Source organism: Trachurus japonicus, chromosome 3, assembly GCF_045865225.1.
Source record: "Trachurus japonicus isolate A0001 chromosome 3, Traja_1.0".
NCBI classification, from domain to species: Eukaryota; Metazoa; Chordata; class Actinopteri; order Carangiformes; family Carangidae; genus Trachurus; species Trachurus japonicus.
The window spans coordinates 7,079,863-7,354,883 of NC_140909.1; the positions used below are offsets into that span (position 1 = coordinate 7,079,863).

At 39.9% G+C, this 275,021-nt stretch overlaps 1 protein-coding gene across 6 annotated transcripts; it reads right to left on the reverse strand.

The window, feature by feature from the left end:
• Positions 1-17,260: 17,260 nt before the first annotated feature.
• On the reverse strand, positions 17,261-217,364 carry gpc6a (glypican 6a). Of its 6 annotated transcripts, none has more exons than XM_085806127.1 (11): positions 217,283-217,364; positions 208,672-208,754; positions 142,236-142,394; positions 93,320-93,711; positions 74,673-74,838; positions 54,696-54,826; positions 52,239-52,376; positions 49,430-49,459; positions 26,360-26,490; positions 24,505-24,680; positions 17,261-22,556 (listed from the first exon to the last, which is right to left on the reverse strand). In XM_085806127.1, exons 3-11 carry the CDS (start codon positions 142,342-142,344, stop codon positions 22,333-22,335), a joined length of 1,497 nt encoding a protein of 498 aa, XP_085662253.1. In that variant the 5' UTR covers positions 142,345-142,394; positions 208,672-208,754; positions 217,283-217,364; the 3' UTR covers positions 17,261-22,332. The 6 variants fall into 6 exon arrangements, with proteins under 6 accessions (XP_085662253.1, XP_085662252.1, XP_085662254.1 ...); XM_085806126.1 differs by having other exon boundaries at positions 208,576-208,754; XM_085806128.1 differs by lacking the exon at positions 208,672-208,754.
• Positions 217,365-275,021: the final 57,657 nt, after the last annotated feature.

Here is a 275,021-nt window from a genome sequence, read left to right on the forward strand (position 1 = left end):
GGAGCTGATAGCTCCTGGAGCCACTGGTGAGGAAGAATCCAATTGCTTCTACCTACTACCTGACTGCGTATACTGCTGGTGTGTTGCCAGCTGCTGGCTGGTTTTTCTGTGCGAAAAAAGGAAAATGATTTGTTTCACATATGCCATGCATGTCTAGTCAGTGGCTGGAGAGAGAGAGAGTGAGAAGTGTTCAGTGGGAGCAATGACTTGTTCTTTGGCTCAGATATGTTGGGAAGCTAAAAGAAAAGAAAAGATATTTTGAGATTCTTTTGAAGCTAAGTGACACTTTTTGTAGCCAAATTTTTACTATTGATTAAAAGCATATCCACACATGCCACAGAATTAAACATGGCAATCATTAAAGCTGCTACTGTAAATAGATCACGTTGTAAAAAAAAAAAATTCACAGAGACATTCCCTGTTTTTCTATATGGCTTCAAATGTACAGAAATATTTGTACCGCCTCATAATAATGATGTCATCAAGATGACTTGACCTTAATTTATGAAGTTATATTTCAATTAATTTATACTTAAAAGTATTTGTGTGACCCGTGACCATTTACAAATCTAAAGTGCAACATTGGATTTCATATTCAAGTTCACTCTATTTTTATTTTTTATTTTTTTATACCAGCTGCAGCTTTTTTATTTTCCAGCCAAAGGTACACTCTCCTCAGATGCTCGGTCTGATCAGATGTGATCATATTTTAAAAGCCTGCGACCTTCCTCACGGTGCAGTTGTCCTAAAGCATGCATAGTAATTGTTGTCATTAGTCATTTTCACCGTTAATATACCAGGTTAGACTTTTTTATCATGATATAGTCAAGGCTGTTTGAGCATCTGAACCACCCGAGTAGCTCTGAGCTTTTTCAACCACATCTCATCTCAAGGTTTAGAGATGATAACTTTGAGATTAATTATAACACATAATTTCTTACTGTACTCTCACCTCTAATGTCGTGTAGCCTTATACGAGGCCTTTGTCGACCTCAACCAATTATAACATAAATTGACGCCATCAAAGGCAGAGCTATTGTGATTTGAACATCCATGTTAATGAGACTATTAGAGAATGGTGTTCGGTAGATAACAGGGCTGCAGCACTGCAGAGACGGAGGTGCCTGGAGGCGAAATGTAGATGTCAGGTTATGCAGGTTGTTCTGTACTTAAAGGAGAGGGTTCAATATGATGTCTTATGTGATTATTATAGCTCCATATTGAGACGGTTATCCAGTGGAGGGAGAAAAAAAAAGGGGCCAGATACTGATGTCAATGTAACTGCACCCACGTAGACGGGTGTCATCCTGCAGGCATGGCAACGTGTCAGTAGTTTCTGAATAACTTGTTTACCACCCAACAGTTTGAAGAGTCAATGTGTCATTTGGAAAGAAAAAATCCTGTGCTACATGCATTGACATACATGTGATACATAAACAATGGGTTGTAAAAGGAAACTGTTTTTCTTTTTTATTACAACTTTGTCTGTTGAATCTGTCATAACATTGTACTCGGCTAAGTAATGGCTGGGAAGTCGGAGCATAACAAGAGTTGAAAAATGGGTCAGACAAGACACGAGCAAGTTTTAAACAAATCCCCGGGGTAATAAAGATTTGTTTGGAGAAGAATTTGAAAGCGAACAGTAAAAATGATGATTGAAATTGTTCAGCGTAGTAGACGGCTGACAGGCTAAAAGCTCCAGATTCCAGCCTATAGTCTACCTGCTGCAGCTGAATTACTGCATTAGCTGTTTGCCTTTTCAATGATTATTAGCATAATTTGCACTTTCAGTTTGACCTTAAAGGGATAGTTCAACATTTTGGCAAATTGGCCGATTGCTACAGTATAATCCCTATAGTCATAGCAGTAGGTTTGTTACCTTTATTTGTTGGTGCAAGCTATTTTTAGAACGGCGGAGCAGAGCCGCAAGCTGTTCAGAGCTACGCTATGGAGGCTAATGGGATTTCTTGGTTTCCCTCATCAAACTCATCAAATACACAATCCAACAACTCAAAAATGCTCTGATGGTGAAGTTGTGACCTGCACATTCACCACGCTATGAGATAATAACAGAACGTTACCAGACAGAGTTGTTGTAGAGGTAAATTCATGCAAAACCGCTGATGCGCGTTGCCTTCAGGGACTGTTTTTCAGCAAGCAGTCTCTGTATTTACCTCGAAAACAATTCTGAGCAGCTCGTGGCTCTGCCCCGCCGTTCTAAAAATAGCTTGCACCGGAAAAATAAAGGTAACCTACTGCTATGACTATAACGATTATGGCAATGGGCCAATGTGCCAAAATGTTGAGCTATCCCTTTAAAAAGAAGTGGAAGCAGTCTGCTTGTGTTTTTGACCTATTCTTTTTTTTTATGATTTCAATACATTCTGAGATCTCTGCACATGATGTTGTTGAATATGATGTTATCAAACTGTTCTGGAAAAGAAAATCAAGGACGCTTCTCTTTCACTAACTACAACAATTGTCTTTGCATTGAAATGTTTTATTGCATTCAAGTCCATGAAGTAACTCCACCGTCCGTATAGGCTCCATCCTTTCTTTGTCATGCTCGTTCACCGTGGCTGCACATGGCAAACACAGCAGCCAAACAATGTTTTAGCTGGACAACAACCCTCAGCTGAACCTGCTGGGACATGAAATGCAGGGTTGTGTGATGTTTCTCGTGGCTTTAAATTAATTCTCTTCCCTGGGAGACTGCGAGTCACTGCTACGGAAAATGGTGTATATTTCTTTTGCCGGCAATGCTTTAATATATATTAGATGACATGTTAATACTTTTTTAATTAAAATAATAATAATAAAAAAGATAAAGACTATACAACAGTTCCTGATGGTGTTTGGCTTTTGTCATTCAAGGTCACAAACACTGAAGGAGGAGAGACAGGTGGAGGTAATTGAGGTTGGGATTTTGCCCGTTGGTTTGAGCCGCTCGCTCCTCCACGCTGTGCCTGCATCTCATCACCTTGTGCTCATGATCTGGCCCCTTTGTTCACTCAGGCCCACAGGTGAGAGCCGGAGCAGGGGCTCAGCATCAAACGGAGATCTTCGATTTACAGCTCAGCTCTGGCCTTGCAGTCAATTTTCAGTCAGTGCGGTTGTATCTTGGAAGTTGGACTCAATCCTTTTTTATAAACTCCTCCACTTTGGGAAGCTGCACTCCCACTTAGCCGTACTGAAGTCTGCCATTCAGAGCCCAGACTCCTCAGACTTCAGGGCCTTTTGTACATAGGATGTACCTGTTTAACCCCCCCCCCCCCTCTACCAAGTGCTTCTCCCTTCTCCTTTTCCTCCTCCAAGTGTCTGCATGTATTCATGGACACCTCACAGCCAGTGCCTCATTACTGCAGAGATGCTGCCTGAATGATTTCAGTAACTACCAGACAATTGTGCCTGTAACAGCCCCGACGCTTGTGGTTCCAACCGCTGGTTTTACAACAGCTGCGAACAATCATCTAAACTACAATTTTAAAGAACGCTAAAATTACTCATCACTATTTGTTTCACAAAGACAACTGCATGCAGGCAGGAGGACGCCTCTGTGTGATCTCTGCAGAGAGAGATATGTTTGATATAATACATTTGAATGATCAAAACACTGACTATTGATGATTACTCTTCAAAAGTATATGGAGCAGTCGTTTTCTTGTTAAGTATTAAATGAGTACCTCTGTCTGGATTTGTTTTAACAGTGCACAAGCCAAAGTCGACCCATCATAGTCAGTTTTGGCTCTGGCTGGGAAATGTTTGCAACCTCAGAACATAATGGAAATACAAATTATTCTTAATGAGACTATTTGGAAAATGAGTAATGATCGATATTATTAGTGTGTGTGTTAAAGTTACCAAAGGCCTTTAAACTGTTGCCTAATGAAGTCCTGGATCATATCATGTGAAATGTTGAAATAGATTTAAAAAGACTGAATTCAAACCGCATCAACAAATCAAAACTGATCACATGTCCAGTTTTGGACAGGTGCTCAAAGTGCAGCGAATCTCTGTGAAAACTTGGCATTTTTTATTACTGGTAATTGGGAGTTGGACGATAATAGGACAGTGTTCATTTTCCACACAGAGAAGAGGAAGAACTGGTGATATTAATGAAGAGGATTTTAAAAGAGGTGAAGACGGGTATTTTAAATGGCTCTGGTTGCAGTTTTTTTTTTTTGTGCTGGACTCAGGCCAATTACAATACACTTTGGTGTCTTCAAAATTACTCAGAGGTAAAGGCTCAGATAGTGTGAACCATTGTCTTTGGAGTCTTTTATCTCTGCACACTGAAGGAGGGCTCCTGGGACCTTCTAAGGAGAATAGTGCTGAGCACCGCTTAAACTTATACAGAGATTAATTTCATATTCCCATCAAGGTTTCTGTTTCACTCAAAATTATTACTGTGACCTTGACAATGGCTAACGTTTAGCCTCAGCTTAGACGGGAGCTTTAATCATCAGAGTGCAGACACGGACAAGGCTTTGTATCGTTCTTCAAGTTGTTCATGGTTGAAACCAGTGTTTTCAAAAGCTGAGCTCTGAACACAGGACGTGCCTTTGAACGCGTCAAGGAGACACATTGTTGTGGAGTAGGAGTGAGGTGTTTTGTTAACTAAGGAACACTCAATGCTGCAGTAACAGTTGCACAGGCCTGTTGTCTATAATGTGTGAACAGCAAATGTTTACAAATCCAATTTATTTATTTATCCAATTTATTGGATTAATGTGATGCATTTTATCATTTAACCTTTGAATTGATGCATTTTTTTCATCCAACCAGACTGAAATACCTCAACAACTAAGATGGATCAACATGAACCCCCAATTTCAATCCGCCCCCTAAAGACTCCGGCCCTGAACCCTCACTGACTAAAGTGACGTCAGCTCTAAGTGACAGAGTGTGAGAGTCTGTGAGGGTCCAGATGCTGTAAATATGAATGGAACAGCACTTACCCACTCTCACGACACGTTACCTTGACAACAACATGTTGTTGACTCCGGTCTTGGGCCGATAATTTACCGTACTTTTAACGCGCACAAGGTGTGTGAGGGGGACGGACTCAAAACAAAATGTTCCCGGATCAGATCTGATCAAATCATCATCAGTAATCACAAATTGCACGTTAATACTGACAGTAAACTGCTTCTTTTTTTCTTTCTTTCTTTTTTTTTTGGTTGTTGCTCCTGTCCATTAACAATAAAGAGAGCGGCGGAGCTCTCTCCTGACTACGTGTGGTAATTTACTTTTTTTTTTTTAACACTTGCGTTCCGACGGCAACGCTATGAACTGTGGGTAATTCCCCTACCCAAAGTCAGCATCGGTGCTGACTTACGGTAAGGGGGCAGTAAGGGCTCATTCACTGACTCACTGACTTGATGATCTGACAATGGAACAGCCCTCACACACTCACGGACTTCCCGTGAACGCGCCTCTAAGTCAGTGAGTCCGTGAGGGGTCGGATTGGAATTGGTCTCCAAAGTCTACCAAACACAGATTCATGGGCCCTTTTTGATGTGATCCCTTAAAGGGATAGTTCAACATTTTGGCAAATTGGCCCATTGCCATAATCCCTATAGTCATAGCAGTAGGTTCATTACCTTTAATTGTTGGTGCAAGCTGTTTTTAGAACGGCGGAGCAGAGCCGCAAGCTGCTCAGAGCTACGCTACGGAGGCTCTACTCCACCATTCTAAAAATAGCTTGCACCGACAACTACTGTAAAGGTAACAAACCTACTGTTAAGATAATGTTGAACTATCCCTTTAATATTCCAACTAGCAAAATGATGAAATCCATAATGAAATACCTGCAAAACTAAAGGCATTCTACTGTAACAGAATCAGAATTAGAAAGCCTTTATTGTCCTTATAAGCTTCGCACACACAACATTGCTCCTCAGTTGGTGCATGGGGAAATAAAATACACAGAAACAAACACAGCGTGGATCATTTCTAATAAAATTACACATATAAATGAATAAATGCATTTAACTTTTCAATACGATATACATCGCAGAGCAATAATATTGATAAACATGGTACTGTAATAGTGCCTCTAATATATTTCCTCATTTTGGTCTTGTGTATAATGTCTGAATTGCATTAACAGCAAATGGATTTACATAAATGTAATGTGTTTTCTCTCCTTAGCGTTTTGTGCTACTGTATCTGTATTTCCACATCCATTTTTTTCCCAGGAAGCTGTGCTTCGCTCAAGAGCCACTTTTAATCCCATGTGTTGCCCTGTTATAAGACTGGTCCACCCCACTGTTCAGCCGCTCCCCCCCCAGGTCTGAGGTCTTTGAATTGTTTGTTAAAAAAAAAAAAAAAAAACTCCTACACAAACCCACCACACACTGTGCTCCCTACTGTGCACAGCACAAGTGCATACACTAATAGCATTAGTGCAGTTAGTGCTCCAACGTGAAGTAGGGAAGTGTAGTACCCATGTCAACAGGTGGAGTTCAGGTCAAGTGCTGCTATTGACCCAGACTGTGTTAAAAATACGTAGACATTATGGCTAATCACAGGTATATTTCAGTGAACATTCACAGCTTGAATCCAACAGTAAGGTTAAGAACCTGCACTTATTCATGACTGAACTGGATCATTTATTCATTTGTTTCATTTTTCATTTTTCAGGCAGAAAGAGAGCGAGCACCAGTCTGAGCCTCCCCTGCTGCTCCGGAGGAACCAAAGGTCTCTTGATGTGTGTTTCCAGACATTAATGATAAGTTAAAGGCACGGCCCCCATGACACACACACACACACACACATGCATCTCCCACCTCCTGCAGACAGAGCTCTATACCTTCTCCATTCCTTCCTTTTTTCTGTGTTCAAGGTTTTTTTTTCCTTCGTGGGGTAAACAGTCCCATCAATATCGTGTGTTTTCCCGCTGTCTTGCCACCCACTGCTTCCAGATTATCAGACAGGACTACAGCACAGGTTTCACAATAAATCCTCTCATCCCTCCCCTCCTCCCTGGCTTTCCTCTTCACTCATCTTGTTTTTTCATCACTCTGACACTCCTCCTCACTCTTTCGCAACTTACTCTCCCACTATAAGGTGAAGTTTAGTTTCACACTACACTCGTACTATTTATTGCTCTCTCACAAACGTGCAAATACAGTCTTGTGCATTTTATAATATTGTGCAGGAAACATTACATCGTTTTAAAATTATATTTTTCCCTGAATGTATTATTTTTTTATTAGGAACTGATTTTTTGCACCATAATCTGTGCGAATCTGTATCTCCAAGAAAATAAGGGTCGACATTATAGTAGAGAAGAGTCATATATGATCTATATGTATTTTGCATATCAGTTCAGTTTCTCTCAAGTGACGCAGTATCAGTCAAAGGTATTTGCCCGTTCAACCTGAAATCCAAATTTGCAGGGCCGCGAGCCGTGAGCGCCATGCAGGTCTATTCTCTGTGAGCCGAGAACTGGGATCAGGTGTGAGGGTAAGTGACCATAAATCAGCTTGAAATTTGTGTGTGCTGGAGTCTAACGTTTATGAAAATGTTATTTGATGTACTGCTGTGGTGTCAAGTGAACCTGCTGTCTGCTGGGAAGAAAAAAAAGAAAAATCTAGGACAGTTAAAGTGGAGGTGAGAAACACCAGCAGGTGACTGATGAAGATAAAATTGAAGTGCATAAAAAAAGAGAAATATATGCATAAACACCTCGAACAGGAGTAAATAGCAACCTTTCTTCATCGTTTTCATCTTCGTGTCTGCTCTTGGAAGGTCAGTTAGTGTTTTTTGTATTATTGCAGGGTGAGCGCTGCACAACAGAGGGTTTAGTTGGCACAAAATGAAACCTCCTGTCACTAATCCTTAAAATGCACAGAGGATGCTCTCTGGTTTCTGGGTGGGGAGAAAATTTAATTAATCTGCCCCTTGTTTAAACCTAAATATTAAAAACACACACCCACAAGTTTTATATATAATATATTCTTACTGATATAATAAAACCACACATGAGTCATTGTAAAAAAAAAAAAAAAAAAGGAATACTAATCAAATATTTCCATCCGACAGCTTCGCCATCATCACTTTCAATAATGATTTGGGTGGAGAGCTGAATTTCATTTACTGACCTACTTATCGCAGCTCACACAAGCATGGCTGCCACAACTTGGACCGTCCCCGTGGCCACTGACCCATTTGCCAGAGAAGCCAACCCTCAAAATTTCAAATATTCAGATCGCATAAGTCATGCTTAAATCTCTTCCCCTAATATTTCCCCTCTGCTGCACAGCACACTACCACCTAATTCCCCCCACCCACCCACAACCCCTCCTCTTCCTCCACCTCCAGTCCCCCACATGCGCTTTATTTTCCCAGAGTTCTCCGGTGCAAGGTGGGTGTCCTGCTTAGCATCAGTTCCTGACTGAGGTCTGACACATCCTCTCTCTGGATCCAGGGCGGACGACGTACTGCCAGTTCCATTTACGACGCAAGCTGCTGCATTATTCATGCTCCTTAATTAGGCAGTGAGGCAGCCGCTTATTTGAATGAGACATTTAGTAGATCAGGGTTTTGGAAGCCACTTTCACCACGACTTTGCCACCGCACGTAACGAAAGTGAGCGTGATGAGAAATGGCACTGTTTTAGACAGGTTGTGGTATTTTTAGCTTCAGCCGGCGACATTGTAAGGATCATTTTTTAAGAAAGCTTTACAAATGAGCACAGAGTGTTCATGAAACATCAGCGCACGCCCACGTAGGAGATTAGAAATATCATACAGGGTATTAAACACCTGAAGACACCTGGAGTCGTCTAGAGAGTTTGTTCTTCAAGCTGCAAAGTTAGAAGATGTGAAATGGTTTTAAAACATAAAAGTTGCAGTGGCAGGACGTGGGGAGCATCACTGAGGAAGCCTGGTTTCATTTTACACAAACAGTAGGTCTATCATACAGAAGCAGGACTTGTTTTAGTGTATTATGTAGGATACTAACCTTCACTTGGTTGACTTATACATTCTCTCTCTCTCTGTCTAATTAAAAGACATTTTATTCACTTGTGCAGTCCCTCGCCAACATGACACACTCATTCAAAAAAACTCAACCAGGAGACGTTTTAAGTTTTACTTTCACATCATAAAGTATCAAACACATTACTTAGAAACTCTGTTTTATCTGCTTGACTTTAAATTCTTCCTCTATTCAACCTACAGTAATACTAATAATAGCTGCACTTTCTTGTTGGTTCAGTGGTTTTCTCCTGTAATTTCAGTGTCAATGACGTTATAAACATGCTACATCTTGGTTGGTGTGAGGCCCGAGAGCGCTTTGCTTCACAGTTCAGTCATGTGACATACAGTAACAGTGTCTTGGTTTATTATTAATTTTTCATAAATAACAGTGGCTGACGACCCCGCACCTTGCCTCCTCAGAGATGTGACGTTTGTACAGAAGGTGTTTGGACACTTTGGTTTCACTGTATATTCACACATCAGTTTTCCTCCAGGGGGAAATACCATGTTTAAATTGATTGTTTCTGTTTGTAAGAGCAGAAAACATGTTTGTTAGATTGAACTCATACATATTAATTACTGTTGAATCCAGTGAAGGAAGCAGCAGCAAGCACAATACACTCTTTTTTTCCTATCATTTAAAAAAAAAATGTTTTATTGATGGAAATTCAAATAACAGCAGATGAACTGATTGGAAAAGTTGTATTAATCAAACATCTTTTCACAGATTCATTATTTGTTTACATTTGTCATGTCTGGTAAATTATCTGATGATTGATCTTGCTGCTAGTTAGATTATTTTATTAGATTTTTTACTCTTTTTTTCTCCACATGACCAGTTAAGAAATCATTTCTGCTCTGACTTTCCAATTTTTTTTAATGAATACATTTTGAAAAAAATCCTAGTGGAGAATGAACTTAAAGTCTAGTAACATAATCGGTGGTGATAGTTCAATATGGACAGCGATTTTAAATTTTAAATTTAGGTAATAATCAGCCTGGAAGCCAGTATTTTCTCATCATGTCTTTATTATTCATGAACATGTCCAACAAAAGGTTAAACTGGCAGAAAACGCTGTATTTTCAGAGCCGACAAATCCAAGCTGCTTTGGGAGCTAAGCCTTTTTAGTTTTTCCTGTCATTTGAAAAAAAAAAAGAAAAAAAAGAGGACAGCATGCTGCACCTGTTTGCTCTGGAGCCATATGCCTCCGACATGGCAGTATGCATGAATACGGATCACAGTGCTAACATCCACTGCATGGGCTCAGTAGATTCCTCTCATTCTGGAGTCAAGTGGTGGGTCAAAAAGGATAAAACCATTCTCTTTCTGTTCTCTGATGCATGCTAATACGCAGTCTGTCAGTACTGAGGTGGCAAGGCCCTCAGGGAGGGTTTTGCACTGAACTATTTCTTGTCTGTAGAAAGATCAGGGAGGGTAATCTCTGTCTCTGCTATCCAGGACTGTTCTGCTGTGTAATTCAGTCTTTATCCTAAATCCAGGGAGAGAAAGACAGCAGAGATAGACAGAGAGAGAATCTATTTGAAAACCTCTAATGTATGAAACGAGGGGAGAAAAAAAAAGAAAGAAAAGAAGAGGAAGTGTATTTGCACAAGTGACATGATTGCAAAGGGCTTAGGGTCCTTTTTCACGTGGAGTGAAATGGTGCTGCATATTGAGAGGAATTATTTTTCTTTTGATAACAACAATTAGTCATTGTGCACGCAACATAATAATGTTTTAACAGTCTAATCCACTGAATCGCAGGCGTTGAGCGAGTCCTTCACAGACGATAAACAGCGCGCACCAAGGTCATATCAATATCAACAGGAACCTGGTGAGTGTGATGGAGTATTGAACCTGCTGTGTTTGGTTTTCAGATGAAGCGTAAACACAAAGAGAGTGGACGGAGAAAAAAACATTAGCATCTGCTCTTACGTGTTAGCATAAAAGTGCATCTTCTACAAAAGGTAGCGTTTTTTTTAATGAGGCCTCTTCAAAAGATATGAAATGTTGAAACTTATTTATGTCTTACTGCACAGCACTGGGTTAAATCAATTTAATTGCTCAATTCTTGTGGGAGTGAAAATTGAAAACCAAGGTTTAATTTCATAGGTCTCTATTTTCAAGGGATTTTTCACCGTCTCTAAAGCCCTCGCACTATTACTTGTCATGTAAAAAGCAATTACAATCAGTGCCTGGATGAAATGTGTCATCAGAGAATCCATTAACAATGTCCTCAGACCTTAATATTTACAGTCACCACCCTACTTTCAGAGGCAACATTGAGTTTTATGAGTTGTGAAGGGCAATTAAAAGACATCGGTGTCATTGTCAGATCGGTTGTGTTAGACAGTCTGGTTGAGGAAATTACGGTTTCACAAAGGTCTTTATTGCAGTGCTGTTGTAGTACATTAAATTAAACAAGTGTTCCTGTTGTGTCCGAGCCTCATCTGCTCATATATTAGTTATGTAAATTAGCTAGTGCCACTATAACTGTGTGGATGCAATTAAAAAAAAAGGACTCTAAAATGAGTAAAATGAAAACATTACATAGTGTTGAGGAAGACAGCACCAAATCATCAGCGAACATCAACATAAATTCTCTCTAAATACATACGTACATGGCAAACATGGAGAAATGGCACTGTTTTAGACAGGTTGTGGTATTCTTTAGCTACAGGCGGCGATATTGTAAAGATCTTTTTAAAAAAGCTTACAAGACGAGTGTTAATGAAACATCAGCGCACAGCTATGTAGAAGATTAGAAATATCATACAGGGTATTAAATACCTGAAGACACCTGGAGTTTGTTCATCAGGCTGCAAAGTTAGAAAATATGAAATGCATATTGTTTGACTTATGTTCCTATTTATATTATGTGCTATTTGCCTGTAACACAGTAATTCCCAGCCTGGGTTCAATATGTTAATTTAAATGGTATAGGTATGAGACAGCCAGCTGCTAAATAGCTTAGTTTACCACATACTGAAAATAGCTAGTGCGGTAAATGAGCCAATCGGGTCCTCAGAAACTCAAAGATTAACATGTTGTTTATTACAGATGGCCCAAAAGGCTGGGTCAGTGCTTAGCAGGGGTCTGGACTCACTCTATGTTTATACATACAGTACAGTGTTGTGCTAATGTGTTAGGCTTTAGATTCTTATCCATTATGCAGTACTACAGTATCTGAGAGGCCTCTCATCAGATCAATCCCAAATTTATTCTGCAGCGTAACAATGACCCAAACATTACTGCCAGTGTCAAAAATAACTATTTTAATTCCTAATCTCAACATTATGGAGTCAGTCGGGGATTACATGAAGAGACATACAGTAAGACATTGAGACAGACAAAATCCACCGAAGAACTATGGCAAGTTCTCCAAGATGCTTCAACAACCTGCCAGTCAAGAACCTTAAAAAAAAAAACTGTGTGCAAGTGTCTGGAGGAAATCTGGTCCTGCTTTAGAGACAAAGCGTCGTGGTCACACTAGATTATGATTTGATTTAGGTTTCTTCTGTTGACTGAACTTTACATGAAGTTAATCAATAAGTAAAGACTATTCATTTTTGAAAACATCTTCATTTTACTTACAGTGCCTAAAACGTTTGCACGGTACTGTTTATCTTTGTTGCTTTTTTTTTTTTTTTTAATGACCACATTAGTCTTTTCTTCTGCAGCCATTTGTTGCAGCAATAACAAAAAAAGAACTAATCACTAAAATTAATAGATTTTCTAAAACTGTCTAGTTGTGTGAAAGTTATTCAGCTACTCCGAATGCTAAGATAAAACATGGAACACTTTTTAAAAAATTAAATAAAAGGTAAATGATGCCAGCAGATCAGATGGTGCAGCTGCAATTACAACACATACTGTACTATACAGTATTTTGCTAGCTACTACAGTGAAGAAAAAATTAAATTCCTTTCACAGTCACAGAGGTTTTAGCCAAAAGCAATCCAACATTATCAAGTGGATCCCACAGAAAAAAAAAAAAAACCTCAACCCTGTCTTTGAAATCCATAAACTTTTTGTATTTCATCTGGAGTCTGGCCCTTTCACATTGCTTTATCCATAATTGAAGCACATAAATAATTGTACAGACAGAAAGAGAGATTATGATGAATAATTCTGGTTCAGATGTGAAGCCGTTTCGTGTTGTTCCCACTGATGTTGTCATGTGAAAATGAATAAATTGATGTTTGGGGGAGCTGCTAAGATGTTACTGAATGAGGCAATGCAGTCAGCCTCTTTGTGTGTGTGTGTGTGTGTCTTTACAGTCTGCCAGATGTTTCTGACGCCTCCCCTGATAGGACGTGACGCCGGGACTGATAGATTACAGGTAGCAGTTAATACATTGATCTGGACAGAGCTTGACAGAGCTTGACTCTGCCTGTTTCCCTCCTGTACTGTGGTGGTGGGGGAGGATAACGTCTTCACTTTCTGTGCTCTGTCTTTGGATTTCATAAGATCTGGAGAGCCGGGGTTTTGTAACGTGCAGCAGATGTTGTAACACATGGACAAATAGATGTTATAAATGTAATGAGATACATGTACAGTAGTTATTCAAAGAGCATACTGAATTCAAACTGTAATACATAAAATAAACATAATAAATATAATATGGGGATAAAAGAAACCCAAAAGTACAACAGAATATAATAGCTATAATTTGTGCCAGTTATGGAATGAAAACTTTATTATTGAGTGACTGATCAGTCTAATATCAGAGTTTGTGAATTCTTGATTCAATGGATCTCTAGGCTCTGTATACAGATATACAGTATACTTCAAAGGAACACATAGCATTATTAAACTGTGCTACTGTAACTACAGAGTAGATGTAATGTCCAATAATCAACAAGATGGAAATACTAATGAACTGTGTGATGAGTTAGGAAACAGGCAGGAGAGAAGATCTTCCATCTTAAATGTTAATGACACCTCAACAAACATGTCTACGAATGAGGTTTTGACGATTAAATATTGATGGCTTTACTGTGAGTTCAATGCTGGACTCACCCAGAGGCGTCGTCCTGTTGCCACGGTGACAAAGTCTGCCGGTGTCGTTCAGCGGTGTTTCAGCTTAGGTGTAATTTGCCAGCAGGCGCTCTGTCTGGTGCACTCCAGATTTCATTGTAGGTTTCTCTGCAGGCGGTCGCGAGCAGGTTGTTTTATCTGTCGGCCTCTCTTGCAGGTTGATGTGACATAAAACTCTGATGCACTTAACTTAAAGGGATAGTTCACCCAAAATTCAAATTTCAGCGGGGCTCCGTGCAGCACTGTGTGTCCATATGACGGTTGCGAACAGAGCTCACTTTTCTTCATCCAAAAAGACACACCAAAAAACATCCAAATACCTCCATAGTGCTCGTCTGTAATGTCCCTCTTGTATTGAAGCCCCAACATGAGAAATTGTTCCGAAAAAAATTAAATAAGTCTATGTTTTAAGCTTGTTTGTAGCGATTTGTCTCATGTTGGGGCTTCAATACAAGAGGGACATTACAGACGAGCACTATGGAGGTATTTGGATGTTTTTTGGTGTGTCTTTTTGGACGAAGAAAAGTGAGCTTCGTTCGCAACCGTCATATGGACATGCAGTGCTGCACGGAGCCCCGCTGTAACTCAGAGAAGCCACGGAGGACTCTGAAACTTCTCCCAGCCCTTAGTCGACATGAGGGTGAGTAGATAATGAAATTTCAATTTTGGGTGAACTATCCCTTTAACCCAATAATTTTGGCTGGACAACTATGCCTACTGTATGTAACTGTCAAAAATAAAGGTTATCATATAATACTCTGCTGTTTTTGTTCAGTTGGTTTTAACTTATATTATTATAATCTATTATCATTATTATGTAAGGGATAATGTATAGTTCCGTTCCGTTGCTAGGTCCCTAGCAACGGTCCGCTCAGCGGTGGTCTATAGAGAAATAAACACCGCAGAATATTGGTGATTGACCAATCAGAATCGAGTATTCAAGAGAGCCGTGTTCTAATATTAAATAAAATGTCACAACTGTAGACAAAGAAAATGTTGCATAAGAAGAAACATGTGTATACATGAACTTTTTATCTTATATTTTAGACTTTTTTAATCTCATAATTATTACTTCTTATCCCATAATTGTAAAATGATATCTTACAATTTCCTTGAGATAACTACAGTATGACCTGGACAAATGAGAATATTCACAGGCTATATCTTACAATGTCTTTAGATTTCAACTTCTTATCTCATAACTTTGACATTCATCTCATAATTTCAACATGCTACCTCATAATTTTGACGTTCATCTCATAATTCTGACTTTTATCTCTCATAATCACACTTACGATGCTCGATAACTTTGGCCGGACGACAAGGCCTACTGTATGGAACTGTCAAAAAACAAACAGGATCATATTATATATATATTTGTTTTTAATTACAAATCTACTCTGAGGCACTTCTGCTGTTTTTGTTCAGTTGGTTCTAACTTGTGAAAATAAAATGTCACAACTGTAGACAAAGAAAATGTTGCATAAGAAGAAGCATGTGTACATGCATGACGCAGAAAGTTGCTTTCAGTGTCACTTTTTCTTTGCTTATATAAGAAACAGTTGGTACTTGGTAGTTATTTGTTACCCAACAGAGATGTCCACTGTGTCTCCTTTGGAGCTCTCTGAGGTGCTAAAAGCCAGAGTGGTTTGTAAGACAGGGATCCTTAGACCCGTTTTTCCTCTAATGGCTTGTGACTGATGCCAGATCAGATAGGTCTGCTTCTTATGATACATATTATTATTATCAGATAATAATAAGGTTCATTCAGTTTGAATGCTAAACTCTCCATTATGTCTGAAAATATCCCCGTTAATGTCTCCAGTCCCATTTTTAAAGTTCAAAGTAATTTGTGAAGCTGTGTGTGTAAAACAGGTGAGAACAAAAGACAGACGGAGAGTAGACATAAAAAAAAAAAAGAGCAGAAAGAGGCTGCTTTTTGAAATGAGGGTTTATTAGACTTCATTAGTTTTCATGCAGTATTTTTCTTTCCTTTCCTTTTTTTTTGTAAAGAAAGGGATTCATTTCATAAGCAGTGGTCTGTTGTTTTGCCTGCAGCTGTATTAACTCAGCCTTTCATCATGATGAATTAATATCTAAAACAGAACTGATCGACTAATGGAGTCTGAAACGTGGTGTCTTACCGTGTGTTTTTACCTTCAATCTTCCAATGTATGTACTCTGGTAAATGTTGAATCTTACATGTGCAGTATATACAATAGTACACTTTACTTTTGTTTGGAATATAAAAGGTCATTGAACTCATGAAACTGACAAAAAAGGTTGGGACTCATTGAAGTAGACGATCAGAGTGTATCATAGTTTTGGTTGGAGAGAAACATATAAATGTAGGAAATTTCTTCTGAATGGTTCTGTCCAACTGTAATTCATGCAGCAGTCCTGAATGAATTGTGAAAGAACTCTTATTAGATTCAAATTATTTAGAGCTGCTTTACTTGACCGTGAAAACATGTCACAGTAAGAAAATTACAGACATTAATGACAAAGTGAATAATGGCTGAATTTACAGTAACTAACCCCCTAGCCCTCCTATGGTTCATGCTGATTCACTGGCATGTCTCATTGGGACACTTGAATAGAACAGTGCCATTGTGAATGCATTTAACACATGTGCATATCTCACTATGACAAATCAAAATGTCCCTGCTGAAAAAAAAAAGCCTGTATGTGTGGAAGGACGTTTCTGCCAGTGAAAGGAAATAAATATCCCTATAAATAAGTCATAATTATGAGATAAAAAGTCATAATTATGAGCTAACATCTAAATTATGAGATACAAAGTCCAAATTATAAGATAAATGTCATAATTATGAGATAACATGTAAACAATTATGAGATAAAATGTCAAAATTATGAGATACAAAGTTGAAGTTTAATGGTAAAAAGTCTAAATTATTAGATGAAAGTCAAAATTATGGGATAAGAAGTTGAAATTTAAAGATAAAAAGTCGAAATTGTAAGATATAATTTTACAATTATGAGATAAAAAGTAATAATTATGAGATTAAAAAAGTCTAAAATATAAAATAAAAAGTTGAAATTGTGAGATTTAAATTCATAGTTATAATGTAAAAATGTGGAAATCATGAGATAAAAAGTAAAAATGTTGAGATTTTGGAATGAGTTGTTTCAGCCTGTACCCCAAAAAGACATAAGTAACATTTCGGTAACAAAATGAAGACGAAATAGAGAAAATACAGTAGACAAAAACTTTTTTTTTTTTAATAAAATGTTTATTATTACCTTTGTATTATTTTCTGTATACAAGAATGTGTAACAAAAGCCAAATAAGCAATCCATTTTAGTCTTTTAAAAAATGGTAAGGCATGTCTGCTTGTATAACTATCAACTTCAGTTCCCCCCCAAACACTTTAGACAGCGTACACTGACAGCTCCAGAAACCTTAATGTGCTCCTTACTTATCTGATTTTGCGAATCACAACAGTACCACACTCACAGCATATGTTGTAGCAAAAGTGCAGCAAACGATTAACATCAAAATGGAGAAGACCTTGCATAACACTTGATCTAAACATTCTGTAGAAAAAGAAACAAAAAACAAAAACCTCAGCCAACCACAATATTACTCCTTTTTCAGTTTTTTCTTTTTTTAAATGCGGGAGAATGAATAAGACTAAAAGAAAAAAAGAAAAAATGCTCACAAACAAATTAAGTTAAGCACTGAAGCATCTCAGACAGTGAACTGCATGTCTGACCGGGGCGACGTAGCTTGTTAGGAGGGAGAGAGGAATACACGAGGCGGCGGGTGGGAAATGACAAACGTACTTCTTGTTGAAATGAGAGACGGCGGACTGTTTGACTGTTTGTCACGATACAAGCTCTTTGGGAAAATTGGATCTTCCTCTGAAAACAATCTTTTCTTAATTTAATTTTTTTTTCTTGTGTGTGTGTGTGTGTGTGTCCTGACTTTCAGGAACACCGATAAAAATCCACTTCAGTCTAAATCCATCCAAAATTCATCTCGTCGCCATCACTGATGTCGTAGAAGCTCTTCTGTGAGCGTTCAACCTCTGTGCAAGTGCAGTTTTTTTATACTGTCACAAATGTGGCCCTGACCCTGACTCAGAAAAACATCAGCCTCCACTATGTTTTCTTAATACTTCCAGAAAAAAAAAAAGAATTTATATGGCTGTTAGACTTACTGTAAGCTCTTGTAATCGCCTCTTCCTGTACATACTGAATATTTATTCAATTTACCAATTATAGATTCACCAAAGCACAAAGATCATCTGAATGCAACTCTGTTACTGCACAATTGAGTCTAGATTCAGGAGACAATATGACACTGCACTACACGGCAAAAAAAAGTAAAAGTGCGGACGAAAAACACCTATTTGTGTTTAATTCTATAAGATAGAACATTCTGTATCGAGAGAGAGAGAGACAGATAGAGATGTCGCCACCTGAAGCTAAAATTGAATCATAAGTCTGAGCCTCATGAGCTCCATGTAACAGACCTATGACTTTTACATGAACCTTCCTTTACTGCAGTCATGTGCAATCCAAGACCACTCCTAGGTAAAATCCTAACAGCTGGGGAAAACTGCTAGTTACTCTACTCAATACACAGCACTTTATGAATAGTTAGTGCTATATATGCATCCTGTCTATTAATTAAACCTCCCATCTGACTCATCTCCTCCTTTTGTGTCACCGTGATCCAGCAGATCAATCACACAGGAGAGTAATCCGTGTGACTTCTGCATAAACAGCTGAGAAAACACTATCTTGGATTATGGGAGGTGGGTAAACTCAGTGTTATGTGTGTTTAGTTTCCACTGCGCCCCCTTGTTCTGGCTCATGCAGGCTCTGACCTAGAAAAGGCTCAACAGGCTTGCTCAGTCACCCCCGCAGTGCGTGTTGAAATGGCAATCAGAGTGCATTCACCAGTTCACATCTAAATGCATCCTAACCTAGCATCCACTTTCCTGGAGAAAAAACAAAGTAAAGCGATGCATGCATCTAGAAACTGCGACAGAAATAAGCCTTTTATGTTTGGATTCATTGGAAAATGTTATGATCATCTCATCAGTCCATATTAGATTCAATGTTTTGGTGGATATCTAAATCAAATACTTCATTCATGTAACTGAGATTAGTTTAATTTGTCTCCAATCCACCACCTCTCTCCTCAGCCAAGACCAGATCGCTTTCTTTTTTGCGGTTTCCACTCAAGATTTTCACGGGCAAATTGAAAATGTGCATGAAAGCAGGTGGATGGAAACAGTTTGTTTAACTGAACTAGACAGTTTGATGATGGGATGTTGGCATGTACTTTAAATCTTAATTATGGAGTTTTTGCCTCCACTCTACGATTAAGATTGATCCTGCTGGTTTTGGTGGGAGGCTGCTGTTCTGTCAGGTGCTTCCTGCAGGTGACAGAGGTCAATTGTTCTGCGGCGGGATCCCTGCGGCGCCGAGGGTCACTCTTGTGAGACACGAGCGCCAACCGAGGAGAGATTCCCCTTCAGGGGCGAGCTGCCTGTGAAGACGACTCTGATGCTGCCTCATGCACAGATCAGTCACTTCTAGTTGTTTGCTCATTTGAAACCGCAGGAGCAGCAGCTTGCCCGCGCCTCTCATTTGTGCCTAAGAACATCAGATACTTTTCTTGGAGGGAAGGTGCAGCTTGATGCTTTTTTTTTTTTTTTTGCAGCACACCCTTGTGTTGGCGACGGAGACAGGAAACTTGTGAAATGCACGGTCTTTTTTAAGATGCTCACATCAGATAGCAATTTGTTACAGCAGCGGGCTGTGGGCGAGGTCTCTGAAGACAAGACAAGAGAATGATTGGCTATGTGAAAGTATATCAGGTGCTTTTCAGGTGCTTATGTGCTGATGGGTTTGGATGCTTCACACACTCCAGCATCAGGGTGGCTGCCTCAAAGGCCTTCTTTCATGTGAGCGGTGAACATTTTCCCCTTGGTTTGCTTCAGCTGTACGCTTGCAACATTTCTAGAGCTCGCCTTTTCTGTGTGACCAGAGGTCGTTGCCATTGTGTTGTGTTGGTAGAGTGCAAGTTATTGGCTTTGCTCCCTAAGCCTCTAGAGCCTGTTAGAGGTCAAAGCCTGCAGGAGATAAAACGGAGGTTATGAATAGTAACACTAGTTCTAAAAGCACAGTTGCCGGCCTCTAACCTTGGCACCCTGCTTCTTTTCCAGCTGCTGACTTTCTACATGTCCTGTTAGAGTAGGAACATGACCGCTACTACAACCTGTAGCCCAGTGGTGGTGGTGGGTCTGGACGACCACGAGGTGTTTGACCAAAAATTCTGAAAAGAAAGATCTGAAATGACGTTGATGTGGTTCTTCGGGACTGATGACGGCAGTACAGTATAATAATCCTACGAGCGTTCGGGTTTGACATCAAACTCGAGGAGGAAGGCAGGCACAGTAAGCGATAAAAACAACAACATGTGGAATGGCTTCGGCAGGTGCAGGTGCAGCAACAGGTCCAATGCAACAAGTGGTGTATGGAGATACAATTTGATACAGATTATAAGACAGCCATAAGCCAGTATGCAAACATTTCAAATTTGAGGTGTATCCTCCTCAAAGACAGAAATCCTGTTCTGTACACAAACATGCCTGAAATTTTTTACATCCTCAAATGCGACTGTTGTAATTTATAATCTGCGACGTCTGTCATCTGTAAAAAGCTCCACACACAACAATACGAATGTTACCTTGTTTAGACTAACATACAGTAGCAAAGGCTCTTAACTGGGCGTTCACTACATTAGCCGGCGGCTACAGTCACTACTGTTCACTCTGAGTTTTTAAATTCATATTTTCACACCATGGCTCCGTTAACTTCTTAGTTAATTAAAACTAATGCTTGCACTTTTTTTTGCTGTGGTATCGGTTGGTATTGGTGGTAACGTGACATGCCTAATTCTCATTGGCCAAATAATTTCAGTGTGGTGCATCTTAAGATGTGAGTGGGCAAATCTGCAGAGCCTGTCAGACGGCTACATGTGAGCTCGGAGGACTAGGGTTATAACCTGTAACCTCCCTTATGTAATAGCTAAATGACTAATGGAAAAGATAGAAAATAAATCATAGTTATAAATAATTAAAGCATGATAGCAAACAAAAAAAAGGAAAAAACATTAACATATTCCTAATATCACTAATATAACTCTCTGAGAAATAAAAAAAAAGGAACTGTTTGGATGCTTGTTAAAAGCCCAAACAGAAAAAGCATAAATCAGGTAAATGAACATTGTTAGCAGGCAAAGGTAGCGTAATGGCTTACTGTTGTTACTAAAAACTGTCTTCTGTCATTTTACGGTGATCAGATAGCTCGTAAAAACAAATAATACATTTATAAAAAAATGTAGCCATTAACTACACCAGTAAGATTACATTTCAGTACCTTCCAGTGAAATACATAACTCCAACTGTTTTAAGTACAATACAATCAGTTAAATGATCTGAAAATATATATCTTCTCTCTCTATGGGGTGGGTGTTGTCTGTAGCTTTATAAACTTATGAAGCCAACAAAAATAATCTGTGCAAAGTAGATCTCTCAGCGCCGTAACATTAGCACTTTCTGTAGAGATAACCAAATGTGCAAATATAAAGTGGCTGTAAGAGCTGCTGCTTCCTGAAGCTGCACTGTTATGACCAAACGGGAAACCAGGTGAACTGCCACACTGTACAATCCTGTACCAACAAATCCAAAACTGTGTAGCCTGCGTAAAGAAAAAAAAAAATTTAAAAAAAGGAAAAAAAAAAGCTTGTTTTTCTTTTTTTTCTTAATTAACATCATTGCCACGCATGCACACAGTAAGACTTTCTCCTTTTGACTGAGGGGGAAAAGACTATTAGGTAGGGTGTCTCGATTTCACAACTTCATCATCATACAAAGAAAAAGAAAATGAGATTCTCCTTTAGCTGGAAAATCATCGACAGAGCCATCTCAAGATATGGTGTCACTTTCTAAAAGAGAAGCATTTTTTTTTCAAAATCCACTTTAGAATAATGAGAAAACACCACATTTTGTTTTGTATTTTTGTTTTTTTTTTGTCGTCAGAGATGTGAAAGCTGGTTCAGTGATGGCACCGCGCATTCTTTGGGGGACGAGCAGGATGCAGCACTGCACTCACATCCAGTCCTACCATACAGTAAGCCATTCTCAACAGGTTTCCAGGAGGTTCTACAAGTCCAGTGAGGGAACAGCAGTAGAACTTGCTGTTAAACATACTGCACGACACAGCACAAGTCAGTCAGTCAGTCGATCGGGTCGCACTCGTGTATTATCTCCATTGAGTCTGCATTACCCAAAGTGGGAGTGTGAGAGCGGCCATCACCAGCAGCAGGGACGGTCCACGGGAAAGCGAGTTGCCAGCGGCCGCTGCTGCCGCGCGCTCGTCGCTCCTGTCGGCTCCGATTACAGGAGCCTCTGTTCCAACGAAAACAAACTCTGTTGTGCAGCCGTCAGAGCAGCCGCTGCCGCTGCCAGAGCTGCTGCCCTCATCACCTGCGGCAACAAAATCACATCCATTAAAATTTACATAAATATGATACTGTCACAAGCAACTATTAGTTGGGTCTATGGCAACGGGGAAGTGAGAAAACAGAATCAAGCTGTCAACTCTCCAGCAGTGGCGACTGTCCAGGTGGTGAAGCAAAGTTCACCCATGCATCCTAGTGATACAGGTGATACTTTGATAACTCAGTTTGCAGATTTGAATCATTTTATTCAGTTCAGTTCAACACTCGGAGCCAGCGACGGTCCAGATACACCTCAGTGCGTAGTCACATTCCCCCCTCATGACACTTGGAGCCGCCTCACTTCAGATTTATAGTCTCTTGCTGGTTCGACGTGTTACTGTTCATTCAATTTAGCACAAAACTAGGTCAGACACTTCGTGTAGGGTTAATAGCTCTTCAGCAAATGAACACAGGGAGGCTTTTGTGTTTAGTGTTTTCAGTGTTAATAGAGGTTACCTTCTTCTTTTTTTAAATTGACTGTGCATTTATGTTTCCAAACTTTTATAAAGCCACGTCTGCTATGTTGGGAGAGCTGGAGACTAATCAGCTTCATTCTGTAGCAAGAATCCAGTGAAGTCTTTTTTAATTTAAAATACAGTAGTCCAGTCATTTTTTTTCTCAGGATTCAGAGTAAGAAAGAAGCGGTGAGGGAAAAAAAAATGTTTTCATGATGTTCATAAATGTCATAATCAAATCACAGACACTCTTGACTGTCGCCTATTATAAGGAGGTCTAAACATGCATGTGTTTACTTGCTGGTTCATTTATTTCCACAGGTCTAAGAGCAAGGGAAAAGGTACTGGGGGCTCATATTTTTGCATTATACCACTTTCATTGACGGTGATGCAGCAGGTGGTTCACTTCAGTTTGAGGACTTGCTCTGTCCATGAACTAAACCCCTCCATTAGCTACTACTTCACTGCTGCCGCTGCTGAGCTGACAGCTAATGCACTAGCAAACTGAGAACATGATAGCACTAGTCTGTCACTGTAGCTTTGATGTTGGAAAGGCTTTTTTTTTTTTTTTGGTCACTTACGGTAGCAAGCACACTGGCTTGGTCACTAATGGAAAAATAATGGTTCACAGTTCAAACCAGAGCTGCATTTTTACCACTGATCTGTTCTTTTTTGGAGCAATAAGCAATTAGAAATACAATTCTGCAGCGAAGAATTAATGAATTAAAGAGATTAAAGAGAAACTGATGAGCTTAGATGTTTTCCTCTTTTTGGACTCTACATTCCCGTGAAAAACTATTTTGCGTAAATGAACAAACTCACATTTTGGGGCCAATTTATTAAAAATAATTGGTAATGAATAGCAATGTGTACAAAAGGTTTATGTTGAGCTAAAAGTGAGTGTGTGAGTGAAAAATCCTGCACAAAACCTATGCAACAATTGCAGTTTCTGCAGCACAGGGTCTCTGATGTTTAACCGGCACTAACAGCAAAACAATTGTGACAGCAACTAAAATGGAGCTGAGGTGCAAAATGTTGTGGCAGCATTCATGCAGCCACACATTTTTATTTGTAGCTCAGAGCTTCTTCCATCTTGTCAGCTCAGGAGGATCCACAGAGTCAGACAGGAAGAATGGGTTCTGTCACGGCAGCATTAGAGAGGTACATCATTGTTTGTCACCGCACCTGCAGCTATTTATTCTATCCTAATAACGCGAGTCTTGCCTCCGTGCAACACTGATGCATCCTGGGGAGATGTATGATGAGTCGCTGTATCAATGACATCTGAGATCTTACTTTGGCAATAACAGTTTATATTTCTGATACGTCTGCGGGTGTGGGAGTATGTGAGTGTGTGCATAGTATGTGTCAAAACTACCATCCAGGGAGTGAAATCAACAGGCAAATCTGTCTCTCTATGCTTCACTTCAAAAAAAGATTTTTCTCTTCTGGTTGCGACCTGAACAGTGGAGAACTTACTGGAGTCCTGGAAATAAATGTCATTTCCGTTGTAGGCGTTCTTCAGCTTGTTGGTCATGACGCGTAGAGCCATGATCTGCTGCCGGATCAGTGTGTCGGGCCTGGTGATGTCCACGTCCACCTCTGGGTTGTTCACTTGGTTGGTTAGACCTTCCTTCACCACCTCAGGGAAATATCTAGACAGACACACACCAAAGAAGTAATCTTTTAGCATCAAATATCTCCATGTAGTATTGCTGCAACTTTTATTATTATTATAATATTTTCTAAATTTACTATAAAACGCTTGATTGACAAATCATCGGCTTTCAAAATCCACATGCCGCAATCTGCGCACAAATGTATTGTTCAGCCGGAGCTAATGTGCTGCAGCTAATGTGACGGTTCAACATTAGCCAAATCAAATGGGAACCTGCCCTTGAAGATAATATAGAAAATATTATGCAAAATATGAATGTTTCTCATGTCTGTGCTAGATTTCTCTAATTTACCATCCAATAATGGACTGAAATAAAAGTAGTGTCATCTCTAATGTGCTGCAGAGCATTTATATTAAGTTGTCCACCAGCGGCGTCAATGACATTGGATAAGAGTCAGTCAGCCTGTTGCATTACAAACAGCAAATCAACTTCAACACATTTAAAACAACAAACAGAAACTTCAAAAAAACAAAACAAAACAAACTAAAATAACAAGCATATTTTTATGCTGCATCTCACGGCTAAATTGGTGAATATGTACTTCAATTTGCTTGCCATTTGCACTGTTACATCTTATATATTGTCAGTGCGGTGAAGAAGTCCCCTTCATTTACTTTTGTTGTGTCGACTTGGATTTGTTTTCTTAAATTGCAGTGTGTTGAGAGCTCTCCTCAAACCAAAAGCAATTTAATCAAATTACAGATGTCGCAGAGCTGATAGAGTTATTTTCCTCTGCGTGGTTGCCACGTCAGCCTCTTGTACAGCCGTTATGTCTCTTTCAAGTGTGTCTGACCACAACTTTGCTTCCTTCCTTTTCTCCACAGGACCACACGTTAATAATCTCTCTGAAAGATGTGTGAATATCTCATTATCTCGTGTAACAAGGTTAAAACCATCTGAAACTGGAAAGAATTACAAGTGCTACTCTTTCTTGAGACGGCTCTTTAAATCTGACAAAACATACCGTAAATGAGTGAAGCCTTAATAGTCTGTTTCATATTTAATTGCTGCGGTGATTGCAGTCTTGTATCTGTTTATACACTTGAACGTGAGTCTTGAGTCACCATTTAACCATTAAGTTTGTATTTAATCTAATTAGTTTTATACAAAATGAAGTGTGGATAATTAATGTTTGGGTAACAGGAGAATCCAATGATTTAACATTCCTCCCATGGTCTGGTTGTTGCTGATGTTTTATTATCTCTGGGAAATCAATTTACCTACCAGATTTAGTGCAATGCTTAAAAAAAAGGTACTGGCACAAACAAGGGAATTAACATATCTTTTATTGCACCATCTGGTGATTTTTGCTACTTGGAGAGGGCCACATTGACGGGGGTGATATATTTTCTTTGCCAGTGTTTCTGGTTCACTGTCAGGGAAAACAACTTACTGTCCAATCTACTGTAGGGCTCAGCAATACTCTACACACTGCAGCGGTGATAAGAGGTGCTGGAAACTCCACAGGCTCCTGGGTATTAGAGCCTCAGAGCTTATATAGAAGTTCTCCATATAAGCACTAACCATTGTACTTACAGAGAGAGTGTTAATCTGGGAACACAGTGTGGTTATTTTAATCCCTGGCAGGCAAAATGTGATAAGTGTAGAGCGGCGGAGACTTTGCTGTGGTGAGAAAGAGTTGCAGAAGTCCTCACCTGCCCTTCGCGTGGCTGTTCCAACACTGCTCGTCGTCAGTCTCTGTGAGTTTACCCCTGGCACAGACGTCGTCTGGCAGGTTGGACCAGAACCTCCTCGACTCCTTCAACTTCTCTTTGATGTCACTCACCTGCCGTGGAGAAAAAAAAAACCCAAAACAGAAGAAGACAGGAATAAATTTGGTTGGTCATTTTGCATTTTAATGGATGAGAAGCACAGAGCACAAGTTCTCAGATTGGATATTAAATTATCAAGAGTCGATGCAGATGCCTCTGATAGTTTCATTACATCTGTGGAGAAAGCTTTTAGATGTACGTAGATTAAATCACGGTAATACAAGCTCCAGAGACCTCAACTGAAACCAAACTAACATGAATCCAACAGATTCAGTTCCATCTGTAATAAAGAGCGAGACAAACCGCACAACCCCGTCTGTTCTGTGAGCCACCAGGAGAGAAGAAGAAGACTGCCTGGAGTTCTTTTCCTTTCCATTTTACTTCTCGTCCACTTCCACCCATATTGTGTTCATCTCTGATTCATACAAGACAGACTCGGGCTTTTGAATTTGATATTTGGCATGAGCGGTCACCCCCGACCGACTCCATCTGGACTCAGCAAGAAGTTTGACCGGCAAACAGCCGAAAAAAACATGAGGAGCGGAGGTTTGAATGAGGCCGTCTACCTCCTTCGCTCGCTCTCTAATTATAAACATGAAAAACTAGTTTTTACCAGACGCGACAGGGTGACTGGTATTGTTTTCACCTTGTGAGTGTGTGTCTCTGTGTGTGTGTGTGTGTGTGTGTGTTGTATTTCTATCTTTGAGGGGACCAGGTTTAAGATCGTAGAAGTAAGGACAGTTAGGGAAAGTGAGGACATTTTGGTCACTCGTCACAACTGTTCGGGGGTTGAGACCTGGTTTAAAGGTTGGAGTTATGATTAGCTTTAGGTGAAGGTTGATGTTGGATATATAATTATGATGGCTGAGGTTGAAGGAAGGGGTTAATGAACGCATAATGTCAACAAGTGTCCTCACAAAGATAAATGTTTAATTATCCGTGTGTGTGTTATGACAAAATGTACTTCCTGGTAGGTTCCAATGTGTCCTTGCACAAATTTCTATCACCATGACAACAAGACACCGTCACGACACACCAACACGTGTGTATCTGAGATCAAAAGGCTGAGTTCAAAGACGAGGGCACGGGCACAGAATACGCAGGCAATAATATGGTAATGACTACTGAGTATAGTCATAGGTTGAAATGTCACATGAGGCATCACAGTTGGTGTGATGGTCATTGTCAGACGAGACAAGATGGTCTGGTGTTGTGTATGTGCTGAGACAAAGGCAGCGACAAATGAAAAAATACAGTAGATAATTAACTAGAAACCATTAGATGACTCCAGCCACAGCGCCCATGTTTACATTCTCATTACGTTACATTTGCAAGAGCAATGACTTGTCAGGACTAAATTCATTTTTGTTGAGTTCACAAACAAGATATCATTAGTGAACTTTAAAATCTCTGACAAACTGCCTGTAGCCTCATGTGAACCATATGGACATAAAAGTGGCATCAATTATCAATCTCCTTCTCAGAAAGGATGTAAATGAACATATTTCCCAAAGTCAGTGATAATGCAGTTAGACAGGAATGGCTGCATGATCCCTCACTGGCTTCCCCTTCTGAGCATGGGAGGATGGAGTTATAAAACTGAACCCTGTACAGGGACATATTTATTGCGTGAGAGAAAGTCTGTGTGTGTGTGTTGAAATATATTTGGGCAAGAAAACAACATTGTTTATGGGTCACGACCTTCTCTGTGAAATTCTATTGCTTTCAAAAGCATTGCATTTTTTTTGGAGCTAAATTGTTTTGGACTTGAACCAATTTCAGTGGCTGAAATCTTCACAGCACCGAAAAGCACAGACTGCAAAATATCTGCCTTATACAATTTATACCGATATATTTCAAATCAGCATCTGATTGAATGCAAAGCCCAAAGCTTTTATTCTTAATCCCAGTAATATTTCAGCAGAGTTGCCATAGTAAACATTAGGGAGTCACCTGCGCTGGCCACAGTCTTTGAACCACACGGCTGAAACCGAGTTGTTTCATGGGAGCTGGGATCAGCGAGCTGAGACGAGGTTGTTATTGTTCTGTCAGCTTTGTCCTGGAACATGCATGTAGTCGCTCTCATGTGACATCCCAATTGACAGCCACACACAGAGGATCGGTAAACAGTCGAAAGGGGCTGGTAAATTTTTTCTTTTACAGATGTTTTGACGGGCCACCGGCCCACCAATGTGCCGATCCAACAGGAAAAATTCTCAGAAATTCCCGTCGGCCTGAGGGTGTGTTACAAATAAAAACTCCTGATACGGATGCTACTCTTTCAGGCCAACATGAAGAACAAGGATGAAAAAATGTGATTAATCTCACATGTCAACAGAAACACACTCCTCCAGCTGAAACATGGTTTGAAGTTCCACACTAAATGAGCAAATGAATCTTGAGTCAGTGTTTATGAAACTACAACTTTGAGCTCAACAAAACACACACGCACACAAATAATGTAAAAATAATAACAGAGAAGAGCACAGATTTACTGCAGAATTTTAAATCAGACATGTAACAGATTCTCACAGTTCACTTAACATCTTTGAATAAATGTGTATTAAATAGATGAACTGCATATTTTAAACAGTACAGGGATTCATAAATGCAATAATCTACTCACCCTGGCAGATCAGGTTTAATACATTTTTCACTGGTGGTAACTGTTCTGCACATAGTTTAACATTATGCAGCCTTTTAGCAGATCAGCAAAATATATTTTAAAGCCAAGAATCAAAAGTCAGTTTTCTTAGAGATAAATGTGTTGCACTTCAGCTTCAGGAATATCCACAGCCAACAGTCGCTCAAATGTACTTACAATGTTGTTTGTTTTTGTGTAATTATGTTTGGATGCTTTCTGTTCACAAGAGTGTTTATACAGTACAAGCAACACTGATGTACAGATGTTTGAATCCCTCAGTACTGTTTGTATTGTAAACACATTTTAAAACTAAAAAGGGCCTTTAAAGGAGACATATTATGCCACTTTTCCACAAATTAAAATAGTTCCCATCTCTGTGACATTCTGTGGTCAAAATACCCCAAGGATCAAACATCACAGCTCTTTTCATCCTCTCAAAACAGCCCTGTTCAGAACAGCTGGTTTCAGTGCCTGTCCCTTTAAATGCAAATCAGCCACTGCTTGCCCCGCCCCTTCTACCGGTACCAGGTAGGGCTGGGGTTATGCAAATTCAAAAGCTAGTTACATCACTGGAAGACAACTGAGGGAACAGCTCATAAAATCACATGGATTTCAATCTAGGGAGCCTGAAAATTACAGATTTTTTGGTCAATTCTCACAATTTTGGGGCCGAAAGGCAAAACAAACACTACAGTAAATTATATGTTAAAGAGCCTTCAAAAAGTGATATCTCCATAATATGTCCCCTTAATGGTGATGAGTTACTTGGAAAGGGTGTCACCATTTCAGCTGATGATGAGGAGAAAAAACAGAAGAAAACTAAAAAAAACAAAACAAAAGACAAAACCAAAAGCTACAGTAGTAACGTTAGCTGTCAGTCATGGTGCATTGGAGCCTGTGTACTTTGTGGTCGGCATCAGTGGGTTGTGGGACCGCCTGCACGGCTGTTTGAGGCTGGTGGAGAGTCAGGTGAGAGGGAGCAGGAGCGATCGACTGAGCCTGAGGATAATAGCCGACCGAGCAGCAGCTTTTCTTTATCTTGGCTTTGGCAACCTGCCGCAGTAGCCTGTGGTTCATTCAATAAAGTCATAGCTGAATGGAGTAAACACCTCATACTGCACACATCTGCATGTGCCAGCTGTTGTTCTGAAAATGATCTCTCAAAGAGATTTAAAAATCAATTTCAAAACAGGTAGAAAATGGAGTGGTCAACCTTGGGGTTATCTAATTAAAACACATCCACTCACCCATTCATCTGAAAGCTATCCCACCTGCCTGGCTTCATGGACATCATGTGGCAAAATCATTCTGAAACTGTTTCATTGGATTAACATATTTTATTGGATTCATCTCTTCATACAGATTTCTTTGACATAATTTATTGGACTTCTTATACTGGATTTAGAACATTAGTAATGGATCTGTCATAATCCTGTTGTAGAATTATAATCCCATCGCTGTATGTTACAGTTTTATGAATCGTTACAACTTTCTGTTCATGTTTTTATAGTTGCCGTTTTCTGACCTACAGCTCCTGCAGAAATATTCCTTTAAATGTTTTTTTCTTTCATTTTCTCTTTATGTCCTCTGGTATTTGGAGAATTGTGTTGCTGCTTTATAGCGGGTTAATGCTGGGTCAGGAAGTGTTGCTGCTGGGAGCCTGGAGAGCAGATTGTTGGTGTGATATTGGGCTAAACAAACACTCCTGACTACAAATAAGTTGGAGTTATTCTGCCTTTGATGGATTAAAGCCGTACAGTACAGTAGGTTGGTCCCAGCTCTGAAGAAGAAGCCATGCTTACTGGGAACACTTTGATGAACTGGTGTGTATCTGTTTTAATATCTAAACTAGTTTACATAAACAGTATTTTAAACCATTTTAATTCAGTCTAACAAAGTGTTGATATTTGCAAACTTTATTGTTTTTGTGACTAAATGAGTGACGTACTCTATGTCTCCTGCCAACTCACAGTCTCAGTGAAAGTGGAAGCTGCTGCAGTAGCGGGGAACATTTGATGTTTTTCTCATCCATTAGATGTCGATGAAAGAGTTTCTTTTATGTCTTTATGTCACCTTTCATAGATTTATACAGCTCATCCACACTCGTCATGCTACTTTTCATGCATTTAGTTTGATTCTTTAGCCAACAGCTATGTAGGAAGATGACGTCAATGCTCTTAATGCTGCGTTCAATGTGTTTGTTGTTTCTACCAACAGACGTCAACACCAGACCTAAGCAATTTCATTTGGTTTCATCCACATTAGATTATTGATTATAGTTCCAATAACGAAGAAGAAATGTTCTGGAAAAACATGGTGTTTTTTTTCCCTCTTGAACCTCCCTCCTATTTGGTCTCTTTTTACTTATTCTTAAAGGAATAGTTCACCAAAAATGACTCACCCTCATGCTGATGAATACTCTGGAGTAGTTTTTTATTCCTCAAAGTGCATCTGGAGACCTGGGAGGGGCTTTCAAAAGTTTATATGAGAGTAATAGGGCCAGACACAAAAATGTCCATAAAACTACACAAAAACCTTGAAATATTCTTCCACACCGCTCGTCTGTGGCATTCCAAGTGTCCTGAAGGGATATACAGTAGTCCAGAGTTGACCTGAAACGACGTCATTTAGGCAAGTCCGGTCACATCCGCGTGCGTCGCAAATTCAATACAGGACTGTTTAGGCTGTAAAAATGTCCTAAATGACGTAGTTTCGAGTAAACCCTGGACTATATCCCTTCAGGACACTTGGATTGCAGCCAACGAGGAGTCAGGAGGAAGATTAAATGGTTTTTGTGTAGTTTTATGGACGTTTTTGTATCGGGCCCTATTACTCTCATATAGTTTTCGTTGGACCACGAACCTTCCTCCCGGGTCTCCAAAGATGCACTTTGAGGAATAAAAAACTACTCCAGAGTATTCGTCAGCATGAGGGTGGGTCAACAATGTCTGAATTTCATTTTTTGGTGAACTATTCCTTTAAGTGCACATGGACACCAGTAATGGCCAAAAAAAAAAAAAAAACACACTCACACACGCACATTTATGAGAGACCAAGTGTATGCACATGTGCACACACGCATACACATCCACAACCCTCACCATGTCCTAGTTACACTGGGGATTTGGGGGAGTGCATAGAGTGAAGCCTCGGGTCTTAACAGGACATGAAAGGGCCTGTCCCAACAGGATGCCACTGCAGGAGACTGCCCTCACATTTGATGTGGTAATCCTGTCACCAAAGCTGGTTAGGTTTAACACACGCTGGTGTAGCTCTGATTCACGATGGCCCACAGCACCGCGGCACTGACAACAATATATGGATCAAATCAGAGTATTGGTGCTCATTCCACTTGAGCATTGAAATGTAACCACTTTGATATCGATATTGTGATGATGTGGCCAACAGAACTGCAGGACAATAAAGGGAAGCAAGTAAATAAATCCATTTATAATTCGTTTGGGAACAGAGAGCTATTAAAGTATAATTCTGCATAACATAGGTAGAGTCCACATAAAAGGTGTCAGGAGTTCAGTATGAGTACGAGCTTCTACTGCAGTAAACAAGCACTTGTTCATAAATAAATGCAAACATAAACACACAAAAACACTCACAGAAACACACAGACACCTAAAGTGTGAAATTTGGAGAAAATCGGAGTATGAGTCTTTACATGAGCGCCCAGAGCTGTGAGCACGACTCCAGTTTGAACACTTCTCCTCGTCTGACTGGTCACTCAGAGTTCACCGCTGAATAGCTGATCATACCGAGTACAGGTTCAGTGATATAAGAAAGCCAGAGTGGTGATGTTTTTCCTCAGCTACACATAGATATAAGTTAGTTTTCACACTTAAAAGTCGACATTGCGATATGTCTATAAGGAAATGTGTGCTGTGTGCTTAAAATAAATGTGTCACATCTCTATAGTTATGAGAAGCAGATGATGTTTCAACACATTTATGACACTGTGAACTTTACTGCAATCTTACACTATTTTGTTTGATATTGCATCAGGCTAAGTGACCAGAACAACCTGTCCAACAAGTGAGTTTATTGCAAGATGAGGTGGTTTTACCTAAAAGAAAAAGAGCAAAGGTTTCTACAGCTACATAACACTGACCTCGGATTCTGTCAGTATATATCTGAATACACACAAGTGTTACATTCAGATGTTAATAATAAAAAAGCACATCTGAAGCTGTCCTTCCACAGTTTTCAATGCTAACAGAATGAATCTGGTGATGACTCATTCAGGATGACCTGAGCTAAAACTCATTAAAAATCTCCTCCAAAGCTGCAGGTTCAATAACCAAACGAAAAACAAAAACAAGGAACCATCGAGCGCAAGTCTAATCAAGCCCCTCATTTATGTACTATGGCTGGCATAAAGATTTTATTCAAACAAAGCATCATCTCAACCTGCCTCCTCCTGGGTTTGCTGAGTCTTGGAAGTGGTGTCAAGAGCTTGTTTATATATGAGAACATGGAGGGCATCCTCCAGCTATGCATGTTAATGTAGGTCCAGTCATTTTAATTAGGACTTTCACAGGTCACATTCACCTGCTTCACTTCCGACTAACAGCTATGCATTTGACTCCACATTACACTGAAGTAACCTTATTAAGCACGGAGACAGTTATGCAAATTGCACAGACCTGATTTAAGCCCGACTTCTCATTATAATCTTTTCTTTTTTTTTCATTTGTATTGTTAAGCGCTTGTCCTCCTGACATTTTGCGAGCACTTACGTATGAATGCTTATCAGTGTTGTAACTACTTACGCTCTCAGGCTTCCTGTCTATCGCCACTCTGCCTGGTTGTTGCTGTGAAGAGACGTACCTATAGACACAAGGATCTAACACTGTGACTGGATGCTGCATATATATGCGATGCTCCCGGCTATTAAAAAGACCTGTCTTAATCAATTTCACAAAAACAATGTGATCCACTCTGACTCGCCGCGTTTGAGAAGAAAGCATGAATCGCAGCCACAAGCACGCACCGCCGGCTTGTCGGTCCTGTTAAGTGACTCATACAGTACAAACACCGCTTTTGGGAGGAATAATGATGAGAAGACCAAAAAATAAATACAAGGTAAACCCAAACACCAACAGTTCATGGCTAGTTGGATTTCTGTTTTTATAAAAAAACTGAACTTTTAATGGAGCACAACTCTACCGTCCTCTGCCACTCCACAGTCTGTGAGATAAAGTCCAGTGCTCCCTGATCTGAGTCCAAGCAGCAGTGGGAGATCCATACAGTCAGCTAATCTCCAGGTGTGTTGATTAAAAAAAAACCCAGAATTAATCGAATTCAAATCGATAGAGATTTTCAGAGGAAGCCGGTGTCGGAGGGCCAAAAATGAAGATAATGTGTCTCCTCGCTTCACACTGAGGAGCAGAGCTGAAGCCCATTTAAGCTGCAGCTGCATCTACAAGTCTAGGAGTTAAATGAAGCCACATGTGATTGTTTGCTGTTCATTTTTAAAGTGAAAATAACAGATTTAAACACATTTTCCTCTTCCTCTACAGCAGCGCTGTTCGGGTCATATGAGGACACATCATTTTTTTCTGCCAAAATAAGTACAGTTTTGGCAATTTCTCATGATAAAGTTGTCCAGCTCTCGTTGCTGCCTGGCCTCCTCTCTCTGGTTTGAAGTGGGCGGCTCGGTTAGAAAAAGGCGAAGCAACACGCACCATCACAATTTAGCATCTGAACTGAAAAAAACTGTGGGTTGTCAGTCTTCATATTTCAGTGTAACTTAATCGTGAACTTCATTTACATTTGACTTGGAGCTTATGGGCTCTGGTTATGAGCAATTTCTAATCATTAGTGCAAACACCTCCCACATATGTTTGTTTAGCCTAATTAAGAATACATTTAATTAGTTTGATGTAACCATCAGTTCTAATGAGGACGAGTTATTTTCTGAGTGATAGTGATATTACCACTTAGAACATGTCTTCTGGCCAAAGCCGGGCCACAGCAGTAAAACCAATGACAACATGGCGTCCATGAGCTCCACCGTGGGCAGTGCTGGTACAGTAAACACATGGGACACGCTTTAGGGATGTGACGGCTGTAAATTGAAGTTACTGTCACTTTTAGAGATAAGGGAACTCCATGATGTTTGTATCTGAGATGGAATATGGATTTTACGGATATTGTGGGATCTCTTGACAATCAGAGGTGATGGCGGGGATGGGACGAGATACTTGGGCGCTACCCACATCCAGAGTGCGACCGAAAAATCCGCCAAGTGCAACGAAATGTTTTCATCGGTCGTGCTGGTGTGATGTGACCTTTACTACAGTAGCAGCTCCGTCTTCGTGGATGAGTGTGGGAGGAAAAATAATCCATGTGTACACACATACATACGTACCTGTGCAGATCACAGTCATGAAACATGCTGGTAATTCAAAATGAAGGGAACAAATGAAGGCTGTGTTTTCCGTTGACATTATTGGCGTGCACGATGTGAGAAAACTGTGTGATATGTGATGACACTGTTCAATATTGCGATGAGGATATGACTTACAGTATGATAGGCAAATATTTAAAGGGATAGTTCAACATTTTGGCAAATTGGCCCATTGCCATAATCCCTGTAGTCATAGCAGTAGGTTCGGTCCTTTAATTGTCGGTGCAAGCTATTTTTAGAACGGCAGAGCAGAGTCGTGAGCTGCTCAGAGCTACGCTACGGAGGCTCATTCTTGGTTTTCCTCATCAAACTCATCAAATACACAATCCAACAACTCCAAAACGCTCTGGTGGACAAGTTGTGACCTACACATTCACCACGCTATGAGATAATAACACAACGTTACCAGACAGAGTTGTTTTAGAGGTAAATTCATGCAAAACTGCTGATGCGCATTCCCGTCTGGGGCAGTTTTTCGGCAAGCAGTCTCTGTATTTACCTCTAAAACAACTCTGTCTGGTAACGTTGTGTTATTATCTCATAGCGTGGTGAATGTGCAGGTCACAACTTGTCCACCAGAGCGTTTTGGAGTTGTTGGATTGTGTATTTGATGAGTTTGATGAGGGAAACCAAGAAATCCCATGTGCCTCCGTAGCGTAGCTCTGAGCAGCTCTGTGATGTGTTTATTGCCCATGTTCATATCATGTGACAATGAAAATACGATTAATCGATCAGACCTAATTGACAGAGTTAACCACTTCCCATCATCAGCCCGACTCCTACAGTATGTATCTAACCCCAGGAGAACCAGAGACTGAAACTTTTCGCAAAGAATTCTTTGGCTCAAATATAATTAATTGTGAAAAAGCACAATGTCCTCAAAAACACATCCTGACTCAGGACAGATGTGACAGGTGGGAGGCAGAGCAGCCTCCATCCCTGCAAAGCTTCAACAGCGGGCAGAGGCGACCCAAGGCAGAACTCATAATGAAATTTCACACTGCTTACAATACAACATTTTTGATGCAGCTAAATTGGGTGCTGGTGTACCTTCCTCGACACAACGGTGCAAACAACCTAAAAAGTTAGTCTGGTGCGCTGCCACAGAGACACGTCTTAGTGCTCAGTAGCCTGTAACGCTGTGTCCAGTACTCTGAGAACATCAAGTATGTTTTGCAGTTATATTTTCAGAGGAGAAGGGAGGAAGGTGAGAAGAGTTGAGTCCAGACCTGCTGCTGTAGTTTTTTTTGTAGAGGGACAAAGAAAGTTCAGCAGCCTCAGTGCTGGCCTCCCTTTTTTTTGTTTTCACATAGACAAGATCAGTTATCAATATCAGATGTCGAGTTGTGTGGAGGAACGGCTGACGTGGGAAATAAAAACCTCTGGCCACTGAGTTCTTTTAAGGAGGATGGCTGTCTGGTCTGGCAGGATGAGACGAGTGTCAGAGGAGCAGTTTGTTACAAACTTCCACATGAGGTCTCCTTCAGCTGCTGCCACAACTTTTAATGGTGCATCTAACCACAGTGATGTTACAATGTGGGTATTGTACTGTAGCCCAGTGCTGCATCTGAGGATTTAAACACAAGTCAATCTTCAGTGGCTGTTGGTCGAGGCAGAGGAGTGACCATTTATTCAGACTCACTCTGTGACGGCAGGTGAACTGCTTCACACTGCGACCCTTTCCTCTGATCATGGCTTCTGCTAATTTCCCCAATTACTGGATGTTCTGTAAACATGACAGCGTTTCCCACACGTCAGTTCAATCCATCAGAGAGCAGGTATAGTTGGTATGCAATTCACAACCTGTCCCCATGACAACAGCTTTGCTCAATAACCTTTGTGTTTTTACAGCACTATGTGTGTGTGTTGTTATATAAAAGGATATGGGCATATTACACTGTATAATGTAGAATCTGCCAATAGGATCCATTCATTCAGACGTGCGAGAGCAAAGTGATGAAAACAAGACTCATAATAATTTAAGGTTGTTGTTTTTACGAACTGTAAATGTAAAAACTTCAACAAAAGCAGTTGAAATGTTTTATTTATTTTTTATTCTTACTCTTTATTTACTTACTTATTTATTTCCAGATCTAAGACGGGGGATAATTTATTTCAAATTTGCGATATAGCGCTGGCCCACCGTGTCTGATCCGGTGTGTAAAAGGTCAGCAGTTATCAGCTGTAATCAGGCTCGTGCACATGAATAGATTAGAAAAATAAAGCCCGACTCAAAATGCGAGCGGGGAGGCATGAGAACACGAGAGCAGCGAGTATAGAAGAACTCCCACGCCCACTTAGAGAAACCAACAAGAGATTCAGCAACTGCCTGTCAGACCTCTTAAAGGAAAAGTGGCTTTTTTTTTTCTTTTTTTTTACACAAGCGTCTCCGTCTGTCAGTTTCGTCATTGTCTCCCCTGCTCTGGTTCAACAGACATTTTCAAAGCAGATAGCGAGCGGAGGTAAATTGCTCACCGGCTCAGTAGGAGCAGTGAATTTGTGTGTGTCTATATACACAAGAGGCTCTCTGATCTGAAATGTTCCGCTTAACCTTTTCTCTATTAGCCTGTTTTGTGTTGCATAAATCAAACTGTCCTATAACTAATTAGGGAAGGGAACTGATGAGTTTATTGATACCAATGCTGTTATCATTCTTGTTTAAAGGTCTAAGGGTCTGATTCTTTATTGATTTTTGATGCATTTTCTGTGGCGCAAAGAAAGTGTCAGTGCAAAGGCCGACCCGGCACCGTGGTGTGGTGGTTCGCACTGTCGCCTCTCTGCAGGACGGTTCTGGGCTTCATTCCCACGCCTCGGGGGAGAATTTGCATGTTCTCCCTGTGTCAAAAGATGTGCACAATAGGTGTATTGGACTGACTTGAAATTGTCCATATGTGTGAATGTGAGTGTATAAGGTTGTTTGTCTCTGTATGTCAGCCGTGTGTGATTGGTGACCTGTCCAGTCTGAGTCTGTCACCAGTCAGCTGGGATTGGCTCCAACCCTCCTCTGCAACCCAGCATGGATAAACAGTGTGAATAATGGATGGATTGGATGGATCATCAGTGTGACTCTTGAAAGTACTGTAGTAACATCAGAAGAAGGTTGTGCACCAGAGTTTAGCTGCGTTTCCACTGCAGGAGTTCCTGGTAAGAGGAGGGGGTAGGAACTTCTACACTCGGTGCTCTCGGTGGCCGTGTCCCCACTGCAGACAGGACCCACTGGGGTCTGATGGCGACGTGCGACAGTTTCGATCATCGCAAGGTCGTTGTGCAGCGTTTTTATTTTTATTTTTTTTACTGCTCTTGCTGTTGTTTTTTTCTGGCACTATAGAAACTTTCTAAAAAAAAGATGGGGTTTTTATTTGCCGTCACGTAATCCCGCAATCACGTATTTATCACACTTTTTTTTTTACCAGGCCAACTGCTACCCTCGTCTTTTTCTGAGTTATTCTCTCTTTTTTTCCGTCAGTTTTTCCGTTTTTAGTAACGTTGGGTTTTAAAAATGCCGCTTACTTCGGGGCTTCCTCTTAGCGTCACATCCTGCTTTGAGTCTGACCAATCAGCACAGAGTAAATCTCAAGCCCCACCAGGACTTTTTCAGGGCCGATCTGAGTACCTAACCCCAGGCAGGGACTCTGTTTGGTCCCGTAAAGGTTCCTGTAAACGGCCCTGTGTGTGTGTGTGTGTGTGTGTGTGGGGGGGGGGGGGTTCCTGCAGTGGAGACACACACCAACGGTCCCGGCCGCGTAAAATTACCCCGAAGTTCCTGCAGTGGAAACACGCCTTTTGATGTTTGTTAAACTCTGTTGCTGTTTTCATTTGGGTCGTCTTACTCAAAGAACAAATCTGCTAAAACCTGCTGGTGAATATTTTACTTTATTTCTGTATTCTAGCAACATGTCTATGAATATTCTCATTCATCCAGGTCATTGTTCTCTCTCTCTCTCAAATTGAATCGTAGGCAACTGGACTTGTATTTGTCTAGGAAGACGTTTCACCTCTTATCCAAGGGGCTTCATCAGTTACGCATCAGTCTCACTAATCTGCACTAGTCTGAGTTCTAGTTCTGTATTCTAGTATCAGCTAGCTACAACCTAATTCGTTGAGGTATCTGCTTCTGTGTTCTACTGGTGTTTTTTCATGTTCAAAAATTTAGCAACAGTCTGTTTTTCTGTGTGAATCTGAATTTGATCCATTTACCCTGTGTGGTACAAAAACTACAAAATAAAGAAGCAGTTTGGAGCGTTTGAATAAAAAAGAAAGAAAAAGAAAAAGCACCTGTGCCTGTAAGCATCAGTTAATTTAGAAATCCTTGCACAGGCTCAAAGGGTGCTGCTGCCGAGGGACTCCAAATCTGTAAATGATTTATTATTCGGGCAGAAAATCAAAGATGGATAACAGAGGGGTCAACGCGGTGATAACGACTTGATTGGGTCCCTGGATGAACTACAAGCAAAACGAAATACACAGCGTCTCTTCTAGCACTTCATTGCCACCACTCGTGTTTGATGAATGAAACACACATTTACACTTGCACAGACTATCCCTTCAGCCAATATCTATAACACTTTTATGAGGTCGCTCCACTGTTGAGACCAAAAAAAAAGAAAAAAAAAAAAAAAACCTTGGCTAGACCGTCTTATTTCAGGTATCGCTTCACTGATCCAATAGAAAACCTCACCTGTAATTTACACACAGGGCAACAAAGTATAAATCTTATCAGGAGAACACCAAGCCTTGAGAATACACTGCTTTTATATGTAGATACCTAAACAGTAGCTCTCTGCAGCTGAATGAATGTGATGTGTATCCAGTGGAGCATCTGCAAATCTCACAACCCCCCCAACAAACAAACAAACAAAGTTGTTCTTCATTAAATCTCCACAGACGGTACGAGCTAAACTAAATAATAGAAACAGCTGTATCTTTGTGTTTAAGACTCGGTTTCATGTTGGACAGAGCTGAATTTGTGTTACCACAAAGCAGTAAAATGGGACCTCTAATGATAGGGAAGCTGAGCAGTTTTAGTACAGCACATCCGTGTTAAACAAACCGTGACCTGACTAATGTAAGCACAGATGGAAGTTTCATACACAGCTGGTTTTGTGTCCCATCCCAAGGGTAAACACACCATTTGAGTTAGAAAAAAAAAACGTCTCTTTAAACAGATGCTTCCTCTGTAAGGTAAAGTTACTAAAGCAACTTTGTAAATAAATTGCTCAAAGTTTTGATAAAAAACAGTTAAACATCCCAATTAACACATTAACATCTGGACTCAACAAACAAATTAACAAAACTGTAAAATAATTCAGCCCTGTCCAGGAAGCTGTTCTACATTAAAAACCTATTATCTATTCTATATCCTACATAAAACACACACATCTATACATATATTTGCCCAGGCTCAATAACTAGGTCAATATATGAAAATGTTCTAATAGTTTTATATTGAATTTTTACATGTTTTTTTTTAAAATTTCATACAGTATGCATGTCATAGAAATTCAATATATGTACATATTTTATATTTGCGCATGGGGATGTTGTTTGTCTGCTTGTCAGGAGAATTTTAAAGTCAAATACAAATGTGTTTATGTGTTAGGCCATAAAGTGACGGGTGAAAAGTCCAGTGCAGAAGTGGAACTGACTCGGAGCCTTTCACCAGCACCAGAGTAATAAGACAGAATGTAAATGAATGAATAATTTACAGAGGCGGTGACATGAGTATTGATCGACCTTGGGCCAGTTATCGGCACAAAAACAGCAACAGCAGCGAGTGTGATTTGTTCATTTTGGATTTCTTCTGTACTCCTGCGTCCGGCCCAATCACCAAAAACAACAAATCCCCTGTAACTTGTGCCAACTCACGAACAAGACACACCGGCGACGACGCTGGTCTGGCATCAGTTCTGCAGAAATGTTTGTCTGTTTTCAACCGAAGAAGTGAGAGTTGTCTCACCTTGATAAAATATGCAGGGAAACACTGCAGCATCACTAAAAGTCCTCTAGTTTCTAGGTCACATGGATACCAGTGGAACCAGTTATCATGGATATCATGGATTGAACCAGTCTGTCCTCCTGCATTGAGGGATTTAAATAAACCATGCTTAAGACATATTTTTTAAAAAGCAGGAAAATCTCCGAAGGGAAGCGCCACAAAACGGTCAGTTCCTTGTTTGCGTTCATGGCAACTGGGTTAGCTTACCCCCGGCACAATGGCCCCGGCGTTTTTGTGATTCAGTGCTTTGAATAATGCGCTAAATAGGATTTCCTTGGACATACTGTGGTTTATTTCATCCCGCCTGCCAACCCACGTACTGTAGATGAGTTTCGCTCCGCAAGGCTCTGCTGTGTTAAAGCAAGGTAAACACCCTCTACCTTTAGGCAGATGTGCTAACCACAGTGTCATGGGAATCAGTCGAGGGCTGAACAGCCCAGTGATGAGCGGTGAGGCAGATTCCAGTACATGCTGTGGCTCTCTGGCAGCAACCACTGACAAGCTGCTCAGGGGGGTAAAGCAGCCAGGTTTGGTGGTGCAGCTTGGGCCCAAATTTAGCTCGAGATGGGAAATTAAGTCTCATTTGCACGAAAACTGAAAGATAATGTGATGCTCAGACTGTGTATGAGCGCTGGGAACGATTGGTACAGTATGAGTTAGGGTAGATTTGAAGTAGAGTGAATGAATGATGTCTCCCTGTTTATCTCATGTTAGTCTCTTACATAGAGCAGAGACAGGATGAATGAGGTAATGAAACAATGCTCTATGGTGCATGTTTATTAAATTAATGTGTAATTCTTGTTTTTATCCCAAGTGGAAACTATACAGCAACCTCCTTCAGTAACAGAGAACAAATGAAACTGCCTTTGTTGTGTCATCTTGTCTATATAGAGGTGAGATGCAGACTTCACAAACCTCACACTTGGTTGTATCAGACAGGTTTTTTAGAAATCTGAAACAAAGTGCTAATATTTGAGATGTTTAGGTGTGAAAGGCTGTCACTGACACTCATTGAGCGGGTGTAATTGGAAATCTGACAGGAAGTCTCTGTGCCATATCAGACAGACGTTCTTTGAACACTGACTGTTGATTTTGTCAGTGTAAAAATCACGCAGTGCTCTTGTTGTGTAAGATTTGTTCCCTGAAGAGTAAGCTGCAAAAGCCTTGGAAAAAAAAAAAAAAAAAGACGTGCAAAGGGAACAAGGCAGAGCAGCTCAAAAAAACGACCAAACAACAAAAAGATCACCATAGTTTTGAAAATGACAAACGTGTTTCCTAGCTGCGTGACCCGTGCTGTGCACATATCACAGATGGCAGCCCACTACAATGGCTGCGTAGGCCTCGGTTTTTTTTTTTTCCCCAGCTGAAACGGAAACATTAACACAGACTACTGTGAAATCCTTTTCCTTTCAAGCAACATTTCTTCTCATCTTATGTGTTTTTGGAGAGAGAATGGAGCATTAAAATTACCATAAACCACATCCATGAAGGATATTTTACTTTGTGTGTGTGTGTGCACTGTTAATTTAGTGAAGCACGTTAGCTGTGGAAAGAAAAAAAAAAGACTCTTTACTGTGAATAGCACAGGCATCATTATGCAAGTGCTGAGATTAGGACCAGTGAAAGAGGGACGACATAAAAGTCTCACTTCACAACATATAAAGGAACAAACTACCCTAAATTAACTGAGGGAGTAAAGCAGGTACGAATGTAATGATGAGTGAAGTGATGAAGCTGGAGTTATGAGGTGGTGCATTGATCTGTTGTGTCTGTACCAACGGACATAAATCCTAATTCATGTTGGGCGACAGGTTTCTGTTGAGTGAGCTCGGCTGATTACATGTCAGTCTCTGTCAGATTTCCATCTCTTTTGACGGACGAGATTACACGTGGACAGACGGACTCATCATCCTCCATTAAGCCATTGAAGTGTAAACTGACACAACACAGTTTACACCGTCCTTTTATGCTAAACCTATCAGGATCAGGTATCACACGAAGATGTAAAATAGCTCAAAAATGTTGTATTATCGGAGATTTTAGTTTAATCTACAAAAAACAGTGCATAAAAGAAAAAAAGCGTCTTAAAGGGATAGTTCACCCAAAATTCAAATTGCACTACTAGCGGAAACTCCTCTTCCTGGTTCGTCCAATTTGGACGGACGAAGAGAAGCTTCCGCTACAAACAAGCTTGAAATATAGACTTATTTAATTTTTTTCGGGACAATTTCGCATTTCGGGGCTTCAATACAAGACGGACATTACATACGAGTAGCATGGAGGTATTTGGATGTTTTTTGGTGTGTCTTTTTGTTACGAAGACAGTTGGTATCCATTTGCAACCGTTATATGGACATGCACTGCTACGCCGAGACCCCCTGTAACTCAGAGAAGCCACGGAGGACTCTGAAACTTCTCCCAGCCCTTAGTCCACATGAGGGGGAGTAGATAATGAGTGCAATTTGAATTTTGGGTGAACTATCCCTTTAACAGCAGGTTTTGTTGTTTCTACTAAAACAACAACACTGCACCACAGTGACAGTAAAACTCCTTGTGGCTGTGTGGTCATGTGGTTTTCTGCTCTCGTACACACCAGACTAAAGCAATGGAGCTACAGTAAGTGGGGTCACAGCAGCAATCTCTGGCTCTCACTCCTCTTAGTTCAAAACCAGCAACTTCACACCTCCATCACATGAAACACTCTGGGAACATGTTGATCTATAATCATCAGTACAGCCGGTGGCAGAGTTACTTTACAGACAAAAATAGTGTTCAGACGGTCAGGGGAAAAAAAACAAAACACATCGATCAAGTTGGAATTGACTGATTTATGGTGGAGGGTGTAATGTTACAATCTGTGGCACAATAATACTGTGAGTGTTGCCACATACTGATATTGACTGTGGGTTTTTGTTTTAATGGGTGTTTTGCGAGATGTCTGTGGTATGTCTGTGGTTCACACAAACTCTCCAAGCAGATGGAAATGAATGTGTCAGTAAACAGTTTTACACTTGTATGTGTAGGATGAAATTAGATTAAAAAACTCAGATTTTTACTCCAAGTGACTGCATTTATAGTTCCAAAGTCCATTTTTTGTTTGTTGCAAAAGTTCATTTTCTGCCATGATAAAACAAGCCTGTGTAAAATTCCCATTGGCACTTTGACAAGGTAAACAGGGTGAGGACGCTACGTCATCCCCGTGGCACTAATACAGTGACATTTTAGAAAATGAAATATTGATATTTACAGATGTAAGGCCTCGTTGGTCTTATGTCAGTTCATCTAGTTGCCTTTTCACCATCCGTCAGCTGTAGCTGTTCTTTTCTTTCCCGGCTGTATGTATTTTCCAACAAGAGTCAAAAGCACAATAAATAAAATCGAGAATAAATCTGACGGAGAGCACTTACACTATTCCTTTCTTATGATGATATTGTTCACGTGAATTGTCGAGGCCTGTGGAAATACGAGATCGTGACAGCCCTGCACCATTCATAACCCGTCTTATTCACAGGTATCTTACTGTAAGTACGAGTTCTCAGCCTCCATTATCAGACAGTCATGATTGTCCTATTTAAAAACACAGTCACGCACCGACACCAGCAAGTACTCAACACTTTTTTTTCCTTTTTTTTGTTTAAACAAATCTTTGTCAGCACAATGTTAAACAGAGTTTAGAGATCCCAACTGCACTGGCACATTGTGACTGTAACTGCTGCTAAAACATTAACTCAGCATGCCGAGCGTACTGACTTATCACGCCGGCGCGATTAACCGGCCTTAACATTTGTTCTTTTCTTCGCCTGCTGATCTGCACAGAAACTGCGGCCATTAAAGAGAAAAAAAAAACTGTAGGGAACAGATTTGCAGTACATGCCAGATTTCCATTAGAGCTGTAACTGGATCCATTTTATGGCATGACTGGATTTAACCAATTTGGCCATGTTACCATTGGTTATAATTGGCATTTGTGTCTGCAAGTGCACTGGGCGGAGTGATTTCTCAATGACTGATTACTCTGGCAGAAGGAAACTTACATATGGGAATAGTGATTTCTGCTCCCATGGTGAATCTGAAGGATGTTCAGCCCGTCTTTTCATGCATTCAAATTCACAGCGTGTCTACTTAAAGCTCAATAAAACCCTTTAGTGCTATTAGAATAATGTGGCTACCATAACAAACGGACTCTGAAGTACTGTATACATAGGTGCTGCCTATCAACACTGGATTACTGTGATTGAAGGAATGAAAAACTGACTTTATTCTACACTTCTTACTTGTGAGAAAAATATATGTTGCCAGGTTGTTTCCTGGTCCTGGCACTCGGCTAAAACAATAAGAAATGGAGCGTGGAGAAAGGCCTGGCCACTGGTAATGACTGATTTACTTTCTTTCCAACTGCATCCTCATTTCAACGGTGCTCAACAACAAACAACCCATTAGAGAGGCTCAAAATATTTAGAAATTGGTCAAATAAATCAATAATGGAATCCCATGGGATCGTCCATCATGTTGTTTCCTGCAAGCATTTTTGGTGTAATGGAGAAATTGAAAGTAATGTCCTGCCAGCTGAGTTAGTCTGAGCCGAACGAGAGCAAAGTCGTTTCAGTCAGAATTGTGTCATCAGACATCTGCTCATCACTGGCAAAATAAATGACGGGTATAAATGTTGGTGTTGTAAACCCAAGCTTGGACTTCGTCTCAACTCTCGCAGAATATAAATGTGTATGTGGAACACGCAGTGGAAGACGATACTGTACACACAACACTTTGATTCAGACTGTCCTCCCACATAAAACCACCACAGAGGTTGTTAACACCAGCAGATTATTACAACCAAGAGTCAGTGTTACACAGGTTCACACTTCACAGGAGCTAACTCAAAGTTTATTTTAATGCAAACTTCACGATATTGAATTTTGAACTCAGTTCTCAGGAATAAACTTGTTCATGTTCATTCTTTGCATTGTTTTTTATTCTTTAATGAGCCGCGCTGAACTATTCCCCTCCTTCACATCCAGCCAGCCTCCATATATTGACACCATGCAACACTAAATGAGTTACTGTATGGTACAGTAGTGTCTATTAAAAAGCCAGAAAACAAGAAAAATCTATGTGTTGTATGTGTATAGGCTGCGAGTTTAACATACGAAGGAACCCTGTGGTCTTATTCTTGCTCATGAGTTCTTTTGATCAAGACTCAGGCGTCGACTTAAGATTCATGCACAGTACAACTACTGCTACTGCTGAAGCTAGTTTGTATGAACTTTGGAAGGACTTTAGAAAACAAATCAGTCCAGATTCCATCAGAAAATATCTCACACTGTGTCCACTGGGTGTAAAAGTGTCCAAATGCCAGATGCCACATGCCATGAACGCTCTGCTCTTCTGAGCTTTTTGGTGCATTATCACCAGAGGATGATGGAAAGCCCCAACACAAGACTATGGTGATTAGGTCTTTTTGGGAGGAGGTTGGGGTGGTGGCGGTACCAGAAAATAAGTTGGAAAATCATCCGTCTGCATAGACTTTTCACTTGAAAACCACAAATATAAAGTTTATGGTGCTGCTTGAGCAAAAGGTATGGAGTCACCAAAGTCTACTGGCTTCATCTTATGGCAACAACAAATGTGAAAATGCAAGTGAACTGTCTGGACCAAAGTGGACCAGGAAACCTACAATGCAATTCTCAGAATTTTAATATAATTAAAATTATAAGAAAGGAGCTACAATACTGTGCAATGTAACCACTGTTAGTTCCTAATACAGTAATTAAAAAAAAAAACACATTTAGCACTGAGTTTGTAGCTGACATTAAAAAGCCTCCTTTTTAATTAACCATCACAGCCTCTGAGCCAGAAAACTTTACACTACGAGAACAAAAGATTCACATAATATGTAATGAAGACTTTAGATTAATAAGTCTATGTGGTCATAATCAGTATATGAATTCTTGAGTGATGGCCAAAATTGAAGATATTTTACTGTACGGATCTCACAAAACATCTTTAATAACGATGACCTTTGATCTTTGAAAACCAAGAGCTGTTGAGTTCAGCCAAGTAACATTTGGGCCAAATTTAAAAACTCCCCTCGTGCTGTTCAACAATGCATGGTCTGGCCTGCTTGGACCAAAAGACAGCGCTGCCAACCATGGCTGAGTTATTCTTTATGCTCAAAAAGGCAGTGTTTAAGCTCTTACATAAGCAAGCTCTTTATAATAAACCCATCAAGACGGACCTCTTTCAGCTTAAAATCGTTGAGCAGTCAGCTGTAAAGGGAAGTGGATTAGACAGTGTGTAAACACTCGTATCTCCTTCAGTTCTTATCTGAGATCCAGGAGACAGACTGGGGTTGTTGGAGATACACATCATCCAAAAAACAGACCAAGACTGGAGCATGGATTTAATACTGTGGTGTCGATATACTGAACAAGGACTAATGATGACTAAGAGCTTTGTGGTCATTCATAAATGTCACTGCTCAATGGTAATCAGTCTTATTTACCAAACCCTGCTCCTGGTTTCTGCTGCGCCTGAAGCCATTCACTGTTTTTTTTTTTTTTTTTTTTACTATTGCTTTTTCTTTCTTTGTCAATCTAGCTGATCTCAGACAAATCCCTCCACTGAACTGCACCTTCTGACCTTTTCTTAACTCACAGAGTGTGTGTGGAGCTTGGTCCCGGTCACCGATTATGTAATTAGCTGCCGCCTCAGTGAATCAGACCCTGTAATCTCATGCAGAGTGTGAGAGCAAATTCAACATAAGAGATTAATGTTCCACTGTGTTTTTTCTTTTGTGTACATGGTCTCGCCTGCTGGTTTGAAGGGCCAAATAAATATTATTGTTACCATCATTTGTGTGTCGCACTGTACAGGCGGTGCAACATTTCACTAAGTAAGTAGGGCTATAGTATGTAATGTCGACCTTGAACAGAATGACACACATCTTGTTACTTCCTCTGAGAGGGAAAGAGTGTGTTGCAATTTGTGTTATTACCTCTGCCAAGGAGATTATACTTTCACCCGTGTCTGTTTGTTTGTTTTCCAGCAGGATTTACGCAAAAAGTCCTGAATCGATTTCCACTGATCTTGGTGGATGGGACGGGGCAAGGACCAGCGAAGAGGCCATTAAAGTTTGAAGCAGATCCGGCTCTTTTTTTCAAGTCTGGTGTATCTTGTTTGACACTGGCCTTGGTGGAGATAGGTGTTCTCTGAATGCCCTTCTAGTTACAGGTTTAAACTATTTATGATGCATTTAAGCCTGACTGCGGTTTAGCCTCTTCAGAAGGTATTTATAATAATATTTCCAGACATATTTACTGTCGTTAAGAATGTTAATAACATATTATTAAAAAAAAGAAAACCCTGCTCACCAAAATCCTTCATTTCCTGCCTTTGAATGATAGTACATTTCTGCATTCAGAGAATTTGTCCACAACAATGCATGGAATCTGAAACACTCATGCACATTGAGAAGAAACGGGAGAGCATACTCGGTTCTCAGCTGGCATACAAGCTTATTTTAGAAAGCAATGGAGTATCAAGTGAATCTCTGCTGCATGTTTTTGAATGGTGGAAAGAAAAACAACAAATGACCACCCCCCTTCCCAAAAAAAAAGGGCACATATTCAAACTCACAACCTTGTTGCTGTAAAGGCCAAAAAAGAAATGGAGGAGGACTATTACAGATATCGACCTCAGCAGCTTATAGTTCGGTCGCGAGCGAGGGAGAAAGCCAAATAACTCAGACAAAGTAAATAAACAGCCATGTCACAAACAAGCAATCAATATCAACTTTGAATAATGTAAAGAAGTGGAGCTCTGTATGGGCAGGTTGATTAAAACACCACAAGACAGATGACTTGGTGAACATAAGAGGAGGAATGGAAGGCTTACACTGTCTTGCATTGTCCTCCAGACAGCCCTCTGGGAGCAGCAGAGAAATGAAGAAGAAAGAGATTTAATTGGACATCGGAGAAATAGAGAGACTGAGGAAGAGAAAGAGAGAGGGAGACTAGGAGCAAAGAGTGTCGTTAGTAGTTAGTGAAGCAAAAAAGTTAAATGACAAATGGTGCCACTGAAATATTTCATCCACCAGCTTCATCTCACTGTGAGCTTCAGGCCTCGTTCAGACTGCAGCCCCAAATCTGATTTTGTCCATATTGCTTGTGGTTACAGGCTACGCCCAGAAAAAAAACAAACAAACCAAATGGACGACAGTGAACTGTGCTTGTTTCTGTCCCGAATCATTACGTCTTTTAATTGCAAGGAAGTGGAGGCGACTGCTGAGTTGTGGAAGTGGAGCGGAGCGTCTTGTGCAGGCAGACCAGCGATGCCTGACGGGGACATTTGACAATTCAATGTGACACTCAAATATCCGGCTAACGCACCCTCTGTCTGAACTACGTCGTTATTTTTGTTTTGATCTGTACAAATCCGATCATAATTGCATTTGAAACCACCTCCGTATGTGGTTTAAATCACATTAGTAAGAATCGGATCTGTTTCGACTGTAAAAAAAAAAAAAATCAAACTAGATCCAATCTGGATGTGCTAAGAAATCAGATTTGAAGTGGCAGTGTGAACAAGGCCTCAGTTCAGTGGTTCCCAACCTTTTTTGGCTCGTGACCCTCATCACAAATTTCTGGCGATCATGTGATTTGCCGTCAATCAAGACGCGCCATCTCAGATATATTTATATGCTGCATTTTATTTGAACGCAGTTTATATTCAAGAAAGTGAAAATATAGAAAACAATTCTTTAAAATTTTAATTTTAAAAAGAATAATAATTAGTTTAAAAAATATTTTTATCAGTCATTTTTTTTAATCAATTACTAGACATTTCAGGCGGCCCCATTTGAATTCCAGGCGACCCCAGGTGGGGTCCCGACCCCAAGGTTGAAAAACACTGGCTTAGTCCACATAACATTTCATTGTAATGTAATGAAAGCTGACTCAATGTGAATTGAGACCTGCACACAAACAGCAGCATCATGAGGAGAATCAATCTGAAGTGGCCTGATGGCAGTTTTTAAAAAAAAATCCATTGCAGCTTAGTTTAGCATTAATGCTCAGACATGTTTCATTATGGATCTAAACTCCCTCACAGATTTACAGAGGGAAACACAAGTGCTGGGTGAGATGACTGAGATGTGATCAAGCGAGGAAGAAGTCTTGCACTGAGCGACCCCTCTCCCTTTTCTTAGAAGACTTTTTTCTCATCTTCCATAACAAGTTGGGCTGAGAGCGTGTAAAGATGAATTATTAACTGTGCTGAAAACCTGTGGAGTTCTTCTAAACGTGTTTTTGCCTTTTGGTAATTTTTTTCCTCTCACATCCTTTTTGATGTGAATGTTATGAAGCAAAAAGGTTTGGTTAGATTTTTCAAAAAAGACCTGAGTGTTAAGATATGCCAAATTCAAGAATAACAGTTTAAAGGATCGGGAGCTTTGTAGTGCACTTAACGTGTTTATTTCTCACAATTACAGCTTGATTTTTTTGGAGTGCAGTCTACTTAAAAAGACAGGCTCGATATATTCTGCAGCCCTCTAATCTACTTCTCTGCTTCTGCATATTTTCCATTTTAATCCTGTCAAACAACTTATACAGCCGAGGATTATCCACTGTACCTTTTATTTAAAAGGACAAGATTTTATTTGCGAATTGTCCAAGGATTACATAAAGCAGCATTTGTTAAATGGATTGGCCACGAGATAAATTGACAACATAAAAAAATATGGTTTAATAATATCCAGCCCATGCCCTGACATACTGTTGTCGTTTCCACTGAAATGCGGCAGTGTAATCTATTCAAAACATTGTTGTGCTTCATCTCCAGCGCTCCACATTCATTAAAATGGAAATTCTACAAAGGTTTGTTAAGACAACATGGTGTGCATGTGTTTTTTTCTCAGCAGAATAACACAAACTGTGCGTAACTCATTATCTCTGCTCATACACAGAAGTTTTTAACAAATCCAAATGTGTGATAATGATACGAGGCTCCTGCAAAAACACTTGGAGACATCACAGCGGAAAACATGTCGTAGCAGAGGAGGTGAAGCAACACAATGTGCGGTGCAGAGTGCAACGTGTCGAGGACGTTTTTTTTTGTTGCTCTGTGCTGGAACTTGACACAACAACGACCTCCTACTCTGTGTGTTTCAGTGGCATGAGGTTGGTGCAGTGGATCTTTTTATAGCCACAATTAATATCTTACATTCTTTTCATCACCCTGTGGGTGAATGCTAATTTAGTTTTAGACTCTTCAAGACAAAACAGAACTGGAAGTGGTGAATTTTCTGATAAGGATGATTTTCTGTGAAAACACTTTAGCAATACACACAACTTTGAAAAATAATGTTTGGTTAGTTTAGTTATTAAGTACTGCAGTGCAGCACCTGAGCTCTTTATAGATGTTATGAGAATGGATTTATTATGATATTTTACTCTCAGGGCCTCAATTTTTCTCTAGCCTTTGGACTTGAGCCCTGGTAAGTCGACCTTAAACTCAGTATGTCTGTTTCCACCAATAATAAAGAAAACTCTCAACCCATCACTCTACAAAAAATCAGTTGTGTTGTTAAAGTATGGAAAAAGAAATGAACAAGGTTCAGCAACAATGAATATTTCACTATCATTCTGCCATTTAACACAATAAATGCATTAAGTTTTCCATACCGGTTTACATAATATCTACATACCAGTCTGTCCAGGCTTGTTCCAGCTGCTGTGGTCGGCCTCTCCTCGGGGGTGTAGGGTCTGAAGCGAGTGTTGAACACATCTGAGATGCCTCGTGCAGACCTGCCCATCCCCGATGGTTGGCCACATCCTTGAAAAACCTATAAATGAACGCAAAGAGGGAGCGGCGAAACACAAGAGGACACGAGTGTATCAGTGTCTGAAAAAATGTTCAACATTAACACAGTTTTGTGGAAATTGCTTATTTCTGCATTAACACAAATCCTCACTGTCATAATAAAAAGTGTGAGCTCCTCGTTGCAGGCCTGAATAGTTGGAAAGCGGGCTGTCAGCAGTCTGAAGCTGCATGAACCCCGCACTGAGCCAGGGCTAAGTCTTTCCTTTGTAGAATACACATCCATTTTGATCCCACAAAAGTTGTAGTTTGCCTACACCACTGACATTTTTTCCTCGGAAAAACCCTCTTGTCAGTTCGCCCACAGCTTCTTTCCTGCTCTGTGATTTCAGATAGAAAATGATATTGAGCCAATGTGGAACCAATGATCTCTATCAGCGTCCAAGTCGGCTTTTACAGGAAGTGTCATATTGGCAGCAAAAAACAAACAAAAAAAAAAGACAAAAGAAACAATTAACCCTTAAGGTGCTGTTGCTCACTTGCCACTGAAGGTCATTGTGACAATATGACAAAGTACCTTCATAAAGACAGAGAAAAGTATTTGTTTTTCATATGGCCAATAACATATCTTCCTTTTTATGTTTAATGTTGTTCTGAGCTGCGACCATGACATTTAAATTATTGGATATTACACTGCTAACACTAAGAAAATAACTACATTAACTGTATTCTCCTCACAACAAACTTTTACAGAAAAGACAATGGTTAAACTTTTCTGAAAAACAAACTTTAGCTCTTTTTCTATACAGCCAGAGGGCTAAAAAAAAAAAATAGAAATGCAGATCTATTATTAGTTGAACCTTACATTAATCAATGTGTAGTTCACAGAGGTTCATTGTGAGGATAGATTGTTTTCAGATGGCTCGGTCTCGACAGGCTGTTATAGGGCCCAAACAACAGACCTCCAAACCGCATAGCTCATTAGCATTCCTCTCTGGCACGTCTGCTGGCCCCTGGCTCAGAGTGTGATGGAGCACTCTAATGTGCTACATGACTGTCATGACACCGGGCCGTCTTTCCTCTAATATTTATCACTCCTTCACTATGATTACAGTTCCACTATCCTGTGCATCACACAAGCAAAAACCGATTTTTAACAGATCCGTGCTGCGGGAAATGAAGGCACGGCGCGATGTGGCCCGACGCATCCTGGCAAAAAAAGCGCGGCGATGCAGGGAAGAGGGTGACATACGGTTAGAAATGTGAACGTGGAGAAAGGATTGTAATCTCAGAACAATCTGTCAGCCGAGTACAACCTTGCAGGGAGAAGGGAGCGTCAAGTGCATAGACAATAGGTGAAGTTGTAAATCGCAGCCCCCGTTTGATATGGAAAAGAATGGGGCATCTAATTCACACTGACCTTTGTAGCTCCGTGTCTGAAGAGAAGCCAGATTACACCAAAGGTTCAGAATTAAAAAGTTGGACTTCCTTTTGACAAGAAAAACTCTTTTATATTTGATAACATCCTGAATGTGCTGCTTCAAATTTAAAACTACTCCAAAGACTGATTAGTGGTTTTAACTTTGAGGAGGCTGAAGAGAAAAATTAGCCACTTCTCTTGCATAGTAAGTGTCTCCTAAAACACTTTTTATATCACAAGAAGACAATGGCTCCTAACCTGGGTTTAGCTCCCAAAGGTTTTAGTTTTTTACTACAGTATATAACATTAATTATGTAGATTTTGTAATGAAGGAGTGGAAGATCAGATACACTTGTTTTTCTATTGGTTCTTCGATGGTCAGACATTGATTTTAAATTCACATCTTCAAATATTTAGCCGAGGGTACTTGAGAAAAAATTTCCTGCAGATAATAAATACAATTATCCTTCTGGGAAAAATATTTATTTTCAAGGCTCAATCGAGGATTAATTTGAGTTTGATTTTTATGTTAAGTGAAGTGCCGGTTTCTTTTGGGGAAAATAATGACAACAAACTAAGATAAGGCATGCAACACATAACAAAAAGTTGAGTTTGATTAAAATGCATATTGTGCAACAACTACCAATCTAATCTTGAGTGTTGTTTAGATCCTTTTTTTGTTTTGTGTTTTTTTTTTCTGTTAGTGGGGTCACATACTACTCGTTATAATCACTTGTTGAGTATTTTATGTGTATTTATGTTTGTATGTTAGGCTATTGCCTGAAGAAAAGAACTTAGGAAAAATTGTTGCATGTTGCAGAGCACGGATGTGAAATGTAGCCTATGACCCACATCATGATAATCAGATAAAAACTAAAATGACAACATAAAGTTTAGAAACAAAGCTAATTGAGGATACAGTACCTTGGCTGACACTTGCATGCTGTTCTCCTGCATGGTCATGATGGCCTCTGAGATCTTGATGTCGATCGGCTCTATGACTGCTTCAATGTTGAAGGGTCCCTCTAGTCTGTCTGCCACCAGCAACATAGCATCTGTTAGATCACAGAGGACACATGTCAAAACAGAGATATTACACACACACATACACACACGCCAATATGGTCACATCATCTTTGAGCATTAACAACAGTCGCTGCAAAACCCCTCAGGGTGCTGTGTGTGTCTCTGACATGGGTCCAATAGGAATTCAAAGGATGGTTGTCTTCTCCGAATCTGCTCTGTAATAACCACAAACAAGAAAAGGAACCTGCATACCACACATACACACATTCAGACACACAGACAAACACACACTGAGATGGGAAGATAGAAGGACTGCTTGTAAGTGGATGTGCAGCAACAAGTAGTAATGAAATTTCAATGCGCTCTGCTTAAAGTGGCTTATACATAAAACAAATCATTGATTTGCATGTGCTAATTGGTTCAGATAGAGAATGACAAGCCCAATGATTTATTCATCTCTTTGAATTCATATTTCTAATTGTGGAGGAAATCAATAAGTTAACACATTAATGTCTATGTCTCATGTTAGTAATTATCTTTTAATTACATCCAAGACACTTCATTATTTCTGTCAACCAGAGAGGAAATGACAGCATGCAGTTACAAGGCTTTACCATTGTGCATCACTTATATTAAACTCATCTGTTGTTCAGCTGATGACTTTGGATAAATAAACTATTGTGTTGTTCTTTCCAGGTCTCTTGAACAAAAACTGAAATTCCTCACATCGTATCTAATCACATCTTAAAGAAAAAACACACAATTCCTCTCAGGACCTAAGAATCAGATACAATTACAACAACAAAACTCTGGAAAAAAACAAAACAAAAGACAAAACGCAGAGACCATGACCTTATTATTCTGGATGGGTCTTGGCATGAATCAATATCTAAACAGATTAGCCTCCCCACCCATCTGCCACTCTTCATTTTCATTAAAACAATCTGATATTAATATGTTCATACAGAGGGGATGGGGCTATTGATCGTGTCAGACTGGGAGAAGTCAGCGGTGAAAATAATGTGTTTGACATTTTCATTATACTCTATCTTGTCTCGCACAAAAGTAATTAAAAGTCAACCCAGCCTTGTTTGAGGGGTTAGCACTGGTTAAGTAGGAGGGCAGCGATATCAAGGAAGAAGACTTCTGTCTCTGTGTGCACTGGCATTTTCAGGGATGTGGACCAATCAGGAAAAGCCTATTTGGCCCTGTGCGTGTGTGTGTGTGGCGGGGGGTTACTCCTTATGAAAGGGAACTCATTCAGTGAAGATCATCGTGTCAGTGAAATTGTGACCCTGTTTTTGAGGGAATACATTTGACTGTCAGGTCCTCACAGCGCCATTTATTAGGAAATAAAAGTCAGATATAAACATACTGAAGTGTTTGAGGGGTGGAAATAATCTTTGTCTTTGTCAATCTTTGTCAAAAAAAGTCCATGAAAAGTCTACTACCACTTTGTTAAGTTTTAATATTTTTTCATGCGAGAAAGTAGCTGTTTAGATCCCCAATGTGCGTCAGTTTGCTCCGATGTTTTGCGGAGAAATGAAGCTCCACGGTGGAGCCTCCACCTGTGGAGTAGATCAACGGCTCGTCACGGAGACACCACCCTGTCCGGAGAGCTCGTCAGCCGGCCAACCTCCGTCGTCATCCCAGGAGAAAAGACAATCGCTTATTAACTTTGGTTTACCACCGGCTGGTAACATTCTTTTTAGGAGATAAATGCTGGTCTCATTGATGAAATGTAACAATTGTGGCAGTCACATTAGTTTGTTTGAATTAAAAGTGAAGGTTCATGTGTGTATTGGACAGAGGAGCAGCGCCTGGGGGCTCTGTAGCCTACGTACAGAAATCACCACTTTTACAAAGTTAACGTGGTTTTGAATAGAGGATTTGTGGCAAAAGCTCGTCACGTCTGCTTATGTGAAAGCCAGCAGGGACTACTGATGACGTATGTGATTGTTGAAGGAGTGTCCCAATTCGTAGGAGTTGGATTTCAACCCCTACCCCTTGTAGCTCCTTTCAAGGGGCAAGGGTTAAGGGCTAGGGCTAGGGAAGAAAATTAGAACTGGAATTGGGCAGTACTGGTTCTGGTACTGGTTCTGGTTCTGGTTCTGGTTCTGGTTCTGGTACTGGTACTGGTACTGGTAATGGTACTGGTTCTGGTAGTTAATATTGTTTGTGTTCAAAATTAGAATAATAAAAAATACAAAATTAGCATGTACACACATGGACAAGCCATCTAAAAAGGCAGCCCTTCACCAAATTTGACATTACTGTAACACAAAAACTGTGGGTTAGTTATCTCAGAGTAATAACAAGATGGCTTGACTCACTAAAGATGTTTGAGTTGTGCTTTTATCTACAAAACAAAATAGTAAGAGACAAACAACGAAACAAATTAGCACCAATTCTCTGAAGCTTGGGGAAAGAACAAGAAAGTTCACGGTAACTCTCAAAGAAATCCCCACACTCGAGATCCTACACCTGCAGATCATCACTGGAGTTAGAGAACACACACAGACAGATGCTGCAGAGACTGAATGAGCTTCTAGTCGGTAAAATGGATCTGTCGCCTCTCATCCTCAGGTTCCTGGTCCTGTAAGTGTCAGACCGTCAATGTGAGACACCCTGATCAGTGATCGGACGTTTTTGAAACTTATTTTGAGGCAGCGCTCACTCTTTTCATCCCGTAGAGCTGCTGCTGTGTTTCTGGTTGAACAGCACAGTTCTGGGCAGGTCACAGGTCTGTTTACAGTGTTTGTGCTCTGAAAGACATTACAGTCCAAAAAAAGGCGGGGGGGGGGTTAATGTTTTGGTCTGGACTTCCAGCCTTTTCAATTTGATCCGAACCAAATGTGCAGGTGTGAAAGCTCCCCCAGACCATGGTCCAGACCAAAGACCCAACATTTGGACTAAACCATGGTTTGGACTGCAAAACTTTTTTTTTTATGAACTTATGAACCTTTAACAGGAATTTCTGGTAGTTAGCCTAGAATACGCCTACACACTACACCTCATTAGTCTTTCTCACCGTGGAGCCAGGGCTCAAAGCATAGCGTGCAGTCGTCTTCTCCTTTCCTGCTGGCGAAGATAAAGCCTCCACATGACAAGGATCGTTCATCCAAATTCAAACTATGCTTGCATATTGGGATTGGTGTTGATGCTCCATAATTATTGTTGCCACGATGCCAACTTGTTAATTCACTTTCTTAGATCACCACTTTGCTAACTAGCTAATTTGAGGAGAGCTTTGGTGACGTGACTACGGCATACACACGCCTGTTTACAAACCAATCAATGTCAAGTGCCGGAAGACGAAGCATACGTAGGTGATGAGGACAGGATGACAATATGTCATAAAAAGGCCTTTGGTGCGATTATATTAATGCAGAGTGAAACCAAAACAAAACTGGATCAAATGTAGACAATGAAGCAAAAACACGAACAAACACGGTTCTTGACCAGTGGATATTTCTCTACATACTGTACAACATAGTGATTTTTTCAGTTACAAGAATGTGTATGCACAGTGGGATCAGCTAAAAATAAACTTCAGTGCAGGTTCATTTTTTTCTTGAACATATGCTTAATGATTTCTATAGTTACTTACAGTCAACTTTATCATAATAAACTACTGGAACATATCCACCAACGCAACAACAGCAATGGAACAGAGAGATTACAGAGACAACACTTGTTAACAGGATCAGTTCATTGTTGGTTTTGGCCTTTAGAGGAAATTGTTGACAACAAGAAAACTCCATTTAAAACATAACCAGATATTGTACACCCACTCAGCATAGAACCCACACAATTCGGTTACAAACATCAGCAGTGAGCCGGGAGAAACTTCGGGGGCTGTGGGAGCACGACTGAACTCTTGAACAAAACCGGGGCATGAGGTCTTTGTACATAGCTGACAAAACAGGTAATTTGCCAGTGCCTTTTGTAACAACATGACTCCTGGGTGTTTTCTCATCTGCTTCCCTGTGGTGCAGGTATGATTATGTTTATGCAACAGAAACTACTTAGTTATGTGGAGAAGATTGCTCCGGTGGTTAAAAGAAAACAATACTTCCTGACTGTTGGTAGGAGATGGAAAATGCTGCAGACTCGGTGCTGTTCAGAACATTTAACAGAAGTATATTGTGCGTTGTGTGGCCCTGTGTGGGAACTTTAACTTTGTTCAGTCTGAAAACCTTAAGAGCCGTGTAAAATCGACAAATAAGATAATTGGGGTAAGTGAGGCATAACTCTGAGCAATTGCAGAGTAACAGTTACAGTTACAGCGTAGACCGCCGCTGAGGAAAGCCAATACCATTCAGGACGGTCCTGACCAGCCCGCTGCAGAATGAGTCTGAGCCGCTGCCCTGAGGCCAGCATTTCAAAATGCCTGTCATGAGACCTAAGGAACATAAAGTCTCCCTCCTCTCACTGGCTATTGACAGGGCAGGATATTAAGCTCAGCCGCTTGACTGAGGGGAATGATTTAGAGGACGAGTGAGTACAGAGGAGAGAGCACAAGCCGGGCTGAGGAGAGGTGAATTAAAAGCATAAAGATTAATGTGTAAACCTGGTGTTGTCAATTAACGCTGAATTAAATCGTAATAATATCGAGGGCCTCTGAGCTATGCAGCTACACTGCAATCCAACCTCATCAGAAACAGATAGAAACGTATTTAAGAATGCATTTACAAGCAGCACACACAGATATCATTGCCAGCACCATTGGACAAAGGTTTCTGTTTGTTGACAAGATATTAGAAAAGAGTTAACTACAGATTTGGCAGAAATCTGGTCGACAGAGTAAGATCTGATCAAACAATTATTGTATTTCAGACGAGACTTCAGAGCGTCAGTATCTTGGTATTAAATTAACATCTTAAACCAAGAAGACTCAAACAATCAGATCTAAACTGATAATTTAGTTCAGGCTGCAACTTTACAAACAGAGAAACTCTCCAATATGAAATTGATGCAAGCAGAACTAAAGCATACATATAAAGAACACTAGCATCATTCGATTCGATGATTGATTCAATAATTTTTGTTACTGGAGATTGCTCAAAGAAATGTTTGATGATTTAGAAAAATGCAAGTTAGATGAGAAGATTTAAAAATGTAAGTTTCCTTCCTCAGGAAACTTAAATTTAGTATCATTTATATTCACCATTCCTCTCTGGCTCCTGTCTTCTTCATTTCGCACTGTTGTGTTTTTGTGCTTTCCTGCCGCCAGCTGACAATCAGTCGAACAAGTGAAGCCAAAGGAAGGATGTAAATTTGCAGCACCAAAGCGAGACAAAGGAAAGCATTACCACTGGCCAGAAGCTTTTCAACAAAAAGATTTAACATACACTGGAAGGTAAATAATAGAAACATATAAAGACTTTTACCAAAGCAAATTAGACACAACTTCAATATCAATGGAGGAAAGGTGAACCTTAGCTCTGGGGTTCGACTCTCTGACGTTCATTTTGTGCTTCTGAAAGAGAAGTGGATATCATCTGATCTTGTTTATTTTAATTAAGAGCATTTCATTTCCCACTACAGACATATAAAGAAAATCTACATTTGGTGAATTGAATTGAACTGAGTGACTCTCCCTCCTACTCCTCACCACAAAACCCACCCGTCATTCAATCAGATCCTTTATTTTTTAACTAATTTCTTCTTCTTCCAAGAAAACATGTGTTGAGCTGTGCGTTGTGAGACAGGCCTGTGCTCTTCAAGTGCCGAGAGAATAAAGCCACAGATAGACTCTTCTGTCTGGTAGTGCCTTGTGCCTTTGAAGAGCACTCCTGTTTGTTTACTCTGGAGCTTCAAATTGGGCGTGATGCTTGGTTAGATTTCCATCAGGAGCTGGCTGGAGGTCATTGCAGGGGGCCAACCCGAGTCCTGTGAAGTCTTCAGCTGCCTATGTTTAGCAGAGCAGCTACTGCTCTAATGCTCCGGCAGAGAAAAAAAAAGCCTCAGTGGAATTCAATGAGAATGGAGAGGGGGGGTAGAAGATTTGCAGCGAATTCTGTTCGTAAAAAGACTTAAATGATATCCTCAACTGAGTCCTGACAAGCTATTTTTCATATAGCTTAATGAATATTTGATGGATGGCGAGTATGAGTCAGCCATATGAAGTGCTATGAGAAAGGCTTACTTCTACATGCTTAAATAACTTCTGAAATTATGTCACATACGGGAACACTTTTTAAAAATGATGGGCTGTTGATGGAAAGCATCTTAAATTTTAATCTGTTCCAACCATAAATCATTAGGGGGCTGCAAAGAATATGACATATTATAGTGCGCTAGGCTTTGCTCTTTCAATTTTGCACAATGTTTAGCTCCCACCATCTGTGCCATCTGTACCCTTTACTATTTAATTTGGTCACCACTGTGCAGTCACGTAAAGTGTCAAGTGCCTTCCAGCCGCCCGTCCAGGATCCTGTTTGTCAATGTCAGTGGGCCGGTAGTCGTCTTATTCCAGCTTGATAAACCACACGTAGGAACAACAGCGTCGGAGACAAAAATAGAACTTGTTTGTTCCTCTAAATATCTGGCGCAGGTACACAGGTTTGTGACTGGAGTGCTAAGTCCAAAGAGTCACCTTTCAACAGAGACCAGGGATGGAGACTTTATTCAAAAGGGTTCAAGTAGCAATTTCATTCCGCGTGCATCATTTCCCAGGCTCGCAAACAATGTAGACTTTGTTTGTTTTGAAGTCAGAATATTCACATGTGAATATTCAGTATTGAATATTCTGACTTTTATTCTGTTCAGATTCGCCTCGGGGGGGAAGTCTTGTATATTTGTCTTGTCTGTCTACTCTGGCTCTCGGGTTTGGATTGTCAACACACGTTTCATTTGAGTTTTAGAAATATTTCCATGGAAAATGTTATTGGTACTTGCAGCACTGCCCACTATAGTTGACTTCTCAATGCCTTTGAACCTGGGGTTTCTAATGGTGCATGTACACTGAAGCACAGTTTGAGTCACATGTATTCATATTTTTTCAATGTTACCTGACCTGCTTTTCTGTTTCCCCTCTTCAGCTGCCATTGTTAGAGGTCAGGTCTGATAATCTGGACTTTTATTACCGTCGTCTCCAGTCTGTGGTCTGCAGTTTTGGAGTCCCTTGGTATAGATTCATTTGGTTTTCACAGCTGACTGTTATATTTGTTTCATTGGTTTTATGCGATTATAATTTTAAATTATGAATTTATTTGCCTTATTTATGAACAGATAGAAAATCTTCTTCCTGACACTTTTAGAGATGTGTTGGCATATCCTCACTGCTGGCTGCATTGTGCCAACGTTTTTTTTCCCCTTTGTCTTCTAGCTTCAGGCTTCAGGGCGACATGCTTGGTTATTTTCTAATGGGAAACTTGTTTTTTTCCCCTTTCAAACCCCAAGGGAGTTGGCGAGACTCCAATTTACTACCTGCAGAGTCTCTTGGGGCACACACGGCAGTCATTCATGTGAGACATCAACAACTTTTTATGTGAACAAGCTGAGAAACAAATACAGGGCATTCCTAATCATCAGCAGCATTTCTCTTAACATTTTATGACTGTTTTATGAACTTTCAGGATTTTTTTTTTTCTGCTGCGGGTCTCTGCAGTAGGTCACATTAACTGCTTTTACTTTTTGGTCACTGCATAGTCAATACAATTTTAATGTGGTGAGTGGTGCTGGAGTGTTCAATAAATACACCCACTGTAAGATCAATTTCTGTCACATAATACTGGATTCATCCTGAGCAGGTGCCTATAAAATCAGTTATAATATATGTGCTGTCTGCTTTCTTGCCCATTGTGGAGAAACTATACAGATTAAAACAGTGACATTGAAAAAACGCTGCCAAAAAGTGAGTGAGTCTACAGAATATGCCCGCTTTCACTCCATTTATAGTTTTTACTGGCAGCTACTGATCCAGGCTCACTGCTGATTTCCTTGAGGTATGATTTTATAAACGAATCATGAGCCAGACTGGTGAAATATAACACAGAAAAAGAAATCTTACTGGGCTCTGCTTGGCTGCTCTGGAGTCAATGGGAGGACTGGACTGTCAAGTCTGGTCTAAATCCTGAATTCAGTGAAGAAACGGTCCAGTCTGTTCAAAATCATCATGTGTGACCAGGGTCTTCAGGATTTAAAGGTGTCTCACTCCCAATTATGTGAGCTGGTAGCTCCTATATGTGGCTCATGGTTTGGTAATCTCTTCAATGACAGAGAGGATGGAGAACTGCAAGGTATTCAAATAGTATATTTTCATTTTAAACAAAAAGTAATGATTCCATTATCAAATCCGTATTGAAATCCTTTTAACTGAGTCATTTTGAGAAATTGCCTTGGCTCCGTGCTTCCATTGAGCTTTACCACGGGGACAATGAAGCCCAACTTCAAGGATGTATTTTAATAAAAAAAAAACACTTGGACTAAATACTCTCTGCTCTAGCTGCAATCTGTCCTCCTCCACATCCTCATTCAGGTAAACACTGTCCCCTCCAACTGAAACTAAAGTGTCTGTGAGCGATAAACGCCTTCTGTAGAAATAATGTCACGTCTCAGAGGAGGCTGGGTCGAAGTTATCATCACAAAAAAAAAGTCAGATGAAGCTACTGTCGCGCCACTGCCAAAGTGTGATTAGTCAGGGTTATGCGAAGGGAAGCCAGTCGCCCTCTGGACTCACACCAAACAAATCATAGAATGTTTATAACAACATGACGTGGTGTTATGGGAGATACGATGCTAAAATGATAAGAGTCGCTATGGAGTTATAAGTTTAGTTCAACAGTAAGTATTTGTGTTACTTAATGACATCAACATACATCTTGAAACATCCCCTGGCTCTGCTTGTGAGTCTTTTATTCAGGGAGCGTTTGTAGGTAAACTAAACCGAAGATTAACATAACAGACATCCATGACTTGCATTTGTATGATATAATGTTGTGTACACTGATAACCCACACTGATACTGTACCCACATCCACAGAGTCTTGACTGTACCTCAGTCATTTCCTGCTCATGCCACGACACTGCTTCACCAACATTGTGTTCTTCTTGCCATAATTGCACTTCCTGTGTTGATGTGGATTAATGGAGGATAATTGCGTCGCATTGGAAATGATGAACATAATGCAAGTCTGCTCAATGACTCAGAGTTGCAGTGATGGAAATGAAAAAAAAAAAACTTTCACCATCTGCCAGTGCAAACTGGAGAAAACGTCTGCATGCAATGTATCTGCTATGTATCTGACAATGGAAGTTGATGACACCCTGCATAAATTCCCAGTGATGACTGATTACTGCATCGCCGACGGTGGCGGAAATTACACTCATTGTGACAAATGTTTTATAAAACCAGTGTGTGAATTTGATCATTTTCTCCAAGGTCAATGGGCTTTAACTGTCCAGTACATATCATGAAGACACCTGTGTTGAGTTTTTTTGTGTGTAGTGGCATAAATACTTGATTATGTGGTGGGTTTTCCAAAAAAATGGGATGGAATTGCGTATTTATGCAATTTTATGCGGTGAAATTGTGGAAACTTGCAAAAACAGTGGGAGCTGGCAAAAAATCTGATTTGATGAGGCAATAACATTTCACGACATTAAAGAGGAACTCTTTAATTACATTGCTACATTTCTCTGCTACTCTGCTACATTTTAACCTTACTTAAACAGCTTTGGAGTAATTGTGATGGTTTAATAAATGGCTTAACTTACGAAGGACAATGGAGGCTCTCTGCCTTCCACGTGCACGTCACTTATTGCGTCTCTTAGCTGAAAACACGCCCTGTAACCCGTAACCTCTTGTTTATGACAGATTAAACTACACAAATATACACATCGTATATGATAACATTATCTGCTCTATTGATTGATTTTTCAATGGCTTCGTTGTAAACAAATGCACATGGCCAGGAGGAGGGTTAGTACAGTAAAACAGCGGAAAAGCATCCTGACTTATATAGTTCAGTAAACATGCAACATTTTTTAACTTACTACGAAGATATATGTAACCTTTTTGCAACAGAAATGCATATTTTGCGCATTTTTCACGAATATCTGTGATTTATGCTGCAAAAGTGCGGCATCTTGGCAAAAAATGCAACCCCTGCATAGTATATGCTGACTTCGGCTGATTATACGTTGAATTATGCAATTGCATTATCACGTTTGTCTGGAGGGACTGCTTTATGTTCTGCTTGTAATAATTATTGAACAATTAAGAGAAGATGCCTGGAAGGTAAACCTTTTGATATTTTATTAATTGACAAAATCCCTTCGGAGGAAGAAATCTTTTGTCCCTTTTTACAACAAGTGCTTTTTGTACACAAACAATACATTTTTTCTAGTAAACATGAAATAACACAAAAAAACAACTGGATATAGAGAGTAGCTGCGTGTCAGGGAGGCATCACGGCGTTACTGCAGCGGGGATGCACTTTCTTGTTTACATGCTTACAAGTTTGACAAGCTGAGAGGAAACTACACTGGCTTTGTTCAGCGAGCAAATGTGTCACCTCAATACAACAGTTCGGTTCTTTGATACGTTGTCTGTTCCTGCTGTCGCTCTTCCATCTATTTATTTATTTTCCCTGACACAGTGAATAATTGTTAATCACGGGAAGGCGTCTTGGAAATGACACCGGTTCAAAATAGAGTTTTAAAAGTGAAATAAGAAAAATAAATAAAAAAATGGGGAAAAAAAGATAAAAGTGTTAATATTTAAACTTTTCAAAACTGCATCTTTTGTTTGTTTTTGTCAGTTATGACAAAGATGAAGTGCTTATGAATTTTGAAAGAAGACAATATGTTTGGTTCAGCTGCATCAATTTTCTTTTTTTTTTACACAGCCCACATTTGTCCAACACTGTTATAAAAGTACAAAGCCACATTGGTGGTGAAACTCCTTTTCTTTAAAAAAACAAAACAATTAGAAGACCAACTGGGAGACCTGCAGATGGTCTGAAAACAATCCCTGTCCTAAAAGTGTCCCACAGAGACAAACGAGGGTAAAGCCATGGATTAATTTTTGTCCCGACAGACCTCTGAGCTCTCTGACCTTTGTTTGAAGGGCTCAGTCTCTCTGAATGAAACACAGACACGCAACCAAACACATTATGTCTCTGCAAATGTGCTCTCATTTGTATTTTTTATTTTTTTTTACTTTAAGCACCACGGTTTAAAATGACTTGCCTATGTTTCGCACTGTTTTATGAATTAAATAGACAGGCAGGAAATGAAATGCGGAAGCTCCGTATCAGCTTGTTCCCATCGATCACTGTTCCAACAGGTTTGATATAGTATCAATATCCTTCACAAGATACGACTTCCACCCTTCACCTTTGTTAAAGTGATGTTTTAAACACATTCAAATGTAATGCTGGTAAAAAATGACACGACCCTCCCTCCTCCAGTCTTGTTCTTAACATTCCTGTCCAAATGACAAACGCTGCCAAAACTATTCTGCTGAAAGTCAGAGTAAGTTTCCTCCAACACATTTTTTCCCACTTTGCAGCTGCAAAGGGCGATTCAGTTGCAGGGACTAATTTGTCAACATATCTGTCTGTCTTTGGGGAGTCTTCATGGGAGCTCTCTCATGCTCTTACAGCTGGATTGCATCTTAATAACAGCAGAAACAAATACTTTTTGATGGAGGCTTTTTTTTTGTTTTATTGGCTTCAGATTATGTGAAGATTATTTTAGAAAATGATACACACATGAACTCTCATGTCTTTTTTCACCATACACAACTTTTTTCCCCACTACAGCTGTTTGTTTACCTGCTGCCTTTCAGCCCTTGTTTTGTTCTTTATTATTTACAAAACTGTGGAGAAAGGTTTGAGAAATTAAATGTATTTGCTTTTCTATCTCAGAGTTAGAAGTGAAGATGACACCACTTTGTTGGTCAATATGAGGCTTTGCTTATCTTAGTGTAAAGATTGGAAAATTGGTCTCTGTTGTGTGAAATCCTTCATTCCTGCTGCCATCAAAATGCACAGTGCCATTTGTTAGGCTAAACACGTTTACTTGGCATTTATATCATATCATTTTAGGTTATGTAAGCTGCTGGACAATTTGAATTTCCCTCCAGGGGAGGAATAAAGTATTTTTCTTCTTCTTCTTCTTCTGAAAACATTGATTTTGTTTGAGTTCTGACAAATTGGACTGAGACAGGCTAGGTGCCCCTTGGCCTTTAGTCTTTATTCAGGCTAACTTTAACTGGCTTTTATTATAGCATCATATTTACTGTTGAGAGATGGGAGTGGTGTCAATTTTGAGTCAGTCTTTCCCACTGTTTTGTAGAGGCATAAACAATATCCCTACAACAACAATGTATAACTGTGTACAACAATGTGAAAAAAACAAACAAACAAACAAAAAAACAAGGATAAAATATGAGGAGAATAAACATCAGTATGCATACCGTGTGTGGGGAAAATAAAAAATGACTAAATAAAACATAGCTGGTCATCAGCTGTGGTAACTCATAGTATTAAGAAAAGGATATGTTGCTCGTATATTAAGTGCAGCTGCATAAGCATTCCTGTCGCATACTGAATAGCAAGAATTTTGCAGATTCTGCACAGCCAGTAGCAATTAGAAAGAAAAGATCCAGGTTCCTGATGATGCTGAGGATATGGAGATCATTTCCACCAGGCTAAGTGACTCATCCAGCCTTCAGCTCTGTGACAGGCAGAAAGCCACGAGCTATAGGCTTGTTTGTTCCTGTCATGTCTGTTACTGAAACTATCATGCTTCATTTTCACTCAGATTGAGTGCCCGGGTCTATGTGTGTGTGTGTGTGTGTGTGTGTGTGTGTGTGTCTCACATTTACCTTAAAGATGCAATATTTTTCATGTAATACTTGGGGAACTTTAAAGTCCACTGAATAATTAAAGCACGTGGATGTTGAGTGACACTGTAGGTTCTTACACTTAGAGAGGTAAAGGATTTACACATCTTGAAGGCTCCACTGTGCAGGGAAGCAGCCCGTGAGCTTAGCTCCTGCCAAGCTATCTATATCATTTAAAGTAAAGCACTGGCAGGGAGTTTCGTCTTCATAATCTCACGCACTTCACAGAAAGTCCTTCTTGGAGGACAGAAAAATGTTGGCTTGGATTCTGGTGAACTGGTGGGTATGTGGGGAGATCCAGTTACACCGGGACACAATCCATGCAATTAAAAAGAAATGAGCAAATAAAATCAATGAGGATTGCTTACACTGTGGTGTCAAAGGACTCAACAGAGGACAAGTCAAGCTTATATCTCAATTAGGAGAAATAATGTGTATACACAGGCACAGCAAAAAGCATGTGATAATTAAGGGAATACAATAGTATTTACAAACCATGTCTCATTTAAAACTAGAGGGAGTTCATTACTTTCATTATAAATCCATTGAAATAGTATAGACTGAGACCTGCTCAGCTACTGTATGGTTGCTATGCCTTTCAGGGTTGCGCTGCACATACACTGACAACAATAGCATGAATTTACCACTTGAGTATGGAAACAGGCAAACATAGGCTTCTTATAATGTTAATTATAAAGGCTGCAATGGAAACTGACTGTTTATCTGCTAAATAACCTCACATTAGCTCCAGGAGTTGATTAACATAATCAACATTGTGCTTAATAAGCAGCAAAGTGAGAATTTAAACACTTACTAATAATTGTTATCATAATTTAAATCATTTTGCATCATTGACTAAATTCCACAACAGCATTTCCACCGTTCGTACAATGCAGAGTGTTGTGGGATTTTGTGTATTAGGAACTAAATGGTGGAAGAACACATTCAGAGTTCAGAAATAATTCAGAAAAGAAAATTGATTTTGAGCCGACTATGGGTCTTAACATTAGTAATTGTAATCACTCATCTATCGGACGATGTAGCACAAACTTTGTGCAAAATTCTATTTGAGTAAATCTGGGTTTTTTTCACATTGGATAATGCAGGCGCACAAATTTATGCGTCACGTTGCTCACGATTCATCAGCCAATATCAGGATCCGTCATCCGTCAATCAATGAGAAAAACGAGGGGTAGCCTATGATGAAGGAGACTCGTCCACCACCACCGACACAAACTCTCCTCCGTCCCTACTCCACTCTGCTCCTCCAGATCCCTGCAGTCCATCACTTAGCCTCCCTAGCTAAGTTAGCAAGCTATAACGTAGAAAGCTAACAGTTAGCTACGTTAGCTAGACACACTCACACACACACACACATACACACTGAGCTCGGTCCCGCCCCAAACATTGAATATCCCGATAACGACCAATCAAATTAGTTTTCCTTACTCGGGTAAACTTGTGCGGCAACTCATGGAAGGAGGCGTGACAAACAGGACGAACGGCCATTTCTGAACACCTTTAAAGGCACTTAAAGGGATAGTTCACTCAAAATTGAAATTTCAATCATTATCTACTCACCCTCATGTCGACTAAGGGCTGGGAGAAGTTTCAGAGTTATCCGTGGCTTCTCTGAGTTACAGGGGGTCTCGGCGTAGCAGTGCATGTCCATATAACGGTTGCAAATGGATACCAATTGTCTTTGTAACAAAAAGACACACCAAAAAACATCCAAATACCTCCATGCTGCTCGTATAATGTCCGTTTTGTATTGAAGCCCCAAAATGCAAAATTGTCCCGAAAAAAATTAAATAAGTCTATATTTCAAGCTATATTTCCAATTTGGATGAACCGAAATTTGACGAACTGGGAAGAGGAGCTTCGAGAAGCTTCCGCTACAAAACAAGCTTGAAATATAGACTTATTTAATTTTTTCGGGACAATTTCGCATTTTGGGGCTTCAATACAAGACGGACATTACATACAAGCAGCATGGAGGTATTTGGATGTTTTTTGGTGTGTCTTTTTGTTATGAAGACAGTTGGTATCCATTTGCAACCGTTATATGGACATGCACTGCTACGCCGAGACCCCCTGTAACTCAGAGAAGCCACGGAGGACTCTGAAATTTCAATTTTGGGTGAACTATCCCTTTAAAAGTTACCAGTTAATCTAACCTGCGTGTCTTTGCTCTGTGGGAGGAAGCTGGAGAACGCGCCGGGAACACAACAGAGGCACGAGAGAGAGGGAGAGAACATGGAAACTCAATACAGACCCACAGACAGGCTCAAGCCAACTGGCAGGTTCAAACTCCCTTGCACACACCCACACACACCCACCCACACACACACACACCCTGGTGCTGCGATGTGGCAGCTCTAACCACTATTTATCCACCTGTTTATGAAGCAGTCAATTAAAATCTGCTGGTTCGTTTTAGCCGTGTGCGGCTGAGATTATCATGTCAAAGCTGGCAGTGATCACGGTGTAAGGCTGGAAGACTGTGGCCTGAGAGCAACTGTCTGCATCTCTCTCTCTCTCTCTCTCTCTCTCTCTCTCTCTCTCTCTGAGGGTATTTTAACAAGGTGCTGACAAGAAAAATGATAATGATGTGTCTGTCATGATGCAGACCTGGGTAAATTTGTCATGATGGCAGGTGACTGATGGTCCGGTCTCATCCATTGGCCAAACCATGAATTCCTTCCCTGAACATCTGAACACAGCACACACACACACTCGCACACACGCACAAACACGCACACTTAAAAGCCGGCATGCCTACGATCGCGCTGCACTGGTACGAGCAGGTTTGTGACATCCTTTCTGAGGTTTGTGCTCATTGTTCACTGCCAGTCTGTCTCCCATCCACAGCCTGGAGTCATTACACTAACCTTTACCAACTGTAAACTACTGTACTGTGACTGTAACTTTGAAATGTATGACATGGAGGCTGTAATCACTCTTCTTTTCCCTCTGCATATACTGTAGCGAAACATGGGGCTGCATCAAAGTGTTCACCCCAAGGTCATTATCGTCTCAATGTTACACAGATTTCAGGAATAAACACAACACAGCACAGAGCCACGTTTGTTCTCCTCCTCCCTCCAAAGCTGCTCTGTGATACTGACATGTTAATATGCCAAACTGTTTGTGTTTATAAGTCTATATTAAAAAATCACTGGTGGCCATTAATTTGTTGGATTGCCTCGAATTTGCTTTCAATCTAACGGCTGTAAATGTAGTGGATTTGTTTGATGTTACACTGTTTGATGTCTCATAAATTCTTCTGGATCTTATTAATGCTGGATGTTAAGTGAGGTTTTAACAGCTTTGCGCAGTATTTAGAGCTCTTAAGAAACTGTTGACTTCACTGGCTTACAGCTGAAATTATGTTCCGTTTCTATTGTTTTTATTCATTTCCGCCCTCGACTTTTATCGACTTATTTTCCTCTTCAAATTCCAAAAGCAAAAGCAAAAGCACATCACTGAATATTTTTATTCAATATTTTAAACCAATTTAAATACAGTGTGTGAACATGTGCTGCTGGTGTCATTGTCAATATCAAAGTGATTTTCACCGCCTTATTATGTGAATTTACTTCATACGTTTGCTTTTATAAACACATAAATGGGAGCTGTTACTGTTACTAAGAAATAGTGCATTCTGTACCAGCATTACTAATGAATAAATAAATAAATAAAATCCCTGCAGTTCCTCAAGAGACACACTGTGTCCTCTGCGTTCTTCCTTCATCGTAATGATGACAGATAAATCCTGATCCTCATTTTTCCCCAACAAATTAGAAAATCAGCAACATGATGTGACTTTCAAGTGTTTAGAGTGAGTGAGGGAGAGATAATAGGGTGCGCTCCATTTATTGTTCTACGCTTAAGAAAAAAAACTGTTGTCTGCAGACATGTCAGCACCGATAGCTGCTGTTGGTTTGGGTATGAGGGAACGCGCCATAAATGTTCTATGAAATTGTAATAGGGAGCAAGAAAAACAGCAAATTGATACCGAGCTGTAATTTCTCTGGCGCTCCATTTGTCACAAGTTGTGCGGGGTGCAATGCATTTATTTCTGCAGGATGAAAACGGCTTCTAAATGTTACAGGCATGTCTGTACATTTGTATACTTTAGTGAATGGAGCCCTGGTGTTATAGCCCTTAGGGATCTGAGCCTATTTTGGCCGTTTTGAATACTTTTGCCATTTTATACTACATAAAAAATAAAAAAAAGTTTACCGTATACCCATGTTTGGCATGTTTTTTTTCCAGCACAACTTTACCTATATGATCTGACATTTTTTTTTTTCACATTAACCTACTTTATTGGTCCAGAAATACACAAAAATCACGTAGAGCATCTGCTGACTCCACCACTTTTCCTTTTTGTAAATATGAAAAAAAAAGATGAACATGACAAAAGAAATGCGACGTCTGCCCATCCCATCCAACTTTTACCCTTGGGTAAATATTTTTGTACTATCAAATTCAAACTTTCATATCTCTGGTTTTACACGGTCGGTCTATCAACGTCAAACAAAAACTGTGAGCGAGTTTCAAATCTGCACTTTCAAGTGAAGTTTAAAGCAGCGCTCCAGGTGAACTTTTTCACAATATACTGTATATAAGCCATAGTCATTACAATTAAAAGAAGTATTTAAGTCTGTGTGTAATGAATCTACTGTATAAATGTAAGCTTACTGTTTCAATTGAAATATTGAAACTTGAAACTCTTCATGATATTCTAATTTATTGAGATCGGCTACTTTTGAGGTAGTATTTAGTTACTGTAATTACTTTGTTTGGTTATAGTATATAATGTTGTTATGACTTTGGCTTTTTGGCACTGAGAGACCGCCGTAGAGGAGAGTGTTATGTTTACATAAATGTTAACCCGATTGTCTTGTCTCTTCCTTCAACATAACAATTAGCTGTATTTTGGGTTCTTAGCGGCTGTAATTGTGTTTGGCTAATGAGAAGCTATAGATGAGAAACAGACCGACTGTAGACAGACATAGACAAATCTGTCAATAGAGCAAGATACACATTGTCTAACTGTCATGGCAGCAGATTGTGGGCTAAATGTCAGTCAGTGTTAACCTTCAACTGACACCAATGCTTCGACATGTTTACAAGCATGTGATTGGAAATCAACTATATATTAATTACTGTTTATTAACTGATTGATGATGTTTTCTTCACTCATGTACTATATTTTACCTAAATCGAACAATGCACTAGCCTGAAATGCTCATTGTGTCTGCCTCTGGGTCTCAGTCCAGAAACAGATGTTGAAATAATATCTTCAATTTTTGTTTGTTCCAACAATGGGAGAATGAGGTAAGGGAAATTTAATACATGAGGGAGAAAGAAAAAAAATCTAATCCTTATCTGGTTTCATTTTTCACTTATGGAGCAGAGCCGACTTGGCATTATTTCCTTTTTGTATGTTCTCAAAAAAAAAGGAGGGAACAAAAAAAAAAAGATCCTTGACATGAAGGTCCCTGATTACAGACTATTTTCCACATCTCTCACACCGTAGTTGAAAACCAAATGAAAAGCCTTGAGTCTCCTCACTAATCAATGATGTCAATAGTGACATTTCAGCATGGACAGAGTCTGGGGGTAAATGTTATCGCGGGTTCTTAAAAAATTGAAGGTTGTGCTTCTAATCTAACCCCCTCTAATAAGTGATGATTTGAAGGGATGACAATGACAGACCGCGTACAAGCTCAATCCATAAATTTCTATAATGCAAAGACGTGCTCCAGTGGTGAGAACTGACCTGTGATACATTTAGAAGTTGTCTCTGAAAGGCAAATCAATATTTCTTGCAAGCTGCACAGTAAGCAAATCGAAGTTCTTTAGCAACAGATAATGAATACAAAATGTCAGTGGATATCAAAAAATGAGTCTTTCATGGTGAAAATAAACATCCCCTGGGTTCTACATTTCTAATTATAATACCCTCTGCAACGCTGTCTATACAAAAAAACAAAACATCTGCACAAAAAACTGGTTCAAAATTAAAAAATCCTCTTCGTCTACACCTCAAGGGTGTTTTTGTCGAACCAGATTCATCATTCTGTTGCAACAACAGCTTCTCCCATTACTGTCAAGCGCAGAGTCCCTTTGCAGCAATAGATTTGCCTCTTCACAACCGAACAAGACACTAACTTTTTAACACATGTCATAAAGCTGTGAGACATTTCATTCAGTGCACGGGGGCCTGTGTTGATCTGAGACTTCAGACGTGCCATCAGAGAGAACAAGCAGTACGTCATCTGATGGTTTCTCCAACGACAGGCCTGTCACAAAACAGCCAAAAGCTTAGAAGAGCAGTTCACTTGACACAGAGTCTTCAGGGATGTCTTAAAAAAAAAAAAAAAAAAAAGATGTTGCCCCATTTAAAAAAAAAAAAAAAACCTTAGTATGGGTGGGAGGATGGGATTGGGGTACATAACAAATAAAGCGCTGGCCTACAAAAGATCCAGAGGGAACACTCTATGTGCCTCCTTGGTATCCATTTAACAGGAGGGCTTACAGCAGCCAGCTACTTACAGCCTAACTGAAGTGCTATATTACTCACCAAGCTCAGCTGGAAACACTATAGAAAATGTGTTTGCCTAGGATCTGCTCTCCTTTATCAATCCCAAACAGCAGGGACCAAAGCTTTAAGCACTATGCCAGGGCTCCAGCAATAGCAAACAACATTTCAGACAGGGAAAAAAAAGAAGGAATGGTTGCACAAATAAGATTTCAGTTTTGTCTCTGTAAATCCTTTAAAGCTGAATCTAACACAGCACATCCTACTGAAGTCCCACAGAGACTATTCAAAGACACTTGCCTGGGAAAAGTAACATGCAAGCAGGCAGGCAGACAGACAAGACAGAGAGACAGATATAGGCCTGTAGATAGACACATAGACAGATAGACAGACAGACGCCTACAACAATTTCAAAGAGAGCAAATGAGGAATGAATCAGGATTTTTTTGTTTGTTTTTCTTACCGATGAAGACGTTCCATTCAGGATCCAGGTCGGCCTGGTTGGCCAGGCAGCCCTTCATCACGTTCTGGCAGTAGTTGTGACAGGGCTTCAGCCCAGGCAGCCCGCGGCAGTATGGACAGTACAGCATCTTGGTCAAGGCTCTGGCACACGCTGGCACTACATTCACCTGTGGGGCAAAGATGCATTCAGTTACATCAGGGAATTATTAACATTCTGACATTATGGCCTTGTTTTTTTTTACTGTGGGTTTTGGTTGTTCAGGCTGTCCAAAAACATTAAAGGGATAGTTCAACATTTTGGCAAATTGGCCCATTGCCATAATCCCTATAGTCTAGTAGGTTTGTTATCTTTAATTGTTGGTGCAAGCTATTTTTAGAACGGTGGAGCAGAGCCGCAAGCTGTTTTCGAGGTAAATTCATGCAAAACCACTGATGCACGTTCCCGTTGAGGCCAGTTTTTTGGCAAGCAGTCTCTGCATTTGCCTCGAACACAACTCAGTCTTGTAACGGCCCGTTATTATCTCATAGCGTGGTGAATGTGCAGGTCACAACTTGTCCATGAGTGCATTTTGGAGTTGTTGGACTGTGTATTTGATGAGTTTGATGAGGGAAACCAAGAAATCCCATTAGCCTCCATAGCGTAGCTCTGAGCAGCTCTGCTCCGCCGATCTAAAAATAACTTGCACCAACAAATAAAGGTAACAAACCTACACCTAAGACTATAGGGATTATGACAATGGGCCAATTTGCCAAAATGTTGAACTATCCCTTTAAGCTAGATACAATCTGGATATAATAAAACCTGGAGTTGCAGTGTGAACAAGGCCGATGATTGCTAACGTAGAGAGAGATCTCGATACAAAGCAGAACACTGTTCGTGATATTTTCACATCATGAGGTCTCCACAGTGTCTATAATCAGGAGTGTGATTCCCACTTGAAACAAATATCTCCACACAACATCACATCTTCTGAAGCCTGAAATGTGAAAAGCCACCAGATAAAACTGTACGACAGGACGGGGTTTACAACTCTGTCCATCTCCATTCCTTGTGAAGCCTGTGCCTTTTGTTGTGGGGCCATGTCATTGTACCGGCTTGAGTGAAAGCGACAGGATTCTCACTTCTGCTTCCCTTCAGAGGTGGGGATGCAGAACGAAGAGTACATCTGATAATTGGCCTGTCAGCCTCTGTATTCATGCTTGACTTTAGATTTTGTCCATCCAACACCCTCGAGACTGCTGAAGTGTGTGTCAGTGTCAGTGTGTGTGTGCAGGAGAAAGGTTGGTGGTAATATTCAGTGGTGGTGTCGTGGTCAACCATGGTCATACAAGCCTAAAAAAAAATATAAGTGAAAGTAGTTTGAAAAAAGAAAAAGACTAAATTTTAATTACAGAGCAATGTGATGTTCATTCATCAGAGAAAAAATTGTAATTTGTTTTTTCTCACCCTCAGGTTTGGTCAAATCACTTTTTATACAACACAGAATCACAGACATGCCTCTCAGGGCTTTCCACTCATCTGACACCTCCACCCATCCACTCTGGTCTGGAGACGCCCACACCAAGAAAAAGCCTTTAACAGAAGAAAAGGAAGAAGCAACAGGAGGGATCTCTCTCTCCTGGGACAGAATGAATTTTTTTTTGTTCCATTTCTGTTTGAGTTCAATTTCTTTTAACCTCAGTCGAAACTGATAAATGGTTGGTGACATTCATAGTTGAGTTTTGTTTTTTTTGTCTGAGCTTGATTCATTCATTTTTATGTTTCTCATATTATATTTGCTCATTTTTTTGCATATGATTAATGCTGTTGGAAGAAAGAGAAAAGAGAGGCATGTGGAGACGGACAGCACCACCCATGTGAAACAAATTGGGCTAAAACTTAAGTGGGAGGAAACAGCAAAATGAAAAAACAACATCAGTTCACTTTTGTACTGTAGCTCCATGGCAACATCTGAAGGTGCAATACAAAAACACATCCAGCTTCAGTTTGCTTTTAGCCTTGCAGGTTGCCTTTTGATTTTACTGGTACAATGACCAGACCACCTGTGTGTGTGTGTGTGTGAGAGAGAGAGAGAGAGAGGAGATGAGAAGGAAAATGAGGCAGAGAGGGGAGAAGACAGAGATGCACGCTATTAGTGTATTTGTTTCCACTTGTGCTTGGCAGCCGTGGTAACAAGGATCAAATGAACCATCTTTGACATTTGCAATCTGCCGCTGACATCATGCGATGTTGTGTAAGAAGGCCATTAAACTGGGCTGGTAGTTGTCAATCCATCGTCGTCATCTGCTGGTACGTGTCCTTGTTAATTGTGGTTAATTCTTCACAAACAAGCTTCATTTGATTGGACATATTCTGCAGCTGGTACAGTATGCATGGAAGTCGTGTGCATCAAAGCTACTCGGGTGTTTGAATATGATAAACATTTAACATTAATCCTCAGGCTTTGTTCAAAACCACTGTTGGCTGAAAATGACCACGAAGAGACTGAATATTACTGTATGTTATTTGCTTCTTTTTTTTAACATCCCTTCATGTCATAAGTATAAAATATCCATTCTTTAAAAAAAAACCCTTCAAATGCCAGTTTGTTTGCACAATTGTTGGTAAATAACCTCAAAAATGACCATTTTCTATTTTCTCAGTGCTACAAATTTTTCTTGATTTATCATTAGAATTATTCATAATAAACTCACACCTACGTCAAAATTGTGTCATTTACTCCATCATGCCCCTATTGGAAACTAAGAATATTACATTAAATTGCTCCCTTGGCTAAAAATGGACCAATTACATAATCTGGTTGAAAACATTAAAAACTAAATTTTTCAAGTGTTGGATTTAGAATGAAAGTCATTTGACCTAAATTGTATGATTTAATACTGTAACTAACAAGGAATTAGACATTGTAGTTTTCATGGGTTTCAATTGACCACAATGGAGCCAAGTTGTACAATTGGATGTATACAATACCTTATTAATATACTGTAGTGCAGCTATTTAAAGAGCTTAAGTTGAAAAAGATCCTTGGGAAAATTAAAATGGTCAAAACATAAGAAGAAAAGAAAGCAAAGTGGACACAAATGGCCGGCAGAGCCCAGAGGGTTAAAGAGCTTTTTCATATACAGTAAGGCTTTTGTTCGCAATTGTGACTTCTCATATTTTGTATTATTACACATCTATTGCATTATTGGTTTATATACGCCATCCTCTGTAGCCCACAGGAGGAGTTATGGTTGTTGACAATACATTAATAAACACTTACATCTGCTCACAGCTATTTTACAGTGTAAGAAATTAAATCTTCATGTGCTGCTAATGAATTCTAAACAGGAGGGGGGCTTTATACAGTATATTAACAAATGATTCCTACATTTATTGTTGTGCCATTGGACGTCTGCTATCAGCCTGATGGACCCTTTACCGTCATCAGACTTTATGTAGCACATTAACTCAGCATTTAATTCCTACATTTTCTCATTCTTTGGGCCGTGCCAGAGAGAGTCCAAAATGAAAAAAGAAAAAAAGATGAGCAAACAGAGAGAGAGACGGCTGAGGAGAAAGAAAAGACGCTGCCAAAGACGTGGAGAAACAAACACCAAGGAAACAGAGAGACAGATACAGATGAAACAGACGGAGAGAAAACCGGACAAGACACTAGCAGACAAACAGAAGGAACAGGCAGGTGCTCTCGCAACATTTGGACTGAGAAACACAACCGAGCCTGAGCCAATCACAGTGTTTGTTTTGGATGGAGCATTGTCTTATTTCCCTAAGAATTTACTTGCAATTAGAGATTTTATGACTTTTGTAATGACATTTTTTTGTTATCACATTATACAGAAACACCTAAACCCCCAGTTGAAGATTTGACTTTCTGTTTATTAAATTACAGATTTAATTACAGAGCTCACACAGCCTCCAGAGCCAGCCGACACGTAGCTGTAACCTTTCAGATTTCAGTCTGGTCACACGCACACGTCCCCCGCTTCAATTTCTGTATTGACAAAATCAGTATCACACAAATAAATCCATGAGTCAGATCTGACTGCTACATGCAATTCATCAGTCTACTGTAACTGAGACAGGGAGGAGACAGTTTTTAGATTGCACTTCCACTTCCACCCGCATCCACATGCATCTCCAGCAATCTCCCTCCCTCCCTCTCTCCCTCGTCAATGACTCAGACCCCACAGATTAAATATAACATTTTGATATCAAGCTATTCGAATCGTTTTATTTCCCGGCCTTATTTGCATATAAATATATTTGCTATAGTGACAGAAGGAAGAGAGGGGGAGTCTGTCCTCTTTTGTTTTCTCTGCTGCCTCAGACCAATCCAGTCACAAAACCAGTGCAAAGACATTAAATTCCAGTTTAAACCACAATCATTAAACGCAGCTTGTTGACATGATGCAAGAAAAAACACTGCATATATCCTCCTGTACTATTTAACATACTTTTTGTTCTTCCAACTTGTACAATAAAGTACAGTATTTATTCATGAGAATATTAAATAATTTAAAAAAGTTCTGGGATTAATCTGTTTCTGTCAATTCAATTAAACTTGGCCCAGTTTCTCGACAGCCTATTTAAGAGACACGAAGGAAACACTGGGAGAATTTCGTTAACTATATAGACCTGTTCCAACAACGCTGCTCCTTATATCCAGCCAGTGCATGGCAACCAAAGAAAAAAAATTCACACTGCAAATAGGAGGAGTGTTTTAAGCTGCCCTTGAGCTTCGTCAGCCTTTGGAAAATTTGCAAGAAAATGGTGCCTCCTAACGCAATTATCGTACTGTGATTTTTTTTTTTTTTTACATCATTGAAATGACTGTGCCCAGCAGTCGCTTGGTGCCCTGGATGAAGGGGTAATCTGATAATCTTGTTAGCACTTATTTACACTTGAGCGGATGGAATATTTCACAGCAGGTTGAGGGCAGGACTGGGGAGCGAGATGCCTCAGATCCAGAGAGAGATGCAAACCTACTCATCTGATGTTTGAGTGCTATGATAACACTGCATGGGGAGCAAGTCTTTGTGTGTGAGCCTTGCAGTGGTGAAGCACATATTCAGATCTTCTACTTACATGAAAGCAGAAGTACTGCAATATAAAAAAAATACTCCAGAAGGAGGAAAAGTCCCATATTGAAACATGTCTCTTATGTTAAAGTATAAAAGTATTATGATATGCAAAAGGTTCTTTGTAGGGAGTGCTGCAGTTGGGTCAAAAATGTGGTGACATTTTGTGGCTCAAACATCTACAGTGTACGTAAAGGGATAGTTCAACATTTTGGCAAATCGGCCCACTGCTACAATCCCTATACTGTTTTCTTAGGAGTAGGTTTGTTAGCTTTAATTGTCAATTCATGCAAAACTGCTGATGCGTGGCAATTTTTTGGCAAGTAGTCTCTGTATTTCCCTCTAAAACAACTCTGTCTGGCAACGTTGTGTTATTATCTCATAGTGTGGTGAATGTGCAGGTCACAACTTGTCCACCAGAGCGTTTTGGAGTTGTTGGATTGTGTATTTGATGAGTTTGATGAGAGAAACCAAGAAATCCCATGAGCCTCTGTAGCGTAGCTCTGACCAGCTTGCGGCTCTTCTCCGCTGTTCTAAAAATAGCTTGCACCGACATTTAAAGGTAACGAACCTACTCCTAAAACTATAGGGATTATGGCAATGGGCCAATTTGCCAAAATGTTGAACTATTTCTTTAAGAGAGAAATGTTCTGGATCAACACACTTCAACATCCTTTCTAGGACTCAACGAGGACAAAGACTTTTCTTCCTTCTTATAACGTCCCCTTTATGATCAGAGACTACGTGGATTCATATTTTTGTTGAAATTCCTTTATTTTTCTTTTTTCTCTCTCTCCCCTCAGCCCAGTGGGGCAGAGTGATTGTTCCTTTGCTTAGCAGACCTCACCTCCTTTTCGAATATTTCAGACACCATCAAAGATATTTTTTATCAACTTTTTCTAAAGCTTTTCCTTCTGCACATTGATCTTTTGCTCTTGCTGCTGGTTAACTGAATTATGTGATATATTTCTATCTGTAAAGGGTTTTCACTGGTGATATTTACCTGAAACTAGTGATTATGTCTGCTTTTCACTGCTATTTTTCAATTGCATTCTGATATTGCTCCTTTCAGTAAGGCAACTGGGTTTGTGTGTCAGTGGCGGTGCCGACTGGAACCAGGTGTTCTTTGAGTAACCTTGTCACATGATCAGTGACATTTAAATCCCACACACCTGCAGTAGTGTGAACACTTAACTACCGTGATGAAGACGATCTGAGTCGAATCGTGTTGGTTGTCCCTGATGTTAGAGTAAAGGCCTTTTGACATACTTCAGACTGCCTCTCTTTTTGACTGTTTTTTTACAAGTTGTGACAGCCTATTTCTCTGTATTATGATATGCATTAGAGTTCAAGCAGCTTTTTGTTGCAGTTGGCTGTTGATTCTTTGCAGCATCACATTTTACAAGCCTTTTATATATTTTGCACGTCAATATCTCTTATGCAACTAAAGCTGTCACACAGATGTCAAGTGAGTATTTCTGTCTGTGCGGTGGTGTCAAAGCATATAACAGGATGAAATGAAGTGACAAGTAGCTTCACTTCAGATATAACTATTACTTTAAATACTGATGTACTTCTTCAAAGTAAACATTAAATGTCAGACTTTTACTTGTTTTAAAGCATTTTTCACTCTTTAGAATAAGTACTTTTACTACAGCACAGTTCCTATGAATGTGCTTTGAGAAACGAGAGCGAGGTGAGGTGTAAACAGCGGCTGACTCATTAGTCTGCAGCTGGAAGACACGGTCAGCTGTTCAGCCAGACTCCTGATGTGAGCATCAACTTTATTGAGGATTAAAAATGTAACACTACAAATGCAATAAGCCTGAGCAATAATAAAAGGAAGCCATTTCTAAATTCATCCCATAAAAGGCCACAGTCGGGACTCTGGAGCCATTATGCTCACCTGAATTCAATATGAGTGATAACTGAATTATTATTATTATAAGAGAAAGAACAGGCTCACTATTATACTGCAGAATACCTGCAGAAGATGCTCTTAGAAGGCATCACCTTGTCTATCCGACAGGGTGTTGTCATGCACATATGGCGTGAACTCCCTTTAGGGGGTAACAGAGTGGGAAGAACACAGACGATGGAAATTGCTTTGTGCCACCAAGTAATGAAGTTGTGAGAAATGACAATGACTTTGCAAGTTACCAAGGCCAATCAAGGGGAACACTTGTGGGACAGTGAGGCTGTCGCCAAAAAAAAGAAGAAAAAAAAAAGAGGTCTTGATAGTTCTGTCATAATTATTGTGACATGTTGTGTTGCTTTGCACTGATTGGACATGGATGTAAGACCACATCGATGCCTCAGTGTCCCCACTCAATTCCACAGCCATTAGTGTCAATGGCAATATAAATGATCTGTCTCTGTGTAAATCAGACGACCATCTGCTTACAAGGGAAACATGTGCATGATCACATAAGATGTCTGTGGAAAAGTACTAAAACTGTACGATTGAGAAATACAGCAGACTGAAGTGAGGTCAAGACTTTTATTCTGCTAATGCCAGTTTATTGTTGAGTGAAAAGATCTTTCATCAAATCTAGCTTTTATGCTGTAAAATAAGTATTATTATCAATCTATTTTTGTAAGATTTGCTTTTTTCTATGGTTTATGTGTTCAAGAAAAGCTGAACCCTCTGTGCCTTTGCACTGGTGCTTATATAAATTATTGCACTTAAATCGTTTCCAGTACTTTCATTTAGCGAGACAGGAAACTTCTTTTCACAGAATAATACTGTAACTACTCCACTGCATTTATCTATCTTGCTTGACTTGGCTGCACACGTGATTGGCTCATGAAATTTGATGCCTTGTTGCAGTTTAACCTTAGTGGGTAAGATATGCCTCACAGGTCAAGACATTAATGTGATGCTGTCCAACTTGAACAGAAGGTGCAGTTACTGGTACAAAGCCGGTGACGGAGGCGACATAAAGGTCTAAAGCAGGGGTGTCAAACTCGTTTTAGTTCAGCGGCCACATACCTGTTCAGCACAATTTGATCTCATGTGGCCCGTACAGTAAAATGATACATGATGTAGCATTATAACCTGTAAATAACAAGAACTCTAAATTGTGTTTTAGCGCAAAGAAGAACAAGTAAAGATGTTAACAGTTAATGAACTGTCCCTTTACAATATATTATGAACAACCTGAGAGATATGTGCAATTTCAACAATATTATTCCTCTTCTGTCTTCTATGTAATTTTCACACTTAGCAAATTTGGATTAGCATCATTGATAAAGATATATATATATATATATATATTTTTTTTTTTTTGACTAATCTTGTATATTCTAACTAATCTTGAAAATTCAATTGTATTCTATTTGGTTTTTTTTTGTCTATGATTAATGTGACTATGTGTTGAAACTTTATGTGCTGCCATTCTTGGCCAGGTCCTCCTGCAAAAGAGATCTTGGATCGTAATGGGACAAACCTGGTTAAATAAAGGTTATAATAATATATAATATGGACATAGATACAGTATATAATTTCTCTAAAACACAAAAATACTAAAACTGCAACACTGAAACATAAAACATCAGAAAACAGCAGCACAAACTAAAGTGAGGTCAAAAATCATATTTTCTCAGCGCACAAACATACAAGTGTATATGTGCATCGATGCCTTGCAGAAAGGAGCTGGTCATAAATGGGGGTGGGTGTGGGTGAGGGAGCAGGAGAACAATTGTCGTGATGAACGAGCTTGATGTTAATGCCTCACAAAGACTGTCCTCTCCAGAAAAGCATTGCTTTCCTTTAAGCATGAAGGTGATCTGACCTTAACCAAATGGTTTTAGTTACCTAAACATAGCTGCTCTTAATCACAAGGGTGCCGGAGCAGAAAATGCTCATATGGGTCCTTGTGGAAGGTCCAGACCGATGCCCTATTTTGTTGTTCCAGTGTTTGTTGTTCCAGTGTTTAGATTTGTTGGGAGTCTGACACAACTGTTCAAATCCAAATGTATTATAAGACACTCCAGCTGAGTAGTGTGTACAAAACTACACCCAACACATGATGAAACCTAAAATGTGCATTTCTTGACGTCAGGCATTTTGCTAGAACAGCCTCGACCCACACGAACAGATGGAGATTTGTTGATATTTTGTCAGTGCAAACCACACAGATGCCAATACACAAATATATTTAGGGACTTCGAGAGTAGTTAAAATAAGCAAATTGATAAAGTTGAGATGAAAATTAATCCTTTAGTACATACAGTCACAGTCAGGGGCCAATATGACGGTGTATGCACTTAAGTTGTCATTGATAATAAAACACGCTCTGTAGCACTTTGTACTTTGACTAATCACGTCTCCTTTCTGTGCTTGTCTGTGAACTTTTAGAGTCTCCCTCCACTCAGCATGTTAAATTTAAGACGGAGCCAAAGACAATTCCTCAGGGGCTGCACTAAAATCAGTCGCTGTCAAATCAATGAATGTCTGAGACTGACAGAATATTCCACATGTGAGCAGCTGTGCCTCCACGAAACACAACACAGCGGTACTTGGCGGGCCCCAGCGACCCGCACCAGTCGGCACACGTGTCTGTCTACGGGTGGTGCACGGCATCGCCATGCTGATCTATCCTGACATATACCATGTTAGGTGGCATGTCTGCAGCAGCAGTTGGGACTGTTTCTTTAATTTACCAAGACAAGTGCAGACACATTAAAAGCCAAGCCCACGCTACTGGATGACTATAGGGACAGCGCGCCACCAGCCATTCACCATATCTAGTGGGGACAAAACCTGCATACACTATATTGTTATCCATCTGCTGTGCTGCCGGCTGGATTAAAGCTCGGCACTCACCCGCTGTCCATCCCAGTCTGAAGGCTCCGCAGCTCAGCCTGAATGTCAGGGGCAAACAGGTCTCTGGTGGCTGCCAAGAAACCTCTGGACAAATGTCACAGCGTCGGTGCTGACAGCCTTGTCTAAGTGCTTGTTAAATAAAGATGTGGTGCCATTCACTGGAAATCAAGGTGCAAAAAAGTAGTCACAGTGTATGATCATGGTTGGTACAGTCACATGATGTGACATATTTTCATTTGTTGAAAGGTTTTTTTTTCTTTTTTCCAAATTTTGATGAATATTTCCCACATCTTTTGTGTGAAATTTCCATCCTTTTGTATTTTGTTCTCAATGTCCTCCCACTCAGTATGAAAGCTGCTGCTCCTTTGGAGTTTTCAATATAAAATGGAGGCGTGGCGACACAGCGGGGAGGAGTATACAGTATATGTCTTTATTATTCTTTCATATCATGTCCTTGTATTTCAGACCACATGCCGTCTCTCATTTTTTCCAACATTCTGCAGTTCACCACAGATCAAAATCTTTTAATTAAAAAGGGACATCTTTGGTGCAGCACATTTCCCGATGATGTGCCAACCTTTTTGAGCCAGTTGCCATCTGCTGTCACAGCACTGTAGCTGAGGCCTTATCCCCAGCAAGCTGTGTGAGCTGTGAGCCAGCGAGAAGGAAGGAGGCAGGCAGGGAGAAAGGGAAAGAAAGAGAGAGAGAAAGAGAAAGAGAAAGAAAGAGAGAGAGAGAAGGGGAGAGACAAGTTTGTCCAGTAGAAATGGACCTCAGCTGAGAAACAAGGAAGGACCAGGCTCTCACATGGAGGAGGTCACTCTGTCTGCCCTGAGCTGAGTCTGCTGTCAAACTGTTGCATGCATCTCTGTTGTAGCTGTGCTACTTATCCATCACAAATAGAGTTATTATTTTAATACTGGATAAATAGTTTTCTTATCAGAAAATATTAACCTTCCTCTTGTGTTTGGGTCACCAGTGACCCGTTTTCAGGTTTTAAATGCATAAAAGTGCCACATAAATTTGTTTATACCATCAAGGCTTTTTGACTTTGTCAGGAACCTCTATTTAAACAAAAATTTTTTTTTAAAAATTCACAAAATTCTAAAATGCTCTGGTTAAAATGATGACATTTGTGGTGTTAGGGTCAACTTTGACCCGTTTTTAACGATAAGAACAATAATGAGAGTTAAAACTGTAATCATAAGTGCAAAACCAACCTTTTCATGGATAAGGAAGCCTAACAACGTAACCAATAGATGAGAAACAAATGGAATGATAAATAATTGTTTTTAGTGTGTTTTATAACTGATTTAAGACTTGGGTCAAAACTGACCCAAACACTATAGATGGTAGCAGAAAGCTGACAAGAGGAAGGTTCAATTGAAAACAAGGGGTATACTGACAAAAAAGGACCAGGGGCCCACAAGAAAAAAATATTAAAACCAGTATTTTCATGGACAAGGAAGACTAATGTAATCAAGAGAAGACAGACAAATTGGATGAAAAAAAAGTTTTTAGTGTATTTTACAGCTGATTTAAAACTCCGGTCAACACTGACCCTAAATCGTAGCAGAAAGCTGACACAAGACAAACGTAAAAAAAAAAAAAGTGAAGATGTACAGAAGGCTTGCACTTTACTTGTTTCCTAAAATGTTCCTTTAGCAAGACAGGAAACTTCCTTTCACAGAATAATATCAGATCTACTCTCCACTGCTTTTAACTATCTTGCTTGACTTAGCTGCACATGTGATGGGCTCATAAAATTTGATGGCATGTTGCAGTTTAACCTTAGTGGGTAAGATGCGTCTCACAGGTCAAGAGATTAATGTGAAGCTCTCCAAGTTGAACAGAAGGTGCAGTGACTGGTACAAAGCTGGTGAGAGAGGGGAGAGACAAGTTTGTCCAGTGTGTCTGTAGAAATGGACCTCAGCTGAGAAACGAGGATGGACCACGCTCTCAGATGGAGAAGGTCACTTTTCCTGCCCCGAGCTGAGTCTGCTGTCAAATTGTAGCTGTGCATCTTCTCCACCACAGATATAGAGTTATATTGTAATACTTGATAATAGTTTTTCTTATAAAATATCAGAAAATACTAAAAAGTGCCAACCCTTTTGAATTTCAAGTAGAGCCATCATCAGTCCGGCACAGTTCACACGTCGCAAAAACTATGTTCATATTTGGCCTTTTGCCTTCAAGTCACCGAACACAATTATATATTTGAACACAATTATATATGAAAACTCTGCAAAGTGCAGATCTGGAAAAACTCAGTTTTTTGAAGTTTGACATGAAGACAGGAAGGAAACAGAGTGTGTTAGGTCTCAGAGCATCACAGTATGTGACAGAAAATGCATTAGTGTCGTGTGTGTGAGCTCTATTTATGAACAAACAAATATGGTGCCAATCTCGGAAGGAACAGGAAGTAACTCAGTAGTTGTTGCTGTGTTTTTTCCTGGATTCTGATTTGCTATTTGCTTCTCGTCTCACTGCCACCTACAGTTTAGGTTTATCATGATCATAGCAGCTCTTAGCAGCGTATTTATGTGAGTTCATGTAAATTAAGAGTTTTTTGAAAACAATCTGTTGTGAACGATGTGATAACTAAAAAACATACAGTAGAGGAGGACATATCAGTTCTTGTAAATACCTAACTGTGTGTGAACGTGGGCTGAGTCTCAAGTAGCGTCATCAGTCAGTCAGTCAGTCAGTCAGTCAAGAACCGCCGTCCAAAATCCACAAATACTCAGTTTACAGCAGCATCAGATGCAAAAATTGGACAAAAGTAGCAAATCCTCACATCGCAAAAACTGAAAGCAGAGGTCCTTTTTTTAAAAAGCACTAACTGAAACGATGAATTCATCACCAAAACTGCTGCCTTCTCATCTGAGATCATTAAACTACCAATTACCATCCTACAATAATTTCTATGAGTCCGACAGAACACACAATCCTGATAATGTGCATGACAGTCTCTTTGTTTTATTTAGTGTCATAAAGAACATGCCTGAAGTCCTCGGTGTGGGTGACATGTATTACAGCAGCACTATAATGGAGAATACACACATGCAATGAAGCACACCTGCTGTTTCCTTTCATTTAAACACAGTAGTGTCTTATGCAGAAGAAGCAGTGTATTCAAAAAGTCTGTACCTGTGCCACAAAAATGCCTGGTTTCTGAAAGAGCCTTTGATCACCACTATTGTCGCTGCGCATAAGAAACAGAGGAGAGATTCGCAGCTGCAAAACAATTAAAATAAATAGTAGTTTGGGGTGGGGGCATCTACAGAGGGGAGCAGGGCATCCTCAAAAGAAACACTTAGTTTTCTCTATGGTAGCTCATTAATGTGGTATTCATATTCAAGGCTGCAAAAACTGTACTATTTCTACTACTGTGTTGACAAATGAGATGTAGAATGCGTGAATGTATTCTGCTAAAGCGAAAAAAAGAAAAAAGCCACAAGTAGCATGTTAGCCATCAACACAGTACTGGTTTCTATCACTTTACTCAGACTTATTTTTGATAAATTGAAACTACTGACGCACAATGACACATTTGTCTGAGCTTGTACCGTTGAGCGTTGAATGCACTTCACTGTTATGCCTTGACAGTGAGTGGGCTGCGCTGGTATATGGCAGAGATGACATCAAGTATAAGAAAAGAAAAAAAAAGGCAGAAAAAAATAAACCCATGAAAAACTATGGAAACATGAAGCTGACGCTGGTATTTTTCTCACATGTCAGTAAGGGCTCAGTAATCTGGCAGAGCATTAATCTAAGGTAAACGTTGTGTAAAGATTAGAAACTGCCTTGGAGCTTAATGTTAAATTATCTGACAGTTCGTGGTAGGAAATGAGTGTATAATGAGATCAACATGACAGTATAAGCCATCAGGAAAAACAAATCCCTCAGTACAAAATACCCTACTTCCTTCCATCATCATGACTAAATATGCACCGTGGACTAGGCCAGCTTCCCGTGTGTGTGCAGACTAGAGTGAGTGATAAGTGCTCTAAATGCCTGAACTTTAAACCGTTCAAAAGGTCCAAATCCCTGCAATCTACTCTAAAGCAGGTCTTAATGTGGTTGGACTGTGTTTTAAGTACCCCTGGGATAAAACTCTTAATGGTCATCATAAACTGTAATCCAAAGAGATCCTGAACTTAATCCAGGATCCACGTCCAGGAAACTGTTCAGTGCAAGTCGAGGCCCAATCCCATCTTTATGGGCTGATATCTCTGACTTCGCTGCACACAGAACTGTCTCTTAGCAATAATTACGTGCGGCTCATCATAGTCAGTTCGTCATCCTGTGTTAAGTAAAATAGAAAATTGAACTGACAGATGGTTAAAAGAAGCCATTTCACATAACAAGACTTGGTATAAACCTAGTTTGTGGCTGCAGCGCATATGGTCGATGCAGGAAATGAAAAGCATCTTGAGAGCAGTAGCACTACTTTCAACTGAAAGTGGCTAAAACCTGCTGGAATCGTTTCTACATGTTGTTAGATGACGGACCATGCCAATAAGCACAATTATGACATCACTGTGATTCATGCCAGCCGTTGTGCTACTGTAAGTATGCAATCACATCTCAACAGGTAATTTACTGTCGGCCCTGATGGGACACAGTGAGGTGTTCTTATATCATTATTTCCCACATCTGGAACATGGAATAGCCTGCCTGAATTTTATTTATTAGATTATTTTTTATTATTTTAATAGAGTTTTATTGTTGATATTTTTCCATTTTACAAATAGGAATAAAAATTACTTTATTAATCCCCAAAGGGAAATTCATTTGCATTATTCCCTTTATTTATTTATTCTGTATCATTTTATTTCTTTCTATTTTTATTCATTTTTATTTTTTGTATTTCTTATCTTGTTTCCTCACTTCAAGTTGTTGAGTGTAGTAGTGTAGTGTTTCCTCAGTGTTTTTAATTTCTTTATGTGTATATGAATGTGGTATATCTTATGATATTATATATAGCACCTTGGGTTGCTTCCTTCTGCTCTGTAAATGAGGTTTGTTTGATTGATTAATTGATGCACATTAGGTTGGTAGTGGCTCGCAGGTGTTAATGTGAGTGTGTGAGGTTGTGTGTTGGCTGTGTGACAGACTGGAGACCTGTCCACACTCACCCTATTGCCTCTCTGAGCCTGGTGTACGACATTATACAGGCTGGCCAGTTTGTCAAAGCCGTCTATGTATGAGATGCGTTTGAGGACCATTTGGCCGTGACTGATCTGCTAAGATAACCGACACTGCTGAATGACCCTCAAAGCCAAACTGGTTTCTGAGGAAAGAGTGCAGGCATTAAGACCACCACCACCAAAGTGCAGCGTTTTGCCATAAAACATACATTCCTGTCACTTATGGATACAAAATGGAGCAGAAATTGCCTTGTGTGTAGCACTGTGCTTAAACTCGAGAAAAGAAAAATTGGCATGTAGGCTGAGATTGTGCTGTAAAGAGATGCGAGTGGCTTTTTGTCGCTGAAAGCGTCGAGTACCGCGGGTGATTCTTAGGTCAAGGTGATTTGTCACGTCAAGCAACTTTTCACCACGAGTGCTGCGGCCGTTCACCGGCCTGACAGCCTTCAGCTACGCCACACTGTTTCCTCGCTCACCTTCATAATTGATGAGGAAGCAGGGAATATGGGATTTGATCCGGAGTGGCGGTGCCTTTAAAGTTTAAGACAGATGTATAGACGACGTGCTCATTTTAACTCTTCGTCTGAAATAGCTGTGCCACTGAGGACTCGTGGAAAGCTAGCTCAGTGGCACAGCTAACAGACAATAATAAACTATTTAAGTTGACTGACTCCTCTGAGATGATACATGGCAGCAGGGTACAGTAGGGAGGATATATCACTTTAATATGTGCACACTATCTGGATGCAAATTCACACAATCCCCCTTAATTGGGTATAGAAGGATGGAGGGAATGAATCAAGAAGGTGCTTCCTTTGACACAATGCTAATAAGATTTGGCAGTTGTTTGGTGAAGAGAAATCATAAAAGCATTTGAATATAGAGTTAAAATAATGTGGTTGGACAGTGTGTAGCCATGTGCAAGATTGGACACAGTTGAAAACTAATGCGAAATTATTGTTAAAAAAAAACAACAACATTTTCTTAATGGATGATTAAAGATGATGTAGTAGTACACTAATTAGTATATGCATTACATTAAGTCATATTTGCCTGGTGTATATTTCAGCCCTTTATATATTTGCTTCTTTCCTACTCCCCGTGCTCACATATACAGTATTTTTATGGTCAAATTTCAAATAAGGCTGCTCTGATTTACATGTTTTTTCTGTTTTTCTTGTCAGAAAATTGAACAAATTTGAAATAATAGCAGAAACAGAGCCTATTAAAAGCACATGTGAATGAGCTTTTACTTCCAAGCTGCTGCTGCTGAAATTCAGATTTTATGACTGAGACGCCATCTCACAAAAAACAACCAAACCAATTAACCAAGTTAAAGAAAAGCACAGCATTGTCATTGATTGGCTATATTTACTTCAGCATCGAGATCGTCAATGAGGTCAACGGAATTACATTTATAGAGAAGGAAGTGACAACTGATGACAGACTTTTATGATAAGCAGTAAAGATTTGTCAAAAATTTGCTGTGGGATGGCTGTTAGAAACCACGCCCACTTCCTGTTTAAATAAAGACAATACAAATACTGATACAGATCAATTTTGGGTACAGATACAGATATCCCTGAGTTCTTATATGCCCTTTGTAAAGTTCATCTACCCAGTAAGCCTCCAACATAATAATGATTAAAGTTCTTTCTCAAACAGAGCATATTTCTCTCTTTTTTTTGCCTCTCAGTCTTATTAATACTTCTTTCTTCTTTCCTCTTAAGACATTTTTGCCTCTTCTATTGAACTGAACTTAGCTGTACGGCAAGTTTCAAACTAAAAAGCAGATTAAAATAGATTAGAATCAATTCGCTGCCAAACTCTGAAGACATTGTTAAAACTGCTGTTTGAACTTGACAAAAAGTTCAGTTTTATATGATTTGTGTCCAACTGCAGGTGAAGAATGTTGCTAGAGACTTCAGACTGAAACTGTCATTATGATTCATCAGTAATGAATTAAATTAACAGTTGAAGGAACATTGCAAAATATCTAATTACAGCTTCTATTAATACTCTAAGAGAAAGTCAAAACTGTAAACCAAGTCAAATGTAAGACTTGTTGATTATGGATTGAACAGTTTGCCGTTCACCATGTTAGTTTTATCATTTCTGTCGGTTTTTATATCCATTCCATAAAGTGGAGCAACGCCGTGAGCTGCCAGCAGTAAACAGCTTTCATTATATAACATGTATATGATTTCCAGTTTATAAACCTCCATTGCATAACTTTCTGTGTTTAACATGGCTTTGGAAAAAAAACATAAGCCTTTAAAAACACATTTTAATCTCCAGTGTTTGCTAAAGCCTCAAAAACATATTTACTTTTCAGAAACTTATCAACCAACTTCACAATCAAAACCGAAACAACATCAATACGAAAAAAAAACACAATAAAACAAAATAAAAAACTCACTGTCAGCATGGAAAATGTCACTCATTTTCCCGTTACATTGTCATAAAATTAAAAGAAAAGAGAATAACAGAGAGAGCCACTCCAAACACAACCACATGAGAAATCTCATGGGAAATGTGCTTTAATCTTTCCTCGTTGGCAAAAGCTTTACTCTCTGTGGGTGATTCTACTGAAATGTGGAGCAGACAGTGTACTGTGGACTGTACCCGCTGTATGAAGAAATACTTCACACTGGGCACCACGCTGGGAGATAAAGTGCATCAAAAAAATGAATGTATGTTCTTTATCCTGAGCTACAATTAAATGATTCACATGGGATCTAAATCTATAAGAGTGCGGTGTGAAGTCCACAGGGAGAGAGGGTTTCACAGGACTCAGAACCTTTAGGAGTCAGTAATTTAAAAAGGCTAAGGTGGTCAAACCATTGGTACTGTGTGTATACCTTAGGTACAGCATGTACAGTACAGCAGAAAACAGAATGGATGTGAGTAACTGAATGTCTTGTGTTTGCTTTCTTAAACATTACCCCTGTATTAGAGCTAACAACCATAACACAACTAGCCTGACAAGCCAGACTATATATCATTAACATGTATATTCTGGCAACGACCGGTAGACCTCGGCTCAATCCAGGGGGCGGGATGAAGGCTGTCTTTCAAACTGCCTCTGCGCGCAATAGGGTAGCGCTACGACCAATCAGAGCAAAGAGCAGGATGACGTTAGCCTGACAAGCCAATTAAAATGTATGTCGTCATCGCCTTAAGCCCGCCCAACGACTCTCTAACCAGATAGAGCGCTGTGATTGGTGTACACAAACGGTGTTCGAGACTCAAAAAGTTCCTATGGCTCGTTTCTAGACCCACCTACGGAGCAAAGAGATCTGCTGCTACTAGGGTGCGTCGAGATTTCTAGGCTATAACACAACACTAAATAGACTAAATAGCAACAACAACACTAAATAGACTTGGAACAATTTATGGTCTCAAGGAACGCAGCCTTACAGGAGAGACATATGCAATTGCAGACAATCATTGGATATTTTCTATATGCTTAAAACTTTTATCTTGAAGTGAAAAACATCACTGCTCAACAGCACAGATCCACTTCACAGCCAAGTGACACAACAACAGACAAAACAGCCATGAGGAGAAAATTAAACTCACCCTGGAAACCCTGTTGGCAACCTCTCGACCCACCATTAGCCCCTGGACAAACGTCCGTGCAGCGATGAAGGCCCTGGTGACCTGGGCTTTGAGTTTCCTGGGCACATCCCCAAAGGGCTTTAGCTGATCCGTGTACTTGCTTGCACACTCCAAGTAGTCGTCTGTGAAGTGGTACTGCGAGTTGAGCAGCTGGAACATGCGCTCCAGCAGCCTGGACCAGAAGTCATTCAACATCTCCTCCAGGTTGACGTTGCCCCCGGTGTAGTAGCGCTTTAGCTCAGTGAACAGGTCCTGGAACACCTCTGAGTTCTGCATATACAGCTTCCCGTATGTCCGTGTGAACATACTGTTGAGAGACTTCTCAGAATTGTCCAACAGCTCCAAGAAAAACTCTAGATGGATAGATAGTTTGGGGAGAGGAGGGGGGGGATAAAACAAAAAGGACACAGTCTGGGTCATTATTCAGACATTTACAGTATCTGATGTCTTGTCTTACAATTTAAAACCGCAGGCAAAAGGGTTCAAAAGAGCAAGAGCAGGAGTATAATTTATTGCAGTATGATTGTTGTCTATACATTAATTTAATGTCTTATTTTATGGCTCCATCTGCATATGCAAGAGCAATGTACAGAAGCCAACAATAGGTACTTGATTATGTGAAGAAAGCCAGTCCAAAGTATTAATAATTTAATAGCAGAAATAATAGGCCACAAGGACTATGAATGATTAATGTAAAGGTTCTGATTGCATACTGTAACAAAATAGTCATAAGTTTTAGACACGGACACTAGTATACATTATCATCCTGAGCAGCCACCATTATTCTCAGATGCATTAGATTCTCACTGAAACAATTTATTTTCACATTGAGGCAGCTGGCCTACGAGCCTGTAATTGAATATTGCGTTACAGTATATTGAAAGAAGTTTCATTCATTTTGAATTATCTAAGAGTACCTTAAACGTAGGGCAGAAAATTTCACCATCAGATGAGACATCTGTTCTATCTTTATTATTATATTGGTCATTGATTCAGTACACAAACCTTACGATGTGTAACAGTGCCTTGGAAATAAAATGTAATAACACATGTCTTTTAATATCCCTTAAAGCTGAACTGAAGTTTAAATTCCTCTTTTATTCTTATCTTATTGTGCATACTTTTTAATTTTGCAATAAAGAAAAAACGATAAATCCCTTAACAAAAACCCCTTTTTGTGTAAACGCTGTCTAAGCTTCAAGCCTCTAGGTGGGCTTTTTCCCATGCTAAGGGGCTGACTGACATTTTAGAGCTGGATTACTGGGAAGCACTCAACTCCAAGACAAGTCATTTAGTCACATCTTTCAACGAGTCTACTTCTGTACTGTTAGTGTTTGAAGAGGTCTACTCATTTATTTTAAGACCCCTCATGCTGTGAAGTCCCACTAACAAGCTAGTCTAGAGAATCTATGCTAACTTGGTGGCTAGCCAGGCCTAATGTGTCATTTTCAGCAACTCCTCCCACTGGATGTCACCTTTCATTTATGTGGTGTTGGTTGCAGTAACCATGTTTAAGGTGCAAATCCTAAAAACAAGCATGTGGTGTATGATTTTAGCAGTACTTAGAGGACATGATTTACCTATAAGGACCGCTTGTCACATGCATGTCCATATACAAATCCCTTCACATGGCTGAATCGACTTCCAATGATTTGTTGGATTAAGTAGAAGTAGAAACAATCATTTAGTACCACAGTGACAATCAACTCACACTGAAAAGAGCCAGGAGCTGAAGGAGTAACAAATTAATTAAAGTTATCAAGACGCACCTACAGTATGGCTACTTTGCATACGACAACCACTACATATCATATTTAATGATCTGATTACATTCTTAGGGATTAAAATATTCATGTTTATAATTAAAAAGAAGATATTTAAGATTTATGTTCACACTGTCAAATATGACAGTAATCGTATTAGTCCCATCAAATACAACAGATTGTTAATAGTAAGTGATAACCAGCTGCAGAGATTTTTTCATAACCCTGTAGTGTTTGGACATGCATAATTCAAAATGTCATATACCGTTTTATGTCTGTCCATTAATAGCAGTCCTATAATCAGCTTATAGATGCATTACTGCCAACAACAGGATTGGTGTGGGCACTGCACACTGACATATAGTTTACACTTCACCACAGAGGATATCATGGTTTTATTAGGAATTTAGTGCTAATCAAGTTTAGTGTAGGTCTATGTGTTGTATTTTTCCCCACACACCTGTTTGTTTCATGCTGTCACATGACTGTGCTCTCACAGTAAGTGCTCAAGACTGCGACTGACAGCCCTTTTATTTCAACAGCTGCTAAGTGATCAACAACTCCTGCACACTGTTGTCTTTGTTCCACATTATACAAAGCTTCAGGGATGTAAGCAGTGGTAGCCATCTCTCTAAGCTCCAGATGTGGCGATGGTAAATAAACAGAGGAGCCATGAATAGCCATAGCCACGAGTGATAGTTTGACCCTTATGAAATTAATTAAAAATGAATTTTTAACTTTAATTCTTCTTGTATTAAGTGCTGCTTCACACTGGAAATTAGTTCAAACATAGACATCAAAATCCACAATTGCAACAATATAATTCAAATTGAACATTCACAGCAATTATATTATTGCTTCTTTGTCATCTGCCCAAGTGGCTTTCTTCCATGTCAGAACCCGATCTCTCGAGCATTAAGTCAGCCAACATAGAGAAGATCAGAGAGGGAGAAAAAAGCAGCATTAGCTGGGGAGTCTCACTGAAGCCGAGCTAATAGGCTCCCGTGTTGCTGAGCGCACAGGCGTAAATGTTGGGAAGATCATAACACATCTCTCCATGCACAAATGTCAACTAGTCCTCCACCCTGCATCATAAACAAACACTCTGCATACATTTCATGTGTTGTGCTTTCTAATAAAACATTATTACAGGTCTCATCTTCTGGTTTGGTATGATGACAGTTTTTGCATTGTTAATGATGGCAGTCACATATCTTGTTCTAATAGCACCGTTTCCTTCTGCAATCATATGACTAAACCAAAAAGCAGCATGAGTCATTTCAAAGGCAGCCCTTTAATGAGCTCTACCATGTACAGTCAGTCACGAAAAACTAGAAATGTTGACAAATTCAAAACATTCATTCATTTTCTATACCGCTTATCCTGCACTAGGGTCACGGGTGAGCTGGAGCCTATCTCAGCTGACTTTGGGCGAGAGGCGGGGTACACCCTGGACAGGTCGCCAGTCTATCGCAGGGCTAACATATACTGTATATAGACAGACAGCCATTCACACTCTCATTCACACCTATGGGCAATTTAGAGTCGCCAATGAACCTAACCTGCATGTCTTTGGACTGTGGGAGGAAGCCGGAGTACCCGGAGAGAACCCACGCATGCACGGGGAGAACATGCAAACTCCACACAGAAGGGTCCCAGCCGGCCGGCGGGTTCGAACCCAGAACCCTCTTGCTGTGAGGCGACAGTGCTAACCACTGCACCACCGTGCCGCCCTAAAAAAATTCAAAACATGAACCGTAAAAAAAAAAAAAAAAATGCAAACAGAATGTCAGATCATAAAAATGTAAAGAAAAAATGACTACTTTAAAATCCCATTAAACAGTGATTAAAAACTAAATTAAGTAATTAAAGGAAATGATTTTTTAAAACTTGCTTTTATACTGTCGTACTGCTGTCGAGTTGCAGATTCAAGCTGTGAAAGGTCTGACACCTCTGAGACTAAAATCCTGTACCCTGGCAGGATAATCCACTGTTCTGCAAAGTGTGCAGACCACCAGTGTGAGTAGTTCAGGAAGTCAGTCTGTATTTTCTTACATCTGCATATCCTCTGGCTGGATGTGCTGATGCCACCAGAAGGTTTGCTTGCCCACCACTTCTGAGATTGATGCAGCTGATGTGTTGTGGGAGTCCTTTGACCAGTTTTGTCTTCCTCAACTTTCTTGGACCTTGTTTAGCCAAACCTCTTTTCGTTGTATTGAAGTGGCACATCCACCGATAAAACACCCAGGAGACCAATCCCTAGTCACTCATTCTAGTTTCTTTGCAGCTGAATGACCTGCCATTACTACATTTGTTTAAATATTAGGAGCCTGTAGGGCCTTTTTCACTCCATTTTTTTTTTCAATTAGACCTGAATCAAGGACAAGTAACCCCCTGTGTATTTTGCAAGCAAGCGATACTATATCTGTGTTACTATTTAAAGTGCTCACGAGATGGGTAATATATAGGATTTACAAAAGTATAACAACACGTTTTGTATGGGTATTATTATGTTATCCATTTAGTACTATTGATTGATTAGTACAATTAAGAATAAAAATGTTCATTTTCTACTTTTGTTTATGTTACAGTACTTGATATTTAAGTGTCCAGAAAAAGCTGTGTGGTCTCCCTCTTTGTCACATCCACCGAGCCAGTTTGTGACAAATGGGGGCTCGTCCGGGATCATCCTGTGCCATGGTCAGTAACTTGGGGGAGTCACACAAAGTTTTTTGGTTCTGTTGGTTAGATATGTTTCTTTGTTCTGTGGTGTTGATTTGTGTGGATGTCGGAAGGGAGCAGCAGTCGTTCCCAGTTACGTTAACTTGCAAACCCATTTTGAGATTTCTGAGCCAAGTTTACCCTCTGTAGGCTGAAGTGGTTGATCTCATTGGGAGACCAACCAGTTTATTGTTTTCACTTTACTGTGGCGGAGAACGTGGCTGAAGACAATGTCTTGGGAGCATTTCCCCAGTTTCGAGAGGGTCGCCAGTTCCTGGTTGCCTTTAAGTACTGGTGGAGTTAGTGCATAAGTACCCACCACAAGTACCTGTCCGAAGACTAGGTTTGAAATAGTTCAGCCAGAAAGTGGAAAAAGTCAGATAGCACTGGGGGGGAACTTGGGCTCTGCTGTGGCTTTGGAATTTTGTATGTGGATTGATTGGTGTTTTGCTCATGGGTTTGTAATGTTAAACAGTTTGCGGTTGTGATGTGGTAAGATCTGTACCTGCTATCGCTGTACTTGCTTTGTTGTACCTCAGGATGTTCAGACCTAAGGGTTTTGGTAAGTTGGGATCAGGACAATTAGTTGTGAGGAAATGGTTTGACTGTGTGGTGGCGCTTTGATAGTTGGCCTGGTAGCTTTGTGAACTTTGGCACTACAGCTCATGCTTGACTGGTGAGCTTTGTTGTAGCTTGGTGGTTCCTACTCTGTGTTGTGCCTTGGAGGCCTTTTCGTTGGCTTGTGAGCCTTTGGATTTGCTACTTTGGGGTAGTGCTATGTTAATTCCAGTTTTGTGTTTGGTTGCTGGGATTTTGTGAAGATGGGGCATTGAGTTGCTTTGTCTTGCTACAGGCCATAGGTTGGACATTTGGAGCTTGGAGGCTCATTTGTCTCATATTCTGATGCCACACTTTGGATCCTCACTTTCCTTTGTTCCTGAGAAAATAAATCATCATCCTGAGGTAATGTAAAGGCAATTTATTATGTTTGCCTGCACTTCACTTGTCCTGTGTTGTAACCTGTCTCTCATCCTTAAATTGCTCCTCTGGATCCGAGGTTGCTGGGTGAGGGTACAGATCTGGTAGGACTGGGTGATGGTGGTTGCTGGTATATCACTCACATCGTGTCAATGTACATTGCCTTGTACCGCCAACCAAGGGAACGTTAAAATGTTAATGTTTGCATTATATAATATGGTTGTCCTGTATGTTTTGTTTCAGAGGTCAAGGTGGAACCTTGATTTTAAGAGGGGGGGTGTGACGACCCTCTCATGGGCTGGAGGCGGACCTGGCAGCCAATTTAGGGTCGTCAGCTGATTTGCTACACCTGGGCCCATCCTATAAAGGCTCGGCCATGTGCTTCACTCTCTCTCTCCCTTCCACTCGCTGACATCCATTTTGGTTTTGGTTTTGCACCTTCAACACCTCCACAGCACACAGACCACTCATCCATGCATTGCACTCATGATAAATCCTACAGACTTCCACACCCTATTGTACATTTGGTTTATGTTTTAATTATAATAAATTATTTGTTCTTAGTTAAACTTTGTGTGGTCTCCCTCTTTGTCACATCCACCGAGCCAGTTTGTGACAACACATCAGCATAGTCAAACAAATTCAGAAATTCACCTTTGATAAACTTTTACATTTTAAGATGAAATGTCATCACTGAAAAGAATACAGCTAAGCCCTGTGTGCAACAATGACCTGAACCTATTCTTAATGTGTATACTAAAGAAGCATCAATCTGTCCCATATAGTTACAGTACTCCTCATTTTTACAAAACCAAGTTTCCCCTCTGTATGTCTGTCAGGTTGCAGAAAAAAGTCAATTACAATTATTCCCAAGAAAGAAATTAACTACTAAAACAAGAAAGACTGGAGCTGTGCTGCAGAGAAAAGTCTTTACGCGCAAAATTAATTATGTTTTATACATGGTAATGAAGTCCCAATGACATTAGTGGTCATTAAGAACCGATCACACACTTTTCTGTGCAGTACTGTGAAGTTGAGCAAAAATACTATACAAGACTGCTAATAGAAAATGACTACCTGATAAAATAACCTGTATATCTGACAGGCAGTTATGAGCCAGCGCTAACTGAAAGCAGATAGAGACATTCAGGGTTTTTGTGATATTGGACTGTGGTTTATTTATTTCCTAGTTAAAATCCTGTTATATGACTGACTTCAATGGTCCTTTGTGGACTTAGAGCGTCTGTGCTAAAATCCTAACACATCCAGCACCAGCATTTTGCATCCACGCAGCAGTACTGTATGTCTCTAGTAGGTCTCTCTGAAGCCCACCAGCTTTCACTGTTTTTACCAACTACCTTTAAAAACACTGCTTGCTTCAGACAAACATAATGAAGAAACAAACAAACATTCTGGACTAATGAGAAAGTACTGGAATAATCACCACCCTTGTTTTGCACAACTGTCTGGTTTTTCTGTGATTTCAAGGCCTGTTACCTGGAAAAAAAAAAAGGACTAGTGAGGATTTTGGTTGGAGCTAGAGCTCGCCAACTCATGAGGAGTGAATTACTCTTTTCTGGCCAAAATACATATTTGGCTTGGGAATTATCATTGAGAGTTATTGACCTTGGATAACATTCAGCTCTGCAGCCTTTGGGGTCTTAATACTTGGAAACATGTCAATACATGGGTGCATGATTACTGACACAATGCATTTAGGAATTATCCCACACATATAACTCTCATGAGTAATGAAGGTTATAAAAAGTTGGACGAGGTTATGGATGTTGCAAGAAAAATGGAAAAAGCCAAGCCAACAAACTTGGGGGACTTCAATTTCAGGGCTAAACTAACTCTGTGAAACTGACAGGCATATGTATGTATACACAAAAGGTTTCATTGTCTGTTTGTTGAACCCCATACTTGTACATATACATCATAAATCACACCATATTCAGCTGTGAAGTATTTGGGCAGTATAAACAAACTCAGTTCATTGAGATGAGGAAAAATATAACCAGTGATTAAAAACACATTTTGACTGAACATAAAAAGTCTCTTCTCTCGAGTGTCTCCTCTTAACTTAAATGAAATCCACTCAAAAGCTTGAATGTTTTCCTTTCAGTCACTCCAGTTTGTGGAGGCACAAGAGGAAAGAGATTTGTTAGTCTGACTTTTCTGTCCTTTTGAATTCACTTATTCACACACTGTATATTCATCACTTTCATAATGTTTCAAAGGGTTTCTTGAAATTAATCAATATGTAAATATGTTACTAACCTTTCTCAGTTATCAAGCGTACATATTTTAATCTCTGCAAAAACATGAATCTGCTGTAAAAATATCATGTATCATTATTATTACTGAACTTCTTTTTCAAGCAGAAAGAACTATGAATAAAAAGCTTGATAACCAATATAAAAATTACGGTAGGGTGAAGCACCACATTAGTGCCATCCATAATTGAGGTTGGACTTTGTCATTTTCATATTGAATACAAAATATACAATATATTAGTACCCTTGAAGTAATTCTGAGCATGAAGAATCAATTTTCTCTGTGGAGCAGCACAAAGTGCTCCTTTGATATCTGGCCTAATTACTGTAAATAATTATTATGATTAATAAAGGTGACCTTTCTGTTGCTCTGATAATAACACTATCTGCAGGATGAAAAAAAAAACCCACACTCATCCATTAATTTTACTTCACACTACTTGAAAACTCAGTTGCTCATATTTTAGTGAGTCAAACCATCTCTAATTCTTGGTATAATTAATTACAACTAATTTTAAATCAATGATCCAAAAGTACTGAATGACTAAAGGGTGGCATTGTAAACAGCTTGGCATGGCCATATACACTTCCTGACAGTGTAATAAAAGACACAACACTGCCTGTCTAATGGCCAAAGGACCAATAGATTTACCTTAAATATGAACTGAAAACACATCAATGTCAGACTGATACATACAGCACTAGATCTTTGGTCAGACATTCCCATAGAATCGATCTGTGAACTACTTCGGCTGCAAGTTACCAGTGTTGAATATCTGTCTAAACTGCTTCTCACCACTGGAGAACTTGGTGTTCTAGTTGGTGTGGAAAATTGTTTGAAATTGCAGAAACTGCTGTTTTTACTGTTGGATAGACTTCAAAGTAATCCTGTATAAACACACGTGATACACACATACACATGTTTTGTAAGAACGTTGTTTATCATCAGGTGAAAATTTTGAGTCCAATATTTGGGTTTATTAGAAAACTATCTGCAAAAGTAAAACTAAATATTTTGAATTTCAATATCAATGTTGTTTGAATAGGGAATTAGACATTCACAGTGGTGTGTTCTTTGTTCACATGAGAAGTGACAGAAATAGTTTTGTCTTGAACAAACAGAGCTGGAGAGAGAAGCTCAAACCCTGGGTCCTTTCACAGCTCTACAAAGCTGCAGGCCAATCAAGGCTTACAGTGAGTGTGAATGTCAGATCATCAGTTCTGAGGAAACTACTGGCAGCTCTTCTGTTGTCCTATTAGATTTATAAATACTGGTTTGATCTAATAAAAAAAAAGTACATTATTCTGCATTTGTTGTTTTTTTGCGATCCCATCACATGTGTTGTAGACATGGATACTGAGGATGCACTGATGGTCACCTTCAAGGGTGACCAGTGAATTGTGCTGGACCAGCACCTAACCACATCTCTGACCTTGTCTGCCCCTATGATCCAGATGCCATGTTCCAGGTTGAAGACAAAGGTGTCACATTTCATCCACCGTTGTGTTCAATGTGTTATTGTGGAACATGAACGTGAAGCTATTTTTACATCGAGGACATCCTCTAAAACATTAAAAGCAGTCGTCATCCAGAAGTTATTTAAAGCTCAAAGATTTTTCCTTAAATAACTCACTGTTAGATCTCTGTCACAGACTAAAGTTAAACAGTGGTTAGCCCATTGTCCATTGTTAAAGTATTGTAATATGCATATTTGCAGCAGTGTTTCTCAATTATTGATTTATTTGTAATGATCCGCCACAACATAAACACAGACTTCCGCATTTTTTATTTATTTTTTTTGCCATTTCAAAAGGCTGAAATCTTATTTCATTGTAAGCATTAATTTCCCATTGTGCCTTGTTTAAAATGGCTCTGCCTGGCCATCCGTGAGCTTGTGGGTCACCAAAATGTCCTGTAAGTTCAAACTTCGAGGTGTCTAATTACAAGATACAGTATCTAGTTTCTACCATCTCTGTCCCTGTGCCTGTTATTCAGGATGCACAAGAGAGTCTCACACATGTGTGTACTCTAGGCTACTAGGACTGGGTTCACTGTCAGATCACATTGATCCACACTGATCCGACTGGAGCTCAGCACTTTTCAGAAATGCATCTTCAAAACAAGGCAATGTCACTGTCTTCATTCTGTGACCAGTTTGAAATATTAAAAAAAATGGGGAAAAAACCTCATGAATGTGTTTGCTATGTACTGCAGCTGTTGTGTGTTTGTTTTATTTATTTTTTATTAATTTATTTATTTATGTAATTTTATTGTTATTATTAACATTATTATTATTATTTTATTTTATTTTATTTCCATGTAACCGTCCATAATTAATGTTACCACCGGGAGAAGGGTGCGGGTAAGGGGTCTGGATGAATGGAAATGTAATGAAATAAAATAAAATAAAATATTAATCACAAAAAAATATTGCAGGGAGTAATGGGACAAGAGGGAAAGAGCACAGTGAGTTGTTAGATGAAAAGCTGCAGGCGACAGGCTGCACATCTCCAACTTCCTCAGCCAGGTAACAAACTCCTTTGACTGCGTCCTGCTGTTTGCAGACTCTCCATGTGCAGCTTAAAATCTGATCATGGCTGTTCACAGAATGATGGAAAAAGGGCCGATTACTGTCAAACCTTGTTCATGAAATGACATCTTTTTCCCCCCTGGACACTGGTTTGTTTGTCTCAATAGTGTTTGCTGCTCCAGTCAATGTGTAGGAGGAGAGGGAGCTATAGTGGAAATGGCACCTGTCCTTGACACAACACAACATGTCATGTGAATGTGTTGCATATGGTCTGTTGAAGACACTATAGGTGAAGACATTGGTCATCTTGTTAAAAAAAAAAAAAAGCACCTGACACCTGCACCTGGTGTTTACCATTGATGTCTGATGACACACACCAAACACAATATGGACAAGGACATGTACTGTAGTTTATGCATCATAGCAATTTTACAACATGCCTCAGGTGTTTCACTGTGTTTTCCATCCTGTATTAACCTTGCTCTGTCAAAAACTCATTTCTCTCTCTTCTCTTCTTCTTCTGTTTCTATTTTCTAAATGAATTCATATTGTCTTTTTACTGTTACCTATCAAACAATAACTCTATCTTTTTTCTTTTCTTTTTTTTAACAGTTTAACCAAAGCTCAGGACTAATAGATGCTGCAATTACTGAAAAATACTGCTCATTACTCAAACTTCTACAAGTATACTTAACTGCAACTCCAGTACTAGTCCCCTTTATGACACATCCATTCTGTTCCTCTATCATCCATGACCTCCAGTGCTACATGTTAGCACCATGGGCCCTGTGCACATATGGTAAGAAAGCTAAACAGACTCTGGTATTTTCCATCTCATTGCTATTCACGAGTCAAAACCAACACTTCTCTTCTCTATATCAGAGCAGATACTTGAAAAGACTGCATGGTTTGTTTTCTTTAGTTCCACTCCGATATTCATTACCTGCAAGATGCTGCAGAATACGTGTGTGTGTGTGTGTTCAGCTAATTATGATAATATTGTTTTCTGCTCTGTTTGTTACCCTGAGCAGATTGGGAGAGTGGACAAACAATCCTTAAACATGTTTTGCTTCAGTATTTCCCGTCTATTTGTGGATAATTCTTTTGCCATTAGGGGGCAAAACAAACAGTGATCAACATTATCTGTTGTTTTTTGTCATTATCCAAAAAAAAAAAAAAAAAAAAAAAGATTGCATGAGGACATATTACTCAGACATTTTCTGTCTCCTTGGACAAATTCCCTTTTTGGGATTACAGGTTTGTGTGAGCAGACAGTGTACTGTATGGGGATTCAACATTTCTCTGATTTAACACAATTAAAATTGTATAACACAAGTAAAAATAACAGTAGCATTGTTTAAAGGTGAAAGCTTCATAATGTAAAATGGTTTTTAAAGGGGAATATGGCTGCTAGACAGTTAACTTAACTGTGATTATAAATATATCCTTCTTTACTGCAGACACCTTATTCCACACTGCATACAGTATTACACATTGTAATTTTCTGACACACCTGCTGCACCTTATAAAGTAAAGCCTCAGTGTCAGTATTTCGGTTTATATTCCATCCTTGTCTGCAGCTTCTCGCTGTGTTTGCTAATAAATTTCTGCACATGAGAACACCCCGACTAAACACTTGATGCCTGATTCATTAAACATTCAAAAACATCTGTTTTCATTCACATCCATGTTGATGCTGATGAATCCCAATCATTCATTAATGGAAGGCAGTGATAACAAGACCTTAATTATTGTGAATTACCATATCCTAATGGCAGCGGATGAGAAATGTTATATTAGTCAGTAAAGAACACCCACATTTATAATAAAGATGACAATCGGGGCACTGATGAAGGCAACAAACACAGGAGCGTTAGTGAGTCACGATTCAAAGGCAGTGGTAGCTGTTTAAAATCCTACGATCCCGAGCGACGGCAGCGGCTCAGAGAGCAGAAGTGAAACCTGATTCAAAGTCCGGCTGCCTTTAATGAACACCATTTCCCATAAGCCCTCAACATTTGCAGGATAAATGTCATGGCTTTACTCAAGAGAAAAGCCTGCGAGCCAGTCCAGGGCCGGGGTTGAAGTTGCCTCAGATGTGTCTGTTGAAATAAAATTACTTTGGATATGTGTGTGTGTGTGTGTGTGTGTGTGTGTGTGTGTGTTTTGTCCCTGTGCTGCTATTTGTAGTTTCTTCATGCATTTCATGATTCTTTTTTTTTTATGTTCTCACAAATTAAATGTTAATTTAATTATCTAATTGTGTTAAAATCAAAAAGGCTTCAATGCATTGGCAACTGCTGCTATTTTAAGTACAAAAACACACATTTTTTTCATAACTGATAAGAGAAATAATGAAGGAGGGGTTACATTTGGACAAAATGACGTTTGATCTTGCACAGGAGCTCATTTAGGTGAATATGAATGAGGGACTTAGTTTGAACTTAGTTTACGGATCACACACAACTTGACCTCATGGATTCAAACTACCGACTAAAAACCAAAGAAGTATAACTCTCTCCTTGTATTTGAGTTTGTGACCTCAAATGCCATCATTACCATACTGATGCTGAATTATTTGCTTGTTTCAGTTTGACCTACATTGCATCTTCAATCACTGAAAGATACACAGAGTGTGTGACTCTAATTCATCATGCAGATCATTCAGTGCAGTGACCACAGAGCCACACGGGAAGTCACAACGATAATATTTGATCAAATCTGAAATATCTGTTGACATCCCCAGTTGACTCACTGAGGCTAGTAAAACAGAGAAGCACAGACAACACATTGGATTGTGTCTCATAAAAGAAAATACTGTGACAGGAGCAGGGGTGGAAAGAGTACCAAAAAAATCTACTCAAGTAAAAGTACAGTTACCTTGATGGAATTTTACTCAAGTAAAAGTAAAAGTACTGGTGTAAAAATCTACTCAAGTAAAAGTAAAAAGTAGTTCATTTAAAATTTACTCAGAGTAAAAGTTACTTAGTTACTTTTTTATTTTTTTTTTGGGGGGGGGGTATAATGGCCAGAGATTGGCCTCACATTCTCCGTGCATGTCTCTGTGTTTCAAATTTGTCCCTTCTCCATCGATACACTGGTCTCCATCATCTTTTAGCTCCTGTGGCACCAACTTGATTCTGACCTTCTGACCCTGCAGTTGTCCAGAGCTAATCAGATGGACAGTTACATTTACTGGCACTAAGGTTGTCACGATCATGATCATGATACTAAAATTTTCAACTCAATATCGATATTAAGGAAAATATTCGATACTCAATACCATTTTCAATACGGATAAAAAAAGAAAAGAAAAATCTCTCTCTCCCTCTTTCACTCACACACACCTGTTTTTTTACTGTCTTTCCTGTCTGCTCTCAAGGAGGAGGAGGAGGAGGAGGAGGAGGGGGAGGAGGGGGGTTACTGTAGGTTCTCTCTCTCTTGCCTCTTTACTGTAACTGCTCTGAAGCAGTGGGCTGCTTGTCTGTTCCTTTGAGCATGGCCATGGGTCTGACTGGGCTCCTACATTTAACTCAACGGACCGCCGGTCCGGCCTTCTGCCCCGGTGTGTCTGGCACGGTCACCATAAACGTAGCCGAATAGATGGACATGCCTGATAACGTTGTCTTTAATCATTAACGTCAGCTTTTAACCGCTAGCTGTGGCTAATGGCTAATATAAGACGACAACATAGCGACGAGCCCTGTTATGCACAAACTCACGTAGCGGTGAGGGGGAAAGAGGTGTGTACCTGCCTGCAGATGACCTGCCTGCTGCTGTGTGCGTCTGTGAAGGGGGAGAAATCGAGGCGGCAGCGGCGACAACCCACACAGAGTTATATATTTTTTACTTTGTAACTTAAGCTATTTAAAATGTAACTAAGTAAATTTCTTCCAACAATATGTACTCAAGTAAAAGTAAAAGTACTGATTTTAAAAATTACTCAAAAAAGTACAAGTACACAAAAAAGCTACTTAATTACAGTAACTTGAGTAAATGTAACTAGTTACTTTCCACCCCTGGACAGGAGGTGGTAAAATCACAGTCGATCCTCTTAGAGAATCAAGTCAAAAGTTATCTTGACTTTCCAATAAAGTGGAAAACAGTAACACAGAGTGAAAGGCCACACGAGAAGAGACCAGCGTGCTCTCCCCGGCTGACCCTGGGCATGTTTCAGCCGCTGGCGCTGCTCCAGCCGGGGATGGTGGCATCACACCCACCACTGAAATAGTTCAGCCGCTGATGGAGCAGAGGGAACAAACCAGGCCAAATTGTGGGCTGAAGTGAAGTGAGTCTCCTTTTCTCAGACTGCATATCTTTACAGGAGGATTGTAAATTTCCAAATTACAGAAAAGGGAGCATTAAAATACAAATCCACATTTATATCTTTTGCACATGCTGTGACTCTAAATCATAATATACAGACTTATTATTGCTAGAGCCAGTGTGCCATTAATGTTTTTAATCATGTTTGTTTTCAAGGTGCAGTGTTTCATTTCAACATAATCATAATTAAATCCTTTCGTGCATTAACCTGTGCAGCCTCCGCCTACAGACGGCTACAAACTAAAATGGTCTTTTATATTATTCTGGATCAATATTTGTGTTTTACATTTGTTTCATATACAGTAAGTGACAAATATTGTGACATGTGAATGTACTATATACAGTATCTCTTTTCATTAGTGGTATATCCTTTCACTGGTGACTTCCTGTCCAATAGACTACCTGATTTTCAATGAGAATTAGTTTAATCAACATTGATGCAACATTACAACATTCAAACTTTTTTTTTTTTCCAATAAAATTGTCAACTTTGACATTTGACGTTAATCTAAATTTCCTCTCTTACTGCTTCAATATTTCTCTTTTAGGATGAACAGACAGTTTGCATGAAAAATAGACAGAGTAGATAGCTATTGATTAAATGGTAGGTCACTTCATCCATGATTGTTCATCAATCATAATCAAATTCACTTTAAGCTTATGAGTGGGCGTAAACAGATGACTGAATACATGAATACCAAAGGACCCTCCATCCCCGGGCAATATCACTCCACTTTGATGACAATGCATTTTCAACTGATGACATTGTGTGCAATGATACTTGCACGGGAGCTGGCAACCAGGTGGAAAAAATCCATTCCCTCCACATACATGATGCATATCACACCGGGGCTGACAGTATCAATACAAGGGGCCTTGTAATTAAAGCCCTCTGTTGTAAGGTACGGAAGAACAGGAGGCAAGTTTCTCACAGCCCATCAATCACACGGTGGCAGCTCATTTAAAACATCTTTAAAATTAAAGTTGCACCAGCCACCGCCTTTTTACAAAGAGCAATTGTTTTCTGACAGCTAAGTGAATCTCTGCTGAAATCTCTGGGAGAAAGGTTGAGTGTAGAGGACTTTTATGCAGAGAGCTGACAGACTGAATTGAGAAGGAGCCCGCTCTCTGTTCTCAAAGAAATAACTTTGGCTGTACTTGATGCTCTCTGATAGTAGCAGAGAGAGGGGGGGAGGGGGTCACATATTTGCCTTGGATAATGGGCTTTTAGACATAATGGCACACAGCCAGCTCGCCAAAACAGAGAAATTTTGCTATTCAGCATCTGTTGTATAAAAAAAAAAAAAATGCTCGGCGGTGTCCAAACGTACCATCTGGCTCTGTAAATAAAGGATGAGTGGGTATTCATGCCAGTTTCTTCTGCAGATTTATAAGTTGCTTGAGAGGTAATTTGTTTCCAATAAAGGGAAATTATCACGTGCCCATTTTTTGATCATCTGTAAAAACGATTAAACAACAAAAAACATAATTATCTCGTACTGTATATACATTTGCTGCCACTAACTGCATCATAAAAAGGGCTGGGAGTCACTGGTTTGAAGCTGTGGTGCTAAAACGTTTTGAAAAATGAATTCAAATCAAAACAAGTTGCGCTACATTAGGTGAGTAATCTGGTCTACCTGAAAAATTCAGAAAATAACGATTCGTTTTCTTTGAAGACTCTCTTTAAACATTCAACTGGATCATATATATCCCCAAGAGCTGTAAAGAGTCACACTCTGGCATCACCGGTGTAGAGACACACACACGTTGTCATTTCTCTCGTGAAGAGCTGCTGTCACATTAAAGCCTGACGCCTTGTGCTCTGAATTTATATCACGCCGCGCCACTGTAATGCCATCGCAGCGCGGGAAGAAATACTGTAACGTCTGAGTGACAGCACAAATCACTGAAATAATAATAAGACCCTGTTTGCTTTACTGTATCTGTATGTTGTTGTGATGAGCGATGCAGAGAAGCTACATGCTAGAAATAGCTGGTGCTGGATGTTAAACAGGCTTCCTGCAGGGAGACAGACAATGAGTGGGAATCCCGGTGACACTGCCGACATCAGTGCAGGATTTGTCATTACATTCTGCTCTTTGTTCAGATTTTATACCAAATATGAAAGCTGTTATGTGTGCAAGTCCAATATTCAAGACTATGTAGTTCCACATGAATGACTATTGATTAATTCCACCTTAACACAGACTCCAACTGGGTTTAATTATAGGAACTGTGACATAAGACATAATTATCAAGTTGATGAAAGCTATTCTCAATCAGCAGCACTGTCACCAGAATTGTTGAAAATTTGGGTGATTGTAGGTGAAGGTGCTGGTCTGATGCGGTTGGTATTGATTAATTATATTTCTACCATTGCTAATTAGGGTTGTCACAATCATGAAACTTAAAGCAGAAGTAAGTGATATATTTGTGTTAATATAAGTCTTAAATAGTTCTATCTTCCGACAGCAATCACTTACATAGAGTGTTTGGTCTGAAACACGGGTCTGTCAGTCACTCTGCTCTGCTCTGAGCCGAGGAGAAAACATTTATCGTATCCTACAGTTTTTATCCAATGAGGAGAGAGAACGGCATGAAGGGCTGTGTGTGCAGCCAAGGGACGCCGTGAATGTGGTGACGTAGGGACGAGGACTGTTATGGTGCGTTCAAGGAAACTCGTAACTCGTGTTTTTCCGACCTGTGAAGTCGTAGGACCAGTTCGATCTGGTACGAGTTCACGGGTCAGAAGTTACGAGTGGCCATTATAGTGACTTTCACAGGTAAAACAGGTCGGAGAAACACGAGTGGGTTGCCTGGAACGCTACAAAGTCGTAAGTTGTGACTTGAAGCTGTAATTTACGGTTTCAAAAGCCTGCCTAGAACGCAGCATTAGCCAAAACGACCGGATCGCTTACTTCTGCTTTAAGCTGGTGATTAGTAGCTAAACAAATAATTGCGATTAATGGTTTAATTGTCTTTTTCTGGTCATTTGCCACAATTATAGTATAAGCCTAAACATAGTTTAACTATATGCATACACCTTTACAACTAAATCCATGATGCTAATGTCGATAGATGCTCGTCAAAATGCAGTTGAAAATTAGAAATGAAGCTCCTCCAGATAAACAGTTTGTGGTGCTAATTGTGTAATAAAACCATAGCAGAAGAAGAAGAAGGGGGCACAACAAGATGATGTCATTAAAAGAGGACCAGTCAAACCTCAAACGGTGGAAATGACATGGAAATAGTGATGGAAATACGACCATAAGATTGTGTTAGTTTCATCCAGCTGTGTCCACAGATGAATGGAAATGATTTTAAACAATTATGCAGAATGATTGCAGTCGGCTCAAATGATTGTGATTGGGCGATTATGTAATAATTGTCACAGGCCTGTTGCTAATTGACTTCTGTGTTGGGTACCAGCCTCAATTTATTTCTTATAAGGCAATAATAAAATATTTTGGTGATGAGATGTGAGTTGAATGTACAGTAGCTCATGCTTTTATGTTTTAGTATTGACAATGCAGTATGTCAAGAGAAAGTAACCACACGGTTGCCCTTAAAGTTGGAATCAAATATTTTTTTACCTCTTCTTTTGAAATAATTGTCACAATGTGGTTTTGTCTTGATAAATAAAGTGTCTATCTTCTCAAAAATGTATTGATCAATCTCTTTCAAACACATCACTGTTAAAATTAAACCACAATTAATCTTTATGATAAAAAGACGTCAAGTGAGAGAAGAAGTCTGAAAAATGAAATTATTCCAACTTTATGCAACCCTGTATCTATTTACATATTGTAATTAAGTCTGATCTGAGTTTCCTACCTGTACATTTCACTTGAGCATTTCCAATTTATGCTTCTTTTCTCCACTGTTATTTTTACTTTGCTACATTTGCATAGCAGCTATAATTCCCTGGTTATTTTCACATTATAAAGAACTTAATTAAATCAATTAAAAATCTATCATGTGTATACAAAATACACTGCATCATTACACATTCAAGTGAAACTTACAATAGTATATAACATGAGAAAAATAGTTTCACTGCAGCCAGCTACAACATTAAAATGCCACTTACAAACTGTATCAATTATTGTATAATATATAATGATGTACACTGACAGAGCCAATTGTAGCTGCATAGGGAACACATTTCCACTGTTTGTAATGTCAAATATAATATGCTACGTTTTGTTACTGCTAATTTTCTCCATAATAATCCCCTTTGTCTTTTTCTATATGTGGGTAAAGGGAGGCAATGGCACAATATACTCAGGTGTGAGCCGACACCTTTATTCACATGGCCAGAAAACATAAGTTTGGATATTGATTTGGTTTTGATCGACTGACATTTTATTACTTAAACATTTACATGACTGAAATGTCAGAAAATACCCAATAAACCTTGTCCAAATTTCAGAGGTTCTACAGTAGTTCAGAGTGAGTCCTCTGGTCTCAAAACTATAGTGTAATGCTGGCGCCAGCACAAGAAGCAATATGCAGCATGATAAAAGAGCAACTAAATCATTTAAAGAGAGTCATGATTTGTGATGGCCTCCAGTGTGAATAAGACAGGGCAATGATAGTTTAAGACTTGCTGAATGATGGTGTGAACCAGGAGGGAGTTGCCTTTTAAATAAAGGATGGTGGTAAATTATATGAGCAGACTAAAGCCAAAAGGCACGGCTTTGGCATTCATAACGTAATAAGAGGGAGAGAGGGAGGCGCGAGGAAGTCGTCTTCCTGACTGATCTTTCATTAAGCTCTAATGAATGCTGACGTTCCTCTTTCCTATTTAATACCACCATCACATGCAGTATTATCCAGCGCTGGAAAATATACCCCACACAATATTTATTATTGTTTATACTGAAGGTGTGATGATATATTTAACCCTTACATAACCAAGCAGCTGGATGTGATATGTACATTTTACCCTGAACATGTTTTCAAAGAGGAACACTTGATAGTTGCATTAAACTTTGTAACTTCAACATATTTTAATGGCTTGTGTTTCCTCTTTTCACTGTGTGACTGCAGCATCATTGAAGCTCCAGAGACAAACTGTCTAATCTAAGAACATCAACGTTTCCTGACAAGCTCATCAAAAACAGAGAGACCAGTAGACCAACAAAGCAGTGAGAATGGGCATTACCATCAAGCCCACGCTTGGAGATGACACACGGGATGATGAATGTAAGTGGTTTGGATTGCTCTGACCAGGCTAGTTTATATAGTCTGCTAGCTCTTGGATCTTTGTCTGTGATCTGTGTCAAAACCAACAAGTCTCAGCTCTGCCAGCCACATTCATCACTCCTGCCACCCATCAGCCGCCCGTGTGACAAGGGAGGAAGCAGAAGAGTGAATGCTACATGGGCCTTTCACTGCAAACCACAGGAGACGGACGCTGCAGTCTGTGGCCCTCAGAACGTGAAGCCCAGGTGGCGGTGACATCGTGTCATCCGTCTCCTTTTACATTCAGGAAGTGTCTTTGTCACAGTGTTTTTAAAATGCGGGTTTCTAAATCAGTACTTTACGAACATCGTTCTTCTCCTTCTGTTAGAATAATATATAATTCAGTTCAATTATTAAATCATTTTAAAAATCTTGGGCTCAGCAGAGGGTTTGAGTTTCCTGCAACATTTCCTATCCTGCCAACCCCATGGTTCATATCTATTTAAGTTCTTAATATTAAAGATGCCCTGAAATGTCTCTCTGAATGAGGCCATCCAGATCCACATCATCACATGTTTCTGGTAAAAACACTCTGGTACTGTAGGACTAGGGAGGGACTTATAATGGATATTTATTTACATCTACAGGAGCCAACAGTGTGGAATGAACCACCTGCGGGATTACAGTAGCAGGTCCAGCACCGAGGTTGAATAAACATTTGAGAAATTGATTTTAGTTGGATGCAAAATTAGGACGAGTGCAGGAGGAGTCATCAAACGTCTGAATTTGTTTCACAGGAAGAGAAAATACATTGATTATGATGCAGAAATACTCACATAAGACATCATCCATTTTTCATTTCATGGGGACTTTAATATTAGTCCGCACACTTCAGCCCCCTTTTCAATGCATTTATTTAGCACATCCAACAAGCGAGCCACGTGCTCTTCTTCAGGCTAGTTGAAGAAGAGCATGTGGTCAAAACGCAGCTAAATAAATGCACTGAAAAGGGAGCTGAAGTGTGCAGACTTTTCTTCTGTTTATTCTGGTAATTTGTTATTTGAGTCCAGCACCTGCCTTACTGCTCTGCCTTTAACTGACTTTAATATCCGTGTAACATCTCCACCCTGACGTCCTTACGGCTTTTGATATTTTGTCATTCCAGTCATTAGACCAGTGCTGTTGTTTGTTTGTTTTTTACAGCTGAGGAGAGTCCCCTCAAAACTGAAACTCTTCTCATCTTTATCTTTACACAAGGAGAACGTGTGTACAGGGATTTTGGTATCTTCAGAAAAAAAAAAGTGAAGTTGAAATGGGACATCGTTCGACCTTGGAAGGAAAATTTGAGGTGCCATTTATTTGTGTCTCGCATCTCCCAGACAAGGATATCTGTTTTCTCTTGGGAGAACCCGGTCTTAACTCTGCTCTCTCCGTTGCCTCGGCGATGGGACCGTGGAGGAGGAAACCTCTGCTTTTTAACAGGAGAGAAAGGAACTGATGTGAGACGCCAGCACACCCACTGATAACGCGTTCTCCCTAATCTCAGCCCAGTCTGAGCAGCACCTTGGTGAGATGTGTGCAGCTTTTGTCCTCAATAATTTCCACTAAAATCACCTCGTACTTCATATTATGTGCACCTGATTGATCCAGGTCCTTACCGGCTGTTCCGCAACATTTACTCTGAGAAATAAATGGACATTCTGAGGCATAACATTTAGGTATTTGTATTGTGAAAAGTAGATCTCCTCCTAACTTATTCTACAGTACATTATGAATAAATTAAATCCTATAAGAAATGAAAAGTGCTCTGTGAATTAATTTTGTTGCTTTAGATGGCACATCACTGACTAAATAAGGCCTGTGGGGATAATTTTCCTTCCGAACCACCTACAGTACCTACCAAGATTGAACTTTGAGGAGTTCCTGTCATTATCTCAAAGCACTAAAATAATTGCCCTTGAGGAAATTAATTACCTTTGTGCACTGTTGCACTGTGTGTGGAAAGTGATTTAGAGTTAATGAAAGCTGAAGCAGTGTCATCTCCTCCACTGTCCCTCATTTTTCAGGCTAATAGCATCAGCTGAACTGGGTGGGGTCACTGCACGGTGCTGTGAACACAACATGTTTGTACACATGAGGATTTAACAGATTCTTGTGTTTATCTCGTTTCATTCTAAAATGGAAAAAAAAAAGATGAGAAAAAAAAACAATAACAAAAGAAGCATAAAAACAATTCTGCTACACCAGTTGTGGAAAATTGACGTATAAAATCATCTCAGTCATGCACACATGTTGCCTTATATTTGCAAAAACAAGCGTCACTTTCTGCCACAATGAAAAAAATTAGCAATGTGAGGATCTCATCAGTGACGGATTTACTGTGTCACACTTGGAGATGGAGATAAGATTATGATGGATGTGATTATGTGACAATTCATACTGTTATCAGATGTAGCTGTCAAAGCAATTCTACCACTGCTGCAGATGACCCAAAAAACTTTCCTTGAACTTTTGAGATTCAGTGTCAGTCACCTCTGAAACAGTCTGGGCCAGTCTGATGCTCTCTAAATTGCTAGGTTACCGCACCAACTTCCATTAACACGAGGCAGAAGGCTCCCACACATAATCACACATCCATCACTGAAACAATCCCGCACATCAGGATATGTCGGATACAAAAAGAGGTGAAAAGAATAGGTTGCTATTTTTAACAGCACTCTAAATTGTCCAACCAGACTGAACTACTTCAACAAAGTTTACCCAACTTGGGAAAAAACACGCCTAGAGACACCGTCCTTTTCTTTTTCCTCCTAATGTTCTGAGTGATTGCACTGCAGCCGTACTCAGTTTGATCCTATTACTTGTTGTGAATTGGACCAATCAGACTGAAGGGGAGAAATCCTCCACTGACAGCGACTGTTGTGGTCCTACATCTGAGGAGAAACGAAGGGGAGGTGCAGCCAAGGAGGCTGCAGGCGAGGAGCCGCTGCCAAAAATGCCTAAATAGCAGGAAAACATTGGTGGAGCTGAAGTTAGGAAGATCTACAGTAGTAAGTTAGTAGCTGGTGGTGTACGAGCTTTAACAACCAGCTGTGTTTGGCAGAAAACACGGCCAATATTTGTCTTTAAACCGGAGCACGATGTCCTCAGATTTCTCTGTGCAGGCGTCAGATCCTGCTGATAAAAGAGACGAAATGTTGATTCACTCAGAGTTCACTGATTATCTTGCTGTCACTAATAAGCTTTATGGGCAGCAGCAAGTAACTGGCTCGAACGTTTTTTCTTTGTTTTTTTTCTTTCGCCCTGGGTTCCGCCTTGGGCAGCGTAGAAGTTGCCATACATCATTACCAGAGTCTGGCCACATGCATTGATGTATTCAGAGAGCTGGAAACATGCCTGCGGTGACCCCTTGATGCTCTGATTTTCCCCAGTGGCAAAACACAGTACTGTCAAAATAATATTAATAATAACAAATAAAAAGAAAAAAAAAATCCCCATTTTCTCCATGACACACACAGGTGTACAACTACACACAAGGTCAAATATTACCATGTATTATGACTCTGTCACCACTAATGTGTATGCATCAGTATGCTGCGTACATCTATCTTATTTACTGTAGTGAATATTACCATAAGAAGTTGCAGGAATTGCAAATGAAGCAAAGATAAGGCAGTGAAGTAATTTTTACAGTAAAGATGTAAATACAACAGTGTTCATCCTCAGGTCTCTACAGAAGACAAGATTGGAAGAGGAGTTAGTAAACTAACAATGCAGCAACTCACCAGAGGCTGCAGAGAACAATGAAAAGACCAGCGGCTGATGGTATTATGATTCCATCCATGTTATTAATTGTACATAAATACAGAAATCCTCCCTCCTCCCCGCCCTTCCATCACCTCCTTCTCCCATCAGACCCACAGTACGTCACCGCCCTGAGCAGGTCATGAAATTAAGTGCAGAAAATGAAGTAGAAGCCCGTTCGGTGAGTGAGAGTGGGCAGCTTAATCCCATCCATAAACATTTAATTAAGCTGTCATTTCAGTGTCTCTCGGCCACTCGCCTATAGCTGCCAGGGCCCCGATTCCATATTTCACATGATGTTGTGTCTTACCTATTAATTAACAGATACACATAAGACAATAAGGCCTCTCGAGGAGCTTATAAAGAATGAAGTGATTTGCATTTTAACTTGTGTTATCAATGTTTTACAGACAAATGTCTATTTTCCTTCTCAATCATATGATTCAAATTCCATTACTTAATCTCAATTAACATGCTCTCTGAGGCGGAAAATGTATTCTTTCAAATTTTATCTTAAAGTCCAGGTTTTATTTCAAAACTGATCTGGATCGACCTTTTCATGAGACCGCGCTGCATTTTCACCCGTATTCAAGCCACAGTGCTGGCACAAAGTTTGATGTGATGAAAGAAACCAAAAGGCCAAATCATGTTTAAGTGGCATTTTGATGACATTTCTTTGGCCTGTTTAACCTTTTGTGAGCTTCATTTTTCTTGTGCATTACATCTTATCCATGCAGACCAATTTCTCATTCCCTACACCAAACACTATTTTTATGACTTCTCACCAGGCGCTCTACAGAAGCCCCCGGATAACAACCACCAGGAATCACAAATACATCAACACAGCTGCAAAGCAGAGACAGATAGAATGTGAATTCACTTGAACTGTTGACTTAGAGACGGGAATGAAAAGAAAGGAAAAAAATAAAAATGAGAGTTGAAATTTTATGCATGTTACAGTGGTATTGCACACAGTGGAAGCAGCAAGCAGAGGATCTTCATTTTCACTGCTTATACAAGTTTACAGGCTGTAAACATGATGTAAGCCTGCAACTCCATGGAGGGACGACGGGGATAAACACTCTGGCAAAGAGCACTGCTGGTTTGGCTCAGACCAGGAAGTGTTTTTCTGCTCTCAAAAGGTTTATCGCTGCTTGTTTCCAACATTTAAGTACTTTTTTTTTCTTTTTTCTTTTTTTTTCTTTCTTTTTTTTTTTTTACAATTTCTTATCTATTCTATTTAGTTATTTTTTGTTTTTAACCCTCTATGGCATAGTGTCGCCCTCAGGAAACAAAACACTTTTTTGGTGTTCAAATTGCCCCTTTAGATTTTGTTTGAATTAAAATATCACTTAGAAAGAAACATGGCAAGTACTGTAAGGGTAGAGCAGTTCTTATTGGAACCAAAACTAGATGGGACACAGTACCAGCAAAGGGTGTGATAAGTATGACCTTTACAATGTAGAAAGAAATATTTTGAATGTGCATATATATGCGAGGAAGCATATTTAACACTTTTTGTTTGTATTTATAGACTAAAGTTGTGGTTTTTGGTTTGTTACCTCAGGGAAACATCATGCAGTTGGACCACATTTTCTTGGACAATAACCAATGTCACCACGACCAATGCTTTTGCTACTGTATATTATCTACTAGTCCTCACAGGAAATGGGCACAGGAACATTGTATGTATGGAATGATTTTTGAACGATACATTATCAGTGATTTCCAAGTTTCCAAAAAAATTGGGCTGAAATATTGTTTTCCCCCTAAAACAGAAATTCATACCATAGAGAGTTAAGGTAAGAGGACATTGACAAGTACCTTAAAAAATACCAATGTGATAGTGACAGATACATTTTGATGATGTGTGTACAAGAGAACAAGATTGCCCTGAGAGCAGCACTTGTTTATCACTTTTGGAGAGTTGAATGATTGTTACCAGTCAAGTACGAAGTGCTGAATTCAAGAGATAAGGAAGGCAACAGCTGCAAAGGCCGTCGCTGCTAAAATGAGAGAAGTCTTTACTTGTATCTCAGCTCTTGGGATGGCGAGGTCAGTCTCTGAGTCTGTTAGTTTACCACTAAAACCTCAACAACCTTCAGAAGAATCGCTGTGCAGTTCTGCCCAGACGTCCGTGGTGCTGATGGGATGGATGGATGGATGTGGGTAACATCTGTTGATCTCTTTTCAAATATCTACAACACACAGTAGTGCAAAAACACTGTGCCGCTCTTTATTATGTCAAATGGCTGAATGAAGCTTTGCCATTGTGAGTGTTTCAGCATGCCAGCATTAATATTCAATTCAAAGTATCGCTGTGCCAAAGTGCAGGCTCGCTGAGCGGAGAGTGAGGCTGCAGCCTTTATCTCTAAATACATTTTTATCCTTGTTATTTAAAAAATGTGTCTCAGATCTAACAAACACACAAATCAAATGCTTTCCCTGCCTGAAATATACAGCACCACTCAGCAGAAGAGATGCCGCATGAAACATAAAACTTTCCCACCGCTATCGCCTCAGCCTCGGTGATTGCCTGCTCTGTGTCTCCCTCCGCGAGGTACAGAGCATTTTCTTGGCTCAAGCAATCGCTACAAACCATTCACAGCAGATAGTTGGCTTGTTTTCGAAGTTAATGAGGCTTGAAGAGTTTTAGGAATGAGAAAAGTAGAGCACATTCTCACACCTCACTCTTGCTGTGAGAAATGGACCCTGTTCTGCCGCTGCACAAGGTCTTACTTAATGAGAAAGTGCATATTTGGGTATTGAAATAGATGCTGTGTTTTTAAAAAAAAAAAAAAAAAAAAAAGGGGAGCAAGATGAAGCCAGGGGGAATTTAAGATCTACCTTTAATATTAATAAAAGGTGTTCCCCACCTCCTGCTCAATGCTTGGATGCACACAAGACACTCTGCAGTGTGAAAACCCTCAACAGATCCAGAAAATAGAAATAGATAGATCTCTTATTTGCTTATAGAGCCAGCAGTATTTATGAATTGCTTCAGTTAATGCAGTCACCTGTCTACATATTTATGGAGTATGTGCAACCATTATGTGGAAGTGTTACTCATCATGTGCACAGCATTTGCTCCAGACCAACAGAGGAAGGTGGGTGCAACAACACCCAGTAGCTACATATATTCACTTCTCTCCAACTTACCCACCGGGGACAGATTTTTTTCGTTCGGGTAATTCACACGTCAATATTTCTTTTTTAACTCTGGTCTTCGTCTTGAATCCTTTCACACAGACAGTGAATGTTATGCAGCGAAAGTGCAACATAATATTTTTTTGGAGAGTGAGGTTGAGTTCCTGGATATTTTCCTGCTGTGTGGAAAGGAGAACCCCTAAAAACACCAAGACAACAACGGCAGACCTGCTAATCACCTGTGTCTCTCACCACCCTGTCTTTTTTGACACGTGATGCAAACATTACAAAGACAATGAAATGCAGGACAACGTGTGGCGAAGCATCGGTGAACAGCTCGACTGTCAGGACAGTGAGTACAATACAAGTAGAATACAAGTATTTCAGGAGCGATGAGGTGAAGATCTAAACCATTTTACAACATGTCTGCTGTTTCCTCCTCCTTCTTCTTTGTTGGTTTATTCATGAATGCGAAACGCGCTCTTTGGTTGGCTGGATTTTCAGTTCGGGCTGTCGTACAAACATGGCGGCGCAAGATGGCGACACTCTCTAACCTTGCTATATGTATATATAAAAGAATAACTATAAGGCTACGAAAACCAAACACATTTTATTTTATAGCAATTAAAGCAGAAGTAAGCGATCCGGTCGTTTTGGCTAACTTCCTGTCAGCCGATGGAGTTAGCAGTCCCCGTCCTCGTCCCTATGTCACCACATTCACGCGCATCCCTTGGCTGCACACACAGAGAGGACCGCCCCTTTATGCCGTTCTCTCTCCTCATTGGATAAAGGTTGTAGGATACAAGGAAAGTTTTCTCCTGGGCTTACAGCAGAGCAGAGTGACTGACAGACCTGTGTTTCAGACCAAACACTCTATGTAAGTGATTGACGTCGGAAGATAGAACTATTTAAGGCTTATATTAAAGCAGAAGTAAGCGGAATATTTGTGTTAATATAAGTCTTAAATAGTTATATCTTCCGACAGCAATCACTTCTATAAAGTGTTTGGTCTGAAACACAGGTCTGTCAGTCACTCTGCTCTGCTGTAAGCCGAGGAGAAAACTTTCCTTGTATCCTACAACCTTTATCCAATGAGGAGAGAGAATGGCATAAAGGGGCAGTCCTCTCTGTGTGTGCAGCCAAGGGATGCGCGTGAATGTGGTGACGTAGGGACGACGGCGGGGACTGCTAACTCCATCGTAGGGGTGGGATATGGCAAAAATATCATATCACGATTTAAAAAAAATAAAATAACGATCTCTATTTTATCACGATCTTAAATCGAAAATTGAAAAACAGACAATTTAGGTCAAAGAGCCTTTCTGAACAGACTTTAAAGGGCTCTATGCACAGCTCCACCACTTCCTGAATTTAAGGCTGCTCTTTTATTTCCTGTGTTACGTTATTGGACAAACGGATTAATCCAGGTGTGTCTGAGTAGTCACAATGATCAGACACACCTGGATTCATCAGTTTGTCCAATAGGCTAAGACAGGAAATACAGGAGCTGCCTTAAATTCAGGAAGTGCATAGAGCCCATTTAAATAGCTGCAGTTTTGCCAACAGGTAGCTTTTATTTAGGAGGGGGGTTAGGGGGGTCGTTAGTCGGACTATTCGGGAGGGGGGGGGGGGGATGTTCGTGGTAATTTGAACACTGTACAATTAGCGCGACATAGCGCATTTACCGTTTATTAGCGGCCAAGAGCGACCTATCCATGCGTCCATGTGTGTGTGTATGTACGTGCGGTGCGCCAGCATGTGAGAGAGACGTCATGTGGAGGAGCTGACTGGCAGAGATGAGAGATGGTGAAACGCTGTTTTTAAAAAAAGAAAAAGCGACTAACTCCTGCTTTGGCTTTCAGCCATGACTCTCCATACGGCTACACTGTAAATTATTACCGTGAAAATACGGCCAAATTCTAACAGTAATGTACCGTTATTTCTAAATATGGTAAAATACTGTAAATTTATATGCTTTTGGAGCCAAAACCAAAAACAGACATTAACAGTAGACTACTGTAAGATTTAACGGTAAAATACGGTACAATAGCTGTAAAAATACGTTTTTTTTACGGCAATGTAACATTATTTTTAAATACAGTTTATTACTGTTTGAGGAGCAAAAAATAACGGCAGGTGTAGAATTTTACGGCATAATACAGTATTTTTCTCTTTGTCAAGTCAAACTTCAGCAGTCTGGTCACAATCAAAATCGCGTTGCACCAGGTACCCTCATCGGACTTCATCTGACATCCTGCTCCATCATCCTGCCATGTGGATTGCTACAAAGTTCTTCTACCTGTAGGTAAAATGCAATCTTACCAGATATTTTCTGTTAAGCCCCGCATTTTATTTGTCAAAAATTACTGCTTCATGTTAGCATATTTGCTGTGAACTAGGCTACATGTTGCAAGCTGTGAACATCTGATTCAATCACATTATTGAAATTACACGGTTTGACATTAGCTTGCTCGGTCACCTATCTGTATTTCTGTATTTGTTATCAAAGACTAGGCTATATTTTAACATTTTGCTATCTGACTATTTCAGGTAAAAGCGTGTTGAGGACATCGTGTTGCTTTTCCAGGTAGGAAAAACTTGTTTTGTGCATTGTAGTAGCCAAAGAGTTGATTTGCACTAAAGTTATATTGCTGATGTAAATATCGTATTAACCTGTGGGAGAGTAACTTTAAAGTCTTTGTTGGACGAGTGAGATTATTCTGCTGTACTGTCAAGACTTTCTAGGTTGCATTGCAAACACGATAACTTGCAACATGTGTTTTAAAACCTGCAGCAATACATTTTGCACATGTCAGGCATATGCGAACTCATAGTTGTGTGCCTAATGCACAGCCCTTCTGCTTCCTTATTGACAACCCATGTGAAGGCATGAGATTGTTCAGACAGGCCATGGCAGTGCATCCCCCTCTCTCCCTGTTCCCCTGAAGTTTCACTTTTCTTGATTTTCTGTCATATTTTGACATAATTTTCAAAATGTCAAATGAGCTGTGTTTGCTCAAAATACTGTAGCAACACAGGTGTTTGTGTGAGGTCAACAGAACACAAAAAATACATTCAATGCACGTCTACATTATTAGGACTTCTCTTCATTTGCATGCTTCATAGAGAAACTATAAAAAGACTGCAGAACTATTCCAAAGTACTGGAACTGAACTAATCTAAAATAATATAGAAATTATATTTACGGCATCTAGTCAGTAATCTGTAGTGGAATATATTTTAAATAGGAACCCTCCAAACCCTGCTAATCTTGTATTCTATCTCTGTTATAACATTTTTAGGCGCTTCGTTGGTATCAATCCTGAGAGGGGAACAAAGACCAGCGTGGGGAAGGTGTTGTCCAAGAAGACAGGGAAGCTGGTCCAGAAAAAGGCAGCGACTGTGAGTCCCATTGTGGCCACCCTTATAAAGAACCCTCATCGACTTTGAGTGGGGCTTCATGTAGTCCACAGCATCTCCACAGGAGATCACAAAGGAATACAGCAGGCAGATGTTCATGTTGTAATTTTAAGATGACACAATCTTAGCATTTTGTTCCGTTCAAGTTCACTTTTATCAGTTGTCTCAATGGGGAAATTCCTTCTCCACCACTTTGTTCACTTCATTCTTCTATTGCACATGATCTTAAGTGAAGGAATATTCTATGGATACTAAAGGCAGGTTGTATACAGATTGTCGGGATCCTGTTTAACATGATTGATTGTTTTTCTTCATAGAATGCAGTTTATAAGATTTATTATTTGAAATTTCCTGGCGTTTGATGCAGTGGCTTTTACTGTATACTGTTTACTGTATAATGTTACACAGTGTGACCTCCTCATGCAAAGGAAACTGTTAAGACCGAGGAGTGGTGCTTTTATGGATTTTTTTTATTTATTTTACACAAAATGCTTACTTAAATTGTTCAGTGACTAAAAATGTTTGATTGTCTTCAATAAATGTTGTAAGACCATCTCGTCTGAGGCATTTTTTCTTTACAGCCGTGTTACTGTAAAAATTCCATTCTACAGTACTTATGTGCATTTACAGTAATAATCTGTTTATTGGTAATCTCTCGTAACAGTTTACAGTAGGAACTGTAAAATAATGGTAACAAATCCCCTGTTAAATTACGGTAAACTACTGGCAGCTGCAGTTGCCAGCATGATACTGTTATTCTACAGTATATCTACCGTAATCTATAACAACAGTTTATTACCGTAAAAATATTACAGTATCATGCTGTAAAGTATATATTTTTTACAGTACACTACAGTAATATTTTTTACGGTAATAAACTGTTGTTATAGATTACGGTAGGTATACTGTAGAATAACAGTATAATGCTGGCAACTGTAGCTGCCAGTATTTTACTGTAAATTAACGGGGAAATAATTTACAGTGTACCGCTACACACATAAACAAGGAGGTGGGTAAGAAAGCGCATCACTGCCCGTAATTCGCTATGATTGGTCTGTTCAGGTTGACGACGTAATACGTCCGGTGCGTCTGTGCATCAGCATAGAACTGCAATTTATAGAATGTGCCCTAGACGATCCTACGATCTCTGCACTTTGGCAGATCGTCTACACGCTCTAATCACTTCACGATCTAATATCGTCATATCGCCCACCCCTACTCCATCGGCTGACAGGAAGTTAGCCAAAACGACCGGATCGCTTACTTCTGCTTTAAACATTTATACAAATATATTCATGTTTAGTATATTCCGATTTTGCCAATAAACCTTTCCAGTTATTACACACTGGACCTTTAAGGCACAGCATGGCGACTAAAGAACAAACTGTGCGGCACGAAACTTTGGTTTATAATTGTGAAGCTGGTATAAAGTTTTTTTTCTTCACATCCCTGGTGTGTAAAAGCATTCAAAAATAACTTTCTGTATCTTATTATTACTGATCTGCATTACAAAATCAGACCAAGCTACAACAACCAGCAGTGAAGCTGCTTCCTCCACACCTTCATTCGTCCCCTCACTCTAGTCTCCTTCTTCTTTTCCTACTTGGTCAGAAGTGGACAGATTCTCTCTCCGTTTCACCGACACAGTCTCTGTTTGCTGCACCTTGTCTTCTGACCTCCACCCAACCTCCTACAAGAACGGGGGCTCACACCCAGCCACTGCCCGTTGTGTTACCTGTCTTGTTTGTTGTGCACTTATTTGGATACGTGCCCTGTAGATGTTTAAAGAATACGCTCCTCACTGCACTGCACCCTCAGTCTATATGCCTACGTTTAACAAAAGTACAAAGTAGAAAAGGAGAGGAGCAGTTTAAATCACTATGTTGTGTATGTGTGTGTGTTTCTGGAGAGAGGCCCCGGCTTGGAGCGAAAACAAAAAGCATAAATATTCGGAGGTTGACTCACTGACATACCTACAGTGTTACGGGTTCATGATCTTACTTTGTTTCTTAGCTGCAAATCTGTGCCGAGTGACCTCGCCGAGCTGAGGACAGCGTGTTAGTACCAGCAGAGAAGATAAATCTGCTTGTTGATTTACAAGAAAAAGAAGCTGGAGTTTTGTTATTGCTTCTTGTGTAAATATGAACAGATACATGGCCACCAGTCAGAAGATGCACCCAATTTCCAGTCAGCTTCTAAATGTGGAATTTGTAAATATGTGTCTCAAAGGCATCTGCCCATCACTTATTTTTATGAATACAAACCACACCTTAGTAGTTAAGTCCTACGTGAACCATTAAAATAAAGAGGATGTTCCAAAACCTCCAAAAGTACTAAGACAGACAAGACAAAGCTCAGCCAGCATCCTCCACCCAGTGACTAGATAACATTAACTATCAATGTTTGAGGAATCGTCCCAGCAGCTTGTTACACCTAAGTTTTTTATTAGCGTAAAAAACAACAACATTGCTGTTATTGCAACTGCTGCTGTAATACAGCCACCACCCATCGGCTTCATATCTAGTGGAGAATACCTACCTTTAATTGCTGAATTAATTCAGACAAAACAGATTACTGCCCAGTGATTGTATAGTATTACACAGTGATTTGATTGCACTGATGATTATTCTTTTGTAAATTGAAAACGTGCAGACGAATTAACGGTAAAATTAGATTGGTGAAGATGTTTTTTCTTTTTTTAATCTGCTCTTTCCCTCCTTTAATGACGGCTCATTTGAAAGCTTTCTTTCCAACCGTTAGTATTGATTTCAAAACAGACGCCATAATTTAGTTAGCGACACATGTGCTGAGTTTACTCTCACACAAACACCAGTTATGAGCCTACAGCCTGTAAATACACTTGTCATGAGCCTTACAATTTGTCAGTAAAGATGTAAATATCTAGAAACAGTAAATTAGAAATCTGAATCAAATACTGTCAAAAACAATCCTGGACAAAAGAATCACGGTACATCTACTGTAGTTCAGTTGAACCTTTGTCTCATTTGTATTTCTAACCGAGAATTCAGCATGTGAATTCTTCAGTTATGTTTTATGTGGTCACAGTGAAGTTGACCTTTGACCTCCAGTCTCTGCTGAGTCCATGTCAATGTTTGTGCCATGTGTGAAGAAAATTCCTAAGATCATGGGAATGTGACGGACATACTTTACAAACTAAAATGACCATTGAGCTCGCTGGGCGGTGGTTCACACAGCACAAAAGGAGTTTGTGCACTTAAATTTAAACATGTGTCTCATTCACTTAACACACGGGGCTCTAATTTAGTTTGTTTGTTTTTTGTTTTTTGTTAGTTTGCATCACAGTTTCAGCCGTGTTAATTCAGTCAGGTTGAGTTTCAGTTACGCATGACAAACACCTCTGATCTGACATCAGTTGCAACGGGGCAATCGATAATGTATGTGCTGGTTCAGATAGTTGCATTGAATAGTGGTTGTTGTGATTATTCATTGCATAGAAATGTGTCTGTCATTCTGGAAACCTGCCTGCGAGGTTTTGGTGACGTGTGCCCACTGTGTTGCGCTGGACAAAATTACCGCCACAAAATGAGAGCCCATGGTCTTTTCTATGCAGTTCAACACCACTGCTCATTTTCTGCTCACCACTTTACACACATTACTCTCTGTTTGCAGGTAGTTGTCACTCAGAAGTCAGAAGCACGAGAAACTGTGGTTGGGTTGAATTGTGGGTAATGGAGGCAGCTTTTTGAAAAGGGAGAGTTTTAATCCTTACAAAAAGAAACATCCATATTTATATGTAATTACATAAGTCAAGTATCGTAATTCATTTTAATGTGATACTTTACCCTGAAATCAGTGGACAAATTTTCCCAACATTTTTTATAATATATAACTAAATGCAATCACTACTACAGTATGTTATCATTTTTAAAATATGAATAAATGGATAGCTCTCTAGCAGCATTTTCAGGGGCAAAACGTATTGGCCTTGCAAACCGATAACATTCGACCATTATCCTTGGAAAGCAGTGGTGTAATTAATTCTGAGTGCAATATAAAGTAGTTACCAACTTAGCCACTTCCAAACTTGGCTCCAAACCAAAACTTGGAGGCAAAGCAGTAGTTCCTCTTCTCTGTTCAGTTAATTATATTGACAAAAGCCACCTTTTGCTGCAGGCATCTCTATGTCTTCCAAGATCTGAGACAGTTCAGTGTTGAGAGCCACTGGAGAAGTCAATTAGCAAGGCTCAGAAAATCAAAGTGATTTCCTCCCATGGATGACATTCACACCTGTTGAATAGCAAGGAGCAAATTGGCTGCACACACCATTACATTACTGTGACCCCATGGATAAGCAGCTTTGTCTCACCCCGGCTGTTGGAGTGCCTCTCCATATGAAAGCTTCCATGCAGAGCTTTGTCTGACTAATCCATCCTGCTGATTGTTTCCTGCACCTGAGTAAGGCTACTGAGGTTCTCAGAAGAAGGAAAGATAAAAAAATAAATGAAAAAGATCTTTGTGTGCCCTCCATTTTGTCTTTATTTCTATAGTTGTGTCATTTCTTAAAGGGATAGTTCAACATTTTGGCAAACTGGCCCATTGCCATAATCGCTATAGTCATAGCAGTAGGTTCGTTACCTTTAATTGTTGGTGCAAGCTATTTTTAGAACGGCGGAGCAGAGCCGTGAGCTGCTCAGAGCTACGCTACGGAGGCTCATGGGATTTCTTGGTTTCCCTCATCAAACTCATCAAATACACAATCCAACAACTCCACAACGCTCTGGTGGACAAGTTGTGACCTGCACATTCACCACGCTATGAGATAATAACACAACGTTACCAGACAGAGTTGTTTTAGAGGTAAATACAGAGACTGCTTGCTGAAAAACTGTCCCTGAAGGCAACGCTCATCAGCGGTTTTGCATGAATTTATCTCTAGAACAACTCTGTCTTGAACGTTCTGTTATTATCTCATAGCGTGGTGAATATGCAGGTCACAACTTGTCCAAGAAAACGTTTTGGAGTTGTTGGATTGTGTATTTGATGAGAAAAACCAAGAAATCCCATTAGCCTCCGTATAGCGTAGCTCTGAGCAGCTCACGGCTCCGCTCAGCCGTTCTAAAAATAGCTTGCACCGACAATTAAAGGTAACGAAGCTACTGCTATGACTATAGCGATGATGGCAATGGGCCAATTTGCCAAAAATGTTGAACTATCCCTTTAATGAAGATTAGATTTTCCTGAGGGGCGGAACTGCAGCCATGATCAGACAACACACAGTTTTGTGGTGGTGCGTTCACTTGCAGACGTCTTGTGAGAATAAAGCAGCTATGAGCGTGGCTTACGTTTTTTTTTATGAATGCCGTGGATGATTCAGTTCTTTCAAGGCATTCAGGGTAAACATGTGCAAGAGTGTGCTTTGTGTCGTGGGAGTGTGGCAACATCAGAAGAACTGTACAAATATTTCAGAGGAAGCAGCAGCCAGATCACACATGGGATTCCTGTTTTGATGCTGACAACTTCCTCTTATACTTTCAGTTGTCGGTCAAGAATAATATTTACTGCTACAGTGCTGCACAGCCTAGACTTTATTCACTAAATGTGTAGTTCAGTTCTGTTTTGACTCATGAATAAAATAAATAAATATGGCTCATAACATAATAAAAGAATATTGTTTTGGTAAATATAATGGTGATTATCCAAGGCTCACTCACTCAATAACAAATTATTGTTTTGATGAAAAACAATCTTTTGTATTTCGTTCTTTTTGTTCCTATAGCTCTAATTATTAACTGTACCATTTTGTTAGACTGAGCAGGAAATGAGCCGCCAGGTTAACATGCACACACACGTTCTGTGCTTGTCAAAATGTTCCAAATAACCGCTCTTTAATAATGTCTTAATAAAGTGTTGACCCTGAAGTATTTACACGCAGAGTGACAGATTTGAACCTGTTTAATGTAATTTTCTTTTCTTTCATCTTCACTTTTAATGGACATATCCTGTAATTTTCCTCATATTAGGAAGTAGTTAAGCTGTCCATAATTTACCTGTACAGTCTTCACAGAGCAGAGCAAAGGACCCACAATGTGTTCATTTGAGATATCAGACTCCGATTCAGAAAACTTAAAAGAGCCTTTCATGAGCAGCTTGTCTCATATCTCACACTTAACTCATACATGTGTCAGTACAATCAGTACAGACAGCCAGGGGCCAGAAAAGGACAACCAATAAATAATAAATAAATACCACAGTAATAATAAATAACATTGTTATATGACTATTATGTAAAAGCATCAATATTTAAAATAACTACTACCAGAGTTTACAACCTAACAGCAGATTTGGAGAAATATCTGTGTGCTTAATGACAATAACGATGGCTTTCAGTAAACACAGGAACAAGGACACCTCAAAGACCGATGGGATGATCATCGACTTTCCGATCCGAGCCCACACACCAGCCAGTCAGAATGTGAACGAAGGACACCGGGGACTTATAAACACCCGGGTGTGCACCTGAACAGTAAACCAGACCATGGTCTTTGAACACAAGACTGCAAGGACAGAGCCGGCTCTTTTAACATCTTTGGTGAAATTCTTGATGTTTTATCCATCATCTGGTGGCCTGTGTCCCTTTTTTAAAAAATAAAAAAAATTCTTTAAGGCTGTGGTCTGCCAAGCTGCAGCACAAGGAGACTGGACAACATGGTCCAAAAGGCCTGGGATCTGTGCCTGGCAGGAGTTCAGACTGTTCAGGACACAATGTAAGATGCAGCAATCTTAGACAACACCAACCGCCCTCTATTCAACAATCAGACAAGCTGCTACAGCTGCAGCCAACGTCTCATCTCACTAATAACACCTGAGATCCTTTGTCCCTGTTGCCATCAGGCTGTAGAACACCTCAGCTAAAGATAGTGGCAAATGACTCTTGAACTGTTATTATATTTTTTTTTTAACTGTATTTTTAATATTGAGGTACTGGGCATGTGTTTTCTCTCTAGGGAATGAATAAAGAATATATCTAACTATCCATCTATTGCAACAAGATGCAAGATTGTGCATCTCAGTATCCATATAATCTCATTACACACCACAATGAAAAATAATCAGATCACTTTCCTATTGTTTCATAGAAAGTGAAACATGCTCCTATAGACCAGCCTTTCTCAAAGTGGGTGCCGCGGCACCCTGGGGTGCCGTCTGACTGCGTCAGGGGTGCCGTGAAAAAAACTTCTGACATTTCATAGAATACATTCTTTTTACATATAGGCCTATGCAAAGGGGCCGTGTCCACCGGACGCCCTTTTAACCCGCCCTCGGCGGAAAAAAAGCTCTCGGGTCGGGGCTTCTCTTTTTTTGTCGCGGCGCTCAGAGCGCTCAGAGTTGAAATAATCAACTTTTGGAACAGCGCCGCACTTATCAAGCGGCTCGGACGTGAGGCGGCTCGTTTCAGCAGCGTTCAGAGAGAGAGAGGGAAAGGGAGGGAGAGAGAGAGAGAGACCGCTCCGTGGACACAGTCGTTGGTCACGGGCGCTCAGAGCAGCAGGGGCCGTGTCCACCGGACACAGGACGCTATGAAAAAAATGCGTCGTACAGACAGGCACACATCACGAGTCACCCCCCCTCCTCTCTCCAGTGGATCTGTGTCCGCTCTGTTCCGACTCCGGTGCGTTTGATGTATAAAAACACTCTGCAGTGACACGGTAGAAACTCTCTGATTGAGAGAGTCAGAACGGAGCGGAGACGCCGGTGGATTCATTTGAGCGCGTGCCTGCGCGCTGCGCGCATGTAGACCTTTCTCTCTTCCTCTCACATTGCGGATTATTGTGTGCGTGTGCGTGTGTGTGCATATGTAGGCTACAGAGGCACCTATGCACCCTGCATTTACAGTTTGTATTATGCTCTGTTAAATAATACTGTCTCATCTAAATAAACAGGACATTTACATTTAGGCTATGCAGTGTTATTTTGAATTACATTTTACACAGGGGTGCCCTGAGATTTTATTCACTTTTGAAAGGTGCCCTGACTGAAAAAAGTTTGAGAAACGCTGCTATAGACGGTCTGTGGTGTATGTAGACAGAGAGATTCTCTGACCAATCTCATAATCTGGTTTTAAAACCCACATATTCATCACAAGGAACAACTGTACAGGATAAACAGCAAAACTCATAACTAATTTAATAGACTGATGATACACCAGCAGAATAGATAAGCAGACATTGCAGCAGTGAAAAAGCATCGCAAGCAGAGGAAAACTGGAGCCTAATCAGCGATGCAAGAACAATCACTGCCTTTCCTTTTAGCACTCCTGATGTCAAATCTCTCCCGCTGCAATTTGTACGTAAGGCATGACACGCCAATTACTCACTGTCACATCTCAAGTGAATGCTAAACTAAAAATTATGCCAACCTCACGGTCACCACATCCAGTCAATTTTAAATGATGCATGGAAATCAAAAGGAGATGGAACAGTGGGGATCTATGAGGGAAGCATATCAGCACCTTCACGGGAGGGGGGTAACATTTTTCATCTGTCTCAATAGGCGGCTCGATCGCAGCTGTAGCCTCAGCAAACTCAATATCCTCAGGATGGGATTTTTTTTTTCTCCCTTTTTTTTTTTGTAAGTGAGTTTTCACAGTGTATGTGTTTCAATATCTGACACAAAGTTTAAATTTAATAAATATATTGAAAAGAAGAATCACACATTGCAGCAGGACCATAGATTTCCTGCTCGTTTCCGCTCCGGCAGCAGCTTGTAGAAAAGGTATTCCTCTTATAGCCTCTCCTTGAAGCTCACCAGTGGGACAGAGTTAACAGTGTCCAAGCCATACAAAGCCATCCATCCTGAAGTACAAAAGTGACACCGGGGCTGCAGCCTGTGCCAGATGATGGAGGCTGCCACCAACTCTCAGCTAAAGCACCACTGGACAGACCCCATTCCCTCTGTCCTCAGAGAATTGCAGTCTTCCTGACATTCACTTAGGATAAACCCAGGGACACCAAAACAGAGGTTATTTATTTATGAACACTTCCAGGAACTGCACGTCCATATGGTTTTAGGTTTCATTAGAAATGGACATGCGACTGTCACCGAGGTTTCAGCTTCAACACTGGACTCTACAGGGGTTAAATCAATGCATGGCCCGTCCTCACCAGTGTCCTGCCCCGTCTCTAATTTACTGTCATCTCCTGTGTAATGAAGGTCTTGTGCCGTCAGATGGTTTCCAAGTCCTGTGTTGTCCTCTGTGTCCTGGAAATCTGTTTTATGTCCTGTGCTATGAGCTCTGTGTGTGGTTCTTCAGTATCTTAGTTTCTTAATCCCCTATTAAAAAGTATTTTCCCCCTTATATAAATCAGGGGTAAAGTGTAGTCACTATGTCAGGCTGTTTAATAAAGTCCTTGAGGAATACTGGGCTGGATAAATAAAAAACTGACTTGATCTGATTCCTACTTTTTTTGGGTAAACTATTTTAGCACAGTCTGTGGAGTAGCTCTGCAGAAATATTTGCAATCTGATGTGACAAAACTTCACTACTGAACAGTTTAAAATTAACCAGTTGAGGTTTTTTTTATTTTTATCTCTAGTATTGAGCAGTATTTCTCAGAAGACTTGATACACATTTCTGCAACGGGTGTCACCAAAAAGGTTGGAAAGAAGAATAATGCTCCTGACAAAACATTAAACTGGAGTGACCAGACGTCACAGAGAACAGAGAAGTTGTAGTCATTGCTGTATAAGACATTAAAAACTGATCTTGATGGTTGAGTCGTCCTGTAGCCAGATCCTGCCAGCTGCACATCCACTGCTATATGAATTACGGCTGCTGTAGTTTTTTTAAAATTGTGTAGAGCAGTGGCACGAATGGATAATCAAATCATTTTCATTCATTGTTGACATGGAGATTGATGAACACAGCTAAAAAGCACAAACATGGGGGCAGGGGTACCTGTGGATTACTGCAGCCTTATGAGATCATGCAAACAAACTGTTTTGCAAAATTTCACGATTTGAATTATTATTTTTTTGAGTATTTTCTGGTTTACACAGCCTATATAACACAGTTGTATTGGCCGATTCTCACCAGGTCATCCTAATCCAGTGTTTTTCAACCTCGGGGTCGGGACACCACGAGGGGTCACTTGGAATTCAAATGGGGTCTTTTTGAAATTATGATTAAATCACCACACACAATCTTAAACTGTATTCTATACTTTCACTATCTCAAATATAAGTCAACTTCAAATAAAATGCAGCATATAAAAATATCTGAGCTGGCGCATCTTGATTGACGGGGTCGCCAGAAATTTGTGGGTCACAAGCCAAAAAAGGTTGGGAACCACAATGCAGTAAAAAATTCCATCTTGTATAACGCTGGAGAGATTTTCCACATTTCTCATAATAAAAGAGTATTGAGGTTCCCCAGAGGATAAACCCCTTCTGATTTTAATGAAGTCTTGGTTTTCTCTTAACAAAGGAATGATTGCGATCCTCATTAAAAGCTTAACATTTCTTATCTCTGCCACAATATTAATTGAACAAGACTAATAAATATGGTGAACACTACGCCTATTATTATACGAGAGAGATTCTCCACATTGTTGTTAAATGAGTATGAGGCCCCAACGGCACCGAATGAATCATCAGCAACCACCGGCTGTAATCTAGTAAATTCACCTCAGCCAAGTCGGAGTCTAGCTGTCCACAGCCGCCCCCAAGTTTCAACCCATGTCTAATGTCTAAATGAGGCCAAAACTCATCAGAATCATGCACTGTGTATCAAGTGTAACCTCCTTATTCAATTTATTCATAGTATAAATTAATAATGCTGACTATTATATTATGCACAAAGGATAATGGGAATTCTAAGTCAGTCCACAAACTCAAGTACTCAAGTACTCTGTCTGCAACAGTGGAACCGGTGCATGGCGTAATTAAATGTGTTAAAGCTATCATTCAAGTTTGCAGAAGCTAAACAGACATAATTTGTTACACCGAAGATATTAAGGATGATCTCCAAATTTTAAGCAAACAAATCGTTTACTTCCGGAAAAAGGATGATAATGCTCATTACGAGGAAAGTGGTTATTATGATTCTAGTACATAACTTCAGAGCTGAAGTGGGGCGAGTGTAGTATAATGAGGACCTTTGAGATCCTGTTTTGATGTAACCATTTGATGTCAGCTATGAATTGTGGGCATTTTTCAAAATTTTACTTGGTAAGTACTTTGGTGAATGTCACACATGAATAATAAATGTAAAGACTCTGAGTTTGTGATGTTTGGGGATCTCGGCGGATTACCATTGGTTTTATATAACCATATATACATGTAAGAACAGAGATGGCTTCAATGTTCTGACTTTTAATTAAATACCTTTTTAATATCAGAACTGTTTACTGTGTTTTGTTTATTCTCCTCTGTCACACAGATGCAATTGAAGAACCTCGGGATGAAAAACTGCCTTGACGTTAACATCCAGCTTTAAATAAATGTAGATTACAAAGACACATTCCCTTAAAGAAAATTCAAAAGCACAGAGGTGATAACATCGTCGCCTCTCTCTCTCTCTCTCTCCCTCTCTTTGAAGCACAGTGAAGGAGTTTCTTTATGAGAGGCACACAAAGAAATGCAATGAGCAATCCATCAATGTGTAGAGTGACTCAATCTTTTGTAACCAAACCGCCACACTTTCAGCACAGTGGTAAATAAACAAACACATTTACATGGTCAGTCTATTTAAAAAATTTTAAATACATTTAAAAAAAAGCAATTAACATTTTGAGGTTACTGGTAAAATATTTAGTTTGAAAGCTGCAGAAGCTCTGATAATGTTCGCAACATCATCAACTGATCAATGGGTCATCTGTTAGTAGCTTGATAGAGCTGATTGCTGTTATTTGGTAGGCAGAATGTAACAGCAGTGGTAACTATGATGGGAGAAACAGATGAAGTCAGGTGATGAAGTTTGAGTGTAGGAGGATAAGTTTAACACTAGAAGCTTCTTTTCATTTTAATATTGTAACAACTACAATGAATACATTCCTGTTGCATCTCAGTATTAAACCTGTTGAAGATCAGCATCAGTGGGAATCGTTTATTTCACTGCAGCAAAACTAGACAGTCATTGGATAAATGCTGCGATGTTGTCAGCTCTGGGAGTGAGTGGAGCAGTGGGCAGGGCCTGGACGCTGCATGGGCTTCTGCATGATGATTGGAGGATCTGTCTAAAGGCTGAATCCCCTTTTTGGTTGACGGTTTTGAAACTAAGGCCCAATTCCAATCCGACCCCTCACGGACTCACTGACTTAGAGGCGCGTTCACGGGAAGTCCGTGAGTGTGTGAGGGCTGTTCCGTTGTCAGATCATCAAGTCAGTGAGTCAGTGAATGAGCCCTTACTGCCCCCTTACCGTAAGTCAGCACCGATGCTGACTTTGGGTAGGGGAATTACCCACAGTTCATAGCGTTGTGAAGTCAAACACATGAGGATGCCGTCGGAACGCAAGTGTTAAAAAAAAAAAGAAGTAAATTAACACACGTGGACAGAGAGAGCTCCGCCGCTCTCTTTATTGTTAATGGACAGGAGCAACAACCAAAAAAAAGAAAGTATCTTCTATAATATTATCAGTATACTAATATGTCAGTATTAACCAAGGGGGCAGTTGTCGGTCAGAGAAGTGAAGCTCACTTCCGCGTTCAAAAAGCTGCAATCCCCCCGGCTGTCGCTGGGGGCTGGCTCCAGAAGGGAGCAACTCCAATTGAGCCCCATGTTAAAATAGCCGATTTTACAGCTTAAAAAAACATATTTACGGCCTGGTACATTTTATTTTTTTGGTCTCAACCGATAGTTTCTACCCCCGCACACACTCTGAGGGGGGTGAATTTTTTTAAAACTCTACCGTTTTACTGTTATTAGGTTTAAAGTTCTGGCCAATTAGGGCGCAGAACCGTTGAGTGACAGGTCCGGAGACCACTGCTTCGAGGCCAATGGGCGGGCTCTCGGCCGGCCAACGGCCGCACCGCTCCAAATATGGCAAGTAGAATCCAACATGGCGCAGCTCAAACCCCCGTAGTAGCGGCACAAAACAGACTCCCCCAAACCAATGGGTGACGTCACGGTGCTACGTCCATTCTTTTTACAGTCTATGGTATTAACGTGCAGTTTGTGATTATTGATGATGATTTGATCAGATCTGATCCGGGAACATTTTGTTTTGAGTCCGTCCCCCTCACACACCTTGTGCGCGTTGAAAGTACGTAAATTATCGGTCCAAGACCGGAGTCAACAACATTTTGTTGTCAAGGTAACATGTCGTGAGAGTGTGTAAGTGCTGTTCCATTCATATTTACAGCATCTGGACCCTCACAGACTCTCACACTCTGTCACTTACAGCTGACGTCACTTTAGTCAGTGAGGGTTCAGGGCCTGAGTCTTTAGGGGGCGGATTGGAATTGGGGGTAACAGTGGCACCGGAGGATTGTCGAGTTCAGTCCCATTGTGTAGGTCGAGAGACAAACTGCAGCTCATTTCTCTCAATTCTCATTTCTATTTGGTAAATAAAACTCAGCTCTAGTATTTTCTCCATTCAGTTTAACATAATTGTCAGATTTCCTTGTTTGAGTTTAAGAAAGTTTTCATTAGTTCAATGTATCTATGATCATGTAGGCTGTAAATGAGCTTTACCTCTCTGAAAGACCAGCAGTCTCCACTGATTTGAGGGTTTGGACAAACAACCTATGAGGTCACTGAGGTTGGAGGACCGAGTAATGCACCTACATTTATGACTCTAAATCACTCATAAGCCCAATTAAAAAAAAAAAAAAAAAAAAATTCTCAACAGAATAATTGAAAGCTTTTCTCCATTATTTGACTATAATAAATACCAATTTATTTGAAGGGCTCTTAGTTTTAAGGTAAATATGGTAGTATTGCCTCACCAGTGTAATCCAATCAGCAGTGCTCACAAAGCTGAAGCTGCAAGGGTTGGTTAATTTGATATGAAAGATCAAAAGCATACAATGATTCACCAACTATAAAACATGAAAAGGCAGGCTACAATTATTCTGCTTTTTGCCTTATGAGGAGAAAATGCGTTTAAATTGAAGGAAAATTATTGTCCATTAGTCCATCAGACATTACTGTTGAAATAATAAGTTACAACACAGTGGTTCACAGACCCTCATCACTCCCTCTGTTGCTTCTAATGGGGTCGATGTTGAAGCGCACTGTTGACTATGACTCAGCGCTCTGTGATTTTTGCATCAAAGCTTTGTATTTCTCCTCTTTGTGTTTTTAAAAGAGGCCACGGTATCATGCAAAAGATCACTGCTTGTGTGGAGGGACATGTATCAGGTCCCATTCTCTGCTCTTTTATGCATGACAAAGGTGCTCAGCGCTCGTTCTTCGACTTTGTGGTGATACACTTTTGCAATTAATCCAAAAACTGGATGTAATTTAACAATGAGTCCTGGGAAAGCTGTGTCAGCCGTTGTTCTCGTCTCTGTCTGACAGAGGGAAGATGGGTTCTTTTTATTTTCCTTTTAAATCTAATAAAACAAAATCTCCCATTTCTGAGGCACTTCACCTTGAAATAAAATGTTACGGATAAAAAAAAAACAATTCTGTGAAACGCTCTAACTCGGGTGTAGTGTTTCTGCCCTGTGTGTTTGCCGGCTTACGCAGCCCACGAGGAGTTTGTGAATTTGTAGAGACCACAGATTAGAGAGAATGGGCCGCTGTGCTCGAGTCAGCCTTAGTTTAAGTCGGGTGTGAATAAGGGATTGTTGAAGTGAATGAGGGGCTGCTGCAGCTCTCGACGTTGAAGCGGAGAAGCTCTGCTGGGGCAGGATCAAAGAACTCAGTCAACCAAGGCTGCTGCTCAATCCAGACTTTAGTCAACCAACCACACACACTAATCTCTCGCTGTGGTCTCGTGAGAAGACAGAGAGGCATCAACCAGGCAGAGGCTAATGAGCATCTACCATACAACAAGATCAAATGACAAACAGAAAGGCTAAAACTGAAGATACAGATGAGTCAAACTCTTCTCCTCTTCTATCAACCTCTGAAACTCCCACAGACCTACTGCTACTGTAGTTTCTAAAAACACTGCTACTGCACTGCTTGGTATGAATTTGCTGAACAAAACATTTCTTAAATGAGGACCATTTGGAATTAGATGCTTCACATGAATAATTCAACTGAATTTTTTTGGAGCAATATTAGGTCATTTAAATTATCAGCCCCTAAATACCCAGCCCTCCTCTGTCAGAGAGTCCACCGCACTTCAAAACAGCCATGAGACGCCGGATACAAGTACATCTGTGGAATACGACCTGGAATTACGACCTAATTAGCTAGTTGTCTTGAAGAAGTAAATTTCGTTGTGCTGTTTCTGTTTTTCTAAACTGCACAATGACAATAAAGTGATTTGATTTGATTTGAAATTATGGCATGTTGTCTGTTGGTGTGCATGTTAGCCGTTAGTTCGCCACTACTTTGCTCTACATTCCTAACATGCTTTGACATATTATACATACCTGAGATGTTACTTTATACTAGAGATGCACGATACAAACTGATAACGCCCTGTTTCTCATCGATAACCAATAACATTATAAATAGTTTATATACACACCTGAAGATAAGAAATGCTAAGATGTAGTGAGTAAAGATGAATATAACATTATAGCTCTGCATCTGACTTTACCAAATAATATAACTGACATCACTACTGTAATCACAATAAAAACTAGAACAGTTATGACTCTTCAAAAATCAACATTTATAATTGTTTCAAATCAAATTAGGGGGAAAACAGACTGATAATGAGTGAAATCAAGGCTAAGATGGCTAATTATAAAAATGTAATTATCTGACTTATCTGTGAATTTTGCCGATAATAATTGGCGATAATTATTGATCAATATCAGGTTGATGCGGTAATTATCTTTACCGATAGTTATTGTGCATCCCTACTTTATACACATTAGAATTTACTGCCACAAAGCCAACATATATAGTCTGTCAGTTTCTATTTATCATGTTTTTTCCACCAAAGAAAAGAAGAAACACTAAGAGCGAGGTTGGTTCCAGTTTGTTTAGTCTTCTAAAGGTTTTCTTCTCCCCTGATCATGGATGACCATGAGTATGGCAGCATCACAAATGGAAACCTTTGCATTTTTAATCAACTTTTCCAACTGTGTAAGTAAACCATTGGATTCATGGGAGCAGCTGGAACCAATGTTTGAGATTGATGAGACTATTTCTCTTTTCTCCCCCGAAGCACACCACATCTAAAAAAAAAAAGAAAAAAAAAGGCAATTCCACTAAAATTTTGACATTGTAATTATATGATACAAAGACATCTCTCTGATTCCTGGTCTTGTGTGACAGACTCAGTGGTCACTAACCGCTCTGAACTGCCGTTTCAATCTCTAATCACTTGACTGAGCACGAGGCACCTTTTATCACGCTTCCTCCACTGCAATTAATCTTTAACGGATGCGATGCAACTCTTTGCCCTGCACTTGAGGACACAAATGCTTTCACAGACTAATATATAATATGCACATAACTGGGAGTGAAACCATAGGAGAGAGGAGAAGAGTTCTGGTCCTGCAGAGTTAGCTGTGAGTTTCTTTTCTCCATACTGTGCATCAATTGGACTGGGATATGACCGGACTCGAGTCTCTGTGGGGGAATGTAAGGCGCGCAGAGAGATGGAGGAAAAAAGATGATTGGACATTCAGAATACCCAAACTTTAATTCTAGTGTGCAACAGTCATTTATGGCTTCAGAATTGCTCAATAATGCATCAAAACCCACGGGCCTCCGGGGGGAAGCAGTCGGTAATCAAAAAGTAAGTTAAGGTTTTCATAATAGGGCCCTATAAATAACTGGGGACAGAAATGAGGGCATGTAAAATTGATGAGGGATGATTCAAACCCCACGAGGTAGAGGGAACTTAATGCAAGGAGAGGGAATGTGATGTTGAGTGGCCTGGCGTTACAGTATATAGGCATGTGTAGAAGATGGAATTGCAGAAGTGATTTGTGTCACCGCTGTTGCTTTATAACTGTACAGATATATGGACATTGTTCTGGAGGCATCGTCTGTGAAATGGCGCCATTAGTGTAGAAATTCACTCCAGCCTTTTAAAACGTTTCACTGTACATTTCAAACAATCTGGAACCGCTTGCGTGACCTATGGCTATCAATTAAAAGTTTTATGGAAGAAGGTCATTTATGATCCTATTGTGGCTTCTTTCTACTCTGTCTCAGGAGATTAAAGAGGAATTTTGTTTTCTTGGGCACATCTCTATTATTATTCTAATAATTATCATCCAATGGAGTCAATGCCAGGATCTGAGGATAGATAAAATCTACACATGTATATTATTTCTGTGTGTGGTCATCAAAGCCATAAAAGTGACATTTATTATTTAAATTGATCATTTTCACATCCAAACGATTCCTATGCACAGCTCCCAGTATCTAAATTCAGCTTTTAAAACTATCCTGAAAAACTAACCCAGTCAATTGAAACAATAACACTTGAATTCATTCCCAGGGACTTGCAGCTATTGTTCTAAGTCCACTGCCAACCTGACAGATGAATCATTTACCAGTCAGCATAAAAAATAAAAAATGGAGGGGGGAAAAAAAAGAAAGAAAAAGTGTTCTTGATGATTTTTGGCCAGGTGAAACATCCATCTCTCTCGTTCCAGCTATTCCCTGTTTAGTGCTGCCACACAGTTTTCAGCTTGTATCACACTTGACATCACATACAGAGAGAGAGAGAGGGGGGAAAAAAAGAATAAAAAGAGATGGATTTTAAACATGCGGTTTGCCAAGGACCGCAGAAAACGTCCTTATTCAAGATTCATTAGTGTCTCTTTTTGTACTGAAGGACCTGCATTCACTCTCCCACCTGCACACAGATATTACTTATGCAGAACCACAGAAGGCTGAGTGAAAAGGCTCACTGATTTTTCAGTTACATTACACAGGGTCACAGCGTCAATGCACTGATCTTTTTTTTCCTTCTTCTTCTTTTTTTTTTTTTTTTATTATCTTAAAACATCTACTACAGGTTTGGTAGGAAAACATTTTACTGATCAAAACTCGATTCGCTGAAGACGACGTGAACCTTGTTTACATATCAATTAGGCAGCTGATGCATTACAAAGCAGACAGCCATATGTAATCCAGTGACAGGGTAAGCGACAGGACGACTCCGCAGCACCTTGATCTCACACTGTGCACCGTGGGAGATCTCTTTAACATTGATGCGATGCACAAACTTCTGTTTTGCAGACTGTCAAGATCCGCCAATAACATGTTTCACCACACGGCCGCATTAGCGCCGTCTCCTTCTGCTTCTGATACGTGAGTAAATTCACAAAGGACGAGGACACAAAGCACAAAGCGCCAGTGCACAAAGCATACATCAGTCATTTAGAGAAGCATATAGAAGAGTGCGTTAATGAGCGGGGAAGAGCAGAAGTAATAGCTACTTTGGACACTCTCACGGATGAAGAAGCATATTCAAAACCAATCTGCCCATATCTTATTCATAACAGTGGTAGTAATCATTAATCATGCCATCAGTAGTCTGTGTTTACAACTTTCACAGTGCCTATCTAGACTGCATCCACTTGCTGGTGACATCCGGGACAGATCACTCTCCCTGCATGTTAAACAGATGAAGACAAAACCCCGGCAGCTTACCGTCAAACTTTTTATGCCTGGAGACAAACGTCGTCCTCATGTTGTGGCTGCTCTCCTCCACCAGGCTCTCGAACTCCTGTTTGCTCTGCTGGCTGAGTTTGTCCTCCATCTCGGACGTGCAGCAGGTGTATCCCTGAGGACAGACACGCAGGTGCTCACCTGGGGGGAGACAGAGACATTTTTTTTTTTTAAAACACCACAGGATTTTTCTTTTTTTTCTTTTCAAAAGGCTGAGCCGAGTCTTTGATCAGAAAGACTCCTGTGATTTTGGGACCCTTCATCGCTGAAGCTATCAAAGCAGGACAGACCGTAACAAATGGAGGAGGATAATATTTGTCTGTAACCTGCTATCATGTGAAACGGAGAGCAGCTTTGATATGGCAGCACAGCACAGACACTCAGGAGCAGGAGTTTCTTTATATCACAGGCCAAACCGCTGCAACGTCGGCAACTGGGCTAATTTAGATCAGTGTTATGTGCATCCAATGGAAAGTAATGCATTCAAAATCCGTTTACAGAAAGTGCTTAGAATATGCCAAGTAGAACCGAGCAGCAAGAATTAGCATTAAATCTGCATTCATTGATTTTTTTTCCTCCCTTTGTTTTGTTAACTTGGGGTCAGCACAACAAGCTGTAAACAAAGCACTGATGTATTATCACCTTATGAGCAAATGTACAAGAAACAAAACGATTATTTACTCATGCACTAGTCCTGTTTCTGTCCACTTGATGAACAAAAGTCAAGTTTTAGCTTATTTTAGTTCCTATTCAATTTGGCCTCCACCAACTCCTGAGGGAAATATTTCACCCTCAGGGGTCTCAGTCTGTTTTGGCCATTTTTGAATACTTCTGATTTTGCCTTTATGTAACACATAAAAGATGTTTATCTGATGGGTTGTTTTTTTTTCAGCACAACTCCACCTGTATGATCTGACAATTATTTTTTCACTTTAACCTACTTTTTTTTAATCAGATTAGGCCCTAAAATACACAACAATCACCTAGAGCAGTATCAGCAGAGACTTTTTTCCGTTTTGTAGAAATTATGAATATATCAAAGGAAATGCAACCCCTTCCCATCCCATCCCACTTTTATGCTCAGATAAGACAAAAATAAATAGTCATGGGTTATTCTGACTAAAATAAAACTAAAATGCTCAGAGTTTTAGTCGACTAAAACTTGACTAAACAAAAAAGAGCAAGAATGTGACTAAAACTAATATAACTATAACTAACTAAATAAAAATTGAATGACAGTAAACAACATTAAACAACATTATAGTAAAGAGGACAGCAGTGCTCCAGGTGACCTAGTTTTTTTGTTTTTATTATGTCACTTTAAAAATGTCACGTGATCTGATCACGACGGCGTGATCATGGACCCTGGAGGGTAAAACTCTGTAGCAGCTCATTGACCTCCACAACCAAAAACCCCCATGCTCTCCCATATCAAATTCAAGTCACTAACGCCGGCCTACAGCCTGACCTCCGGTTCTGGACCCTGCTACTTGAACTCAATCTTACCGGCTTATATTCCCTCTCAGGAATGACATTTCCATCCCAGCATTCACAGTCCACACTGTTTTCCTCCCCGACGGTGGAACAAGCTACCTGATGCTACCTGAGCAGGAATGTGTCTTTCCATTTTCAAGGCCCATCTTGTCTCCCCTCCTAACACCTCTAACACCTTAACATGCCTAACAACCACTTAGCCTGCACCTTTGTTCCACTTCTCTACCTGTTCTCCTTGCACTCTGCCTTATTAAATACACTTTGCCTGCTCAGTGCTTCATTCAAGGTCTCCTTCTGCACTAGAGCTTTACTGCTGCACTGTACCTCACTTGTAAAAGGTTTTGTATAAAAGCATCTGCCAAATGAGTAAATGTAAATGTAACTGCTCTTCAATGTCTGCCACCTCATCGCTAATTGTGCACATCTGCAGTTTAATGCTGAGCAGGTAGGACTGTATGTGCCGGGTCCAACTGAGCTTGAACACAACAGCTTGCTGCGTCTGACAACAAATACAGGAGTCCAGCTGCTGGACACAAAACAGTTACACCACAAAAGATCACACTTTTCACATTATGTTGTTAACGTGAAAAGAATATCGTTAATTGCAGCTTTTAACATGGATATTTGAATTCCAGAATAATTTCCTTCACTTATGTTGCACTATGTAATCGAATGTTTCTTGTGTAATAAACGCAATTTCAAATGTCTGAATTCAAGAAAATGTTATTTTTGCCTTATTGCAGATTGATGTAAAACCTTAGCTGCTGCACCAATACACAAAAAAACAATAGCATCTCATTTTTGGAAACAACGTCTTGGTTCTTAAAAAACAATCCACAGCCTTGGTTTTGTTTATCTCAATAGAAAACCTGGCGATTTTTTCATGTTTTTTTTGTTCTTTTTGCACACTACAAACTGAATTACCTTCACTTATAGAGCCAATATTATCTGCATGGCCAGATACTCATTATTCAGATGAATGGTCCCTTTAAGAAAGTGAAAAACGATAAGACTGTTATCATGGTGATATGATGTTTTACAGAGACTCTTGAGTCTTTGTACAGGCTGTGGTGCCGAAGCCTCCACTTTAAAAGATGTTTAAAAACAGTGTGGTCTACAGTGAATGAGCGTGTGGACTTGGAGCGTGAATTGATCCAAGGTCAGTAGAATATTTTTCAAAAATCCTTTGAAAACCTTTGAAATGTCTCAACAGGTTGAATAGTTTAACAGAAGTGAATCAGCTGGACTGCGTCTGTATCGCTGGTAAATAGAAGTATTGGATCTGGAGAAGAGCATTAAAGAAACTATAGTTATAACCTCAGTTTATGGGGGAAGGGGGCTACTCTCTGTGGATTATTCTCTGTATGGAAAGAGTGCCGGCATGGAACAGGCATGGCTTACATAAAGAAACGAGGAAACAAGATTCTGGAGTCTGATGAAATGAAAAAGTTAACTCTAGCGTCATAATGCGCAGCGCTATCTGACAGAAACCAGGCTTTAGCCCATCAAGCATTTAACACTATCTCCATCTGGGAGCAGGGCGATGGCAGCGTCACCAAGCAGGTGTACAGGGACTGAGAGACGTGAGATTAGAGGCAACAACACTGATTTCAGCCAGATACATACAGATTCCTAAAGTAAGAAGCCGGCGCAACTGATGCTGATGCTCGCGGTAAAACACGTCCAAACGCCGGGACAGCTTCAGTACAAACACTGAATAAAGTCCACGGGAGGATCCACCGTCTAATCTCCCAGACAACACAACACAACACAACACAACACAACACAACACAACTTGACCAAGCTTGACTAAATCTGAAGGGATGCATGTGATAAAATGTCTCTCACATATGACGGATCAAGTCAGTCCCAAAGCTGCTGTGTTTTTTTGTTTTACGTGAGGTATTTATAGACGAAAACTTTCCATCCTGTTGTCAAGTCTTTTGTATTTTTCTTTATTAAATACTAGAAGAAGTTTAAAACTAAAGATTTAATTTTCAGGAAATGTAAAAATGAAGTAAAAGTCAGACGTTACCAGGTGGTATAAAGAGCTACTGTTATTTGTAGCGCTTTTGAAGAACACATACCGTATTAGGGGTGGGAATCACCATATGATATCATCACAATACTTGAGTCATGATACGATATTATTCCAATATTAAAAATATTGCAATATGATGTCTCCAAATGAAAACTATGAAAATCTATTTTTTCCAATAAGATAAACGACTTAGTCTGTTCAGATCGATAATTTGCATCTGTATATTACAATATTGCCATACAAAATATTGCGATACTATGCTGTATCGCCCCCCCCCCCTCCAACCCCTAATATATACGTATATTTAAATATGTTTACACTTCTAATGACAGATTATTTCTATTACCGGTATGTATTAATTTATGGAGAAGGGCAAGGAGCAAATAAGTTATATTTCTTCTCACTCTCACTTTTTGAATATGCAACTTTATTCATTTTGGGGGTTTTTATTTATTTTATTTATTTATTTTATATACGGTATATTGTTTGCATATTGTTTGTATATTTTGTCTGTCATGTTTTTGTGGTATTCCTATACTTGTTTTACTCAATACATTTTTTGTTTGTTTGCATATTTAAAATAAAAATCTTAATAAAATGTAATACTACATACAGTAGATCAGTTACAATAATATGAAATATATGAAAGTGTTTTCAAGTAGCCTATGTCTGCTTTCCCCACATACAGTTATTTGCTGATTTTCAAACAGTAAATGGGAGACTGTAAATCAACCAAGCAGCACACTGCTCCAATAAAAGGGACAAATCTAAGAAAATTATCTGGTGTTGGACTAAACGCACTGGAAACTGCATCATCAACTGACATTTAACAACTGCCAGAGATAGAAGAAAATAAAAGCGTGTAAGCCTCATAAATGATTCAAAGTCAGAAAACCCTGTGGCCAGAATTTGCCCATTTCCAAACTAATGTGACATGTTTTTTCCTTCGAGTGACAAGATTTAAATTTCTTTCCATTACTGGCCCTGTTTTGTTGTGATTTGGGAGGAAAAAGCACTTCATTGTAAAGTTGTATCTGAGAGCTCAGCAGCAGCAGCTTATGAGAAGGACTTGAGGGCTTCATTGTGGATTACATGTCACTGAGAAGACGAGTAAACAAACAAAAAGAGAAATAAATAAACAAAAAGCTGAGACAGTGGCTGTGGAATCAGAGAGAGAGAGGGAGAGAGAAAACTCTGCTCAGAGTTTGTACTTTTAACCGTTTGTCTTCATGGACAGCAGCAACATCTGCAGAGGAGCTGAGAAGGCTGTCGCGCAAATTCTTGGGGAAATAATTAAAAAGCTTTCGATTCATTACCAATCTGAACAAATAGAGCAATTTCAGGAGGAGCCACATTTTTTTGCACATGCTGTATTATATCTCATCCCCTGCTCTGCTGAGAGGATCAGACATCATTATCAGAGGTTTAAAGAACAAAAAGTCTGGCCCAGCAGATGCATGAAAGGTTTGAGTTTCCTGTTTTTTTCCCAGTTCTACGTATTAACATTGGAGAAAAGGGGAAGACAACATGATTGTCAGTGTCCCAGTGGGGGGTTTGGTGCAGAATAGCCTCAGATTTTGGGACTTTTTTTGATGGATTTTATATATATATATATACACACGCTGCACAATGCAGGCGCTGGCAGGCACACTGGTGTTTTGCATGCATATACAGTAAGCTATAGATGAGGGAGCCGTGCATGGATAATGAAACAAAAGGAGGATGCAGTACGTACGTGCTGGCACTCTCAAATGTGCTTAATCCTTAATCAGTCCTTAGAGAGGCACCGAGCTACAATAATGAGGTGCACCATCAACGGTTCGACACAAGCCCATTGTCTCCAGAGTGCTGCACGAGCCTGCTGGCCACAGAGACCCAAACTCTCTACAACAACAAAATGAGCTGAAACGCAGCCGTCGCTTTTGTTTCTCTGCTCAACAACATCGTCGTTGTCATCTTTTAGCAATGAGCAACATTCCTCAACCGTCAGATATTACTTCCAGCGTGCGGAGATGCAGCCCCGAGTGTAAATCTTTAGTCTAAAGTAGTGATCGATTCAACACGTGTCTGTAGAGGAAACTGTTTTATGCAGCGTCTTGAGGTTCAAGTAGATTATTGATATAATTTCACTTATTTATTTTGCCAAATTCAATTTCAGGGTTTTTTTTATATACATTGCTGCTGTTTAGTTTTGCTGCTGATGTTATTTGGAGTTGTGTCTGTTTTTCTTTCATATGAGCTCCTCTCACTGAAACACAGAATCAATTCAGTATCAATAACATTTCGTTTTAGGGGGAAGATGTTTACATTGATCGGTCACCAGCCCTTTACTGAGCTCTGCCTGGATGGAAGGAGAGATCTACCTGTTTCTACGTCAAGAGGAAAACACTACCCAGACAGTTTGGCTAACTGTTACATTGTGCTGTAAGTTGAATTTGAGAGCTGCAGTTGTCTTGTTTTAAGAATTTCACAATTCATCACACTTTCAATTCAAAGTAAATATTGAATTTGATTCCAACTTGTGGACTGTTTTGCATTTTTATGAGGAAAATGTTTGTTAGCAAATCACATTAACTACCATTGTTGACTGTTATTGCTTACCAACTGAAGCTTGTAAAGTTACAGCTCGTGGCTACATTTACCATTTTCGGCTTTTGCTTTTATGAAAGAACAACAGAACAACTGAAAAGCTGCAAACAATGACATTTTTTAGAATAGTTGAAGAATTCTTCAAACAAGTCGGCTGCAGCTCAAAACATTTCTCTCTTTGTCGTGGTGGGCTGCATCACGGCCAAGGACAAACTGCCTGGATCTAATTGTTTGTTTATTTGAATAATATTTATTGATTTTTATGTTGTTTCATGTTGCATCTTCTACTGCCAGTGCAGTCGACGAGCAAAGACATGGACAGCGCCAGAGAGCGCCACTCTGCTATTGCAACACACATCGTGGTCAAAGGTGGTATTGCAGTTTCAATGACAGGAAAAGTGCTCACTTTAACATTCTCTTGCAGAAGTTAGTTAGTTAGTGTTGTTCTCAATATCTACTAGGGCTGGGACGATATGCTTTTCTCCCGATTCGATTCTTCTACGATTTTTTGGATGGCGATTCGATTTAAATTGCGATTCTACGATATTGCCGATTCTCTCGATTTTTAGTCTTTAGCATTTTTAACATTTATCTGCACACAAATACTGTAGAAGCCTATAAATTAACATACTCTATTATAAAGTGAACTTAAACCCTTTTCAAAACCTGTACTCTCTGTATGTAAAAAAAGGCTAACAAATGCACATTGCACAATATAAAAAAAAATCCCCCCCCCCAAAAAAAAATCGATTTTTGAAAAAAAGAAAATCGATTTAAAAATCGTCAAAAAAGATATCGCGATATTTATGTGAATCGATTTTTTCTCCCACCCCTAATATCTACAAGGAAAGTCTTTATGATCTACCAATTTTTAAGAGTAGTGAAGTAAAATTAATAAAATACTACAGATTCTTGAAAATATACAGTATTTATTCAGTAAATGTACTGTGTTACCAGCGGGTTATCCACCCTTGGATTTGACATCATATCCATGTGTAGATCTGTTTTCACCCCTTTACTGTCTCAGTGCTGTTGCATAAACCCACATAAAATAAAATAAAAAACTTTGTGCAGCAGCCGGCGACTCTGTGAGCTGCATGTTTATGATGTTGTGACTTTGAGTCTGTCCCAAATTATTCACTCCTTCCGCTCCTCGACTTGTCTATTTTCCGGCCTGCTTTCCATAATATATAGATAGATACCAGAATGAAGCAGCAGGATATAAATAGCAGTGTTTCCAAAAAAAAATACAGGACAAAACTATTTCAGATGTTTACACCAAACTTTCCCCCAGATTTTTCCGCTGTGTTTACACGTCGTGAGCTGTGGTTCAGAAGAACAAAACAAACCTAAACGCCTATCGTAGTGAACTTAGGGGACTAATTGTCCCCAAATCTAGATGGGATTCTGGTTCAGTGGACCATATCTGTCCTGTTCTAGTTGGTTGCTTTGTACCCAAGATGGAATTTGAAACCAAGCTGTCAATACACTACACGCTTGCGAGCTCACAGTTGTGCTCAGGCTCTGTCAGGCCGACTTCAGCTTGTAAGACTCAATATCAACCGTGCCAACAAAAAAATGGAGACACGCGAGGGAAAGCCACAGATGTCTGTTTAGACGGAAAGCCTGTCACTATAGAAATACATTTACAGATGAATTAAACACATCAGATGCATGAGTGCATTCCTGACCGCATTAAGAGCTCAGATCTTTTCAAGGATAAAAAAAGATGTTTAAAAATGGAATAAATAGATTCAAGTTAAATAACAATTAACATCTTTCTCAAGGAAGAATAATAAATGTGATTTTATATACAGTAGCAGAGGTCTATTTTATAGTACCTACACCGGGCACTTGTTCAGAGAAAAAAAGTACATAAAGAACTTACACTGAAATATCTTCTATCTATAATAAGAGAACATTCATTTTCTCTAATTTGATTTGATTTGGAACATGTCTGTGTTACTGTATGCACATAAACAGGAGCTTCAGTGAATATTTTTACAGAGCAGAGCTGTAACAAGTGGAGCAAAAAATAAAAAAAACCAGGACTGTTTTTGTCGCTCACTCTACGAATGGCTGCAGGTGAAGAGGGGAAAAGTGGGAAGCTGGGAACAGTCCCAGAGCACGTATGTGGCATCTGTTAAAATGGAAGTGCCAAATCAGTGTTGCGACCAAATCTTTCACTAGCAATGAAACTACTGCACAATTATAATAAAAAGAAGCAAAAAAACCCCCAAAAAAAACAAATGCTGGCGACACTTCTGAGCTGTAGATATTTTGGTTCTATGTGTTCTGCCTGTCAAACAACAGGTAAACGGCTCAGAAGAAAGAGGAAAGTTTGATTTAACCGAGCGAACAACAGAAACAAACACATACTATACACGCCCGAGGTGACAAAACCGACAGAGGCACTAATATACTTAAAAAGGACACACATGTCAAATCAGCTTTTCCATCCTGAGAGATGCCTGCTTCCATTTAGATGTAAAACAACGCAGCAGCATCTTAAAGCTCCGGGTCTGGCACATCCACCACATTCAAGATTCATTACACTCTTAACCTGATCACAAATTCATGGATCAGCACACGCAAAGACAGACGAGCGTACACACATGCATAATGCATTTTTTACTCATAGGCTTATCTATGACTTATGAGCAAATAGTTATGTAATCGCTGTACGAGAGAAAAAAACAAAAAAAAAACAAGACTTGACTCATATGTTTGACCCAGTCTAGCTTGTTTATGTAGCGTTATGTCCTTGCAGCCGCCTCCAGCACAGATGTCAGAAGGGGCTGGTGCACATCATGAACGAGCTGATCAGAGATTTAAATATATGTAATTACAGAGGGCAAGATAATTAAGGACAAATGCTAATTTTCTTTGGGGATTTTACAGTGCAATGTTCTGGCAGAGACTCAAATGTTTCCTAATCAAAAGGAAGCGAGGCAGAAGAAACATTGTTGGGGCTTTGCAAACGCAATCACACATTAGTTGTTTTGTTCGGCCTTCTTCTGATGCACAGATGTTTTTTTCGGCTTCTCTGGATCACTGCCGTCACGTGCTGCGGCGGCGTGGCGTGGTGATTAGATGAAAACTGCTGACTACAGGTTCAGAGGAAGCCGATCAATGGGCAGAGACACTTTGGTGAGACGATGCTCGTTTGACAGAAACAGAGACTCTTCTCAAAGCTCCACCACACATTATACAGTAAATGTTGCTTTTGGATTATTATGCACATTAGGGAAGTTTAACCAAGCAGACATTCTGGTCTTCTTAATAACAAAGTAAGGCATATATAGGTCATTTGGAGGAAATGGATGAACCTGGAGGTATGATCACGCAGAGATTAAAGAAGAACTAACATCATATGCTACGCTTTATTCCACACATGCCTTGTATCTGGCCTCACTTCCCTTTGGCTCCACAGTCCTTGATGTTAAAGAAGCATGCACGCGTGTTTGAAGTTTCTTATGTAGACACGCGCTGCAATCATGTCTAACAGGCAGGCACTAAAGGATGGCACATTTCTTATCCTTCCTTAATAGCAGTTCATTAAAACTGTCAGAGGAGGCTACAGTTTGTTAGGCAGCTGTGTGATGTTAAAGCTCAACAATTGAAGCAGATGCCCTGGTGATGTGCACCAGATTCATAGTTAAGAAGTTCCCAAGACGAAACACACACAGTTGAGGACTTTTCTTAGTCTACGCTTTTGCTCTCCTGATTCTTAATGAGCACGACATATCAAAATCCTCTCCAACAGCAAATACATTATTCCTCACAATACGCCACCAACAAGTGTTTTCTTCATTGGGGAGAACAAAGCACAGACAGAAATAAAAATAGCTGCTTTAACAATGCCGACACCGCTGCTGCCGAGTTTTTTGGCACACAGGTATTGTCAGAAAATCGTTTTGTTTTTCTGTTTCTTTTTAGAAATTTTAAATGTTCTAGTCCCAAAGTAAAATTTGGTTTGTCATTAAACTCATCAAATACACAATCCAACAACTCCAAAATACTCTTGTGGAAAAGTTGTAACCTGCACATTCACCACACTGTTATTACAGTATCTTACTGTATAACGTGGTCCACCAGAGCATTTGGGAGTTGTTGGATTGTGTATTTGATGAGATTGATGAGGGAAACCAAGAAATCCCATTAGCAGCTCGTGGCTCTGCTCCGCCGTTCTAAAAATAGCTTGCACCGACAATTAAAGGTTACGAACCTACTGCTATGACTATAGGGATTATGGCAATGGGAAAATTTGCCAAAATACTGAACTATCCCTTTAACTTTAAATTACATAATTGTAAATGTTGCATTGCTAAATGCAATAAATAAAAGAGACAGTCTTAATAAATAAAAGAAAGTGAAGTTCAATGCTGAACTCACAACCTTTCTTCCCGCTAGCTGTTGTTAATGTTAAGATTGACTATAACAGGAAGATAAAAAAAAAAGCTTGTTTAAACATCTATAATTCAAATTTAAACAGAGGCTTTATGCACAAAAAGAATCTCACTGCCTGATCATCACAGTCACTCCTTTATTATTAAAAAAATACTTTTTTAATCACAATAAGTTGGTAAAAGCAAAGTCAGTGTAGAACGGCACTGATTTAATAACTTGTGTGGCCTTGTAAAAACATGTAAAACAGCAACAGCAGTAATTCAAGTTACTGTACCAAATATTGGATTTTCGAAGGTGAACTTCTGACTATCACACCTCTGTGAAATTTTACGCTCTGTTGAATTAGAGCATTAGATAAAATAACTCAGCATTTATGATTCAATAAGACAGACGATAAGACTGAGCATTTTCTTTTTATACTGATCCTGGGGAGAATGCCAAAAGTGAGTCCATAGAGTGAACCTTAAAGTTCAGAAAAGAACTGAAGTAAACTTTTACAGAGAAAATATGTTTCATCTAAGAAGAAAAAAAAACACATGCATTGTTATGTACTGTATTGTGAAGTAGCAGTGAGTGGCATGCTGACACGTTGGCCAGCGTGTTGAAAAGAAAAGCAGAAGCAACAAATAACAAGAACAACAGGAAGACATAGAGAAGAAATTCAATTTTTCAAGGACTGACAATGACTCAATTCAGAGTACACACACTCTGAAATCCTTCAGTGAAGGAGATAGTGGACAGCTGGGCACATGGTCATGCCGCCCTAACTTCTGTTTACTCAGGAATTGTTCTGCTTGGTCATCCACTGCATGGCTGTCAGCAGGTGGGTCTGTTTATTCTGTTGTGCTACAAGGTGTGAGAGCTCGACAGTCCAAGAGCACTGAATCGAACTCCAATTGGTCTCAGTCGCTTTGCCGACTCATGATAAGGCTTCAAAGGAAGAGCCGAGGATAAGTCTTCAAAGCCAAGGTTTAGGAGGTCCGGAGGCTTCCACTTCAACACGGGAGGTCAAGTTAAGTGAAGATTTGATGCAGTAATCTGAAAAAAAAGGGTGTAAACCCATCTCCCCCTTGACTGGTTTATTTTCCATACATACATTGCCAAGTGTGTGCACTTTCCCTCAAGTGTTGACTAGCTGAAGGGTGGGGCTCTAAACCCACAGCAGTTTGAAAAAGAGCATTGTTTTGCTCGAAACGTCACGCTATTAAATTTTTCTGAAGGGAGCTCATGGTGTGCGGATTTTTTCCTCTTTTTGCGGGGCTCTAAACCCCCCAAAGCCAATGACCGTTTCCTATGTCTAGGTGTCAGGTGGAAGTAGACAAGCTCACATTACTGTTTCTAAAGTCGTAAACCCAAGTCCTACTGTAGAAAAAAATCACTTTTTAAAGCACTTTTGGTAAGAAAATCTCTCCAAAAGCCAAATTCAAGATAAGAGATGAGACTTTTTATTGATCTCACTTACTTTCTTATCACAGCAGCAGAAAGTAAAAGAACAAAGGTAGAAAAAATTTAATATTATAAAAGAGATGTTTTATTATGGTTCAACCGATTATTGGCATAGCCGTTATTCTGCATTTTTACAATAATCGGCATCAGGCGTTTTTGTCCAGGACAACAGATTGGCTGTATAACAATGTCCTGCCCCAACTGAACCAAGATTTGCGTTGGAGTTTGTGTTATTCTACAAAAATTTGAGATCTTTGAATCACAGATTTACCCAGTGTAAAAAACAAACAACTAGTTTACTGTATTCAGTCTAATCCCAGGTGTTATTCTATTTTTTTTTTTTTTAACTTATATTGGTTTCCTTGATTACTAAATCTCAGTATCTGCGCTGAGAAAAACACATCGGTCGAACCCTTCATCCTATTCAGTTTTGTACTTAGTACTGTATTTAGGAAAATATATACGGTTTTGTACAAATTATTTACGAAGAATATGTATATCTATACAGAATGTTGCTTGTGCAAAGTCTGAAAACGTATACAAAATGGTAATTAAAAAAAATCCAGTAGACTAGGTTATAATCCACAAACTGAGGCTCTGATTTAAAGTGGCAAGTAAAGGCTACTAGCCTTGGTGGTGTGGAGGCCATTCTTCTTTCACAATCCTCCATTAAGTCGTCATGTTTTCAGCTGACGAAGCACCAACCATGAGCCGACATAAACCAAGTGATCTGCCCACACAGAGCCGATGGTGAGCTGACACCACACATATCTCCTGCTAGTTTCCTGGACGAAACAGTTTCATGTGTTTCTGGTCAGATTACAGTGCCAGAAATGATGGAGTTTGATTATTTCACTTCTAACTTTGCGAAAATGATCCCTGCTGGTCGGACTGAAGGGGTTTGTCATCTCCGCTTCCAGTGTCAGTGTAAATCTGCTCGGCTGCATTGTAATGGCCATAGCATTTGAAGGCAAAACACATTCGCCAGCCACTGGAGAGTCCAATAGACATAGACCTCTGGAAACAAGTAAAGAGACTTCCTGATATCTTATAAATCGACATGATTAAAAAATGCCATGGGTATCCTTCCAGTCCAATAACAGCACCACGTCAGGACTTGTATAAAAGGTTCATGTGCAGACACTGTTTCCTTCTTGTCTGATTAAAAATACCAGAGTGATATATATATATATTTTTTAAATCTTATTCCCATAACTATAAACATATGTTGTAGGGAAATGTGAAAGCTCCAGAATATGGGATGGATGCTGTGGGAAAAGAGTGGGTTCTCTGCCCATTGAGGGTCTGGTGCCAGACAGTGTGATTGACTCCCAATAGGATTCATTAGTCTACCTGGCCAAAGGGCAAACTGCATATGGGCTACGCCATCTGGTGCATCCCTTGACCACTCTTGCCAGCATTTATAAAGTGAGAACATTCTTGCCAGAGCTTCGTGCCAAACAAGCCAACAGATCACAAAGTCAAGAGAGAAAAATGTATTATTCACCCAGGCTGAAAATTCATAAAAAAAAGGTGAAGTGATGCAGTAAATTAAATTAATTCCTACGGAGTTCTGCAGCATCTATTGTAGCCTGTACTCTGAGTTTTCACCCAAGTTTATTCCCTGAAAACAGCTCATAAGAAGCCCTAAAATGCAGTGAATATGCTTCAGGCAATGTACGATGCATGTAACCTACATTTAAATTGAAATCAAGATTTGTCTTCATCTGGTTCCAGGATGTCTTAGACTGCTGTTTTTTTACTGAGGGTTTCACACCGCAGCACAGCGCCGAGCTCAATAACAGGGAAGCACCATCTTGAATGAATCACATTTATTATCACATTGATCTGCCACCAGATTCCAGCTCCAGTCCCTCCCTCTTTCTCTCTCTCTGTCTGCTCTCTAGTCCGGCTGCCACAGAGCGCAGAGACTCATTGCCTTCAAATGAGGGCAGAGGCCTTTAGGAACAGGTCCAAGCTCTTGACATTTCAATTCAACAGCTGAGTTTACTCGGGCCAGGTCTCCCACGATATCCATAATTCAATTTATTTCCAACTCCAGTCCCCATGTGTTAAAGCAGTGGTTCTGTTGAAAAATCCATCACTTCATTTACTGTACAGCTTCTGGAGGTGTAAGGCTATACCGACAACTATTTCTTGCTTCTTGTATTATTAGTATGACTGAATAAATTTATGATTTTGATCATTTAGCCGCTTCAACCAGGAGATATGAGAGGCTGTGAAAAAAAAAAACTCCTATTGAGAAATTTATACCTGAAGAGTGGATTTTCATGCAATTTCTAAAAATGTCATGAAGCACCTTGATTTTTTTTCCGGGATTAACAAAAAAAACTGACTTTTGCATTCGGTTATTTAAATAGCAGACAGTTTCTGAATAGATTTCCTACAAGAAATATAAAATGTATAAACTTACACATGAGGAAAATTAAAACAATATCTCTCATCGCTGATTTCATGTGAATAATTTGTCTGTTTGTATTTGACTTCATGCCTTCTCACGTTGTCTTCACTTACTAAAAGGCAGAAATTTCCCGACTGGAAGAGACCATTCATACAGTAGTGTAGGTTCATGACAGGTTACTGTGACATATGGATAATGTATGCACGTTGACTTTCACATTCTTTCCTCTTATTAACGCAGCAGCATTTAAGTTAAGTCCTGTGTATCTTTGTATTCATTCTAAATGAAATGAATGAAAAAGTCACTTTTTGAGCTTTCAATGACTGCGTTGGTGTTGTGTATTTCAGAACGACACTCTCTCTAAGCCAAGGGTCATTTAAACCATTAAAAAAAGCCGACTACAGTCAGTCAGCATTACAACTAAATCTAAGGCAATAAAGCCAACATGAAAGACAAATGGATTTATGGGGTAATGTCAAGAATTTCTCTGAATGACGGTCCTCGACAGTGCTGCTCTTTGTCTTTTCACCTTTTCTCGCTGTTCGCTACTTTCTTTGGGCTCAGTGTTTCGGCCAAGTTCAGCACAGAGTAAAGGCTGAAAGGCTGGCGGCGCCTCAGCTCCCACTGAAAGGTTGACACCTCTATCTGTGGGATCTATTGACTCAGGTTCAGCTTAGGCCTCTCACACATCTGGGCCGTGACTGTCGTTTCTTTATTTGGGCTGCAGCATATTTAAAGGGCCCTTTATTCATGTGACATGCCCTAGATTAGAGGGCAAAAGGGAGCTCAATCACACCAGCAGCTAGAATTAAAGCTTGTTGAATGATGGGAGTGTATGAATACTCTGTTACGTTATACACAGGAGAAACGCTACGAGCAAAGCGAGTTAAAACCAGCAGCTTCTGTTGTCGGCATGATGTTCCAGATGTCCTGTTCTAAAGGTTAACGTTTCAAATCAGCATAATGAAGGAGTCGCTCCCTGCAGTCAGAGTCCTTCTAAATGTAGTGGCACGTCATCTGCCTCTTGACTAACAGGTTGCGTCCAAAATGCAAAGGAAAAATGTAGGATACCACCTGTCAGGTGATGCTCTCACGCTTATGCTTCATACTTTAATTACTAATCATACATGGCATCACATCCACTTAAAAAAAATGTTGATCATGAAAAATGCTCACTATCAGAGAAAGACATTTAACCTCAATGAAAAATATGACAAAATATTTATAACAGCACTCATTTTCAAATGAGTGGAGGTAACTGAAGTAATGTGTTTGATCAGAGCGTGGCACTTGCAGAAACTAGATTGTATCTCGGTCAGTGATGATCCTCGAGAAATGTAGTTTCCTTTGAAAACTGTGTGGCTTTCTAGCAGAGAAACGTACTTAAAGAGGAACTATGCAAGTCCGGTCGCTGTTTTGTTAACACTCCTCCCTCCTCCCGGCCATGTGCACTGTTTTCAACGAAGCCAGCGCAAAGGCAATCCATGGAGTGGTGGACAACGTTATATATCATATACGTTTTACAATGTGTATAAACTGTCATAAACAAGAGATTACGGGCTACGTTTGTGTCGCGATGCCGCAGAGACGAGAGCTGGGACACCGGGCTGGAGGCGCTGATCTTTCAGGCAGAGAGCCGTCATTCTTCCCGTAACAAGTTATTTAACCATTTGCCAATTACTCCGAAGCTGTTTAATATCTAGCATAGTTCCTCTTTAAAACAGTGACATGAACCTGTAAGCTGTGTCAACTGTAAATGTATTAGATTTTAGTAGAGAAGCAATTTTTTAAAGCAGAAGTAAGCGGAATGTTTGTGTTAATATAAGTCTTAAATAGTTATATCTTCCGACAGCAGGGTTTCCCGCAGCGCTTTCCTGTTAGTGGCCGCCTTAACAACAAAGAGCTGCCGCCTAAACTAACGTCTTAAAAAAAAAAAAATGTAGCGATATTTTGTATATTACTAAATCAAGATAAAATTGATGATCACCAATGCGTTATGGGTCTTTTATTAAAATTTGCACCACGGCTGGTATTCGCGGGCCCCCGAGGTTGTGCTTTAGGGCGCTATTGTGCTTCAATCCATGCTCTCACTGGTTCACACACCTAGACCAACCCACTCCGCCACGCCCCCCAAACGTACGGGTTATAGGGTAAAAAGTGACAATATTGTGCTTTCTAGCTAAATCAAAAGATCCATGCGAATGAGGCCTATAATGTCATATATTCCAAAAATAAGTATAAAATCGTTTTAACAAGTTGGAGTGAAGTTGACTCACAAGGTGAAACTACAAGATTGATTATTTTAAGCTACATGTGTCAAACAAGATCGGGTCAATATGACCTGCGAAGGCCGGCGGTGTTATTACAAGCAAAGAGAACACAAACAAGTCTAGTGATAAAAAATAAGTACTGGTTTGGTAATCAATGATGTGTGGAGGCTCTCAAATATGAGGATTATGCTGCTTTTTCTATATCTTTTTCCAAAAGGGAAAACTAATTTAGTTTGATATATACTGACTAACTTTCATCCAATTAATGAAACTAATTATTAGATGCAGATTTAGTATTCATCCCTTTGATCAGGAAATAAATAACAATTGTGGACACCATTGGTTCATATCTGAATGTAACATTAAGTGAAAATCAAAAAGAGGCTGCTCTCTATTTCATCTACCTGAGATGATCTGTGTTAATTACTTGTTATGGTGAAATAAAACATGAAATAATGAATGATTAAGAGTTTTTACAAGCGAGTTTGCACATGCTTTCTAAGGTGTTATTACTTGTCAAGAGAAATCCACGAACTGGAAGTAAACCCAATTACTGTGTTAAATCACATCTGTCTGCATGTTGAAGTGGGAAAAATGCATCAAGCTCGATTGATCTCACTGCTGCTCTGCCATCTGGATCTCCTCTCCATCACCCAAATCACCCACTTTCAACTATTTCCACTGGGGCTTGAGACCCAAATTGAATATGTCCAAACAAGATGACACAGATAATTCCCACAATCGCTCCAACCATATGTTACCACACTTCAAGACTGGTTAAAGATTTTCTAACTTTCAAATAACTTCCAAAGTTGGGGAGCAAAAAAGAATTGCATGACAGTAATGGATAATTAAATACAGGGTTCACACTGTGACATGTAGCACCAAGGTACGACTTACTGTGTGAATTCAATCAGACATTTCCTCAAGTTTATAATTTAATGGCACACTTGCCAATCTGATATCAACCCTTGTCTCCTTTCAGCCTGATGATGAACAGCCTGTCATGACGGAAGTGTAGGTGGAGGTTAATAAACACACTTTGCATGTATGGGACTGGGTGATGACTGTTTTGTTCACAAATATCAACTCTGGCGTTCATCACAACTGATGGCGAGGAAGATACATTATATGATGATGGATTCTTTCAAGTGTTAATCACATTTACATACTGTGCACTACGTCTTCAATCAAAGAGGCACTTTACCTCCGTGTCTACAGATGGTACACAATACTGATGCTCTTGTTTGGGCTGAAGTCCCACTGGGAAAAATAGTTGTTTTTCCACCTCTTTGTGTGTTTTTTTTTTTCTTCTCAATTTTCCTCCAAACATCTTTTACTGAATTTCCCCAAAGATGATAAGGGCTGGAGGCGTTCCATTTTGTATAGTGACAGAATTGCACCAGCCAGGTCCTGTGCTGAAAAACCAGTCGGCACTAAATGAGAAACTATTACTGAGCTGGGAGTATGAACAGGCAATATCTTAAATTATAGGCAATGGGAATGAACCCCAGACCGTGATTTAAAGATGTGAGAAAGGAAAAGCTAATACCAAATCATGGGAATACCACGCCACTGACATGCACATTGAATAAAAATCATCATGTATTTCGAGCTACTGAAGTGTCTTATTAAAAGACAAGGTGCACATCTAAGTAATAGTGCTTTTCCAACAAAATATAATTGAAAGGCTGGGTATGGGAATCAGCATTACAGGGAATTCATAAGTAAAACAAGTCGTACGCTTTCACATCAAAATGTCATTTCCTCGGAGCCTGGGTTGTTACGGTAACTCCAACATGACATGAGAGTGGAATTCAGCTTTAGCAGTCCAACCCAAAGTGACACCGTCGACAGCTCTGTTAATCTACCACAGATAAAAAAAAATCTATATGAATGAACGCAGAATGCATCCTCACATCAAAAAAATCTAAAATCACATCTTCTCAGCGAATATCTTGTTTTCCGTTAATTGTAGTCAGGCGGCTTCAAACACGCTTTGAAATCTGATCAACGCCAGGACCTGCGACGCTGCCTCCCTCTGATGTACAGGTTGGAGCACATCATGTTGAGCTTTTTATAAACCACACTTTTCCTCCCACCTTACATCTCACTCCGGCACCTTCGCTAATTATAACTCAATTTCTCATCCATTTGTGCCTTTAATGAGCATTTCTGCACTCCTTCGACTTCACACCAAGTGTCTTGAGACTGGTAGTTACCTGCCTGGCTGGAGGCTCTTTCAGGTAAATGTCAAAGGTAAGTCACAGCACGAGTCAACCACTTGAGTGGAGCTTATGGCCCTCGTGCTCCAGCCATGCATGCAATCTATTAAAGCAGACCCACGATATAGTGCATATAGCTTCATCCCTCCGTTATGGGCGACGCCTGTGACCAATTTTCCAAACAGAATTAACAGCAGAGTCTGGGATGAGGAAATAAGAACATAATAGCATATGAATTTCCAAATCATTACACAGAGCCTCATTAGGCATTTCTGAATCATGGGAGTTCCTGACTGGTTGGAGATTAACTGTTTTGCCCTCTTGTTATCCTTGTGTTGGAAAAAGTTCAGAAGGATCATGAGCACCACAGATGTACAGTGATATCAAACTCAGGAGGTTTTTGTGAAAACCCAAACAGCTTGACAGATATTTATATTTACCACCGAAAGAGACCAATTCATGTTTATGTCACAGAATGTTTATACTGTTACTTCTGATTTATTTAATGACTTAGTTAACATCCCCTCTCTCCCTAAATGAGGTACAGTATTAGAAACAAAAACTTAACAGCTATAAAAAATATATTCTAACAGTGTTAAACATGATGTTTGAGGGGGCGGCAGAAAATGAACACATGCTGATTTTCACACTTTTTCAAAGTTCAATCTGTACTATTTCTGCTTCTAGGAAATAGCCACAGCCTCACATACTGATAACAGTTATCACCTCAGCCCACCTACTTAGCGTTCATATAGTATCATCAGATTAACTGCCCGTCAGATAGCTGTCAGCATGTACAACATTAAAGGGATAGTTCAACATTTTGGCAAATTGGCCCATTGCCATAATCCCTGTAGTCATAGCAGTAGGTTCATCACCTTTAATTGTCGGTGCAAGCTATTTTTAGAACGGTGGAGCAGAGCCGCGAGCTGCTCAGAGCTACGCTACGGAGGCTCATGGGATTCCTTGGGTGGACAAGTTGTGACCTGCACATTCACCACGCTATGAGATAATAACACAACGTTACCAGACAGAGTTGTTGTTGTTTTAGAGGTAAATTCATGCAAAACCACTGATGCGCGTTGCCTTCAGGGACAGTTTTTCATCAAGCAGTCTCTGTATTCACCTCTAAAACAACTCTGTTTGGTAACGTTATGTTATTATCTCATAGCGTGGTAAATGTGCACGTCATAGGTCAGGTCAGAGCGTTTTGGAGTTTTTGATGAGTTTGATGAGGGAAACCAAGAAATCCCATGAGCCTCCGTAGCGTAGCTCTGAGCAGCTCACGGCTCTGCTCCGCCGTTCTAAAAATAGCTTGCACTGACAATTAAAGGTAATGAACCTACTGCTAAAACTATAGGAATTATGGCAATGGGCCAATTTGCCAAAATGTTGAACTATCCCTTTAAAGTCCATTACAGATGTGCTCTGGTTAAGCTGCAGAAAGTTTTGCTCAGCTACTAGAAAAAGTTTTACAGTCAACAGTTATTAAAGCAAGAAAAGTTAAACTCTCCATTGTCATTTTGCCATCGGCGTATGATTAATTAAATGTGTTGTGAGTTGCCTGATGTTAGCCACTGCCACTGTTACCAATACATAATTGGTTGGTCTACAGTTGTTATTCTGAGACATTATGAGCCATTCCTGCTTTTGCAGGTGTCGTTAACAAGAATCTTGCTTCATGCACATGATAAAAAAAAGTAAAAGTTAGATTTTAAAGGTTCATTAGTACAATGATGTATTTCTCTATGATGAAGCACTGTGTTAACAATGCTACCTGTGACATTCCTTCCCAGTCCTGGAAAGTAGGCCTATACTGTCACCATTAAGCCATAAACATATCATTAACATGCAACAGGTAGTAAATGAACCACTATGCAACCAAGAAAAAATGTTGATCTGTTTGCAAGCCCTACATTCTTGTGGTCACAGAAAATCACTGGACCAGCGTCTGTTGTAATCATGTAAATGTCCAACAGCTGAAAACACCCATAACAAGGGAACTAATGCCTTGGGATTCACTGCTTATTCCATGCCAACTATGCGCATATGTTCTTATTTAACGAGATGATTAATTGTGATTAATCATTAACGTCCCTGAAATGGACAAAAAAAAAATGCAGTTCTTTAAAAACTTTGGTTAAAAAAACTATTGAACTGCATTTGCCTCAAGTTTCCAGCAGCGTTATCCACACTTGGTCAATATTAGAGGCCAGGCAGGGAGCAGCAGAGACATACGGCGAGGTTAAATCCCTGCACTCCGGCTTCTGGATTCATCATGCTAACTGGTGCATGACTCAGTCCTAAACACAACAGCTGGTGGTCTGAAAAGCCCGAGGTAGAGCCCCAGGGTGTGAGATGACCAGCCCACTCATTTACCAGCAGCTTACACAGGGGACAGGAAACGGCGGGGTTCTGGGAGCAGGAGATGAGGCTGGCTGCTTTTCAGATTCAAGCACCCTCCAGGAGCCAAAGAACAAGGATGGTGCCAAGACGCATTACAATGACAGATGTTTCATTGGACACATGCAGAAATCCAAGTGTCTAAAAGGATGTAAACACTGGATATAGGCTTGTTAACCCATATATCCTAATAAGTCTTTCCAAAAAACACTCGCTCCTCCTTTCCGATGGACCTTGAATCAATGAAAGTGAAAGATATTCTTTCTCAAGCCTCATCAACATTCTCCGAGCGACAAGACTTCAAACCGCTTCTCTCCTGACATTAAGGTTATACGAGCTTGTCACATTTGTCCTGATGTGAAGACTCCCCGGAGATGCACTATGTGGCCCTCATTGGAGTCAGTGGTGTGAGCCTGGATATCTTTTTACTGCAAAACCGCCTCCACTCTCCCATCAGCCACCATGATAGGTGATTTAAATGAACTGTTGGTTCACCCCCCGCTGTACTTCTTTAGTTCCGGATGACTTCTGATGTCGTTCCATGGCACTTTGCGAGTCATATATCCAACATGCTTCATTAGAGGCCGGTATCAAAGGGACGCCATGTGCAGCACGGTCACACACACATGCAAAGTACATCCAGTTACACAGGGTTATTAAAAGCCACTGTGATACTTATTTTAAAATAAGATGAACTTTTAGCACTCACTAAATCACTCTTAATAGTTTTTAATATCCCATTTGAAAAATCTGTTATGCCCTTTCCAGAAATCCCCCCTCCCTACCCACCACCACAACATCCATTAACATCGGTGTAATTTTTTTCTCACAGATCACTGAGTGAAGGAAACACTGCGCCGAAACTGGAGTAAAGAGGAAATGAGGCAACACGGGGGTGACGGAACGTGGGGGCAGACCTCTGACACAAGCTGGGGTGTCATTATATCCCCCAAAGCATTTCCCCGGCAAAATCTATTATTTAATGTGATAATTAAAGCCCAGGAATGTGACCCCCCCAGGGTTAAGATCAGCCCTCTACCTTTTTGCATTAACATAAAAATAATAACGACCTCCAATTAGTCTCTCCACCTCAAAGCTGTGAACGAGATCACACTAAACTGGGTCACGAACTCGTGTAATCAGTATAAATTTCCTAATTTATAACTGGAACAACACACTTCCTCTGCATGGCACTTCCTCAGAAACAGCTATGGCTCTTTGACAATACAATTCACAACAAATCTCTAAGAGTCCTGCTGTGGTTTTTCTATTCTCCTGTTCCTTGGCGAGCCCTCATCATCAGTGAGAACCATTCATGCAGCTGGAAATCTCTTGTTAACCCGAGTGCGGAGCTGCAGACGTGAAACGACTGCACTTGGAAGTTCACCGCGTGCCACAGTAGGTAAATGTTGAAATATGCTGCCAGGACGGAACATTTTTCCCGCTGTCCTATTTCCAAATGTTACAGTGAACGTGCGGCTTACAGCTCATTTATTAGAGCGGAGACGTAGCAGCAACACACAACCTTAGCTCACTGTCAGCACAAAGCTTTTCTTCATCACTGCAGCCTCCTGAACTGAATCGCACAAAACCAAAAAAATCGGAGCAGGCCCTGTACAATCGCCCTGTATTCCAATTAAAATCAAAATGTTTCAGGCTGGAAACTGTGAACGAGTTGAGCCGAGTTTGAGCCGTGAGACCCAGGACAAATAACTACACGTCCATGAATTCTAGTCGACCTGGATGTAGAATAGCGATGTAGAACAGATTTCTATGGCAGCTGAGAGCATTTAAACAGAAGCCTCCACTCAGTGATATATTGATTTCACTTTGCACAGGTTGAAGTGAATGTCACTGATTTTCTTTGGGCTGTATTTAATTTTCTCAAGGAAAAACGGAAAAGAACTGTTGAGTCGATGAACTATAGACCGTGGGAGCAGAATGACGTGCGAGTTAAGTGACTACTAAAAAAAAAAAACTATATAGCATTAATGGATAAAACCAGTGACATACAGCACTGCGGTGTAATTTTTTAACAACAAAATCCCATCCCAGCAAAATTGGATCAATGCCACTAGCCAATATTGTCCATGTGGCCAAAGCTTCAGCTTATTCCTCTGTGCCATAGAGCTCCATTATTGCTCAAAAAGCTTTAAAAAGGCACCGGTGCACTGGACTGCTGGGCAGCAAATCCACCACTGAAAACAGACCCCAGCCAACAAATACAAGATTTACTCCTGTTGGAGTGAAGTATGCCAAAGAATTTACAGTGCCCAGCTGTGTCAGGGAAATGTCTTGATGTTTTTTGAAATGCAGGTATGTAATCATGACCTGTTTTGAAAGGCTTTTCAGGAGCGATGGATTCCAGCTTGTCGTTGAGCGCTGCGGAGGAATTCTGAGAATATCGACACACATTCCTGAGTTTGGTATTTGTTGTGATGATCATAAAATGACACAGAATCATGAGCTTTATCGTTTGCTATTGTTGAAGAAAATTCTACGTGACCTTACAAAAAAGTTATGTCTCGTTTTTCAATCCTCGCTTTTCTTTTCTTTCTTTTATCCTCCAGTTCCTTGAACGGTTCAGTGATAAAAGCATCACTATATTTAGAGCCTTGCATGATGTTCACAGGCCTTAAAGATAACCGCTGATGTGCGTGTGGGGCTTTGTGTCTTCATGTTGAAGCACCTGCACTATTGATTTGGATGCATCAAAAGCCCCCCTGTGGTTTTTACTACAGTGACACCATCGCCGAGGCCTTTCAGGGTTTAGGAACAACAACAACAACGGTGTCATCGTCACGTCTGCAACGCCAATTCCACCATTGTTGTCTGCGTTTGTTGACAGCATCTGACGTTTCCATGACAATTGTTGGCACATCATGTTTATCTGTGCTTAATGCTTGTTTACTTCCGAGTCTCTGAGGGGGAAACTTATTTAGCAAATCACCTCAGCCATGTGTACTCGTCTGTGTCTGAAAAACAAAAATAAAAAGTCCCCGGTGTGAAACATATTTGCATCCCTGACACCTCGATATGATATACCCACGTGGGTTTTTCCTCCTCTGTGTGGCCCTCCTCATCCCGAGCTTTATCATTGGTGTCAAGCTTGGGACTTCTATTCAGAGACTAAAACCCCCCAGAGGGAAATAGGCGCTGAGGGCAAAGAGAGAGGGAGAGAGACCATAAACACAACACAACACAACGCCTTGGTTCTCTAACATACATAATGAATAATGGGAGAAAAAACACAAACACACCGCTTGGCTGGAGGATGAAAATAGCAGTGATTAGTGTTGACTGTGCAGTAAGCAGTATATATGGCTTCAGGTTTATCCTAAGGGTTTTATATCTATGATCATTAATATCCAGCCATTATTTCAACTCATGTCAACACTTATGTGACAACGTGACCCTCACCTTCCTACAACACCCTCCATACGCTAAAGGAGGAATGCTTCTTCCGGTGCGGGGGGTTTGTTACCTCAAGCTCTTCTCATACTAATGTATGAACAAGGAGCTGAGTTGAATACTTCATTGTTCTTTCTAGAAACACATATAAAGGGCACCATGTAGCAATGCATCTGTGCAACGCAGCGAGTCAGATCACTAATCCCTCGAGTTCAGATGGATTACACCCTACCTGACTCCCCACACCTCATGATTTCAACGCACCGTTAGTCAAGGATGCTCCACCGTCCTGATCTGGTCCCTTTTACTGATAAAATTTGTTTATTTTCCTGCTTGATCTTTCTTCACTCTCCTCCATACTAATCCCTCTAAACATATAATCACAGCCATCCTTTAACTTCTTGCTGTTATTTCCTAGTTCCTCTTGAGGCTTGAGAGGGTAGAGATCCTTAATCCCCCCTCCATTACTGATTTAGGCCGGCAGTTGATTGAAAACTGGGGGGGAAAAAAGAGTGCTACAGCAAGTCTCCTACGCTCGCCGGAGGCTTTTCACACCACTCAGAAAACACCATACATGGTGCTGAGGGAAGCTTCCAGGAAGCTCGCAGACCATATGCATTTCAGGCATGAACGCCTGCCGAGGGTTGACACATTTTTCTCAGGTCAGGACAGCCGCCCAACATTTTTTCATTCACCAAATCCAACAAAAGGTGGAACATTATCGCTGGAAGATTTGACAGTCGGACTCATTCGGATGCTCCATGATGCACACATTCTGTCCCTGCAAACGAAAAACAAAACGCTTTTGTCGTTTTCTACCACAATGGAGAGGCAAGAGGAAAAGAAAGAGTGGGAAAGTGAGGCTAAACTGTTCCAAACACACACATGCAGACATGCACGCACACAAACACACACAGCCTAATCTCCCTCACATCTCATTAACCGTTCTCTCTGAAGATGTATACAAGCTGGCAAGAGACTTATTTCCAATTTGGCAGCGCCAGGAGCATCTTAATGGGCTTTGGAAAAAATGCCCCACAGAATTTTTATATGGATATTTCCTGAGCTGGGCCGTTTGGAGCGGTATTCCCACACTTTCACTAAAGGTCTCTTGTCATTCCATTATTTCCTGATTAGGCATCTGGCTGTGAACACATCTAAGACTATTTCCAAATTAATTTTGCATAACTGCCCCAACATAATACTGTAAGTAAATTTAAATTAGATCAGTGTAACAAATAGACTGTTCATTAAATCATTTTGAGACAATGTCCAGAAGATCAATCATTGCGTGAATGTCTGACTATTTTTGTGCTATACTGTATATCCAGTAATTTGAAACTTGTGATATAATTAACCCATGTGACTCACCTGGTAGAGCACATATCACCGACCAGAGCTGAGTCCTTACTGCAGCCTGTGCCCTTTTACACTATACTGCCCCCCATGCCTTTCCTGTCTATCTCTGCTATTACTGAGGAATAAAGTGAAAATGTGAGGAAAATCTTGACCTAAATAAATAAATATATTACGTAAACCTTGTGATGAACAGTAATGAATAGGTTCAAACCTGAAATGCTGATTCTTACAATGGAGGTAATAAAGCACTGACATATGAATAATTTGATTGATAAAATTCTAATTTCCTTGAATAATGCAGAATAGTGAATAATTTGTAATTTTAAAAAACATCATCTGATGGGATAGATAGATAGATAGATAGATATAGATAGATAGATAGATAGATAGATAGATAGATAGATAGATAGATAGATAGATAGATAGATAGATAGATAGATAGATAGATAGATAGATAGATAGATAGATAGATAGATAGATAGATAGATAGATAGATAGATAGATAGATAGATAGAGTCTTTGCTCTAAACTCATAAGAATCTCACATTTAGACGTTAATGTGCTGTGAGACAGATTAGATAGAGGTTTATTTTTAGAGCTGCAGTAATGTGCTCGATGTGGTCACTGTTGAGAATAATGGCTGAAGGTTTAACTGGGTCCTAACCCTCATTTATGTAGAAACAGCAAAGATCTCATGATACCTGTGTTGTGTTTAAAGGAACTGGGGAGTCGAGTTAGATCACAGCGATAAACAGAATTGTAGCTAAGCAGGATTTTCACATGAGGAAAAATAATGCTGTATTGTGTAAGAGCTAATAAATGTTCTGTTGAGAGAAATCAAATAATATTCTTTCAAGTTGCTACAGATGAACCCCAAAGGTAATTGTTATGCCTGAGAAAGGAAATATAAGACCCGGGCAGTGCATTAATAGGAACTGCAGCACATCAAGTGATTTTGTTTCAAAGCCGTAGCAAAGAGCCGAGTCCACCCATGAGAATCCCAACTGCTCCGTGTTAGTGGATGTTGATATTAACAGCAAAGCCTCAGAGCAGGAGCTCCATGGCAGGGCCCGACTGAAGCATTGAGGAGCGGTTGTGTTTATGAACAAAGGGCTGACAATCAAGCAGCATTGTGTGCGTGACACTATAGCTAACGCCTGACACATGCACACAGGGGTGATCCTCGCAGGCGAGCGGTATTGTCGGGGCTGACTGCTGCATAAAAACGCACCAGCAAAAGGCAGCGGTACACTGACAACAGGGAGAGCAAAGGAAGGAATCACAGGCTCCAAGTGGTGGAGTTTAATGAAGCTGTTCACCACATACTTTGAGACGTTTTTTTCAGATTCACTCCATATAGAGTGGAGCGGTGCCACTGCTTTTCTGCACAACCTCTCTATCTTACCCACCTGCTCTCTGCAATGAAACCTGGCCCTCATCCGAGCGGCCTCTTACTGTATGAAAACTAGTCTGGAGGCAATAAGATATTTCCAACTGTCCCCGACTTCCTACTTCTTCTGGATTGTAAGCAAGCTGAAGCAGCATCTATGAAGTGGGCACCAAGGTTGATCTCAAACCGAGCCCCTAAAAAACCTACGTCTGCATCAGTGTCAGACAGTTATTTCAATCCCAGGATAAAACTAGGTATGATGAGAATTTGCCAAGCACAGCAGCGAGTGTGACAGACGTGTTATATTGCTTCGTGAGGAAACCACACGTATACATTTGACTGTCTGTCGGAGGCGGTGCAAGACTATGCACCAAATGGTTCTGCTTTTATACCTGCAGAACACTTACAATGTTGAAATTTTTTTTTAAAAATCACCCTAGAACAACTTCACAGATTTAGATCAAAAGATATCAAAGCCATAAAGAGGTGGCCGGCCTCCCGATGTAATCTCTGAACCATCAATTCAGGATTTCCACTTTGACGGTTTACCAAGTTCTTTATGTTCTGGATATTTTTTACGACTCTGGAGCCCATGAGACCCATTCAGACACTTCTATAATACTTCAATAATGGATGGCCTGCAGAAGTTAGATAGCAGCAGAGAGAATGGGCTCATCCAGAAGAGTCTGACAACAACGCAAATAAAGACAGCGTTCAGAAATTCCAGCCACAAACACAGAACATAGGCCTGAATAAAAAAAGGTGCATTTTGTTTAGCCTCAACAAATATTTAAATTTAATTAATTTAAACTGAACGGGCTTGATGTTTAATTTAAGTTAAAGAATGGATTCAATAATTAGCCTACTGTATTAGGGTATGCAAAAACAAACATCTGTATAAACATATCTCTGTTTTTCTTGTCGCTGGCAGAGAGCTGTCAAAATAATTAGCTTATGCAAATGGAAGCTTACAACCTGAGGTAGCCACCTCTGCAAATGCATTAAACCTGTGTGTTTTATATATATAGTGGCATAGCGGCAGCATGACATAGCAGATGATTGAGGGATGAGCGCTAACGCTGTTCATGCAGCGTGCCGCACGTTTGTATTAGCATACTTAATGAGGCATAATTGAGAGCTTTCTACTATTCCATCTCCAGAGGCCTATATCTAACCTCTGTATTTATGCAAAGGTTATTTGAAGACAACAAGATCCAATTACACATAGTGTATGGGCTGCACATGCATTGTAATTAGGATTTGATCACAGCCACCTCTTGGATGAGATAAAGTCTTTGACTGAAACTTGCTGAAGTTCCAATCAGATCAGATCAGGGTGGAGTGGAGGTTGAATAATAAAAACTGAAAACTCTTTGTAAGGAAATAAAAGTATGTCCAAGTATTTCCAAGTAATTTTCAAAAATGTTATCTGACACAATCTGAGTTCCTGTGCAGGGAACCTGTCCAGGACTCCAGGGAGGTGGAAGCCAACAAAAACTGTGGTCAGACACTGGATAACTACATGTTTTTCACTCCTATGAAGAGCAGCTGCTCCAAGAGTCCAAGATTCTGTCTCACAATAGATTAAAAATACACAAGAAGTTACCCAAATATAAACCAGATGTCAAACATTGTGAAACGAGCCCTGTTCATGTTTCAGTGCTAAATATTTTGTGCAAATGTCAGACTGAATCATTGGACTCAAGCTCACTACCCTTTTCGCACACACACACACACAATACAAAATACACATATTAACAGCTGTTTTACATCCTGGGATGAAGTGTAGAGATATTATGAATTCAATCACAAACCATCACTTGGCAACACTGATGACAAAAACAGAAAATCGGTGGAAACCACAGAAGCCACTGTGTCTATCCAGATCATATCAAGAGTCAAATACTGAAATAAAGAATAAAAGCAGCACCGAATTAGTACTGAAACAAATAAGTGTTAAGGCTAATTACTGTCACAGCAGTGTCTGATCTTTCTGTTAAGACACGTCTCCTTTTCAACTGTTGATAAATTGAAGATAAACTGAAGATTTTTTAAAACGGAGTAAGTGAAGACACAAAGTTTTGTCTTTCTTTCTGCTCTCTCCAAACACACAAACTGCCTGATTTAGTCATTACATGAAATATCCAAACAGTCAGCAGTGACACTGACGGCGAAAACTGTGATTGGTTTAGAGGTCTAACTAGGTGATATTGGTATGGGATATTATTCGTAACACACACAATCCCTCACACACAGACGTACACACATCGGCAACAAAACTATCAAATTCCCATCAAGCCAAAACCATGTTAAAACCAAATAAGGCGGCATCATGATCATTACTGCCTGACACTGCCAATTACCAATACAGTATCTCTATGTTGTCTGAAAGAGGCAATAGAGGGATTAACTTCAGGTCTCTCTGCCTCCCCTCTTCCCTCTCATGAAGCAGACTATGTTTACTGACTAATCTCCTTTCCTGCTTTGACCACAAATGTGATTACCACCACACAAGAGATAATAAAACCCCATATCTCTGCAGTACCAAAGAGCATGAATTAAAACCTAAGCTGTAGCCTTGAGGAATATCGAAAAGAGAGAGAGAGGGAGGGAGAGAGAGAGGGAGACAGGGTGAAAGAAACACAGCAATGGGAGTAGGTTATTTCGTGCTGAGTGCAGACAGCCCCCTACTGGTAAACAGTATTCACTATTTATCCAAATACAACACAACAAGCTCCATGATCTTCTGTTGAATGTGAGCAACAGGTATGCAGCCGCCGCCGCTTTCACTACCACTATTCAGGTGTCGCCGTTCATTCACCGCCTCTGTTCAAGACCCTCCATTTGTAAAAGGATCTGAGAAAACGACAGTGGTGGAGGTGTCATATGGTGAAACCTGGTGTTAAATAGGTTACCTACCTATCAATTTATGTAACCCGTGGGTGAAGCAGCCTCTTCTGAGGTGAGGCGCTCCGCTCTTTTTTAAGGGTCAGTGAAGATTGTTGGGGCGAATCAGGCGGAAGGTGACAAGTGAGTTTTGTCAGTTTTGGCATAGATGTTTTAAAAAAAAAAAAAATCCACCAGTTTGGCCTCTAATATTTAAAACAGAACAGGTAGAAAGAAATATTTGAAGTATACGAGCATGGACAGAAGATTGTGAGTGATTTTTGATTTTTTTTTTTTAAGCACTTGCTCTGTCACAGGTGTATTCTGGCTATTAAACCCTGTGTTTGGTCTAGTTCATGACTGAAAGGCAGATGGCTTATTGCTCATAATTAACCAATAAGGCAACACAGGGTAACACACTGTTCTCAAATGTGCATTGAATCACATGTGGCTCAATCTCTTTTTCTTTTTTTTAAAGAAAAAAAAAATAGTAGAAACAAGATGCCCAGCAGCCTGCATGTGCTGTGAATTCAGACAAAGTCTGTGTCATGAAATGGGATGCTGCAAGAAGAAGGAGAAAAAAAGCCCAGACTCTGTTTGGACTGTGATAAAACGGGACAGTTGCACAGGATGGATTTGATGCTGAGAAGGTTTGAGGAGGATCACATGGTTCAGGTCGTGTGTGTGAGCCTGTGTGTGTGATCATGATCAAATTCATTTGAAAGGTGGGAATTGACACGTGGTGAAAAGGGGCCAAACGCAGAGATGATCAGTCAGATTCTCCTACCTGATATTTCCTGATGAGGTGCATTGACGAGGCTGAATCCTTTAGCGTTATAAGCTTGTCTAACCTCGCTACAGCTCCGCGCTTTGCTTTCACCACCAGATGACAGGGACAGCAACGACAGAGTACATAAGGCGACTTGCAGTCTCCACATCGCATACATCAGTGAAATCCTTGATAACGTTTCACGGTGGTGGAAACACGAGCTCCTTAAAAAAAAAGAAAAAAGAAAGAAAGAAATCCAGAAGGGGAAAAAAATCTCCACTGAGCGCGATCAGATGTTCATTCAAACAAAACCAAAAAATAAAAAGGAGAAAGAGATCACTCCTCACTTTAGATACTGGTACGTCCACCTCATCGCAAAAAAAAAAAAAGCTCCGTAGTCTTCCCACCTCAAAAAAGAAAGAAAAAAAAAAGAACCCGGTGAGTCCGACTGCTGCTCCGGCTTCAACACAAATCCGTAGGCAGAGGACAGTTTGCTACCTGGTGCTGTCGGTGCCAACAACTTCTCCAGCAGCAGCAGCAGCAGCATGCACTCACACACACCAGCTCTGTGTGTTTGTGTCTGTGTGCGGACGGAGAAATGCAGCGGAGACGCACGCTGCACGGCGAGCAGAGCAGAGCAGAGCAGAGCAGAACGCACAAGGGCAGGGCGGCAAAACATGGAGTGGAGTGGCTGCGACTTCAGCAGCTCAGCATCCAGTGGGCGCGCGCTGTCCTCCGCCTCTACGCATCCTTTGGTGATGCCGATGCGATGCGCACCACAGACACATCAGAGCGCAGACAAGTGCTGGCGGCGCGGGGACCCGGAGTGGAGCAAACACATCAGGGTTATTTATTGTTCTTTCTTTTCTTTTTCTTTTTTTTTTTTATCTTGCTGTTTTTTTTGTTTTTTTTTGTATCCCACAAACTCTCAGAGCCCCTGCAGACAGTTCAGCATCTTCTGATAATAAGAATAAGACTGTGCACCTACAACCTGGAACACTGCAAAATCACTTACTTACCCCACTTCTAGGATCATTTAAAACCATGACAGTCTACATCTTATTTTACCTCTAACTGCTCCTGCTTTTAATTAATTGATTGATTGATTGATTGATTGATTGATTGATTGATTGATTGATTGATTGATTGATTGATTGATATCTTTATTTCGATCATGTAAACGACAATGTAAAAAAAAAAAAAAAAAAGATAAAATAATAATATAATAAGGAAACAAGTGAACATACAGCAAAAATGTATACACAAAAAAAGTAACATCTCATAAGCGACGCAGTTTACATGAGCGAAAAGGAGTAGGAAGAAGTATAAACTTATCTAATCCTATAACTACACTTATGTCTCAATTCATCCTTGTCACCTTTAACTTCCGGTATTCTGTTATGCTTTTGTATGTTTCAAATGTCTTGTCTTCTGTCCTTATATGTTTTGTGTTTCATCTCGGCTATATTGTAAATGAGGTTACTCCTCGATATACTGTATCTCCGAGTTTAAATAAAGGTTATGAAATGAAATAACCAGAGGAAGTGATATGATAATGGCTGTCAAAGGAGCCCGGCCAGGACACACAATAGGCCTATACAGTGCATGTAGATATTTTTGCAGCTGTCAACATTTTTTGCCACTGATTATGTAAAAGTGAAAGTAACCACACTCCTCTCTCCATGTGCTCTGTCACATGTTTAGATCCTTATTTTCATCTCTTTGTCATCACAGAAGATCTTATATCAGTGAGTCAGACGTTACCTCATTTGACTTCACCAGGCAGGCACAATAGTGTGGCAGCACAGAGCTGATTTATCACCCCAACATCACAGTGTGTCATTATTTAAATGTATTTCTTTTAACTGTTGAAGAAAAGTCTGTTTGAGGAGGGAGGAAAAAGTTTTCTTGTTATAATGAAGTAAATCTAACATGAAAAGTATCTCGTTATAATGTGAAAGATTTTCTCTTGAGAGTATAAAAGTAGACTGCATCTCATAATATCCGGTACAAACGCTCCCGTAGTGTTTTTTTGTTTTTTTGTGGTTTGGGGAGCTACAGCTGGCTTGTTAAAATCAACTTTAAAAAAAAAGACAATGTAAAAGTGCAATTAGCCACAGTTCAGGGTTGTTAAGTGTAAAGAGGAACTCTAAGGAGCAATTGTTGCCTCTGCCACTTAGAAGTGGAGAAGAATGAAAATTTAACGGAAATGATCATTATTGATCAACTCCTTTTGAGCTAATCCATTATGGATATTGCTTTTGAAAAGCAAAATGGGATTCTCGTCAGTCCAGTTAGGCTACTTGTAAATGATGCTGTCTGTTCTCTGACATAATCACTGTAGATGTTTAATGGTTCAAGAAAGATCTACACAGAAGTAGTTTCCATCTTATCTGTATTATTTTCACACTTTCAGCCAGAACAGATGTGAAAAGAAAGTGATAAAGAAGGTGTTGTATGCAACAAACAAACAATCAAACATGTTGGAATTTCACCCTGGTTCTTCACTGTAACATCAAGGTTAGTGTGTGTTTCATTAAGATGCATTTTCTTGCCATTATGGATGTTTTTATTATGACATTTATCTACACTGTTGGAATATATATAACTCTTCTCATGGCAATGTGGTTTATACTTGATAGCTAAAGTGGATATCTTCTTAAAGGACAATTCCGGGCAAATGCAACTCGGGGCTGTATTTTCCCAACATTTTAGGTCTAAAATAAGGAATCTGAGGATTTTCAGTTTAATCGCTCCTGTTTTGTGGTAGTTGCATCTGTCCCCGCATCGCCACGGCAGCAATGAATGGGAGTGGATGTAAGTTCCACTGTTTAGGCTGTTTACAGCCCTCAAAGCCGCAATTTTTTTCCACAGACAGCGTCAGATGGCTACTCAAACATGCACCCAGAAGTTTATTTACTTCAAGCAAGCCGACATGTTTGTAAAACTAGATCTGATTCAAAGTGCTTGAAGTAAACATTTTTTTTCCACAGACAGCAACAGGTTAATATGCGCCGAGTAGTTTGTTTACTTCAAGCAAGTCAAGAGTTGATATGACACAAACGGGAGCTTCCGACTGCACCTGAATACACCGAGCGCGTCAACTTGGGTCTTGCATCAGACTCCGGGAGACTTTGAATCAGATCTAGTTTTACAAACATGTCGGCTTGCTTGAAGTAAATAAACTTCTCGGTGCATGTTTGAGTAGCCATCTGACGCTGTCTGTGGAAAAAAATTGCGGCTTTGAGGGATGTAAACAGCCTAAACAGCGGAACTTACATCCACTCCCATTCATTGCTGTCGTGGCGATGCGGGGACAGACACAACTACCGCAAAACAGGAGCGATTAAACTGAAAATCTTCAGATTCCTTCTTTTAGACCTAAAATGTTAGGAAAATACAGCCTTGAGTTAAATTTGCCCGGAATTGTCCTTTAAAACTTTATTGATCAAACTCTTCCAGCAAACTGCTGTATTCAGGCTTAGACAAAATGGGGGGAATTGACCAACAGGATTGCAGGCTTTGCTTTAACATTCCAACCTTGGTCAGTTTAACAGCAACACATATTTGAGGGGATTTCATGCATAAGAATGTCAAATATTACTCTTTCAAATGTCAGTCAGTCACTAATATTGAGTATGGCCACTCCTGACGCCTTAGACGTTGTGGCACTGTCTATAAGCAGGAATTGGTTTCACCAAAGGTCAAAGGTGATTACTGATGTGTATAAATAGAAAGGGAAGGAGGGATGTGTCTAAAAACTAAATTACTCCAAATTTATGGCCAACAGTGAATAATTAGTATCACAGATGAAACACAAAACCTTCCTTGTCATTTTGATATCTCATCACTTTTCAGTTCATATCTGGTCACATCCTGTGGGCATATTAACACTCAACATGTTAATGTAAACAAAGCAGCTTATATAATTCATAATTCAAATGATATGACTTCAGTTGCACACAATCCCTGAATCCCCTGTGCTCAATAAAATGATTTAATTTAAATTAATTAAAAGAATAAATCACACAATCAGCTCAGGTCAGTCTATCAGTATCTGAATAACCAACCCCCCTCTTCCCATGAATTAAACAGCTTCATTGGATTATTGGAGCTACCTGAGGAAAAGTAAGGCCCCATTAGTCTGCAGTGTGATGAAACTGCACCCAAATAACCCTGTGATGTCACGGCTCTCGATGTGGGTAATGAATTAATATTGATTCGGTGAATGGCGAACTGTAAACAGTCGGTGTGATTCTCCGTCTGGTCGTGTGATGCCAGATTGTTGCAATAATGAGCTCTCCATTTTCCAATCTACTGAATCATTGTTTCCATTGGACAGGTAAACTCTCAGGGTAAAGGTGAAGAGAGGGGCCAGGAGACTTCAATTCAAGAGTGAATGGGACAGTTGTTAAAACGTCCATGCAGACAAAAGACAGCCTGATGCTCTGTTGGAAAATAATTTCAATGATAAAACATTATTTCAAATTAGATCACACCTTCTGTTAATATAATGAGGATGTGTTATTTATGTATTCACAAGCATTATTATAGTGTTGGTGTTGGCCCAGTCAGTGATACAGAGATTTATTTGTGATAATAATGAGCACTATTAGTGTCACTAAAAACTGTTTTCTATTAAAGTGTGATGTTGTAATAGTTAAATCAACAGATCTGCAGGGGTCACATGATCTGCTTAAATTAGGACATTAGAAATTAGTCCAATGTCAGATCTTCTCGGTGCTGCTAAAGAAGACACAAATCGTCATTTATGTGATCTAACTGAAAAGGGAAAGGAATTAAATTTTGCTTCATAGTATTCTTTTTATACAAGGTCTTTGTTTAATAAGATTAAAAGGGATTTTTTTTTTGTCTAGTGAGGGTTGTGGAGTGCACTGGTGATTGAAAATGAAACATCATGGTGATAACTGAGAGATGGCTCAGGAATGTAGTTTCCTCTTTTCAACCATTAAATGTGACTAAATTAATTTCTCTATTTTCTCGGTTTTAGAAATGAATGTCTGTCTTTGTTCTGTGTTAAATATTTTCATGTAACTAATCAATTGATTTGATTTAATACGAAAGAATGGATTATAAATAAAGAATAGAGTTTAAATAAGCTGGTAGCTAACACAATGAATGGCTTGTGAGGTCAGATATTCAGGTGAAAGAAAAGGTTGTTAAAGATGATTTTGTGAAGTTTTTTTTTTATTTCTGTTGGCAGGAGTTGATTCATGAAAGAACCTGAAAATATGCTTTTCATATATTTCATATACAGTATCTGTGTGTTTACATGTTACAGAGTACCTAAGAGTAGCATGATTAAGCCTTTGAAAACCTGCAGTTGATGTCTAACAGATCTGAAGGAGATGGAGATTTACTGTAGATTTCTCATCTACTTGTGATCAAGACAATAAATCCAGGTATAATGGCAACGTCTATTTCTATTTTTGAGTGATTACCCCAAATTAGCCCACACTGATTTCCTTTCATGTCATCCGAAGTGTCTCATCTCTGGTTTTGGACTCTATTCAATTATCCATTCCATTTAGGCAGGCGATGCCAGTCAGGCATGGAAGTCCAAGATAAAATGTGTTTTCCCCATTCACCACTGGTTTCATCTGCGCAGCACTGTAATAGCCCTACTCAGCTAATAAGCCCTTGCTAATGAGGCCCAGGGATGATGAGAAGGTGATCCTGGTAATGGATCGATAGCTCACCACGAGGAGTCAGCACAGGGTTCATCGTGACTCACACACTCGGTGCACCACAGAGAAAATGAAGCTTTCGCCTGCCAGGTCGGCTGCTTCTCCAAACTGTGTTAATTATCAGGAATTTGACTTTACCTTTTCACAGGATAGTAAGGATGTTTTATTTTAATTTTGGACGCATAGTGAGACGGACGGACAGATAGATAGATAGACTGACCTATAGATAGATTAACCAATCAATCACAGTCAATAGATAAAGGGATCTATGTGCAAGCTAGCAAGAAGACAAACAGCTGCCTGACGCCATCACCTAATGTGTTTGGATGGATGGATGAATACATGGATGCATATTAACGTCTCACAGATGGATCCCTATGGATTGGAGTTAAAGGCCAGAGATTAAAGATGGTAGAATCAAGGAAAACACACATCTGTTGTCACTGTACTGTAGCTGGTCCTCATTTAACTGTTGACTTGTATGTAAAACTCCCAGGTTGCATTTGCATAAAAATCACAACTCGCTGTATTTAAAGAAACAAGCAACACCATTTTTTCGCACGTGTTTTCCGCAGTGCTGCTTATGATTAAGTTTTACTTTGCCGTTTGAAATGAGTGCACGCTGTAAACAGTGTGGCATGCAATGTCATAGCTCATGTGTGAGATGCACTGTGAGCAGATGAAGAATAAGGTCACTTTGTGCACATTAGCACAGCAAGCAAAGGGGGGATGAATAATTAATCAGATATTTATAATTCATGGATGTTTAAGACAAATATGTGCAATTACTGTAAAGAGGTAAAAACTCTTTTCACAGATGGAGGACCTGAGCTTTTTGACGCCTGCACTGAAAACACAAATATGCAAACAAAGACAGGAAGAGCTCAGAACACACATTAGACAAAAAAAAACTTTTCTGTCAACTATGATGGAAAGATAAAGTAACTGCGACTCTGTGCCACTTCAACCAGGAGATGAACATTTTTCAGCGCCACTTATCATATATCCATGTGTGGGTGAGTGTACTGTACGTTTTGCATGTTTCCAGCTCAAGAAACCCTTCAGTGTTATAACATGGAAAATGTGTGGGAATCATGTGTGTTTGGAGGAAATTGACCATCCATCTGTTTTATTCCGTTTATCCAAGAGCCCCGTCATGGTAACAGCAGACCGAACAGAGTGGCCCTGCCATGCCCTCCAGCTTCTCCCATGGTGATATCACCGTTCCCAGACCCTGTAATCCCAGATATAATATACCTCCGGTGTGTCCCAGGGCCACCATCCTGTTAAATATGCCTGGAATATCTCCACATGGAGGAGACACTGAGATATCCTAATCACATGCCCAAATCATCTTGACAGACTCTTTTGAAATTGATGGAGCAGCCATTCAGGCTCCTCATCCTTCCTCTGCAGCCGAACCAAACCACCCAGCTGAAATAATCTTATCTTTTCAGCCATTACCCCAAGTTGCAAAGCCACACTGCAGATAACTAAAAAAAAGAAGACAAAAGTGCCAATATCCATTGTAAACCTTTATCACATTTGTTGAATAGCCCTAATTTTGGGTCTGATGGGAATTTTGTAGTGTCAGTGTTTTGCTTGTATGACAGCAGGGACAAACTTCTCCTGTTATCTATTCACAAAAATCAATTATTTCGTTCAAAAGTACTGTATGCGTTCCATTAATCAGTAATCACCCCCATCAACAAACTGAAGTGTAATGGTAAGATCTGAATTTGTCGTTCATATCATTCATATCTACATGGAGCGGGTAAGCTTGGTGCTGGCTGCCATGTCGTGTCGCCGTGTTTTTACGTTCAGTGGCAGCGTGACGGTAGGAAACCACGGAAACTCACCGGAGACACCGGATCTGTTGGCTCAGGTTGAGGTGGCGTCTGTGAAAAGTCACCGCGGTAACGCAGTAAGGAGGAATGGAGCGTTACTGTGCGTTCGCACCAAAAGCTTTCAAAGCGTCAAAAACGCTCGAGGGTGCGTTTCAGTTTCCTTGTCACGTGACTGACGTCAAAGTTCGATCGCCCTGGTCATTGGGGAACCGAAATACAAAAAAAAGAAAAAGAAAAATCTAAATTTAGATTGACCTAAATTTGGTCCCGTTTGGGTCAGTGTGAAAGCACATCGCACCAAAACTAGTGCGGCCTGAGGAGGTGGTCTCGGTTCGGCTCCAGCCGAACTCTGGTGCGCACTAGTTGATGTGTGAAAGCAACTGCACTCTGGTGCGACCCAACTGCCAGGCGAACTTGACAAGTTTGAGCTAAAAGGGCTCCCGTAGTCGTTGACAACGGGTTAACACAGCGAGGAGACCGCCCGGTGCTCCGGTCCTACGGAGCTCTGTCTCCACAAACGAAGCACCAGCAGCGGGGCAGCTGGTCGGTCCGTGTCCGCTGAGTCCGCTCAGACACCGGACAAGTCGGCGGGTCCGTCCCTTGTGTCCGCAGAGCAGCAGAGGTCCACCCATGTTTATACCGGGAACTAACGGGACCGAGCTGGGTGAATGCAATCGGAAACCAGCCGGAAGTACCAAACTAGAAAATTAATGCCGAGAGAGCTACTAACAACCGGCGTACTTGAGTCTCCATCATGAAAGTTTTATCAATCAGCGCTTCCAGATTTCAACCGGTAGTCATGGAGACATGACGCTCTCCAAGTTTGGTCCCGAGTGACAAAAAGCAGGTGTGAAAGCAACCGCACTGACTGAAAAATTAAACAATGTATCATTTTAACATTTGGAGCCGCACTAGGGTGAAAACACCCTGAATTGACTTCCGGCGTTTTGACGCTTTGGAAGCTTTTGGTGTGAACGCACAGTTACACTGATGCTGCATTCACCTGCAGTCAGACAGACGGTCGTCGGTAACAAACCAGATGTCATTTTAGTCACAGAAGTCCAGAGAAAGCCGGTAAAACATGGGTCAGGTAAACAATAAGACGTCGCGATGAGTGAACATATTGTCACGTGTATTGTTTTGCCTCGTGCTGACGGACCACTTGTTATAGAGGCTTGTTTATGCCGTTACATGCAGCAGCTGTCGTCCGTCTGCCGTCTGCCCAATTTCATGTGAATGCAACATGAAAAATACGATTGAGTTGCTTGCGATATACAACTGCAACGCTAGATAGGAGTAATTCCTACACAATGTACTTTTAAATTTCTGATTAACTGTATAATACGATGTTGGTGAAACATCAACTGTCAACATACATCGGTCCATGCTACTCTCATTTGAAATGCTGTGATGTCTTGGCCATATCCAAGGAGTTAATGTGGTATATCTGTAGCCATAGGGTTGGAGAGTTGTTGTTTTTTTCCCCCCAGCAAAAATTGCATTTATTCATTATTGCATCATCCAATGTGCTTTACATCATTTTATATGCTTTTCCTGTAGGTTTGTGGATGTGACTCACAGCAGCTTTCACAACACAAAAATGTGGGTCCTACATTTTTTTTCACAGAATATTACATTTACATGTTCAATCTAAACGAAGAGTATTTTATAGCAGTAGCCGTATCGAAGCAGAGCAGGCTGAAGAATGAAAAGCAATCTAAAGAGAATCAAATTTATTCCAAGAGGTCTGCACTGCCTAATGATTTCAGATGTGAAGACACACAATCGATAAACTGCATGCTGGCTCAAATGCTAAATCACAGTATGCCCCAGTCCTTAATCATTTTCACATATCATGGAAAAGGTCATGTCAGAACAGCATCAATCCATTGTTGACAGGCACTATTTAGATTAAACAAGCAGACCTGTATCACCTATAATATACAACAAATGAGTAAGGTTTCAGATCAGACCTTGTTGTGATTACCATGCTTGTCAACATCTGCACAGTCAGTTAGGAGCAGCGGAAACATTAAGTATTCACAAGAAACTAATAAGAATATTCTCCAACAAACACTTTTTTTTTTTTTTTACCATGCATAAACATTGTATTTACATTTGTTTTCAAACCAAATGTGCCAGGTTAACATGGTGTGATGTAAGTGCAGGTTTGTTTCGTCTGACTCTTAACAGAACACTTCGTTTTTCTCTAATATCCAATTAAGCCTCTGTAATATATTCAAATTATTGCAGTGTGAGCCATTTTTTGAATCATACATAATTCAAAATTGTTTCAGGTGGTTGTTTTCCTGGGATGAAAACTGTTTTGAGCTAATTAATGATATCCTACGGCTTAGTAATTAGAGATCTGGATCTTATTGTAAATAGGGTCTGACGACTTACAGGAAGAGTGGCTAAGCATGAAGAGTAATCATCACACCATCAGGATTAGTTAATACATGAGCCAATGATCTGCTGTCCAGCGTGTCAGATATTTCACAGGACTTGTTGATCGCAAGTGGAGTTTTGCACTGAACTGTGTCATGTTCATTTTTCTATCACATGATTGGAGGCTCACCCACAACCTGGTTTTGCAGTCAAGATGTTTTGGACTAAATTTCACTGGAGCTTGTTGAGGAATTTGTTTCCTCCATGGCAGCGAGGCGTGAAACTTTCGTACCTAATTCTGTCTGAAAAAAGTCTAAATCATGTGGTGATCAGCTGATCAGAGATAGCACAGACATACAGTACAGACACAAGGCCACATGGTTCAAAACCATTGAGACAAGATTAAAAAGCATGAAGGAGCTATGAAAATACCATTACAACAAGAGAAAAACACATACAAATAAATAAATAAAGCCAACGAATCTAACATCTTATACAGTATCTTGACTAACACGGTATTTCATGCTTGTATTTTGATTTTTTTCCCCCTGTACTGATAAATAAGAAATATTCACTTAGTAACACCAGCAAATCAATTACTCATAACTGTTCCTACTATTATTTGCAGAAAACATCGGTTACAAAATATGGGCATGGTTATAAGATGAGGGGAAGGGTTAAATGAAAGATGCTATCCCTCTCTCTTTCCTCTCTTTTCTTACCTGTCTTAGGGGGTTATGGTATCTTGGCCTCTGCTACAGTACATAAGGAGCATTTTGTTCATACAGTATTTCCCCATATTTCTTGAAGAACAATGCTCAAAAACAAAACACATACCATTGCTATGTAAATACTGGATCTGTGTAAATTCAGTTTAATCGCATTTGTGGCTCCGTCCTAATCATTACTCAGTAGGCAAGAGTCCAAAGTACGTTTGAAGTGTTGGCCCCCCACTGACTGTAGCGTTGCCTTGCAAATATAAATAGTTGAAAATTGGCTGACTGAACCCCCAGGTTGTGTTCATCACATGTGTGCTGGTAGGTAGTGTTAGCAAGCACCAACACCAACGTGTCCACAAACAAGATTGATTTACTTTTTGGTGGTAAACGCGACACATGGGCCAGGCTGATAGATGATCCAGAGCTCAACACAATATTTAGGGCTGGTGACCGAGACGTTTGAGTGTGTCACGTGGCTGTCAAAGGCGTGTCAGCAGAGATGTAATGGGATCATTAATGTCAGACCCAAAGTCAATTATCTGTAATATATTATTAATGAGTTTATAGTTCATAGGTCATCCGAGCAAGCAGTTTGTTTTGACCTATGATCCATGATTATGGTTTTCAGTTAGAGCCTCTAGTGGTTGTTATGATTATAATGAAGTGACGCGTGTTTAAGAGCAACAAGGTGGAGGGATGACTGACAAAACACAGGACTGCCACACAAGCAGCTGCCGTTTCTTTACAAACAGACAAAAGCCTGTACACCTGCCCAGAGGTGGATAGTAACAAAGTAGATGTACTTCGTTACGGTGCTTAAGTAGTTTTTTTGAGGATCTGTACTTTGCTTGAGTATTTTTTTTTAATCGGGACTTTTACTTTTACTCGACTACATTTAAAAGTTAAAAAATATACTTTTACTCTGTTACTTTGACGTTTGCTACCTCGTTACTTGTTACAAATTAAAATAGAAATACAGTATAATTAATCATCAACTTCACACCTCTGTGCCTACCATTCTTATGTTCCTATGTGTCATACTTGAGGTTAGACCTACATGATAATTGTAGTGTTTCAACTTTAAAACTACATAACTATGACATGATTATCATTTATGGTTTATGGTACATATGACAAAAAATATCCCATCCCCATTTAAGTACCCTTGAGGTCATACCTCGGGCCATTGCCCCCACTCTGCCCCCACTGTTTGCAGCCCCTGTAGGGTTCGAACAGAGCCTGAGGATTGTTAGATATTAAACACCAACAACTCAAAAATAAAACTGTAAATGAAAAATCAACTATTTCTGATAGATGACACTGATAAGTCATGAAATGTGTGACAATTCTTACATCAGTAATGTAAAACCTATGTTTGCCCCTCAAGCATTTCAGTGCAGTGATATAATCACCATGGTAACCACTGAGCAGATGACAACATGCCATCAGCCATCAGCCAGACATACAGTACGAGTTTGTTCAAATGTTAATAATAAATGTTTTACATGGGACAATTGCTGCCTGTAAACGTATGCATTGATGTGAACTGGTTTTATTGTAGTGTCTCTCTGCTGGGATGTCGCCTTCGCACCTGATCCCAGTCTGTATAGTGGGGTGTCTGTATGAGATACGACAGATACATGTGTAAGATAGGTTTGGATGTTTTCAAGCCTGTCATAATACAGCACTCACATGGCAAACCCACGCCAACAGAGCTGTTGGCTGCTGCAGTCATCCCTCCTGTCTGTGGTGGCTCTGAAGCTTTACTTTTGTTGAGGGACTACAATGCAAGAAATAGGAAAAGCGGGGAGGGGCGGTGTGGTGGGATGGAGGGGTCACATCCAGAGTCCTTGCACGCAGACATGCACTAAGTAGTTCAGCTGAGGCTTATGTGAGTCTCCAGCAGTCTAAGTTAACAAATTGAAGTGTGTTATCTTTATCCTGGCAGATGTGTGTATAGGGATTTTTTTTTCTTTTTGCAGGAACACACCTACATGCAGCTTCCAGAAAGTATCACTGCGACACGGCTTAGCAAGGAAACACTGTCCAGAGAAATGTAAAAGGAGAATTTCCAACAGTGCAGTCGCTCGCCATGGAAAAGCCTCAAACTACAGAGTGAGACTGGAGCAGTCTGGCTTGGTGGACAAACACAGGACTGCTGTGAGGAGAAGGGTAGTGCTTCACAGAAACCACAGTGCCATCGTAGGTGTACTGAGTAATGAGGATAGCCAAATAATTAATCACTCACCTGCTGTATTGTTCTGCTCCAGAGCAGTGGGTAGACGGTGGCTAGTGGTTTTGCCCTTGCAGCACTTGGTACCACAAGAATTCAAGTGGCTACCGAAGCCATTTGAAGACATTTGAGTCTCAAAGAGGTCTTTCACTGCCTGGTTTGGTCCGGACTTTAATGCTGCATTCCAGGCAGGCTTTTGAACTCGTAAGTCATGACTTACGACTTTGTAGCGTTCCAGGTTACCCGTAACTCGTGTTTTTCCGATCTGTTACTTGTGAAAATACACTAGAACGTCAAACCCGTAACTTCCGACCCGTGAACGTCAGAAAAACACGAGTTAACACATCATAAGACTTTTCCGTTTATTCCAAACCAAATTTACAGGTGTGAAAGCTCCCGCGGATCATGGTCGAGAATGAAGACCCCAAATTTGGTCCAACCGTAAGAGGCGATCATGGGCTGGACCAAACAAAACCATGTTTCAGACTTTTTTTTTTCTTTTTCTTTTGATGGTTCAGATTAACGAACCTTTAACAGGAAGTTCCAGTGGTTAGCCTACACACATTAACCTACACATGTTGGCGTACACACTACACCTTACTGGTCTTTCCTAATGCAGAGCTGGGGATCACAGCAGAGCTTGCAGTCGTCCCTATCCTGTCGACGATGATAAAACCTCCGGGTGACAAGGACGTTCATCTGAATCCGAACTAGGCTCACATATTGGACATGGTGTTGATGCTGCTGGTAGCAATGCCATTACAGTATAATTATCATTGCCACGATGCCACAAACTTGTTAATTAATTTTCCTTGATCTCTACTTCGCTAACCAGCTAATTTGATGAGAGCTTTGGTGAGATGACAACAACATATGAATGCCTGTTTACAAACCAATCAATGTCAAGTGTAGGGAGACACAGTGACAGTGTGCATAGGTAATGAGGACAGGATGTCTAAATGTCGGTGCACTTGCATTAATGCAGAGTGAAACCAGAACAAACCGGATCAAATGTAGACAACGTAGCAAAAATACGAACCTCGGTTCAGACTTTCAGGTGTGAAAACGTCTTAAAGCCTACGGGACTTCATGATGTTATGTGGGCACAAGGTGGTGACCCCACTTTTGGAGTCTAGTGCAGTCAAGCCAGAGCAATGACAACTACATGTCAGATGTGGAGCAAAAGTAAAGGTGAGAGCCAGAAGTGCTATTTTACGGCACGTCCCGTGTGAAGACGACTCACTTGCTCCTGCAACACATTATAGAAGTGTTATAGAGGCCTGCACCTTCAAGATAGGTGCTGTTTCAACGATGGCAGCTCATTAAGGTGAGTGACAAGAGGTGGCGGACATGAATTTAACCAAGTGAGGTGGAGACGTGCTGGACTAACACCGCATTTCCTGCCTCAAGGCAAAAATAAAAAAAAGCATTATGTAGATATCAATGTGAGATAGCAAAGTGGATTTATCTTGATCCAGAGGTTTAGCGCTGTAATTAAAAAGAAAAATAACAACAATAACAAACAGGGGGAAAAAAAGCTTTCTCATTTTCACAGAACCAGTCAAGTTCAAGATTCGATTCACAAACACAAACACACACACTCACACACACTCGCTCTTTCTCAACAGGACCCCTAAGTCTGTGACCTTTACCTCCAAAGAACAGCATTAAAATTCACGGTCCTTGCAACAGAGAGTGTTGTTGTTTATCTTAGTGACAGAAAGACAATATTTGTTTCACAATTTAGACAGCTTGTTTCATTACTGATTACTGCTCATAAACACAGTACTCCTGAAAACAAATGGGAGATACTGTATCGCACATGAATACTAAGAGGCTATAATCAATGTTTGCACATCAACAATTTATCATAGGACTGTGTGTAATGTGGGTTGTGCTGCTCACAGTGATCAACCTATGGAGAGTTATCGCCTGACTCTGCAGCTCTGTGACGCCTTACATCATCTTTTCAGCTTTTCACATTAACGTTCTGGTTGAATCTCAGCTCTCTCATGAACCTCATTTCCAGCTGTAACAGGCTGCAGTTTTCAGAGAAAAGCAGTGAAAGTGTTCACTGATAGGCAGAGTACTTGGAGCACTTAGTGGTTACGGAGAAAGATATTTCCCCAGATATGTCACGATTAGTGATGGGAATAACGGCGTTAAAATAAACGGCGCTACTTTTTTTTAGTAACGAGTAATCAAAAAAGTTACTGTCACCCCTGTTACAACGCCGTTACCATTACTGATAACAAGATGCACCGTTACTCTGTGTTACTTGACTCAAGAAGTACCATCAGAAAATAATACACCCGTTTAGAGAGGAACTACTGTATGCAAGTCTGGTCACTTTTCCTCTGTGTTGCTAACCTTCCACCTGGCCATGTGCCAGTTTACAACAAAGCCGGCGAAAAGTCAATCCATGGAGCGGTGGATGACGTAAGTGTCATAAACAAGAGACTGTGGGTTACAGAGGACGTTTGTGTCACGGTGCCGCAGAGACGAGAGCTGGGACACCAGGGCGGCGGCTAAGTACTACACCGATGTTGCAAGGTTGGTTTTCAGCCATGAGACACCAGGTGGAAGGCAGAGAGCCTCCATTCTCACTCGTAACAAGTCACAAGTCAAATCAGATTTACTCCGGAGCTGTTTAATTAAAGCAGAAGTAAGTGGAATGTTTGTGTTAATATAAGTCTTAAATAGTTATATCTTCCGACAGCAATCACTTATATAGAGTGTTGGGTCCGAAACACGGGTCTGTCAGTCACTCTGCTCTGCTGTAAGCCGAGGAGAAAACTTCCCTTGTATCCTACAACCTTTATCCAATAGAGTGCCGAAGCGGAAGCAGCCCCATGGGTCCTCAAATCGAAAAAAGTCTCCATACGAATGAACGGGAGTCCAAGTTTTATTTCGTGATCCGATTGAATTGTGCCATGACAAAAAAATACGTCCTTTACCTGTTTAAAACATCACGTTTCATACCGAGAAATCAGCAGTTTGTTGTAAAACTATTGTAAAATAAAATTCCGAAGAGTCCGTAACCAGAAAGACTCCAGGTCGCGTAGGTGACGTCACACACCAAATGCCGCGCTTTCCCGTGTCAGTTGGTGACGTATTTTTTGTGGGACACAGATCTGTAGTCCGCAGAGCGTCGCCACACAAAATACATTCTTCTGTTGCCGTTTTACGATAAACTGAGGATTTCTCGGCATGAAACTAGTTGTATGTCAGTTTGGGGTTTCAAGCTCATTCCACTGCCCCCTATTGGCCGCAAATATATGCACTTTTAATAACTGTCAGGCAATATTAAACTTGTAATGTCCACTTTGTTACATAAGTCACTGACCCCATCAGCACTATGTTGATTTATGCTAATTCTCACTTGACCTTTCAATTTTAAATAAATGTGGCATCACAAAAGTGCAACATCAATTTGTATTTTGCGCTTCTAGTGTCGATTGTATATGATAAGTTGTTTGGCTGCAGCAATTTGTGGTATGAGTCATTGTGTCTTAGCTGAATATATAGAAACAATCTGTTAATCTGTCACACAGATAAATGAATCTGCACTAAAATGGCAGGTTTTATACACTCACACCGGGTGTAGTCTGATGCTGTGTAAATGCACATTAATGCTACAGAGCAAAGCTGTAGTTATTCACCATAAAATGATTTCCTGTCTGCACATTTATTTATGTGTTTTAATAATGGATAAAGGAAAATGTGTCAGGTTGAGATATGGTCCTAGGTACCCGAATCTTTAAACTGCAGTTTATATACTTTGGCCTTAAATTGAGATTTTTTTTTTTTTTTTTTTTTGTGCACGGCTCACTCTGTCCTGGAGACGTATAGGACAAGATGCATGGCCTCCGGCATGTGGATGTATGAATGGAGGTGTGAAAGTGGATATACCTTCAAATAAACCTCTGGTGTTATAGGAGGAAAGGTGTGAGGTAAACTCTGGTAACATCTTGCTCGGGGAATCCTGTCCTTTTAATACATCTCCCTACAGTGATGCACTTGCTCTGTGCAAGTTCCCTTTGTAAGACAGGAAGACTGTGTGATGATGCTTTGACATTTGCTTTGTCTCCCAGAATGCCTCAACTCCCACTGCAGCCTGGTCAAAAAAAAAAAAAATCTCACAGCATTTGATGCAGACCTCTGTACAAGTCAGCCTTCTATCTAACACTGCCTGTTTGCCTGTGACACCTCAGTGCTTTTTCTATCTATATTCTGTCTTTTACAGCTGACCCACATTTTCACTTACAATATGCAATATCTTATGTATACTGCGTTGTATGTCATAACTGCACACATGTCAGTTCAATCTGGTTGTTTTGAAGACATCTTGTAAGCCGTTGTTTTAATACTTTATTTTTCTAGAGGATTAATCATCATGACTTTGGCGATCCCCTGACTTTTTAAATATGAACTATCTATGCAACATTTAGTTGGACAGCATGAGTTGGTACACGAATGCTCACCCACCCACAGGATTTGTTGTCACTTCTTTTAGCTATTCCTTAACATCAGTTCAGGCCACTGCAATTTTTAATGTAGTATTTTTTTTAAAACATTAGTGTATGATCATATAGTGTATCTGCTATAGATTTGTATTTGTTTAACATTGTTTAGTCTTTATATTTCTTCCTCCAGAAGATGTGCAGCACATTTAGGATGAAACAAATCTACATTTGGGTCAGAAATGAAGGTTTTGAATGAATATTTACGATCTGATGAATGTAAATCTGTGCTGCTCTGTTTGTACACATCCTCTTCAGGTCCTTCTCCTTCACTCTCTCCGGCCGTGGCTGGCATATGGTGGGAATTAACAGCCAAACAAACCATGTTGGGTTACATAATATGTGTATCTGAACAATTTCCAATTGCTTTTATGTTATTTGAACTGATTTTTTTCAGCAGCATCGGGGTGGATTATGTCTCCACAGGTCGGCTTTCTAATGCTGTCGTTTTTTTTAAATTTTTCTATTTACTTCTTTTTTTTGACCACACTAAATGAAATACTGAGCACATATTGGATGTGGGTTGATGTTTTTTCACCTTATCTTTTATTCCCAGTGAGTCTTCATAGTCTTTTCCTCTTAGTCTTTTCGGCACCATCACCCTGTCCCTCGCGCTTCTATAGAAGACATTTCTTGGGGGCATCCTCTCTGTCTGTTTTCATCTTCTCTGTCAGGTTTGTCTCTCTGTCCTGTGTCTTAGGCTCAATATTCTTTGAAATAATTTACTTCCTTCTTTCATCTTAATATTGTCTCGGCCCTCACCCGGACTTCAACACATAAATATGTAAAGCATAGAGGCTTTATTGCTGACCTTATACCTCATAATTCCCTTCTTCTTATATATCTGGGTTTTTTTCCCCTTTGAAAAGAAAGGAAGACCCTAAAGTGCCGGTAGCCTCAGGTCCAACTCTCTTCTTAAGAAGTTTTAGAATATCTTGCTGTATGTGAGAGAACAGTTATTATCTGCAGAACCATGAGGATGTGTGTCTGTTAATGCAATGTCAGAAAAACTATAGTCCAAGTTTTGATTTTCATTTAAAATGTGTCTTTTGGATGGAAAAGTGAGGGTGCCCTGGTGCTTTACCTGGCAGAGCATGTAAAGTCCCAACCTTTCCCTCATGTCATCCTCACTCTTCCTCATGAATTCCCTCTCTGTTTCTCCCAGTGTATGTCAGAATAAAAGCAAATAATACAAAACTATTGATTGATAACAGAAATGGGAAAAGTAGATGAGATGAGCCCATATGAACCAAACTGAACTGGAAATGAACAACAGACATGTGAAGATATTTTGTAGACAATAACAATCATATTTTGATATCAGCCTCATCAGCTTAATTATCCAGTGGCCCTGGAGGGAATCTCCCAGTTCTTCCTAATGGCCAGACAAATAGATAACACAAACATAAAAATACACCACTAATCAGCTCCAAGAATCACAAATCAAAATTGTGGTTATCTACCAAAAGTTACTCGCTGTGCTATTATCAACATCAATTAAGAGTAAATCATGCACCACTGAAACTAATGTTCTTTGTCTAGTGACTACAGACTCGTTCAGTTACGATCAATTTGAAAACCAATCAAATATGTTTCATTTGCACACAACCTAAATGGTACTGGAATATTAAGAAGCAGAAGAAGATGATATGAGACAGAAATTATCTGAACACATGAAAGCCACCTCCAAAAACAAGATTTTATCATCTTCACCACCGGGGATTGAACTAGCAGGGGATCAGGTTTCAGCCTCTGGCCCTTTCCCCCTTCTTTCCTTATTTCTACCTGAAAGGGTTCATTCCTGTATCTCCTTTCCAGTGACAAGGTTGGCCTTTGCTGCTCTGTGAAGCTGAGAATGGAAGGAAGAAAAAAAAATAATCATGCACCAGATCAGCTCCAGAACTCTGGAGATTTCACTGACCTTTACAGTTGCAACAAGGGAAGCCTTGAACTTCAAATGCATCATTTTGAGCCCTTAAAGAGGCTGGGGCAGTCAAAAATTGGTTGTCAGCAGGTGGTTCAGAGACATGCAATAGAAATATACCACATTGTCACATGTTAACAGGTAGTTTCACAAATCAAAATATAAGACACAAGCTATATTTCTAAATCAAACAGCCACCCTTTCGATGCTGACGTGCTGCAATGCTAGTCTGTGTGTGGATGGCAAGTAGCTTTGGAAAAGCAAAAGGCAATAATTGTCAGTTGTAAAGTCATGAGCACAAAAATCTTTTCACTACGGTTAAAAGACAATTAATTCCCTGAAGCAGCAGAAGCAAATTTGTGTCAAAAGACTTCCAAATAAGGATTAAAAGGACAAGAAAGCCTCCAAAAACAGCTTCACGGCATGCTGAGCAATGCTGTTTGAATACCCCGACCTTTTGCAGTGAAGCACACAAGTGAGGTAATTGAGTTATCCTTGTTTGCAGCAACATAAGAACAGGGCGTGATTGCCCACTTTGGAGGTGTAATAGCAAAAGTGTAACAAGGAGCATAATAAATTGCTTGCTCCAAGGGAATTCTGGTTAAAGCAATATTATTACAGGTCAACAGTGAAGTTTGGCTTTCAGGGAATCTGCATTGGGTAATGAAAGGCAACTTCTGCTGAAGAAGCTAAGCTTAAAGACAAGATTATGCCACGGCTGTTAATGCTGAGGTTGCTGCTGTAAGCAATTAAAATAACCTAAAAAAGGGGCAGATAAAAGTTTTACAGCATTGCAGGGGGAAAAAAATCCAAAGAGGTGCATGAGAAAATTCCAAAAAGCTGATCTGCTTAATATCACTTCATAGATTTGAAAAAAAAAAAGAAAAACATACGGTATATATTTTCATTCCTAAGATGAAAATGCTGCGAAAAATATTGAAATTACATCAAACACACACCCCTGCTGCAAAACATCCCTGTGGTCCAGTGAGAAATGTAAACAGGACACATTTAATCCACCTCCTCAGTTTTGCATCCTGTCTCTGCCAAGACAATTATCTCACTCACCAGTAAAGATATCACAAGGCAACTTTCCAAAGAAAAAAAGGAAAGAAAGAAAAAAAGGTGCAAAATAAGACAAATCTCACCCCCTGTTGTATTTGTATCACTCAGGGTTGTGTTATAGGACCCGAACAGAGGATGCCAGACTCATAAATCTACAGGACCATTAGCAGGAAGCATCACTCACCAGCCAGCTAATCCAATTACTGTGGTGCTTAATGTTTTGTATGTCACCACTTTGGGTGAAGACACATAAACAGACAGAGCTGCTGCTGCTGCACACGGGCACTTTTTCACATGATCGTTATTTACATGTTGACATTAGGAAGGATGCTACTGTATATGTGCATCAAAATAAATAAAGGTTATCATGTTTTTAATTGCACATTTATTCCACAGCTGGTGGTACTAATGGTCAGTGCACATATGGTGAGGCATCTGCTAAAATTTAAAACTCCAACTCAATGCCAAAGGTTAAAAAAGCACAAGTAACTCATGCAATTTTGGTAAATCATAGCATTTCATGGCTGGTTCCCACATAAAATGACATTCATGGTATATTTTAATCAACAGGTTTATCCTTGTCCACACATACGCACAAATAGCATGGTGTTTTTGTTAGTTGTCATTTTAATTCTCCTCAGAAATAACCCGTACACCTCTGTTTTGCCGCAGCTATAAGTCACAGTGGTTCCATTTGAGGACTTCACAGCCTTCTCCTGAGACCCACCAAAAGGAGAACTCTCTATAACTTAAGTTATGTACGTAGCAGTAGTTATCCTCTCTTCGCAATTAGCTGCAGAGTGTGTCACTTAAAATAAATCTGCCATGACTCCACACCGTATATTCTGCAGCACAATATAGATGACGGGGAGAGGACGGTAAAGCAGAGAGAGAGTATTTATTGCAAGACCTGTGCAGCACCTCTTCTGTCTTGTTTAATATCTCAAACCATGACTGAGTATAAATTAAGGTAGTTATTTTAGTTTTCGGGAGGCAGAGGGCAAAGCTAATATTTTAAGAACTAATTCTCCTTTAGTCCTAAGAGGCAGCCTGTCAAGGAGACCTGATAAAAAAGAACAGCAGTGATCCAAACAGTGGGTACCTTTGGAAGGATGTCTCTATGAATTCTTATAAAACTCCTGGCCTCGATATCAGCCTAACGGCACAGCTGTTGGGCTGATATTAAGGTGCTGCCAATGGGCAATGGTGTTATGACTGTGGATCAGTTAATACTTGAGCATTTCTGATGAAGCACCAGTGGAAGACTGTGATGACACTGTAAGATGTGCTGTCTTTTCGCTGGATGAAGGGAGCGGATAATAGCAGCGATTTTTTTGTTTGTTATTTGGGGATGAACTGTGACACCAGCCCTCTCATAAACATGTGAAATGATTTAATATGAATATTTAATACAGCTCCTGACAGGCTGATGTGCCAGTTGATGCAATAACGCAATATTCACCAATCTTTAAAGCAGCTGGATAGTTGTTATTGTCTACAATGCACACTAGGTTTCAAGGTGGTACATGATTTAGGTTACAAAGATGTTCTAATTTTTTTAGGGTGTAGCATTGAAAAATAATAACAACTACTTAAATGGATACTTCACCCAAAATCGAGATGTTCTTCCATGTTTACATCCTACATCCAATGGTTTGAAAACAGAGATCAAATTAATTTTTTCCGAACAACTTTTTCATGTGGCGGCTTCAGGACACTTGGGTCAGTACAGACGAGCAGTATGGAGGTATCTGGATGTTTCATAGTGTGTGTTTTGGACGATTCAAAACTGAGCTCTATCTGCCACTATTATATGAAAATCCGTTGCCAGCCGGACCCCCCCTGGAACTCCTAAAGAGTTTTGATGTCTCCGAAAGTTCTCCCAACCCTTCCTTGGCATGACAGTGAGTAAAAAATTGGTGAATTATCGATTTTAAGTTAAGTATCCCTATAATGACATATATGAAAGGGTTGGGGCCGTGTCCACCAATGTGCTTTTAGTGCTCACAGCATCTACCTCCTATACAGATCCTATTAAGTTTGCCGTTCACAGTGCTCAACGCCCTCAGCGGGGAAAAAAAACGCTCTTGTCAGTTACCGTTTTCGGCGCTTTGAATTGGAATCTGTTCATCAGTGTGGCGTTTGTCAATGTCAGTTTTCCCACACTGACCAATCAAAAATATTATAATGTAATTATTTGTTAATGGTTAGTTGAGAGCACCGTTAGCGTGGTCTCCATAGCAGGAATCGCCCCAGAAGGACCATCTCCCGGAACTTTTACAGTGACTAAGCGAGTCCCTGCCACGGTGTAGGTGCTCGGAGCGGCCCCGAAAAACTACTGGGTGGGGGCTTCAGGTTTACTCGGTACTCAGAGTAGGATGTGATGCCAACAGAAAGCACAAAAATAAGCTGTATTTTTTAAACTCAACAGAAGAGGAGCATTAGAAGAAAGTGTCTACACTGCAACAACAACAAGTGCAGTAAAAGAAGACAAGATGTGTGATAGGTGGACAGACAACTGTGCGACAATTGGAACTGTTGCACAATGATTACATCACCTCAAGAGAACGGCAGGTCCAGCTCTGCAGTGGAAACACAGTGGTTGAGTGACAAGACGTTCCTGTCAAGTTCCTGCCTCTTAGATTTTAACATCCTCAGAGGAAACGGGGCTGTTGTATGTACAGTATACTCCATTGGCACAGGAAGGTATGAACAGCCACCTCCCAGTGCAGTCTGGGTGATCGGACCTTAACTGTGTCCTGAATCTGTCCCGGGTGCGTTCACACCTCTACTTAGACCTGTCTACTTGCGATTGGCACACCTGAGACTTCTATTAACACCTGATCTGGACAGAGTGACGGAGCTGAGCAGGTTTGACAGGTCTACGTCTGGTAAACGGAACAAACAGCACAAACTGAGAACTGCATTTTAATATAACAGCACAGAGTATGTGTCAACTCTCATCAGTGTGTGCATACAAACATTCACAAACCAGGACAATGAGTTTGACATAACCACACCGTCAGAGACACACACTGCTAAAGTGGAAACAGTATTTGACAATAGAAGTGTAATTAATGGAGTTGGCTCCAACCACCGAAATCCCCTGAACTCTTTGCCTTCAGTTAATTCTGCTGCTTCCTGGCGAAGTCTCGTCTCCACCTGATGATGAGTGAGTGATTCCTGCTGTTGTCATAAATAACACTCTGCTCTCCTGGAGGACGTCCAAGCCAACTTGATATCTGCAATAGTTCCAGAAACCTCCTGCCTTGGCGAACAGCTGGGCCAGATCCATCATTTTCTATTGCTCGTTCTCCCCTTCCTGATTTTTTCCTGCTTCACCCCATTAGCCCCCGCCACACCACACATTTAGTTCAAAGATTATCAATCAAAAAACTATCTCCAACAGGAATCACTCTAATATTGCAGTACTTTGGTAAAAATGATTTTAAAAAAACCCAAAGTACTGAATGATCCAATACCTGAAAACATCATCATCTGTTATCGTGACATTAATGACAGTCTATACCACCACTTTATGTTTTGGAGTTTGTATTACATACAATCACACATGAAATGGTAGACTATGATCATTTCATTTTTTTATTCTTTATGTTGTAATTTATCTTGCAATTGTTCTGCATTTCGCACTCATTATTGTAGCCTTTATACAGATTATGATATTTTCTATACTATTGTACTTGTGTACATACTTCACCTTATCTATTTAAAAGTTCATTGTTTCATCAGCAAGCAGTTTTTAAAATCCACCCAATCAGTACTTTTGATAATTTAGTTTAGAGTCAATAAGAACAAAGAGATGTTTCAAACTGTGACTTTTGTTCAACATTTTGGTTTTAATTTTGTACTAAACCTATGAAACACAATCAACACATCATTATTTTCCAAAATCAGGACAAAATGCTGTGTCATTACTTGAACACCACATTCAACTGATAATAGGTTTTGCTTCCATTTCACTGCAATATCGTGCCTAATGGTCTGGTTGAGACTAAACTACATTTTATGGATTTTGTTGCTCTTTTTCCAGTATACAGGACACACTTTTAATTTGACTGCTGGGTCTGAAAAGAGAAAGGGAGGAAAAATGTGTAGAAAAAGAAAAAGAGAACAAAGATTGTTTCAAAAGATGACATGTTTCTGATTTCATTAACAAACCATCAGTTTGAGAAGAAACATAAATAAGACCATCAGGAGCATCTAGATTCTTCACACTTATGGAAAGCAATTATTAAGTTGTCTTGTGAATCACGGTGAAGACAGAAATATTGGATTTCACTGATTAACTATGGTCAAGGAAGCTTCCTGAGCACTCCCTTTCAAACAGCTCTTTTGAAAGAGGCTTTTCTTCACTGCAAATAGACTCATATAAAGATTCACATGCTGTTTCAATGAGTGAATGATGGGAAATGGAGGTTGAATGTGGCAGCAACAGGTTGTCTTTATAAAGACATATTTTGGGGTGTTTACGGTCTGCATTTTTCAAGAAAAAAGCAATGTTTTTGTATTCTATTGCAACTGAATGGTCTCTCAAACATGGGCTCCAAAATTTGATCTCAGTCAGTTATAAATCTAGTTTCTATCTCACTTCACAGCATTTCACTCAGCTGTAGACAATGCAACGCGTTTTAGATGCAAGCGACAAATACCGGAGCATGATCTCCATTGAAATTGTTCCTTGTGAAATAATCAATAGTCGAGCAAAGAAAAGGGCTAATAACAATAAATAGACTACACCCTGGCCATTGATGTACAAACCATCATCAGGTTTGTCCCGAGTCCTCTGATCTGGTCTCAGAGCTCCAGCAGGTGTTGTGCTCATTGACAGTTTTCCTCCAGAGAGAAGGCTTGTATGTATGAGCCACTGCTGAAGGATCAGAGTGTGGCCTGAAATTAACTGGATATTGATTCAGCACAGAGCAGTCCCCAGGACGGCTATTTGAAGGTACAGCATACAGATAGTGTGGCAGCCCACTGCTCTGACTTCAGACTTGACAATGTCTTCATTTGGTGCCAGAGAAGCCATGAATGCTGTGCTGTCAATGCGTTTATTAATTGAATCAAAAAAAAGATTTAACAGAAGATTTCCTCCATTGTGTTTGCTTTTCTTAAGAAGTTGTATGATGATAATATTTCAAAATCAAAAACATTCTTGATGAATGTGGCTTCTCTTATGGCGTGATACTGTGTTTAAAGTCAATTGAATGTAGATTGCCTGACATGGAATTACAGAAATGGTATGAGAAATTACATAGTAATCCTTTAAGTGACGGTTTAATTGTTTAAAGATAATTTGACTTTTGAACCATATTTAACTATGTTAAGACCTGCTGAAAGGTTTTATACATCTAAATTTCATTGTGGAAACCATACAGTAAGTTGCCCATTTCACAGCGCATGTATGACCATGATAATATTCCACAACAATGTAGTCTTTGTTTGGCTGGTGATCAAGGAGATGGATATCATTATGTACTTGTTTGTCACTTCTTTAAAGAAGAGAGAAAAGAGTTTATTAGACGGATCTACAGAGCAAATCAAAAAACTATTGTTTTATACATTTAAAAAGCTCATTTCGTCTCGTAACGCAAAGATTTTGTTAAATTTGCTTAAACTGAGTGTTAAATGAGCTGTATATGCACATGAACTCGGTTTCATTTCATGTTGTTGTACACTGGTTGTTGTCTATTGTGATCTGTCGTTCCCTTTTTTGTCCCTTATACCCCAGGGAGGGGACAAAAGGAAAATGAAATGAATGTTTTATGGTAATGTGAAATTTTATTTCTAACATGTCTCAATTTCCTGTCTCACACTGATCACACTGTGCAACTAAAGGTCAAAAACTTCACAGGGTACCTTTAAGTTGATCAACTGGGTGACTGTTATAAACACTGAATAGGTCAGTGCAGACTTGAAGCGCATTATCTCTTTCTCATGCCGAACCTTACCACCACACACAGGGCTCAGGATGCAGTCACTGATCTCCTGTGTCAGGACCCTCTGCTTTGTACTCCCACCACCCACACCACCCACACCACCCACCTTCCTGCAATTTAAAAGGGGGATTTTGCTTCCCTGGGCTGCACAAAGCTAAACACACACAGGGGACATTGATAAAGACGTATGTGTTTGGCTCTTTTTATATCTATTTGTATTGTTTTGAATGTAGTGTGTTTTCATCTCCATTTCAAAACTGTCCCTGGGCATTACTTCAATGGCTTGTGCAAGTTTGCAAAAACATTTGCATGTAATCATAAATATACATTTTATTTGATAAGCGCCTCTACAGGTGTTGAAATACACTACTATGTATTCATATGAATTATAAAAATAGATCAAAATAAAATAAATGCATTTCTAAAACAGAAATTAAAACATTAATAGACACATAGCGAATTTAAAAAGGCGAGTTTTGAGCAGGGATTTGAAAGTTGGGAAGTGCCTGCAGTCTCTGATGGATTTGGGGAATGAGTTTCAGAGGGAGGGGGCAGGGTCCGTGCAGGTAGGGAGAGGAGTTTTCCTTCGTATGAGCGGAGGTTGCAGGTGGGAGTGTGGTGGTGAAGCAGCAGGTTTGTGTTTTAGGAGGGGGCCTGGCTGTTAAGTGCTTTGTGTGTGAGGGGGAGGATTTTGAATTGTATGCAGTGTGCGATGGGAAGCCAGTGCAGGTTTTGGAGGACGGGGGTGATGTGGCCTCAGGAGCAGGTGTGGGTGAGCAGGCGAACGGTGGAGTTCTGGATGTATTGAAGTTTATTGAGGTATTTGGAGGGTGAGAGGATGTTATTGCAGCTGGATGTGATAAATGCATGGATGAGGGTTTTTGGTGAGTGAGGGACAGAGACGAGCAGTGTTCTTACCCATCTCTTTAGCATTATTTGATCTTTACATTACAACTTTACATTGAATGTTATAATAGAAAAGTGTCATTATATGCATCCTTTCTTGAACATATAGGCTTGGTTACGGTTATAAATGCAGCATTTTTGATACTGTTTAACTCAACAACTGAGAAAACAGTGATGTTCATTGTGTAACACAATTACAATGTAACATGTATATCACAACTGTCTCCAAAAACTGGTAATTGGGTTGCTGCTGAGCGGGCTATCATGGATGAGTTGTGCAGTGACAGCAGCCATTAAGTTGTGTACAGAGAGCACCGGGCTGGCTGTAGGCCTCCAGGGAGACATGTCAGAGCCTTTTAGTGGAAGAGGAGAGGAGTGATGGAGCACCCCACCCTCATGTATCTCCCACTCAATGAGCAGCCAGACCACTTAAAGAATGCCAATGATTGGCAGCCCAAAATCTACAAACTGCTTATTGTGCTGCTAAAATATATGAATAATACATGCCTGGCAGAGGATATGTTGCACTGTCTAAAAATGAGTCTGTGTATCAATAGCCACCGTATACACCTTTGAGGTTAATAAATATTCTGTTGGTGCTGCTTTTATAGTGATTTTTTTTTTATGGATCTGAGGTTTGTCTTTGTGTGGTTGGCCACTTTTCTTTGTGGCTGTTGTAATAAAGTGGCAGTTAGAGCAGCTGCACTTGCACCAAGGCAATAGTGCAAAATGCTTTAGGAAAGACTGTACGAAAGCAATGTCCTCAAAATTAATAAAAAAGCCTACTATGGCTCAAGGTTATTGATTATAGCCACAACCCTGGACTCAATCAATCAAACAACCACAATAAAAAATATGTTTTATTTTGGGCGGGGGTTTCCCTTGACAACCTGATTATTGGACTACTTTTCTCCACTGGGATCTTAGAGATTTCAGCATTTGAACATTCCCTCAAAATCAAACAAAAAGGTGAAGAACTTTATTTTACTAACATGTTGCAGTGGGGTTATTCAATTATTCCACTCGTGCTCATAATTCATTGGCACTTAATATCCCACATGTTAGGACTGAGGAAGGAAAAATTGCTTTTGAGTATTTTGCCCAATTTAAATAGAATAATCTTCTGTCACAGCTTCAGTTGGATGCCTTGATTTGAAATATATTATCATTGATCTCATGCCTTCTGAATGTGCATGTACTTTTTGAAATTATCATTATTTGTTTTGTCTTGCATGTATAATAATTTGATATGTGTTGCTTCAATTGTTGTAAGGGTTAGGGTTAGGGGGTTAGTCATTACTGTAGTTGTGATGTCAGTTGTTGCATCATTGGAGAAGAAAGCTAGCTCTTAATTGGCCCTCCCTGAATAAAAAAAAAGGTGAATGAATATGGAGATCTTACAATTAATATACACCATACAGGTAGCATCAGGTGTTTTCAAGCAATATATGATTTTTCAAGGTTATGTTGAGATTAATACAGACATACCAAGGCCAAACTGCCCCATGGGTGGGATGCTCTTACTGCATTACGAAATGCAGTTCAATAAACTCACGTATAAATGTGGAATAAAATTCATGACGTATAAAATCTGAAAAAACTGCGTTATTATTGGACACCAGGGAGTTTTATATTTGATTAAACGAGAAGGTTGAAAACATGTCTCTCTCAATGCAGGGACAAACAATGTTCTCCATCTTTAATACGAACACCAAGTGGCAGCAGCCCAATCTGTAGGTTTCTGAATTGCCTTATACCCTGAATGAGTCATATTTGTGTCACCCACAAGATGTGACTGCAACGCACTCAAATGACATTTTCATCGCCGCAAATCAACCTAATTGTACTGTCTCTCTCGTGATGGCAGGAGCTTCGGCTCACTGGAAATTTTTATTACCTCATTCATTGTGGCATTTCCGTGCACATTTGCAGTCGACTATATTATATTTCATTTAAACAGATAAAGGTGGGCAGTGAGAAATAAAAAAAACTACTATACTATTGCCCGCATGTATGTTGTGCCTGACGACCTATTTGAATGCAAAACAGCAGCACAGCGCACACAGGTGATTAGTATGCCGGTAATATCCATACTCTTAAGGTCATTAGAACAGATAAACACATGCAGCACATTTGCAGAATCCTTAATGCCAAATTGCCTGCTTTCTCCCAGGGCAGAGACAGCTGTGAAACGTTCCCCTCAACAGGCCAAAGTTTCATAATATTTCCATTTAAATGCCAGGACAAAGACTAACCAAACTGCAGTGTTATTCAGAAAGAGAAGCAGGCTTTAGGCTGACAAGATTAGCTTCTTTATCCTCTGCCTCCTACTTCACTCTGTGTGTCATGGTGCCTCTAAATAAGCCTGTCCTCAAGCTTTCTTCCAGAGACATGCTAAACTGTGGATTCTGCTCTGCACCCCGAGGCCACATCAGAGCCAATCTCACACCAATCGCGTGACATCAAACAAATTTAACCAGGTTGAATCATCACTGCAGAGAACATTATCCAAACGCAATCTAAACAGGTTACAGCCTAATGAGAGCCTGATTGATCTGGGTTATGTGTTTCTCAAATTGCTTGTACTCTCATATTGGCGTGCAACATTCTGGTGGTGGTGGTGAAACTTACTGCTAATGGTGCGCATCATAAATATGAATACGACACAAATTCATATGACACAAAATCTGCCCGCAACATCTGAATCATAAAAGCCTTAAATCCGCTTCAAGTCCTCCAAATGAAATCCTTTCTCTCCAGTCAACTACTGTGCCACATTTTTACAATGGAAAAACAATCCTATTCAAAGTGGTATTTTCATGCTAATAGCAACCATTAGCCTGTATTTTTAGCCTTCATATGATTATGTGATTTCTGTCTTTTATTCCCTGCTACAGTACTTCTCACTGACAACAATGTGACTGTGATTAATAAAGTGCTGTAGCCTTCACCTCCATGATGAAAGGTTAACTTTAAGAGTTCAATTACATCTTCCTTTTATTTAAATCTAAAAAGAATATATCTGAAAGTCTCTACTTTTAATTAAATGGTGCATCATTTGCCAGTTTTTGGTTTCCGGCATGGACGTCAACAATGCTACCACCGAAGCTGTGCTTTCTTCCTGAATGCTGACATTGGACATACAGTACACTGTCCATCAGAGGACGGCTCAGCAGGAGGCCTCGGTTCTTGTTCCATGTACACGTGATTCCTTTGAGAGCTGCTGTTCAAAGCCCAGAGCCCGGACTGAACTGCTCAGGTGAGTGGGTGGCTTTAAATAACTCATTGATGTGGAAACAACTGTGTCACTGTAATTTCCTTTTACGTCTAACTTGTGTGTGGGAGAGTGTGTGCGTGCGTGCGTGGATGAACTCGAAATTGATGAGCTGACCTGGGTGTTTCTTTGCCTTCCACTCGGTGCACGCTGAGATAATCTTTAAGCGGGGTTGACTCGAGGATATGACATGTAGCTCAAATTATCCAGCGTTTGGTGGATGAGCAAGGTTGTGTAGAGAGCAGCTAAAAGAGACTAGATTAGATTAGAATTAAGTGCTGCTGAATTAACAGTGTTTCACAAACGCTGATGCTGCTGATTCTAAAAATACATTTCAACTACAGTTCCCCCTGTTGGAATGAGCTTTCCAATAAACATAGCCTGCAGTGGTCGCTGATCAAATGAAATGCTACAACATTAATTACTTTTGGAAAAAAATACGAATAATTTCATTAAATTACTTACCATGAAGGCATAATCCTTAAAGCAGTGGCTTGGGTTTCTCTTGCTGTTAATATTGGATTTACAGCTATTGTGTTGTGTGAATTTTGAATTTGCAGTGCAAGCTGATGGAGAATTTTTGCCTATCTTGCAGCATGTTTGTGAATTTACATGCATTTCCGTAAACTGCAGTGCATTGAGCTCTCAGTACTACTGTACAACAGAATGGGGACATTGTCACAATTATTGATCATGATGTGTATGTCCATGCTGTATGTACACAAAAGTATACAAAAAAATGAACCCGGCAGGTTTGTTTCAGTCTTATAATTTACATTATCCTTTAAAAGTTGAAGTTGTGTAAATTGTGCTGAGGTAGCTGGATTAAGACAAAAGTTTGAAAAGTTCAATGTCCACAAGACCAGAATCTGAGGCTCTTGTGCAAGAAAGTGTGTTTCGGTGGCCTGACCTGTCACATGGTTTGTCACAGTAATAACTTCACACCTCAAAGTACAGAAATCACCAGACATATTAGTAATTGCCCTGTCCTGGCATATCCACTCCATTTTAAAACCTGAATTTACAGGGGGTAGACAGCACATCAGCTCCAATGACCCACCTACAAAATGTGTTGACCTCCATCTAGGGCACCGACCATCACAAATATCTGGCCTACAGAAATGACACTAGAGGAGAACAGTGGGTCTTTCTCAATTTTCCATTTACTGCAGCTCTGGCGGAGGTGGAAGCATGGATGCACAGGGCAAGACCGAAAACCTGCAGGACAACTTGCACCCTGTTTTATCTATTTTTTTCTTAACTTTCTCAGATTAAACTCCCTCCAAAGTATCTAACAGTGATCCTCATACTGTACTAGAGACAACCTCAACAGTCAGTGAGATATAACATGAGATTCTGATCAAATTAGCCAACATAACGTGTATATATATATATTTTTTTGCTAATTTGGAGGCAGTGGGGGAAATAAACTGTCTAATCTATATTTGTGACATTTTGATTTTATTATAAAATAATTTGAGTCCAACTATCTATTTATATATCTTGCAAACCTGATCATGTTTAGCATTCATCTGGAGTTGTTTGATAGTGATAATGAACTGTACACAACAGCTGTGGACTGTAAAAGCTTTTTCTCTCTGTTCATACATACATACATACTGTAGTGAGCAGCGATGCTTATTGTGTACATGAACTGTTGTTTGTCTTTCCAGGAAGAACAAGTGCCTCAAAACAACATCTGTTTACCTTAAAGTGACAAAAGCAATTCAAGGACTGTAGCAAAGAACAAAGGAAGGAGTCACGTGACGGTGCTATAGAAAGAGTCTGGGTGGAGGTCTGGGTGGGTGGATGGGTTGACTAAATACTGGACGTGAATGTGGGAGACTGTTGTTTTTGTTTTTCACAGTGAAGCTGCAGTCGTGATTGCTTCCCAACACTAAGCATTTGATTATTGTCACCATGACAACAAAGGTTCTTTAACCATAATATAGTCATTAGTCACTTTTGCCCAAGCCACGCTCTCTCTTTATAGCTAATAAAGTTGTTTTTGTGCCGATACCTGATGGATCCTTAACCATTATAACTGATTTAAAAAATACATAAGTGTCATTGGAAAAGATGAAAAATATGTAATTCTAGAGAGGATGTGGATACATTACTTTTGTTGTTTCTCTATGGAGAATCTGTTGTATGTTTGGTGGAGCTTACAGAGAAGTAGCCTATTTGACCCTATATATCAGGCCCAGGTTAAAGGATGATACGCATTTCCTAGGTACATTTATTTAGTCATGATTGTCTGACAGTTTGCAACTGGCTTATTTAACTAGACTCTTTGATAAGTAATGCTGCATTCATGTATTTGCATGACAAAGTTTGACAAGCGATTGTGCCGTTAGCCCTTTCAGCTTTCAATGCTAAAATCTGTCAACCCACAGTGCTCCAGTAGCTCTTAGTCCCACACCTGCCATTCTCATCCTCAGCCTCACCGGATAGCATCACAGGCTGGTTTCAAGTCTCCCACACAGTCATGAGGTTGTGCTGTTGGTGGAAATGATTATTCAACTCCTATAACGCTGGTGTCAATAAATAAAAGTCATTACGAGTGGAGAAAAAAAAACTGCCAATGTCTGATGAAAAATAGGCTGTGACTGGACTCTGTAAACTACTGTGTTTGGACTTCAACCAAACTGACACGTTTTCAGATTACTGGTGTTTATCATATCAGATTTGCCTTCACTGTCTTCCAAGGCAATTTTCATTTTTTGGGGGGATGATACAGAGTGATTGTTGTTTTAAATATTTACTATGCAACATCCATTTCCACATATTTAGGATATAGGGTTGATATTAATAACGTCAGCCGAGTAAACAGAGCTCCTTTAAACATGTCCTGCATTCCAGCTTTTAAAGTAAAGAAAGCAGTTCTATTATACACTAGGCACCTACAAAGACTTTAATCAGAGGACTAAGGTAATATGCTGTATAGAGACATAAATGCCAAAAGTAATTCCTCAATCCCGCCACCTTGTGTGAGGTGATTCACCTCTTTATGAAGTACAGATGCATTGGAAACTTTCTAAAGCTTACCTAACTTTTTTTTTACCGTGCACACATCTGCATCTGCGTCTGCTGTACAGACTTTTTTTTAGGAAGGAAAAAAAAAAAAAAAGAAGGGAGCACAACTTAAAAGAGGAAATCAAATATTGATTCCACTCCACATGAGAGCCATGATTCTGGAGAGGATAGACCACAGGCATCAGATCTTAATCAAGTGTCGGGAGAGATGCAGAGATGCCATCTGGTGGTCCACTTTCAGCCAAGCTGTTAAGAGAAATGTGTTCTCTCTGCAAGAAGCACAGACCCTGTGAGCCCTGTGAGCCTCTCATCGCAGCACCATGGGCTGCGCTCCCTTGGCAAAAGCTGGCAAGCTGCTTCGGTGACTGAAACTTTTCCAGTTTGTTTGCTGTGCAAATGATGCAGTGGCTTGTACGCCCCCAGTCCTCCTCCCCCAGTGGGAAATCAGCAAGTAATTGTTATGGTGTTTGAAAACTTTTTGTTGTCATGTGTTTTGGGGTCAACCGGCGTGTTTGGTGCGTCTTTGTTGCTGTGCCCTTAATCCTCTGCACTTTACAGCGTACAACATTGTTCCTACTGAAGCTGGCACACCACTGGGATGTGATGCGTATCCCACTGCCAGCTCGATTTTTAACCAGAGAGACTATGAAACATCAAGGCGTCGTGTAATATCTTTTTGTCGGACTACAATGCGCGGGCTTTTACCTGGAAATGTTCTCATTTGGAGAACTACAAGAAAAAAAAAGATAGAGAACTGAAAAGAAATTAGACACTCTATGAGAGAAAAAGAGGCACTATCCTGGCTTATCCTTACAACCGATAGGACTGTAAAATAATTACAATCTATTTCTGCAAACAAATTTGTAAAGGCAACTTCTTGCTGCTATTGCCGGTTAGATACATTAAATGAAAAAACAAATCTAATTTCCATGAGAAACAGATCCCAAATTCTGCCCTCCTGGGTCAATTGCTCACTTATCTCTTATTATAGACTCAATAAAAAAGTCTCAAAGAAAAAATGATGAGCTCTGTATCTCACTGAAGCTCCATATCACTCCATAGTCATACTTACTCTTAAGTGGTCCAGTTAAAACTCAAGGATTTGATTTAACTCACTTTTATACTATAACTATGTTCCCTTTCACTTCGAAATGTATAATATAGCATATAACAGATGCTAAATCTGCCACTTTGCTCATTGATAATGGTGCAAAGAAATGTGCATGTCATATTTAAAGGTGTGCTACATCGCTGTCAGTTTATTAGGTACATTTTGTGATGCTGTTGAATTCTAATGCATTATACTGACAGATGTTTCAGAGGGTAAATCAAAAAACACATTTAACAGTGTCACATGTAAAATTGAACAGACATTCACACAGTTAGTTTTTGATCATTACAAGTGCGGCGATGATAACACATCTTAGACGGGTGTGTGTTCCTAACAGATGTGAGAGTTAACAACACTTATGGCTGACGGTGTTGCCCTCCTAAAGCTAGATCCACTTGGTTCTCAGAGAGACTGAAGTCGATGAACAGAATTACACTCCACAGATGCCTCACAAATTGCACACACCCCCTCCCATGTAATTTTCTTGAAAAAAAACAATAACAACAAAAACGTGACCTGAGCGCACCAGGTTGCCGTCCTGGGGTGGCAGGCTGCTGTTTCGCTGATGAGTTACTTTGCAGTGTTCACACTGAGCAATTGCCCCCAGTTTACCTCCGCGTTGGGAGCTCTCTGCTCAGCTCTCACATGCTGAGCATCTGTGAACGAGAGGCTCGGGCTCGCATCCAGGAAGTGCTCTGTTGCAGAAGAGGAAGACACTCTACTGTACATTCAGACTGCATGTATTGTCTAGTTAAAATGAATAGAGAATAAAGCGTTTTTAAGCCTTATTGCCCGGTTGAGCATGACATGCGTGTTGTTTTTAAACGTCTACCCCTCACCTACACACAGCACTACATGTTCCCCTCTGTGTATCATTTGATCATTTGTGGACTTGGTTGGTTATTGTCTATGAAACGTGGGCATACCTCGAGGCATTTGCATAAAAAAAAGTCTTAACTACAAAAAAGCCTCATCAGTTCTTCAAGCCTGTTTTACAACTACTTACTGCTTTTTTTTTTTTACACATATATCCTGACAAGTATGACTGCGTTTTTTTTTAGCTGTGGTGTAATCTTTCACAAGGAAAAAGAGAGAGAAAAAATCACTACATAAAACCACTCCCATCCTATTTGAAAAGGGGTAAATCAACCTGACAAAAACTTTTGAACATCATGATTATGCTGCCAAAATTGTCAAAGAGCACTGAATACAGAAAGAGTCGACGTGGTGCTTTTACTACACTTAAATACCATAGTTAGGGGCACGATTTCCTTTTAACTATAAGAAAAGCAATTGCCCAAAGAAAATGTGTCACGTGTATCCGTGTGTGAGAATCTGCTTCACTGAAGAACTCGTACTAGTTGAAAAAAGTTCCTTGGTGGTTGTACGTCAAGAGTCATTTAGATGTGAAGAACCCTCTTTGTGAGGAAACTACTTAAAGGGTTCTTTTACAAAAGAAGCACTCATGTACATTTAATTGATGCACTATAATTACTCAATTACAGTTAAGTCAAGTTGAGGCAGTTTCATTTCCTGGTAGGTGGATACTCTGTTGAAGTTTAAAGAGGAACTATACAGGTAGCTTAGCTTAAAGGACAATTCCGGTCGAATTCAACACGGGGGTGTATTTTCATATCATTTTAGGTCTAAAAGAATGAATCTGAAGATTTTCAGTTTAATCGCTCCTGTTTTGCGGTAGCTGCGTATGTCCGCGCATCGCCACGGCAGCAATGAATGGGAGTGGATGTAAGTTCAGCTGTTTAGGCTGTTTCCAGCCCTCAAAGCCGCAATTTTTTTCCACAGACAGCGTCAGATGGCTACTCAAACATGCACCGAGAAGTTTATTTACTTCAAGCAAGCCGACATGTTTGTAAAACTAGATCTAATTCAAAGTCTCCCGGAGTCTCGCGCGAGACCCAGTTGCCGTGCGCGGTGTGTTCAGGAGCAGTGGGAAAAGCTACCGTTGTGTCATAAACACAGGAATATCAACTCTTGACTTGCTTCAAGTAAAAAAAACTTCTCGGCGCATGTTTGATTAGCCACCTGACGCTGTCTGTGGAAAAAAATGTACACTTCAAGCAAGTAAAGAGTTGATATTCCTGTGTTTATGACACAAGCGGTAGCTCCTACTGCGCCTGAATACACCAGCACTGCAACTTCGGGCTCGCGCGAGACTCCGGGAGACTTTGAATTAGATCGACTTTTACAAACATGTCGACTTGCTTGAAGTAAATAAACTTCTCGGTGCATGTTTGAGTAGCCATCTGACTCTGTCTGTGGAAAAAAATTGCGGCTTTGAGGGCTGGAAACAGCCTAAACAGCGGAACTTACATCCACTCCCATTCATTGCTGCCGTGGCGATGCGCGGACAGACGCAACAACCGCAAAACAGGAGCAATTAAACTGAAAATCTTCAGATTCATTCTTTTAGACCTAAAATGATATGAAAATACACCCCCGTGTTGAATTCGACCGGAATTGTCCTTTAACTATGTTACATGTTACCTTAATTGAACAGCTTTGGAGTCATTGTGATGGTTTAATAAATGACATGTTACTTGTTAGGAGGGAGAATGGAGGCTCTCTGCCTTCCTCGTAGCGCCTCTTGGCTGAAAAACAACTTTGCAAGAGTGCCGCCGTCCCGTAACCCCTAATCTTTTGTTTATGACAGATAAGACTACACAAATATACCGTACAGGTTCTCACATCGTATATGATATGTAACGTTATGCACCGCTCTATTGATTGATTTCACGCTGCATTTACCCAATCACTAATATTTGATTGTGAACCCGAATCAGCAGGAGCGCAATGAAGCTGCTGCACGCTGTAAACAACGACCATTCACCATTGCAATGAGCAGAGCAAAAAGGGGGTCTGATCGATGTCCGTCAACGACAGCAGCATTGCCACAATGGAACGAATAGCTTCACTATAACATCCATCTCCTCCGCCATTAGTTGACGTCGACAACTTCCAACTAAGTGCATAGAGTGCCGAAGCGGAAGCAGCCCCATGGGTCCTCAATTCGAGAAAAAGTCTCCATACAAAAGAATGGGAGTCCAAGTTTTATTTCGTGATCCGATTGAATTGTGCCATGACAAAAAAATATGTCCTCTACCTGTTTAAAACATCACGTTTCATGCCGAGAAATCAGCAGTTTGTTGTAAAACTATTGTAAAATAAAATTCTGAAGAGTCCGTAACCAGAAAGACTCCAGGTCGCGTAGGTGACGTCACACACCAAATGCCGCGCTTTCCCGTGTCAGTTGGTGACGTATTTTTTGTGGGACACAGATCTGTAGGCCGCAGAGCGTCGTCACACAAAATACATTCTTCTGTTGACGTTTTACGATAAACTGCTGATTTCTCGGCATGAAAGGTGATGTTTTAAACAGGTAGAGGACATTTTTTTTTGTCATGGCACAATTCAAACGGATCACGAAATAAAACTTGGACTCCCATTCATTCGGATGGAGACTTTTTTCGAATTGAGGACCGATGGGGCTGCTTCCGCTTCAGCACTCTATAGCCTCAACGTCTCTGTTTGCATATGAAAAGCTACGAAAGTGTTTCATCCAGGCAGCGTACTGAAGGGTGGATTTTCTGATGTATTATGAAATTTATATGTGCATTGTTTTTTTGTTTTTTTTCTACACTCATCAATGTAGTTATTTTTAAAATAAAAACAGCACAACAAGTGAATAAAACTACAAATGTTTACAGGCTTTATGGACAGCGGTATAACAGCAAATACATAGATAGATTTATCTTTTTAACTCCTCCATATAGAAACAGTTCCTGTTAGAGCCTGAGCAGCAGTGGCTCTTTATGGAGCACTGTTCAGAATAATAAAGGTTACTGTTCAAAACTGCTTCAGGTGAATGTAGCATCTCAAAACACCCACACTTTGTTTTCTACATCCATCTTGTTAAAACACCACCGTGACTGTGATATTATGATGAAGGTTTATACAAGTCACCTGACCTTCCCCTAATAGCTTAACCCTGTTTACTATAGACTTTAAACTTTGGTGGGATATATCTTTAAATACTTTTTGGATAATTTTTACACTTATATTGTGTAATGGACTGTCAACAACATACCTGTGAGCACTCCCATCAGGCCTCCTAGTGTTATAACGGAGTCAGTGGCATTGTGTTAATTAAAAATTCCATCTGCTTAGGAGACTCTGTGTCTTCTCTGTGATGGAAAACAGCCTTTCTGTAATATCCTCTGTGTATTCTCACAATGGAATCCGGGACCAAGCTCAATTAATTTATTAAACTCATGAATTGCTGTCAGAAGCGTGATGAGCGATAACAATTTAAAGTGCCCTTTTTCTTCAATAACATCACTTGGGGTATTGTTCCTGTGTGAAAGATCAATCTATGGCTGCAAAAACCATTTCACACATGTACAGTACGTTCTGTTGCTCGTGCCCGTGTTCCCTGGGAGGAGGTCAAGTGAGTGAGACAAAGAGTGATGATGGACTCATGAAAACTCACTATTTTCCAGTGACAACTTCCAGACAAAAAGGGTGGCACACATTTAAAAACACTGTATGTCACGATAATGAGATAGCTTTGTCTCTCCAGGACTACAGTTATACATCACATACAGTAAAGGCTGAGAAAAACAGGAGAATAATCCCATGGAAAATGTTTTGATCGGTGCCTCTGCAAAGCTCTGACAGATGATGGTACTGTAAAGAAAAATAAATCTTACAATAAACTCTGACTTTTACCTAATTTCTGTCAAAGACACATACATTCACAAGATCATCAAATTCTTTTAAGTTACCAGTTTTTGAAAAAGGATATTTGGTTCTTGCTATCGTGTAAGATGCTAGATACAACTTGTGTTTCCGTTTTTTACCTGTTACTGGAAAGTCAAGCCTCATACATACCAGAAAAAAAGTCAGTGGGACTGCCATGTCTAGATTACTGCAAAACCTACTGGATAACCTGCAAAAGCGTGTCACTTGCTCAAAATGAATAGTTCAACCCTCAAAAGCAAATGTCAATGAAACCGTCAGTGTCATCAAAATGGTAAGTCCTGACACGGCTGTTTATGAACAAGATGTCAAATGGCTTTGTCATGTTTTTATGACAGTTTACTCTGTAAGTGTTTTCTAATGCAAATAAAAGTCAGATCTTGGAGACGCTACCTGAAAATGCTCAAGACAGCACTATACACTACTTGTACAGCCACTTGAAAACTACAGTAAAGTATTTAGTGGACTAACTGAACTGACATTGGATATGTTTCACATCTTTACTGCATACTGTATGCTCTTTGCAATTCTAATTTGTTCACAGCGTTGTGCACAATCAATCAATCAATCAATCAGGCTTTATTTGTATAGCACTTTTCATGCCCATGGCAGCTCAAAGTGCTTTACATGTTAAAAACAAGCAATATAGGGGACACATATTCCCAAGAAACATACACTACAGTCATCTATTTACAACAAACATAACAAACACCCTTTGGGTAGAGCTGTGCACAACTGTAAACAATATTGCAGTACATATTGTAACTGAACCTACAGAGTACTGTAAACCATTCCAGCACATCCTGTCTGTCTGGCCATATATTTTTATCTGCATCACTCAATTGTAACAATTGAAACAGATTCAATATTCCCAAAGATATTGTCATCCTCACTTTATATCTCTCCCAACCTTATGGCATTGTTTGCAATCACCATTACACAAATGGCTTCCTCTTGTTGCAGAGTAAAAAGGGGCCCTCTTCCACCTGCGAGGTTGTCTTCTAATCCTATGTGGTGCAGAGTAAAATTACAATAATGTGCAGTAAAGATGAGATATATTGCATCAACCCAAATTACTGTAGTGTAAAATACTGTAACAATGCTTCCCACTTGTCTAAATTTAAAATGTAAAAAGTTCTTGTCCCACTGTAAGCTTATGTAATGTAAATGACACAATTACAGTTGTGCAGTGCCGATCTAGTGCTGAATTACTGTCCAATACCACACATATCTGTTATCCTTATCATCATTTAAAATTTGCTTGTTGACAACTTGTTCAACAATTTTTTTATGTAATGTATTCAAGCAATGAAATGAGGACTATTCAGCATGCATAACTATCATGTATTTTCATTGACATGACATGAGCAAATTGTTATAAAACAGCAGAGAACTGTATGGAAGCAACTGATACATGACATTTGCAATTTGTTCAAAGGAAGGATAAATTGCTACTATGATGTGCCCAAATGAATACATGTTGTGAAGGTTGAACTAATAGTTATGAGAATTTTCATTCTGATCTGAGAAATGTACCAAAGCGACGAAGAAAAACTGTAATATTCATGATAATTTCCTTAATGAATGTAAATTTTTCCCCCGCAGAGGTGAGAGCGCAAAAACTGACACCAAATAGTAACATCGCAACAGCTTTAACAACAACAACAACAGCAGATCTCTCACACATGAAATAATAATGAAGAGGAAAGCTGGCATAGATAGATAGATAGATAGATAGATAGATAGATAGATAGATAGATAGATAGATAGATAGATAGATAGATAGATAGATAGATAGATAGATAGATAGATAGATAGATAGATAGATAGATAGATAGATAGATAGATAGATAGATAGATAGATTCAACTTCTTTGTTCTGACATCTACTCTGAGAAGCCCCTCTACTGTTTCTATATGAAGGTCAATGTGCAGCTGCTTTGAGCCTCAGTCTTGAGCAAAGTGAGAGGTCAAGTATGGATGATAAATGGTGAGTGAGCTGCAGGAGTGAGAGCGGTAGTACGGAGGAACGCTCCATATTGACCCAGCAGAAGTGGGAATGTGCCATGAAATGAGTTTCTGACTTTGGTGATGTTTAATTTAATGCAAAGCAAGCAGGATGCCAAAGCCCATTTCTAGGTTTTTTTTTTCATGAATGATACTGAAGTGGACTCTTTCCATGGTAGAAGGAATACTAAACTACTTGTGTACACATTTAATAGTTGCTTCACTATTCAAAACCTCTTAAAGGTGGCATGATATCAATTGCAAAATCAACACTCTAGGCAGAAAGAGAAGAACTTAAGCGCCTTTGAACGATCAGTAAACTGTTGTCCTTTTTTTCTCCTTTCAATTTCCGACTACTTGAGCGATATCAGCAAGAGTGAAATAAAGTGCCTCAAAGGAGCAGCAAACATAACCAGAAGGGATCATGCTCAGGTGCTCGGAATAAGAATATGAATCCACCTGCTGAGGGTGTCCACTGAACAATCAAGCTGCTGGGAGCCCAACCTGAAGTACTCTGAGTCTGGACCCGGAGGCGGACTGAGAGAACTGGATGGATGGAGGACACAAAAAAACACCAATAATAGAAAGCTGCATCTCCCAGCAAACATTAACCACGCAGAAGCAAAAGGATTAAGTAAAGTAAAAGCGAGAACAGGAGTGAGTTTACAAAGCCAGGGAGTGAAACCTAATGAACGACGATCACATTACTGATCAGAGAAATCACACCAAGATCTTTCCCCCTCCATTAGTGGACATGTCCAGGAAGGGTAGGTGCTAAAAACAGAATGGAGCTGTTGTCATCACATTCATGGACTGTGCTTTCAGTGACAGACGTTATACAACACACTGTCATCAGTGTTTTCATAACAAACAACACTGGTCTATGTTGGGCTGCTAATGGAGTATCAGACATAAATGTGTTCAACAAATAGTGAGGAATACTAACATGGTGGACGATTTACTCCATGAAAGCTGCTTGCTTGATGCATTTGCAGAGAAATATCATCCAGAATGTGCCACCAAGACGCGCTCACATTAGCAGATCTTGTTATATATGTTTGATGAGGTGACTGGACCACAAACCTTTCGTTGTTAGGTGAAGGGCTGACATTTTGACACCATATGCAATATCGCAAAAAAACACAAAACACAGACATACAACAGCAATCCTCATTAACAAATCACCTCAGGCCGAGCGCGAGAGTTCATGTAACCTCACTAACCATGTGGTACATTTCAACTAAGCCCATTATCAGGGCATTATGGGAGTTTTTCTGACAACACTCCAATCAGCACAGTGTGCTATGAAATATTATACATCCACTGAGATCACATTGACTTGACCTTTGCCGCAAGCATTAGACTCAACATTGAACGGTAAGATATATATGAAAAGCCTATAGTGCTGTGTGATTATCACACCCTAATTAAGAGTGCGTATTGGTGTCTTTGGCAGAGCTGACCTATGACACAAATCCATAATTAACACACTTTAAAATAAATCTTCTAAAGATCACATACAGCAGAGGAGCTCACATATATTAATTCTACTGCTCTGACTTAAGCTGAACTGCAAGGAAACATATAAGTCCTAATGAGTATGAAGTACCTCACAAAGGGATCAATTCTATTCATTTGAAAAACATATGGATATCTACCTTAACCCACTGCACAGCTGGACACCCTAAGTTTGAATTTGACACTGATATTGCAAAACGTGCGCATGGATTATTCAAATGTGGTTATAATTGTGAGTCGTATATGAATTAAAAAGATGTTACAACATCAGTGCTGCTGGGCACTTAATTTTTAAATTATCTACATCATATCTTTGGCATTTCTCTTAAGTATTGTGCACTTTTTTGTAAATACCAATAACCTTGGTAGATTTGCTCCAGCAAGGAAGAACCTTTTAAAAAAGAGGGTTTGTAAAGAAAAGGCTAAATACACATATTCAGCCGTTGGAGGAAACAAATTTGTAAGCCACAAATTATACTTGTTGCAAAACTGGAACGGATCTCAATTCATCTCACACAATCCCTGAATGGAGGATGAATGCACCAATACCATGCTTTTAAAATGATGTTTGGTAAAAGGGTCGGTCATGACCTAGATCTCATACACAGAGTTTGTGCAACCATTATACCACACTATCAAAACCTGTGAGTCAGATAATGGCATTCAGGGGGACAGTATGAGACACACATGGCAACCTCAGATAACTTAAAAATAACCACCCTTCTATATTAAAGAGGTTTTGCCCATTAAGTAAAGAAGGGTGAAAGATTCAGACTGTGGAAATGAGCTGTTTCCCATTTGGTTTGGTGGAAAGTGAAAATGGAAGCAAGAAAAACAAATACATTTTTAGAGTCGTTTCTATATCCATCCATCTACATGTGTAACAAAGTTACAATGAAACTGAGCATTATATCTATACATACCTCATACATTGACACCTCTGATACACCTTGCAGATCAGTCTTCATATCCTCCTTGGTGCAATTTGGTATGTAATGTGTCACCAGCCTGCTGTAGAAATACAGTACATTAAACTCACAAATTTATACTGTAGTTAAAAACAAAATGTATCATATGACTAATGCATGTGAAATATCACATTTATTACAATTTATGAGATGAGACACATTTATACTCGGCCCTACTGTTCCCAGCAGCGAATGATGCAACGCCAACATTATTTTCAGTTGTAATGGTCATTTCAATCTCTTTGTCTTTCAACCATTTGAGATGTCCCTATACACTCTGCTTTTCCAAGATATCAGGTCCTTTTGTGTTTTAAATCTTGATATCTAGACCTCTTAACTTTGCACCTAAATACAAAACCCTGCAGATTACCCCAGGTGTGAATCATATCCTATGGGGGTTGGTGCCGATACCTGCAGCAAACAAAAGGGTGTGAAAACACATTCTGGGTAGAGGGCCGGCCGCTGCAGCAGACAAAGGGATGTGGATCAACCTTAGGGGGCGTTTCTCAGGTATAAATGTTTAGGTCTCCCCATGCTCGGGAGAGGACTGACCTTTCCATGCAAGGAAATAAAAATTTGCAGAAGTCTCTATTTCATTATTCACCAACAACAAACCGCAAAAGAATTTCCACAACACAGTGAACACAGAAATCTGCATTGAGTCTGTGCAGCTTCCTGACTGCACCCATCTCATCAGTGCTCTTCACCTTTCACTTACTTAATTTTTCTGTCATTATGTTACTAAGCCCTGAATAAAGAAGCTAACTTTATCCCGTCTTAGTCCTGCTCAGAAAGCTGTGATTGGTTCAGATACACGACCTCCAGAAAACCAGACCTACAGTATCTGACTGACAGAGTAAACTGGAGTTATAGGCAGCAACACTGAGGCATGGAACCTGGACAGTGAAATGATGATCTACTGTATATTATCAGAGGCAGACAATCTCTGATATTCTGTGGCAGCAAAGGTCAGTCTTGGCTTTGTCTGCAATCAACAAAAGGTTAATTCAGAGGGTAATCTACCCAGACACCTGACCAGGTTTAAATCAGCACACAGCAGAAAACAATCTGAGGCATCTTGCTGCAGTTCTCAGGGGCCAATTTTTTGCTCTCAGGTTGAACTTCAGGAGAAAATTGCAGGAATGTTTCCAGCTAGATCTTTAAATATGGGTCACTATAAACAAACAAAGAAGCACATTTTTGATGCAGAGAAAAACCGAGGCAATTTTCTGGTCCTGTATGTCCACAGATAGAGTAAATGTTACTGCAGGTGGCACTCTGATGAATGAGGAGGTCAGGGAAAAAGCCCGGCAGTGGCCATACATTATGACCGGGTCGATTGGTTGATCGCAAGCGTGAAATTGCTGTCACAGATCAATAGCTGACTAATCTGGGGAGGAGACGGATTCAAATCACAGGGTCTCTAATCAATGATGATTAATTTTTGGCAACATTCAGACTTCCTGAATACAACACTTACAGTTGGATAATTACCTGTTTCTATTTTGATACGATAAGGAGGCGGATGAAAAACCTTACAGGTCCCTGTAGTTTCCAATAAAGACGTCCTCAACATCACTTATTAGCGCAGTGAGATATATCAAAAGATGTGTGACATCACACAATCAATAACAGTTCATTGAACTGTGCACCATTACAATATATATATAAACCACACACATGATGAATTGTTTGATCAGTCACAGCTTTAGGACCAGAAGATTGATATGTTTCTAGCCGGGTTTAAACCACAGGTCACCTGGAGGATCTGTAATGGAAAATGCTAATGGACAGTTGTATTGGACATATTGAGCTCTTCATAATTGCTGCTCTCAATCATGGCTATTGACAAGCCAGGAGCATTTAGTGGATAAACTGGAACTCTCTCTGCGAGTTCCAGTTTTTCCATAATTTATTGAATCACCCTGTGAACTTGCACCTCATACTGAAATAATAGGAATGTAAAACATGGAAATGAATTGATTAAAGCAGATATCAGTGGCACGGCCGTTTCGGCTAATGCTGTGTTCAAGGCAGGCTTTTGAAACCGTAAGTTACAGCTTCAAGTCACAACTACGACTTGGTAGCGTTCCAGGTAACCCGTAGCTCGTGTTTTTACCGTCCTGTTGTCTGTGAAAGTTCCCTATAACGGCCACTCGTAACTTCCGACCCGTGAACTCGTACCAGATCGAACTGGTATGACTTCACAGGAAGGAAAAACACAAAGTACGAGTTTCCTTGAACGCACCATGAGTTAGCAGCCCCCGCCCTTGTCAGGCATCAATTGGTCCTCGTGCTACGTCACCACATTCACGCGCATCCCTTGGCTGCACACACAGCCCTTCATGCCGTTCTCTCCCCTCATTGGATAACACTTGTATCCCACAAGGAAAATTTTCTCCTCGGGTTACAGCAGAGCAGAGTGACGGAGAGACTCGTGTTTAGGCTGAAATACTTCATGTAAGTGATTGCTGACGGAAAATAGGACTATTTAGGACTTATATTAACAAAAACATTCCACTGATATCTGCTTTAAATGAGCGGCTAATGTGGATTGTTTTTTATCCAAATATTCTCACTGATCTATAACATTCTTATATAAATGGTGGATGTCTCTGACGGCTCCTTCACCTCGCTAAAATTTAATATCTACAAACTTAATGACTGACAGCTACAGACATAACGATGCCTCCCTTAAGCTAGCGCTGTGGTTTTACTCACATTCATGAGAGTTATGAGGGAAAGTCCAGCATTATAGATAGAGGCATGCTTAATTATTTTCACATACTCATTAAAGTTATGTATAAAAGTTTAATCAAAGCAAAAAGAAATCTTGAGCAGTCCGTTTGAGCTCACTGTTAAACCCAGACAGCACCAGCAGGCATGTACCTCACAAACGTCATTAGACCCTAACGTTTCGTCGATGTGACATCATCACAGAAACCCAACGTTTGCTAAAGCAGTGACTAGGACAGTGGCTCAAACTCAACATCTGCTAAATATCACAGTTTTAGTTTGCCAAGTATGGGTTTTTGACTTCAATTAAATTTTTCATGCAAGAGTCTAAAGCCTTTCCGAAGTTATATTAATGTTCTGGTGCCTGCTGGGATCAGAAGGAGTCTTACACCAGGAACACATTCCCTGTTTTGCATGTGTGTTAGCTGGATCACTGACCTCCTGCATTAACTAGCTCTGTCTGAGTCTGCAGGCTACTTGTGGATGTTGAATGTTGGATCTCTGCAGTCATAAAGCTGTGAGATGCACACATGGGGCAGTTTGTCTGTTCTGACACGGGTGCTAAAATGAAAACACAGCGCAGGTGCCACAAACACACTTAGGCATCCAGTGTGTTCTCTAACATTTTCTCAGCACATGAGCATAGAGAGAACCTTAAGTCATTTTCTACAAAGTTAATATATGAATAAACAAGCATGCTGATTATGTCAGCTTTAAACTCAAAGGTTACACAAAGAAAACACAGCACAGAAATGTTGTGGCACAACGTCACTGCTATTTAAAATTCAGCGTGTCATTCTTGCTGTTCAGAGGCGACAGTGATGAACACAAATGAACCGATTCTCAGAAGAGCTGATCAGGCAGTGCATGCGCAACTGAGTGTAAGTAAAAGCAAAAGTGTTGAAGTAGTCAAACATCCTGTCAAAGCCGACAAGAGGAAAACACTGATGTAATGAAGTGCTCTCTGGGGCATCTCCTCTATTTGAAAGCCGTCTTCAGCTAAACGCCCGTCCTCACCTCTCTTCATAATGCTATTTTTAAACCTGACCAATGTGATTGAAGTCCATGCTCAGTCTCCTTGCAGCCCTCTGTCTAAGAAGGAGTGAATAAGTACAACGTTGACCTTAAGGTACCCATCCTAATTTTACAACCGACTGAAACAAGCACACACGTGTGCGCTTGTTAGCGTGTTTGTTACGTTGGTGTTTCTGGGGACTGCTGACATTGCTGCAAACATCAAATCCTCCTGCCCTGGCTGTTAAGCTTTCAAAGGGGGGCTATGGGGTCATGGTCATGATGTGACACAGTGGAGAGATGTCCGACTCACAGAAGTGGGAGGTCACATTACCAACAACCAGCTTGCATGAATTGATTAAAGAGATTTGGGGAGTTTGTTTCCTGTATTTTCCTATATATTTCCTATATTTTTGTCAGTGATACTTCATATCAGTTGGTTAATTAGCCAGTGAGACAAAGAAACAAATTGGTTTCAGTGTATTATCATGACTATGTAACCGATAAGCAGAATTTATTCAGGGTTGTGACAGCAGTTACCAATCCAGATTCATTTACAAATTGCTGGACTGAAGTTCATCACCATTCAAACAACACTGGAACCACAGGAAACCCACATTTCTATCAAACAATACTCAGCAATAAGTCCTCTGTACAATTACAGAAGTGCAAATGTCTGAAATTTTAAATTTTCTGTTTTGACAAGGAATTATACCTCAATCCTTTCCCAGTCAATGAAAATAAGGAACACTAATGGTTTTAATTTCAAAAATAAAAGAGGAAAACAATGTTATAATTGTCTTTACCAAAAGAAAAAAAAAGAAAAAGAAAATTGGGGCCAGTAAAAAAAAAAAAATCTCTATATAGAGCTCTATGTGTATTTGTATAATGTGTGAAAGCAGTTGAGTGTGTGTTTTACCTGGACGGCTCAAACAGGTCACAGAGATGACGAGCAGCAGCTATCTTCTTCTGTGGTCACTGGGAAACATCCGGAGTCTCTCACACCAAAGTCCATCCACTAGCAGGGAAAACATCATCAACGTTATCAGCCGAAATGGGGTGCAGAGCTTGGATGAGCAACACACAAGCCTACATTAAAGAGGGACTATGTAGGATTTGTATCATTATGCTACATTTTTACCTTAATTAAACAGCTTCAGAGTAATTGTGACTGTCAAATAAATGGCTTGTAACTTGTTACAAGGGAGAATGGAAGCTCTCTGCCTTCCACCTAGCATCTCTTGGCTGAAAACCAACCTTACAAGATGAGAGCCGCCGCCCCGACGTCCCAGCCCTCATCTCGGCGCCACTAGTCTGCAACAACACAAACACACCCCATAACCTGTAATCTCTTGTTTATGTGACTACACAAATATACAATTCATAACATTGCATATGATATATTACATTAGCCACTGCTCCATGGATTGCTTTCTCATGGCTTTGTTAAAAACAAATGCACATAGCCAGGAGGAGGGTTAGCAAAATAGTGGAAAAGTGACCAGACTTGCATAGTTCCCCTTTACACTTAGTAAATAACCATATTGCAGTGTATGTAATATATTTTATTTAGATTAGTGTTAGATGCCATACAATCACTTGGTGATAGGTAGTTGTTTCCATGTGCGTAGTGATGTGTGCTGTTACAGTTTTGTAGTACCCATAACACCATCTTGGTCCTGAGTTAAAGAAAGTAGCCTAGGTGGACACATTGCTGCAGCTTTTTTAATATAAGTTGTTAAACACACAACACCTAATATGCTCGAAATTTAAGCTAATGCAGAGGTTAGCATGCTGTAACACCAATGAAATGATGAGTAAAACCACCATGCAAGCTCACACTCCTCTGTGATAACGTTACATACCTAAAGTCAACAACAGGCAGCTAGTTAAACAGAAAAATCCGCCTAGCATGGTGGCTGATTAGCAATTAGCGTCACTCGCCATTAGCATGCTGATAACATTAATTTAGTGGGTAAAACTTAACGTTGGCCCATGTGACGCATGGTTACAACAACACAGACGACATCACACAAGGAGTATTAGTGCTCACCTAGCGGAGAAACATCACGGTAAATGGCGAAAGGGGGCAAGAGGCAGCTAGCATGGGAAAACAACACACACCTGTTGGCTGTGCGCCGCAGCCATGGTAACCAACCGGCGGTCGTGAATCTGCCGTAATATGAATGATACTGCTTGAAACCCTTAAAGGGCATTACACACAAAACAAATCTAAAATGACTACACAGACTGGCTGGAATTGCAGCAGGGAGACTCCTGCACAGTATTAAATGGCAGATTTATTTTTTTTTTAAGAAAAAAGTTAGTATCTTTCTGATCAACATCATGGCAGTCTAATGGCTTGAGACTGCTCAATATGGAAAAATTAGTGGAGACCAGAGCTGATCTGTGCATTCCCTACATTACATGTGCCGAATGTGAATGTTTCACTACTCGTATTCCCCCCTCTCCCCTGCTGTTTAGCTTCTTGTTCAAGCAGAAAACCTAATTCAAAGTAGGCTACAGGGTCACTGTAGGCTATCAGTAGCTGTCATCACTAGAGTCATCACTGCAGCGGGCCCCTGTTCGATTCACAAATCTGGTGGCCCTTTGCTATGTCATTCCCCCTCTCTCTGCCTCCCCATTTCCTGTCTCACTCATTTATCCTATCAATTTAAGGCAAAAAAAGCCCCCAAAACATAGTTAGCTACTTATCTTATACCTAACCCATAACCTGTAATGTCTTCTGTACATTGTTGTGTAATTCAAGTGGCACTGTCCTCTCATTCTTCCCTCCATTTCCATTTTCAAAATGCTCTTAGGCTATGTGAAACACTTGTGCAGGCTTGTTGCCATGTCATCCCTCACTCAGTGCTGACCAGTGATTGGTTTAAAGAAATACTAACAACCTGTTTTTCCCCCCACAGCAGAACGATAATGGGTGCAGTCAGACCATTTTCCAGCGCTGACACAGCTCTGTGGAGATAGTCTGGCTATGTAAGGCTAGCTTTTCAATAATTAGCACTATAAACCAGTTGAATTATTAGCTGTTTGCAATCCCCCAGCCCACCCACTCAGGCGTGTCCACTTTGTTGCCTAATTAGACTCTCCTCTCAGGGCCGGGTGGCTGTGTAAAGATTGGGCTTTGTTATGATCATTTCTAAAGGATCTAATGATTTCTTTCAACAACTTTGAATATTTTCTTTAATAGAGACGTCTACTTGTGCAAGCTTATGAGCAGCAGGTTTCTCAAGCTTTTAATCTTTTCTGGAGAAAATTCAGATGAAAATCAAGCTTTGTGTTCAAGGACAGGATGTAGAAATTGTATGTTGGAAAATACGCTGCAACATAGACTAATGGCGGATGTTACCACCCAAATCACACTGGTAGGTAATACTGTGACTTGTTTTGTGTGTATTTTTCCCCCTTTTTTCATTAGCAGCTTTATGCAGAAATACAGCGCCACTGACATCTCTGACACCTCTATCTGTTTTGCTGCTGCACCTGTTAAACCTTCTGTTTGTCTGGTGTTATCATGTAAATCCAGCTAATCAGCCAGAATAAGTGCAATCAGTGGATTCCCAGTCTTTAAAGTGACTGAGATGTGCAGCTGCTGATGTTGTATGATTTTATGGATGCATCAGTAAATCTAAAGCTTTCAGACAAGCTGCTAAGATTTCACCTCTCACAAAGAACACATGATACAAAGAAACACATTTATCTCAACAGGAAAGCTAAAGCCATAAGTGTTAATCAGTGACTGTTACTTTTGAGACAAAAGTTACTGATGTTGGCGCGAGCAGCAAGCATACTCCAAACCAGACAGTATGGACTGTTAATCTGCTAATGATGTAACAGCTCTTTGGGTCGGGGGATTTAAGTGTATCTGTTACAAGGCTGATTATAAATGGTCACAACAGTCCACAGAATGATGTGTAATTGACCTTTTCATGGTTTATTAATGCTGATGTGTTTTGCTGCGCACAGGCCACAGCTCATTTAGCCAGCTGGTGAAATATGGACGGAGGAATGTATATAAGCGGGGGGAAATAAAAAATATAATTTTCATCAGGCTGACACCAGCATTAACTTGCATGAACACCGTGCAACTGCTCATTCACTTTGGTGAAATGCAGTTAGAGACAACACATCTATGACGACAAGTTTACAAAGTGTTTGAGACAGGTTTGCTGGTGGTTTAGCATCGCTTTCAAAACAATAACATTACATTAAAGAGGTTAGTCATTACCAAGCTCTCATGGGCTTTTGTTTGTTTGTTGCACGCTGACCTTGGGTTCTTACAAATTACACACAATTTCAAATTATTTTTTTCCTACTGGCTGCGTGGGAAGGTTTAAAACATATTTTTGCACAAAAGAAAGACTTCTCTGTCGCATTTTCTCACAGATTGTAATTTGATATGCAACAGAATAAGACCAAGTGTGATTAATAAGATAAATAATGGCTTATAGTTTTGCCATTTGATGGTTTTTTGCAAGGTGCAGGTACCCCTTTTCATATGGCTTGCAGGGACATGTGCTTTTATTTCAATGATATGTCAAAATGTCCAGGGTGAACGGGAGCTATTGTCTTTATACTGTAAAATAGGCCATAAGAGAGACATCACAGGGATGCCTCTCAGGCAAAAGCCTTAAATTGGGAAGAATTAGACCATGCAAAGATCAGGAGATGTTGGTTTTCACCAACACACTGATAAATACACCCAGTCAATCCTGTGTTAACGTGTTAAAAACCAAGCCTATTTTCTAGGCCTTTTCTCGAAAATTGCATATCCATAATAAAATGAGAGAAAATTTAGAAATTGCTGAGATGTGTAAATTTCAGTATATGTGTGTAACGGGTAAAGAATAAATGAAGATGTCACACAGAAAAAAATATAAAATTAATATTTGCCTCCAAAAAAATCATATTTCAGATGAGTGTCCTTCAGAATGACGCTGCTAAAGCTCAAAACCTCTATCAAATGATTGTACAATGTATGAACATTATCTCTGCAGTGGCTGATTCTGATAAAGTGTACAAAATTATTGAGATTTTACTACAAAATATTCAGGCGAGCTTTCCAAAATGTCCATTTTTGGCACAGCATGGAACCACCTGCCACTATAAACCATTGTTTAATCTTTATTTTCACACAATTTGCATAAACTAACTGAAAAAGAATAAACCGGGACTAAGTAACAACTAGGCCTACTTTTTAGGCCCTCTGTGTCCCTCTGTAAAGCTTCACTGACCTGCTGCAGTTACGCCTGGCTCTATCTCTGCAGCGGATTGGTTGATTCGAGTGATTGACAGCTCATTCGAACCATGTTGATGTGATTGACAGTACTGGCAGCCAATCAGAATCAGCGGAACTGAAATGTGTGACGCGAAGGCTGTCGTGTGCGGCGCTCACAAAGGTTCCGCCGCTCCTAAAGCTCGTCCGGACCGATTTAGATGTAACACCGTTCAAAGTTCAAACTGGAAATATTGTGGATTTACCCATAAAACAAACTTTTCACAGCAAAACAGCAAAGGTAAGAGGAAATTTACAACCATGGCCAAGCAGTGTCTGTGTTTGCTCGACTTTGCTCGTTGTTGGCTCGATCTTCTCTCTCTGCCGTATTTCTGTGTAGCTGCTGGTGCTATGTATCGTTTCAATCTTTGTAGCGGGCTCTTTCATATGAGCGGTAGCTGATGTGTTTTGCATAATGTACAGTAGTATACGAGCTAGAAATGTGTTTGGGTCATATAAATGTTTTTTTACACGTTGTGGGGCAGCTTCTGCTGTTTAATTTAACCCTTATTATTTAATTTGACATATAGCCTAATATGATATATTCTTTCATAATTAGTGCAGTGGTGGCTCTGTGATTGTTCTGCATGTCTTCAAGTCCCTCAAATGGATGAGTGCGTTAGTAGCAACAGGCCTTATAATGGAGAGTGTGTGTATTCAGTGCTTGAACCCGGTCAGATTATATGGACTGTAAAGCTCAAAGTTCACAGCTATATTCAGTCTATGAATGGAGACACATGACAGAAGGACGGTCCATCATCTGATACTCATGATAAGACAGAGAGGATGCTCTGACTAATGTTGCATTCTCCACTGTAATGATCACGCGATGCTGGGTGGAGGTGTGTTGCGCAGAAGAGCTCCCTCAGATATCATTAGCTGCTGTGCTGTGATGAAGAAGCAGGAATCAGATCATGTAATCCCCTCATGAGACACTATTAATTAATAAGAGCTTTGCTAAAGAGGCCCTCCTTCACTTAGCCTCTCTGCGCTTTCTTGCAGGAAATCGATTTGTGTCTCTCCTGCTGCCAATGTGTCTGGCGGACATCTTTTACAGTACAACCCTCACGCCATGAGCAGTCTGTGTGTCTGCCTCTGAGCCACGCAGGGCCAGATGACACCTTCAGAGCCTGGGATCACATTTCCTGCACGATCTCTGCTTCCTGCTGCTCTTGCAAAGCATTGTTTGGGATACAGGTTGGAGTAACAGCCTCTTGACTTTCTATTAAAGTTACATTGTCGGCAACCTATTAAGTATTAAGGTATAAAATGTTAGCCTATATATTTCATTAAAAAAGTAAGAAGTCCTCTGCCTGACACTGTTGCAGCTGCAGTATTTTTCAACATAATGATAAAACAAAACCCCATTCTGGAAAACCGATTCCTATCCTTCATCGTGACACCTGCATTATAAACCCCTTTCTCTCTCAGACACAGTCAGATTTCTTCAAGGATCCAATCCAGCACTCACCTTAATCAGCAAAACATAGTCACTACCAGAATATTCAGTCTCTCTGTGATGTGACACATTCATAGTTGTAAATAGTATGTTTTTAAACTTTTTCATACTGATTAAGGACTGAGCTATTAAATCCAATTATCTAACAAATGAATCATTACAAGTTCAGGTGACACACAATTTGATTTTTACTGCAAAATACCGAAGAGCAACATCATCACCAGTTCAGCTGTTCTCTTACTTTTGTTCTAAGCCACCAAGAGAGCACCATGCAGACACACCATATATCAATTAAGTGTGTGCGTGCATTGTGTTTCCCCTTTTCAGTCTATTGAATGGGATTTCATTGGAAATCAACCTAAGAGTGACACTGCAAACTCAGCTCTCAATATCTCACAGCACGACATTTGAAAACATACACAAAGGCTGACATGAAGTTCTTTTCGCCTTGAGGTCTGCAATGAGCCTCTGAGGCAGGATAACAAAGGAGGATCTGAGAACCAGCAACTCAATACTGCGCATTCAAAGTTAACTAATTAACTGTGGTGGTTCAAAGAATACTGTATGGAGATACACTACAAAGACATCACAGAAGAAGCATATGACGAACGCAGCCGTGATGCTTTTATTTAATGACATGGAAATGAACTTTAGCTCAACACCAGCTGAAGTTGTCAGTAGTGTAACTGCTAAACACACCCGGTCCTGTGCTAAATTGCTTAAAATACACAGCTACACCAATATGAATCTGTTGAATCCTCTATTGACACCTACTGTCGTCATCTTCGGTGCTGTCAGTGTGTCCTGAAAAAGGGTCTATTGCTTCACTCCTGCTAGATATGTAACCTTAGCAAGACTTGTCACAGATTATGCTTCACAAATTTTAATGAATATGTAAAACTAAGTGCTGCTTTCTCTGTCAGTGAAGATGTGTAATTTATTTGTATTGTGCATTCCAGATACAAAGTGTAAAAATAAGATGTTATTCTCAGTATCTGCTAAATGTTTACAGCCTCAAAAATAATTCTTGTCGATACGGTCTCTATACTAACCAGCAGTCAGGGTGCAGCACATACAGATGTGGACAGCAGCAGCAGTGGCTTTGGATTTTTTTTTTTTTTTTCAGTGGCTGGAGCCTGTCTGGTGGACAGTTTTAATGGACGCCCTGCTAACACTGGCTTGACTTTATTGACTTCGGCTGACTGTTAAATGGACTGACTTAGCCTCCTGCTGAATTCATTGATCTTAAAGATGCTTGTGTCTTATTATACATTTAAGAAACAAACACAGTGAGTTCTGTCATTTGAACTCAATAAGCCTGTAGTGGTTTACAGGTACAGACTGTCTATGAAAGTGATGTATGGTTATTATGTGTAGGCTAATACTTACTATTTGAGTATAAAAAATAAGATAAGCTGCATAACCTGTAGGTTGTTGTACAGTATATGCATGACATATAGCATGGACCCTGTCCATATTTCTACTAGGTTTAATTTAGTCCTTCCTGGCCAGTGAACCACACATGTTAAAGTCTCTGTAAAAGGGCAAATCTTTGCATAATTGTCTTAAAATTGGACATGTCGAAGTTATTTCATGTAAGTGTCAGTTCTTCTGAAATATTAAAGAATATGGAACAAAACCCAAAATGGGAGCAGGAAGAGTCCTTAAGTATCTTCAGAGGAAATTTGATTCATTTGCATCTCCAGATCTGACTATTACAATCAGTTATTTCCAGTCATTCTTTTGAAGCTGGGTGGAAGTAAACACTTTATCACAGATTACACTTTCCACTCTCTTAACACTGTCAGACAGTTTACATTGTGTTTCAAGACTGAAAGGTTTGTTGTGTTATTGTCTGGATCAAATAGGCATCGATGTGATATCCCACAAGCCACGGATCCAGTTTCAATTAGATGATTCATATTTGCAATCTTGGTTCATCCTTTTGGAAATTACAATTCCAGACACTATAACCCAAAGGTCAAATTGAAAACTTCAGCCCAGAATCTCTAACACCGGTGCTGTTTCATATTTGAGAGATAATGAATTTGGCTGGTGTTTCATCTGTCTATCAAAACTGCCCTCAGCGGTATGAGTGCACCATAACTGACATTTATAGTTCCTACTGTAACATGCAATGTATACAATAAGGTGCAATGTCAAAATACATGTGCAATTATAGTTGCTACTGTATCATGCAATTTACACAATATAATGAAATGTCAAAATACATGTGCACGATACTAATGTCCCATTTGCTTTTGCACTGTAATACTTATGAAATATGGAGCTTTTTAAATGCCTGCACTTATTAAGCATCGTTACACTAATGAACATGTGCATTCAAGCTATATTAGATGAAAACCTTAATGACCCTCATGGGTATGTTCAGGGACTTTCATTTTTTTTGTATTGTTCCACAGCATCTCCTCACTGAGTAATTATACCATCTTGATGTAAGGTGTCCCATTAAGAATCTTTTATTTCTACACACCAAATCTCAGAGGAGAACAAGCCAACCTTGAAAGAAAATAGCAGCACTTCAAAAAAAAATAAAATAAAGGTTTTTCCTCCAAATATTTCATCTTGTACATTCAAATATCAGATATCCTATAAGGGCCAATGTGAATGTAGGAGATAGGCATCTCTGAGGAGTTCCTGTGGAATGAAGTAATCTAAATGCATTTCTGCTCTGACACAGCACACTTTGAGCAGGGGCTTCATTTGGTTTATAGAAATGTTGCAGTTGCCAGAATGATCAATAACCCCATTAACACAACCCAAGGAAAACACACTCTCCGTCTACCTTTAGGGGGCTCTTCTAAAGGGGCTATTACGGGAATTTAAACAGATAAATGTTCCTACTCTAATGTGTGTGTGTATGTCAGCACGTATGGCTTGGTGTGTAAACGTATTAACAGCTAAATGAAACAATTCAAATATGTGTTGTACACATTGCAGTTATGACAGATGAACATTTGTCCTAAAGAGAAATATGTTTTGTTTAGGATTTCACAAACAAGCTTGCTGGTAGGAAGCAGCGCAGCAGCAGACCTTCTGCAAGATCATTTGTTTTTGTAAAGTTTTCCAGACATATTATTACTTCATTAGCTTCATTATACTCCCTTGTGCTATTTTTCACAAAACCATGATGGTGGTTCAGAGAGAAATCTCAAGAAGTCACACAGCATAAACTTTACTTAAGAGAGACACAGAAAATCAGCTGAGGTAACCCAGGGAACAGCAGACATATGTTAACTTACACTTAGACACAGAAAGGCCTGCAGTACCTGTACTCATCTTGGTAGATTTAGATTTTTTAGCACATACAGTATAAACCAACATCCTAAATGCGTATCTGATCATAAACTGAAGTACAAATTACTGTTGACTTCATCCATTCAATTCATCCAGTAGGGACCTTAAAGAGCCTCTCTGTAGCAAATTTTGTGAGTTATGATTTATGATTAACAGACAAATAGTTCATCAGACTTTATGATTTTTTTTGATAATGTGCTCCGGACCCGGCCACTTGTGCTTCCGCAGTGCTCGGGACTTTTTCAGCTGCCATGGAAACCTGTGTTTTTGCACATGGACCAGGACGTGCCCTCTTCGCTGTGGCTGAACATTTGAATTGATGGTAAACTTACAACTTTCTGCGTTTCCAAAGGAAGAGTGAGTACAAAACACATCTTCCTTGAGGAATACAAATTTCGTGTCAAGGTGTGGCACCATAAACTGAACAAGAAATAAATAAACCCTGAGTATTTTTTTTATTTCATGTATTAAGGGTGGTTAAATAAACGTAATGTTATCATTGATATAAATATTTGTGTTTTTGACATTTATTCAATTTGGATGAGAATGTACCTAATTCATGTGACTAATTTGATGCATGGTTAAAAACAGGGGCTGTATTGTAAAGTGACATGCATGGCACAATAGCTTACAGCTGTTCATTCAGCTTGTCAGGGTCATATGCCTGAAGGAGTATAGGCTAAATGATCTATCACTAGATACAGTATTATATTTTTGTCACTCTCTCCAATTCATCACCTCCCACACAGAATAGTTTATTCAGGTGTTAAGGTGTGCAACACACAAATCCTGTCAAAACTGAATTGAGTTTTGGATAACTGATATACCGTATCACCCGCACTCTGAACAAATGACAGGTATTACCTATTAATCTTCAAACATTTTACATGTGAAACAATTAATTAATAAGAATAAGAAAGGAATGATCGACAAAGAAAATATCCACAGGCTGCCGCTTTGTAGTGCAGCCGGGAGACAAAATGAACCCAGTAAATGAAGCTTTCTGAAAAGAAAGTGTTATTGAGATGTGTAGCAAGGCAGACTAATGGATTCCACCTAGAATGACATTTTAATGGAAGTGAGCTGTTGGGCCACTACTGATTAATAACAGGCCTGCCTCCATCCATAGAGGTGCTTATTAAAATATGAATTTCAAATGAATCAGTCTTCAGAGCATTGTCCAGCAGCGTCCAGCTGTAATTTGTTGTCACTGAAGCTTTTAGACACTGGTATCTCCTTGCCCAGAATGGAGCACCCTGACTGGGAGTAAAGAGTCAAAGATATGGCATAGTAGGCAAAGAGAGGAGTCCTTTTCCAAGTGACAATAATGGATTTGTTACTCTTCTGATTTACATTTAAATGAAAACCTTTTATCTGCTGGTCTAGCCACTAATGAGCAAACTCTGCTTTGACGGATGTGAATCCTCTTCCCATCATGAATAGAGCGAACTAACAATATAATGTTTTGCAGTATTATCTTTTTTTTTTTAATTACTTAAAAACAACCCCCCAAAAGTGCACATTTACACTTTTACCTGTTGTGTTAGATTGTCTCTCCTTGAAAAGCTGGTGCATGGAGGTCAAGGAGAGACTGAGGGCAGAAGTAAGAGTGGATTTGAAAGGACAGAGTTTTAGCCGAAGGTGCAATTTATGATCTTAATGTGCACTAATGGAACTCTGTCTCCAACAAACTGCCTTCATATGCACTTAATTCAAACTGACTATTACAGCCTGGGTGTGGACTGTAACTGCTCCGAAGAAAGTGTGGTGAAATGTGTTTTGCCACCTGTTTTTCCACAGGGTTAACACTCATTTGTTTTTGAATGTTACAGTACATACCTGTTACCAGAGTCATATATTATTCACCTGTGAGCTATAGGGAAGTCAGTGCTCCTTCAATTGTATGGAAATACATGCAGAAAAGGTGCTTCAACGTCTTATCAGATCATCTGTGGTGGGTTATGTGTCAGTCTTGACTTGTCTTATTCACATGAATGGGTCTAGTAGAAAAGAGTCGTGACAGTGTACTGTGGCGATGCTACTGTCACATTTGAAAGGCTTTTCAAAAATAACAGAATCAAAGACTCAACAACTATATCTATTATTCACTAGTGTTCTATCATTTGTCCTATGCCGAATCACAGCAACTGAGACTAAAATTTTGACATGTGAATCTATCTCCAAGAGGGGTGATAGTGGAATAAAATAAGTAAATGAAACACATACTGGTCTATATGCTACAGTCAACCATGACAAATATTGAGCCAAGTCCACAAATTGAGGTAAAAAATTGGCAAAAAAACATTAAAAACATTAATTCTTGACCTCTGTATTTGGTGTTTTCTTGTACTGTAGTTTTTTGCTCCAGATCAAGTGATGAACTCTTCTCAAAAGACACTGTGGCTTTTCATGAAGCCTATATGAGCTCGTCTCTGGTTTAATACTTCTACACCATATTGCGTTTTTATGAGCTTTATGCTTGAGGGAGTGAGAGCCAAAACAAGTGAAGACCGTTAATTTGGATAGTTTGCCAAACAAGCAAACATCTGGCAAAACCATTTTAGTCCTGATTTAGGACAACTTGAATGTCTTTGTAGAATCAGAAAGAAATAAAAAAACATTGTTTCATCACCGTAGGTGCTTGTCAGTTGTTGTTTTTGAAGTATGTGTGGAATAATTTCAATTTTCATTTGTTGTAAGAACATTTCAATTGTCACTCTTAGAGAATATATTACTATAGTACAGAAAACAACAACAGTCAAACTCCAGTAATCGCGGGATAACAGATGTTATGGGAAGAAGAAAAAAAACAATTAAAAAAAAGGAAACACACATTAATGGGAAAAAAGTATAATCTTTCTAAAGCCTTAAGGAATTGTGATTAAACAGATTACAATCATGAAAAAAAAAAAAATCTGGTATACAAGCCAAAGTAATGAACCTTCATTTTCACATTAACTCCCAAAATCAATCAAAACTTGTGATGCTAATAGGAAATAATGACTTAGAGGATAGACCCCATTGAAGCAGAAAATAATCTTACACTGTGGTAAGTTCCAGGAAGGTGTTTCACCAAATACTGAGTTGTGTAGGTGGATGAGCAGAAATTAATTACATTAGCAAACTTGTACCATGGTTAATTCTTTAATCGGAACAAAATCCATAACAGCAAGGGAGGTGACGGTGCAAACATGACTGTCCTGCTTTACTGCAAATTACAGAAAACAGCCAGATACTAAGGTTTAAATAATAGGTTTATGCTAACATAATAGCCTTCATGAATTGTTTTCTCTCATCCAAACACCACATTATATTGGTATAAGACCATAACACTTTGTCTCACATATTCACTTTTACAATCTATAAACTTTTCATCCATTTTAAGGAAATATATGCATCGTTGCCGCCACAGACTAGGTTGCACGCCAAAGTGCTCCACCACTGACACACCTTTGCTTGTCATTTAGCCAAGGGGGTTTCTATACCAGGGACATGGAGTGTGACTTCCAATTAGTTTTCAGGAGATTTATTCAGGGAACTGTTAAAAATGTGTTCAAGAATGTTAACGGAGTAATGGATTTTAAATGACTGCCACACTGCATTGCTACGTATAGCATAATACGAGCTCTGATGAATTTTGTATGACCCCTAATGTAAGTGACGAGCTTTAAAGCTTCATTTGGCTGATGTATTTGCTTTTAATGAAATGAAGCAAAACAAAATGTATTTACTGATATTTTACAAATTCTGTTATATTGAGAAATATCAAAAGCTCATCTGTCATGTGCTATTGCAAACTTCTGTACGGCTTTTCTTAATCATGCAAATTCCCATAAAAACAAATAGATACGTCAATAAAAGAATGATCTGAAGTGCAGCAAACTCTTTCACAAGACAGCCATGTTTCGAGCGTGTGTGTGTGTGTTTGTGTCAGAGATACTGTACATAGAGAGTGTGTGTATAGTCAGACAGCTGTGTGGGAGAGAAGACTCCAGGTGCAGAGCCGGGCGGAGGAGTGTGTAGAGGTTATTCAAGAACATGAGAGCTTGGAGTTGGTTGATGTGTCACTACACTGCCTGATAAATATTTACAGGAGAAATAACAGGCCTGCATTATTCACACAACCAATGAAGACATTTAAGAAGTGGGACACTTTTAGCAACTTTATTTCTTGGCTCCTTGTTTATAAATAATAATAAATGTAAAAACTGTGAGCAAAATCTAATAAGTTTTGCAAAATTCAAAGTATATGTATAATGCAGTGACAGTGATTGGTGACTAATGTTTTGTTAGTGTTATTTCTAATACATTTATGTGTGAGCAACATTTTACTGTTTTTACTGTTAGCTGGTCATTGTGGATTCAGATATTCCATTGTCTTGGTTTATATCAGTGTCTTGGTTTATATCAGTGGATTGGACTGTATTTGATAGGGCTGACCCAAAAAAATCGAAGCTATGAAGCTTTGTTCGTTGCCATGGTAATCAATCATGAAGTCTGTGATCGTTTCCCCCCCCCCCATTTTTTCCTTTTTGACACCGGTTCTCACCGGCAATTGTTACATTAAAATGAGTAGGCTACTTGGCATGCAGTGTTTGTTTGTCATTACTTTCATTATTTCCGCTACGATCGCGTTACGGTCGTCCACCCCCTCGTCAGACGTTATGATCGCGCACACCCCCGCCGTCGAAGCTTCGATTTTGATCGATTTTATGTCTGCGAATATTCGATTATCAAAATATGATAATCAGGACAGCCCTAGTATTTGATAAAGTTGTCAAATACTTTGTTAACAAAGCAACTACTAACTAAAGGGAGTTTTCTTCCACTGAAATCCAGAGGTATAAAGTTGTCACTCAGAGTGTAGCAACTCTGTTTCAACACCGAGTTAAAACGTGTCCAATGAAAACATGAGTTGTATGGAGTTGACCACCGTTTACTCAGTAGTTGTCAATGACATTTGGTGAAAACTGTAAATAAAGCAAATATTGTATTTCAAACAACATGAAACATGAATTAACATAATTGTAGGTACAATGAATTACCGTAATTATAACCAGCAGAATGTTTTTAAATGTGTAAATAACATAGGCAAAATTAATATCACTATTTATTGTTCTTAACACCTTAAACATGAAATGTATACACTTTGGGCGTTGCCTGTACATTATTTCTCAGCGGATGGCTACGATAGCTTCAGAACATGTCTGCCTCACTCTCAGTCCATGAAATCAACTACCAAAGGTGACCTTTCAGGAAGTGATATCATCAGTGACTTGACTGTCAAAATAAACTTTTAACCTTTTTACTCTTATTTTTTAACTACAACACCTAAATGAATTATTTTAAAGCACACATTACAGATGAATAACAGAAATGCCTTCGAGGCAACACAAAAGTGAAGCTCAATATGGACCATCACACACAGGAATTGCTTCACTATGACTCTCTAAATAAATAAAGTCAGTTAAGTAATTTAATTGTGTTGTGAGTAACAGTTGAGCTTCACTTCACTTGCAACCAACCATCATCTCAAAGTGAAGACTGGCTGTGCAATGGGATTTCTGTTTACCTACATTAAATTTGTACTAGACAGAGACTTTCCAAATAACATTGCATCAAATTTAAAAACCAAAAACTTTAAGCAGTGTCTGTGATATTCACTTCACTCACAGTGGTTTGCTTCCTAATCAACACCCAATTCTGGAGTTTTCAGACACTTTTAGCTCATGGAAAAACACCATGCACTGTGTTTGCAACTTATTAATTCATTGAAACTCAGATGATTTTGTAGTTGTTGGTTCTGGCATCTGTGGTTTGCTGAGCATTTCAGCCGTCGTGCTTCCTGAAGCCTAAGTCATGCTTATTAGAGCTTGCACATGCCATGTGTTTCTATTGCGTTGTTTATAGGTTGTATTACACATGTGTTCACATACGTCTTCATGAATACATGTTTGCATTGCCACACTGTTTTGAAAACAAACGTGACCATCTGACAGGATAGCTGTATTTTATTCTCTCTGATGTTGAGTTATTACGATGTGCCCATTAACAAGCAGCATTGCTGATTTGCAGCATGACCCTGGCTGTGACTGAGGAGCAGAATCAGTGTGGATAATATATCCTGGCACGTGAACATGGGCAGTGGAGAGATACCAGATGCACAACCTCCCCGTGCAGTGGTAAAAATTGCATTGCTAATGTAATACCCCCATATTTGTAAAGCTCCACCTGGACATAAATTCCACAAACTGTGCGAATGCACAAGCACTGAATCACGGAAATGAGAACAAACACAATATGCCAGACAATGCTAAATATTTATAGTAATAGGGAACCCCATTAATAGATTGTGGTTTGAGATTACAGCTTTCGAAATATAATATGAAGGAATTTGAAACTGCAGAGCCCCAAAAAAAGCAGCGGTAGAAAAATTCAACCTTCCCACTGTGAGCAACATTAAGGAGAGAGCTGAATAGAAACTAATTTAAGATCAGGTCAGAGTATAAACAGCACACCAGGGGAAAGGTTTGGCAAAAGAACGTCTGCAGCAGAAGTCAGTGTGTGTGTGTGTGTGTGTGTGTGTGTGTGTGTATTGTGGTTCACAAGGTTGGTTCAATGTCCAGAACATTTTCTGTTCCGTCAAAAATCTAGTTCTTTTGCTAAATTTGCTTTACCACAAATGCAAATGTCACAGCAAAGAAATATACATGATTCGGGAGAAAAATGTAACCTTTTAATTTATCTGGTGTAATGATATTTATACAGTGAAGTCTTTTGTCACAGATTGTGCAAAAGAATATTATGGAGTTGCACACACATAAGGACGTGTGTATGCTATAACTATAAAAAAAACCCTCTGATAATGCGATCAACACCAGCCTGTTGACCTCTGATGTTCAGCCACCAACACTAGGAAGCCAAACTGGTGTAGAACAAACTTTGAACTAACTTCAGTCTGGTGATTTGCATCACACTGCTTTAATTATTCCTCACACATCCTGAGATAATTGTGACTGACTGAGCCAAATGCGTGAAAATCTTTCTCAACTGGAAAAAGTAAGTTTTCTGTTTCCACCTGACCTGTTTTTTATCGCACTGTTTTGATTATCTGGTTCGGCTTTGATTTGATCCAATTATATCCAATCTAATCAATTACCTCACTCATTAAATACAAGGTCCTTATTGGTGAATAATGTGTTATTTTTCCCTGATGTTATGGGGTCTTAAGAATATATCAAGTGAATAAGCTAATCTTTGCCAAAAACCTTGTCCATGCCTCCAAATTATTAAGAGCATAATGAATGAGAATAATTAAATAAACAAAGGTCTGAGTCATTAAAAGGTTTCTTGCAGCTAGGGGTTTTTAAGATAAGTCTAAATGGCTTAATTGAAAAGAATTTCTTATTCCAACTCTATGAAACTGAAAAAATGCCTGGAGCTTCCCCCCCCATAAACTTTCTAGATACCAAATAATGTATTTTTCTCGGAAATGTATGTTTGAATTAGTTTATAAGGAGTGCCATCAATCCAAACCATTAAATGTACCCTAACACACAGAAAATCACTTAGTGCTGTCAGTCATTTCACACAATTAATTACATTTAGAGCTGTGCAATGTATTATGTGTGACACCACAGATGTCTTTGTTTACTCAAACTGTCTTAGGAGAAAAATGAATCGTAGATATTATAATCACAATTAAGTGAGGCAGTGAAAAAATCTATTTTTTGCTATACACATTTATTTTTCTGTATATATTATAAGAGCATCGTTGTGACATTTATAACAGCAGTGACATGTTAAACTAGAGAAACTGTCACTGTGCGTCAATACAAAAACTTTTACTCCCACCAATATGGATTCTGTAACTGACCTTCAGGTCCCTTAAGACGTTATCCACAGTGCGAGACAAGAGCATCGCAAGTTAAGACGTGAAGGGTGTGACATGTAAAGTTTCTCTGCTGCAGTGACTGTAAGATCAGTTCGGCTTTCTGTTGACATTGTTGATTCTGAGAGGGCTTCTTACCGGGCTCGAGGGGGGGGACACTGGGCCAGCAGCAGAAACCTGGGACCTGTTTGGTGGCAGACATGATGGAGAGCCACATTTAGCCAAGCTTTGTTTGAGTGTGGGTGTATGTGAGTGTATGTGGGTGATCGGACAGAGACATAGAAAGAGGGAGAGTGTGTATGTGTATGTGTGTGTATGTGTGTGGGAAGAGCTCAGAGGAATACCCACTCATTATGGCTGTGTGGAGGGGTGAAGGTGTGACAGGGATGAATATATCATTGCTTGCCCTTTGGTCAGCAGCCATCAGAAGTATAACAGATGGAACTGATGAACTGTTTCCATAGAGTTTGGGCTCCTCTACAAGCTGCAGTGGCCAATTATCTTTCATTATGTGCTCACAGGAATGTGTAACAAAGACAAAATGAAAAGCTGAGTCTAAGCAGCGTGTCTTTAACCATTCCCTTGAAGAAGTCCTGAGTGCAACCGTAATAACTTATTGTGACCTTCTGAAAAGCTGCAGAGCATTCATTCAATATTCATTTATCAGTCTTGTCTGTGTGTTCGTTTGCTTTGGGTGTGATGGCCCTGATTTGCGTCATAGCAGTGGAACCATCTGCAGCTTTAATGTGAATAATTCAAAATAAAATTTCTGGCATTCAAGCCAACATCACAATACCAACTGTAACAATGTACATACACAGTGTGTAGGTTTACCAGGTTTGAACATCAACACCATGTCAAGAAATATGTCACTGCAAATCAACAGCTTTATGCCAATTAGACTCAAGTCAGATTTATATATAGAGCATGTGTGAGAACAATGAGAGTTGATGCAAGTGCGTTACAGAGAAATTTAAATAGCTACATATGAAATAATCAAAACAAAAATGCATACATAAATAGCTGTGACAGATTAAACAAATAAATAAATAAAGGGGAAAATGATTCTCATCACATCTGCATTTAATTAAGATTATATAAAATATATATATATGAAACTAAGATTTTTGAAAGCATATGTGTATGTATTATTGAATATTTTCCAAGGCAAATCTTCAGCTGTTAATTCTTCAAAACAGTTCAGGCTTTGCCAGTCAGATGCATATTCTTCTGAGGTACAGGCGCTCAATAACCTTGACAACTGATGCATTTAGCCCCAGGCTATGTGGGAATTACTAAGTACTTAAACATATTCATTTTTCCTAATAAGTATGACATACGTAAACCTTCCTATTACACATGTGAGACTGATGGTCTTCCATGGGACTGCACAGTTTCTAGAGCAATCTCTAATCTATTAATCATGGTTATTTTAATGAGGTGTACAGTCTGAGTGCGAAGAGCAGAGGTGGAGAAAAAAAAGTGTCCAAGACTAAAAAAAAAAATAAATAAAAAAATAGGTCAACATCCAACAGAACATGAGTGTTGTGTTCTTTTGACTGTAGCAAACAAATGGAAGATGAGGAGTTTGACAGAATATTTAAAGGTAGGATATGAGATCCTGGAAAAAATGGTTCTAGCAGGCCACATTTTGAAAATACACAATTCATAAGTCAAGCCCCTTTCCTCAGACTTCTCTCTGAAGCCACAACTCAAGAGCGCAGGAACACACAACACTTGTTCAGCGTTAGGTTCACATCAAGGTGAAGCCCCGCTACATACAACAGTAGTCTATCATGTAAAGCCGCATCACCACATTACATTCAGTACCCTGCGCAGCAATGCTAACTTTCTGTCAGCTTTTCCTCATGGCTCATTCACGTGAAAGAAAACACCTAACATCATAATAAACCATCCAGCATCCAGCTTAGAGCTACATTGCCACCGACCAGACTGGAGTGTGGAAGATTACTGCTGTTGTCTCTTCGGTGTCGTAACTTGTTGAAGACTGAAGCAAATGCTTAGTGCACGAAGAGGTACGCGCAGAGGAGGGAGGGACAGATGGCCGCTTGATTGACACATTGCATATCCAATTGATTTGAACATGGCGTTCAAAAATGATTAGATGGTGTTTTTACAGGATTGTCCGTTCCAGAGGTGATTGGCTTTTTTCATTCCTGTGAAAAAGCATTTAATTACTTTGTTGTAATTGGGGTGTGAGGAGGATTTCAAGCAATTCAGTAAAAAAATGCTCCAAAATAAGATCTCCAACCCTACCTTCAAATACAATAATGAGACGATCTCTAAAAAATATCAAGTCCACAGGTAGTTTGTGCAGCAAGATCTTATGACCCATATTACGTTTTGTTGAGTGCCAAATCTACATTAGGATAGGTCAATACAAGTACAGGACTTTGACACAGGAGATGTGTGTTTGATTCCCAAAAAACATAAAACATATGCAAAAGGATATGTCAGTTAGTGAAGACAGGGAATAGAATATATTAAAATTAGAGATAAAACATTACCAAAGACAAAGACGAAGACATTTAATTGTCAATCAAATAGGAGTTTATGAGTTTAAAATAAACAAACAACTCATCAGTCAACAGCAGGGCAGTCTGAATGTACTACAGCTACATTCACATATTCACATAATAAACATACTTCTGCATTTACAGAGTGGATTCCAGCTGTCACGTTAAATGGACAATGTAAGCCCCTAGGTCTTGCTGAGCAGCTTCATTTCTAGCAGCTATGTCCGTTTTAGAGGAAAGATTTCAAGCACACATTGATTTTTGCAGAAGATTATAATCTGATACATGTCTTTATCTTGTCTATCTTTTATTTTACATAAAGATAAGATGCCCAGTACTTACACTTCTCATGTTTCCTGTGTATAAATGTATTGATTTTTGCAGCAACACAAAATACACAGAGAATAATGATCAAACAGGCTGATGGAGGAATATTGATCATAAACTAACCTTTTTTCTGTCTTGTGCAGAAGCCTCTGACACAAAATCCTCTAAAAGACACCACACCACTGCTTGCTCCCTTTTATTGCCATATGGCAATGCCAAATATTTCATAATGAGGTCGCATCTGCCTAACCTCAGCTGTAAAACTGACTTTTTGGTGCAGCATGTTTGGGGTCAGAAAGGCATCCTCTTAATTTGCTGGTCCATTACAAAAACCTCTGACCTCATTAGTCTGCTAGAGACTCTCAAGAAACCTCACCTCCCAAATAACAACTCATATTTGACAGTTGGAGTGTGGCTGTCATCAAAGTTTCACAATGAGGCATTTTAAAGATGTAGTAGCTCTGCAGAACACTGGAAGACCAACAGCTCCAGATGCTGCTGCACCGCAAAGATCCTTCCCGGTAAACAGCCCAGACATACAGACTGCTATTGACTATTTCTTCTGCTACATCCAAAGCCCAACAGGACAAGTCCACCATAGGACAGACACATGCATTGATCATGTTTTTACAGTGATTATCATCATGGCTGTTACTGCAGACAGATGCTGGATATCACAGCTATTTCAAAGGAGGTTAAATCGAAAGCAACTGGACTTGGTTATTTGTCTAGGAAGACGTTTCACCTCTCATCCAAGAGGCTTCATCAGTTCATGTACGCATCTGACCAGGCTGGGACTGGTCCAACTATCTGGTGTGGAGACTCACTATTTAACCTCTTGTGTGGGCGTTCACAAGGGTGATGATGTCACTGGTTCCCTTTTGTGCTCCAAGTGCCAACGACAGTCGTTTAAAGGACTGTCTTTGATGGAAAGTTGGTTTCGACTTCGTTAGTGCCTTATTGTGTTATTTTGGATTTGGACATTGCTGTCCTCAAAGGAGTGGGCAATGTCCAAATCCTAGACAGAGAGGACAGATGGTTTGAAAGAGGAGTTAAAGAAGCCATCTATGTAAAAGTAGAGAAACCATCCCTCAACAGGGGAGGTGGCCTCAGACACCACCTATCTCCAATTTACAATGCTGCCCTTTCATCCCTTCCCAGGAGATTCAACAATCTAGCCTCAAAGAACAACCACTGTTCACAAGTGGCAAGTGACTCCAACGACTGTCGTTATAACACAATAGGGCACTAACGAAGTCGAAACCAACTTTCCATCAAAGACAGTCCTTTAAACGACTGTCGTTGGCACTTGGAGCACAAAAGGGAACCAGTGACATCATCACCCTTGTGAACACCCACACAAGAGGTTAAATAGTGAGTCTCCACACCAGATAGTTGGACCAGTCCCAGCCTGGTCAGATGCGTACATGAACTGATGAAGCCTCTTGGATGAGAGGTGAAACGTCTTCCTAGACAAATAACTAAGTCCAGTTGCTTTCGATTTAACCTCCTTTGAAATACTATGACCTGGGCAAATGAGAATATGCACCGGCTGATATCACAGCTATAATATCAGACTCACAAAACAACTCCTAATGCAAAGTATGTGTTCACCATACAGCATCATCGCTCTTCACCACCTAAACAAAGCAGCACCTCCTGGTAGCGTCTCCCAAGGCAAATTGGTCCCAGGGGATCGACCAGACGATGAATGATTCAGAGGACATTTTTCATAGAATTTTTTCATCTTCCCAGACCGAGGAAACTGGAGCCAAACTCACCAGCAAAGTGTGCCTGGTGGCCTGATGCTACAGTATGTAAGCTGCATGGCTTGGTGGTGCATGATGTGGAAATTTACCAACAGTTGGCCTCACTTCCACACACAGCACGGTCTCTGAAACCAAACTCCCTGAGAGGGGCTGACTCTGCAGATGCATTTGGTATGAAGCATTGGATATGCATCAGCCCCAAGGCAAAAAACGCTATATTGGAGCATTACCCAGAGAACCAACCACCTCTGTGCAACTAGCAAGCTGCTGAAAGTAAGGCTCTGACTGTTTATTCCCCAGAGGATTCAGCTGTCTTTGAGGCTATGAGTAGGGTCCTGAAAAGGTCACCACCTGGGGACTCCATCGATCTCTTGGGGGTCTGCAACACTCATGTGAGCGTGGAGAAGCCTGGATAAAGATGATTGTGGGGAGCAGCCTACCTGATTTGAACACATGTAAAGCTTGGTTGTCAGACTTCCATGCTCACCATGGATGGGCCATAATAAACAGAGTATAACATACTGTAGATTGGAAAATGGATGGTCTCATCATGATCATCATGTCTTACAATTTTCTTTAGATTTTAGCATTTTACTGGCATAATTTGCCACAGCAACTTCAGAATATTCTTTAAATCCAACAGCTGCCTTGGGCTTCTTTTTCTTTTCTTTTTTCACCAACTGTAGGCCATAATTTAACTTCATATAACAGCCATGTGACTGTCCATTTGACCACCTCTGATTAGTTATAAACTCCTTTCCAGTTAAAATAGTTCAGCATCTTGGTACAACTTCCATCTTGAATACAAATATCATGCAGTTTTTACACCGCTCACATGGGTTGTGAAAGGAGCTCTCACCTGCAGGGATATCATGTAGAATATGGTCGTAGCTGATAATGTCTTGGCAAAATTGCTGCCTAAAACCATGTCCGTTGAGGAAGTTGAGTTACATTATGTGACATGCATTAATTATTTACAGCTTGCTAGCCTTTACCAGTGATTTGCTTGGTCTTTCAATCCCGTAGTGTTATTATTTTTTTTGTATATACAGGGTTAAATTAAAACACCCTTTCAAAGTATCTATTTGTGACAGTGGAGGTTCCTGTCACTATGCCTCCAATTGGCCAAGGGGATGTCCCTTTGGGTGACTGGCAAGCGCGCATGACTCTTACCCGGGAGGTGTGGGTTCAATCCCCGCCCGGGCCCTCTTCACCTTGCCACATTCTGGCGTTGTTGGCAGGATCCATGTAGCACTAGGGGTGGGTCCATGGATTCCTAATGTGTGGCAGCCTGCGCGGAAGCACGAGGACGTGCTTGTGAAAAGAGGGGGAGAGATGTGACAGTGGAGGTTCCTGTCACTATGCCTCCAATTGATCATGTGCCCTGGCTACTTGGCCAAGGGGATGTCCCTTTGGGTGACTGGCAAGCGCGCATGACTCTTACCCGGGAGGTGTGGGTTCAATCCCCGCCCGGGCCCTCTTCACCTTGCCACATATTGATCTATTGATTAAGAATTGAGCTGTAGTTAACTTAGGTGATTTGTAACCACTCTGAAATGTAATTACAATGGGCAGCTGCAGAAGAATATCTTTCTCTGTCTTTATATACTAGGCCACAAGAGGTAGTAAAATGAGGTGTAAATAATTCATGCACCATCAGACTTGTGGGAGTTCTGGTCACAGTAGTGTCCTGTCAGGAAGGCTAATAGAAAGCCTGCAGCACTTTAGCATCACCATATTCTTGACACAACACTTGTAGCAGCCACATAAAATTACCTAAACTTATGAAATACTCCACCACACAATGACCAGGTGGATGGATTTGTTGGTCTGTCTCTGTCTGTAGCTACTGTATCCAGCCTACTGCTATCCATCCCCACTCTCCCTTGTGTATGTGTTCACCTCACTACTCAAAAGCTGATGGTGAAGCATCCTGTATTTGCACACACAGCTGTTCTGCTCCCAAAGGACTTGAACGTGGATTGATACAGTTTATGTCACCAGCGTGGCTATGCACTATGCACATGAGCAATCACTGCATATGGCTTCCTGGGCTCATGCCCATCAGCCAACAGTCACTGTCTCAATTTGTAGAAGAGGATGGGTCATTACCATTTCATAGCACTGCCATCCTTCTTCAATTTAAAAGTGCAGATACCATTAAGTCAGTAACTATCTTCTCTCCAAATGTTTCCTCACAGTCATTGTTGCTGTTGAGACTTTGAGACTTAACAGAAATTATTTATGAAGTCTTTCTTAAGTGATCCATCCATGAAAATTGGTTTCCCAGGATAATTAAATCTCTTAAGTTGTCATTGTTACAGTCAATGATGAGGACTGCTGGCTGGACTATTTTAGAGGAATTTGACTGAAATGATGAATTTCCTTGAGCAACAACAGTCAAGTGCTGACATTTGAGTCACTGTGACAGGTGAAGAATAGTCAGTGTGTGTGTGACTGTGCAGACTAAACAAGCAAAACAGGAGGTATTGTCAGACTGAATATGACAGAAATCTGACCTTTAGTCTAAATTATACAAATATGTTCTATACAATGTCAGGAATTATTACATACAGCCTGCGTTTAAATGAAAATATACATCCACTTGTTTATTTCCCTTGATTATTTTGCTATTTTTAAAGTGAATATGTGACATGCTTCCTGAAGGACCCCTGCTAAGAGGGTTAGTTACAGTAGAACATAGCATAAGATATAAACATATAAATACAGAAATGAAGGAATAAATGGAAAAATGTGTGTGATGGACAGCAAGAGAAAGAGAGAAAGACAGAGAGAAAGAAAGAAAGTGTCAGAAAAAGTGAGAATGTTTTTATTACTGAGGGGGAAAAAAACTTCAAGCAATTTGTCTCATTAGACAGGCCTGGATTTAAACTTGTTGAAAGAGCATTGCCAGTGACTGTCTCACAGAGATTACTTATATGGGGACGTGTTGACTGAAGGCTTGTTTAGTTTTCTCCAGTGTTTCTGCGTTGGCACCATCATTAATGTTTCAGCATAAGCCTATCTGTCATGGTGATACAAGTTTTTTTTCTGCCTTCAGAGCCATGTGTTCTCCTTTATCAGCTGTGACACTGTGTCTATTAAAATGAATCTCATTACATCAAGATTATCTTTATTTAAAGTACAGACATTCATGCTTTTCATACAGTTAACATAAGGGATGCGTTGATTGAAGACACAGTCACAGTGTTTATTTTCAGTAAATCTATATATTTTACATAAGGGACTTTTTTAAATTTTAACATCGTGGTGGTATTGCAGATTCTGCCATTGTGTAAATTGTGTCAACTTTCATGCAATGCTCTGTATTAATCAGGCTTTTATGCATGAACCACTGTTACCTACATTTATTTCATTCAAATTTTTCCATTTACATCTCACTGTGTTTTTATTGTATTTTGAGCACAAAGGGAGCTCAATAAAACAGTGGAAATGCACAGAGTTGTTATCAAGTGATCCAAAGAGTGCACCAAATAAACATCAGCCAGCAGTTTCAGTGAGTCTCTAAATTGCTGCTGCTTGAGTTCAAAACTGCTACAGTGTTTGGTTCACGCTGGGGTTGAAGAGAGGTTGTCGTAATCCTGCCAAAGGTTCCTGCTACGACACGATGATAGAGGTCACTTCACAGAATATTATACCGTAGGTAACTGTCAACAGGAAGCTGTGGTCCTGGCTTTATCACTTCATTTCAGAGCGGTTCAGCTGTCAAGCACTGGTTCATTATTTCTAATCTAGTGCAATCTTATATCATGTCAAGTGTGTGCTGTGCACATGTATTTAAGAGGGAATAATAAACTAAATTACTTTTACAAAAGTCTCAATAACTTTACAGATATAGGACTTGGCTGAGGAGCAGGGGTTACTAAATGTATCAGTATGCACAACAGGGACAGCTAATAACACAGCATTATGGTTAGTTCCAGGCAGTTAGATGGTTGGAACATAATTTTTGGTCATTACAAATCTCAAAATTATCATTTTTTATCACTGAAAGTATTCTCCAAATATGGCACCCACCTCCAACATCAGGCTTAGTGATAAACCTTATGACAAGAAGAGAGAGGGAGACACAAGCTTACAGTACATATTATTTAAATGGATGCATATAAAGTATATAATTTACTGTATGCAGAAATGTCTGAGTTTGCTAAAAGGAAAACAAAATATTTTGTGACAGTAAATACTTTAAAAGCGTACAGGAGGGCAAGAAGGCACAATTTTAGTAAGCTTGCAAGACGGATAAAAAAAAGTGCTGTTGTTATATTTAATCATATTCTAAGAACAGTTCCTAAGACACTAAGCCCTACTTAAGTTTCCAAATCCAACTTACCAAGTAGGAATAAATATTAAGTATGTGAAGTAATTACAGAAACATATAGCCTTTTTTTTTTCTTTTTCTTTTTTTTGTCTTGTTTGTTTGTGTTTTTTAGAGCATTTCTGACCATATTTAGGGAGATTTTTTCATCCCCAATAAAACACCTATAATGACAAATTCAACAGACAAACCATGGCTATCTAGAAGACTGCCAGTTCTTACAGTATCATACACTAAGTTTTACACAAGTCTTTACTGAGTCGTGTTTTATCTTTGATGAATTTGTTGAACACAAATGCACTGTTTGAATTGTTCAAGAACACAGTTGAATCAGTACTAGGTACTTAAAATAATCATAAGTGTAAAAGATTCATTATGGGCATGACCACTCTCACAGAGAATCACAAAGCACACATTAGCAATCAATGCATGTTAAAATGAAACAGTTTGAAGGGCTTTAGAGGCAATTCCTTCTCCTGTTATAATAGAAACAGAGTAGCAGCCCCTCCACTGCAATAAGCTATAGTTTATAGTCAGTCAGGTTCTCCACCAGCCAGATGGGCTGGTCTGTGGCCAGCTTGGCGGGTTGCTACACTGATGGGTTGCCCATTAGCTGGACAGTGCCACTATCGGTGGCAGCCTACAGCTTGTGTCTGCAGCATTTCCTCAGCAGGGTATGAAAGTCGTTTTTTATCTATCTCAAGCTGAAAAACATGAAGTGCTGCGTATAGGCGGTGGCCTCACCAAAACGTGGTTATCAACCCAGATACAGACTGAGCTGTACATGCCCCCAAGCACAGAGAAAAACAACTCTTTTGAGTCAAACTTGCCTTTAGTTCTTAGACCATCCACTGTCCTGTCTTTGTGTCAGTGGATGGTGACAGTAAAAGTAGGTTGCTGCAGCCAAGTGTCATACTCTCTTTCTATTTCTAAAATGTAAGTTCTCACATGTTTTGCTACAATATTAACATCACTCTCTACTTCTCCCAAGGGAAGATCTGAAATTATTTCTGTGCTTTACAAATGCTGAATTAGAGAGAATAATATAATAGCTCATTCCCACTGGGATGTCAGAGCTTCACAAGAACTTGAAAGATAATCCATTTTTATGCTCTCGGGCCATGAAAAGTCCAAGCTATCATCACGTCTCACAGGCACGTGTGCTGTACGAGGATCATTCTCTGCACACATATGTAGTGATACTGATACTCTACTGATAATAAACACTGCTGCATTGAGTTTTGAGGAATTCTTTGTGTCGGTGTCTCCAACTTAGAGTTGAACATAGAAAAAATACAGGTACAAACAAACAAAACCACACAAACAAAACAATCCAAGTCCAAACAGAGATCTGGGGTTAATAACCTTCACAATGCCAAGTGTCCACTTCTAGGTGCTTGTCCTTGTAGCTGTCACAGGAGCACTGTAGAATATTAACTGCCGCGCCATGAGTGGGAACTAATCCTAAATCTAAGTACCAAACAATGGCTTATCCATTGGAAACAAGCAATTTACCCAGTACACAGTCCTGTACTTTCTCTTGAAAAAAAAAAAGCAGTGTTTTGGTGCACATAGGCTTTTTAGCCAACAAGAGATGTACACGGTACAGTCTGGGTGGTCTAATCCTACTGACTAAATCCATTTGTTACAGGCATATCATGCTCACAGACAGGGTTTAGTGGGAATTCTGCTCTTGTTTGTGTTAAGCATGCGGTATCAATGCAACATTTATCCTGAGGGTTACCTGCATCACAGTGTGCACCTTTAAACACATCAAAGGAAGCCCTTAAACCCTGTTAAGCCCTCTTTACTTGAACCTGTGCCTTTTTCTTTCTCTATTCACAGTGTTGTCATCACACAGTAGAATTCATCCATTTAGGGGGATTTAAAAATCAGATCACAATTATTTAGTCGATAATGATACATATTAAAAATGGTATGTATGCCTCAGATTATTTGTATTATATGTAGCAACTTACACAAAGTGTGATGTTTTATATTGTGAAAATTATACACAGTTTGAACCTACTGTGGCTCTTCTGTATCAGTCAATCAATTTATCAGTCTAGCTTTACTTATTTTATATTTAAACAATGTTTCACTTTTTGAGCCTCGTCATCTGAACTATTTTGTCAACTCAATGAATCAAAAACCTTTTTAAACTGACTACACAACGATTCATCAGGCAATGCTGATTCTCAAATGTTGTCATGATGGCTTATTGAATTTGCATCATTAGATTACTATCAGATTCATTTTCATTTGTTTCATATCCTGGATTCGGCTGAATCTCTTTATTTAAATAAACTCAGCCTTACAGTAGAACCACATCAAACCACTGCCATGCTAAAGATGGCCAAGATCACCAAATATATGGTTTGAAGCAGCAATTGACAGAATATTGATGGTTTACATCTGGATTCATATTTTTGGTTAATAGTTAGTTTACTACTAAGAATGACATTTCATCCAGCAGGTAGAAATATCCAACTAGAGCACCAATTAGAAGTGTCTTTTTGGGTGTGATGTGACAACCGTTGTACATTGGGGATTTTCTGACATTTTCTTCAGCTCCTGTATTGAACTGTCAGGTTGGATGGAGATCTTTGGTGCACAGCCATTTTCACATCTTTCCAGAAATGCCCTGTTAGGTTGAAGGCAGGGCTTTGGCCAGGCCAATCATTCACATTCAGAGAGTTATCCCAAAAAACACAACTTGTGTTTTCTTGGCTTATAGTGCTAACAGTCACTGCCCTGTGGTCCAAACTGAGGTCCTGAGTGCACAGGATCTAGTTAAAGCAGAAGTAAGCGATCCGGTCGTTTTGGCTAATGCTGCGTTCCAGGCAGGCTTTTGAAACCGTAAATTACAGCTTCAAGTCACAACTTACGATTTTGTAGCGTTCCAGGCAACCCACTCGTGTTTTTCCGACCTGTTTTACCTGTGAAAGTCACTATAACGGCCACTCGTAACTTCCGACCCGTGAACTCGTACCAGATCGAACTGGTACGACTTCACAGGTCGGAAAAACACGAGTTACGAGTTTCCTTGAACGCACCATAACAGTCCTCGTCCCTACGTCACCACATTCACGGCGTCCCTTGGCTGCACACACAGCCCTGCATGCCGTTCTCTCTCCTCATTGGATAAAAACTGTAGGATATGATAAATGTTTTCTCCTCGGCTCAGAGCAGAGCAGAGTGACTGACAGACCCGTGTTTCGGTCCAAACACTCTATGTAAGTGATTGCTGTCGGAAGATAGAACTATTTAAGACTTATATTAACACAAATATATCACTTACTTCTGCTTTAACATAAAGAATCTCTTTGTACTTACAATGTACTCAATTTCCCTCAACTCTGAAAAGTCTCGTCCCAGTTCCTGCTGCAGAAAACACGTTGGCTTGTTCAAGTGTTGAGTGGTGCTTTGTTTCCTCCCAACATGACACTTAGGAGGTGGCCTAACAGTTCAATCTTGGTTTCATCAGAGCGGAAAATCTTCTTTCTCACAGTCTTTTACGTGACTCTTTCACTGAATAGATAAGCTTCCATCTGGGTGCGCTACCTAATTAGCAAAGTCAGTTTTTTTTGTTTGTTATCAGGAGGTATTGAATTTAAATAGATGAGGAAGAAAAGCGAATTTAAATGATTTTACATGAGGCTATAACACTGAAAGTGGGTGACGCCATCTATGAACACTGTATATCAAATGAACTGATTACTTTAGTGGCACCTAGATCACACAATAAATCTATAGAAAGCCATGTCTCTCCCCGGGAATTTTTTATTATAATAGGTCATGTTTCCCTGAGGGGGTCTGGTTCTGGGGGTCGTTCACATGAATAGATAGATGAACGCATTCAACTCCTCTGGTTCTTTATGTGACCTGCATGTCATTATACTGGTCCCTCAGTTTCCTGTGGCACAGAAGAAGTTTCAGCAAATATGCAGACAAGAATAACCCATATTCATCAATTATCCCTTTCTCATTTTCACTGTAGATATAAACTGATGTTAAAGTGTAAATGTCTGAAGAATACTTGAAATGTTGTTTGGATTCCTTTTACATCTCAATACTGATCCGGGGTTAAGGTGAAGCTGCATAATCAAACCACGTACATGAAAGAAATCCATTTGGGTGAGGAAACGCTTGTTATTACTTATCCACAATACCCACAGAATGATCAGACTATATCAGCCCCCGGGTTCAGGCATTGACAGACCAGGGTAGTGTCTCCCAGATGGTAGCAATTTAACTTTTTTTCTTAAAGGGATAGTTCAACATTTTGGCAAATTCGCCCATTGCCATAATCCCTATAGTCATAGTAGTATGTTAATAACCTTTATTTGTCGGTGCATCTTGTTTTGAAAGAGAGGCGCGGAGACGTGGCACACGGAACTTCCGGTTTTCCCTAAATACACACTCCAACAACTCCAAAACGCTCTCGTGGAGAAGTTGTGACCTGCACATTCACCAAATAATAACGTATAATAATTATGTAACATTATAACACATGAAGCAAATACTCGGAACTACTTGCGTTTTTTTAATCACTCCGCCCAGCAGCCGGCCTGGAGTGTAGTTCCGGCTGCATTTGCCTCGAAAACAACTCAGTCTCAAAATGTTCCAATATTATTTCTCTCAAAACAACATGCACCGACAAATGAAGGTAATTAACATACTCCTGTGTCTATAGGGATTATGGCGATGGGCGAATTTGCCAAAATGTTGAACTATCCCTTTAATCTTATGTTACTGTAAGAAACAGTGCCAAACCCACAGATAAGCACTTCTGATCGAGCATACCATCGGCTTGAGCTATAAAAACCTATTTAAAATGTTTTTCACCTTGTAACTCTGCTTCTTTGAGCATCGGCATTGAGGTTATCTCCTCAACAGATTATCTCAACAATCCACAACGGCCAGCTCAGTTGACTCAGGTAGCTCAATGACCCCCTTGTGTGTGTGTGTGTGTGTGTGTGTGTGTGTTTATTTTGGAGATGTACCAAGAGTGGTTTAACGGACCCTATAGAGCAAACCCAGGACACCATGAGATATCTACATCTCTTTGTGGGTCTGGGGTATAGAGCAGGATCTCCCACAAGAAGTCACACTAGGGAGTGTTTGCTGCCCTAAAGTTAATGCACTTTGAAAGGGCAGCAAAGGGCAAAGTTACACAGTTGATCACAAGTTGGACATGTGTAGTCAGACAAGATTACAATGCTTCAAAAGAGTGCCAGAAGTTGACGTTTTTCATTCATGCTTCCTATTTAACACATCTCTTTTGCAGGTGTTACTTACCGTGTTGTCTTTGTCACTGTCTTAATTGTTCCTCTTTCCTGGTAACTAATTGGCTGCAGAGAGGAGAATCTACTTCCTGTTTACATCATATTGTATTTTCAGAGGTGACGGTATTGACAGAGATCATTTCTGATGAAGATAAAATAATCAGCAGCACAGAGATTGTTGTTGAAACTGCAATTTTAAAATGAAAACATAGTTGTGTGGACGCATGCAGGTCTTAGAGTGCAGATTTAATAATTTTAGCCACAGATAAGGGCATTTATAATGCAGCAATGTACTGTACTGGAGATGAAAGAGGGAAGAGGAGGAGGTGTTGTACTGAGACAGATGGTTGCTGATCATAAAACAAGAGCGAGTTCCGTCTAAGTGGCATTTTGCTGATCAAAAGATCAAGGGACCAAACCCGTGGAGGTATGAAGTTGCTCTTAGGTGATATTCAATTAAGTCTTTATTCAGAAACGAATATCTTATTTCTCAGTACAGCCACAAAATACGTTTATTTTCATGATCTCTCATTGTAAACATCCTTTATTAGATAGGAGAAATAAAGTCCTGGTTGAGTGATTCTCCCCAACCAGACATACGATCCTCCTCTCGCTCTTCTGCTGACAAGACATAACAGAATACTGAGCTAACGTACCTTAAACCTAAACTGCCACAAAGGATTCATGTCTCAACCAGTAAATTCCTCCATGCTGTGATGGATCACGGCAGCCCAGATAGTCTGGACAGATTTTTTAACTCTAGATTTTTCTATTACAAGTCAAGCACTTGGGGGCATGTGAAAAAAAATTAGTTCTGGGAGTACCTCTTCACCTTAAGTCACCATTTCATTTTCAATTGGCAGACTGAATACCAGGGGTGGAAAGAGTACCAAAAAAATCTACTCAAGTAAAAGTACAGTTACCTTGATGAAATTTTACTCAAGTAAAAGTAAAAGTACTGGTGTAAAAATTTACTCAAGTAAAAGTAAAAAGTAGTTCATTTAAAATTTACTCAGAGTAAAAGTTACTTAGTTACTTTTTTATTTTTTTTTTGGGGGGGGGGTATAATGGCCAGAGATTGGCCTCACATTCTCCGTGCATGTCTCTGTGTTTCAAATTTGTCCCTTCTCCATCGATACACTGGTCTCCATCATCTTTTAGCTCCTGTGGCACCAACTTGATTGACCTTCTGACACTGCAGTTGTCCAGAGCCAATCAGATGGACAGTTACAGTTACTGGCACTAAGGTTGTCACGATCATGATCATGATACTAAAATTTTCAACTCAATATCGATATTAAGGAAAATATTCGATACTCAATACCATTTTCAATACGGATAAAAAAAGAAAAGAAAAATCTCTCTCTCCCTCATTCACACACACCTGTTTTTTTACTGTCTTTCCTGTCTGCTCTCAAGGAGGAGGAGGAGGAGGAGGAGGAGGAGGAGGGGGGGCGGGGGGGGTTTACTGTAGGTTCTCTCTCTCTTGCCTCTTTACTGTAACTGCTCTGAAGCAGTGGGCTGCTTGTCTGTTCCTCTGAGCATGGCCATGGATCTGACTGGGCTCCTACATTTAACTCAACGGACTGCCGGTCCGGCCTTCAGCCCCGGTGTGTCTGGCACGGTCACCATAAACGTAGCCGAATACATGGACATGCCTGATAACGTTGTCTTTAATCATCAACGTCAGCTTTTAGGGGCCGTGTCCACCAGACGCGCTTTCAGCACTGACAGCGCTCACAGCGCTGCTTTCCCAGCGCTTAGCGCTCTCTCTCCCCTCCTCGTTAGAATTCCGCTGTTGCTAAGTTACAAAACGAGTCCTCCGACACTAACGTGTTCCTGCCTTGTTTATGTAAACACTACAACGAGGGTCAGAAATACACAGCGTCAGCTTTTGACATGGACCCTGAGGTCGGTCTACCTTCAATACAAGTGTGGGTCATGATATAAACCGAGCCACGTCTCCGGTTGTGTTGCTGTCGGTCGCGTATGTCCCATTGGTCAGTGCAGGGAGAAGTGACAGGGAGCGTGGCGCTGTTCTAAAAGTTGAGCAGATTTCAACTCGAAGCGCTCTGAGCGCCGCGACAAAAAGAAGCAAGCGCCGACGGCGTTTTACCGCCGAGGGCGCTGAGCGCTTTGAGCGCCCAACTCCATAGGGTTTGTATGGAAAGTTGACGCCCAGAGCGCTAAAAACGCGTCTGGTGGACACGGCCCCTTAACCGCTAGCTGTGGCTAATGGCTAATATAAGACGACAACATAGCGACGAGCCCTGTTATGCACAAACTCACGTAGCGGTGAGGGGGAAAGAGGTGTGTACCTGCCTGCATAGATGACCTGCCTGCTGCTGTGTGCGTCTGTGAAGGGGGAGAAATCGAGGCGGCAGCGGCGTAGCTACTTTTGACAACCCACACAGAGTTATATATTTTTTACTTTGTAACTTAAGCTATTTAAAATGTAACTAAGTAAATTTCTTCCAACAATATGTACTCAAGTAAAAGTAAAAGTACTGATTTTAAAAATTACTCAAAAAAGTACAAGTACACAAAAAAGCTACTTAATTACAGTAACTTGAGTAAATGTAACTAGTTACTTTCCACCCCTGCTGAATACTGAAGTTCGTGTTCTCTATTTTTCCTGTTTACTTCTGGATCAAAACCTGTAGCGCGTTTGGTAGTTTCATTTCAGCACATTGTGCTCCTACATCGGATTGCCCCTTGTGCTACAGCATCAATATTCTTGCTAATTAAGATTTAGGTCTGTGTTGTCCCCTGTTGAGTCCTTTGTCACCACAGTGTAAGTGATCTGCATTGATTTTATTTTCTCGTTTCTTTTTAATTGCATGGATTGTGTCCCGTTGTAACTTAACCTCCCTGCAATCGCACAGTTCATGGAAGTTTCGGAAAGTATTCTTCTTCATCTGTGAAATAGGTTTAAACATCAAACAATGCTTTTGGGCTCAATAGCTCTTTTTTCCCCCATGCTTACACAATGTAAATGAAAGTACACACACAGACAGATACACACACCAGCTTATCCTTACCCTGCGCCCACAGATGTAATGTGAACCACCCTGCGATCAATGTCACAGCTCCAACAATGCATTTTCATTTGAAACAGAGACTGAATGTGCAAACCAGTCTTTTATTTGAGGGAAAAAAATACAATGCTCAACCTTCTTTGGGAACATTGAGGCCTGAAGAAGATGTTCAAACCATACATAAAAATATAAAGGATGTGGAGGACAAGTAGAGCAGGAGGATGGGGAGAAGGTAATTTACTTTGACCCTGGAGTTGGGGGGGGCTACTGCATTTGGTTTTGGAAATCACTGACATTTTTAATATTCGCGTGGAGAAATCAAACAAAGGATCAGAATCACTGAGGGATTGGCCTTTATGTAGCGATACAAAATACCTGGGCTGAAAATGAGAGCGGTGCACTTTGTCACACAATGCTCAGGACTAAATGCTGGCAGGGGAAATTGTTTCAAATTACTGATCAAATGTAAATGCGACAGCAGAATCATCCATCCGTCACCAACACAGTAGTATAGACAGAGCAGTGTTCATCATTGTGATATTTCAACGTACATTGCCGAAAAACTAGAATTACTGCCTCATGGTTGTGTGCCTCCACCAGCCAGTCAGGCTGAAGGAAATATGGTCACAATCTCCCCTCCTTCTGTTCTTGAGTTACAGCATTAAATAATGGCCTTTTTCAGAACATTATGATTTGATGGTGAAGATGACCTTTAACCTTTCTGATATAAAATGTCATCTCTTCATCATTGCATTGGGCATTTCTGTTGAATTATATAAGTGAAGGAATTCTTGTGTTGCAGAAAGGTCACAGTGACCTTGACTGTTAAAATAAATCAGTTAATCCTTGAGTCCAAGTGAAATGTATATGGCAAATTTGAGAAAATTCCCTAAAGGAATTCCTGAGATATGGTCAACATGTGAATGGGTCCAAGACTGTTGGCCCTTTGCTGTATGTCATTCCTCCCCTCTCTCTGCCTCCCCATTTCCTTTCTCTCTTGACTACACTATCAACTACGTAAAGGCAAAATGTGCTTTGAGTGTATTTGTGCAGCACATGAAATGATGGTCTGCAAAAGGTTTTCCTTGTTCTGTTTTCACACTGAGATCTTTAACAGACACATGTTTGAGTACAAACCTAATTTGATAAGATTTTGTTCCGGGTTTCCTCATCTGATGAGAGTTTTGTCACATTAAACGTCCACGAGCACTGTCCGTGGACGTTTCATAGTCGAGCGCATGGTGTCGAGCAGTCTATTGTGTGACACCAAGTATGTGTCTGTGCGGTCGTAAAAAATTAGCTTTGCACGGACGGGTCCGGCGGTCAGGTACGCCTGACTCTGTGGGGGCCTTAAGTGTTTGAAACCATGACATGAAACCTCCATTTTGCTTTGGAAGCCTTGGGACCTTGTGCAGGACCAATGGAGATGATTTAAGCCATGTTTGACGAAATAACTTTTTTAGCTAATTTTTATCAGTCACAGTCTTTGTACTAAGACATTGTATTGGTACCTGGCAAATGCCTAACAATCAATGTAAGAATAATGAAATGAACGAATGAATCCCGCTGCAGTGGATTGTGTCTGTTGAGCCACGCCTGGCTACGTTAGACAGAAGCAAAACTAGGGAGGGGTGAAAGACTGAAATGGAAATGAGGGAAATGAACTTTTATGGCTGCTGAAACAGCTGGCTGTGGGACCACCGCACATCTTTCACAACCTCCGTCAACAGAGCTGGAAGTACAGAGAAGAGCAGGTTCGAGAGAAGCAGGATGGGTTTTTATAAGTTTATGGTTTTATCACCACAACAGATGCAGCACCCCCTGTTAGGAAGGACGACAACGTGTCTGTTTTGTGGATTGTGTTTGATTTAAACAACAAAACAAAAAGTGTTTCATCTCATTCAAACTTGAGAATTAAGTGCTGACTGGCAAAATCATATTTTAAAGAGAAACTATGCAGGATTTTAACCCATAATCTCTTTTTCATGACAGGTAAGACTACACAAATATACACGTCGTAACATCGTATATGATATATAACGTTATGTACAGCTCTATTGATTGCTTTCTTGCTGGCTCTGTTGCAAACAACTACACATGGCCAGGATGAGGGTTATCAAAAAAGCGGAAAAGCAACAGGACTTGCAGAACTCCTCTTTAGTTGTCAGTGTGAGTCAAACATGTTTACTCAACATATCACAAAAGACTGACAGAAAGGCCTTGAGTTAGAAAAAACAAACATTTACAGTAAATGCACCAAGCAATTACAGCATTCATAGTTTTTTTGTATGTACTTCATTGTGTTGGTGTCTCTGACACGCACACACAGACCAGTGAGATTTCAACATGTAGTGGAGTTAACAACAACAACAGTCGCAGCACTGAAAGTGTAAGCAAAATGTTTACAAGTAAAAAAAATTCAGTGATCTTCCTTTATCACACCAACTGTTCAACAAGCATAGAAAAGACACATTATGAACTTCTCCCTTTTTTTTCCCTGTTAAAAATGGTTTTCCATGGAGTTTTTCCTCAGTCGATGTGAGGGTCTTAAGGTAGAGGATGTTGTTGTGATGCCATGTAAAGCCCTTTGAGACAAACTGTTTGTGAAAATGGGCTATACAAATAAAATTGCCTTGTCTTGCCTTCTCCCATCCACAACCACACAGCCAGTGCACTATACTGTAAGTTACACTAATAGTCATCTTTTTATGAACAAGCTAAAAGTGTAAATTTAAAGCTACATTTAAAACCGCTGAGCTGCTGCCCTCGCTCCAGCAGGAGGTGACCGATAGTGACGTCCATCAGTGTTTTTCAGTCAGGTTCACTCAGTATTTTCGAGTCAGTAACATTATAGAGATTATTATAGAGATATATCATTGAGTTAAATACACAGTGACCTACAGTACTGCTGAAAACATGATTGTTGCTGCCCTAGAAACTTTTTTCCCCAACAAAATAAGAGTTGGATAAGCCGTACCCACAGAGCACCCGCTGGGTGAAACCCCACTGTCTCACTGCTGCAACCTCAATATAAGCCCTTCAGAAACATAGGGAAAACCCTGCATCCACACTCAGCATGCGAACATTTGACTTGTCAGTTGGCGATCTGGATTCATGGGCTGTGGTGCCAGTTTAGTGCTGACTGTAAGGTCAGCTAGCACATTATTAGAGGAAGACATTGGAGTTACACATTCACACTTAACCCCTTAACATCCACTGGCCTGTGGGCGGCCACAACATTAATTAGAAGTATTATGGCAGTAGTCACGTATGAAACATTGGTCAATATTGACATACTATACCTTGTTGGCTCAGTTAAAGCAGAAGTAAGCGATCCGGTCGTTTTGGCTAACTTCTTGTCAGCGGATGGAGTTAGCAGTCCCCACCCTCGTCATGGTCCTCGTCCCTACGTCACCACATTCACGCGCATCCCTTGGCTGCACACACAGTTCTCTCTCCTTATTGGATAAAGGTTGTAAGATACAAGGAAAGTTTTCTCCTCGGCTTACAGCAGAGCAGAGTGACTGACAGACCTGTGTTTCAGACCAAACACTCTATATAAGTGATTGCTGTCGGAAGATATAACTATTTAAGACTTTAACACAAACATTCCGCTTACTTCTGCTTTAAGTCGTACAAACATTGAAAGTTGAACAAATCCATCTCACATTACAGATTTTCTTCATATGGTGCAAACCTAGTAGAACAACTACTGTATGACTGTGAGTTCAACACGTGCAGCTTTAAAGGAGACATATTATGCCCCTTTTCCGCAATTTAAAATAGTTTCCAGGTGTCCTAAAGACATGTCTGTGACATGCTTTAGTAAAATACCCCAAGGATCAAACATCACAGCTCTTTTCATCTGCTCAGAATGGCTGGTTTCAGTGCCTGTCCCTTTAAATGCAAATGAGACACTGTTCATCCCGCCCCAACCCCTCTACCGGTACAGGTACTCACATGTTGGGGTGGTATTATGCAAATTTGAAAACTAATGACATCATTGGATGACAACTGAGGGAACAGTTGTACAACCACATGGAGTTCAGCCTAGGGAGCTTGAAAATTACAGATTTTTTTTTTGTCAATTCTCACATTTTGGGGGCGGGACGGCAAACACCCAAATATACAGTATGTTGTAGACTAGAGCCTTCAAAAAGATATATTTCCATAATATGTCCCTTTTTAAACACACTGTGGCAGCATGTTGTGACACAAATACCCCTGAGCTGGAGTCAGTGTTAGTTCGGAGCCAGAGCCTGACTTAAAACCAGTTCTTGCTTTGTGACCACCTAAGCACCAGCTCCTAGCTCTCGAAACAGGTTCCAGACCAGCACCAACTCCTTGCAAGTCTAGTTAAACTGCTATGTAATTGATGCAAGCATAGTCGAAGCTAAGCAGCCAAGTACCAGGCTATGGCTAACAAAGGTTCATCTACTGTAAGAATCAAAACGTCGCTGTTCGCTGCGATTATGACGAATATAGTTATATTTTCTGTATTTTTTGGCCTGGTTAGCGCTGAGTATTTAGGTCCAGGCTTCATTACTTGCGGGTCGGACCAGGTCGGGTTTAATTTTCAGGCCCATTGAGAACTCTAGGCTTGCAAAGACAAGAGCAGCACCTGTATGTGGTGCTTTGCTCTGACTTGTCTCCTCACCTGGTGGAAAAGCAAAATGGTTCTTTGAAGGCACGTGAGTTGAACCAGCTAAGCACTGACACCAGCACCAGGTTCCTTTTACAACAGAGGCTGCAGCTTTTTCTGTTTATTCATTGTGTGGTGAGTGTATAGACTAATTGTTACACATGATTCAGACCGCACTCTTAAACTTCAAGGTTGTTGCATAGAGAGAGAAAAATATTAATAAGGGTGAAGTGATGGCATGAAAGAATAATAGTTTGATATTACTGTGAGCAATAAGGAAAAGATTCTGATTTTAAGGACAAGCAATACGTTTTGTTGTGTTTCCTAAAAAAAAAAAAAAAGAAGTTTGATCCTCCAACATGCCTTGTTGTTAACAGCACCAACAACAATCTATTTTGTGGTGTAGGTTGGATGACTTACTATAATAAAGGTGATACAGACTTCTCCTACACTTGTGCGTCATATAATAAGATAAAGCACATCCCAGCTGAATCTTAGATAATCCTTTGTTTTTTTCGATCTGTCTCAATGGAAGTAGTAAATGTAGCAGTCCTCCAGAGTGAACTCTTCAGCTGAGCCCTGTTCATTACCCTGCTACTGTGCAGGGAGCTGTCTGGTAAATGGCTTTATAATGGCTCATTGCTTCCACTGTGATCTCTCTGCCCATTTCTCTAAATTCTGATGCTTCATGGTGCAAAGAACCTCGTGACTCAAAACTACTATTACTCAACCAGTAATCCTGAACTTTTTTTTATCCTCACCTCAAACCTTTTGTTTTTGTAACCCTACTTAAGGACTTCTATCACAAACCTCTCCAGAGAGTCTGAATTTCCATGTGTTCATTTATTGCTCTTCGCTATTAGACTTTCCAGTCAGTAGTTAGTGCTAGTTTTTATTCAGCAAAGGTAACCTTAGAGAGTGAGCTTATTAGCAACTCAATATTAATACTGATCATTTTGTCCTTGTCTCATTTTGTTTTACACACACACACACACACACACACACTGCTACACACATCACTTTACCCGTCTACACACACATCCCCACACAACACCGACTCCTTGATCTTGATTTAATGTAAATAATCCACGTTCAGACAGGTGATTACTGCCAGCTATTAATGACGCTTTCCAATAATGTGCTGCACAAGGAATATATGATAGACCCGACCCGGTAATGATGAAGAATTCAACATGATGGATCCCGTGAAACTGAAATGCTCACATAACATACTCAGGTAATTCAGATTCAACGAAGCGGCAACCTCCAGGGCTTAAAAAAAAAGAACCCAATATGAAAACAACAACTGCAGTTCTTCTAATGACCACTTGAGTCTCTGCAGACTCTTGTATTATAAAAACACCCAACTTCACAGCCACGTGCAAAGCTATAGCTTCAATGAATGCGACCCCCTCACCTGTATTTGTGCCTTTTGGGAGATTTTTCATGCAAATATCAGATACAGAACAACATTGCTGGCTGTGCGGTCAATTGACTAACAGAAAGTTGGGAGCTAATTAGCCAGCACATGAATTAGCCTTGGGTTAGCCTTCCAGCAAGATGCCCAGCTTCCCAGTTGTGCTGACAATGCAAACAGGAGGTTATTCTTTCCTCAGTTGGATTCGAATTGAGTGTTTCTAACATTATGACCCAAGATATTTTATTATTATTGATGTTGTCCTACTTATCATGCCAATATCAATTACCTGAGTTCTAAAGAAACTGTGGGAGACAGTGGGGAAAAGTTCAAAATACGTAGCCAGCTGTATCTGTTTTGGTTCTTTACAAGAAAGCCACTGATTGTTGATCTTTAGAGAAATGTTTCTTTCATGGGTGTCATCCTTACAGTGTTCATCGATAATGTGAATGTTGGAGCAGCGAGAGCTTAGAAATTCCAGACCACAGTAAGCTGTTTTTCAAAGTTTGGAAGACTTTGAAGTGAGAGATGGGATGGCGCTGCAGGCTGAATTCCTGATTGAGTTGTTATCATTCAGAGGCTATTGTACAGTGCTTAATGCTGTCTCGCACTGGTTTGCAATTTATGTTTGCTCAAAAGCTGAGGTAGCAACGCTTCTTCTCACAGTGTCAAAATGAAACTTCAACAGTTAAAGCACTGCATTTATTCATGAACAGTTGAAAAGATAGATTTAAATGGAATACTTAGATGTCATTGCACAAAACATGGACTACAAACTTTTCCTGAGAACTTCCATCTTAAGGACTGACAGTTCTCATTGCTACTCTTTTTCTTATTATCTTAGGTCATTACATTTGAACATTTTTCATTGTCAGTACTACTATAATCATCATTTACACTAATAACAGTCCCTCCTAAAAACATACAGTAATGTCACTCATATTTTGTATCACAGCATAGACATAGGCCTCCACCATGTATATTGTTGTACACTGTCATTCATTTGTGATTCATTTAATTTTTCATTGTCAGTTGCTCACCGCTCTGTGAAGCTGCTCTTATGCACAGAAGTGCCTTGAGCTATGACACAATTATATTTACTCCACAGACACTTTGAGGTTTTCATATCTCCACTCGTATCATTAACGCATCTCTCCTGATTTGAGCAGAAGTGAGAACTCTGTACATTATGAGTCAAACTCTTTCTGCAGTTATCTTGAAAGATGACAGGTGTTTTTTTTTTTTTCCTCAAGTTTGGCTTATTCTCTGCAACCATTTGTCTTCCTGCCGTCTGGACTAAAACAAACTCTATGGAAGAATATTTCAAATATAGATGCAGCCAAAGCCAATAGCAACCACCCTGCTATAGTTTCAACTTTCCTTTTACTGTAATGAAGTCAGCTCATGGTGTTTCATATCCCCAAGCCATAAAAGAGCCCATTTGAAAGGCCTTGATAAATTCTACTGCTGTTTTCTGTCTTTTCCAGACAATCAATAGACACTATCAGGTAAACAGATATTACTGGCATATGTCTAAACTGAATTACAAGGGGTTTTGGAGCCCATTGATTTCAGACACATGATGTTTTAAATAATTTTGACGAGGAAATCAAAACATTTATTTTTTCTGAAACTAGCAGAGTTTTGTAAAAACATTAACATGTTTAACTCTTATATTGTGATAGTCCAGACTGCGGCCACACAAGCTCTGCCTTTCTGCAAAGGTTTCCTCTCTGCAATTACAGAGACAGAAAGCTACAACTGCTAATTCAGTGCTGCCTTGTTGGCCAATGTAATGCTATGTAAGCACGTTTAGCATGACATGGACACACAAGCCTCTGCCCCACGCATCGTCCACACAAGCACAGTGTTCTTTTGAGTCTTTATATGTTCATATCTAAGCCACTTACTCAGTTAAACAGATCTATGACCACAGATGCTTGATAAGCCACCATGTGATAGCTATAGCCTCATTTCCCAGGACAATGGCCTGCAGGTGCAAGGTATTTTGTAAATGCTAAATGGAGCGTTCTTTATGTTTTCTCATTCACCCATTCACACATGGGTGCTTCCTGCCATGCAAGGTACTGGCCCGACCAATAGGAGTGCTCGTTTAGATGATAAAAATATGACAGGAAATGAGGTTCATTATCTCAGGATGAACTGCTGACTACTCCAGTCTACCTTTTCTTTGTATTTCTCTCACCTTTCATATAGAGATACAACAAAATGTTTCTTTCTGCAGAACTTTAAACCCAAGGAGTTGGTTTGGGATGAACTGGACAAAAGGTGAAGCAAAGAGCGACACATCTGTGTGAATCTCTGCAACAATATTGGAGCAAACTCTCCAGAAAAAAAAATGTATTGACAGTAACTGAAACAAAATTAAGGTATTACATCTACAGCTTTTGAATGGTTATGGATGTACATATCATGAATTCTATTTAAATGTCTTTAATTTCAATATCAGTAAAACAAAACACTTTTCTTTCTGTCCACATCCTTGCTTTTAGACATTTAAACACACCATGAATACAATTAATCTTTGAAAAAAAAAAGACCAACTTCATTTCCAGTTTCTATGCAACACACTTATTGTGTGGACATGTTTCAGTGTTTGAGTTTGCGTGCAAAAAAGCGCTTTCCTCCAATTTACAGTTGTCATTCTTCCACCATTCACTAAGTAAATGGTAAATGGACTGCATTTACATAGCGCTCTCTTTGCCACTCAAACCCCTCACCCATTCACACACACTGCACTAGGTCTATACAGCACTTCTTTAACACATACACACATTGTACCTCAGGGGCAATTTAGGGTTCAGTATTTTGCGCACGGACACTTTGACATGTGAGGAACCTTTCGATTAGTGGATGACCTGTTCTACCGCCTTAGCAGCTGTCCCGGTATACGTGCAGGATAAAGCCCGTTAAATTTTAGGGTGGTTCTCCAAGTAAACACAACAGAGAGTCCAGTGGGATGGGCTGTTCAATCTCCTCTTTTATAGTTTGCCAAATCCCTGCAGCACTGGACAGTCCCAGACGACATGTGAATGATCTTCTCCAGTCATCCCACATTTCCTCCAACAAAAGGCTGACACTACCTTTAGCACTATTGAAATGCAAAGTGACAAGTGTCATGAGATTAACCCAACTGCAGTGGTATTATTTAATGTGCGTCCTGTACAAGCATAACATTTATATATAAAGTACCCATTCCTCACTTAAGGATGTATTGCTTATGAAGCAGCAGCCTAAGTCTCCTTTGCATAATGGAATTGGCAAGTTATTGATGCACTATTTTTACTTTTAAGTACACATTCAATATTCTGGTTGCACTGTACAATTTCCGTTACTTGGTAAGCTGCATGGATTTATTTCTGCCTCATTTTTTTGGACTTGCTGTGCAAGCTCATAGGCATCATTGGCTTTAATGAAATATGGGCCTGAGTTCTTCGTGTAGGCAGTAGGAGAAATTTTCCAATTTATAAAGATTCCACACTGATGCGTATTTTCACATAATATAGTACAGAGAAAGAGAGAGAGAGAAGGGTGACAGAAGAAAATAACTCAGAAAAAAAGGCAAAAACATCTATGGCCTTAATTGAGGGTAAAAACATGTAAACACAGTTAACCCAAATCCGAGAAACGTTTCACACATCACCCTCGGAGCATTTATGCACGGTTTACAGTTTACTATGCTCTCTTGCACTCTTTCTTGTATGAACTTGCAGCCTTCTTTTTTTTTTTATTCTTTTTTTTTCCCCACTGGATGATGGTATTATTCTCAGTGAGCATAGAGCAGTCACCCTCTCATGTCAGGTGAAGATATAAATAAACTCTTCTCTTCACTTAGACCTGCAACAAGACATGTAGGACACTTAATTGTTGGTTTGAAATTTGGACTATTTTGTTCCACCAAGAGTTGTGTCTTGACTTCTGCATTAAAACATCTAGTGCATGTTAACGTGGTCAGGAAAATATTTTTCTCACTTCAGCTCAATTTCTATTTCTGTGTTATGGCCACAGGTTGTTTGTCATTTCTGATTGGTGGTCAAAGGTATTTAACGCATGGTCTGTTACTATATGATACAGCCATGGGGCTTAGTGGTAATTAAATCCTCCAGACCAACAACAAATCACTTTACAAGCTCTACCTGCGCCAGTACATTCTGTGTCTGACCAGACAATGATCCTCCTACGTACTCGATATCAAATACGCTCAAATTCAGTCTTTTAAGTTGGGATTTCTGACTGCAAAATAGGAGGTTTTCCTTCTATCATAGGAATCAATAAGTGGATTTTCGTGGAGATAAACAGAATAATGACTGAATGTGATGTGTGTCATTAATCATGGACACATGTAGAAACAATTCTCATAATACAGTCGTACCTTTGCTGCTGGGAACAGTTTATCAATAGGGTTGACCAATACTGAAAATGGACAAAAGGAGTGTGGGTGATGTAGTAAAAAAAAAAAAAAAACAACAATTTAAGCCATTGTTTGAGAGAAATAGAGTGCACAGGGTGACCATGACATGCACATTGGTTGTCTGCTGTGCGTAGTCTGCCTTTGTTTGGACCTCCAACCTGTTATCACAGTTGTTTCAGGTGCCAGTGAAAAGATACAGTATGGACAGTTTGAGTAACACAGGGTGACCATATTTTGATTTCCTACACTTGGCTCCGCCTCAAGTTACTTTAATGATACTTGAAGTTTACACAAAGATGCCTCATAGCTTATATATATTTTAAGTATGCTTTATTTGTATGGATAGAAAATTCTGTTATATAACAAAATATTATCCAAGACAAACTCAGATAGGCTTCTCAGAGGTTATTCAAGACACTCTATTATGCCTACAATCATCTGTCTTTAACAGATCTCAATTTTACAAAAATAAGATAAATATAAAAACATCTGAAATTAAATAATGGTAGAAATACTACTGTATTACAATCAATTTGTCCCAAATGGGAAGGTAAGTGAAGATTTTTTTTCTGTAATTCATTTGTATGGCTACACTTACGCCTGGGCCGAACTCGAACCTAGGCTGCTGCATTAAGGACTCAGCCTTAGTGGTTCACGCTCTACCAGGTGAGCTAGGGTGACCCCCCATTATCAACATTTTGTTGGCAGTGCTCCTCCAATGTTTGCTTACACACAACAAAGTACTGAATCCATCCTGTGCCAATATATTTAAGTACTGTACAGTACATGAACCTGTGAAAAACAATGAAAACTATACATTTTCACAAAATGCCCCCGACAGAAGAGTGGAAATGTCTGGGCAAAAGAGGATGTTTGGTCATCCAAGAATAACAGTGCTGTAAGTTTAAAGCCTTAAACACAGCTTGGCACGCAGTTGGCATTTTACAACTATTAACCACATGCCCTGTACTGTAAACCACATATTGCCTTTGTTTAACTGTAAAGACAACTGTATGCATGTGGTTTTCCATTTACAGTTACAGTTCTCTTGTAATGTGTGGCAAATTACCCTCTGAGGAAGTCTAACAAGTGCTTATTAGAATCTAATTAGCATCCAACAGTGGAAAATAAAGATTCACTGTGCTACCAGTTTCCATGGCCCTAATGCTTGTGACATATGGGAGTAGAAGCTATTGTTAGAACCTGCATGGGACTGTGGACAACACCGAGAGAACAACAGATGGGTGAAGGAGGCCAGATGTGGTCCAATGTGATTTAATTTTAGTTTACGGTACAGTTTTCTTTTAATGAGCGACAAATGATCAGTTGGAAAGTTAAATGATGTTGAATAAAGGCCAAAATAATATATATGCCTCACATTACATTCCTCTAATTACAGCTGTATAATAAGGCTATCACAGATCCATGATGGAAGTATTAAGTGTCTCCAGCTGTTTTATGTTTTATCTGATCTGACATTGTATTTTATTTCTGATTAGACCTTGGTCTTTTAAAATTGCCTCTAATAGTATATGATGTCTTCAATTTGGTTTCTAATTAGAGTGTAATTTGGTGTGATAGTGTTTAAGTATCTTTTACTTTGGGTAGTTTTTAATTACAGGATAATTTAAGTACAGCGTATGGTGTCTCATAAGGGTCTACTGTAACTATGTTTGTTTACTGTCTAATGAAACCCCAATTTGTATGACATGCTACATCTTATTTTGGTCTAATTTGATACAAACTATGGCTTTTACCAGCTGATGACTTTGGACATAGTGACATCTGCCATGCAACAACTTTTAATTACTCTGCAAATGTTGGTTTAGTGGAATGGGGAAAGTTTCTGGTCATAGATTCATGTGTTGTCCCCTGACTAACCACAAAATGTTGCACTTGAACGCCACCGTAGCACAACTGAATGAAGTCACCCCAAGTGCATTAGAGCTACTAAACAAATCTTATCGCAACAATAAGCCGAAGCTAACTTTGTTATGATCTACTCCTGAGGTATCCCACCTGCAGTCACTAATGAAAACATGCAATAGGGTCAAGTAACTTGATAACGGGATGGAGAAAAGACTACGGAGCCCTTAAGCAGCTTGGATTTATCCAGACAAATGACACACCGTCTGCTGGCCCGTCCACTGGGCCCAATACAATAAACATGCTCTGACAGAGCAAATGCTTAAACCTAGGTCAGCATATACAAGCCCTATCACTATACCTTGTTAGATTGGTTAGTATCTAGAATTCCAATACAATTATCTACAAGCATGGTGTAGCATCAGAACCAGCAAGATATTGATCCCTAACTTTTTACAGTGCAGAAGTTGGAGTCTATGTGCGTTCCTCCATTATTTATATTCCTTTAGTCCATAAGGGTCAAAACAAAAAGCAGACCACAGAAGGATTGTTTATCCCAGACAGCCCTACCTCACTTTCCATTTATGCTTGTCTTTCCTGCTGCAATAGTGGGTGTGTTTGTTTTCTTTATCTTTCTGGTCACAAAATGGTGACCTCAGATTTTACTGCAAAGTGTGCTAAGAAAACGCTATACAACGCTGACCTGACTTGAAAGAAACTTGGATTGTGGTTATATTTTATAGCACAATTCATTCATTTTATTTCATGACTGTCTGTTAAGACGCACACACATACACAAGTAACATTTAAAATATTATCTACAGCGGATTTAAACTACAGGCCTTTGTGGTCAACTGAATGATGACTATGTATGAACTGAGGATAACAAATACATTTTGTATATATATTTTGACTTCTCATCTGGGATGTAACTGTCATTTTAAAGCATTGGCATATCTATAAAATAAACATATAGATGGGAAGTAAAGGTTTAACATAACTAAAATCTCCCCCCTCCTCCATCTGTGGGATAGAGACAAAGGTGCTGACGCATCTTAATGCCTCCTCTGCTCTCCTTCTCAGGTCCGTCATTATCATATTGAATTTGCATCAACTCTTCACTGTCCCAGAGCAGGAGCAGCACCTTTCTTACTATTCCACACATGCTCCCTCACAAGCAAAACCTCACATTAATCTCTGCCCAGTAACTGAGTGGTGTCATTATTTCTCTGCATTTGTGGCTGGACTTCGTGATGTGCCCATGAACTCGTAAGAGTTGCACCTCTGACAGCATTCATGAATGATAACATTTACAAAAACTAATAATAAAATAAGTGTGTACAGTGTTATGTGGTTATAGCTTAAACAGCTTTAACATTTTAACAACAGATCTTGTTCATAATGTGTCTGGTTTGGGGGTCAACATGATCACAAATACACTGATGCCAACTACTGCACCATTTTAAGGTGAATAATGACAAGTCAGATTTACTTTAGTCAAGTTGACAGTTGACCTCCCCATACATTAAGAAAAAATAATAATGGCCAAAGACATGAAATATAGGTAAAATATATTTAATGCAAATGATAAATAGAAAACAATGAATAAAGAAACAAGTTTAACACCTCTGCATTGGTATTACGGTATACAAACACAAAAACAAGAAATAGGCCTCTCTGCCGGCCCAATAATCCCAATTAAGACACTGGTTCTGGTTATTATTTTTAAAATAACACAAAGGAGGCTGGTTCTCTCCCCATGGTGTTATTCTTAAAAGCTCAAAACTCCAATTTATTTTCTTTATGAGGTCTCTCAAGGTAAAACCTTCCAAAACAAATGGGGGAGTGTACAGTACATCGGCCATAGGCTGCTACCTGATTTAAATGAGGGGATTTCACTGTTTTTGGAGAACATTTCCTCATTGTAGATAGACATTATAAAAGCAATAGAAAGTTTAATTAGCTATAAAACTATAAACAAACAATTTTGAAGGTAATAGTGCACACACTCCCACATGGCTGTTTGACAACATGGAATCCATAGCTTTAGTTGATGTGGATGTGGGCAGCTTGCATTTCTACTTTCTCAGTTGTTTACGTGGAAACTCTGCCTGAGGAGTTGTGCTGTATACCAATGTACAATCTATGCTATAGGAGGTTTGGTGCTATGAAAAGCGAGCAGTATTTCTAATTGGTCCATACCAGTGCAGCATTCTCTAGTCTAGATCAAGGTTTATGCGCTCACTGGACACAACTGCATTTATTGAAAGTATTGTTCCATACATAGAAAGATTTGAGACTGCAGCAAAAACCACCATCAGAAAGACAATTCAGCCTTTCCCACATGTCTAATGATCCTGCTGCCCCCTCACTTTTGTTCCTTTTGAGTTGTGGCACAGCTCAGGTTCAGAAGTTGCATTAAAATGCAGTGATAATTGAACTATCTCCCAGGTGACTGACATTGCAGGGGAAGTACTCTCAGTGTTATCCCAGCCCACATCCTGTTGTGATAATGTTTCAGACCTTGGCAGGGACAACACACACCAAGCACAGGGGAGGAGGAGGAGGAGAGAGTAGTGGAGGTGAACAGGCTTAAGTATAAGTGTAAATTGTACTGTGGCTGTGGCTTAATGGAGCACTTAAAAACCCACTGAAAATGAATTTCAAACCTCTTTCAAATTAAACAACGTTAACTTTCTTTCTAACATTTAAAATATAATTTGTTTCCTTTCCTTTTTTTTTTTTTTTTTTTTAAATTTCATTCATGGTTTAGTTCACTGAAATGCAAACCAACCCTCACAGACCCAGAGAGATGGACACTGCAGCCTTCAGTCAATATGCTCCATCTGTTGCTACAGTGCATGGACAATATGTCTGACACATTTATAGCCTATGTATTCATAGTTTTTTATGAATTAAAATCACATCCTATTTGATGACTGGATATTAAAATGAAACCTGTTTGGATCAGATGGCTTCAGCTGTTCACATAAAAGTAAATAACAGATAAGTCAGTAGCGTGCAAGTTAATTTGAATAAAGTATAACAGTCATAGCTTCTTCTATACTGTAAGGGGAGACTAGTGCCTCTGTCTGTCTTATGCAGTTCACTGAGGAGCACTGTAGGCAGAGCCTGCAGCTAATGATCTCAGATTTGAGTAGCGTGACCCTAATGATTCACTAATGCAGTCTCTGCACCAAGTATAACATTACTACAGTAGCTCTCACTCATTGTGTAAAATAGCTCATACTGTATAATACAGTACAGAGAGTACTTATGCAGACAGACATATCAGGTTGATGCCAACAGCATACACAGTGAAGGGGGGGATAATAATGGAGCAATATATGGTACAACTCATGAAGTACGACTGTGGTATATACTGCAGATATAATACAAACACTGCTCACATGCTGAGGATGCCCTTGAAAAATAACTCAGGCTGTATCAGTATTATGTTCTGGTCTATTTTCCACCATTCAGGAGCGCATATGTACAGCTTTACAAATGGTGGTGGGTTATTGAATTCTTATATATGATTGTAGCATCGTTAGGCTACCTTTAATGTATTTGAAAATTTCATTCATTTCAGAAAATACAGCTTTAGAGTCTCCTTCATCCATGTATATCTTGCTCCTGCAGGAAATTCATTAACAACGCTGTCACATTTAGGCCTGAGTGGTCATAAAAATGTTTTGGCTGAGAGCACAGTTAAGATAAGCAAAAAGACATTTCTGTGTGAAAATAATTTAAATGTATCTTTCATATTTGGGAGAAGAAAAAAACTTTTTTGGTCTGATTTATTTGTTTTTCAATTCAAACTCTATCTGGAAAATAATAGAAAGCAGATTAGCTGTTGATGTTGTTGCAGCTGATAACAGTAATGATAGTGGATGTAATTGAAAAGTGAGTATTCAGAGCGGCTTCCCATCACACTGCTCACACTGGACTGGACCCAGAGGAGCAGCATGAAGGGGAAAATATGGGAAACGCCTGTTCAGTGTGAAGGCAGATCAAAAATATTGTCACTGTCCATTTCTCCGTCTACCATCCCCGCCACCGGCACCAAGTCGCCCCCACCCCCTTAAATGATGCATGCACAATGCAGAGAGTTACAGCAACACCTACTGGTAGTCATTTATAAATGCAATAGATAATTTTCCTCAGCTCTGATAAGGTGATGTATTCATAGGAAAACTCACCACAAATAAAAGGAAATGCATTTCATTTCTGCACTGTTACATTTTCTCTGACATTCCCCCTTTTTTTTATTGCCGTTCAAGCTCATTGTTGGATTTGTTCCCTCTCAAAGATAAGATGATGCAAACTTTGATAGTTGCAAGAACAGAAATGACAGGCGTGGCATGCAATTGAGGCAAAGTAAACGTAATACTGAAAAAGAAAAGATAGGAAGAAAAGAAAATGAAAAAATGTCATTTTTATTCCAAAAAATAACTGCAAGTGCCGCTGTGGGTGTATTATGTTATCTATCTATTTATCTATCTATCTATCTATCTATCTATCTATCTATCTATCTATCTATCTATCTATCTATCTATCTATCTATCTATCTATCTATCTATCTATCTATCTATCTATCTATCTATCTATCTATCAGTGTCTCCTCAGCATGTGAAACAAACCCTCCTTTCTGTAATAAAGATGTCGAGCAGCATCAATCTGTTTTCTCAAGTACCCCGCTCTTAGCTTCCAGATCAATTAGCATCACATGCACAGAGACGGTGGAGGAGCACGTCACTGAAGTCAGAGTTGAGTGTCATGATCTCACATATGGAGCGAACATGTCCGCGAAGATAATTCTAGCAATTATCAAGTACCACAAGAGGTAAACAGAACCTTTTGCTCTCCTTTTCTCAGACGTGCAGAAATAAAACATGGGAAAATGTTCCTTCTATCTCAGCCTATACTGCAGCTGACTGTCCACCTGTTTTTCTTTTCCCACTTAGTTTTGTATACATTTCACCTCAATAAATATTCTGAGCATTCACTTGAACACTTGTTTTGATTTGCCACTTTCAGCCATAGATCAGAGTACCTAGGATCCAAGGAAGAAACAAACAACAAAAAAAGATAATTCCCATTGTTGTTGTTGGAGGAGTGATAATACTACCAGATGGTGCAGGATATTATCTTTTAATTTCCTTGGTTCAGCTAATAAGTGGAAGGTCTGTGCCGATTATTGATTCACATAATGTTCTTTGTGCTCTTAATGGGCATCTCATTAAATTCTCCACTGTGTCCTACACCTCTGCTCCTCATTTTACTTTGAAATTCTGTGATTCCATCTCCAGCTTTGTTCCCCACACACTGCAGCTCCTTAGGCATTAAGCAGGAAATTGGATCGGTCCGAGCACGTGCTGAAATACAAGATGAGGTTTACCCGCCAGGTTCTCATTGTGCTTTTCTTTCAACATGTGTACAAAGTAATAGAAAATAACAAGAAAAAAAATTAAATAAACAATTTTCTATTCACGGACATATGCAACTCATGTGTGAAAATGAAATTGTCACAGGTCATCCTTCATCACTTCAGTATAAAAGGCAAGAGAGTGAAGAGACCTGCCCTTGAAACACCCTGTCATATTTTGCATATGTTATCAAGCTGCTGCCGCCGCTGCTATCGTTACCAGGGAATAAAAGAAATGAAGAAGAAGCAGACGATTGTTTTACGTATCTGCACCTCGAGCCTGCACAAGCACTTCATTCTGCACATTTGCATTTTTAATGCCCGTCATCCTGTGAAGTTAATGGGTTACAGGAGGCTTTATTTCACATTTCACATGCCAGAGCTGTCGCATCAAAACCAGATATTTCAAAGTAGCCCATGAGAAACATCAGTGGGCTGCAGGACATGTGCAATTTATGCAGAAGTCACACAAAACAAAAGAAGTAGTCGACTTAAGTTTCAACAGGTCAGAGCTACGACTGAGGTCACACGTCATGACCTTTGTGTCTGTTCTGGGAATTTGTATATTAGTTGCACATTTTACAGAACACAAAACAAAAAAAAGCTTAAAGTAAGTATTTAATTGGATGGTTTTTGTATACTATACCACTCATTTAAATTACAGTTGAAGTAAGTAAAGTTTGGCATTTCTCAAGAAAAATCTTGTTTTTTCACTAAAGCCATAAAAACAGTTATAAGATGTTTTATTTTTGGAGTATTTGGTTTGACTTAATCTGAGTTGACTTTTTATTGCTCTTTTATTTCCATCATCATTTTTTCCCTTGTTTTTTCTTAATTTTCAGTTTAACTCAAGGTTGCAGCAAATTGATCTGGGTTGCCTTTGTTCTATCCTAATTACAT

Excerpts from the sequence above, each read along its gene's own strand:
- gpc6a (XM_085806124.1), bottom strand. The coding sequence starts at position 173,546 with ATGTATGCGATGTGGAGACTGCAAGTCGCCTTATGTACTCTGTCGTTG. Across the intron at positions 49,460-52,238 it reads GAACAAGCCTGGACAGACTG|AGGGCTGTCTGGAGGACAAT; the intron begins GTATGTAGATAT and ends TGCTGCTCCCAG. Across the intron at positions 26,491-49,429 it reads GGAGGACAATGCAAGACAGT|GTGAGTGACATCAAAGAGAA; the intron begins GTAAGCCTTCCA and ends TCTCCACGGCAG.